Below are 246,283 nucleotides of genomic sequence, written 5' to 3' on the forward strand. Positions count from 1 at the left end.
TGTTTTTATTCGAAGCGACAAAAGCACCCAACTATATGCGGCAATACTCCCATCGTTATCCATATGTGGAAGATCAGGCATTCTAACGTCACATAGATTATTCAAGCACACATATTTTCACACATGTATGTAACTCAATAAGGACTCAGGCTCTCGCTGCTTGTAATTTGATCGAATTAAAAAGCTTTGAGGAGCAAGGCTCCTTCAACTGTCATGAGGGAAGATAATGATTTGGATTTCTGTTTATGGCTCTGCTTTTTATTTATGGCAAATCATATTTAACAGTGTCTGATTTTTTAAGAAGGGGCAAGTAATTATTTTTTTTATTTAAAAACCCCATGAAATTGCATGAGGAGGAAAGTTCTCTTTCCTGTGTTGATGTATTTCCTACAGAAACCGCAAGTTGGGACAGGACATATCAAAGGGATTGTTTAAAAATTAAACCATTGGCCCTTATGCAGAGTATAGCAGTATATATAATTTAGACGGGAATGGAAATGAGGCTTTGAGGGATAAACTTACATTCTCTTCGATGGGTTATACTGTTCCATAAATTGGTGTTGATCATTCAGCTAATGAAACACTGAAAAACAAATATGTACTCAAAATCACGAGATGCAAATTAAACATTTTATTATGAAAAGTCAAATAATATGTGATCTGCACTCTTAATACAATAGTGCATGCCATTGAAGAGACTGCAAGTCTCAACGTTCACAGCTTCATTTTCATTACCGCCAATAATTAAATATGCCTGAATAAGGTAAAGAACTTTAATTTACAAACATGATTTGGTACTTGCTATTGCTCATCACAAGGTGTGTTCGACTTGAACTGCATCTCGATTCACCAACTGGCAAGATTTGCTGGCTGCAGTAGGGTGAGGAGTTGAAAAGAGAGCCACCAAGCCAGACACTTTTGCGCTTCGTGACATGCTGAACCAACATCAGTCACGGCTGATCATATGATGTTTGATTTCTTTATTGCAGATAAAGTAGAATTTTCATTTTTAATTTGACATAAAATAAAATATCTAGAAACATTATTTATTTGAAAAAGGCATGTGCTTCTAAATACAGTGCCTAATGTGTGTACAGACGAAAGTTCAATAAAATACTTTATTATTTTAATTCCAATAAATGAGTCATTATTTTAAAAATTGTAATGTCAATTCACAATTTATGAATAAACATGGTATTACTATGACAAACATAATATAACATGATATAAACATTATGTACTGTTGTGAAAAATATTATTTGTGAGAGTTTTAGCCGGACTGATGGTGTCAGAATAAACACCTTGGTAATGGAATACTGCCATACTAATCTTACTATTTCTGCCATATATAGATATAGCAGTTACTATTGCTTACAGTAAGCAGGGCTGAACTGGTAATCTGGCATACCAGGGATTGTGCAGAATTTATGCAGAAAAGGCCCGTGAACCAAACACCACCCAAATTTCTAACTGACATGCACTGCTTCAAGTTCGGCATTGATCGGTCTGTGCAGCACTGCATGAAGTCAAACACACCTATTGAATGTAAAAGTGTGTTTTGACAATGTTTATGTCTAAACTAGCATATTAATGACCTCAACATTAACAGACATGTAATAAGTGTCACAATCTCAGTTTTTTGATTTCATGGGCTCTTTAAATTTACTTAGCAAACTCATGGACTACTTTAGCTGCAACACACTAATGAAGCCCTTCTGTGCTCCTGAAACAATCAACGAGTATGCAGGGAGACAGATGGACTGTTTCACAACATGATCACACCTATCTCAGCAGCTCAAATTAGACCCATCACACTTAGTCCTCCTCTGTGGATGTTTCTGTGGCAACAAAGCATGTCTAATTCTGAAAAGAAAAAAAAGAGCCAAACGTTTAAATGAGGTGTAAAATGTAATGCATCTGCCCAAGCCTCTTTGATGGAAGTCCATTGACTCTCATATGAATGTAGGATTTATGTTGCCATTTATGTGCGCTGTGTTGCGGATGAAGGAGCATGGCCCTGTTCTATTACATGACTTAAACTTCTGCGGAGATCACCTGAGACCTGGCTGATGTTTTCCCTTCCCACGCATGCTCTCTCTCTCTCTCCCACCTACTCCTCTACTCTGGAGTGTGTTGAGTGCTTGATTTCTCCCAGGCAAGATGATCACATTATCCGTGGCAATTTAAATCAGATAGACACCAGCAGGTTAAGGATTATCTTAGAACTTAGTGCAGAGAGGCCTTACACCAACACCATAATCTAATGTGGGTGATAAAAAGACACTTAAACCCTGGGTACTTTATCAAGTAATATCTTTGATTCAAAACACATTGTAAAGAAGTTTAACGAGGCAGTTTAGATTAGCTATTATCATTTTATATGAAAACGCTTGTGTTGCAGTTACAGAATTATATATTAAAAAGGAGAAGCACCTTGAAGGAAACATGCTTTGCTGTAAATATGATCAGCATGACAGACAGCTAGTTAAGATTCACTGTTGTTTAAAAATGAGCTGAAATATTTAACCAGTGTAAGTCAAGGTTTACTCCTAATATGCAGTGCACCAACAGTCAACACAACAGGTCTAGATATAAAATTATGAAATGCTTATCAAAACTGAAGTATGTCTATGATTCACTAACAAAAGGCAACAGCTGTTTGGTTGTGGTTGGAAACCTCAGATCTGCCATACACTGTATTAATAGCTGAGCATACACAGGTGAATAGGAGGTTGTGGGATTGTTGTTGGCTATGCAGGACCAACTCCAGTGTCAGATTTCTGAAACCTAAGCTAAAGTTTAAGATTTAAAAATGTGAAGGTTATTCGTGAACAAGATCCTTTCTTAAAAATAAAGCCATAAAATTAGAAACAAAAAGAGTTTTACTCTCTGGTGCCACAGCAGAATATTTAACTCAGAGACCAACTATAAATAGTTTAAACACATATATACAAACTCAGTGATTACTTTATTAGGTATTTGAAAAAACTTTCAGTAGTTTGCAAGTTAATGTAAACCTGCAATTACAATAGTGTAAATGTGTTTGGCTCGCTGTCCCTGGAGTAGGGCTCGAGGCTCGAGACTTGACCTGAGTTTGAATACCCCCCAAGACTTGAGTTAGTTAATTAATAATTAATGAATAGATGGGAGGAGATGGGGTGGTGGAGGAATGCTGGAGGAATTGTCACATCATGGATGTAAGCATCTGTTTATATACGCTTATATACGCTTGTTTATATACGCTTACTCTGGCAATATGAGTTGTTGGATTAAATGAACATGCTCCTCCCGAACTTTGTTTTAAAACCATTTCAGTAGTTAGCAAGTTAATGTAATCCTGCCATGAGGATAATGTAAACATATTTGGCTTGCTGTCCCTGGAGCAGAGCTTGAGGCCTGAGACCTGAACCGAGCTCAAAACCCCCCAAAAGAAGCCAGAATGATAGATAGATGATAGAACAAGCAGTTGCCGCCTGCAGAGACAACCTCATGCTAGGGTCTGCTTGGGAGAAAGTAAACTGACAGCTACAGGATAGGTAGAGTGAAAATAGGTGGAAACACTGAAGAAACAGTGGTGGTTGCTGCTGCATGGAAATGAGCTCTCCTGGGAGCTGCTGTTGCACAGGAGGAATGCTTCAACTCCTGTGGCTGGAAGGCCACCACCCCCAGCTCCTCTAAAGGAAGGGGGGTAAACCTCCCAACGCCCGGGCAGGTCTTCCTGTGGTGAGAGTGGGCCCGCACCATCCCAGACTCGACCTTACGTAACCTCCAGACACAAGTCATTCAATGGGAGGAGCTTGCACAGCGAACGGGCTAACCCCATGGGTGGGTGTGGAGGGACGAACAGTGGGTCGAACAAGAGAGCCATCAGTGAATGTGGCCGAAGGAACCTGAAATGGCTAACGTTGTGGCTAGCCAGGGCTCAAGATTGGGCGGGCATCTGCTCTGCTGAGATAACGACCTAGCCAAGCACTCTGATTGTGGTTGTACATTGTTGTAAACATTGGAAGCTGGGCTGCCATTACTTGCTGCTTCCTAGAGGGACAGGTTTATGGATAATATAAACAGTAATATGTAAAACATGCATTTGCACTGTATTATTGGTACAGGGGGACTCGTCTCGTTTTGAAGAGTATGTACGAAATCAATTGGAGTTTGTGAATTGGATTTAATAGATACTATATGGCCACTGTTTTGTAGTACTATGGTGAATAAATACTAATTATTTAGTAATAATAATAATAATAATAATCATTCATTATAAACTGTAATAAATTCTACAGAAAAACTGAAATATTGTAAAGATGAAGTAAAATGCTAAGCCGAATCCGGTAACAATATCAACCTGTTACTTTAAGCTTGAGTGGAGCGCAAGACTAGGACAGATTTTTGAAACATTTTAAAGTCATACAGCAATTAGGTTCTATGGTCAAGCTTATTATGAGTTTGTAATCCAATGATGTGGGCAAAAGTAGAGAAGACTTTTCTGTAAAATTAAAATTATTAAAATCAAGAATTGCCCGTGGCAGACTGCTAAAGTTATGCAATATTCACCCCAAAACAAAATATGCTGAAAATGTAAAGAATCAGTGGGTTCCTAAAACACTTTCATTTAGCAAAAATAACTTAATCACCAATATAAATTTTGTCTCTGATTGTGGTTAAATTCCACAAATAACTTTTACCTCTCTAGCTCTTTAGAAAATTATTTATGTGTTGGTGCTTTAAAGAACTCATAGTCAATTCAAGAACTGCCTACAAGGAACCATTGAAGAACTTTTATAAAACTTGTCATTTGAAACTGTTTGCCAGGGAGAGTCTTGTGATTCATTCATATTGGTGAACTTGCTTTGCAAACTGACCTCAATGTGAATGGACCCCTTTCACACTTCTGGTAATAGAACGCGGAAGTAAATGATTCCAGGGTAAACTTTGATAGCTGTGAATGGGAATGAATGGGAGACCATGCAAAATATTATTTTTGCTTGCCCATTTGCTCCAACATCAAAATAAAAAGGCCAATATTGCATTTCCACAACTTTCCAAATGAAGAAGAAAATTGAGAGAGATGGATTACAACAGTCAGAAGAGAGAAGATCACAAATATACTGTCACTCTCTCAAGCCCCATACACACATACAGCAACTTTATCGCTTGATGTCACTAGTCTATGTACTGTGAAGTCGCTATTGGGCATTCCTACTGCTGTTGCTCTAACATTATTGGTGGTGGACTGCACGTCTGGCCATGTCTTTTTAAAACCTGATCACAGATGAGGCATTTTGCCAGTAAAACTAAGATATCACTCTAATTTGACAAGGAGTTATCTTGCCTCTAAGAATGCACATTCTGCAGTACAGTGTTTTGAAATATACTGCAGCAGTGCTCATTGCATATAATAACTAAGATGAATGATCTATTAATGTATGAGCCAAACTCACTCAGACTTCCACGCATACATTTTTATTATATCCATGTATATGGTTACAGACAAATCATAGATAAGTGAAACTGCTCATAGAAACTTCTTCTCTGCCTTGTCTTGCCTGCACTCAACTCAGTTATCTCAAAGGAGATGGATGACATGAGCACCACTGACACAGTCTTCACTCATTTGCATAAAGTTAAACTTTTCTCAACATAGTCATATCTCTCGTCATGCCCACATCTAGTCAGCAGAGGAGCGACCTTCGTGTCGCTGGAAGTCACCAGCTTTCATTGAAAAAATTTTCTTTGTTGCTGGAAAGCTACAAGTGTGTATGGGGCTTCAGCGGCTGTATTAGAAACCTCTTTACATCTGTGGTAACTAATTTAACTAGTGGTAATATAATAAGAAGTATAATAACTAAGGTGGAAATGCATCCATCTTCTGCTGAAATCGGTCTGTGCTTACTGAAATTCAAACAACAGTATCCAGTGGCCACTGCTGAAAGTGTTGTTAAAGCTTCAGTTTCCAGGAGAAATTATGCAAATATGTATGATGAGAGACCGCGCTTGTCAGTAATTTGGCAGATTCGATGTCAGGGTACCAGAAAATTCAGTAACAACATATTGAGTTAGCGTGTGATCATGTAGACATTGGACTCTTATAATTGCCAGAAAATTATTATTTTACAGACATTCATTTGATTTATAGTCCATATGAAAAATTGTTCTGAAAAACAACAGATGACAGCGAGGATTGCGTCGTTACGATTTACTTTCTGAGAAGGATGTTGTCATGTCTAGATGTGTTTTTGGTCATGTTTTGTTCTGGTCTTTTATTCTTTTCTATTAAGTTTTGTTCCCGTTTCGTAGTCATGTGATGTCCTGTTTAACCCTCCATGTTCATGTGTCTTGTTTTCATTGGTTCTTAGTCTTGTTATTGGTTCTTTCATGTAATTCATGTAATTTCAATGCTTATTGTATTGTTATCTTGTTTAGAGTTCTGTCTGTTCATTGGCTTATGTTTCCCTATATCCATGTATTTAAGCCCTCATGTTTGCCATTGTCCTTGGTTGAGTATTTTTTGTGTAACGTCATGTCTAATCAAGTCAAGTCTAATTTAAGAATAGTCAAGTTCATGTTTATGTTTGTTAGGTTTCATGTGTGGATTTATTGTTGTTAGATTTCACTATTGTAAATAAACTGCACCTGGGTTCATATATCATCGTCTTCATCTGCTCCTGTGTCATTGCCTGTCAGCAACGTTACAGATGCAGGTGCACAGTCAATTTAAGAGAGCTTTCACATAATATCAATGGAATCTCCTTTAGAGCCACTCAGACATATAGGTAGGTGGAGTGTTGACTAGACCAAGGGTTCAGCTAATCAGACAGATGCCAGCAGTCCCCTAATTTGTCTCAAGGAAACAGAAGACCTCCTGCCTTGGTTCTGACCTCAAGCACACAGCTAGACTTAGAACAACCATCCAGTGCAGGCTGTGGGAACAGATTGCTTAAATTACTGCCAGCCTCACGTACCGGAGTCCCCGCTAACACTGGCTGCATCCATGTGTTTTAAAGGGATTTGGAAAAGCAACATGTTCCAGTAAAACACTGGGGAGCAAAACTTTTCTTCAGCAATCTACATTCTGTTTGAACCAAGAGATGCCTCCAATCTAACATCCCCCAATGCTCCCAGATTCTCATAGATCAAATATCTGTTCATAAACACCAATTCATGTGGTGGGCACATGCTCTCTAAATGTATGCCAAAATCAATTCACCTACTTCTGTGAGACATCAGTCCAAACAACATGTACTTTATTTATTTCTCATTTTCAGCTTCACAGGCATGGCATGGATGCCTGCCCATCCCTCTACATTCCTGGATATTGGCTCTGAGACAAGAGGCTATCTATTCCTTTAAAATTTGAAGCATTGCATAATGCATATCTTGTTAGGTATGGGGAATCACCACACTAATTGCAGGCCACAGTTTAAAGATTGACACATTTATTAAGGGTGGAATGCATCTAGCAACAGTGCATGGAGGATAGAGTCTTGTCATTGATGGTTTATGCATCTAATGGAGAACAAGAGCTCTCTACAGGCTCTTTTGTTTAATGGGCCCCGTAAGAGGGGGCCGGTATCATCTGCACCTTTTCCCTCCCTCTCAGATCTACCACTAAATCAGCATTAGAAAAGTTATCCCTGTGCTGATAGGTTGCCACAGATGATACAGTGCGTTTGTCAAAGAGCTTCTCCGGATGATGGCAGAGCTCCCTGTACATCACAGCTGTGCTGGAAGATGTATGACTGTGCTTTAATGAAGGCAAGAAGGGACCCATAGCCACTAAGGAAATGTCTCTATTGTGCAGATAGGTCACATTCTGACGCCTGAGGCTGAGGACAGGCTGCTGTGCTGCAACTTTGCATGGTACACAAAGTTCAGGAAAACTATTTCTCCCATTGACACTGTCAAACAGGGTGTGAAATAGGAACATGGACTTCTTCCACTACAGAATTTAATTGCTTTAGTAATGCATTATTGTATAGAAAACATTCAAAAATCCAAATTCACTACAGTGTGAAAAGGCATTTGTAATGCATCAACAACATTATTTGTGCTTTTGCATTTGTGATTGCTGGAACTGGTTTAATGTGTTATATTCAGAAAGACGCTGTCATTTGTGATGTAATTGTTTCCTCTCCTATTTAAAAAAAAAACAAAAAACATGTATAATTGCTGTAATTCTCTAGGTGCCTGTCGCCTAATTTTCATTCTTTCTTGGAGTAGGTGTAAGAGAGCTCATTTGATAAGCTTCTTTGATGTGCTGACAGAATGGTGTAATGTTTCTTTTTTTAGACGTGCTGTCACAGAATTTTAAAGACAATAGTCTTTAACATACTGAGATGACCACTGTGGATTTAAGTGGTGGTCAACTGTACAAGTCTTGCATTGTAAAGAAATACTGTTTTGTTTGTTTGTGTGTGTGTGTGTGTGTGTGTGTGTGTGTGTGTGTGTGTGTGTGTGTGTGTGTGTGTGTGTGTGTGTGAGCATGTATTTATCACTTTGTGGGGACCAAATGTCCCCATAAGGATAGTAAAACCCGAAATTGTTGACCTTGTGGGGCCATTTTGTTGGTCCCCATGAGGAAAACAGCTTATAAATCATACTAAATTATGTTTTTTGAAAATGTAAAAATGCAGAAAGTTTTCTGTGAGGGTTAGGTTTAGGGGATAGAATATAAAGTTTGTACAGTATAAAAACCATTATTTCTATGGAAAGTCCCCATAAAACATGGAAACACAACAAGTGTGTGTGTGTGTGTGTGTGTGTGTGTGTGTGTGTGTGTGTCTTTTCTAGAGAAAAATACAATGTTTGCATTTAGATTCGCTTGAGGGGTTAATGACAGTTTTCAAGTTTGTGTTCCTTGAAGTTAAACAGTATACACATTGGCCCTGTTTATGTGTCATCAGGATCAATTGATAAGATGTGACAGGTGAGTCACTAATAGAGTTTTATGGAGTGTGTACTTGTATATGGTAAATATTATTTATATATTCAGACAATTCCTAAGGAAATACATTTTCTATGTTAAATATTTATTTCCTTTCCTACCATAAACAAAATAAAAGTCGGTAAAGTCTGGTAAGAAATGGTAATTCCCCCAAAAGGGAATAAAATAATTTAAATGTGATGCTAAATCTTCACCAATGTTGGTCTCTTTGACCCATTCACACCTGGTATTAAGATGCATCTCGGGTGATCCGATCACATGTGGTCAGGCAAGATAAATCACTGTTTACTCCTGGTCGACAATTGGGTCTCCTGTGACCACTTGAGTTCAGATTTTGAGGGGAGTTTCAAGACGACTTACATCAATCACTCTGTCAGTGTGTTACTGCATGGTAATAAACCGCAAAAAAAAGTAATGTAAAAGCATAAATTTACCAGCTTACTGTTTCACCCAGATGTATCTAAAATTTTATCTAAGCACAAACGCAACATTTTGAGCAGAATAACGTTATCCGTTTTTGTTGATTACCTGTGTTCACCTGGGCTTCAGATGCTCGTGCTTCTCATAAGTGTCTGTTCATGTTAATTTCAGACACACTGAAGTAGATCCAATATGTTTTTATGTTTGACTGTGTATCTGCTTTTTCAAATTTTCCAATCAGATTTTTTTTTTTTAAGTCAATCATAACAGCAAAGTGTAAACTCTTGTTTTAGCACAGCAGTTGATTGACAGGTGAGGAGTGGTGCTTCGCTGCTGCCGGGACACATTCAGGACAGATTAGCTTTTACACTTCAAATGCGATGCATTCACATGTGTTTTCATCCATATTCGTATGTGGTTTTTGTGATCCAATCAAAAAAAAAAAAAAAACGTTTTAGACCCATTTAAACCTATATTTAGTGCTGACCACATGTGATCTGATCACCAAAAAACGTATCTTAGCATCAAGTGTAAAGGGGTCTTTGGGAACTCCAATGCAAACCAGTGAGTTATTTGACCCTCAAACAGTTTGCCAGAAAATGCAGTTCTAATACTCATGCATATTCTAAACTGGTCTAAAACCTATTTTAGGCAACAATAAGAAGAAGAACCATACTTTCCAAAACATCTAACATTTGCTCAAATTAAAAAAGCACCCCCATTGTTCTATACAGATCTTAAAGTGAGCTATTAATATAAAATAAAATACAAATCTGCCCTTCACTGGTGTCAAAGATTCAATCAGCTAAACTTATCCATAGTCTGACAGCACACAATGCCCATGGGAACTTTCCTATATAGGACTGATGGTAGATAATTAAATGACAGAGCTGTGAAGTTGGAGGTAGTATAAGGAGCTTATGTGGAAATGTTATCCTTCAGCAGGTTCATTTTTAGTTCTTCAGCTTCATCTTTGACATTCAATGGCATACAAAATACAATGGCATCTGTAAGCCTCTATAGAGTTACGACAGTTTGACAACTTGCAAAAGAGTTCAGTGTCTGGGAATTTTTTGTAGTTCAGAACAAAATATTGATACAATTAGATAATATATTCTCTAATCAGAAACATCTCGGGTTACATGTGTAACCCTTGTTCCCTGAAAAAAGCGGAACGAGATGCTGCGCTGCTAAGCACTATGGGGAACAACTCTAGCTGTGAACCGAGCTGAATAATGTGTGTAACACGTCAATGAACATTGACCGGAATTTATAGCCTCGGCTGATGTAATCATTAGATGCACCTGCGGCCAGGCTATAAATGGATACGTCACCAGGTGTCGTCAGATACTTCTTTTTGAAGAGCAGTCCTGGGACGTCCCAGTGCGGCAAAGCAGCGCAGCATCTCGTTCCGCTTTTTTCAGGGAACAAGGGTTACACATGTAACCCCAGACGTTCCCTTTACAAAAAGCTTCACTATGATGCTGCTAAGCGCTACGGGGAACGCAATACCCACGCCGCTGCACTTGGGGCTGTCCGGACCCCTACGGATGTGCAGTGTACTCACAAAAACGCGAGAGGTCTCAGACATGAGCTTGAGATGTCGACTCAAGGGCATAAGAGCCCAGAGTAGCATAAACATCTAAACCATTCAATTTTGATGAATGTGTGAGGAGAGGACCAGCCTGCCGCATCACAAACTTGTTTAGGCATGGGCTGAGATGTCGACTCAAGGACATAAGAGCCCAGAGTAGCAAAGCATCTAACCCATAAAATTCGATGAATGTGTGCAAAGAGAACCCTATCGCAACACAAACTTGTCATAAAAACTGATGAATGTGAGCGGAGAGGACCAGCCTGCCGCATCACAAACTTCTTCAGGCATGAGCTGAGATGTCGACTCAAGGGCATAAGAGCCCAGAGTAGCAAAGCATCTAACCCATAAAGTTTGATGAATGTGTGCGAAGAGAACCCTATCGCAACACAAACTTGTCATAAAAACTGATGAATGTGAGTGGAGAGGACCAGCCTGCTGCATCACAAACTTGTCCAGACATGAGCTTGAGATGTCGACTCAAGGGCATAAGAGCCCGGAGTGGCAAAACATCCAAACTATAAAAATCTAATGAATGTGTGCGGAGAGGACAACCTGCCACATCACAAACTTGCTGCAGAGTGAGACTTCTTGCCAAGGTTTAAGAGGAGGAGAGCCCTCTGGTAGAGTGCGCCCTAAAACCTACTGGCGAAGCTTGACCGCGCGCCTCGTAGGCCCGGGCAATAATGAGGATGCCTCTTTGAGGGCACCCCGCCCACCAAGCCGTGGCAAACCGCAGTGGCCACATAGAACCTGGCAGTGGCGAGGCAAGTGCCCGCTGACAGTTCTTTCTACAGAAAATCCAGAACTGAAGCAAACTGGCAGTAAGCTGGTTCTGTAATATGAACTTTAGTAGAAGGAAACGCATGCAGGCGCATTTGTGCTATGTATGCGTTACTACGATCAGCCCCTCCCGGGGGGTGGGGGGTGACTGGGCGACTCGGGGAGAAGTAGAGGAGACATTGCGCTATCAACAGAGGCGAAGAGGTCCTCTTCTGCCCTGTAAAATCTACCCAGATCAGTTCCAAGTGGAGGGAGCCCTAGCACTTGAAATGGTCTCGATAATCTCAAGAGAAAACCCTGTGAACCTCATTTGATACCCTTAGGGGCCAGACATGAAAGGTTTCACAATTCGGCCAAGGATGAGAAGGTCCTCCCTGTTCGGAATTGCCCAAGGCGAGCCATCCAGGAGAGGAATTAGCTCCGAGAAACATATCCTGTTCGGCCAGCGCAGCGCCATTAATAGGAGGCAAGACCCTTGCTGGTGAACATCACCAAGACTCCCGGGAGCAGAGAAACCGGGGAAAGAAATGCATACAGACGCATTCTGGGTCATGTATGTGTCTTAACGTCCAGACCCAAGGGGGCTGGGTGATTTCAGGGAGAAGTAGAGGAGACATTGCGCTATTCATAGAGGTGAAGAGGTCCTCTTCTGCCCTAAGATCTCACTCAAACTTGTTCCAAGTGGAAAAAGCCCGGCATTTAAAAAGGTCTCGATAACCTCAGGAGAAAGCCCTGTGTCCCTCAGTTGGTACCCTTAGGGGCCAAACATCAAAGATTCCACAATTCGGGGCAGGGATGAAATATTGCCCTGTGCCTGAGATAGAAGATCCTTCCTGTTCGGAATCGCACAAGGCGAGCCATCGAGGGAAGAGATTAGCTCCGATAACCAAGCCCTGTTTGGCAGTGCTATCAGTAAGAGGCAAAAACCCTTGCTGGCGAACTCTGGGCAACTACTACCTTAGGGTGGAGTTCTTAACTCCTCCGTTGGTATTTTCTGTCTGGACCGTAAATCTGCTCCTGTATACGGGCATCCAGGGATATAACTGACCTGAGTGACAGGACATTACCCTGGGCCCTAAGGAGAATCTGACGTGTCAGAAATACAGCTGACAAGAATGTGGGTCTCTTTGATGATTTATGTAAGAGGCTACCGCTGTATTGTCCACAGGCACCAAGACATGGCAGCCTCAGGAGGAGGTATTTCAGGGCCAGAAATACAGCCATCAACCCGAGACAGTGACTGTGACAACTGAGCTGACGACCCTCCTATCCCCATAAGCTGGACGACCACTTAAGACCGCTACCACGCCCGTCAGGGAGGCATCTGTCGTTAGCAGTCTGCGACAACAAGACGCACCTAGAGTGGGACCCAAGGCAGAAAACCGGGGTCTGAACCACATAGAAAGGGAACGAAGCCTGAGGCGCGTAACCCTTTTTAGCCTAGGGGTTTTGGCCCTTGGAAGAAATCCCCTGGCTTTTGGCCACAACAAAAATGGTCTCATGAGCAGAAGGTCCAGAGGGATCACCGTGGACGCGGTTGCCCTGGGACCTGGAAATCGTTGATACTGATAACAGTGCAACCTTGACCTAGCCTGACTTTGCTCAGGGTGATCTGAATGGACTCAATCCTAGCGGGAGACAGTTGTGCCCGCATTGTGATTGAACTCCATATGATGCCCCGATAGACAGTGTTCTGAGTGGGAGAGAGGACGCTTTTCTTGGCGTTGAGCCTCAACCCCAGAGAAACAGATGAGCTAAGACGATGTCCCTGTGCTGAACTGCCAGTTCCTGGAACTGCGCTAGGATCAGCCAGTCGTCTACATAATTCAGAATGCAGATGCCCCGGAGTCGCAAGGAGCCAGCGCTACATCATGCATTGTGAATGTGCGGGTAAAAAGGGCTAGGCTGAGTGAAAGAACCTGACCCTGGAAGACTTCGCCCCCGGAAGTGAACCTCAGGAACTTTCCATGTTGTGGCAGAACTTCTAAATGAAGTATAGAAGTGCATCATAAGATCGATGGTGACCAGCCAAACGAGTTGTAGGGCTTGAGACACGACCGTTTTGACAGGCTTCATCTTGGACTTGAACACCCACGGGTAGTTCAAGCTTTAAGATCTAAGCCAGACGCCACCCCTCACCCTCCATGGGAAACGGGAAGTATTTAGTGTAATAACCTAACTCTCTCTCTGGAAGGGGAACACATACCATGGCCCCTTTAACCAGGAGATTGAGTTTTTTTTTTTACATAAAAAGAAATCCGGTTCACGGTAGTGAGAACACGCCGTTGAAACACGGAAAAGCGGCGAGTGAATTAAATCCTGACGCCCTTATAAGACCCACAGAAAAGAATATATCCAGCAGAAGTTTCCACGCTGCCAGGATCTCTGAGATGGGTATTATATTTTAACACTTCCTGTTGAGGGGTTGTCGAGTGTTTCGCGTCCTGAATAAAATGCTGGAACAGCGAGAACACCCAATTTTGACGGAAGCCTCTGCAACCCGAAACACCAAGAGGTGGCGGGAATGGAGGGGCTTCGAGGGGGTACCGGGAGGGGTGAAGTGAAGCACGCGCCCCGTCCCGAGGGGAGCTACCCCCTAATCTAGGCGCAAGACCGTCAGGGTTTTCTCTTACTAGAATTTATAGTCCTGGGGTCTTGCTTCGGGGGCTGGCGAGGGCGGCGAGACTGTCCCCAATCCCTGGGAGGAGGAGCACGACTCGCCATGCTTTGCTTTTGAGGCTCCCTTCAGTCAGGACAGAGGCGGGTCTGAGGCTTGCTCATCAAGCGCAGAACCCACACTCAGGTCATCCAGGAGGTCAGCCTGGTACGCCTGTAAAACAGCATAGTGTGCAGAGCAGCACCAGCCTGACCTGCTGCTTGATAAGCCCTTCCCACTAAAGTGGAGGTTGTCCTACAAGGCTTTGAGGGGAGAGAGGGCTTCTTAAGTGACGATGCCGAGCCAAGCGTCTCTTCGACCGGCGGCATCACTGAATACCCCCGTGCCTCAGCACCCACGATAGTCGAATATAATGATGTCGAGGGTATGTGAACACGGAAGAATATATATATATATATATATATATATATATATATATATATATATATATATATATATATATATATATATATATGTATATATACAGTGAGGAAAATAAGTATTTGAACACCCTGCTATTTTGCAAGTTCTCCCACTTAGAAATCATGGAGGGGTCTGAAATTGTCATCGTAGGTGCATGTCCACTGTGAGAGACATAATCTAAAAAACAAATCCAGAAATCACAATGTATGATTTTTTAACTATTTATTTGTATGATACAGCTGCAAATAAGTATTTGAACACCTGAGAAAATCAATGTTAATATTTGGTACAGTAGCCTTTGTTTGCAATTACAGAGGTCAAACGTTTCCTGTAGTTTTTCACCAGGTTTGCACACACTGCAGGAGGGATTTTGGCCCACTCCTCCACACAGATCTTCTCTAGATCAGTCAGGTTTCTGGGCTGTCGCTGAGAAACACGGAGTTTGAGCTCCTTCCAAAGATTCTCTATTGGGTTTAGGTCTGGAGACTGGCTAGGCCACGCCAGAACCTTGATATGCTTCTTACAGAGCCACTCCTTGGTTATCCTGGCTGTCTGCTTCGGGTCATTGTCATGTTGGAAGACCCAGCCTCGACCCATCTTCAATGCTCTAACTGAGGGAAGGATGTTGTTCCCCAAAATCTCGCCATACATGGCCCCGGTCATCCTCTCCTTAATACAGTGCAGTCAGCCCTGTCCCATGTGCAGAAAAACACCCCCAAAGCATGATGCTACCACCCCCATGCTTCACAGTAGGGATGGTGTTCTTGGGATGGTACTCATCATTCTTCTTCCTCCAAACACGGTTAGTGGAATTATGACCAAAAAGTTCTATTTTTGTCTCATCTGACCACATGACTTTCTCCCATGGCTCCTCTGGATCATCCAAATGGTCATTGGCAAACTTAAGACGGGCCTTGACATGTGCTGGTTTAAGCAGGGGAACCTTCCGTGCCATGCATGATTTCAAACCATGACGTCTTAGTGTATTACCAACAGTAACCCTGGAAACGGTGGTCCCAGCTCTTTTCAGGTCATTGACCAGCTCCTCCCGTGTAGTTCTGGGCTGATTTCTCACCTTTCTTAGGATCATTGAGACCCCACGAGGTGAGATCTTGCATGGAGCCCCAGTCCGAGGGAGATTGACAGTCATGTTTAGCTTCTTCCATTTTCTAATGATTGCTCCAACAGTGGACCTTTTTTCACCAAGCTGCTTGGCAATTTCCCGTAGCCCTTTCCAGACTTGTGGAGGTGTACAATTTTGTCTCTAGTGTCTTTGGACAGCTCTTTGGTCTTGGCCATGTTAGTAGTTGGATTCTTACTGATTGTATGGGGTGGACAGGTGTCTTTATGCAGCTAACGACCTCAAACAGGTGCATCTAATTTAGGATAATAAATGGAGTGGAGGTGGACATTTTAAAGGCAGACTAACAGGTCTTTGAGGGTCAGAATTCTAGCTGATAGACAGGTGTTCAAATACTTATTTGCAGCTGTATCATACAAATAAATAGTTAAAAAATCATACATTGTGATTTCTGGATTTTTTTTTTAGATTATGTCTCTCACAGTGGACATGCACCTACGATGACAATTTCAGACCCTCCATGATTTCTAAGTGGGAGAACTTGCAAAATAGCAGGGTGTTCAAATACTTATTTTCCTCACTGTATATATATATATATATATATATATATATATATATATATATATATATATATATATATATATTTTTTTTTTTTTCTTTTTTTTTTTAGGGGCTCTTCATGGAGGTTATCAAAGAAGGGAAGGGACCCATGAGGCGTTTCCTTTCTTAGACTGAAAGATACAATTTATCCCCTAATTTGGAGCGTTTGGGGGTCTCTTTTTTGCGTGGCCAGTCCAATCTGGCAACCGCACAAGTAACAATATCGAGCAATTCCTCCGCAGATTTTTTATGGCGGACGGAAAGCTAGGAGGCGGGAAGAGAATCGCGATCCACCTCATGATCCGAAGAAGCGTCGGAACGTGCTTCGAGATCATGTGAAGGACCAGCTGGGTTTGGGGAGAGAGTGAGAGAAAGGGATCAACCCGTCTCTTGCTCCTCAGCCAAATCCATGCAAGAGCCCCACGAACGATCTTTTTTTTTTCCGTGAGTGCTGGAAAACTCCCGGAAGCAAGCGAGGCGAGCACGACGCATTCTGCCTGTTAAAGCAAATCACAGTGCTCGCACCCACCCTGCTGCAACGCGAGAGCAGCGTGCTCTTACCCCCAAACAAACAGAGCAAAACTGATGTGTGTCGTCTTCAGCTATAGAGCGAGAAGAGGGGAACACGCACCGTTTGCGGCTTTCAGTCATTCTCTCTTTTTTTCTTTCTTTTTTAGAAATATATATATATATATATATATATATATATATTTTCTAAACAGAAGAGAAAAGAGAACAACGTTCACTGCACACTGCCTAACTGATTCTAACTCCTAACAGAGGAAAGAAAGTTTGACAGGGTTTGTGAAACACACAGAAACAGAATCGCTCTGAAAAAAAGAGTTTCTGAAGACACCTGGTGACGTATCCATTTATAGCCTGGCCGCAGGTGCATCTAATGATTACATCAGCCGAGGCTATAAATTCCGGTCAATGTTCATTGACGTGTTACACACATTATTCAGCTCGGTTCACAGCTAGAGTTGTTCCCCGTAGCGCTTAGCAGCGCAGCATCGTAGTGAAGCTTTTTGTAAAGGGGACAGATATATTTCACAAACGTACCTCTATCTGCAACCCCTTGTAACATTACAAAATAATTTACTACATTAATTTGAAGTGAACAAAGTCAAAGGGTTCTATTTTTGACATGCAACAACAGAGCAAAACATCATATCCACTGATGTAAAATATAGAACTGGATTGTTCATGACATCATAACAATGAGGCTATTGCACCACCATATTGCTATGCCCAAACATTCCAATGTCCCTATTGACTTAATAGGAAATCATCTGATTTCATCGAGTAAACATTAGTCTTTCAATCACTGATTTTATATCTGAAATCTGTATGTACATATCTGCAACGCAAACATCCTATACATGTAATTATTTATTTATTTAAAGTGTGGAATTTTTCTCCCCAATTTGGAATGCCCAATTCCCAGTGCGCTCTATGTCCTCATGGTTGCATAGTGACTCAATTCCAATCTCTGTTGCCTCTGCGTCTGAGACCATCAACCCTTGCATCTTATCACATGGCTTGTTGAACACGTTACCATGGAGACATGCTATAGGCTGCTATGCTGCAGGCTTCACGTCATTGACCGCGGCATCCATGCACAACTCACCCCACCGAGAGCAAACCATATTATAGCGCAACATTTCACCAAACACACATGTGCCTAAACTTAGCGCATGCTAGCAAGAAAATACCAAAACTTCATGGCAGTGTCCATTGACTTTGCACTTTAAAGCATAGTGCTGTGCCTAGGGCTCTTAAGGGCCCACAAACTGTTAATAAGTAATTAACTGTCTAGCATTCGCTCACCACAAGGGTAGAAGTCATTAACTTTGATGAGAATAAAGGACATTTAGGGAGCCCAGAGGACTAATGTAATCCTATGTTTTTAATTTAAACATTCAGTATCTGAACAATGTTAAGAAAGCTAGTATAGTCAACAATCATCGGAAACACACTGGAAACAGCTTTTAAGCCTAGCTTTGTAAGATCATCTGGGTTTAAAATGTCTGTCTTCCCAGGGGATTTAGACTTTCAATTTAATGTTCTGAGTACAATAGCGGTGGTTCAAGCACTGCAAGCATCCCATCAGACTACTGTATAAGGAGTGATCCCCAAAGCTGCTTAGAATGACCACTGTACATTGTCCCAAGCAAAGGTTGGGCCCAAGGCAAGGTGGAACGCAAAAGGGAGGTTGGGGTTGTCCCTATGGACGGCCCTGTTACTGTATAACTGTATGGTCATCATTGTGATCAATTTCTTCCCTTAAATATATAAATCATATACTAAATGTTATATTAAGTTTCGGAGAGTAATAGATTACATGTAACCTGGGTTTCATAATCAGATTACAAAAAAATAAAGTACTTGTTTTAAATTAAATTTTTAAATGTGCATTTTCAGATTTCAGTTACTTGTTATGGATTACATTATTGATGACAATTCCCTTCAATCCCCTTCCTCATTTGACTACATATAGGAATATCTTACATGCAACTTTGTTCATTTGAACCATGCAAAAGTACTTTGGACCATGCTTCAGGATGGCAGAAAAAGCACATGTCATAGATAAAGGCCATACCTTCTCATGAATAATCATGAGGCACAAAACCCAGCTAACAATTTTATGTTCTAAGAATGTTTTCCTAATGTTCCCATTAAGTTATAAAAACATTATTTCTGAATGTTCTTGAAATGTTCAAAATGTTTTTAAAACATCTTATTAACATTCTTCCTTGGTTATAGGAACGTTCTTCAAAACATTATCAAACCATTCCATTCTCTCATTATACAAACGTTCTCTCAATGTTTTTGTATGGTTATGAAAATATGTTTGATTAAATGTTTATTTTATATTTTTATCTTTTAATTCTATATTAAATAGTAAATATTCAATTAGGGCTGGGCGATATTTAAAAAATATTTTAGCAATAATTCCCTGAAAAATATTGCTTTATCTGATCAACCCACCTGCCGAGGTCAGTTAATTTTTTTTTGCTTTATTGATTTTGCTTTATAATTTTATTAATTTATTGAAACACAAAAAAAAGTTTTTAACTCAAATTGCATTTTAAATGAAAAAAAAAAACATTAAAATAATGAAGTGATCAAAAAATTATATTTAAACAAATTCAAACATTTACTGTCTTCAATGGCCCCATTTTTCATCAAACAAGCATCCATCAATGATAACAAGTGGAAAATTACTAATAGCCTATAGATTAAGGACTACAGACAATTATAAATGTAAAGACAAAAATAATACAAATTTATAAGCCTAATAAATTCCCTTGTGTTCCCAAAATAATGCCAAATAATGCCTGTTTGTTCTTATTGAATTTGTGTTTGAATTTAATGCTGCCAAAAGAAAAGAAAATAGAACAAAATTTTTGGATTAAGGTGAACATGTCTTGTATTACTTTATGATTTATTAACTTTTTTCTTTGTTACTTTAATATATAGATATATGGAGTGGTGGTGGCGTAGTGGCTAAAGCACAGGGCTGTTAATCAGAAGGTTGCTGGTTCGAACCCCACGGCCACCACCATTGTGCCCTTGAGAAAGGCACTTAACTCCAGGTTGTTCCAGGGGGATTATCCCTGTAATAATTGCACTGTAAGTCGCTTTGGATAAATTTGGTCTGCCAAATGCATAAATGTAAATATATATTACTGAACCTGCAGAGCTGCGTTCACAATGCATGCTAACCACATGGAAATAAAGTGAACTAAACTCACAGCACCTCTTGAGATGATCAGAGATCATTTGTAGCATTCTCATAGACAACAGTATTCTTGTAAAGAGTTTTCAGATGAATGAAAAAGGTGTGAAAACTCGTTATATGTACTTGTTCCACGAGACACGAAACCTGTTCCAGCTCGCACTGCACGCCTCAGAACAAACAGCGAGTCAAACACAAGCAGTAGCTATGTTTCCATCCAAGATGAGAATTTAATTTATGAATATTAAAATATTATAAAATTATTCTGAATATTATAAAACAATGTGCAGATAAAGCCGTGATTACATCCCTTGTGTAATAAGTATATGAACACCCTGCTATTTTGCAAGTTCTCCCACTTAGAAATCATGGAGGGGTCTGAAAATGTCATCGTAGGTGCATGTCCACTGTGAGAGACATAATCTAAAAAAAAAAATCGAGAAATCACAATGTATGATTTTTTAACTATTTATTTGTATGATACAGCTGCAAATAAGTATTTGAACACCTGAGAAAAGCAATGTTAATATTTGGTACAGTAGCCTTTGTTTGTAATTACAGAGGTCAAACGTTTGCACACACTGCAGGAGGGATTTTGGCCCACTCCTCCACACAGATCTTCTTTAGATCAGTCAGGTTTCTGGGCTGTCGCTGAGAAACATGGAGTTTGAGCTCCCTCCAAAGATTCTCTATTGGGTTTAGGTCTGGAGGCTGGCTAGGCCACGCCAGAACCTTGATATGCTTCTTACAGAGCCACTCCTTGGTTATCCTGGCTGTGTGCTTCGGGTCATTGTCATGTTGGAAGACCCAGCCTCGACCCATCTTCAATGCTCTAACTGAGGGAAGGAGGTTGTTCCCCAAAATCTTGCAATACATGGCCCCGGTCATCCTCTCCTTAATACAGTGCAGTCAGCCCTGTCCCATGTGCAGAAAAACACCCCCAAAGCATGATGCTACCACCCCCATGCTTCACAGTAGGGATGGTGTTCTTGGGATGGTACTCATCATTCTTCTTCCTCCAAACACGGTTAGTGGAATTATGACCAAAAAGTTCTATTTTGGTCTCATCTGACCACATGACTTTCTCCCATGACTCCTCTGGATCATCCAAATGGTCATTGGCAAACTTAAGACAGGCCTTGACATGTGCTGGTTTAAGCAGGGGAACCTTCCGTGCCATGCATGATTTCAAACCATGACGTCTTAGTGTATTACCAACAGTAACCTTGGAAGCGGTGGTCCCAGCTCTTTTCAGGTCATTGACCAGCTCCTCCCGTGTAGTTCTGGGCTGATTTCTCACCTTTCTTAGGATCATTGAGACCCCACGAGGTGAGATCTTGCATGGAGCCCCAGTCCGAGGGAGATTGACAGTCATGTTTAGCTTCTTCCATTTTCTAATGATTGCTCCAACAGTGGGCCTTTTTTCACCAAGCTGCTTGGCAATTTCCCGTAGCCCTTTCCAGCCTTGTGGTGGTGTACAATTTTGTCTCTAGTGTCTTTGGACAGCTCTTTGGTCTTGGCCATGTCAGTAGTTGGATTCTTACTGATTGTATGGGGTGGACAGGTGTCTTTATGCAGCTAACGACCTCAAACAGGTGCATCTAATTTAGGATAATAAATGGAGTGGAGGTGGACATTTTAAAGGCAGACTAACAGGTCTTTGAGGGTCAGAATTCTAGCTGATAGACAGGTGTTCAAATACTTATTTGCAGCTGTATCATACAAATAAATAGTTAAAAAATCATACATTGTGATTTCTGGATTTTTTTTTTTAGATTATGTCTCTCACAGTGGACATGCACCTACGATGACAATTTCAGACCCCTCCATGATTTCTAAGTGGGAGAACTTGCAAAATAGCAGGGTGTTCAAATACTTATTTTCCTCACTGTAAGTTTTCAATGCGTATTTTGGAGATTTTTTTTCGCATCTTGGTGTTTCCATCCAGCCGATTTTATGCAATATCCTAAAATGCTCATAAAAATACCTTTGATGGAAACATAGCTATTGACGGCTTTTCTTTTGTCTCTTCTTAAAAATATAATAAAGTGTTTCTTCTTAACGCTTGTCTTTGTGACTAACAGCATTTCATTTCATGTGTCACCCCGAGACGTCTTGAAACTCGCGCGCCTGTTGAGCAAAATTACTCGCGCACGAAATACAATTGGACGAGGAGCTTGCGAACTTGATTCAACCTCGTTGCATTTGGTGGGTGGTGGGTGCAAGTTTCACACGCTGGTCATGGTTTAATATATTTGTCGACTTCCCAGATCCATGGTTTTGCCATTTCCCGATATTGTCGATCATGTCTGTTCGGGTTCGGAATTGGCTTCTGGATCTTTGTAAGACATTGTCGATATCCGATTACATCGTCCTATCGTCCAGACCTATATTCAATACAATAAATCTCCATACATATTACAATAAAGCTTCAATTTAATATTTTAATACATTGTTTCATCATGTTCTAGAATCAAACAATGCAATATTTCAAGCTTAAACAATCTGAACAAGAAAAAACATATGAAAGCACCTGTAAATGTCAAGTGACAGTGACAAATCTGTTAAGAACCAATTAAGAACTTATGAAGTTTAAGAACTTTGCGCCAAAATGTAAGATCCTACCAATATTGTAGAATAGGATCTTGAAAGACATCAAAATAAAATTACATGAATCTTGTATAAGACACATACAATCATTTCAAATGCTGGGGTTCATGATGCTTCTCTGTGGTACGTCAGACTCAGAGACTAGGCCATCAGGCTTGAGAGAAACTAGAGGGTTATGGGGAGAGACTCCAGGGAGAAAAGATGACAGTGTTGTTTTAAAGTGTGGTGAGATTTAATATAAAAGCACTGGGATGCTTTACTATTTGTATTACTCCACGTGTATTTGTTTATGGCTTTCCAAATAGTGGTGAGGATTTTGATTCATTACTTTGATTTTGTTAATCTATTTGTTCAGTGGCCATTTCTGTAGATTACATCTTTAAATTAAGTGGTGACAAATAAGTGGTCTTTCATGTTGTAAGTCACTGAATCATTGACTCAAGTTGATTAGTTAAAACACTGAATCCTTCATGACTGAAACAATGAATGCCAATGTGGCAGGGTAAGTGGTAACTCTTCCTGATGATTAGTCAGTTTGGCATCATTGTCTGATCTTCCAATGCTTATTAGCATTGGGGAAAGTGTATATATAAAAGCTATGTCTCATTTCTAAGGCTGCATGCTAGCTAGGACACATCCTTTGAAGGCTGCAGTTTACTGAGCATCCTCCTTTTAACAAGCCTCATTTAAACGAGATGGACTTCGTAGGATAAACGGAAACAGAATGTAACATGGTTGCTATGACAGCACGCCACTCTTTAACAAGCGCAAGCGCTTTGAGTGAGAAGGGAACAAAGGAATGTATAAGGTACATTTTTGGAGAGTTATAATGATGTAAAGAGAAAAGAAAATATATTTTACAGGTGTACTTTTAGTCTATAATACTTTATTTTAATTACAGTATATATTCATATAATTATACTTCCCCTTCTGTCGCTCTCTCCACGTTGTGTCGGAGAAGCGACACTAGGGGTCTCTATTGAGCGCCAATATCCACCTCTGATCTATGAAAAAAGGCCAATGAGAGTTGGCAGCCGGTATTTGCATGTCCCGCCCCCGGACATACGGGTATTTAAGCGGCGCAAATATGGGAGTTCATTCAGAAAATTTCTTCGGAGCCGATGGTCTGTCTGCAGTTTGCTGCGAGTTACACACCACTAACGTTCCTGTTTCTTCTGACGATCTGCATGCTGTTGGATTTGACGGCGCACAACAGCGGCTTTCTCCTTCACATTGCACGGCGTGCATTGTTGCCCCTGAGCGCTTCGACAGCGCAGACACACACACACATTGTGTATTTAAAAGAGCAAATTCCTATTAAAAGAGTAATTTCTCTAAAAGAGCAAAACACAGCGGCGTTGAACGTCCTTTTCAGGACACATCTTTTTCAAGATGCCCTTCCGCCCCTGTGTTGTTCCTGGATGCGGTAGAGTGCTCTCCGCTTCAGACGGCCACAGGCGCTGTCTCGTGTGTTTGGGCCACGATCACACCGAGGCGGCGTTTGTGGATGGCTCATGTTCTCAATGCGAGAACATGACCATGACCACGTTGCGATCGCGGCTTGCTTTCAACAGAGAGCAAGCCACCCCAGCTGCACCCCGCATTGCTCCTTCTTCCCACGGGATTGAGGACGATGCGGTTGGCGCTGGGTGCGATTTGGGGGCGGCAGCGGGTGCAGTTTCGCCAGGTAGCCCCCCGCGAACCTCCCGTTCCCCGACACGCTCGCTGGTCCCCGTCTACGCTCGTGCCGATAGCGGCTCGCCTCACGGCCCGGCTGTCTATCCTCCCGAGCCCGAAGCAGATGAGCTCGCCGCTGCATCGGAGAGTGTGATGTCTGATGCCGAGGACTCCATTGGACTGCCACCTTCGGGCCAGCAGGCCCAGGCTGAGGCCGACGCTCAGATGTCTGACATGCTTTCCCGGGCCGCCGTGAGCATGGGGTTGGATTGGAACCCTCCATCCTCCCCACAGCCTTCACGGTTGGATGACTGGTTCCTGGAGGCAGCGCGCCGTTCGCGGCCTCGCATCCCCTCGGTCCCGTTTTTCCCGGAGGTGCATGACGAGCTGACGTCTACGTGCAGAGCCCCGCTCTCCGCTCGTCTAGGTGCCACCCAATCCACTCTCACCACCCTCGACGGTGGAGAGCGCCACGGATATGGGGCGATATATAGCCCTACCTCCTGGCGTGGCCGCCCCGTACTCCCATCCAAGCCCTGTAGGACAACATCCTCGCTCAACGCGAAGGCCTACAGTGCGGCTGGACACGTTGCCTCCGCCCTGCATGCGATGGCCCTCCTGCAAGTCCACCAGGCCAAAGCACTCAGAAGCATGCACGGGGGTGGACCTGATCCTGATGTGCTGCAGGAACTGCGCTCAGCGACCGACCTCGCCCTGAGAGCGACGAAGGCCACAGCGCAGGCACTCGGACAGGCGATGGCCACCCTAGTGGTCCAGGAACGCCATCTCTGGCTCAATCTGGTCGAGATGCGTGAGGCTGACTAGAACCGCTTCCTGGACGCACCTGTCTCCCAGATTGCCCTTTTCGGCGACACCGTCGAGGACTCCGCCCAACAGTTCTCCGCGGTGAAGAAGCGCGCCCCGCCGTACACCTGCCAATACGGGCCCTGCCCCGTCTGCTCGCCGAGGGCGTCCCCCTGCAGTGAAGAAACCAGCTCCTGCTCCGCCCCAACCCGGGCCCAGCTCTCAGCCCCAGCATCGAGCACCCCGCAGGCGGCGTACGCCCCCTGTCTCACGAACCCCCTCTAGGACCCGGAAGGCTCCCAAGCGTTCCTGAGACAGCCGACCCAGAGCCGAAGACGTTAGCTCCGGAGGTGGTAAGACAGCTCCGTCCCCCTGTGGAGGGCCGGGAGGAGAATCCTTTGTTTTTTCATTTGCCACCTTTTCATTTGACGGGGGCTGTGGTACCCACATTCTCAATAAAAGAGCTATTTCCTTTGCCTCTGGGTCACCTGGCCCGCAAATGCCGTTCTCACGGCAATCTGCTTTCAGATTACGACAGTCCCGGTACACCGGACGCAGTGATCCTGCCTTCCGCCTGCCCACAACTGTCCCCCGGCCGGCCGGTTCAGACGAGTCCAGACCTCCACGAGTCCAGACGCCAACATCAGACCTCCTCCTCAGTCACGAACCCGCTTTCGCTTCTGAGTTGGGCTTTCGCTTCCCAACGCGTCACGCTGGCTGCACCGGACCATTCGACTCGGTTACGCAATTCAGTTTGCCCGGCTCCCCTTTTCCGCAGTACACGGCGAGCATGCCAGTTCCCTGCGCACGGAAATCGCGACCCTCTTAGCCAAGGGCGCGGTAGAGCCCGTCCCTCCAACCGAAATGAGGAAGGGTTTCTACAGCCCTTACTTCATTGTACCCAAGAAAGGCGGCGGCTTACGACCAATCCTGGACCTGCGAGTTTTCAATTGGGCCTTGTTAAAACTCCCGTTCAAAATGCTCACGCAGAGAAATATTCTGGCTGGCATTCAGCATCTAGATTGGTTCGCAGCAGTAGACCTGAAGGACGCGTACTTCCACGTCTCAATTCTGCCGCGACACCGACCCTTCTTACAGTTCGCGTTCGACAGCCAGGCATTTCAGTACAAAGTCCTCCCCTTCGGCCTGTCTCTGTCCCCTCGCATCTTCACGAAGGTCGCAGAGGCGGCCCTTGCCCCGCTACGAGTAGCTGGCATCTGCATTCTCAACTACCTCGACGACTGGCTCATCCTAGCACACTCTCGAGAGTTACTATGCACACACAGAGACCAGGTGCTCTGGCACCTCAGCCGTTTGGGGCTTCAGGTCAACTGGGAAAAGAGCAAGCTCACTCCGGTTCAGAGCATCTCTTTTCTCGGGTTGGAGTTAGACTCAGTCTCAATGACAGCACGTCTCACGAGCGAGCGTGCTCAGTCGGTGCTGGACTGCCTCGCTTCCTTCAAGCCAGGCACAGTGGTCCCTCTAAAACTTTTCCAGAGGCTCCTGGGGCATATGGCGTCCTCCGCAGCGGTCGCGCCGCTGGGGTTGATGCATATGAGACCACTCCAGCACTGGCTCCAGACTCAAGTCCCAAGACAAGCATGGCACCACGGCACGCATCGGGTAAGGATCACCCCCGCCTGCCTCAAAACACTCCGACCCTGGACAGACCTCTGCTTTTTTCGGGCAGGAGTGCCCCTGCAGCAGGTGTCCCGACGCGTTCTGGTCACAACCGGCGCTTGTTCGCAGATTGGTGTTCTTCCCGAACTGAAGACCCGCAGAGATGCGCGATCAAGTCAGTGCTCCTGTTCCTACAGGAGAGGCTGGACAGGAGGCTGTCCCCGTCCACCCTCAAGGTGTATGTTGCCGCCATTGCCGCCCACCACGATCCTGTAGACGGCAAGTCTTTGGGTAAGCACGACCTGATCCTCAGGTTCCTGAGAGGCGCCCGGAGGTTGAATCCCTCCTGGCCAGGCCTAGTTCCCTCCTGGGATCTCTCGGTAGTCCTGGCAGGACTCCAGAGACATACCTTCGAGCCACTTGAATCAATAGGACTCAGGGCCCTCTCTCTCAAGACGGCCCTGCTGATCGCGCTCGCTTCTATCAAGAGGGTCGGGGACCTGCAAGCGTTCTCTGTCAGCGACACTTGCCTGGAGTTCGGTCCGGCAGATACGTCTGTGATCCTAAGACCGCGACCGGGCTATGTGCCCAAGGTTCCTACCACACCCTTCCGAGATCAGGTAGTGAACCTGCAAGCGCTGCCCTGGGAGGAGGCAGACCCAGCCCTTTCGTTGCTATGTCCAGTGCGCGCCCTGCGCATTTACCTGGACCGTACACAGAGCACCAGACGCTCTGAGCAGCTCTTTGTCTGCTTTGGGGGATGGCAGAAAGGGAATGCCATCTCCAAACAGAGGCTCGCCCACTGGGTTGTCGACGCCATCACACTGGCTTATCACACCCAGGCCGTGCCCCTACACTTGCGGGTCCAAGCTCACTCTACAAGGGATGTTGCATCCTCGTGGGCACTGGCCAAGGGCACCTCCCTAGCAGACATCTGTAGAGCCGCGGGTTGGGCAACACCCAACACCTTCGCGAGGTTTTACAACCTCCACGTTGAGTCGGTTGCGTCTCGTGTTTTCTCAGGTCCGAGCCCGTAGAACTCAGTAACACGTAGACCGACCGGCCGGGTGGATCACTTGCACCCAGCGCCCTTTTCCTGATGTCAAGGTAAAGTAGTGCGCCTTCTTCCCAGGTCAATTCCTCCCCAGCCCTCCGGGTCCGTGGTTCAGCAGAGGAACTCGCCGACCCAAGCCACTGCGGGTACCCTGATGGCTACCCTGTACTGGTATAGGTGCTCCACAGGTAAGGCCTCCTGCTCGGACTCCCCCTGTGTGTAATTCCACGGTTCTGTCCCCTTACGAGCGGACCCCCGTGTCTCCCTTAGGCAGTTACAGCTGCCCCGGTCGCCATGCTGTAGCAACTCCCCCCTTTCGAGGCTGGATCTACCACCGCACCATACTTTCCACACGAGTCCTAAGATGGTCGTGTGACGTGTCCACCACTTTTCCTCCCCAAGAAAAAGGGAAGGTGTGGTCTCCGCAGGGTCTGGGTAAGACCCCCTTCTCTATATGCGTGTAAGAGCCCCGGCGTCCCAGGGTAACTAGAAGGATTCTGATGTTCTTATGGGGCATTGGGGAAGGGTACATGCAGCCAGGTACAGACGATGCGCGGCACTGGATGAAAGCCCTGCCCGCCTCTGTATCGGCGGTTCACGTACACGGTTCAGCGCATGGCAAGATTGGAATGGGTCCCCTCGTGTCACTTCTCCGACACAAGGTGGAGAGAGCGACAGAAGGGGAACGTTTGGTTACGTATGTAACCTCCGTTCCCCGAGGGAGGGAACGACACGTTGTGTCTTTCCTCCGCCATGTCGCTGAACCGAGCCACTGTTGTGGCCGGACCATTTCCGGCTCCTCAGAAAAATCCTGAATGAACTCCCGTATTTGCGCCGCTTAAATACCCGTATGTCCGGGGGCGGGACATGCAAAAACCAGCTGCCAACTCTCATTGGCCTTTTTTCATAGATCAGAGGTGGATATCGGCACTCAAGAGAGACCCCTAGTGTCGCTTCTCCGACACAACGTGTCGTTCCCTCCCTCGGGGAACGGAGGTTACATACGTAACCAAATGATATTATATGCTCTGCACCTGTCTACTGAGGTACTTCATCTTTGGGAATTAACATTACTTGTGTTTGAACATCATATTTATGGGCAAATTGCCATAATGTTTTTTTAGACATTTCCATTGAAGCAAAGAATTGTGGGTTGTGAGTGCCTATCATATACATCTCATGCATCCTCCGAATTCCCGTGAAAGAAGGTCGCATTCGAAGGCTGCATTCCAAGTGTCCTCTTCGCTTTTCTGAAATGAGACAGCCTTGATGACGTATGCTGCCGACAAATGCGACCTCTGGAGGATGCAGCCTTCCAAACGAGACACAGCCATAGATCGCGTTCTTCCACCAGGAATTGTGTCATTGATTAACCGCCTCTTTTCTGGTGTTACATGTCACTGTAAGAGAGGTAAGGCTATCAGCTACATGGCTAATGAATGCTTGTGTTTGGTGCACGCTGACTAATGCTAGCCTTCTTGTTTGTAGTGGAGTTTGCAGAGCCTTTGTTTTCCGGCCATTGGCGGGTTTGATCATTGCCCATCCACAGGTAGGAAGATCGTTGATTCCGCATTAATTCGCTCACATTCCCCTTCCTGGGGAAAACTTGCTGTCTGTAGGACACTACTGTTTTGCTTCACTCTGTCTTGTTTAATTTTCCGTTGTTCTGTTAACTTTATTTAATTTAGAACACTTCTCTGCAGCAAATGGAGCTGCCGCTCGTCGTTTCTCTGTACGCTTAATGACTTCTGGCCTTTCAATTATTTTGTCTCGTGTGTGAACTGGCATTTAGCTTTGTGAACAATATTGGACTTCTGGGGAAGTCACAGTGTCCTGTTTGGCTTCCCAGAGCTTAGTTGGACCATGCATCTTTTTCCTGTAATGGGGTATAAGTAGGGGGGTCCATAAAACGTCTTGTGTGTTACTTTAAGGTGATTACTGTGTGTGATATGACCTGATTCTGAATGAATTTCTATAAGAGTGATGGCCCTTTAAGACACCATTCTGAACGTAATGATGTCGGCATGTATGGAGGCCGATATTTACTGGAAAGCTCAAGCTGTAGTGGATCTGTTGTTGGAGTTCAATCACGAACATGTGCGGCCAAACAAACAGCGCGGGCTGATACAGCGGTGGTGGGATCGCGACTTGCTGGGTCTGTGTGGGAAAATAGCAGTGGTGATTTAAGTGGAACGTTGTTTCTACTAAGAGAATATACATCCACATGTGTAGAACCAACACAGTTGAGTACCCCAGTCCATGTGTGATGTATTGTGACCTGTCAGTGAAGCTTATCATTTAAATAAAAATTTTAACCACTTATATAAATAAATATTAAAAGACCCCGTTTTGTTATTGGTAGTCATGTGTGCTCTTCGTTTCCCCATGCTACATTCCTATTGTGTATTGATTAGCCTATTATTGTTTTGCTCTATTATTTCCTTTGTTTTGTGTGTGTGGGATCCATTTCTTTGGGCACCATCATTAAATTGTGTGTATGTTTGTTATGTATGCTTGTGATGCTCATTGAGCAATACTGCATTCTGCATGTTTATTTTTGTTTTATAGTAGTTTTCTTCATTTTGGGCTTATTTTCTTTGTTAATTGTGTGGGAAACTTCTTTATTCATTTTTGTGTCTGTGTTTTGAATTGTTACAGGAGCTGAGGCCCAAAGAGCAGGGGGTTGACTTCTGGTGGTGGTGTTTCATTTTCTCTTTTTGTGCTGTGCTGTGAATCACCATTGATTTGGCAAGCATGTACGTGTGTGAGGGGGATTTTGTTTTTGTCTTAATTTTTGGTTGGTGATAACACCCTTATTCAGCCTATTTCCTGCTGGTAAGCCTTGTATTTTTGTTTTTATTTTCTTGTTTTTCCTAGTCAGCACATAATACTGAAGATGTTGTGACACCTGGACATTTCAATCTTAATAATTTATTGTATCAGTGCTGCATCACTTTTTACCATTTACCTATTGTGTGTTGTGCCCCTTGAATAGGGAAATAAATTATTTAGATCCTGTGTAGTTAATAAAGAAAACATTATTTTGTACACCTGCGTCTCTTGTCCTGTTAATGGAACTGACATGTGTGGCCTTATTATTGGTCTTCACTTGAGAATTCCCTGGGTGGATATCCCCGGGTGGCATAGTCATTAGTTTAAACAAGGAGTGTGAATTCCTTGTACCCTTCTTTGCCACACTAACAAGAACGATTTGTTCACTTATCACACCATGGGTACACTGGGCAGCGGGAGCTGCACAGTTTTAGTGCAATCATAAGATATCCAACGATACTACACTACACGTTGTGCTCTGTTCACAAAACTAAGTTACACTGGAAAGAAAAACATTTAGTTGCAGTTTTAATTAAATCTTTGTTTTAGCTTATACCTTATACCTCTCAGCTTGTTATAAATGTGCAATACTTCTATTTGCATGCAACATCAAAGCAAGACGCCAAGCATCTCAGATGCACTCAAGAGACAGCACAAACATAACAAATGGATAGTATCTACTTCAAATTAAAAATAATATTGATCTTCTAAAACATTAGACTAGACCTAAGGAAAAATTAAGCATATAATGTGTGTAATAGAAATAATGTTTTTAATAAAGGCAATAAACAGATTCATTTCCAGATATTAATAAAATCTACTCTTACAACCATTTTCAACATATTACAATATAAACACTTTACAGTAAACATTGTCATAATTCATCAACAAGACATCATCAGCAATCTGCTCTGAAACCACTGTTTGATAAGGATAAGTTCATGGGCAATGGAACAGCGAACAGTTGAGTGTGTATTCTCAAACACTTTAGTTTATACACAAACACAAAAAAATGGCTCAAGTGGCCAACTCAAAATAGCTTTCTCTAAATTACAGTCTCTGTTGCGGGTCTTTCCTCCGCCACTGCTCTTGGCCACTCTCTCTCACTCCTCTGCCACTCTGGCACTCTAGCAAGCCTTATCAAGTCTCCCTCTGCCATCACTATTATGAGACACAGGTGTTAGAGTAATTACAGCCCATGTGATGAGCCTCACTGCCTCCCTCTCCCGTAAACAGAAACATGGCCTTGCTCCCCCATGCCACATACCACCAACTCAGGCTGGGGTAACATCCTCCGGTAGTAGCCAGCCAACCCCAAAAACTGCCTTACCTCCTTTTTGGTCTTGGGCAAGCTGCTATTGCTGTGGTTTTATAAACCTGTGGACGCAATTCTGTCCTCATAAACCGCAAGAAAATAATACCAGAATGTTATGGTATGGTGTTATAAATGGTCACACAAGCACAGGATGTACAGCAAAATCATATGTTAATACAGGATGATTTTCTAACAACAACATTTATAGTAATAAAGTCAATAGAGTAACTTACATTTAAGTTTTTTTGCTTACCTCCCAAAGTAACCCAGCTAACATGTAAGATACATTTGTACAAGATACAACTGGAGCTGGATTCTTCGAACAGAGTTAGATAACTTTTAAATTACCACTTCCCCGGTTTACAGCTTCACAATAACTTTACAGCTTCACAGGCACGTAGTCACTAAAACACATTAGTTTCACGTTAACATCTCAGCTTCACATTAAGGGTCTCTATCGGTCTCCCTGTGCTCACTGGAATTATAAACATGTGTTAAGCATAATTTAGCTCAGGTGCAAGCGCCCTTACTGCTTTCTCTCTCTCCGGACGGACACTTGACCACGCCCCACTGCCACATACCCCCACCACACGACTCAGGCCGGGGAGGCATCTGGGCTGTCTACCACCCCCCTCCCATTTCTGGAAAGGAATTCGGCAACAGCAATCTGCGCTCCCGGTCTGTGGACCAACGGCTGAAGCACCAGATACCAATGGGTAATCCGCACTTTTGTATCCTTCATGCGGAGGAGCCACTTGAGTGGAGTGTGATCCGAGCAGAGGGTGAAGGAGTATTAGCCCTAGCTGGTAGTACCAGAGTGTGAGGTCCACCCACTTGATGGCGTCTGAATAATTAGGCACAAATCTCCTATAATAGCCAGCCAGCCCCAGGAACTGTCTTACCCCCTTTTTGGTCTTGGGCCTCGGGCAGGACTCAACCACTGCAGTCTTGTCAATTTCAGGACGCACCTGCCCTTGGCCCAAGTGGAGCCCCAGATACTGTACCTCCACCCGCCCAATCATGCACTTCTTGGGGTTTGCTGTGAGCCCCGCCCGCCGCAGTGATCTCAGGACCGCCCTCAGATGCTGCATGTCCCGCTGCTAATCATTGCTGTAAGTAAATGATGATGTCATCTAAATAGGCAGCGGTGTAAGCTGAATGCAGTCTGAGGATTCGGTCCATGAGAGGCTGAAACGTGGCCGGGGCCCCAAACAAAACGAACGGAAGAGTCACAAATTGGTGTAATCCAAACGGTGTGGAGAACACTGTTTTTTTCACAAGAAATATGTGTTAAGGGGATCTGCCAATAACCCTTTGTTAAATCCAATGTCGTATAAAATCGAGCAGTGCCCAACCGATCGAGCAACTCATCAACGTGAGGCATTGGGTAAGCGTCAAGTTTAGACACCACGTTGACTTTTCTATAATCCACACAGAACCTTACAGACCTGTCGCTCTTAGGAACCAGAACAACTGGGCTGGACCAATCATTTTGAGATTCCTCTATTACCCCCATATTGAGCATTCCATCCAATTCTTCCAGGACAATTTTCTTTTTGTGCTCGGGCATGGCTATTTACCACTACTCCCGGCTCAGTCTCGATGTGGTGCTGGATGAGGTTCATACGACCCGTTAGAGGGGAAAACACATCTGTAAATTCCTGTTGCAACCTGGCAACCTCTGCGAGTTGAAACGGTGAGATGTGGTCTCTGCAAGCTTCACAATAACTTAACAGCTTCACAGGCACATAGTCACTAAAACACATTAGTTTCACATTAACATCTCAGCTTCACATTAAGGGTCTTGACCCAGTCTCCCTCTTGTTGCTGGTGGCGTGGCTGCTTATATATCGCTCTCCCTGTGCTCACTGGAATTAGAAACATAACCTGGCAACCTCTGCGAGTTGAAATGGTGAGAGGTGGTCTCCGCAAGTGACCGGGGGGAAATGATTGAGTTTTGTATTCACCTCCAGCCCAAGCTCCGCTATCTCCGGAACTACCGTAACCAGCGTTACAGGGACCGCCTCCCTCCACAATTTCAGGAGGTTGAGGTGATATATTTGACATGCGCCCCCTCTATCGGTTCGCATTACCTCATAATCGAGATCCCCCATTCGTCGTGTGACCTCAAAGTGTCCTTGCCACTTGGCGAGTAATTTGGAGCTCGATAAGGGGAGTAATATGAGTACCATATCTCCCATTGCAAATTCCCTTAGCTGAGTTCCTGTTATACAGTCGGCTCTGTCGTTCTAGAGCTTGAAGCAAATTCTCCTGTGTTAGTCATCCCACGGTGTGGAGTTTTGCTCTAAGAATAAGAACGTATTGAATCTCATTCTTACTGTTTGAAGGACCCTCCTCCCAAGCTTCATGGATGACGTCAAGCACCCCACATGGGCACCGCCCATACAGCAGCTCGAAAGAGGAAAAGCCGCTTTCTCTCTCTCCAGATGGATGCTTGACCACGCCTGTGCTGCCACAAAATTTTTCATGCTTTATAGCATTGCTTTGAGTCGCAGCGTTTAGGACTACAATGACCCTCCAGTGTAAGTCTGATTAATTTAATGATTTCCAAAATGTCTTCCTTCATATCGGGATGCGCTTGTTTTTTCTAATTGAAATCTTTGCTGATTTTGATGAACAATTACAATAATGATTATATTATAACTGATATTTTTAAATGATTATTGACTGTGCAAAAGTCTTAGGCACATAAGATGCTTCACAAAAAGATTTGTCTTAAGATGGTCATTTATAATTTCAGTTGTAGAGTGTCAATAGGACATATACATTTTAGACTCCCAAACATTTATTTTGCAAATGGAATAGAATAGAAGAACAGGGAGCCCTGCGACAGATGGCATGGTCCCCACAGAGCCCTCCACTGGATATTGAGTCAGTCTGGGATTTCAAGAAGAGACAGAAGCAATTGAGACAGACAAAATAGATTGAATAATTCAGGAGGAGCCAACACTCTCGGTGGCCCGGACAAGCATGGTGGTTAGCTCCGTGTCAGAATCCCAGCCAAGTCCTTCACGTCCAACCGTGCCAGCCCGCTCTCTGCTGCTGCGATCAAGAGCTCATCCTACTCTCGAGCCCCGAAAAGAGACATTAAACTTGCCCTGGGGTGAGCTGCATGTCACATCCCAGAACTCTACCTGGGCAAATGAGCGTACTGGGGAATGAGAGGTCCGTGGGTGTTCACCCAGCAAAACCACTCCCATTTAGGTCCCCAAATCGCCCTCAGCTCTAACCGTCATGGCCTGATACCTGTAGGTAGAAGGACCGGGCAGAGAGCAGCTGTGGTGGCTTTCCCTCTGAAGAAGGAAAGCCGCAACTGCAATGTTGCCATGGTCATGCTCTCGCAGTGAGAGCATGAACCTTCCACGAATGCTGTCTCCACGTGGCTATGGCCCATACACGTGAGGCAGCGATCATAACCATCAGTGGTGAAGAGATATCGACCACATCCAGAAACTACACACAGACAGTAAAGCATCTTTAAAAAGACGCTTTCCACCAGTACTCACTCTTTTAGAGGAATACTTATCCGTGCGAGTGGGGAGAACCCATAGCAATGCACCATATATCCAATCGCTTAAAATGCTTCAGGGTGAATGGAAATGCAGTGGCGTACATAGACACTGCTCAGTTCCAAAGAACAAATCTGAATGAGTGGTTCGAAGCCGGCTCTTTTTATACCCGTATGTCTGGGGGAGTGACATGCAAATTCCACTCGCCAATTTTCATTGGTGTTTGGGGCTCCCAAGGGCAACCACTAGTGTAATTACATTGATACAATGTCAAGTGAGTGACAGATACGGAACCACACCTATCTTATCAAGCAAAAGTTTAAATACATTTGAAATGTATTTACATTTTATTTAAAACAAGCTATGATTAAACTGCCCTGTTGTAATATTAAAAGAATGTCACTAACAATAAATAAATACAGTTTTCAATCTAATGTTTTTTAGAATGTTTATCAATCATTTCAGTAACGTTCTATTAACGTTATTAGAAGAACATTTGTTCGGAACTTTAATAGAGCCTTTACAAAACGTTAGCAAAAGTTCTGAGAATGTTCTCTGTTTATTACCCTATTTCAATCTCAAATACCAAAAATCATTCAGATACAAAAACAGTTAGTAATGAGGTTTATTTTTTTCATTCTACTCTATCTTAAATAATTGGCACCATCTCCTCAGTTGCCACAGGTGTGTTGTATAGTCAAATTATCTTAAATAATTGGCACCATCTCCTCAGTTGCCACAGGTGTGTTGTATAGTCATGCGTGACATGATAAATGATGACGTAAAAGTCAAAATATGGATCTCCAAAAAGTAGTTTATTATTAAACGACACTTTATTAGATTATACTGATGTTTTCTAAGAATTTTTATTTTCCTTTAGCCTTATCTACTTATTTACATATTGTACAATCAATTATACGAAACAATAAATAATTGTGAATTTATTTATTTATCATTTGTAAAACACAGCTTTGCATCTTCTGTTTTTTATCTCTGTAAAATTGAAACCATTTAGATAACTAATTGTAGCTGTTGAATAGTTCTGTTAGATATGTAAATATATATATAAATCTATTTTTAAAATCACACATATTTGTCTGATCAGAAAAAAAAATATTTGAACCAAAAATATAATTTCAGTGCATTGAAATATGTCATTAGTTGTGTCATTGTATACACAAATTATTTTGCTTAAGTTGATTTGACTGAAGAAAAAAGTTGATTTTATGACTACATATCTAGAGACATTCACATTATTCATTTTTCAAAGTCAGACTAAAAAAAGATATAGTCCAATCTCTATTCCTAATCTCAAAATTAACAACAGTTATCTTAAAATTTAAAACATGTTATAATTGCTTTCCATTTTGGGTCACATCGTGTTAACTATGGCAGACCACAAATGTTATTTGTTAATAATTGTGACTCAAATGCATCTGCACCACACAAAACCAGTTACATGCTTGAAAGAACGATTTAACCCAACACAACATGTTTGCAATCGATCAATCAACCAACCAAAAGGCATTCCATTTGCATCTTGTCCAATTGCTTTCCATGTGGCCAAAATAAGACTACATTATTTAAAATAATTTAGGGGATATTTTCTGAGAATATGACACCTAGAGTAGCGTGCTTAATGGACAGATAAGTTTGGGGGTGGTGTTTAAATCATTTTGTGGGATTAATTTCCATTGCTTCAGCATTTTACTGACACATGAGTCAAGCACAACTAATAAGATTCATCTCCGCTCCGGGTCCAAACAAGACTTGGCTTTACAGCCGGAATTGCACCTACATATGGAATAATGTTGCATGGCTGAAGAGGTTTTCAGGAACACTGAGAAGAATAAGTACAGTGTTGGGTGTAAAACTTGACTCTTCTGTCACAGGAAATGTTCCTCTTGTGGCTGTGATGTGACCAGGCAGCTGGCAGCAGCAGAAAGCAAGGCAGGTCACAGGTGCCAGAAGAATTATCAATCTCTCACTCCCACGGCAAACAAGTACAAACGCTTCCCCTCCCACGTGCCGCCTGAAGACTGGAAAGTCATCCACGCAGGGCGTTCGATTATTTTGCAAGAGAAGAGAAAAAGCTCCGTGAAGCAAGTGGAGGTATTTGCCTGACCCATTTGGAAAATGGGCATGTGTCCCAAGGTCACACGCCCACACACCCAAAAGGTTTTTGTTTGTTTACAAACTGCCACAAGCCATCTTGTGCAGTCCTTATTCCAGGTGTGTACTAGAAAGGGAGATCTCCATAAGGGAATGAAGGCAACTGCTGGCTCAGTCAGAGTTACATAATAAAGTCTTGCGGGGTGTGCATATAATGAATGTCGGCGTTATTTGTGAATTATGTTGAACTGAAGTAGAGCAACAGCATGAATGCTCCAAACTAATGTATTTTCTGCTATTGACAATAGTACTGTGTTCACCATGTTCAGTGTACAAGCAAGTTGATCAGTTGTTAGTCTGTAATTTGATATAAACTAGATAGTGTTAGGTAGATAGCTAGATAGATAATGATATTGATAAATAGATGATAAAATATATATGACCATATAGGATGCAATATGACCTAGTACGATTACCAAACTGCAAGAGCTGTCAAAAATTAAATAGTATGCAAGTACTGCATGTTGCTATGTTTTCTGTAGTAGTGTATTGCACAAACTCAAAGCACTTTTGAAACTCAAGACACAGATCGGTTCAGTCTGTCAGTATTGTATTACACATAGTTGTAGCATACACAAAGCTCATGATACAGTGTTTTCAGAACAGTTACCCACTTGGTACACACAAACAGGTACACAGTGAACAAATATAGTGTAAATGTGATATGAAACTTTCTGAACTTTCTTTAAAATCACAATTACAATATTTTTCAACTTTTTTGTCCAAATTGTTAAGCTGTACTGCTGGTTGATCAAAATCTCCTTTGTCGTGATTATTCAAACTCAAATGGTATTTATTTTATAATACAAAATTGGCTTCTCAGCAATTTTGTGTTGCTTGTCCCACTCAATAATCACGCTTTTCAGCGCACACAGCTTAACACAGTCTCGGGTCACTGGCATCCGGTTCGTTATTAAATCCATCTCCAACTCTCACTGCAAAGACAAACAGCTGTTAGAGAAAATCCTTGCCATCCTTCGAGTTCTCATCTCCTGATCTCACTCTCCATTCACAAGCCGGCACTCAACCATGCCCCCACCACCACATACCCCCACCGCCTGACTCAGGCCAGGGAGCCATCCGGCCTGCCCAGTACTCCACCTCCCATGTCTGGAGAGAAAGTCAGCAACAGCACCCTTGGCCTGTGGATCACCTTCTTTTTGGTCTTGGGTCTCGGGCAGGCCACTATCCGCAGGCCTCCTCCATCCATTCAAAGAGCTCCAGGAAGGCCTCCGGATCATCTTAGGGGCCCATCTTGATTGCAGAACAAGGGCGGGGTGGTCGCATGGTCCGGGGTTGCAGCGGCAGCACCCTTCTGGTGCAACAAGCTCCGGAGCACCTGCTGGTCCTCTGATTGGGCCTGGAGGTCCGCAATAAACTGCTGCTCTTGTTCTGTGCGCAGCTCGAGGAGGGCCTGATGTTGAGTGTGTTGAATGCTGATGAGGGTCTTGAAAACATCCTCCAGAGGTGAGGCATCAATGGCGACGTTCTTCCTCCCTTAATTCCTAGGTTTCGGCACCAGTGTAACAGACCAAGTTCTTAATGTGGAAAGGAGGAAGCGGGTACCGGGTGAACAATCCACATCAGACATATATTGCTGCACTTTTCAGTGTCACACAATAAGATACCGCTTTTCAGCAGTACACAAAATGTTTGCTTTTCAGCACACACAACACTGACCCACAGGCATTCATAGAGAACTTAATGCGTCTTTCTCTCTCTCTTGAACTGCGGCTCCGGCTCCACCATATCCCTCTCCCGGCTGATTGCGATCATTCTCCCCTAGCCATCCCTCACTGCTCGGCTACGCCCCCACCGCATGCAATAAAACCCCATCACCCAATGACAAACAGCTGTTAGAGACAATCATTGCCAGATGATGATCCTTACCTGATCTTGTTCTCCATTCACAAGCCAGTGCTCAACCACACCCCCACTACCGCATACACATTTGTATTTTTTTGTAACATGTACACTTTAAATTGTATTCTCGTATGCCAGTAAATCAAGAACATTAAAGCTATTGTTTGAATACATGTAATATTTCCAACAAAGATGTTACATACTATTCCTCGCATTTCCCCTCACAACAACTTAACAAAACTTCAACTATAATTTAGATGGGGTGATGTTGACTGTGACTAAGTTTAAATCTTACTGGAAATTAAAGTAGGTGAAAACATTCTACATCTAAACATGGTGAGTATACGTAATACATGTGTGAAAATGTTGATTCTGTGGAAGATGATCAGATTTTTCCAAAATGGGAGATTCTGCCAACCAGTATTTTAGCTTACATGGTGCTGAGCTACAGGGTCTTGTGCCAGAGCTGCCATACTACTGCCCTCTGCTGGTCATATGTGATAACATGATATCTAATAACATGATTACAGGTACTTGGGAGAGTGTTAAACCCAACTCTGTTTACAGTTTTGTCCTTAATCTACCCCTTGGAAAAATTCAGTAAAGCTCTGTTTTGTGCCTTATTATTTATATTACTTTGCATTCCACAGTAAAGAATCAGTTCATTTACCAACGTGAAGATGAAAGTGCATCATTACATTTTTAATGAACAGAAACCCAAGTGACTGATTAGAAATTAGATATATTGTAATAACTCATCATTCTTACTTCTTAAATAAATGTGTAGTTCTGGTGTTTTACGACGTATATAAAACCAAATATATTGGGTTTGCCTAGTATCTAATAATACAATAAGAATATCATGCTAAGCAATTCATTATAACCACAATATGGTAAGTTAAAGGCTTCTGTGTTTCCAATTCACCTATGAAAGCTTGATAACCAAAAATGAAGAACCTGGATCCTATCCGGGTTGTCATTCTAAAGCACCATAAAAACTCCCTTTAACTGGTCCTTCCCTCCACTGTCTTATGGGATTTCCCCTGCTGTTACTATGAGTGCAAATGAAATCCCCCTACTGCTCTGCCATTGAGACTGGCCACAGTCCAGTCAGTCATGTGGCTGTTCATTCCTTTCTCTATGCAGCGAGAACTTGCAATGGATACACACTGTCAAAATATCTCTCTCATTCTCTTTCTTATCCTGACCTGAACTGTCATACTTTCACGTGTCCATCTCTGAAGTGTTTCCATACAGACAAACCTGTATGAAAGAAAAAACACAAGTTAGATCTCTTTTATATCTCAGTTGTTTCTCAGTTGCTAGAGTACAAACCGAGACATGAAAATCCTGTCATCATGACTTTTATTGAAATGAAAGAGAATGGTGTTTAAAGCCGATGCTCTACCTATCATCCTCTTTTTGTGTTCCAAGGAAGAAAATATAAATAGGTATTGAACGACATGATGGGGCATAAATGATGACAGAATTTTCATTTTTGGATGAACTATCCCTTTAAAGCTGCTGCTTCTCAAATTTTTCTCCTGTGGCTCTATAGTAATCTCATATTATGTCAAATGTTTCACTAGAGAAATGTGTGTGCCAAAATTTGCCAAAATGTCTCTGTAATCAACAATCAGTGATGGAAAAAAACAAAAAAACATCACATTCTTCCAAGGTTTGCATTTACATTTTCATTCAGCAAACACTTTTATCCAAAGTGCTTACAAATGAGGAATATAAACAAAAAGTTACCCTAGGCAGACAGAAACATGAAAAGTGCTGAAATATAGGTGAGATACTATGTGACAAAAGAACGAGAATGGAGTGGAGCCACGTTAATATTCAGCTCTATAATCTTAATGTATATCAACACTTGTCTCATTTTGTTTCTATTATTATTTTTTCCAAGAAATTTTTTGAGAAAAATTCACAAAGTTGATACATAACTGAAACTTCTACTGAGCAATCAAGAACAACTTTAAAGCAATACAAATGTTCCACTGGAAACTCTTTACCATGCCCTGTGTACAGCTTGTTGCTCTAATGATGGACGTGAGATTCAAATGTCACTTGTACTTGATGAATCTTGATTCAAAGGAGATGGTCCAGTGGGAGCTTTGGTAGAGGAGGATTATTCCAACAGTATATCTAGAAACAGCTGTTTTACCTCTAATTAAAGGAATGTAGCAGGTGTCACCTGCACCCCAGCAGTTTGGGGGCACACCTGGTTGAATTAATTTGATCCAAAGTGGTTTAGACAGGGCTGCCTACACTCTAGTGTGGCACATAGACACAACGCACATTAGGCTACTGAAACTGAACACATGCTAAGCTGGATTTGCAGAAGTGTTCCAGGCAACTGCAAAAAGGCATTTCATTCTGACAGAGGTATTTACTGGCCCTTGGGACTATGTTTACAATGAGGTTTGGGGGAGGAAAAGTCTGTTTAAACTGGCCAAGCTCTTAAAATCACCTGTGGTTATAATAAAATAAATGCACATTAAAGGGCATGCATCTTTAAAGGGCATGCAACTAAGTTTTGGTCCATGTTGTCATGGACTTACACTGACACTTAGTGGTGTTTTTATGCAGCATCATCAACCGCAACTGTTCAATTAACCCTCTATGGGACATAGTCATTTATAAATGATGCTAAGAAATATGCATTTAAAAAATACTATAATTTTTAACAAGTATTTTTTGAATGTTTATTTAGTTACTGTTACTATTTAGACAAGTTATTTGCCATGTGCTCAATGTAATGTAACAAGGAAGAGAATGAGACAGCAGCACATGTTAGGTCACATGCTGTCAAGGTGCCATTGTAACCTCATATTACATTGGAATATTAATTACAAAATAATAATAATAATAATAATAATAATAATAATTATATATATATATATATATATATATACACACTCACCTAAAGGATTATTAGGAACACCTGTTCAATTTCTCATTAATGCAATTATCTAATCATCCAATCACGTGGCAGTTGCTTTAATGCATTTAGGGGTGTGGTCCTGGTCAAGACAATCTCCTGAACTCCAAACTGAATGTCAGAATGGGAAAGAAAGGTGATTTAAGCAATTTTGAGCGTGGCATGGTTGTTGGTGCCAGACGGGCCAGTCTGAGTATTTCACAATCTGCTCAGTTACTGGGATTTTCACGCACAACCATTTCTAGGGTTTACAAAGAATGGTGTGAAAAAGGAAAAACATCCAGTATGCGGCAGTCCTGTGGGCGAAAATGCCTTGTTGATGCTAGAGGTCAGAGGAGAATGGGCCGACTGATTCAAGCTGATAGAAGAGCAACTTTGCCTGAAATAAACACTCGTTACAACCGAGGTATGCAGCAAAGCATTTGTGAAGCCACAACACGGACAACCTTGAGGCGGATGGACTACAACAGCAGAAGACCCCACCGGGTACCACTCATCTCCACTACAAATAGGAAAAAGAGGCTACAATTTGCAAAAGCTCACCAAAATTAGACAGTTGAAGACTGGAAAAATGTTGCCTGGTCTGATGAGTCTCGATTTCTGTTGAGACATTCAGATGGTAGAGTCAGAATTTGGCGTAAACAGAATGAGAACATGGATCCATCATGCCTTGTTACCACTGTGCAGGCTGGTGGTGGTGGTGTAATGGTGTGGGGGATGTTTTCTTGGCACACTTTAGGCCCCTTAGTGCCAACTGGGCATCGTTTAAATGCCACGGCCTACCTGAGCATTGTTTCTGACCATGTCCATCCCTTTATGGCCACCATGTACCCATCCTCTGATGGCTACTTCCAGCAGGATAATGCACCATGTCACAAAGCTCGAATCATTTCAAATTGGTTTCTGTGAACATGACAATGAGTTCACTGTACTAAAATGGCCCCCACAGTCACCAGATCTCAACCCAATAGAGCATCTTTGGGATGTGGTGGAACGGGAGCTTCGTGCCCTGGATGTGCATCCCACAAATCTCCATCAACTGCAAGATGCTATCCTATCAATATGGGCCAACATTTCTAAAGAATGCTTTCAGCACCTTGTTGAATCAATGCCACGTAGAATTAAGGCAGTTCTGAAGGCGAAAGGGGTCAAACACAGTATTAGTATGGTGTTCCTAATAATCCTTTAGGTGAGTGTATATGCATCTAATATGCATCTATATATATATATATATATATATATATATATATATATATAGTTGGTGTATTCTAAAGATGTTTTATAAATATTTTTGTCCAGTCCTATTATGGGATAGATTTGTCCTTGTACAGTAGTATTGTTATGTGGAAGGCAGTAGTATAAGAGGAGTACTTTATGTCTATTTCAGGATGATATTAGTAATTTGGAATACAAATCTGTACTTATTCCAGAGGCTTAGAGAATTAAGTGGAGAGCAGCATGTTCAGCATAGACAGTAAGGCAGAAAAAGAGGGGAAATGATCAGGAGCAGCCGCCAACAACCAGCAAGTTGAAGGTCATGTTTGGAAATCGCTGTAAACTCAATATTAGCAATCCCGTACGTGCTATCTTGGTGGTGCCCTAGGCGACCAACTAGTTCACATATGCCTAGTAAGGGTCTTGAACTCTAATGCAAATTATACAGAGAAAAAAAATCAAACAAGATAACTGCCACAATGACAAGATAACTGCCATATGACAATGAAAATGGGAACATGTCAAGAGCAACGATGAAATTATTAAGATTTAAATAGAAAGCCAATAGAGTTCTTAACGTTTTGAAAAGAATGTCAATACATTTTTTAAAACACTAAGACATGTTTTCCATTTCATTCTTGATAACGGAAACGCATTAGAATGTGTACCAAGTTTCAGACAATTTTCCAAAAAACATTTACCCTAATGGGACAAAGTCATTTATAAATGACAGCACCCCAAAATAAAGGTCAAATGTCATATGCAGAAAACACATTTTGGAAAATGGTTTTAGATTTAAAAATACCTTAAATCTAAGGTAATTACAAAAATTATAATTCAGCTGTAATTTCATAATTCGTCCCATAGAGGGTTAAAGATGCCATTGTATAAATTCACTAATCACAGTCAGCTATGATTAATTTAACCCATGAGTGAAAGTGTTCAATAACAGAGCGTGAGTAGGATTCAGCTGGTCACGTGATCCTAACATGGCAACCCCCATGAGGGGACCCTCTCCATGTAGAATAAAACAGCTTTTAGTCTTCATCTCATGTGAGTCATCATGATTAATTACATGTTTCAAAATTGCAATTAACTAGGAGTAAAAAAATTGTAATGAGTAAATAAATTACTGCATGCACCTTTAAAAACACAACTAATAGCCTTTAGTTATGTCACAGCAGGAAACTATTCGCTACTTTTTCTGCCTTCGAGTGGACCTGGGAAGCTCGTATCTCAGAGTTGGGCATTCGTTACTACGACATGTCATGCATTCTAGTGGGAACAAAATACAGAATAAGACAAACTTAAACAAATACACATTAAACAATGGGAAAAGCTCTATAAAGTCAATAAACCTGCATCACTTACTGTATACACAACATTTATGATCGATTAATGTATGGTATCTAACAAATTATTAATTAATTAGCTTAAAACAAACAAAGGTCAGATTTATTAGTTGACTGTCATATATAACAAATTAATATTATTGAAATAAAGTACAGAGGTTGAAAGAAGTTTGCAAAATCTTTGCTTCTGATCATCTTTCATGTTGACATGCCCCTTCCAACATCTCAATTCAGGTATCATTTAGAATTTCGACTTTCCCACTCGTAAATAAGGCTTCGTTTGGTCACTCGTGTGCTCAGCACTCGTAATTAGGATATTTATGACTCCACTTGAAGGGCATATTAGTAATTGGTTGCAGATGGTATTGTGGGAGAGACATTCTTATTCTTGAGAGCATCTGATTGGACAAAAATCTGTGCAGTGCAAGATGAGTCATCAGTATTGTTGGACTACAGTATATCTCCAGAAACAAAAGACTGTAAATTTGAAATGTGAAAAGTACAATTGAAATGCTAAAAGGGAATTTTGTCACAAATATAAACTAGCATAAAGATGCAAAAAAAAAAAAAAAAAAGGATTTACACTTTTCAATTTCATAACAAAATTCCATGAAATTGGATTCGAATGCAGATATTTCTGCATTCGTACACCATTCGTATATTTCACATTACTAATTACTTTTGTTACTTCTAAAAACACTTTTTCACGGAACAGTTTTTGTTTTTCACTCAACTAATTTAAAATAATGTCAATTAAAAACTGTACTAAAAAGTAATTAGATTACAGTAATTTATAAATAATAAATAAAAAAATGTCAATTCTGGCATGTGATCAGGATTATCGATGCCATGGTGTTGTTTTGTCATTGAGTATGCAAACCTTTGGTATTAACATCTGCTAGGTATGTACATTATCAATTTGTCAGGAATGCTGCCTGAAGAAATGCTGTGCATTCTTGTGCACTGGTTTCTTTTGTGTAGCAATAATGCATTAATTTCATGAGTCAACAGGCTATGACTGGCGGCTTATGTAGAACTAAACAGTGTTTAATTGGATTCTGATCCACGGAAATACAACTGCAGGGCTGTTTGCCTTTATTTCCCTTTGCTTTTTTACCAAAGCACCTTGAGCATAATGGAGGTGATTACTTCCCCCCTCTGGTGGCTTGGTGACTGGGTATTGTGAACCTCTGGGAAGGTGCTGTTAACTGTCACACTTCACATCGCCCTGATGCCCTAGAAGCGCGTCTGGGAGCTGTGTTGATGCAGCTAATGCTGTTGGTTGCTGCCTTGGCACTGTAGAGGCCAACAAGTAGTCATGAAGGGATTAACCTTAAATTGATTACTACAACAAAGATACAGTTCATTTCACAACCCCTGAGTAAAATCTCAGGAATGCCTTATAATCAGGGTGAGGTTTCTTTTTTATTTTATTTTATTTATTTTTTACCAAATGCAACAACTTACACCCAACATGCATTTTTTTATATAACACTATTTTGTCGCAGAAGCTGGAGTTTTGGCTATTCAGGCAAGACAGTCATACTTTGAGTTGGGGTACAAAGCTTTTGGCTAGATATATAAAGCAGAGAGAGTCTTTTTCACCATTCCCTCAGTGAAATCTGCTGGTGGTAAAATATATACCTCGGCCATTGATATTTATATTGCTTTTAAATAATTCTATCTTGATCTCTATAGTTCCACATCTTCGACTACTCATGAAGATATTAGAAACTTTGTGCAACCATGACACAAGCCCGGATCAGTCTGACTCTTAAAAAGGACAAAGATCCAAGCGAGTGTAAGAGTTACCGTCCAATTTCCCTGATCCAGCTAGAAGTAAAAATACACAAATTTTGGCTAACTGATTAAGTAAAGTTATGACATCTCTTATACATATAGATCAGATGGGGTTTATTTGGGGCAGCAGCTCTTCTGATAACATTAGGTGTTTCATTAATATTTTCATGTGGTCAGTGGCGAATGATCAGACTCCAGTCGCTGTCATCTCACTTGATGCCAAAAAGGCGTTTAATATGGTAGAATGCGATTAACTTTTTAAGAATTTGGAAATATACGGGTTCTGGAATACTTTTATTGGATGGATTAAGTTACTTTATAGACACCAGGTAGTGGCAGTACAAACAAATGGATTAATTTCAGATTATTTGCTCAGAATAGGGGCACCCAGCAGGGTTACCCTCTTTCCCACAATTGTTCTGTCTTGCCCTGGAACCATTAGCAGCCGCGATAAAACAGGAAGATGATTTTCCAGGGGTGGTGGCAGGAGGTATAAGCTTTTGCTTTCCACAGATGATATTTTATTATTCGTCTCTGACCCCACTAGATCAAAGCCTATAATTAATTCCTTTTCTAAATTCTCAGGATACAGAGTAAATTGGTCTAAATCCAAAGCTTTGGCTCTGACAGCGTACTGCCCAGTAACAGCTTTTCAGCTGGGTGCCTTCCAGCCTAAAAGGGGCATTAAGTATTTGGCCATTTTATTACCAGCAAATATGTGTGATTTCGTTATTGTTAATTTTGACACTATAATAAAAAGGTTTTTGAGCGATGTCAGCAAGAGGGCTTCATTAAATCTATGATTGGGAAGGTTAATGTTATTAAAATGAATTGTATTCCAAAATTCAACTACCTGCTACAAACTCTCTCTGTAGATGTCCCCCTCTCTTATTTCAAACAATTTGATAGCGAAGTCCTTCATTTGGAATGGTAAGCGTCCCAGATTACAATTCAATAAATTACATAGGCTGATTGACAAGGTGGGATAGGTCTACCCAAGATTTTGTTTTATTATTATGCATTCGGCCTCAGACATTTAGCTCATTGGTCACTTCCACCTGAGAGAGCCCCTCACTGGTTTTGTATTGAAAAGGAAGTTCTTGCCAATATTTCACCATTGCAAATTTGGTTCAACATTTTGGGATTCCCAGATTCCCTTTAGGTATTTTCAGCTGCGCCATCTGCTTTGTACCATTTTTCAGACTAGCATACATTAATACATTAAATTACTTTAAATTATTATTTGGAATTTGGGAGAAATGTTGTCAGTACTTCATAGAATAAAAGAAACATTAGAATTTTACTCAAACACGTACCTGTAAATATATATACATATATATATATATGTTAAGGAATCAGTTCCCTGTCTGTCACTCAGTCGACGTTGTGTCGCTGAGTTGACACTAGGGGTCGCTCCTGCGGAGCATGGCCATCTCTGATTTTGAGAAAAGGCCAATGAGAATTGGCGTGTGGAATTTGCATGCCACTCCCCCGGACATACGGGTATAAAAGGAGTGATGCTGCAAATACACATCAGATATCTTTTTCGGAGCCAAGAGAGCAGTCATAGAGCTGAATTCCTCTGCTGTTCCAGTCATCTCTGCAAGCTGTTGGCTTTACGGTGCTTTCCAGCGGTCCTCCCCCTCGCATACTACGTTGTGCTAAGCATACACCCCTGGGCGCTTCAGCAGCTGATAAAAGAGTTACGGAGTGAATAACTTCGTTTATATATACATATATATATACATATATATATATATATATATATATATATATATATATATATATATATATATATATATATATATATTAAAAAATAAAACATTAAAAGAGTGGCACAAACGGTGAAGTGTCTTTTTCAAGATGTCTTTCCGTTTGTGTGTGTTTCCTGGTTGCGGTCGTTCTCTCTCCCCGTCGGATGGCCACGATCGCTGCCTCTTGTGCCTGGGTGCTACCCACGCAGAGTCAGCGTTCGTGGATGGTTCATGCTCTCACTGCGAGTGCATGCCCATGGCTACGCTGCGGTTGCGCCTCGCACTCGTAAGAGCGCGGGGCACCCCAGCCGCTCCCCGACTCGGTCCTTCTACCTACGGGTATGAGGCGGTGTCGGCTAGCGCTGGGGGTGATATGGGGACCTCAGTGGGAGCCTCACGGCCGGGTACAACCCCACGGACCTCCCACTCCCCGCCACGCTTGTATGCTCCAACCGAGCGCTGGGGCGCGGTTGCCGGCTCACTTCATAGCGGACCCGCGATCACGTTCGGAGTGCCTGACGACGATGAGATTTCGATCGCGGCATCGGAGAGCGGGTTTGTCATGTCTGACGCTGAAGACTCGGCTGAGCTCCCATCCTCGGGTGCAGCGGCTCAGTCGCAGGCTGACGCGGAGCTGACAGCCATGCTCTGCCCCCATTCCTTTCTTCCCGGAGGTGCATGAGGCGCTTACACGCTCATGGCGCATGCCTTTCACTGCCCGCACACGAGCGGTAAGCTCCTCCGCTCATACTACCCTCGACGGCGGGGCGGCAAGGGGATACACGGCGATTCCCCAGGTGGACCAAGCGGTCGCGGTGCACTTATGCCCGCAAAATGCCTCTGCCCGACGCTTCCGTCCAGGGCCTGTAGGCTGACGTCGTCTCTGACGGCTCAAGCCTACAGCGCTGCTGGACACGCCGCCTCCGCCTTAAATGCCATGGCACTCCTGCAGGTGGACCAAGCCAAGGCACTTAGAGAATTACACGAGGGTAGTCCTGACCCGGGTCTAATGCAGGAGCTGCGTTCGGCGACTGACTTCGCCCTCCGGGCAACGAAGGTCACGGCGCGGGCTCTCGGGCAGGCGATGTCCACCTTGGTGGTCCAGGAGCGCCACCTATGGCTCAACCTGACAAGGTACGTTGACAAGGTACGTTTCCTTGACGCCCCCATCTCCCAGGTTGGGCTGTTTGGCGACACCGTTGGAGACTTCGCCCGGCAGTTCACAACGGTAAGGAGGCAGACGGAAGCTATACAGCACATCCTGCCCAGGTGGAGCTACAGGCCCCGCACCCTGTCTGCTCGTCGCCCAGGGACTCAGGGAACTGCACTTCAGGAGCTGGTAAGCAGACCACTCCCTCCCCCGCCGGAGGGGCGGGTGGATAATCCTTATTTCCTTTTGAAATTTATTTCACCGCCCGCCCAACGGGTACCCACATTTTCAAAAAAAGAGCAGTTTTCTCAGCCCCCGGACTCCACTTCCGGTCTCCCCGGCCGTCGTTATCACCGGTATAACTGCCACCGTTCTCTTTGGCAGGTACAGCGCCCTGGAACCGGGTCTTCCGCTTCCACACATCCAGCCGCGGCACAACCCCGCCCCCGAGCCGACGGTCTCCGCGGGCCACGAGGACAAAATTCTTCCTCCCCCGTCCCAGGCTGTTCCGGGAGCGGTCACAAGGAGTAGTAAGATAAGTGCTTCGATGTCCCTAGACTCAGCACCCCGGGCTCCGCCCGTCGCGAGGCTCCACCTGCCGGTACGTCTGACGCTATAGTCCCCTTGGTCCCTCTCGCTCGGAGTTTGGGGGCGTGGCTTGCGCCCCCAACCCGTCGCGTTGGTTGATCAGGACAGTCCGACTGCGATTCAGTTCGCCAGGCGCCCGCCCAGGTTCAACGGCATCCACCCCACCACGGTGAGAGGCGAGAACGCCGCTGCCTTGCATGCGGAAATCGCCTCCCTACAGAAGGGCGCGATAGAGCCTGTCCCTCCAGCCGAGATGAAGAAGGGGTTTTACAGCCCCTACTTCATCGTACCCAAAAAAGGCGGCGGGTTGCGGCCAATCCTCGACCTGCGAGTTCTGAACCGGGCTCTGCACAGACTCCCGTTCAAGATGCTTACACAGAGACGCATTCTAGCGAGCGTCCGGCATCTGGATTGGTTCGCGGCGGTAGACCTGAAGGACACTTACTTTCATGTCTCGATCCTTCCTCGGCACAGACCCTTTCTCCGGTTTGCCTTCAAGGGTCAGGCATATCAGTACAAAGTCCTCCCCTTTGGCCTGTCCCTGTCCCCTCGCGCCTTCACGAAGGTCAGAGAGGCACCCCTTGCCCCACTGAGGGAAGCGGGCATCCGCATCCTCAACTATCTTGACGACTGGCTAATCTTAGCTCACTCGCGAGACATGTTGTGTGCTCACAGGGACTTGGTGCTCAGGCACCTCAGCCGCTTTGGGCTTCGGGTCAACTGGGAAAAGAGCAAGCTCGTCCCGGTTCAGAGCATCTCTTTTCTAGGTATGGAGTTGGACTCGTTCTCAATGTTGGCGCGCCTCACCAGCGAGCGTGCACAGTCAGTGCTGAACTGTCTGCGTACGTTCAGACGGAACACGTTGGTCCCACTGAAATCCTTTCAGAGGCTCCTGGGGCATATGGCATCATCAGCCACGGTTACACTGCTCGGGCTGATGCATATGAGACCACTCCAGCACTGGCTGCAGACCCGAGTCAAGAGACGAGCATGGCGCCACGGCACACACCGCGTCCTCATCATGCAGATGTGTTGCCGCTCTCTCAGCCCCTGGTCAGACCTAGCGTTCTTACGGGCAGGAGTTCCCCTAGGCCAGGTCTCCAGGCACATCGTGGTCACGACAGATGCCTCCCAACGAGACTGGGGTGCCGTGTGCAGCGGGCACTCAGTCGCCGGCCCTTGGAAGGGCCCGTGGCTGCATTGGCACATCAACTGCCTCGAGTTGCTGGCAGTACTACTTGCCCTGAGGAGGCTTTTGCCGTAGATCCGGGGCAAGCACGTGTTGCTCCAGACGGACAACACAGCCGCGGCGGCATATATCAACTGCCAAGGCGGTCTACGCTCACGCTGCTTGTCACAACTTGCCCGCCGTCTCCTCCTTTGGAGTCAGCACCGACTCAAGTCGCTGCGGGCCACTCACATCCTAGGTTACCTCAACAGCACAGCGGACGCGCTGTCGCGGCAGGTTACATCCAGGGGAGAGTGGAGGTTCCACCCCCAAGTGGTTCAGCTGATCTGGAGTCGATTCGGCCAAGCACAGGTAGACCTGTTCGCTTCCCCGGAATCCTCCCATTGCCCACTCTGGTACTCTCTGGCCGAGGCCCCCCTCGGCACAGATGCCTTGGCACACAGCTGGCCCCCGGGGCTTCACAAGCATGCGTTTCCCCAAGAGCAGGGAGCAGGTCCTCTTAGTGGCCCCTTATTGGCCCTCCCGAATCTGGTTCTCGGACCTCACGCTCCTCGCAACAGCCCCCCCCCCTGGGAATTCCCCTGAGGAAGGACCTTCTTTCCCCCGTGACCAGACCTCTGGAATCTCCATGTCTGGCCCTTGGACGGGACGCGGTAGACTTAGGTGGCCTACCACCCGCAGTGGTAGACATGATCACTCAGGCGAGAGCCCCCTCAACGAGGCGTCTTTACGGCCTGAAGTGGCGTCTGTTTGCTCAGTGGTGTTCTTCCCATGGTGAAGACCTCCCCAGAGAGAACCTTTACGTTGCTGTGTCCGGTGCGTGCTCTTCGCATCTACTTGGACCGCACACAGAGCTTTAGAAGCTCCAAGCAGCTCTTTGTTTGCTTTGGCGGACAGCGGAAGGGAAGTGCTGTCTCCAAACAGAGGATCGCCCACTGGGTCGTCGATGCTATCAAGATGGCATACCACGGCCAGCACGTGCCGCCCCCTGCTGGCCTACGAGCCCATTCTACCAGGGGCGTTGTGGCTTCATGGCCGTTGTCCCATGGCGCCTCTCTAGCAGACATATGTAGAGCCGCGGGTTGGGCAACACCTAACACCTTTGCGAGGTTCTATAACCTCAGGGTTGAGCCAGTTTCGTCCCGTGTGTTATCAGGTGACACAAACAGGTAAGTTCGGTTCAGCTGGCCGGGTGTATCGCTTGTGCATAGCGCCTTTCCCCTCCCTTGAGGTGAAGACGTGAGCTCTTTTCCCCAGTTGCGTTCGCAGGAAGTGTGAAACCTGGACGTTCTTCCTCCCTAGCCTAGCGGCCGTTGAGTCTTCGGAGAGGCTCACTGCCGCCAAGGTACGGGCTTCACTAGGCCCCCGTACTGAGGTAAGTGCTCCACATTGTTGTTTCGGGTGCAGAGTCAGAGCTCGCACTGACGTCATTGGACTTCCTGTTTCTGACGGCACAGCACGCACGCACGCTGCACGAGAGTTTGTTTGTGGCCTGCTTAGCACTGCTTATTCTCATACGTTCAACGTTATAGTCATCGTTCATAGTTATATCCTTTGTCATTTTACCGCGTCGTTCATAGTTATATCCTTTGTCATTTTACCGCGTTTCAGATTCTTCCGCTTTTTCTCCCGTTTCATCTGCGTGTATTTTACCGGTTGCTGCTGACACCTAGCTAGAGTCTGTGTTTGTAGCCTTTAATCCTTAAACATCTGCCATTTTTAAGCATGCATCGAGTCTTCCCGTATTATTCTCTTATCGGGATTCAACTGCACGCATATTCCACCTGTATCCGCGTTCTATTTTTATTGCGGTTAAACTGCGTGCATTTTTTTCAGCGCGCACCCGTTTTTTCTCCTCTGCGGTACACAGATTATTGCATCGATCTCAAAGCACCGCTTATCAAGAACAACAACAAACAATTTTGTGAGGGATTCAAATCAATCTCAAAACCCTCACCGCTCAGGAACAACGAACAATTTGCGGTAAGTCATGGCATCGGCTCATGTTATTTGTTCATGCATTGCATGTCACATGTTTAAAATAGCCTCCTCCGTCAGCAGTGAGGGATTCACTTGTGATAAATGTAAGGAATTAGTCAGGCTGACGGAGAAGGTTAATGAGTTAGAGACTCGCACCCGAACGCTAGTAGAGGTCAGTGAGAAAGAGAAGCCGTTAGATACTGTTTCGGATTCGGGCAGTACAGAGAGCAACACACACACTTTGGTTCGGGTTATAGAGCCCCTGCAGCAGGGCATTTGGGTGACGTCTCGGCGGCATACTCGTTCAGCAAAGAGACACCACTCTCCCGCTCCTGTTAGGGTTTCCAATAAATTCTCCCCACTCAGTGATACACCCACTGAGAATCATATTGAAAGAGCCCTTGTTATCGGTGATTCTATTGTAAGGAACATGGAAATAGAGACTCCAGCCACTATTGTTAATTGCATTTCGGGGGTCAGAGCGTCTGACATCAAATCAAATTTACAAGTGCTGGCTAATGCTAAACGTAGATTTTCTAAAATTGTTATCCATGTCGGCACTAACGATGTCCGGCTTCGCCAGTCGGAGATCACTAAAGATAATGTTAAAGAGGTGTGCAAACTTGCAAAAACGATGTCAGACACTGTAATATGCTCTGGTCCCCTCCCTGCTCGTCGTGGTGACGAGGTTTATAGTAGATTAGTGTCACTGAATGGCTGGATGTCTGAGTGGTGTCTGCAGAATAAAATAGGATTTATAGACAATTGGAAAAGTTTTTGGGGTAGACCTGACCTGCTAAAGAGAGACGGACTCCATCCCTCCAGGGAAGGTGCCGCTCTCCTCTCTAGTAATTTGACTCATAGACTTAATAATGATATTAATTGACTAAATGGGGCCCAGGTCAGGAAGCAGACAAACTGGTTAATCTGAACGTCTGCTAGCTGCCTTGAGACGTCACACAGGTCACATAAACTACAACACATAGAGACTGTATCACCTAGATATCTCATAGAGACTGTGTCTGTTCCATGAACTACGAAACACAATACCCTCACTAAATAATTTAGAAAAAATTTGATTAAGGTCAAACTTGAACAAAACAAACAAATTAAAAATGTACATCATATAAAAATATGGCTACTAAACATTAGATCTCTTTCTACCAAAGCACTAATTGTCAATGAAATGATTACAGATCATAGATTGGATGCGCTCTGTTTGACTGAAACCTGGTTTAAACCGGATGAATATATTAGTTTAAATGAATCTACTCCTCCAGGTTATTGTTATAAACATGAGCCTCGTCTGAAGGGTCGAGGAGGAGGTGTTGCTACAATTTACAGTGAAGTTTTTGGTGTTACTCAGAGGACAGGATATAAATGTAAGTCTTTTGAACTAATAATGCTTAAGGTGACACCGTCAAATACAAATATAAATAAAAATTCTCTGTCGTCCTTTACCCTTGCTACAGTGTATAGATCACCCGGGCCTTATTCAGATTTCCTTAGTGAATTTGCTAATTTTTTATCAGATCTTGTAGTTACTGTAGATAGAGCCTTAATTGTTGGTGAATTCAACATTCACATAGATAATGAAAATGATACATTGGGATTAGCATTTATCGATATTCTCAACTCTCTTGGAGTCAGACAAAATGTAACAGGACCAACTCATCGGCATAATCATACGCTAGATTTAATTCTTTCATATGGAGTTGATGTTGATAATATAGAAATTCTGCAGCAGAGCGATGACATCTCAGATCATTACCTCGTCTCTTGCATGCTGCAATCAGCTAATGTTACTCAATCTACACCACGCTATCGTTCAGGTAGAACTATTCTTTCGACCACTAAAGATAGCTTCACTAATACTCTTCCAGATCTATCTCATATACTCAATAAACCCCAAAGCCCAGAAGAACTTGATGAAATAACAAAAAATTTAAATGCAGTCTTCTCTTGATGTTGTCGCCCCACTTCGATTAAAGAAAAATAAAGAAATAAGCCCTGCACCATGGTACAATGATCACACTCATGCTCTCAAGAGAGCAGCTCGGAAAATGGAGCGCATGTGGAAAAATACTAAATTAGAAGTATTTCAGGGTGCATGGAAGGATAGTGTCTGTAGCTACAAACACGCACTCAAAGCTGCCAGGTCAGCATATTTTAGTAAACTCATAGAAAATAACCACAACAATCCTAGATGTTTATTCAGTACTGTGGCTAAATTGGTTAGGAATAAAGCCTCAACCGAACCAGATATTACGTCACAGCTCAAGAGTAATGACTTCATGAATTTCTTCACAGATAAAATTGAAATAATCAGAAATAAAATTGGAATTATGCAATCATCTGTCATAGCACCTCAGAATACAATGTCGAATAATTTCCCTCATGTGCAACTTCAATCCTTCGCTATCATAGGTCATGAAGAGCTAACAAAGCTTATCGAAACATCAAAAGCCACAACTTGTTTGTTAGAGCCTATACCAACTAAGCTCTTAAAAGAGGTATCTCCTGTAATATCAGAACCTCTTCTTAATATCATTAACTCCTGGCTATGCTTAGGACATGTCCCAAGAAACTTTAAAATGGCAATTATCAAACCGCTAATTAAGAAGCCACAACTTAATCCTGGAGAACCTGCTAATTATAGACCGATTTCAAATCTCCCGTTTATGTCAGAAATACTAGAAAAGGTAGTATCCTCCCAAATATGTTCATTTCTACAGAGAAATAGTATATATGAGGAATTTCAATCAGGATTTAGGCCTCATCACAGTACAGAGACTGCACTTATCAGAGTTACAAATGACTTGCTCTTATCATCTGATCGCGGCTGCATTTCTCTTCTAGTGCTTTTAGATCTTAGTGCTGCATTCGACATGATAGATCACGACATTCTTTTGAATAGGCTAGAGAATTATGTTGGAATTTGTGGAGTGGCATTAGCATGGTTTAGGTCATATTTAGCAGACCGCTACCACTTTGTCTATGTAAATGTCGAATTGTCAAACCAAACAAAAGTAAAATATGGAGTGCCACAGGGATCAGTTTTAGGGCCTCTGCTTTTCTCCATGTATATGCTTCCCCTGGGAGATATTATCAGGAATCGTGGAATAAGTTTCCACTGCTATGCTGACGATACACAACTTTATATTTCTTCAAAACCTGATGAGATTTCACAATTCTCAAAATTAGCAGAGTGTATTAATGAAATAAAAGATTGGATGGCCAGAAATTTCCTTCTACTCAATTCTGACAAAACAGAGGTTCTAATTATTGGACCAAAAAACTCTAAAAATAAGCCGCTAAAATATAATTTGACTCTAGATGGATGTACTGTTACTTCATCTTCAACAGCGAAGAACTTAGGTGTTATATTTGATACCAATCTATCCTTTGAAAATCAAATTACAAATGTTTGTAGAACAGCATTCTTCCACCTAAGAAATATTGCTAAATTAAGGCATATGCTCTCGGTTGCTGATGCCGAAAAACTAATTCATGCGTTCATGACCTCAAGACCAGATTATTGTAATGCATTACTGGGAGGATGTCCAGCAAGATCAATAAATAAACTTCAATTGGTTCAAAATGCAGCAGCCAGAGTGCTGACGAGAACCAAGAAATATGATCATATTAGCCCCATTTTATCATCGTTACATTGGCTACCTGTTAAATTCCGTATTGATTTTAAAATTCTATTAACTACATACAAAGCTTTGAATGGTCTAGCTCCGCAGTACTTAAGTGATCTTCTACCACGCTATATTCCAACACGTTCATTAAGATCGCAAAATTCTGGCCTATTAATAGTTCCTAGAATATCAAAATCCACTAAAGGAGGAAGATCCTTTTCATATTTGGCTCCTAAACTTTGGAATAGTCTCCCAAACACTGTTCGAGATGCAGACACACACTCTCAGTTTAAGTCTAGACTAAAGACTCATCTATTTAGCCAGGCATACACCTAATTTATCCTCCAACCCACAATTAGGCTGCTTTAGTTCGGTCTGCCTGAACCAGAAACCAGAAACATTGAGCATGATCGCTAACTCTGCAATAAATTAAATGGCATCTACGCTTACATCTTTTTATTTGTTTCCCTGTCTCAACCTCGGGACTCCTATCCTGAGGTCACCAGAACCGGCTGGATCCAGCACCATTCCTGCTTCATGTTGGACTCCACTGCTACATGTCGCAGAATGATGATGACTAAATGCAGCCGGTGCCAGCCAAACATCACTTCAATCTATTATGACGGACTTCAGAGGATGAAATGATGCCAACTCCAACCTGCATCACCTCGGTCTATAGATGGACTACGATCTTGAAATGGAATGCATAGACTAACTATTGCCAACAAAAGCCTTCATCAGCCAATTAACAAGGACAATTGCATCTATGTGAACTTCTGCAATTAATCAAGATGGACTTCTAAGACTTTGGTTATTAATCTTACAGTTCAAACACAATCGATGTTTAATCACTGACCCTTAACACTTAGTTTAATAATTTTAAACCATGATTTTACCTATACATAATTAATATTTACATTACATTCATAATGTTAGCCAGAGGGGAACTGGCCCCCACAGTGAGTCTGGTTTCTCCCAAGGTTATTTTTGTCCATTAATCTACATCTTATGGAGTTTTGTGTTCCTTGCCACAGTCGCCTACAGCTTGCTCACTGGGGTTATTAATACAATAATCATTTAATTATTTTTAAACACTATTAAAATTTGTATTTTATCTAAATTACACAATGATGATTAATCGACTTTATAGACATTACAGTTTTATCGTCTGTTAATGCTGATATTCTGTATAGCTGCTTTGAAACGATGTGTGTTGTGAAAGGCGCTATACAAATAAAATTGACTTGACTTGACATGTGCTGGTTGCCCCCTTCGGCAACCCCGTGTGATGTATATCCCACAAAATGGTTTCCCTACCGGCAAACTGCGTCTTCCTTGGACAGAGGGTCCTCTGCCCTGGGTCGCTGTGTTTGTAGTAACCCCTCCCCACCTTTGGGTAGGGTCTACCACAGGCGCCGTTCCACACGATGTGCTTCCGCTGCTAGCCGGTAAGACCGTGTGTGTATTCCACCTAACCCCCCCTCTCTCGGGGCCGGGTGTGGTCTCCGCGGTGATGTGAGTGCTGACAGCCTATGGACGTGGATCATCATCATCAGGCCCTCGGACTTCAACACATCCCCTCCTTCACTCACCTCCCCACAGCGTGAGCCACATTTGAATAATACGTTCTCTCTTCCTGCAGAGACAAAGCAACCTCATTCTAACCATGGCTAAACAAGTAGTGTCTGCACCACAGTATGGATCATGTTTACCACAGACCCCAACATCATGCACAAACATGCACTGCAAGGAGACACCCCCCAGCTTGGACCATTTATATTTGGCCCCCAGCCGAACGATTGCGTTCCTTTTACAGGGGAGAAAAATAGAGAGAAGGCCCCGGCTGGGCCAGCCAGTCCTTATACTTCTGAGCAGTTAGCTGTTCCCCCTAGGTGCAGGGGACCGCTTCATGCCTGCCAGTGTGTTGGGGGTAGTTATGCGACGGCTTGATGCGCTGGCTATGAGGCACAAAGAGGTTTGCCCGTCTCGAACCTCTTGTCTGCGTAACTCGGTTCAGCTCTGTGGCGTTTTCCATGGGACCCCTGGTGTCAACTCAGCGACACAACGTCGACTGAGTGACAGACGGGGAACGTCTCGGTTACTGACGTAACCTCCGTTCCCTGATGGAGGGAACGAGACGTGTGTTCCCGCTAGCCACAGTACTGAACCATCCGCTGAAAGCGCCAGGTCTTTGGCTCGGCTCATCAGTGCGATACCTGATGTATATTTGCAGCATCACTCCTTTTATACCTGTATGTCCGGGGGAGTGGCATGCAAATTCCACACGCCAATTCTCATTGGCCTTTTCTCAAAATCAGAGATGGCCGTGCTCCGCAGGAACGACCCCTAGTGTCAACTCAGTGACACAACGTCTCGTTCCCTCCATCAGGGAACGGAGGTTACGTCAGTAACCGAGACGATTTCTTGCCACTGAAAATCAACAGTCTGCAGGGTAGAGTGTTTTATATAAACTGCCGCAGTGCTCATTGGATTACATAATTAACAAGATGAACAATCTACTATTGCATGAATTAAATGCATTTAGAATGCCTACAGTTACTTGCACGCATCTTTGTATTATAAACATGCAGGGTTGGGGAGTAATGGAATACATGTAACAGGATTACGTATTTAATATACAAAATATAAGTCACTGTTTTCCACTACAGTTAAAAAGTAAATCATTGGCAATTAGATAGTTACATTCAAAAGGTATTTTGATTACTGAAGAGATTAATTTGCATTTTATTGTCAATTTTTCATTTAATATTTAGTCCTTTAGATGGAAAACATTTATACATATAAATGATGCGATCCAACGTGCATTTGAAGAGCAGTGAAATACTTTCTTATGATGCGTTACATTCATACGAGTAGACAGAGAAGTAAGTTTGGTGCAGAAGAAATAACGAACGAGCCACGTGGAAATTATTTTGTAGTAACGTGACTCTATGAGACCAGGTTAAAGCGATCCTAAGCAGAGCTGGAAGTTCAAACATTGTTATTCTAATACTATTAACTACATTAGAATAGGACTAACAGATCACAAGAATAAAATGCACTATTTAAGAAACTAACAATTCATTAACAGCCACTTCAAATCTATTGCAGAAGACTTTATTTTGTGAAAAAATGTCATCTTCAACAAAAAGGTGAAGCCAACCACACCACTCTAGGAGGCTGAACCCTGCCCTGCCCAGCAGGAGGCGGCAGAGGAAGGTGACGTGCTGAAGTGTGCTTGGGAAAACAGCCAGCAGGTGATGTGAGTGCTGACAGCCTATGGACGTGGATCATCATCATCATCAGGCCCTCGGACTTCAACACATCCCCTCCTTCACTCACCTCCCCACAGCGTGAGCCACATTTGAATAATACGTTCTCTCTTCCTGCAGAGACAAAGCAACCTCATTCTAACCATGGCTAAACAAGTAGTGTCTGCACCACAGTATGGGTCATGTTTACCACAGACCCCAACATCATGCATAAACATGCACTGCAAGCACAACTAAGGTCACATGTGTCATCAATTGCTTTGAATTTGTCTTCGTAATGTCGACCATGATAATGCATTTCACCACCGGCCATTGCTACAAGCAGGCCATTTCCTTCCCAGAATTTACAGGTATGTCGCAACATAGAGTTTTTCTGTAATCTGACAGAAATAACAGGTTGACAAATAAAACAAAGACCCAAAAAACGTTTATACTGCCCAAATTAGTCGCTATCAACAAAACTAAAAATGGGTTGCAGGTCTGTTCTGATAGGATTGGAAAAAACTACAGACTGATCTCACAGAGAATTCAAAAACAATAGGTTGACATTTCTTGAGCTAAATTCAGCCTGTGCTTACAGAAATTCTAAGCACTTCTCTCAGTTGCCGAAACAGGAAAAGTTTTTGAAGATATGGGCACGTGTGAGCTCCAGGTTAAGCAAGATATGCACACAGAGGGTCACCAAAAATGAATTCTAAAGCAATAAGCAGTAAAGGAGTAATCAGTAGCAGTAATACAGTAAAGAGGAATGCATATCTTATTAACTCTACCCCCAAACCTAAACCTAACAATCAGGGGAGTGAAAATGTAATCACAGAGGGAAAATGGAACCTCCGAATCGCTCCATTCGGCTCATCACTGATTATGTGAATGAGAAGCCTAGTCTCCCAGACTGCCTACATCTACAAGTCAGTTACTCGGCATTATGGGACCGATGTCAGGGTACTGGAACATTCGGAAGCAAAATGCTGACTCCCCTTGGGATCATCTTGAAAACAATGATAATTACATATAATAAAATGCAACTATTTTATTGTGCATAGTTAGGACATCAAAATAAATGTTTTTATAACATTTTAAAGAAAAGTGAAAACGCTTGCAATATATTTTGTTTTTGTGTCAAAGGTTGTTTTAAATTAAAGTCCACAGTATATTGTCCCAAATTAATCTGTAACTTGGTAGAAGCTCGCCAAATCGCACAGATGCCAACATAGACAAGGTTGTGACATGCTCTCATCCTCAAAAAACATTTCCATGTGCAAAACTACACAAGGTAAAAGAACATTCAACTCAGATTAAATATAGGTTTTCGTCGATAAATTATATAGACCACGTCATATTTTGTGAGGTGAATTATTGGTAGGCATGTGTCATGGTTAGTAAGGAAGGAACCAAATGAAAGAAGGCAGAATATGGATTTTAATTATTTAAAATACAAAATAAAAACTCACGAGGGAGAAAAATAAACAACCGAAAGCAAAACAGTAACTAGACTGACCGAAACGGACGAGAACAGGAGTTGTCACATAACAAAACAACAAAGGAGAGAATATATAAGAGCTGGGTGGAGAAACAATCAGTCATCCTGGCAACAGAACTGACATTCTCCACGTGGCACCTGCAAAACACAAGAGGGAGAGAGAGGGAAACACACACACAAGACAGACAGAAGGGACAGTCCAGCCCAGACTGTGACAGAACAAACACCAACGGACATCTCATGGCATGACAGTACAACCAATGGCGGGAGGGTGGGGGCACTAGGAAGGTGGCAAAGGCACCAGAGCATACAGTGTGGACAATTGAGGAGCCATAATAGGTTAGGAGGACTGTCCAGGAAACAGGACAGACAAGGTGAAGGAACGAATCGACAAGGGATCAGCCCCAGGGATGAGGAAGGGACCAGAAAGAAGTTTGGTGCAGGATGGAACTAGAACTGTTTAGGTCAAGAAAAGAGACAGGGCAAGTGGGAACTTGGGAGAGGATGAGGGTGGTAAAGGAAGGGTGAGCCTGGATGGTAACTGGGTAGCAGGAGATATCAGGGACAGCTGCTGGGAAGAGGGACAGAGGGTCGAGGTTATACATGGTGGCAGGACTGGGATCAGACTGGACGTGGGAATCTGCTGGGCAGGGGTCAGACTGGAAGTAAATTGGTACTGGACACTGAACAGACTGAGCAACAGATTAATAAATAGTGTCTGATGGGTCCTGGTTACTGGGATGATAAACAGACGTAATAGATGTAATAAACCACTTTAAAATCCATCTCATCATAGTCCAGCTCATCCATTGCAATCAAAAACCCACATGCAAAGTCCCTCAAGTCAGTTCCTCTCTGACAGACATTGCAAAGGTGGATGAGCTGAATCGTGCACTGCTGGATTGAAACGTCAGTGAGAGGAGATGGAAAAAGTTAGATTTCCCATTGTGCCTCTGCTGGGTCCAGAATTGGTTTGGATTTTTCTGTCATGGTTAGTTAGGGAGGACCCAAATACAAGTCAAGTGGTTATTATTGTCGTTTCAACCATATACAGTTAGTACAGTACACAGTGAAAGGAGACAACGTTCCTCCAGGACCATGGTGCAACATAAAAACAATATAGGACAAACACAGGACCACATGAGCCTACACAACTAAATAAAATACCTATATAAAATACCTATATAAAGTGCACGTGCAAACATGTGCAAAAAGTACGGGACAGTACAAGAAATTTCTGACAATGAATAAGACACAGTGCAGCGCCGACCAGTACACAGTAGTGCGAAAAGATGACAGTTTCTAAAAACGTAAACATAACATACTATGAGATAGTGTTCTATGCACATAGCAGTTATTGAGGTAGCAGACAGTTATAAAGTGACAGTAATTAAAGTGCAACTCAGGACACGCGCGCGCGCGTGTGCATGTGTGTGTGTGTGTGTGTGTCAAACCGGAGTCTGATGGCTTGGGGGAAGAAGCTGTTACACAGTCTGGCCGTGAGGGCCCGAATGCTTCGGTACCTCTTTCCAGATGGCAGGAGGGTAAAGAGTTTGTGTGAGGGGTGTGTGGGGTCGTCCACAATGCTGGTTGCTTTGCGGATACAGTGTTTTTTGTAAATGTCTTTGATGGAGGGAAGAGAGACCCCGATGATCTTCTCAGCTGTCCTCACTATCCTCTGCAGGGCTTTGCGGTCCGAAACAGTGCAAGTCCCAAACCAGGCAGTAATGCAGCTGCTCAGGATGCTCTCAATAGTCCCTCTATAGAATGTAGTGAGGATGGGAGATGTGCTTTCCTCAGCCTTCGAAGAAAGTAGAGATGCTGCTGGGCTTTCTTGGTGATAAAGCTGGTGTTGAGGGACCAGGTGAGGTTCTCCGCCAGGTGAACCTGGATGCCCTGCCACATTTGCCGCTTGTCACTGCTGTCCTGGAAGTGACTGTGGATTCTCTGGGCGTGTGCGCGCTTTGCCTCTCTGATTGCCCTGGACAGTTTTGCCCTAGCTGTTCTTAGGGCTGCCTTATCGCCTGCTCTGAAGGCAGAGTCTCGGGTCCTCAGCAGCGTGCGCACCTCCGCAGTCATCCACGACTTCTGGTTGGAGTGTGTGGTGATGGTCTTGGAGAAAGTGACATCATCAATGCACTTGCTGATGTAGCTGGTCACTGATGCAGTGTATTCCTCCAAGTTGGTAGAATCGCCATATGTTGCAGCCTCCCTGAACATGTGCCAGTCAGGATGGCAGAATATGGCTTTTATTTAAATAAACAAATAAAATACAAATCAAGACTCTCAAAAAGAAGAAGAGTAAAAATGAAACTAGACTGAACAAAACAGGGAACAGACCAGAACATGCTAAAACAATTGTTGCAACACAGCAAAACAACAAAGGAGAGAATATATAGGAGCTGGTAATTGGAGGCAGGTGCCGCTGGTGACAAGCTGGGTGGAGAAACAATCAGTCATCCTGGCAAATGAGCTGACATTCTCCACGTGGCACCAGCAAAAAAAAAACAGAGGGAGAGAGGGGAAACACAGACAAATAGCAACACATGACAAGACAGAGAGAAAGGACTGTCCAGCCCAGACTGTGACTGGGCATGAAACCATCAGAATTCCAAGAAACAAATGTCTTTCATCCAATTTCCACTCTCCAGATCAACTGAATCCGACATGCCAAGGATAAGTTCAGAATAAGTACAGAAAAGTGACCATGGCATTTGTGCAGAACTCAAAAATAGGACCATAATCTCATGCTATTGTATTCTGTATTCATATTTTATAACAGCTAGAGCCATGCCCCAAACCAAATGTTGTATTATTAACACAGCGATGGCAAAACAACAATCAATAATTCATTCTGTTCTAGATTTTAGTATATATTATAACACATGATTCGTGTCACATCCCGACCTTGTTTATGATAATAGAATCAATCTAAAGGAGACAGACATTATCAATGTTGTTTGAGTGATTCAAGAAATAGGTTCTAACTGAGAATCATTACAAATTTAGTTTAGACAAGGCATTTAATTATTCTGAATATAATGTGAGGGCCTGCAAGTGTGTGTGTGTGTGTGTGTGGGGGGGGGGGGGGGGTAATTTCTGTACCATTTGCACCACCAAACAGTATTGCACTTCCATCCCTGTCTGCCATTGATTGCCAAAACAATTAGTCCCACCCAAACACGCACCAGTGGTTGAGCCAATTTTGCGGCGCCAGGCTGCAGGATGCTCTAACAAACAGAGCCATTTTAAAGGTATCACAGGGACACAGTGTTTTTGCAAAACCATACAACAGTTTGCTTACCTGTAGTGACCTGTGCATGTTAAACTAGATTGAAGAAAGTATTTAAAAATGGAAAAGAAAATATGCACTTCATCATTAAATGCAAGGTAATCAAAATAGTTGTGGAAAAAAGAAGGTCTGGAACATTTTATGTGATGACTGTGCCATACCAGGGCTGGACTGGCAATCCGGCATACTGGGCATTTTGCCGGGGGCCGACGCACTTTGGGGCCGATCAGGGGCGGATTGGCCATCGGGAGAACCGAGTGGGCCGGTGGGTCAGCTGCGAAATGGGCCGAAGGGAGCAGCGATAAGCTAATATGAGGCGCCGTGTTATGCAAAACGGACCACAAAACGGTGCCGGGATATGCAGAAAAGTATAGCTAACACCCCCACTGCTCAACTTTTGGGACAGTTTCTATGAAAATCCCGGGCCGATTTCTCTTTCCAGTCCAGCCCTGCTCTGCTCTATACCATGGGTTCACTTTTCAATGTCAAATTTGAAGTGCCAGGAGTGAACTTTAACTGTGTAGCACTCACCCTGAAGCAGAAGGCTTTCTGTCTTACATACAAAGACACAGTGGGAACAGGAAACCACTTCTGCATTCTAACATAATACCAACCCTCAAAGTTTTTCACTGAGCAGATGCAGACTTACTCTTGTAATGTGACAGACACAATTTGTCTTTGTTTCTTGCATATGTGGATCTTAAATCACTTAAACATACAGTTTTATAAAGATGTAATTGCAGCATAAGTCTTGCATTTCTCACTGCACACAATGTGAATTTTATGGGTCAGCTGAAGTATCCATAAACAGCTCATTAAGGTAACAACTGTACAAGATAATACCATGTTTTTTGGACACTTTAGTAGTTTAGAGTATCAAGTAAATACTGTACCATGGCAAATTAATAAAGTCATCAAAAATTATCCCTTGTATGTAGTTAATAAACACTTCAGTAGTAAATACTTTAAATTAAAGGAATATTCTGCATTCTATACAAGTTAAGCTCCATTGACAGCATTTGTGCATAATGATTCCCAAAAAAATTATAATAAAATTGACTTGAGGGTTACAGTGAGGCACTTACAATGAAAGTGAATGGGGCCAATATTTTTAGAGGTTTAAAGTCAGAAATTTGAAGCTTATACATTTATAAAATAACTAACATTAATTACTGTTTATTATTATAGATATGAAGTAGTTTAAATCATAATTTTTAAGTTTGTTTTCAAGGGTTTAAGGGTTTAGGGTATTGTTACGTCATTGTGGCAACAATAGTTATAAATTTGGATATAATTTTACTCAGAAATGGTTAGTAGGCTATTTTATCACACAAACAACATGTTAAAATGCATATTGTTTACATCGTGTGGCTATACTTTTGAAACAATTAATATTTTTACATTTACTTATAGGCCCCATTTAGTGTGTGAAGACATTTACCCATTTTATACATTCTAAACATTAAAACAACAACAACAACAACAACAACAACTGGCAACAACCACAGTGTTCACTCCCATTAAAATATCATGTTTAACCTCTCTCTGCAAGCATACACCTTCACAGATCATCTAGCTGTGCTAACATCTGATTCTTCAACAGCTGGCTCCTTTCCACAGAGCAGTCTGCTCAATGGCCATGGAAGAAATCAAGGGTAAATGAAAAAACAACAAATGCTGTAATTTAACCAGCATATAAAATGGATTATCACATCAAAGAGTGTCCTTCAATACTAGCGGTCAATATTTGTTCCATACCACATCGCCAAACACTTCTGCAGCAGTGATGATCTATCTTACATGCACAATACATCTGATCAAGTGGCCAATTTAATAAACAGGCTTGTTGACTCAGCAGCTGCGGGTTATTTGAACAGAGCAGCAAAAGAGAGGCTTGAGTTAATCATTGTTTGTCCCAACATTTTGCACTGACATTTTTCCTGGGAAATTCACTATGCATCTCATGAAAAGAACATCTGTAACTTGTGTTAATAATTTAGTGGGCAAAGGTGTGAACCCAAGCATATAGACCTTAGACAATTGCTTAAAAGTTATTTCAGAAGAAAAGAAGCCTAATTTACATATGTTAAGTAAATACAAGAGATAACCTTCAGGAACTTTTGTTTGCTTGTTAGAAGATAAGAGTAGTCATCATATTTTGGCTATCAATAGTCAGCATGGTCAGTCATCCCTAATATATCTAAGACAAATGCATTGTCAATTTACTGTCTGAACAGGTCTAATTACTGTACTGGAGCAGCAGTTTAAACAAGGAATAGACTTCCTCTTTAAGGAATATTCCGGATTCAATACAAGTTCAGCTCAATCGGCAGCATGTGTGACATAATGTTGATTAAAAACAACATTTTAGACTCATCCCTCCTTTTCTTAAAAAAAAAAAAAACAAGCACAATCGCAGTTATGGTGAGGCACTTATGGTTACAAAAGTTAATGTGGCCAATCTGTAAACATTAAAATACTCACTGCTTCAAAAGTTTAGCCACAAGATGTAAACATTATAAAACATGAGTTTAGTGTGACAAAATCGCCTACTAAAGGGGGTTGGGGGGGTAATGGTCCCCCATTAGATTTTTTTTTTTGTGTGCTACAAACAACACCAAAGTGTTCATTTCTGGTAACTTTGAGATAAGCATTTGTATTTTATTTTCTTGAGGATGAGTAGCATTCATGTAACTATTGGCTAAAGCATTTCTTTCAGTAACCGTTCAGGTTACCACAACGAATAGAGCAGAATGCAGGTGTCTCGAGACGCAATTTAATCAGTTGTAGAAGGTATTTTAACTTGTTGACACAGCATCTAAAAATACAGCGGATCCATGAGAGATGCCAAAAACAGTGAAACGTGACGCAGTTTTCAAAAGACATCTATCTAGCTAATTTTTATATGGACGATTGAAAAACAGCACGAGCGGATGCAAAAACACGTTCAGTTTGAACATCCCCTTGTTCAAATGACACGGCACTAGCTCAAGTTTCTCAAAGTTACCTCTCAAAAAGATAGGTTTTTGTTTCAGTTGATTGTTGGTACATTTCCACTGTATCCAGCGCTGTTTGATGTATTTGTAAATATCCAGAAACTGCTTTACTGTGTGATAACCCGCTCCAAATGATTCAGTGAGAGAGTGGACCGAAGGAATTGTACTGAATTACTAATAGATTCAGACCGTTTTGCAAGTCTGTATGGCCAATTCACTGAAAAGAACCAACTCGGAAATAATTATACATTCGCAAATTAGACATTGTTAGTTCTTTTAAACAGCAAACATAGGACACATTTCATGATTGGTGAAATATTCTGAGAGTAAATATTTCTCAGGTCAGTCGGAACTCATTGTAGGCCTACACACAGTGCGTACAGCCGTACAGCTGCAGGGCGCCTGTGCCTCACTGTAACCTTCTTTTTTGCTTTTTTAAAGAAAAGGAGGAACGAGTCGAAATTAAACTCAAACGAGCACTTTATTAGGAACACTTTGGTCCTAATAAGGTGCCCGGCGTGGCCTGTTGTTGCCCAACCGCCTCAAGGTTCAACATGTTGTGTATTCTGAGATATTATTCTGCTCACTACAACTGTACAACAGGGGCGGAGTGACCATGGGAGAACCGGGACTTTTCCAGATGGGACGGTCGGGAAACGGGGCTGAATGGGCCTGCAGAACGGGCCACAAAATGGCGCCGCGATATGCTGTAGGGGGCAGCTACACCCCCACCCCGCTCAACAACTTTTGGACTAGATTCTATGTAAAATCCCAGCCCAATTTCTCTTCCCAGTCCGCCCTTGTTGTACAGAGTGGTTATTTGAGTTACCGTAGCCTTTTTTCAGCTTGAACTAGTCTGGTAATGATGGGCATTCCAGATCTTTTCAGTGAGCCGGCACATTTGGCTCCCACACGGCTCTTTTAAAAAAATTTATGTTTCATATTTTTTCAAGTCAAACAGTTTATGATAGTTTGACAATGAATGGTGTTAAAACAATTCTAATTAAATTATTAGGGTGCACAGTTTGCATGCCGTTGTAGGTTGAGTGTAGAACCGGCATTATATGAGATTTTGTTTTGGAAAATTCTACACTGTGCTCTGCATTATTAAAATGCATCCAAATGCTACTGTGCTTCTGACTCATTTTCCACTTTCCAGCTGTTATTTTTTACAGTTGTCCTTCCTTTCTCTCCTCCGGTGCTAAGTGTGTGAATGTGTCTGTGAGTGAGTTTGCTCCGCCTCCCTCACGCATCTTTGGTTCATTGGTTGACACTGCGTGACTGATTGACAGAAACAACAGGTGAGCAGACAGTCAGAATGAATGTGTGTGCTCTTGAGCATTTACGCCTATATTATTTTATTTCTTTTTTTGTTCTTTGAATTAGTTTATTCTATTAATTCATATCTGAATTTTTAAAATATATTTTTAAAAATAGATTTGGCTCTTCTGATATGCGAGCCGGCTCCCAACGTTCACCTAAAAGAGCCGGCTCTTAGAGCCGACTCGTTCGCGAACGACCCTTCACTACAGTCTGGCCATTCTCCGTTGACTTCCATCTGCAGAACTGATTTTTGTTTTTGGCACCATTCTGAGTAAATTCTAGAGACTGTTGTGTGTGAAAATCCCAGGAGATCCGCAGTTACAGAAATACTCAAACCAGCCCATCTGGCAACAACAATCACGTCATGGTCCAAATCACTGAGATCACATTTTTCCCCATTCTGATGGTTGATGTGAACATTAACTGAAGCTCCTGACCATATCTGCATTATTTTGTTCATAATCGCATGAATAAGTAGGTGTACAGATGTTCCTGATAAAGTGCTCGGTGAGTTTATTTTTTTGTGGTAATCAGCATTATGCTGTTGATTGATCTTAACTCTTTTCTTCTTTAAGTTTAAGGTAATAATGGGTCTTTTTGGGATCGTTTTCATTCAAAGGTAAACCTGAAGAGAAGCAGATATCCTAGATAAAGAAATAACAAGTGTTAAACCATTTTTATAGTTTAGGTTAATTATAATTCTTTATTTGATGTTTATTCTACTCGAAAGTGCAACTGAACGAATGAAATTACCTTGATAACAACGGAACGGCTGATAATGAAAACGGCATGCAAATATTAACCCGAAGTGGAACGTTATTCTTCTAATCTGTTTCTAGAGGGACATTTAAATGAGGCGCTATCAACAACGGGTCGGTTTCAGTTACATGAATTTACACGTTGCTCTCAGTCGTTTCTGGTTGTTTGTAGTTCGCTTTTAAACACTTTATTATGGATTGTAACATGTAAAGTGTAAAGTATTCACCCGATAGTTATTTCAATATCATGTGCATCTTTAAGTAGTAGCTTTACGTCTCTGCCAGTGTAATAGATGATTGCTATGGTGTGTTCTCGCCAGATCATCTATCAGAAATACGTTTCTTCCTCTCATGGCTCAGATCTGGACTGCTGTGTGTGCTGTTCTGCCCGCGACAGTGGCAGAGTTTCCTTTTGGTTTCAGTGAGAAGATTGAAGGAAGTGTGTTGAAGGTTCTTGAACTGTCCAGAGATCAGCTGTACAGTGCACCAGATTGCCCAGTTTCTGCTGAAAGAGCTCAGATCATTATAGATTACTCCTGGGAGAAGCTTAACACAGGGACATGGAGAGATGTGGACAAAGAGTGGAGAAGGGTTTACTCATATGGCTGCTTATTCAAAGTCTTAAGTTTATGTCATGGTAGTGCATCTCAAGCCAACATTCAAGAGGCCATTCAGACATGCGATATGGGTTTGTTAATGGGGGCAGCCATCATGGACAATATTCTGCAAAGACTTGTAGGTATTTTAAGGAATAACATGAAAATGAAGAATCCTAACAAAGGGGAGAAGAGTGAAGAACCCTGTTCAAAGGTGAAGTCGTCTCTTCTGAAGTGCGTTGCTTATGTTTACGGCCGTCTTTGTCTTAAGCCTTAAAGAAATACAAATATAACTTGGTGTTTTCAACCCAAAGTGCTTACAGTGTAGTTGGTAGTCACATCTTTAGTTTAAGTCTATTGTGTTTCAACACTTTTCTTGGGCAACTCCCTTTTTATAAAAAAAATAAATCCCAATTTTTTTAACCAGTTAAATAAAACAAACAAACAAACAAAAAAGTAATAACAAATACTGTTACCACAAAAAACTTATTACATGTTATTTAGCACAACATTGTCAACATTAGATCCTAAAACCATAAAATATAATTCCACATATAACATTCAAGTGCAAGTAGCATTCATGATGGTTTGTAAAGTTGTTTTTCACCAAAGTTAACTGATATGCAAAACGCTTTTCATGACCTATCCAAGCAGAATTTATTTCTGGACCTGGATCAACATTCCTATCTACCAATCAGATTTTAAGGTTACAGTCCTGGCGTATGTTTAGAGTATGTCCCGTGGATGCTGTTAAAACATTCAACATTTGTGTTCTCCATGAACCTATGATTTCCCTTTGGATTTAGGGGTAAATTATTGTTAGGATTAAGATAATGAAATGGATTTGATCGAAGCATGCTCTTCCAGGAACACATCCTACTTGCCTAAATCATGTAGCGCTTCTTGTTCTGATGTAATGCCTTTTATTGTCGATTTCACACTATGCAGGTATACATTATTTTCCTCTAAACAGAAAATGAAACCGGATTGTTTGTTCGAGCCTGTAATAAATCCGGCACAAGCTGTGCCTAGGATTCAGTGTCCATCTATGGAGCGCTTCAGATCAGATTTCCTGGATCCTCAAAAGCCTGTCATTATTGAGGGAATAATTGACCACTGGCCAGCCTTCACAGAGCATCCATGGAGGTACTGTTAGCACATACACTTTGTTTTATTTTACACAATTTTACTAAATGTCATCCCCTAAAATTAAAGTTCTCATCTACTTTTCACTCACTCTAAGCATAGACTACTTGAGAACTGTCGCTGGCTGTCGGACGGTGCCTATTGAAGTGGGATCTAAGTACACAGATGAAGAGTGGTCACAGAAGCTCATTACAGTGAATGAGTTCATAGAGCGCTACGTTCTGGTAAGCGTAAGATGCTTCAGTTCAATGTAAGATAAAATGATGTATAGCCCAATTTGCATTTGAAGTGTAACTGTTTATGTTTCTTATAGGGGGAGGAAGGAGTGGGTTATCTGGCTCAGCATCAGTTGTTTGATCAGGTCAGTTGTTTGATCATGGATTATCAATCAAGAGAAATTCTAGTTTCAGTTACTGAACTTCCTCGTCATAATTTTAGCATGAAGGAATTCAGTATTTTCATTCTATATGCAGTCCAAAACTGGTTCTCCAGTTACGCTAGAAGAGAATGGGGCATAAATTAAAAATTAACCAATTATTTTTGTATGTTTATGGCTTAGACAAGAACAATCAAAACTAGAATATGTACAATTTAAAATGAAGTTCTAAACATAAGTTCGGAAGGGGCTTGTTCGTTTAGGCCTGCCTCTAAGAGCCGGCTCTGAATGTTGGTAGAATGTTGGGAGCCGGCTATGACAATTCTTCTGCCATCCCTCCACCTAAACCAATTATTATTTCAAAATAGTTTTTCTATTTCTTGCTTTAAATAAATATTCCAGGTTCACTACATATTAAGCTTAATCGACAGCATTTGTGTCATAATGTTGATTACCACAAAAACAAAGTTTGACTCGCACCTCCTTTTTCTGAAAAATAAATAAATAAATTGATATTGAGGTTTCATTAACTACAATGGAAGTGAATGTGGACAATTTTCAGAGGGTGTAATGGCTGAAATGTGAAGCTAATAATTTTATAAAAGCACTTACATTAATTCTTCTGTTAAAACTTGTGTATTATTTGTGCTGGAAAGTTGTTAAAATGTAATTCTTACAGTCATTTTAGAGATTGTTGACATTACATCGTCATGGCAGTGAAGCTGTAAAAATTGGCTTCACACAGAAAATGTTATTAAGTTATTTTATCACACTAAAGTCATGTTGATACACATATTGTTTATGGCTTGTAGCTATACTTTTGGAAAAGTGAGTATTTTAATGTTCAAAAATTGGCCCCATTCACTTCCATTCTAAGTGCCTCACTGTAACCCAGATTTTTGCTTATTGTTTGTTTTTAAAGGAGGGGCAAGTCAAAATTAATTTTTGTGGTAATCAATATTATGCCACAAATGCTGTTGATTGAGCTTAACTTGTATTGAAATGAAATATTCCTTTAAGACATGGTCACATTAAGTTTGCACGGAGAAATTCCAGGGGCGAAGAAGGCATGGGCGGACATTGAGCGTGTGTGAAACCAGCAAAAACTAATTAACAAGCAGCCTATTTTTAATGCTGAAATTTACAACCCCAATTCCGAAAAAGTTGGTACAATATGAAAAATGCTAATAAAAACCAAAAGTAGTGATTAGTAAATTGTATTCACCCTTTGCTATATTGAAAGCACTACAACAAAACATTATATTATACACTCACCTAAAGGATTATTAGGAACACCATACTAATACAGTGTTTGACCCCCTTTCGCCTTCAGAACTACCTTAATTCTACGTGGCATTGATTCAACAAGGTGCTGAAAGCATTCTTTAGACATGTTGGCCCATATTGATAGGATAGCATCTTGCAGTTAATGGAGATTTGTGGGATGCACATCCAGGGCACGAAGCTCCCGTTCCACCACATCCCAAAGATGCTCCATTGGGTTGAGATCTGGTGACTGTGGGGGCTATTTTAGTACAGTGAACTCATTGTCATGTTCAAGAAACCAATTTGAAATGATTCGAGCTTTGTGACATGGTGCATTATCCTGCTGGAAGTAGCCATCAGAGGATGGGTACATGGTGGCCATAAAGGGATGGACATGGTCAGAAACAATGCTCAGGTAGGCCGTGGCATTTAAACGATGCCCAATTGGCACTAAGGGGCCTAAAGTGTGCCAAGAAAACATCCCCCACACCATTACACCACCACCACCACCAGCCTGCACAGTGGTAACAAGGCATGATGGATCCATGTTCTCATTCTGTTTACGCCAAATTCTGACTCTACCATCTGAATGTCTCAACAGAAATCGAGACTCATCAGACCAGGCAACATTTTTCCAGTCTTCAACTGTCCAATTTTGGTGAGCTCTTGCAAATTGTAGCCTCTTTTTCCTATTTGTAGTGGAGATGAGTGGTACCCGGTGGGGTCTTCTGCTGTTGTAGCCCATCCGCCTCAAGGTTGTGCGTGTTGTGGCTTCACAAATGCTTTGCTGCATCCCTCGGTTGTAACGGGTGGTTATTTCAGGCAAAGTTGCTCTTCTATCAGCTTGAATCAGTCGGCCCATTCTCCTCTGACCTCTAGCATCAACAAGGCATTTTCGCCCACAGGATTGCCGCATACTGGATGTTTTTCCCTTTTCACACCATTCTTTGTAAACCCTAGAAATGGTTGTGCGTGAAAATCCCAGTAACTGAGCAGATTGTGAAATACTCAGACCGGCCCGTCTGGCACCAACAACCATGCCACGCTCAAAATTGCTTAAATCACCTTTCTTTCCCATTCTGTCATTCAGTTTGGAGTTCAGGAGATTGTCTTGACCAGGACCACACCCCTAAATGCATTGAAGCAACTGCCATGTGATTGGTTGATTAGATAATTGCATTAATGAGAAATTGAACAGATGTTCCTAATAATCCTTTAGGTGAGTGTATATTGCTTTGTGAATTTCATTGTTCTGTTTAAATGTTCAGTGATTTCAAATCAGATGATTGCAACACGCTCCAAAAAAGTTGGGACAGTCAAGTGTTTACCATTGTAAAACATCATAATTTCTTCTAATAACACTTATTAAGCATTTGGTCACTGAAGACACCCGTATGTTAAGTTTAGAAAATGGAATTTCTCTCCATTCATCCTTTATGCAATTCTTCATCTGCACAATTGTACGGGGTCTTCATTGCTGTATGGTGTGCTTCATAATGCCCCACACATTCTCAATTGGAGATGGTCAGGACTACAACAGGCCAATCTAGCACCTGCACGCTCTGCATTTTCAGCCATGCACTTGTAATCCGGACAGTATGTGGTTTGAAGTTGTACTGATGGAAAATGCAGGATGTTCCTGGAAAAGACTGTGTTGGATGGCAGTATATGTTGCTTCAAAATTTGTACATATCTGTCTGCATTCATGGTGTTCTCACAGATGTGTGAGTTACCAATGCCATGGGCACTGACACACCCCTGGTCCATACAGACACTGGCTTTTGGGCCTGACGCTAATAACAGTTTGGATGGTCCTTTTCCTCTATGGCCCGGAGAACACAACAGCTTTGCTTTTCAAAAACTTTTTGGACTCATCGGACCAAAAACGCAGTTCCACTGTTCTACTTTCCATCTAAGATGAGACCGAGCCCAGAGAAGTCGGCAGTGCTTCTGGACAGTGTTGATGTATGGCTTCTGCTTTGCCTATTAAAGTTTTAACTTGCATCTTTGAATGCAGCGGCAAGTGGTGTTGACTAACAATGGTTTACTAAAGTAATCCTAAGCCCATGTTCATGATATCCATTACAGATGAAGGATGTTTTTTAAGACAGTAACATCTGAGGGATCAGAGATCACACGCATTCAGAAGAGGTTTTTGTCTGGCCATTTATGCACCGAGATTTGACCAGATTCCTTTAAACTTTTAACTATATTGTGCACTGTAGAGGGTGAAATGCCAAAAATCCTTCCAATTTGTCTTTGGGGAACATTGTTCTCAAAGTGCTGGATTATTTGCTGAAGCATCTGTTTGCAAATTGACAAGTCTTGAATGATCCTTGCTCTTGAAGGACTAGGCTGTTTTTGGAGGCTCCTTATAAAGTATACAGTACTAAGACACAATTGCATCACCGGTTTAACATCTGTTTCACATTGCCTTGTTATTTCAACTTGTCAAGTTGTTATTAATCTTAAATTGCCCCCATCTATACTTTTTTGGAGCGTGTTGCAATCATCTGATTTGAAATTACTGTACTTTTTCAAAAAAAAATGAAATTCACAAGGAAAAACATAGTGTTCGTGCTTGCTTTCAACATAGCAAAGGGTGAATATAATTAAAAAAATCATTTCTTTTTTGTATTTTATTTTTTATTTTTCATAATGTCCCAAATTTTTCAGAATTGGAGTTGTATACTCTGTGTGAGTGAAGGTAAGAAGAACTCACAGCTAAAATTATATCATTGTCCATAGCAAATATTCAGTGTTATATTATATTTATATATATATTATATAAATATTTTTTTCTATTTAAAAATTAGTAATGTCAAATCTAAATCTTCAATCTAAGAAATTGCTCTTTAGCATGCTTATTTTACATTCACCATCCCAAAGAAGAGCTATGAAGGACAGTTTATATACATGAACAGTTTTTACCTCCAGAACAAAAACATTATTCAGCCACTTCAAGCAGAATCAAGCTAAAAAAAAAGGCATTTTGACAAAGTTCTGTGTACAGTAACTTTTGGCACTATTCATTGTGTTAGGTTCCAGAGTTGAAAGAAGATATCCGTATCCCTGATTACTGTTGTCTTGGAGAGGGTGATGAAGATGAAATTACAATTAACGCCTGGTTTGGGCCTGGGGGCACAGTGTCTCCTCTCCATCAGGATCCTCAACAAAACTTTTTGGCACAGGTAAACCCAAAAGACAAAATACTCATTTAGTATTTGACCGTAGTTAAACACAGGGCTTTTATTTTATTTTTCCTTCATTGCATTCTCTGTATTTTTTTTTTTAATGGCAGGTGGTTGGAAGAAAATATATCCGCCTCTACAGTCCAGATGAAACGAATACATTTGTATCCACATCAGTCCCAGCTTCTACATAACACCAGTCAGGTAAAAGTAAAAGACAATACTGATTGTTTATTATCATTCCTTACTTTGACAGCTAAAGTTGTAAACATACATGCACATATTCATATTCACTTATAATTTCAGTCATGTGTGATGATAATTGGTTTTACCCCAAAAAGGTAGAGGTGGAGAATCCAGACCTGGAAAAGTTCCCAGACTTCCCTAAAGCATCATATCAGGAGTGTGTGCTCCAACCTGGAGATGTGCTCTTTATCCCAGTTCAGCACTGGCATTATGTGCGCTCTCTCAAGCTCAGCTTTTCTGTTAGTTTCTGGTGGTCTTGATATTTATACAGAATAAAACAGCACGCTCAAATTTGTTATAAGTACAAATCTTAAATATTCAATCTGAAGGTTTAAGGTTAATTTCAGGTATGATTGATATGATGGTAATTGCTTAAATTGACATAAATACATGTTAATCTTTAAATGTTTAACATGCAATAACTAATCTCACTAATATTAAATTATGTGAACAGCATGGAGATATACGGCAGTCTTCAATACAAATATAGAACATTTAAAACTTTGCTCTCTAACAGCTTGAAGAACTTTATCATTTCTAAGCAATCTATACTTGAATCTTTCACAATAGCCCTTTACAAAGAAGTACTGTATGAATGAGATTTCTTTGAATGAGAACCTCCACCATTTATCTTAGAGGTAGTACAAGATATGCTGAACGTTTAACACTACAAATGGTCCAGTACAAGACCGCAAGAAACCATTTTATCTATACAAACAGTTTGATATAGAATCAAAATCCCACCAAAAACAATGAATGAGAAATTAGAATCAAAATCCCACCAAAAACAATGAATGAGAAATTAGAATCAAACTTAATAAATTACAATTCTTCTATACTAGAAAATATAGTAAAAAAATCTCTAACAGAGTGCACTTGAATACTCCTCATAATGAGTAAAAAGCCCAGCTGCTGATCTATGCTTTGAGATTAGGACCTTCTGGACCGCCGTGTTGCTGATGTGGATGGTGTGGGAGTGGCGTTCCCATTGACTGATGAAGATGGGCCTTGTGAACTCTGAGACAGGATGATGTATTTCTGCAAAAATAAAGGACATGTCAGGGAACACAAAACCTTTTGAAATTATTTTTGGCAGCAATTTTGTTTTCTTACACATCTAGGATCAGTGGAGTAATCTTAGTGATAAAACAATTCACCAGGAATCTCATGAGGACAGAATTAATTGCATGAGGGGCAATGAGGGTCACTGCGTCCTTTAAAATATCTAGCAACACACGGGAGGTGCATCTTGATTCTACATGTCAGGTTGTCACATTTGGCACTGAATGTACTTTTTTTTTAACAGTCTGCAGTTTCCCATGCGAAAATATACAGTTCTTCTCATTAATGTACAACCCCTTGCAGATCTAAAAAAAAAAGTTTATAATTTAAGAAAAAAATAATCACAGGGACTGTGAAAATAGATACTTGATTAGTACTGTCCAGATGATATTATTTGATATCCTGTACCATATATTTCACAAAATAATTGACTGAAATTATACAAATTATCCTGTTCAAAAGTGTATATACCCTTGGTTTTTAATATCATGTGTTGTTTCCTCAAGTATAAAGGACTAAAGCCTTTTGTGATGATTGTGTGTGAGTCCTTGGTTTGTCCTGGGCAGTTCCACTGTCTCCAGGTACTGCAATTCTCCAGGTAAAAAAGTCTCATGCTCCCACTACCACTTTACACAGAAAAGGTTAGTAATTTTTTGTCTTGTGGCTATACTTTTGAAACTGTGATTATTTTAAAGTTTATGGACAGCCCCCATTCACTTCAATTGTGTGCCTAACTGTAAACCAGATCTTTCCTTTTTTTTTTTTTTTAAGAAAAGGAGTGGAAAGGCCCAATTCATTTGGGGGGTAATCAATAATATGCCACGAGTGATGTCGATGGAGCTTAACTTGTCTTGAATCCTTGAAACTTTATAATTGTTTACCCATTCAATTGGAAAACCTTTAAGCACTATTGAGTGAAATCAGTCAGTATGATACTCAGTCAGTGGCTTTTTCTAACAAAAAGAGAGTTTAAATTAAATAGGGAATTTGAGAATCCTACAGATGTGCAACAAAACTGCTTGTTTTGATATGCAAATACTTGACTGTTATTGAACAATAGTTAACCAATATGCAAACAGGTCACAAGACACCCATGAGGAAGGCACACAAAACTAGACCTCATAAAATAATCCACTCTGGTTGTGTTAATCCACAGCGTGATAGATTCAAGGCATAGATGTTAGCCTGCAAATAAATGCATAGATATATATGTAGGCTAATCCAAAATCCTACACCAAATGAGAGGCTAACAAAGGAAATTAAAAACCTCTGACTCCCTTCTTCATTCAATAATATGTCTGGTTAGAGAAATTGCCAAATGGGAGAAAAGAATTACACCCCCTTAATTACAATCTTCTTGGGTGACTTCTGCTTTGCTTGTCTTAATGGGATAGCTCAACCAAAAATTAACATTCTCTCATTATTCATTTACCCTGATGCCAACCCAGATGTGTATTATTGTCTTTCTTCAGCAGAACACAAAGGAAGTTTTTTAAAAGAAGATGGGAGATCTGTCAGGTCTGTATAAATAAAGTAAATGGGTGCCAGCAATTTGAAAGTCCAAAAGTCACATTTAGGCAGCATAAAAGTAATCCATGTGACTCCAGTTGATCAATGAATGTCTTCTGTAAAAACTAAGTTGATAATTAAAACATTATTAACTTTTAAAAAGCACTTCCTTCCAGCATTGGACACATCACATAGCTTTATCGTGATGTATGCGCACTGGAGAGTTCACGCGAGAATAACAGAAAAACTAACATCATGCAAGAGTTCAGCCATTTAAACAGCATCAAAACCCTGGACGAAAGCACTGATTTAAAGTTAAAACCATTTGAATTATCGACTTGTTTCTTACATAAACCTGTCGATCCACTTCAGAAGACATTTTTTGATCGACTGGAATCACATGGATTACTTTTATGCTGCCTAAATGTGACTTTTGGACCGTCAAAGTGCTGGCACCTGTTTACTTTCATTATATGGACCTGACAGAGCTCTATCTTCTAAAAACCTTAATTTGTGTTCTGCTGAAGAAAGCAGAATAACCATTTTTGGGTGAACTATACCTTTAACAGCACACAGGTAATTAGGCCTGTATCTTTATCTCATCTGTCTTAACCAGGTACACCTTCCTAAACGTCTGACATTTATAATGTGCTGGATCATCCATTGATAACTTTGATATGTATACGTTTTATTTGTTAAAAGTAGTTTTACTTATGACAAACGTGAAGTATTTCGCAAGCCTGTCAGTGGGGTGTCCATTTCATTTTCTCCTGATTATCCATACCGTTTTCAACCACATGACGTCACCAATGATACCGATGAGCATCATCCAACCAGTGAAGGGAATAAAGGGTGAAGGAAAGAAAGAGGGGGAGCTAGTGGGCAGTGGGTTGGAAACTTTGGAAATTACCTTATTGTCCTATAACGTCATTTAAAAGGACCACATGTTTTCACTCACATTTCAAGAAAAATATAAAGGCCTATATATTATATACTGTATATATAGTTTCAGTTCCTCTGTCCAACCTTAATTCAGTACAAAATTGTCTATAAGACTCTGAAAATGAATATTCATTTTCAGAGGAAGTGAAACTAATTGTACTGTTCTGATATTCTCTCAAAAGCCATGTAATTTTGACCTTCCTTTTTGTGAGCCTTGCACACTCAGTGCTTGCACAATGACTTCCCATGACTTCGACTAACTTATAAGTAATAGCCCACATTATAGCAAGCACCTTCTTTATCAGATTTCGTTTCAAACAGCTTCATTGGATAGGAGCTCTTGTACTTTTCCCAGAACTTCAATACGCTTTCCCATCCGCGTGAACAGGCCAGTGACCAGCTCCCGACTGCCTCTTATAGCGTGTGATGTAGGAAAATGACACGCTCGAGCAGACCGGGAGTCAGCGGATAACAGCCAAAGAATTGCCTGTTTTCCAGTAAAGTACGTAATCTGCCCCTGTTGACGAATTCCATATTGCGAACAGGAAGTATCCTGTCAAGGGTCTGAGCTTTTAGTTCGGAAGCTTTACGTGTTTGTGGGCGAAACCGCATGTTTTGTTTGTCTACAGAAAGAAATATAGGAAATAAGACAGTTCGACTTCATCTAGTTTACCACACGACAACGCGCTGCCAAATAAGGTAAAGTAATCTGTTTTTCTGGTAATATTCTTTGAATATTTTTTATTTATTTTTTTTTGTACGATGTGTGGTGGAGTTGATATGGATGATTTTTGTTTTTAAAGGACGGGCACGATGTATTTAACAGCTCTACGGAGTCAGATCGTTCTTATGCTGCTTTGTCACGCACTTTGTTACGGTAAACGTTACACTTAATATTACTGTGCTAATGTTTTTACACATATTAGGCTACACGTCAATATAATTAAGTAGGCTACTATGCCTAGTTATAATAATATTAGCAGTAGTAATTATACTTACAAAGTCCGTTTACAAGCGGCCTCACAATGTAATAACATTAAATGTGGTTCATATATTATATATATGCGTCATATATATATATATATATATATATATATATATATATATATATATAGGCCTATATGAATGACGCATTACAATTTTATTTAAAAAAATCATTAAAAAAATCTAATTGAGTATTTATAACTTTAATAAAATATACATTGGCTAAGTAGCCTACATATAAATACAATATTTAAATTGTATTAATTTAATTAAGTTTAACATTAAACTATTCAATTTAATTGAATATTGTTTAAATAAAATAGGCTGTAATATGTTTTTTAGTACTTGGGATACATAAATAGGAATGTAACAGCCATAATTTCGGTCTGTTTTAAAAACAGTGCAATTCTAACAAAAAGGCATTCACATTAATTGGATGTTTAAATTGTATGTTTCTTTTTTATCAATTCATTTAAAACATTCTAGAACCAGCAGAGGAGGACTTCAGCTGTTTCAATGACTATGAAAGAGAAATGAAATGCAGTCTATCTTCTAAAATTCTCATAAATTGCTCTGAATACAAGCTCAACACAACCCACACTGTATTAGATGAGTAAGTGCTATTATTTCTACTATGCTACGGGCATATAGTTCTAGAACCGTGGTGTTGGTACTGGGTTGTTAGAATAAAACAACTCTTTTTATACATCAGCATCTGAATTTGCTGTTCATTGTACATTCTTACATTACAGGTTAAATAAATATACATGTATTTTTGAGAGAAGTCATCACAATCGTAGTGTTTGTGAATGCAAGTTTGAAATACCAGAGTTTGTTCCACTGGAGATCTTCAGTACTACACTTCTGCAGGGAGTGGATGTTTTGTTCACAAAAAATTTTTCAACTCTGGAGTTCAGTGAGTATAGTCTTTGTTTATACTGTATGTTCATGCTATTTATTACAACGTTATTGTATAGCATTTATGCTTTTTTTTTATTCTGTAATAAAAATCTAAAAAGTTGACTTGGCACAAGGTTGTAGACGTGTTTTGATACATCACTTACAAATGCCTTCTTCTTTTTTTCCAGTCAAACCTAAAACTCCAGCTATCTTATTGGTGCAGAAGACTCCAATTGGAAACTTTAAAGTAACTTGGGACAACAAGTACAAGGATAAAACTAGATATTTTGCACAAAGTTTGAGGATAGAGCTGACCTATGGCATCAAAGGAGGAAAAGACACAGTAAGGAAGAATATATGAACCATATTCGCAGTATATGATCATATGGATTTGTCATAAAGAAATAAAATAAAAAATAAAAAACCTTTTCCATACAGATGTCCAAAATGGTGATGGACAGTAAGGGATTCTATGAGATTGTGGGTAGAAATCTCCAGCCAAATACTGACTACATTCTGACAGCAAGAATGAAAACAAACTATAACAATAATGAGATATTTAGTGACAGAAGCACACCGTATGAGTTCACTACTTGTAAGTCTACATATATTTATCTCAAATTTATCTCCACAGGTATGGTATACGCTTAAAAAAAACTGATAAATCTTTCTGTGTTCCACAGCTCCGGCCCTAAGTGAAATACTCAAAATAGTCATTCCTGGTGTATGTGTTGTTTTGATCATTATCATATTCATTATCTTTATCTGCTTTTTTAGGTAAGATCTCTATTTGATCTCTTTCCATTAGTCTACATTAAACCATGTAACAATGCTTCTTCTTCTTCTTATTTCAGTTCTAACATATTTGACTTCCTCATTACAGAATCAAGAGGATGTGGTGGGACAAGATCGTCAAGCCAGAAATAGATCCAAACCTTGGAAAACAGAAGGTTAGAGAGATATTTAAAATGTGTTTGGCTAACATTATTAATTCACTGTAAAACCCTAAAAAACAAGTAATTAAAAATAACTCAGGGCACCATTTGGTGTTCCTCAGATGCCACATCGGTGAAACTCTCTAAAGATCCTCCAGACACCCTTTTAGTTCTCTGAGAAACTTACTCCTAGTTTCTACAGGAACTCTCAAGAACTGTCAACAGTTCCTTAATAAGCAAAAATTATCAAGGCACTTGAAATTTTCCTTGAGGAAATAAATAGGATATTTATGTTCCTTTACAGGGTTTCTGTAGAGGGTTCTGTCGTTGTGGCAGCTGAGAAAGATGCCTTGTGTATCTTTAAATTATAAAGTGTATCCTGGAATATAAATCTCAGTTTTATTATAATCTTGATTAATATCAATATGAGTTCCATATTTTTCCATTGTTTCATAGGGACACATATTGCCTCCTTCCAACATTAAGTTCTCCCCAGTCGTTGTTGAGATTCCAAAACTGGACCTCCAGGATGAGAAGAAATGGTAAGGTTTTCTGGGTTCTGCCAAAACATTGAAAACATGCTACACTTTTTTCAGTCTAATTCTGAATAATGGAAACATGCCTCAACATGTTTTACTTTCTACAGGTTAGTAGTGTTTTCAGAAGATGCAAACAATGAACAAAGTTTCAATAGTGTTGACTCAACTCATAGTGTGGATTATGGTCAGGCGTGCTCCGGTATCCAGGAACAGAATATGAGCATACTTGCACGCACCATGCTTGCCCTTCAAGAGCTGCCATTGTTACCTACTAACACTGTAATGCCAAGAAAAAGTCTTGATATCGGTTCCCAAAGAGAAAGCCATAGTGCAAACAGAGATTCAGGAAATGGCTCAGGGTCATTGTTTTTCAGAAACAACTCCTATTTGGAATCATCAGTCCCAGATGATTCTTCATTCATTTATCTCTCCTTTGATCCTTCGTATCAGTCTTACAAGAGGGAAGTTTCTAATCCGGACCCAGTAGACTGCCTTAAGACCCAGCTTGATTCTCCTGCTATTTTGGAAGATGGATATCAGGACATAGGAAATGTAAACCCTACAAACGATAGCTCTGGTCTTAATGAGAAGTTCATCATGAAAAATCTTATCACCTCTAAAAATCCACTGTATCCTTGTTTGACTCCCCACTATGGTGGCATCTCCCCAAGTGGTGATGGATACCAGGATTTCCAAAGCTTATCGAAAAACACAGGAGGACAGTGGAGCCCTACCACGTGTTCTGAAATAGCACTTGGAGAGTGTGGTGCACTGAAAATCCCTCAAACCGTTTTGGGTACTTACCATACACCCACATCAGTACAACAAAGTTCTTGGACATCTTCTTTGCATATCTCACCCTGCATTCAAATAGACAGTTCCTATCATTCTGTTTAACTCTGAAGTCAAAACAGATACAAGGTAAACGCTTGTAAAGTTGCATTAATTTTCTGTGTAATCTCAACGGATGTTACACTTGCAATGAATTTTGATGAATCATTCATTTGAAAAGCATGACCTGTGATAACTAAATTAAGGGTTTCAAAAAGGGCTTCTCACAGCGATGCCATAGAAGAACCATTTTTGGTTTTGAACATTTTGTCACTACAAAAAAACATTTTGTATTATAGAAAGGTCCCATTGATGGTAGAGGTTCTTAATGGAACCATACGTGCTAATAAATAACCTTTATTTTGAATATATGTTTAAATCTTTGTTTTAGACTCCAAGCCCAAAACCTTAAATACTGGCTTAAATACTTCAATCATGATGCCAGTGTTTGAAATTTTAAAGTCACATTTGATAAGGCAGATTTGAAAGGCATTATGATGGTCATAATCGGTATTAGAAAACAAAGTGAACAACCTGTATTTTTCAATTTTCTGCCCTTAAACAATGAACAGATAGAGACAGTTTGTACTGATTATACAATAACTTTTTGTTTGGATGACATTGTTACTTCTTATTTGTGGTAGAGGATATTGTTACTATTTTTAACACCAAACTGTTTATTCACTAAACCTCTTAACAATACTACTATTGCAACAACAACAACAAAAAAAAAAGTATTTGCCTTTATATTTTCCTTGTGTATATAGTTTGTACTTTGACTCTTAACTATTCTCAATTGCATGCTTGCTATCTTTTGACCATTCTAACATAAGAAAAGTAAAGCACTTTGTTTTTTAAGGCACCTTTTAAAAAGAGTGATATAAATGCAAAATGTACTTCTTGTTCTAATATGATTATTTTCAAGTAAAACTCCAGAAAAGTGAAATAGTGTGAGTAGTTGAGTTTCTTTCAAAGGAGAACGAGACCTGGTTTTGTTCTACATGCTACACTGCAAGAACCAGGACACTGTACATGTATTTTTCTCATTTCTTTGGAAGGCAAACACTTCATATACACAGGCATGTCATGTTCTCCATTATAGTTCATATACTGTGATCTCAAATTACAGGATTGCTGGTATGTAAATGGTCTTAGTGGAAAAGATTACTGTACAATTCTCTTTTGCAAGAATGATACAGATTATATATATATATATATATTATTAAATACCATCTCTTCAAATTAATGCAATTCTAACAGCCATTTGAAAGCTGTTGATCTAGACCAGGGGTACTCAATTTAAATTCCAAGAGGTCCGGTCTCAACATTTTCTACCCATCAAAGGTCTGGATAATAGTTAGTAGCTTACACAGTGTCATATGGCTATTAAATAATATAATAAATATTTTTGAATATTTTTTATAAATTGCCAGTGATGAAAAAAATATTCTAAACAGTCAAAATAGTCTCTTCAAAAGATTAAAATGAATCTACAAACAAAAGCGAATAATTAAAGTAGTGTTTGCTTAATTTAAGTATAAACAGGATTTTATTCTAGGAACAAAAATAATTTTGCTTATTTTAAAAGGCTCCTTACATGTTGATCAATGAAGCTAAATTTAAACAGAAAAGCGTTACAGGCTAAAGGCGGCACGTTAACTTGAATCACACATCATACAGATGAAGATAGATTCACTTTCATTTGTATTTTCTGCAGTGTGTTTAAGCGAAATATGCCAGTATCTGTAGCGGACGTACAATCAATCAGACTTTATGAGGCGCCTTTGTAGCGGAGAGAGCAGGAATAAAGCACATAGCGCTGCATGGACACGCTTTATTCCCGTTCCGCGCGTGTATTCACGTATGCTTACACGATCACTTAGCCAGGGGGTCAGATAATTAGCACAATGATTTAAATCTCGGTCCGGATCCGAGTCCGCCTATCCCTGATCTAGACTAATGTAACTAATAATTTAGAGATACTGTAAACATAAGACATACCGGAACATTTAATTCTAGCATTTATTAAGGTCTTGAATACATTTGTTTTTCTTTGCTCACAGCAAGTAAAAGACACAAATAAGAAATGAGATAATTCAGCTTTTTCAAAACACTCTTCCATCTGTCTTAATATTCCAGTCTGTCATTGAACTGCGGGCTAGACTGCCTCCTGTGTTTACATTCTTGAATTTTCCAGTTTATCCCTTGCATGCATTTAATGATGTTAAATGGACTATTGCAGAACCATCTGCTGGGCCTAAATTCAAAACAGCAAAGTCTTTCATGAAATCATACCTGACATTGTGACATATATATATATATATATATATGTGTGTGTGTGTGTGTGTGTGTGTGTACATACAATTTCAAACAAGTTATTTACAGAATTTCTGTACAGAAGTTTATACTGTGGTTCTGGATGGGTCCAATATTTTGATGGACTGCCCTAATAAAATTGTTCATTTTGGCTGTGAAAAATGTTACTTTCTATGTTACAAAAACTAGAGCGATGAATCATCACCAACAAATTTTAACACTGTACACTCCACATTACCCAATTGTGATATGTGGCTCAATGATGTGACGCCCATTTTTTGTGTGTGTATAAGGTTAAATTAAATTTAAATACATTAAATAAAATAATTGTCAATAAATTTTTTTTAGAAGCCATATTTTAAAGAGTTTTGTTTTAATCAATTTTAAGAGAATAATGGCAAAAGTGGCAAATGGTGTAACAGTTTGGTCCTATCTTTGTAAAAAATAAATGGTGCAAATCCCATTTCAAATGAAATAAAATGTACAATAACACAAAATATACATTTTAACGAAACTCAAGGATGCCTTTAAAAAAGCTTTTTCAAAGTTTTTCAATTTTCTCATCTTGCCAACCCTTTGTCATTGACCCACATATAATTGTTTGGCTGCAATGGAAATAACCTGTTAAAAAAAAAAAAAAAAAGACACCAACGGTTAGGAAGCCATATTGTCAAACACAGTAGATCACCCAGGGAAGGAAAAACATTGTTGCACTATTCTTTATTACATAGTGATTTTGACTATGGGTGGATGCTTACAACAGTCAAGTCATTTGATCCAGTAGAACAAGTTATAGAATTTGGTCACGTACGAACATGTAAAGCTCAATAGCTTCCTCTGGAGAGGTTGGTGGATGAAGACTTTTCTGCCATGGCAAGGCAACAAATGTCAAATACAGTATTATCACAGGGATATGGTCCTCTCTGAAGGCACTCCTCCCTGCAAGCCTGTATCCTTTGTTGGGATACCTCTTTGAAAGGTACTACCTAGCACCAAAGAGTTGAGGTATTGTGTACATCATCACTGGACGAAGGCAATTCCGGCGCCGTAGTTGCACTCCATGGGGATCCAGCATTTTCAGACATTGCCTGGCTGTCTCTTGAGTCACCACGTAGCCAGCCTGGACGCATTTCAGATGCATCATCTTATAACTGTGAAGCATGCCATATCTGTTCAACTGATCCTGCAGAAACACTACAATGTCCAACAGATCAGAATGGGCTTTCCGCCGGAACAGCCGCAAAGTTCTGAGGTACCTGCGCAAAGTCGACAAACTGATAACAAACCCATCTATAGTACTTAAGACATTAGCATCTCCTAATGTCTCGAACCCAAACCAAAATAAAAACGGATTAAACTTAACAGGTGAGACATAGGCCTATTTGCTTCCATGGCATCAGCTAGACTGAAAGCTCCTTGGTTTCATCAAGTACCCTGGTGACCCCACCAGAACGCTTTCTCACTTGTTTCCTTTCATGGATCCACCCAAACTAAAATAAAAAAAAATGTAAGTCTTCAAAAGCATTTTTAGATGGATCAGCTCTTTTCTTGCAGTCTAAGATTCCAGCTCAGAATCCTCACTATGGATTGCTGTTGATGTCCTCATTCTCTTTCGCAGGTTTTCAAGAAGGGACATCTTTGAGCTGCTGTCTTCTCGTTTTTGTTCGTCCAGGCAGTATTGCCTCATAGCAATTCTGTCCCCATACACTGGTATACAAGCGTGCAAAGTAGGCGTCCTCTATTTCTCTGATAAGTGATGTGTCGATCTGTGAAGACATTAAAAGATTAGCAGAGCTAGCTTTAAATTAACTGCCAGTTAGTACAGGAGTATTTATACTTCTATATACAATGTTGTAATCATGAGTTTTCCAAAAGTATATTTTAACATTCAAATTTCACAATTTACACCAATAAACATTTAGCCACCGTAGGCCATTATATGATTATGCATTATTAAACATTTACTTCCAACAAATAAATGTGATATTTTCTTACCAGAATTCAATCCTATTTGGTAACACTTTCACCCTGTATAGTGTGCATTGTTATGTTATTCATGGATGCTCTTGACTAGTTATTAACTGCAGGGTATTATTAATATTACTACTACTATTAGAAGCCCCATCAGTCAACTTCTAGTCAACTAGTCAAGAGCATCCACAAGACACTTGACCTCATAATTCATTATCAGTCACATCTATAATAATTTATGACTGTTGATAAAGGGAGTCAGAAAGCATTGTTTGTGTTTAGTCAAAGCATGACTAAATGTAGTAGAATTCACCATGAATGTGCTCATAATACATATACATGGTCTTCATAGAAAAGTTAACCAAATAGCAAAAAGAGAAAGAAAAGGTAAAAAAGTTGCAAACTAAGCAGTCCCGCTGTAATTAGTGCATCATTGTGTCAGTAGTTGAAACAAGCCTTTGTAAACCTGCATGAGAATTTCTGTTTTCCTACAGCTCCAAATCTCTTCTCCACATTCACAAACTTTAATAACGTTATATCTGGCAGACTATAAAGGCGAATAGGATTTACAAAACCACAGACATTTTAGTCCAGATTGCACGGTGCAGGATATCTTCAAATTCAACACGAGCAGAGCCTAATTACAGCCCAACTTCCTAATGCTAACAATGAATGTGGCTGCTCATTATTTCAATTTTAGCTAACTAATAATTCCTAGGGACGTATGGTCTACGCTATTGCAATAAAGGTGGAATTACCTTGTCTTGTCGCATCTGGTTGATGTTTTGTTCAGCAACACCTCGCTTTCGGAGAAAATTCCATAGACCATCATGTTGGTGTGGCGTTTGCTCCGCCATTCCGTTTCCCGCTGCAGTTAAGAGAGGCTGACGTTACATCGATTTCCCTATTTTGTCTTAGATTTTCCATGGCTGTTCCATCAGTTTGCTGTCGCTGTTATGAAAAGCCCGCGGAAAGAAGGCACTATAATGCGCATGTGCGCTGACCTGAAATTTGTTTTATGTCATGGCCACGCCCCTTGTGCGTCGCTGTACTGAAACCCCTGTACTTTAGTGAATGCCGTGTCTTGATCCCAGCTTGTTATCAGCCTTGATTTGATTTTTAATTTCATATTTATTTATTATTTTTCTTTATTTTTCTATACGTCAATTTGGCATAGTTAATAGTTTTTTTTATTTATTTTATTTTTGGTAATGTATTAGTAATACAGCGATCACAGAGCCCAGTTACAATGACTAACGGATTCTCTTTACGTCGCCAACTGGCTCATATTACACACAAAAATTATCTTTTGCTACCACCTGCTGGCTAACATATGTAATTTCAATCCAGTAACTCCTAACAGATACACTTTATTTTAGAACAGCATGAAGGCACACAGTGAAGCCTCTTGAGTGTCACACCATCAGTGTTCATGGAACATCTCTCGTCCAATCAGATTTGAGGACCGGAACTGTGGTATATAGTGAAAAAGATCACATTTTATCATACTGTAGGCAAAGTAGTAGAAGTCTGTTGATCATACATATACACTGGCTGACAAAAGTTTGGAATAATGTACATATTTTGCTTTTATGGAAAGAAATTGGTACTTTTATTCACCAAAGTGGCATTCAACTGATCACAATGTATAGGTAGGACATTAATAACATGAAAAATGACTATTACAATTTGAAAAAAAATTCAGAACTTCCTAAACTACTTCAAAGAGTGCTCATCAAAAAAACTTCCACGTGCAGCAAAGACAGCTTTGCAGATCCTTGTCATTCTAGCTGTCAGTTTGTCCAGATACTCAGGTGACATTTCACCCCACACTTCCTGTAGCACTTGCCATAGATGTGACTGTCTTGTCGGGCACTTCTCATGCACCTCACAATCTAGCTGATCCCACAAAAGCTCAATGGGGTTAAGATCCATAACACTCTTTTCCAATTATCTGTTGCCCAATGTCTGTGTTTCTTTGCCCACTCTAACCTTTTCTTTTTGTTTTTCTGTTTCAAAAGTGGCTTTGTCTTTGCAATTCATAAAGAGTAAAGAGTCTTCACTTTACTGTTGTATATGAAACTGTTGTTGAATTAAATGAAGCTGTCAGCTGAGGACATGTGAGGCATCTATTTCTCAAACTAGCGACTCTGATGTACTTATCCTCTTGTTTAGCTGTACATCTTCCACATCTGTTTCTGTCCATGTTAGAGCCAGTTGTCCTTTGTCTTTGAAGACTGTAGTGTACACCTTTGTGTAAAATCTTCAGTTCTTTGGGAATTTCTAGCATTGTATAGCCTTCATTCCTTAAAACAATGATTGACTGATGAGTTTCTAGAGAAAGCTGTTTCTTTTTTTGCCATTTTGGACCTAATATTGACCTTAAGACATGCCAGTATATTGCATACTGTGGCAACTCAAACAAATACAAAGACAATGTTAAGATTAATTTAACTAACCAAATAGTTTTCAACTGTGTTTGATATAATGGCAAGTGATTTTTTTTTAATACCAAATTAGTTATTTATCATGATTACTCAAGGATAAGGTGTTGGAGTAATGGCTGCTGGAAATGAGGCCTGTCTAGATTTGATAAAAAATTCCTTCTGAAACAGCTAAATCTGTACATTATTCCAAACTTTTAGCCACCAGTGTATACTGATTAAGTGTCATCACTGTAGTTTGTAAATTAAGAAATATAGTACAAACAGTAAAAAGAGGCCAAAACTTCTATCCAATTGGTCAGTGAATATGTGCACATAAATGCAAAGAAAGCTGTAACAAATACATATTTATGTTTTTTAATTGAATTGCATTATTAACATAAAACAAAAAACAAAAAAACTTTATTGTTAATAAAGGTTAAAAAAAGATATGGCTCAGTGGGGGGCTGGATAGCTCAGGGAGTATTGATGCTGATTACCACTAGTGTTGTCACAAGTTTGAATCCAGGATGTGCTGAGTGACTCCAGCCAGGTCTCCTAAGCAACCAAATTTGCCCGGTTGCTAGGGAGGGTAGAGTCACATGGCATAACTTCCTCATGGTCATGATTAGTGGTTCTCACACTTAATGTCAGGATACACACTAGGACAACAAGGTTAGAAGGATTCAGAATAACTTTTAATGAAGCTTTCGTAGGACAGTAGGGAAGTTCAGATGCATCAACGGGCGCTGTGAGTATAATACTGATGAATGACCGTCTTTTCTCTTGCAGATAACGGCAGGCTTGAGTGTGGTAAGTATCACAATCCAAAGGACGCGGAGTATGAACACCAGGGAGATGGAGGAGTCTCTGGACGAGGGAAAACAGGTAAGTAACACAAGGGTGTACTGAGGAAACAGACTGGAATAGTCTCAGGAACAATCGTCTGAAAAGCACAGAGAGCAGGTTAGTGGATATTTCCTCGTTCAAGGTTTGACAGAGACTGGAGGTGAGTTGTGCTCTTAAATAGTGCTGGTGATTGCTGGATTGCTGGATTGCTGGATTGATGACAGGTGCAGGTGATTAGTATTCGGGTGAGTGTGATCTTTGTGTTGTGGATGTGAGTGAGCCTGATTGCCTCCTGACATTACCCCCTCCAGGGTCACGCCAGCTGATTCGAGGACCCGACGTCGTGGTGGTCTGCCTCGAGGTCGTGGGGCTGGTCGATGTGGATGTTGTTGGTGGAATTCAGTGAGAAGAGTCGGGTCCAGGATATCGTCTCGAGAAACCCAAGATCTTTCTTCTGGCCCGTAACCTTCCCAGTCGACAAGGTATTCTATACGACCACCCCGACGTCGGGAGTCCAGGATTTCGTGGACTGAGTAGATGGGGTCCTCTTCAATGGTAGGTAAGGGAGGGTTCTGGTCAGAATCAGGCTCTGTAGTGGGAGGTAAAACAGAAGGATAATGAGGTTTCAGGAGAGATACATGGAAAACTGGGTGAATCTTGAATCGAGGAGGTAGGTGAAGCTTATATGTGACTGGATTGACTTGATGGAGAATTTTAAAAGGTCCGATATATCGTGGGCTCAATTTACGACATGTTTGGCGTAGACTGATGTCTCGAGTCGAGAGCCAGACAAGTTGACCAGGTTCAAACACAGGGGTGTCATTTCGACGTACATCTGCAAATCTTTTGTGTCTGTGTATGGCCCGTTGGAGATGATGATGGGCATCATTCCACACTCTTTCACTTTCTCGAAACCAGAAATCAACTGAAGGGACCTCGGAAGGCTCACCGGACCATGGAAACAGTGGTGGCTGAAAACCTAGGAAACATTGGAAAGGTGTTAGCCCTGTGGTGGTCTGATGCAAGGAGTTTTGAGTATTCTGCCCAGGCAAGGAATTGACTCCACGTGTCTTGATGATCTTGACAGAGCGTCGCGGAGGAAGCGATTAATTTCTTGAACCTTCCTCTCAGTCTGCCCATTAGCCTGGGGATGATATCCCGATGTCAAGCTTATCGTCACTCCGAGAAGAGAAAGAAAGCTTTCCAAACCCGAGAGATGAATTGAGGTCCTCGATCGGACACAATGTCCTCAGGGAGGCCAAAATGACGAAAAACCTGGTTGAAGAGGCTCTCGGCTGTCTCAAGAGCTGTAGGAAGGCCTGGTAAGGGGATCAGTTTACAGGCTTTGGAGAATCTGTCAACTATAATGAGAATGCAGGTGTTGCCTCCTGATGGAGGTAAATCAGTAATGAAATCGATACCCAGATGCGACCACGGCCGTTGAGGAATAAGTAGAGGTAATAGTTTCCCAGAAGGTAAGTGGCGTGGAGTTTTAGATATAAGCGTAAATTTGACACCCCTGGACGAAGCGTTGTACTTCCTTTCTCATGCCTGGCCACCAATATCGTTGCTGTAAGACAGTGTAAGTCTGTGTCGCTCCAGGATGACCCAGTACCAACTGACGAATGAGCAGATTCGATGAGAGGTAGGCGATATTAGGTCTGGGACATACGTGAGGGTGTCTGGGCATTCTGGTGGAGTAGGTTCTAGTCTACGTGGCTTCCTGGATTTGATCATTAATGTCCCATTGAATGGGATTGATGAAAACTGTAGTGGGCAGAACTGGTTCAGGTTCATCAATGGTGTCTGGAAGGGCATGGAGTCTGGATAAAGCATCCATACGGGTATTCTTGGATCCTGGGCGATAGGTGATATAGAAGTGGAACCGAGTGAAGAATAAAGCCCAACGGGCTTGGCGTGGGTTTAGTCTCTTGGCTTCTTTGAGATACTGAAGGTTCTTATGATCGGTAAGTACCGTGAAAGGATGTTGTGCCCCTTCGAGCCAATGTCTCCACTCTTCCAAAGCCAATTTGATGGCGAGGAGTTCCCGGTTACCTACATCATAATTCTGTTCAGCTGGGGATAATTTTTTTGAAAAGAAGGCACAGGGAAGAGGTTTATGGGAATCCCCTGGTGCTGAGAAAGTATGGCACCTACTCCAGTTGTGGAGGCATCGACTTCAGCGATGAAGGCGAGGTCTGGGTTAGGGTGGCGTAGAAGAGGAGCAGAGATGAACTGGTTTTTCAGCGTCTGGAAGGCATGGTCAGCTTCAAGGTTCCAGGACAGGGATTTTGGTTTCCCTTTCAGGAGAGAGGTAAGAGCAGAGGTTATGGTACTGTAATTGTTAATGAACCTCGCGATAGAAATTCGTGAAGCCAAGGAATCGTTGGAGCTCTTTTACTGTTTCTGGAGTGGGCCATGAGGTGACTGCATGACCTTTCCTACATCCATCTTCACCCCTGCTTACCCACAATGTACCCAAGGAAAGTAAGCGAATCTTGATGGAAGATGCATTTCTCTGCTTTTAGGAAGAGGGAGTGATCTCGTGTCGTTGGAGAACACTGGAGACATGGCGTTGATGTGAAGATTCGTCTTGGGAGAAGATAAGAATGTCATCAATATATACTATCACAAATTTGTTGAGGAAATCACGGAGTATTTCGTTCATGAAATCTTGAAACACCGAAGGGGCGTTGACCAGACCATACGGCATAACAAGATATTCGTAGTGGCCAGAGGGGGTAATGAATGCGGTCTTCCACTCATCCCCCTCTCGTATCCGGATTAGATTATACGCACTTCTGAGGTCAAGCTTGGTGAAGATACTAGCGCCTCGTAGCTGTTCGAGTGATGTGGAGTGCGAGAGGGAGTGGGTACCGAAACTTGATGGTGATCTTATTCAAAGCCCGATAGTCGATGCAAGGTCTTAGACCACCATCTTTCTTTGCCATGAAGAAGAAACTAGATGCTGCTGGCGAAGTTGATGGACGAATGTACCCCTGATTTAGGGCTTCTTGTATATACTCTTCCATGGCTCGTTCTGGGATGGAGAGAGAATAAATGTGGCCGTGGGGCACCGATGTATCAGGTTCCAAGTCAATGGCGCAATCCCAAGGTCTGTGTGGGGGAAGATGAGAGGCCTTTTCAGGACTAAATACGTCTGCAAAGGAGGCATAACAGGGTGGAATTTCCATGGTCCGTTTTGCTTGAGGGCTCTCGATAGATGTCACAGCAATGGAGATAGTTTGAGACGAAGTAGAGGCAGGTCTTGGAAGCTTAGGGAAGCAGGTAGAGAAACAAGTAGAACCCCAGCGCAGAATTTCTCCGTTGTTCCATGAGACATCAGGATTGTGCTGGATGAGCCAGGGTCTGCCAAGAATGATCGCAGAAGTGGAATTTTCTAACACCAAAGGAGTGAATGGTTCTTCGTGTAGACAACCGACTCTTAAAGTGATTGGTTTTATTCTGTGTTTTACATACCCAGGATTCAAGGTCTTTCCAGTCACTGATTTGGCTGTGAGCGGGGTTGAGCAGAGGATTTTCGGGAGTTGAAGTTGCCGGCAGAGGTCGCCCGAGATGAAATTACCCGCTGATCCTGAATCAATGAGGGCTGTAACTGAGATGGTAACATCAGTAGAAATCAATGAAGCGGTGGTGGATAAAGGAGCAATATTGAGGGGACTGACTACCAGCGAACTCACCAAGAGGCGAGGTGGGCCGGACAGGACAACCACCGATGTAATGAGAGTTGTCCCCACAATACAGACAGAGATTATGGGTCATGCGTCTGGTTCTTTCTGATGGAGAAAGAGCGGGTATGGTCAATTTGCATAGGCTCAACCCAGCGGTGATCTGGGATATCGGCAGGCCTAGGCGAGGAAGCATATGATGATTGGTGAAGATCTGGGTAACAATTTTGAACTTCGTGAGAGACTCGGATAGATTGTTGAATAAACTTCTCAAGGCCCATGACATCATCATAAATTGCGAGTTGTAATCTGAGGGCTGGATTTAATCCTTGGCGGTAGGTTGTCATGAGTGCTCTCTCATTCCATCCACTCATGGCGGCAAGGGTTCTAAACTTTATAGCATAGTCAGTTATAGACATTTGTCCTTGTTGGAGGTGATATAACTGCTCACAGACTGATGAATCACCTACAGGACAACCAAATACTTCTTTAAAGTGTGTTATGAAGTTTTGAAGAGAGTCAGTAACCGGTCCTGTCTGATTCCACATGGATTCTGCCCATTGAAGTGCTTCGGCCAGATAAGAGTGAAATAATGAAGGAGATTTTTGAGCGTTCAGTTGGGAAATTGTATGGTTGTACCTCTAGAGCAGTGAGCACTGAAGGAGAAATCCGTTGCAATCCTCCTCCCGGCCAGAGAAAGGCGCTGGTTTCATCATAGGGCAGAAAGTAAACATCGGTGGTGGAGCGTCAGATCGCGGAAGTGGGAATCGCTGCAGCTCCGCTCACCGAGCTCAGGCGGGAAATTCCAGCTGGATTAATCACAGGATTAGTTTGTTCGAATCCATAGCGGTTTTGGTCGAACCTTCTGTCAGGATACACACTAGGACAACAAGGTTAGAAGGATTCAGAATAACTTTTAATGAAGCTTTAGTAGGACAGTAGGGAAGTTCAGATGCATCAACGGCGCTGTGAGTATAATACTGATGAATGACCGTCTTTTCTCTTGCAGATAACGGCAGGCTTGAGTGTGGTAAGTATCACAATCCAAAGGACGCGGAGTATGAACACCAGGGAGATGGAGGAGTCTCTGGACGAGGGAAAACAGGTAAGTAACACAAGGGTGTACTGAGGAAACAGACTGGAATAGTCTCAGGAACAATCGTCTGAAAAGCACAGAGAGCAGGTTAGTGGATATTTCCTCATTCAAGGTTTGACAGAGACTAAAGGTGAGTTGTGCTCTTAAATAGTGCTGGTGATTGCTGGATTGATGACAGGTGCAGGTGATTAGTATTCGGGTGAGTGTGATCTTTGTGTTGTGGATGTGAGTGAGCCTGATTGCCTCCTGACACTTAATGGGGCATGTGGTAAATTGTGTGTGGATTGCGAAGAGTAGCATGAGCCTCCACATGCTGCGAGTCTCCGCGGTGTCATGCACAGCAGCGGAGGCAACTGTGGCTTGTCCTCCACCACCCGGATTGAGGTGATGTAATGACACGTAACGTCATCAATTTAAACTCCAAACATCAGGAGTACATGACCGATTTGTGAAAGCTTTGTGGCAATTTAAAAACATATATGAAATACAACCTTAAATTAATTACACCTAAAGATAATCAATCTGTAAACAAGTCAACATATGCTATTTTTACTTCAAAACAATCACAGCAGCACTCAGTTGTCTCTGCTACATAGCGGCCATGCTATGATCTGGACAGATGCACAATGCTGTAACGCTGACAGTTAGGAGTATTTCTTCTTTAAAAGAAGCACAACAGCTGTATTATAATTCTGTATTACAGTATATTCTGCAACATGTAGAACATGGTATGTTCAGCACAACTGATGCAATGTAAAGAGAAATGTGTATTGGATTTCATTACAGATTGGGATTAACATGCTTCTGAATGTGTCATTACACCAGTTACAGGCTAACCACTTCATTTAAGATTTGAAAGGAGCCAGATATACTTGAGTAATGTATAAATATATGCTTATAGTCAAAAATAGGATACAACATATGTGTTGAAGATGACCTTTATTTTAACAGTGAGATTCTTGTTTAAATAATTTTTGTTTAGCTTCACTTCCGTGAGAGCCCTCAGGCCAGATTAGATGATATTCGCCATTAAAGGAATAATTTCATTATCTGAAAGCGTCTTTTCTGGTATGGAAAAGAAAATCTAAATATTTCACAATGAGAGACACACTAGTGTATAATGTATACACAGTGTAAAAATCATAAAAAAAAATAAATCTAAAATGGCTTTTATCTCAATAGCTATTTTGAGTTACAAATCCTAAAAAAATCACATAATCATACAGCAGAACCCTGAGAGAAATGCTTTCAGAGAAGACCAACTTAGTCAAAATAATACAGCTTCTCTTTGTTTTGGCACTTAAATTTATCCTAAAGATTGTTTTTGTTTTTTTGTTTTACATTACTGTTGAGTAGTTAAAGGGATAGTTCACCCAAAAATGAAAATTCTCTCATTATTTAATCACTCTCATGCCATCCCAAATTTGTTTGACTTTGAAGAATAATTAAGCTCTGTAGTTCCAAGTGAATGGGTCAACAAAATTCTGAAGCACCAAAAAGCACATAAAGGCAGCCTAAAAGTAATCCATATGACTCCAGTGGTTTAATACATGTCTTCAGAAACAGATCAATATTCAAGTAGTTTTTTCCAATAAATTGTCCTCCCTGCCCAGTAGATGGCGATATGCACGAAGAATGAAAATTGCCAAAAACAAAAGAAGAAGAATGTGAAAGTTAATGTGGAGATTTATAGTGGAAAAGGACATACATTTTGAGCTGTTTTTCAGCCACACCTATCATACAGCTTCAGAAGACATGGATTAAACGACTGGAGTCGTATGGATTAATGTTATGCTATGTGTATATGCTTTACGGAGCTTCAAATATATATATATATATATATATATATATATATATATATATATATATATAATATATACACTCACCTAAAGGATTATTAGGAACACCATACTAATACTGTGTTTGACCCCCTTTCACCTTCAGAACTGCCTTAATTCTACGTGGCATTGATTCAACAAGGTGCTGAAAGCATCCTTTAGAAATGTTGGCCCATATTGATAGGATAGCGTCTTGCAGTTGATGGAGATTTGTGGGATGCACATCCAGGGCACGAAGCTCCCGTTCCACCACATCCCAAAGATGCTCTATTGGGTTGAGATCTGGTGACTGTGGGGGCCATTTTAGTACAGTGAACTCATTGTCATGTTCAAGAAACCAATTTGAAATGATTCGAGCTTTGAGACATGGTGCATTATCCTGCTGGAAGTAGCCATCAGAGGATGGGTACATGGTGGCCATAAAGGGATGGACATGGTCAGAAACAATGCTCAGGTAGGCCGTGGCATTTAAACGATGCCCAATTGGCACTAAGGGGCCTAAAGTGTGCCAAGAAAACATCCCCCACACCATTACACCAACACCAGCAGCCTGCACAGTGGTAACAAGGCATGATGGATCCATGTTCTCATTCTGTTTATGCCAAATTCTGACTCTACCATCTGAATGTCTCAACAGAAATTGAGACTCATCAGACCAGGCAACATTTTTCCAGTCTTCAACTGTCCAATTTTGGTGAGCTCTTGCAAATTGTAGCCTCTTTTTCCTATTTGTAGTGGAGATGAGTGGTACCGGTGGGGTCTTCTGCTGTTGTAGCCCATCCGCCTCAAGGTTGTGCGTGTTGTGGCTTCACAAATGCTTTGCTGCATACCTCGGTTGTAGCAGTGGTTATTTCAGTCAAAGTTGCTCTTCTATCAGTTTGAATCAGTCGGCCCATTCTCCTCTGACCTCTAGCATCAACAAGGCATTTTCAGCCCACAGGACTGCCGCATACTGGATGTTTTTCCTTTTCACACCATTCTTTGTAAACCCAAGAAATGGTTGTGCTTGAAAATCCCAGTAACTGAGCAGATTGTGAAATACTCAGACCGGCCCATCTGGCACCAACAACCATGCCATGCTCAAAATTGCTTAAATCACCTTTCTTTCCCATTCTGACATTCAGTTTGGAGTTCAGGAGATTGTCTTGACCAGGACCACACCCCTAAATGCATTGAAGCAACTGCCATGTGATTGGTTGATTAGATAATTGCATTAATGAGAAATTGAACAGGTGTTCCTAATAATCCTTTAGGTGAGTGTATATATATAATATATATATATATATATATTAAAGTGCCGTGTACCATGACATTTGGTATGTGTGAGCTAGGAATTAAATTAAACTGTCCTTATTCTACATTATTATGTAAGGAAATTTATAATGGAATTAGTTGTGTTCGACAACTATTATAAATTAGATAAATGAAAAATAACTAGATTATTTGTCTGAATAAAATTCTCCACCATTAAATCGTAATACAATGTCTTGTTGTATCAGCTTACAATTTCTACTGTAAGGAATTAGCTTTAATAAGGGAATTATTATTAATTCACTTATTGTAGTAATATTATTGTCATGGCTTATTGAAAATAATATTACACATAATTAGGTACAGCTTCGAGGTTAAATCTTTTAAAAACAGGGATGAGATTATTTATCAAAATATACCAGTCAAATTATCTGTGAATACAGACAAACTTTATTGCTATTCTAACATAAAACTAATCTAACAAATACAACATGAAACATAGTGGTGAGTAGTGACAGAATGTGAAGTGATCAATACAGAGAAAATTTACTTTATGGAGTCTTTTGAAACATTTATCCTTCTTTGAGTCTAAATTGATTTGCAATTGGATTACCCAAAGTATTTAATTTATACACCAGCACTTTGAGCAAAAGTCTGGAGATGTACTTGCATGTCATTGCGTTTCCTTGTGTGTTGTTCTTTATGTTGCTTTGTTCTTTGGCTCTTTGTCGCAAGTTCATTCCGTCAATGTTTTGGATCTCTGTTAGATCCTTGATAGTTGTTGTCTCGATGGATGATGAGGTGGGCTTTGAAGCAAGGCCTTCCGCAAGGAAGACTTGTGACTCCCGTTGGGTGTGTGAACCGTAGACTTTGTCCCGAGTTTTCCTTGGACTCTACATGGCACGGAGGATCTGGAAGATGCAAGCAACGGTTCCGAAAAGAGAAGGAAAGAGAAAAGGGAAGAGAGAGGGCATTCTTCCTTGGGTAGGAAAGATTTTAATTGAAATTGGCCACACCCCAAAGGTGTCCTGAGCCAATCAGAAGTGACGTTCCAGAGTCACTTGGTTGACTGGGCTGTTCTTTTCAAAATTTGATTTATGGTCCTTTGTGAAGGATTCTTACGAACTCCCGCTCAAAATAGTGCATGTTTAATCATTAACTTTTATATCTTGAAAACAGTGCAAGAGACATGACATTCGTTGTTATCAACATTCTCTACATAAACAAGCATGCATTTACATACTAAATATGACATTCTTTCATGATTATTATACGTGTAAGTAACAAAACATGTTAATCCCAGGTTACAAATCATACTGGTTAATTAATTGGTTTTACAACATGGATAATTCATTATACGTTATGAGAAACCTGATTGTCGTGGTATATTATCAAGTTAAGACTTGATGTTACCATACAAGATTAAAGATTATAATCATCTATTTGTTAGTTAGAAGAGATTAAAAATCACTACACATATCTTAAAAGGTACATTGGCTATAATCATTACTTTGTCACTTATACAAGTGATCACAGGTCATATTCAGAATTAGCTAGCAAGGCTAGGTATGGTGTATATTTTATAGGGTTAAATCACAAGTACTGGGTTCATGGATTCCCTTTTAGCTGCAGTTTGCAGGTTACTAATCACGATGTCTTGTGATTTGATGAGTGTAAATGTAGCAAACTGGTTTATATTGGAGGACAAAACAGAGTGTGTTTCTTGGGAATTCCAGGGAGTGTGTTCTCTGTCTTTTATTGCCTTTGACCACTGCACCCAGAGGCCTCTTTGCAGAGATGGTCTTAATAGCAGTTTAGGCACTATGGAGGAGATTTATGACTCTCTAATGGCTCGGTGGGGGATCTCTCTGAACTGTGGAATGTGTTGTTGTGTTCATTTGATGGCTTTGTTCGTGGATAGTCCTACAATATATGCAGGGATGGGGAATAACAGAATATATGTAATGGTATTACGTATTTAAAATTGGGGTGTGCGATATATATATTGTCTACGATAATATCACAATTGTTGCTTTAACGATATGAGAAATCACATGATCGAGTATGTCACTCGTTTTCAAAAACCAATCAAAAAGCCATATTAAGTGTCCAGAAAATTCACTGCGTGCTGTAGCAAATTAGTATATACTACTGCACATGCGCATTCAGATCATGATATTACACATTAGATTGTGGTGTGTATGACAGAATTTAAAAATGAGTGAAGAAATGGCAAGAGGAGAAGATCATTAAACACCAACAACTTCGCAACCCAAGCTAGATTTAATTGCTAGACGTGGGTCGTCATCAATATGGTTTGGTCTTGAAAAGGTTAGATGTTAGTCAAAAGACGCCAATCTGCAAACTGTGCCGAAAATCAGTTACAGTCAAAAGCAGCTCGACGACCAACCTGTTTCACCATCTTCGAACTACCCACCGCACTGAATATGAGGAATATGCAAATCTTCACGAGTCAACTGAACACAACATGCCTGCAGCTGACAGGGTAAAAGTTAAAAAAAAACACACTCAACAAACTTTAGCAGAATCATTTAGCAAAAACGTTCCTTATAGGGCTGCACTTGTCCAGTGTGTGGATCATTTTCTGAAATCCTATTTTGCTAATGGTGCATCATGTCTCTTGCCATGCAGTGCATTATGGCATCATGGTCGCAAACACATCTGTAATTGTGCTTTGTTTTGTTTGGCTTACAGGTTGTTGTTTCAATGGTCTCTTTACTAATCTGGGCTTTCACCATCGTGCATTCATCATACATTTCTCTGTGCTGTTTCAGGTGCCGATATAAATTTGTTGTGTTACCACGTGATGTAGCTACTTTCATTTTGCAAATTTTGCACAGTACCTCTCTCTGCTCAGCATCAGTTATCTTAAAGCCAAAATATCACCATATAACCAGGGGTGTTCCTGGCTGAAAATGAGGCGAAAGTGGTACCGTACTGATCAAAAAAGTGACGTTAAAAACAAGTAAACGTTGGCTTTGCGTTAAGCAACTGAATACTAGTGTTAATTTTGTCAGCTGTTTTTTATTTTAGTCTTAGTCTTAACTAAAAAGGACACTTGCGGGGGTGAGAGACGAGTGTCTCCGTGTTAGAGTGCGCATCAGCCGGCGGAACTTTAAATCTCTCCCGGTCTCGACTCCCGCTCAGATTGGGTCTCTTTCGCGACTGGTTGAAGCAGCTCTGACTGCACAGAGAATGACAGTTTTGGAGTTTGTGCTTATTTATATGGCACGCTCCTGTATTATATTAACTTTAATTAAGGATGAAATAAAGATATATCTCCAAGCTGTGATCTGCGTTTCTATCAGACACTCGAGCTGCAGACAGCGGGGGTGAGAGACGAGCATCTCCGTGTTAGAGTGCGCATCAACCGGCGGAACTTTAAATCTCTCCAGGTCTCGAATCCCGCTCAGATTGGGTCTCTATCGCGAAGCTGTGATCTGTGTTTCTGTGTTATTTTTTCTTGCCACCAGTTCAGTGTCGGTCTGCTCGGCATCCATCTTCACCTGATTTCCACGCTGAACACCGGAAACTCACATGAAATGACCACACGTGCCACTCCCTAAACTGAGACTGACTGGTCATCTTTTTATTAGCGACGTAGAAAATTGGCAAACAGCTCTCAGAGAGAATGTCACTTCCACACATGCACTTATTTATTTAATAAAATTGCAGCATTTTGCCATCATATAATCGCACAGGCTGACATTGCGATTGCGATATAATTAATCATGCAGTACTAGTTTCTTATGACAAAAAGAGCAACAGATGGCAAGATATAACAAACGCTGTCACCAGTTACATCGCAAAAGACATGGTGCCAATTCAAGCAGTTGAGAGAAATGGTTTTAAACAACTTTTGAAGATCTTAGACCCAAGATACACACTGCCTGAGTGAAAATATTTCAGTCAAACAGCGCTATCTAAATTGTATGAGTCATGTCGCCAAACTCTTGTGAATGAAGTGCAGAAGATTTCACATTTTGCCACAAAAACTGATTTGTGGTCAAGCAGAACAACTGAACATACCTCTCCTTGACAGTACATTTCATCGATGAAACCTGGCAACTGAAAAGCTACTGTTTGCAAACATCTTACTTTCCAGATGACCACACAGGTGACATCATTGCCCAATGTCTAATTGATGAGCTAGCATCATGATCGCTGCCAGAAGACCGCATGGTTTGCATGACAACAGACAGTGAGGCTAACGCTGTCAGTGCACTACGGATTAACAACTGGAAGAGGCTTCCTTATTTTGGACACAGGCTTCATATTTCCATTGGTAAGCAATTTAGGTGCTTCTATGAAATGCAAATTAAGGAAAATAGATCTTGTATTGGTTGGGATGTTTAAAAATACAAAAAGGAACTATGATAATAATGACAGTAATATAATAAATATAACATGAATATAAATTAAATATAATACATTTATATTAAATTATAATATTAAATAAATAATGTATATTAGATAATATTGTAATGTCATAACTGCACACTTTGAATGTTCTATTGACTCAAAAAAAGTTTTATGTCTTATTTAAAATGTTTTCCAGAGAGGAGCATGCGGGATCATAGAATAAACAGAATAAACATTGTAGTTTGCAAAAAAGTGGTCGCTGCTTTTTCCAGCAGCTGGAAAAAGAAAAAAGCACTTTATGATGCACAAGAGCAGCTGAAGCTTCCACAGCATAAACTGGTCACGGTCACCAACAAGATGGGGCTCAAGACAGCACATGATTTAGAGATTTATTGAGCAAAAAAAATGGCAAGATGTTGAGGTGCTGGAGGCGGTAAGTAAAGCACTTGGTCCTCTGCTGGAATTTACAGACGCTCTTTCAGGTGAGCAACTTGTAACAGTTTCTTACTTAAAACCTGTGTTGGCCTTGTTCAACACTGAAGTCCTGGTGGTAAAGTCTGATGACACAGACCTAACCAAAAAAATCAAACAAACCATTCTGGAGTACCTGTACACCAAGTACACAGAAGATTAGTGGATGAGCTGTTAAGTTTGGCATCCAGGTTCAAAAACTGCTACAATGACAATGACAGGATCAAAGCCATTGGGACAGCAGTGATGACAGAACTCATAGCTATGACGGCAGGGGGAGACAGCCCTACCCCAGGCCCCTTAACTGCTTCTGCTCAGGCTGTGACAGCAGAAGTTGGAGCAGGTGATGATGACACCAGGGAGCCAGCAAAAAAGTATTTTGGCAGTTATTTCATGAAACAACAGGAAATCAGAGGTGAGTCTCTGCACATTGTTATTGAAATGGAGATCAAGAACTACTAAATGATACCTGAGGTGGACAGTGATGTAAATCCACTTGACTGGTGGAAAACACAAGAAATATATTTCCCTAGATTGGGGAAGCTAGCAAAAAAGTACCTGTGCATCCCCGCTTCAAGCAGGCCTTCTGAGAGGGCTTTCAGCACAGGAGGAAATATTGTAACATGTCACTGTGCCGCTCTCAAGCCAGATGTTGTGGACAAGCTGGTGTTTTTGTCTGTCCTAGTGACTACTTTAAATTATAAAGTCTATTTTACGTTTTTGTCTTTAAATTGTGGACTTTGTTTACAGTGCTGCACAGTTCACCTTACAGCAGAGCAGTGTTTTGTGTTGTTCTTACTTGAATGCTTCAGTTTTAAATAATAAAGACCTCTTTTCATTCAATATATTGTTTTGATTAATAATATCAACAATCAATATTATTATGTTATGCTATTAATATGTTGTAAGAGGGAACTAGTACAATATAAGACTTCTACAAAAAAAATGTTTTTGATATCGTCTGTTTATCGTTATCGACAAAATCCCAGAAAATATCGAGAAATATTTTTTTTGTCAATATCGCACACACCTATTCAAATACAAAATATAAGTAACTGTATCCGATACAGTTATAATTTCAATAATTGGTAATTATAATACAATTACATTCATAAAGTATTTTGATCCATACACACTGTCCACCGAGCACATGTCAATCACGATAATTTGGAAAACATCGAACGTTCGCAGATCCACGTAGCATCTGGAATCCTCGAATGAGATTACGTACGTTTTAAAATCGCTCTAAGTCACTACGGAAAGTCGAAGGGTTCATTCACTGACAGCACGCTCTTTCCCAGAAGCCTTTCCTCATATTGTACACAATCATCATGGCGGCGCAGGATGGTGGGTAGCATGAAAATGTACTTAAATGTTATTTCCCCTGTCTTTGCTATGTTGTGTAAAAACCTAGAATACAGATTCCAGTTATTTGGCACTTGTATTACACTGAATGGGTGTTCTTTTAAATTGTCAGTGATAAAATAAAATAGACAGATATTTTGTGATTATTCCAAACAGCCATCTCGAAAACTTAGGCTGTGTCAAAAATCCTATTGAGCTGTCTAGCTAGACTGCATTTTTGGGGCATCAAAGACGCGTCTGGAACTTTCGAACATTTTTCGAACTTTCGAAAAGAAATCCCGGGTTTCATATGTTTATTTTGAATGAACGTCCCAAACGCGCGTGAGATGCCCAATGTTGGACAGGTAGGCAGTTTTTTAGGTTTTGAGACACAATCTCAATGTGATCTTGCGAATATTAGCATAGCAGGCTGGCTAAGTTATCAGTTCGACCATCCAGCTGTTCTATCATAGCCAGCAGTTTGGAGATGGTGACTTGTCGCTGAGTAAGTCGTGTGTTCTTACGAAAAACTGCCTCGATCAAGGCTGTCATGGGTGTAGTATTTTGTCTTAATTCAACAGTTGGGTTTAAATAACGGTAGGATAATTTTGTAGATGCTTCTGCGCCTTTGGTCAGCAGCTTGTCAGTTAGCTTTAAAAGAAAATGCAAAATAAAATAAAAGAAAATTCTTGTATATTGGAATAGTCAATAAATGTAAATTGTGTTTTCATATTAGTCCACCTTGTGAAACAAGTCTGATATTATTTGCACCACATTTTCCTCTTCACATGTCAACATGATCGAAAAATCTAACTGTTTAATTTCTCTTATAATTCTGCAATTGTTCCCACAGGAAGTGAGGTTGGAGAAATGGAATATGAGGTCATGCAGAAAGCACCAGAAGTATTGTGTGAGGCTCCTGGGAAAGGAGATGCAGCCGGGACTGAACAAGCATCTCTTACCGATGGTGAAAGCACATCAACTGAGCTTCCTGTTGTCAGCAATGGAGAGGAAAGCAATGACGGGAAAGAGATGGTGGAAGTGAAAATCATTTGGAACAAAAACAAATATGATCTTAAAATTCCTTTAGATGGCACTGGGGCTAAGCTGAAAGAGAAGATTCACACACTCACTGGTAATACTGGAAAGATTATAAGTCTTTGTACATAATATTAAAGGGGTAGTTCACCCACAAATGAAAATTCTCATCATTTACTCACCCTAATGCTATCTAAGATGTGTATGACTTTCTTTTTCTGAACACAAACAAATATTTTAATAATATTTCAGCTATATTGGTCCTCACAACGCAAGTGAACGGTGACCAGAAATTTTAAACTCCAAAAAGCACATAAAGGCTTCATAAAAGCAATCCATAAGACTTCAGTGGTTAAATGATTTGTGAGTTCTTTTTTATTATAAATTCTCCTCCCTTTCCAGTAGATGGCGAAATGCAAAAATAATGCAAATTGCCAAAAACAAAAGAGCAATGTGAAAGTGGACATTGATGGGAAAAAAAGGATGTGAATATAGATCTGTTTCACACTCACACCTATCAGATCACCTCAGAACCACTCGAGTTGTATGGATTACTGTTATGCTGTCTTTTTGTGCTTTTTGGAGTTTCAAAGTTCTGGCCACCATTCGCTTGCATTGAATGGATCAACAGAGTTGAGATATTTATCTAAGAATCTGTGTGTTCAGCAGAAGCAAGTCATACACATATGGGATGGCATGACGGTGAGAAAATTATGACACAGAAAAATCTAATTTGTGGGTGAACTATCCCTTTAAAAGTTATGGGTCATGCATACATTAATCTTAATTAAACTCCTTTGTACAAAAGGGCAGAATTCTTTGCCTCCATTGATAAATATTAGATATTAGATAGACTTGAGAATATTTATCTATGTTGTCATCATAGTAAAAAGGGGCATACCAAATAAAAACATAGTGAAATTAATTTTTCAATTAAAATTTTCCTTCAAATTGTTATGCTATAATACAATTGTAATTGTTACTTATGATAAAATAAGTTGTTATAAAAAAGAAATGTATTGCATAAAAAAACAGCCAAACAGAAAATGTTGACTTAAGACTTTTGAAACATACTGTATATTATTATTTATGTACAGAAAACTCCATGTAAAATTTCACAATTAAAATGCTTCAGAGCAAGGAAATGAGTGTTTTAGTGTTAAAAAAAGTATATTCAGCCACCCTTCTGAAACTATTTGGTTCAGTTTTTTTTTTCTTTATTGTTTTGTTATTAGGTCTTCCACCCGCTATGCAGAAAGTGATGTACAAAGGACTGCTACCAGAGGACAAGACACTTAGAGAAATCAAAGTTACTAATGGTGCAAAGATAATGGTGGTCGGGTCTACAATAAATGATGTACTAGCTGTAAATACACCAAAAGAAGTTATACAGCAAGAAGTTAAAGCTGAGGAAAACAAAAAGGAGCCATTGTGCAGGCAAAAGGTGGGAAACTAAGTTCCTTAAAGTGACTTAACTGTTAAGTTTTTATTATTATTATATTTCTGGACTTCTTTCTCTTAGCAACACAGAAAAGTTTTGGATAAAGGAAAACCAGAAGATGTCATGCCGTCAATAAAAGGAGCCAAGGTAATCTAAAGCAGTAGAGGAGAAGAACAGAACACTGCACACAAATATTTATTGCAATTTATTCTATGGCCAATACCCAAAAAGTTTGTAATGGAGTAGTACATTTTAATTTGGATATTTCACAAAAAATAAATACAAATAATTAGGGGATATTCAGACCAAACTCGTTCTTGCCCTAAAAATGCTAGACGCAGTGCAACGAATGGAACAGAACACAGGTGTTTCGAGGCAGGTTTTTCCAAAGTTCTTTTAACTTGATTCGGCATCATAAAAGGGCAGCGCTCTGCTCGTGATGCGGCACAGCAGTCAAAGACGTCCATCTAGAACATTACAGATATGCTTTGTGTAAACAGTCCCATATACACTGATGAGCCAAAAACATTATGACCACCTGCCTAATATGCGGTTGGTCCTCCGTGTGCCACCAAAACAGCTCTGACCCACCAAAGCATGTGGTATCTGGCACCAAGACATTAGCAGCAGATCCTTCAAGTCCTGTAAATTGTCTTGTGGAGCTGCTCATTCGGATCGAGATCTGAGGAATTTGGAGGCCAGGGCAACACCTTGAACCCTTCATCTTGTTCCTCAAACCATTCTCGAACGATGTATGCAGTGTGGTAGGATGCATTAAAAGGCTGCGGAAAAGGCCACTGCTATTGACTAATAGCATTGCCATGGAGGAGTGTACCTGGTCTGCAACGACGTTTAGGTATGTGACCCATGTCAGATGGACCCAGAGTTTCTCGGCACAGCATTGTGTGCAGCATTGCACACCAGGCAACCTTCTTCCACTGCTCCAAGGTCCAGTTCCAATGCTCGCATACCCATTGTACCGCAGGCGCTTTCAACGGTGGACTGGTCTGCAGCTATGCAGCCTCTTACACAGCAGAGTGCAATGCACTGTGTGTTGTGATAATTACAATTTTCTGTGACTTGTGCCACAGTAGACCTTCTATCAGTTCGGACCAGACGGTATAGCCTTCGTTGCCCTCATGTATTGATGAGCCTTTGGTGCCCAACACCCTGTTGCCGGTTTGTGGTTTGGCCCTCGTTGGACCACTCTCAGTAGGTACTCGCCACTGCTAACCTGGAGCACCCCACAAGCCTTGCCGTTTCAGAGATGCTCTGACCCAGTTGTCTGGCCATATCAATTTGGCCCTTGTCAAAGTGGCTCAGGTCTTTACTCCTGACCATTTCTTCTGCATTCAACACGTTGACTACGAGAACCGATTGTTCGCTTTCATCTAATTTACCAAGACCTTGACACGTGGCCTTGTTCGGAGATGATCAACTTTATTTGATTCACCTGTGAGTGGTCATCATGTTTTGGCTCATCGTGTAGATGTTTTTGTTTTACTGGAATTGCGTCATTTGAATCTAGGTTCAGTGGTCAGGTCCTGTGAAAGCTTGCTGTAAAGCTCTTTTTAAGAGTACAGATTAAGTTCCCTGTGTGCACAAATGACATCCGAACGATGTCTTATTTGTTAAACAGGAGCGCCTTCCAACAGTGCCTTTATCAGGAATGTACAACAAATCTGGTGGAAAAGTACGACTCACTTTCAAACTGGAACAGGATCAGCTATGGATTGGAACAAAAGGTGATTTTATCCTTTAAGTAAAAATTAAGAGACAGTATGATTCATACTAATTCCTTTTATCTTGATGTTTTCTGACCTGCAGAAAGAACAGAAAAAATCCCAATGGGTTCCATCAAAAATGTTGTGACTGAGCCAATAGAGGGTCACGATGACTATAATATGATGGTATCTTGTTTATCTTAACATTGTCATATCAACAAACTCTGCGTTAAATGTTAGAAAACAAACATTAATTAATTGATATTTTGTGTTTGTCCTAGGCATTTCAGCTGGGTCCAACAGAAGCCTCACAATATTGGGTCTATTGGGTGCCTGCACAGTTTGTTGATGCAATCAAAGACACAGTCCTTGGAAAATGGCAGTATTTTTAACGTGCCTCTATATAGACACTGACAAATTGGGATTAAGAGCAGAATATTGAAAACTTTAACTGGAGCCAACACAATAATCTGAAGAACTGATTTTTCTGAAGTATAAACTGAGCAAACCGAAGGATTGCTGTTGGACAAAATATGATTTCTTTAAGTGCACTAAATGTCAGCAACCCATTTTTCAAACTGTTTCACTACTAATTTTTTTTTTTAAAGCTATCCCAAGCATAAACAGAGAATTGTACAGAACTTGCAAATACATTTCTCGTAGGTATTCTGATAGAAATAAAAAATTATTTAAAGAAAATGTTTGATGCCATATAGGAAGATTTTATCTAGTATATTCCTTGGTTTACCGTACAACTCAAGCAAACTTGCCAAAGTTTACAATTCACAACGGTTGTTGATTTAACTATTAGCTTCTCTTGTTGCACAGACTATAGTTTACATGTAAAACAGCAAATGTTGTAACACTCAAAAATGAAATTTATCCGGGTTAAAAAAATTATTTGCATTTCATTACTTTTTTTTTTTTAGCACATAAACTTCTAGTCATTTTCTGTGGGTACTGTGCAGAATTTCAGCTGTAATGCCAAGAATACAATTATTCTGTTTCTGTTCTCTCAACAAACCCTGTGATACTTTGAGAAAAGGCAATACTTTATTGATATGTTGTTATAATTTCAGGGATGTCCCTTAACCCAAACCCTCCCTATCAGTTCAGATGTAATATTAGGAAGAACTGTGTTAATGTTCCATAAATACACAGTCACATATCCAAGTTGATGAGTAAGTATTCTGATATACAGCCAGATCGTCATGCATGTTGTTTATTTCAAACATGGTGCTAACCAATGAAAAGCATTTTTATTTCAATAAAGCCCAAAAGTAAGGAGTTTCAGTGACCTTTCTGTAATATACTTACTCATTTAGTATTTGATTATTATTTTTTTTTATCTGAACTGTGTCTATCAACTCAGAATTATCCCATATTCCAGGATGTAAGCGTCCATGTTCTACCTTAAGCACGCTGATGCAATAGAATTTACACTGGTGAATTTCTTGTTCAATCTCAAATTATTTGAAAGCTCCCATTTGAATTCATTTATTGAGAGGTTCTAATTAAACAGTTGAGATTGAATATGCTTATTATTTGTAACAAAGTTGCTTTTGTGCATGTAGAGAAGTAGTATTGCTTTCCAAAAAGCTGCCATCATCATGTGTCACTCCAACAAAAGAGCTCCCTCTTCCTGGGTTAAATAGCCATGGTATTAATGCTTCAGTTGACAGTCTGCTTCAAACCAGTGTTATTATACATTTTTATTTATTTTTTATATTCAATTTGCCATAATTTCGTAGCAGTTTTCAATTTGTTTTTGTTTTGTAGTTTCAGTTTAGTTTTATTTTAGATTTAGTATTTTTTTTGGCTGCCAAAGCTGAGCATTTACTGGTGTTTTTTAAAAGGTCTAATATTTAAATTCTCAGGGCAGTCTTGTTACCTCTATCTAGTGGTATTTTCATGTTTAAAAATGCGTTGTAAATGTTGGTTGTAAAAGTGACAGATCATTTACGCTTGATCCATTTTGTATCCATATGTATTTCCTTAAATTATTATAAATCATTACTAAACTAATCTTTGGGTAGTAAACTATCAAAGCGATAGTTCACCCAAAAATGGGTCTCTCATCATTCACTCACCCTCATGCCATATCAGATGTGTAAGACTTTCTCTCTTCTGCAGAACACAAATGAAGATTTTTAGAAGAATATTTAAGCTCTGGAGGTCCATACAATGCAAGTTTTTAGGGGCCAAAACTTTAAAGCTCCAAAAAGCATATCAATGCTGCATAAAAGTATTCCATAAGACTCCAGTGGTTACATCCATTTGTTCAGAAGTGATAAAACAGGTGTGGATGAGAAACACATCAATATTTAAGTCCTTTTTTTCTACAGTAAATCTTGACATCAGCTGTCTCCTTGGCAATAATGATTTCAAGCTCAATTTTATTTCTCAGCGCCATCTAGCACTCTGCGGACTTTACATGTAAGTGTAATCGAGCTTGAAATAATGATCGGTCCTGTAAGCTGCAATTGCAAGGTGTACAGTGCAAAAGGAGTTACAGTTTGGTCTATTCTCACCCAAAACAGATTAGATCACTTCAGAAGACACTGTCAAATTAGCAAAAATTTTAATGATCATCCACACAAGGAGTGGAAGAACGGTAGAACCTTGTGAATTACAGGCATTCCAATTCCGCAGGGCTTTCTGTGAAGTTCTGTGCACAGATTACCAGCAGGCCTGCTTACTGGCAACAAATAGTCAGCAAGTTGCTGTATTTCATGCTAAAGTCAAATTAATGTAACACTAGTTGACAGCATACTTTATAATGATTTGCAGTATATTTGTATTATACTGTACAATTATTTAGTTGTTTGGAAGCTTTATATTAGCTAAATTACAATGCTTCCAGTACTGTAGAACTAACTGCAGTAAGTAAGCATATTTCTAGTGTGTACCTTACATGTTTACCCAAGTTGTTACAAATAATAGTTACAAATACTGAGGCCTCTTTTTAAACAAGTGCAATATTTATTGCAAAATAATGATCTTGAAATAGTGATATCCAATAAAAATACAGGAATACATCATAAAGTGGATAAAGAATCATAAAACTAAGTCCATTAAAATGCTTATCAATTAAGTGAATTAACAAATATTATTCATCAAAAATCAGTATTAATAAAACCCCATTGATTGAAAGAACACCATTTAACAATTCTTTGCCTGTCTTGAGAGAATAAAATGCAATAATCAATCCAAATTATGTGCATCGCACAGCTCAGGCGATAAATGCTTTCAGTCACGTCTTTATATTAAACTGGTTCATTTTAATATAAAAATAGGTAAATTACCTACGACCCCAATACTGAAAAATTTGGGACGTATGAAAAATGCTAATGCTAATAAAAACCAAAAGTAGTGATTAGTAAATTGTATTCACCCTTTGCTATATTGAAAGCACAACAACTAAACATTATATTATATTTTGCTTTGTGAATTTCATTGTTCTGTTTAAATGTTCAGTGATTTCAAATCAGATGATTGCAACACGCTCCAAAAAAGTTGGGACAGTCAAGTGTTTACCATTGTAAAACATCATAATTTCTTCTAATAACACTTATTAAGCATTTGGTCACTGAAGACACCCGTATGTTAAGTTTAGAAAGTGGAATTTCCCCCCATTCATCCTTTATGCAGTTCTTCATCTGCACAATTGTACGGGGTCTTCATTGCTGTATGGTGTGCTTCATAATGCCCCACACATTCTCAATTGGAGATGGTCAGGACTACAACAGGCCAATCTAGCACCTGCACGCTCTGCATTTTCAACCAGTATGTGGTTTGAAGTTGTCCTGCTGAAAATGCCAGGACGTCCCAGGAAAAGACAGGGCTGGATGGTATTATATGCTGCTCCAAAATTTGAACATATCTGTCTGCATTAATGGTGCCCTCACAGATATATGAGTTGCCCATGCCATGGGCACTGACACACCTCTGGCCCATACAGACACTGGCTTTTGGGCCAGGCCCTGATAACAGTTTGGATGGTCCTTTTCCTCTTTGGTCTGGAGAACACGATGGCTGTGTTTTTCAAAAACAATTTGAAATGTGGACTCAGTTCCACTGTTCTACTTTCCATCTAAGATGAGACCGAGCCCAGAGAAGTCGGCAGTGCTTCTGGACAGTGTTGATGTATGGCTTCTGCTTCGCATAGTAAAGTTTTAACTTGCATCTTTGAATGCAGCGGCAAGTGGTGTTGACGAACAATGGTTTACTAAAGTAATCCTAAGCCCTTGTTCATGATATCCATTACAGATGAAGGATATTTTTTTAAGACACTGATGTCTGAGGGATCAGAGATCACATGCATTCAGAAGAGGTTTTTGTCTGGCCCTTTATGCACCGAGATTTGACCAGATTCCTTTAATCTTTTAACTATATTATGCACTGTAGAGAGTGAAATGCCTAAAATCCCTCTAATTTGTATTTGGGGGGACATTCATGGTAAGACAAACACAAAGCAATCTGCAAACTTACCAAATATATGTTTCCATCCAAGGATTTTTTTTTCCATTTAACTCTTGCACATAAACCCTATAGCCTAGTTTCCATCCACTTTTCGTGCTAATTTGTTATCGACAAAGGGAAAATGCGTAAACCAAATTTAATTAGCCGTCTTATGCCTGGTTCCATTATAATGGGCGTTTATCGATAAAAATGGTGTGTATGTGTGGAGGGGTGTGTGTGTGTGTGTGTATGTCGACGTCATGCCAAAAAAAACTGACTTTGTCATGTAAATTTTGGTTTATCGCAAAAAAAATCTGCCCTTTAGCCGTTTCCATTCAGAAATGTGGTTTATCGCTAATTTGCCTCCCAGCTGTCCATAATTTTATTCCTCCGTAGTTTTGGTAAAATGGGGAGATTATTGAGACAATTAATTGAAATTAGCCAGTTTACTATCATTTTAATTACGCAAATAAAAGCAATAAGATGAGGAGGAATTGCATTCAAAAGGGAACAGTTGCCCTTCTGATATGACTGTAATATTGGTCCTAATGTTGCACCTATCGCAGGTTGCCACCGGTTCCGACCCAAAAGTGAATCGTCATGGACCTGTTCAATCTCTGAACCTGCACCAAGTAGTGGGGAAACTTTCTGTCTTAGAATAAGGACTATCAATCGATGTGTATATGCGGTGTGCACAGCTATTAAAGAAAAAATGATGCAGTGTTATATCAAGGTTTACATATGATACTTTCCTGAGATTCAATTGGCTATTTTTTAACAATCATCTAATCTAAAGCATTGCCATCACATCTGCATTATGTCCTGTATATTTCTCCAGCAACTTTTAATGACCAACTGAACTTGATTGTCATCTAAAATTAATTTTAGTATCATAATGCAATTTACATTTTCTGAAGAAGCTCAGCAAATGCAATCCGAGGTAAAGAGGGTTATAGTTCAAATATTTAAACGTTTTAAAAAACGTTCTGAAAGTTGGGGTACAAATAATTCTGATGTTTTCTGATAATTCTGAATAATTAATTCAGCCGACTTTTTCATCTACAGAACAGGGTAAGGTTAATTTAAGTTTGTGTAATAAAAGGCATATGTAGGTCTAAAAATATATTTTTTTAATTTGGTCATTTATTTATTTTAATACAGGGAATTTTGCCTGCATTTTTTCAAAAGCCCCTGGCGGACGGAACGCCCTGCCGCATTCTCGGGGAACAGAAGGGGTCTCCCCCGCCCCTGGCAGCGGTTCTCCCACTCCAGGCAGTCGGCAGTGAGCCCCTCCCCTTTTCAGTGGCTGGTAGGGGACTCCTCCGCCCCTGGCACCCTGACCGCTCCAGGCGGTCGGTTAGGAGCCCCTTCTCCCCTCGTGGTCGGCGGCCGTTCCTCTGCTTCCAGGCGGCCGGGCTCCTCGTCCCCCGGCAGATGTCCGTAAACGATCTCTCTCTCCCGCACCATCCTCCGCAGTCTGCCTTTATCCCTCTCGGAGGCTTGATTAGCCTGATAAGGGACTGGGTGTGTAGAATCACGACCCGGTCCCGCCCTTTGCCCTGCCACAGCAACATTTGAAGTAAAAAATAAATAAATGAAAGACATCTGGGAGGCAAAGGTTACACAATTTGCGATAAACATTTCTGTATGGAAACGGCTTAAGGGCAGATTTCTTTTGCGATAAACCAAAACTTATACGACCAAATGTTTTTTTAAGGCATGACGTCTTCACACACACCATTTTTATCGATATAAGGCCATTTGAATGGAAAATGGCAAATTTTGCTATTTTTTTATTTTTTTTATGCATTTTCACTTTGTCAATAACAAAATAGCATGAAAAGTGGATGGAAACTATTGACATTAGTGCACATGGTGATGATGATGAATCACAGCCATGTGCACTCACAAGATATGTACAAACATAATCAATGGGCGGAGGAGACTGTCATGATCCTGCCACAACAAGAATAAATTATGACTATTATAGTAGGATGGTGGCGTATTATGGGTCATTTTATAGAAACGTCCACTTTCAAGATGGCAAAATGTATGAATATATCAATAATTGTTAAATATTCAAAATTAGGTTACATTTATTGGTTAGCCTCTTGACTTAATGAATCCTTTAAGTGCCAGCTTAACAGATAAAACAATTATAATAATATTGATATAAAAAAGGTGTTGTCAGTTTTTTTATGTCATTTTAGTGTCCAAAATAAGTATTATCTTTTAAAATCTTACAAACTAAAATTACTGTCTAAATCTTTACTCTCAGATGGTAAATGACACACAAAAAAATTATTATAAAAAGTCTTATGTGATTACATATGTAAATCTAAGATATATATAAACACCTTTAATCAGAAACCGAAATAAATCAAAGAAAAGAAAAAATAAATGTTTTTCAGTATCTAGAGATAAGCAGAACAATTTGTAACACAATGAGCTACATTGCTTTCTAATGATAAGGAAAGTATAATCTGCGTGTCTAAGTTTTTTCTCCTATGTGTCACACTTGAAGAATGGGAAGACAAGAGGTTCGGATCCAAATGCGTTTTTTATTTAACATATAATAAATAAAAGGGTAAACACAAAGCAAAGTCCACGATGGGGAAAACACAATGAAACTGATCAAACACGAGGGAATAAACACTGGAGCAAATAAGAAGTCCACGAGGGGAAAGTAAACCAACACAAACTAACACAGAGCGGAACACGAGACGACAGGGCATCCACGACGGGCTGGGAAAACCTGGAGAAAGCACGAGAGGTTACACATAGGCATAAACATGAAACGGTAACGAACGACAATGGAGAGAGGAAACGACGGGGTTTAAGTAGACAGACACAGTGATAACAAATCAAGCGACAGGTGCGGACAATAACGCTGTGACAGCGGTGATGAGGAGTGAGGAAGAAGGGAAGTGTAGTTTTTAACAGAGACAGTGAAACACAGGCGGACAACAAGGAAGAAATGACAGGGAGTGTGTTAGGTGAAACAGAAAACACGGGACGGATAACAAGGAAGGTCGACACGGAACGTGACTGGTGAGGGTGAAACAGAAAACACGGGACGGATAACAAGGAAGGGCGACACGGAACGTGACTGGCGAGGGTGAAACAGGAAACACGGGACGGACCACATGGAGACGTGACAAGAGAAACAGAGAACACAGTGAGGACAACGGGGAATCGTGACAGAATCCCCCCTCAAAAGGGCCGGATTCCAGACGGACTTAATAAACAGAAGGGAAAAAACAGCAGGGATAAACAAATGTTCAAGGCGAGAGGGGCTAGACAAGGGGAAAAACAGACGGACCAAAGGGGGCACAAGGGACACGGAGACAGACCACGGGGGCAAATAGGCAGTCCACAGGGGCACAAAGGGCAGACGGGCAGACCAGGGAGGCCGTGAGGGCAGGTAAGCAGTCTCTGGGGGTGTGTGCAGGGAACCAAGTCGGGTGGCCTGGGGAACGTCCCCCGGGTAGCGACAGGTTTAGAGGGCCTGGGAGCTGGCCACTGGGCAAGGGCCGGTTCGGGGGACCCGGGAGATGGCCACAGGACCGGGACAGTTCGAGGAGGCCTGGGAGGCGGCCACAAGACAGGGACAGGTCTAGGGGCCCTGGGAGGTGGCCATCGGACAGGGACAGGTCCAGGAGGCCTGGGAGGTGGCCTCAGGACAGGGACAGGTCTAGGAGGTCTGGGAGATGGCCGCAGAACAGGGGCCGGTTCAGGGGACCTGGGAGGTGGCCACAGGACCGGGACAGTTCGAGGAGGCCTGGGAGGTGGCCACAAGACAGAGACAGGTCTAGGGGGCCTGGGAGGTGGCCATCGGACAGGGACAGGTCCAGGAGGCCTGGGAGGCGGCCTCAGGACAGGGACAGGTCTAGGAGGTCTGGGAGATGGCCGCAGAACAGGGGCCGGTTCAGGGGACCCGGGAGGTGGCCACAGGACCGGGACAGTTCGAAGAGGCCTGGGAGGAAGAGTGGCCACTCGGGGAGCTGGCGGAGCCAAGGAGGACTTCTGAGATGGCGCAGTCGAAGACTTGGGTGGTGGCGCCGAAGGAGGCGCAGGCAAGGCCGCAGGAGACCCTGGGGGCGGGGCTGCGAGGGGATCTGGAGATGAAGCTGAGGGAGGCTCTGGGGCCTCAAGAGGCAGAGCCGTGAGAGGCTCAGGAGGCAGAGCCGTGGGAGGCTCAGGAGGCAGAGCCGAGGAAGGTGGCGCCGTAGGAAGCTCTAGAGGCGAAGCTCTGGAAGGCTCTGGAGGCAGAGCCGAGGGAGGTGGCGCCGTAGGAGGCTTTGAAGGCGGAGGCCTGGAAGGCTCTGGAGGCGGAGCCTATGGAGGTGGCGCCGCAGGAGGCTCTAGAGGCGGAGGCCTGGAAGGCTCTGGAGGTGAAGCTGAGGGAGGCTCAGGAGGCAGAGCCGAGGAAGGTGGCGCCGTAGGGGCCCTCAGGGGCGGAGCCGTAGGAGGCTCGGGAGGCGGAGCCGTAGGGGGCTCAGAAGGCTCTGGGAGAAGAGCCGTAGGAGGCTCGGGAGGCGGAGCTTTAGAAGGCTCTGGAGTCTCTGGTTGCAGAGCCGTAGGAGGCTCTGGGGGCGGAGCCGAAGGAGGCTCGAGAGGCGGAGCCGTAGGAGGCTCAGGGGGCGGGGCCATAGGAGGCTCGAGGGGCGGAGCTCTAGAAGGCTCGAGAGACTCGAGAGGTGGAGCCTTGGAAGGCTCGAGTGACTTGAGGGGCGGAGCTCTGGATGGCCCGAGTGACTTGAGGGGCGGAGCCCTGGAAGGCTCGGGAAGCTCAAGAGGCGGAGCTCTTGAAAGCTCGAGAGGCGGAGTTCTGGAAAGCTCGAGAGGCGGAGCTCTGGAAAGCTCGAGAGGCGGAGCTCTGGAAAGCTCGAGAGGCGGAGTCCTGGAAGGCTCGGGAAGCAGAGCCCTAGAAGGTTCGAGGGGCGCTGGCTGTTGGACGGTCATGGCTGCTGGTGCTGGCTCTTGGACGGTCATGGCTGCTGGCGCTGGCTCTTGGACGGTCATGGCTGCTGGCTCAGGGACGGTCATGGCTGCTGGCGCTGGCTCAGGGACGGTCGAGGCTACAGGCGCTGGCTCAGGGACGGTCGAGGCTACAGGCGCTGGCTCACTGACTTCAGGCTCGCTCACAGTGACGTGCGTAGGCGTTGGCTCACTCACCGTGATATGTGTAGGTGCCGGCTCGCTGACCGTGGCTGACGTGGGCACAGGCTCGCTGACCGTGGCTGACGTTGGCCAGAAGGCGGAAGCCCGTCTTCTATTCCTCCTCCGGGCAGACGAAGTGGGCCGTGCAGGCTCACTGACCAAGGCAGGTGTGGGCTCTGGCTCGCAGATCGTGGCTGACCGGTGGGGCAGGTGGAAGAGGATGAGCTAAGGACAACTGGAGGGCCACCGCCGTGGGAGGAGAGGCAGGATCCTCAACCACCTCCACAGTAAGCAGTGAGCCGCATGCCAGAAGTGTCTCCTCCATGAATTCACAGAGCGTCCAGCCACGCATCGCCGGCGGCAACCGCTCCTGGAGCGAACCGGTCAGGCTAGCCTGGAAGAACACCACCAGGGAGGAGTCAGGATAGTCGGTGGCGCTCGCTAGGAACAGGAAGTCCCTAATGTGTTCCTCCACCGGGCGGCTTCCTTGCTTCAGGTCCAGGAGGCGGCAGCATGCCCGGATAACCGCTGGATCCATATTTTGGGTCGTTCGTTCTGTCACACTTGAAGAATGGGAAGACAAGAGGTTCGGATCCAAATGCGGTTTTTATTTAACATATAATAAATAAAAGGGTAAACACAAAGCAAAGTCCACGATGGGAAAAACAGGCAACTGAAAACACAATGAAACTGATCAAACATGAGGGAATAAACACTGGAGCAAATAAGAAGTCCACGAGGGGAAAGTAAACCAACACAAACTAACACAGAGCGGAACACAAGACGACAGGGCATCCACGACGGGCTGGGAAAACCTGGAGAAAGCACGAGAGGTTACACATAGGCATAAACATGAAACGGTAACGAACGACAACGGAGAGAGGAAACGACGGGGTTTAAGTAGACAGACACAGTGATAACAAAACAAGCGACAGGTGCGGACAATAACGCTGTGACAGCGGTGATGAGGAGTGAGGAAGAAGGGAAGTGTAGTTTTTAACAGAGACAGTGAAACACAGGCGGACAACAAGGAAGAAATGACAGGGAGCGTGTTAGGTGAAACAGAAAACACGGGACGGATAACAAGGAAGGGCGACACGGAACGTGACTGGCGAGGGTGAAACAGAAAACACGGGACGGACCACATGGAGACGTGACAAGAGAAACAGAGAACACAGTGAGGACAACGGGGAATCGTGACACTATGAATGATCTAAATGCGTCACCCCCACCCTCCAGTCCCAGCATACCTCAGACTTACACCTGTTTCTCGAGTGTCAGGACAATTGATTGTTGAAAAAGATGGTTCTCAGTTTTTTATTTTGGCATCCCCTATAAAAGTTGTTTTTGACAGCGATGTTCATGCCCATTATTACAGGAACAACTTTCTTTTAATATACATCTGGTCCATTTTTACTCATTTACTTGAGATTTCACCATTGTGGTCCTGCAACCTTTGTTCTTTGTGAACTGTATGTCATAAAGTGTGTCCTGTTTGACAAAGCTTCATCACAAGCACGGAGAGAGTTCAAGATCTAGAAGCAATTCGACTTTTCAGGATTTCGAGGCCCTAGGCAATTGCCTACTTTGCCTATAGCTAATGCCAGCCCTGGAGCATGTTTAGTGGCAATAACTGCAGTTGAACCGTTTAGGAATCTTGGCCTACTCTTCTCTGAACTGCTTTCTGATTTGTATGTCTTTAAGCATGAAGTGCCTAAATTTCCACTTCTGTTGGATTATAGTCAAGAATTTATAGGCCATTCCAAAAAGGTAACTTTGCTTGTTATTAGCCATTATCTAAATCTATCTAAGCGGAAGCTGAAGTTTAATTCAGCAGGATACCAAAACTCTTTTGTTTATTATCCTGCTGAATTACACTTCAGCTTCAGCTCATGTACAGATGATGGAACTTTCTCCTTAAGAATTGTGTGGTGCATAGACGAATTCTTACATCTTTCAATAATTGCAACTCATCCATGTCCCGAGGAAAGAAAATACAAAATAAAAATGCTACTGTAGTTATGTCCTTACAGTCAAGATCTGTGTTCATTTTACACAAAATTTAGGAAGACTTTCAAATACTTTTGCCTCACCTGTCCATAGAAAATTATACAAAAATTATTGGGGATCAATGTGGTGCTTTTTAGCAAATCTGAGCTTTGATATTTGTTTTGGTGAGCAATGGTTTCCGCCTTGCTACTGTGGTGTTAATCTTTGCACAGTTCCTTTATGTTGACTCATAAACACTGACCTTACCTGATGCTAGAAAGGCCTGCATTTCGTTGAAAGTTGCTCTGTGATCATTTAACACTTGCTGGACGAGGTACTGTGCCCTTAGAGAAATTTTGTTAGGTTTGCCAATTCTGGAATATTCAACAATACTCCAAGTGTTCTCCAATTGGAGGTAATGGCATGTATTGTGGTTTGATGCAGTCCAAGAACACTGGAAATGGTTATGTATCCCTTTCTAAACTGACATATCTCAACTCCCCCAACAAAGGAATATTTTATGATCATGGAAATGAGAAGAGACAGAGTGACAGCTTTAAGATCAAAAATTTAATTAATTACATCTGATATGATCTGAAAGTATGCTTTATTAGGTTTAATTATCAAATCCACATGATTTAAATGTTGTAATTCAGAAACAATTGATTTGTGAGTGTCTCCTTTGTGCATTTCCCTTAAGCATAGCATATATTGCATATATTGCGGTTGTGCCACTGTCAATATACCAAAATCCACTTGAAAGTCGAACCACTATCAGATCTTTATTTCAGGACATATAGAGGGGTGGCTAAAAAAACGTAACAATTTTTGGTGTACTTCTATAACTTTTTGTAAACAACAAAACAATGTTGGTCTTTCTTTTCTGTGTAGCAGAAATTCACCACCTGACTGGCTAGTAGCGAGTACCAGTTCTGAGTGCAAAACAAACAACCCTCCCCATCTCTTACAAAAACACCTAAAGACTTACTGAACGTCACTATCCAGCACTGTCATTATTATACACAAATGCTGGCAAATGAGTTTAACTGGTTTTGAACCAGGAATATTCCTTTAATAGGCTTGTTCTGCATGAGTGCACATTTATAGTGAAAAATCTGGACAGTCTGCACCTTTGGATATGCATAACTGATGATCTTTACATTCTATAACAGATGTTATGGGTGAATAAGAAGCATTTACTGATTGTTATCTTGTATTAAAAGATGATAGTGGTGCTAATATTTCCTCAAAAGTGTATTATTTCAACATTATAACACTACTACTGTTATCACTCCTCTCATGGGCTCCTTGATAATTTAAATCTCAATAAATACATGTATTTAAATAAATGCATAGAACCGTTCAAGTGTTGTATAACAAGACTGAAATCAACCTAGACGATCTAAACAGGTTCAGTCTTTTTAATGAATTGTTACTTTAAGTGGAACACCCTTTTCTTTGTCAATCTGTATGAGCAAAATATGTATACATGTCATTCTGTGTCTGAGTGTGATTGTAAAACAAGTAACCATTCAACTAATAGGCTTTTTCACAGACAAACACACTCACAATAAATCACTTAATGTCACAAAAAGACATAATACATCTATTGATGTAATTAAACATTATTCGGTTGCACAGAACAAAAGAAATTCAATAATAATTTGACAGGTAACCTAAAAAAATTTGCTTAGCAAAAAATACATTAATAATTGTTATGATAAATTAGTTTAAACCAATGAAAGTAACAATTCCAGGTTACCCATTTTTTCAGAGCAAATAACTGTCAGGCTGATCTGTTTTCATAGTTTTTGGAAGCATTACATAAAGTATAAAGAGATTATAAATGTTTTAAAGAGAATGGTCTATCAATGTTATGTCTACTATACATTGCTACATTTTTGCATACATGAAAGTAGTAGTAGAAAGTTTAGCCTACACTGTAAAAAATGTCCATAATTTTAAAGGTTAAAAACTAAAAACGCTACAGTAAAAAACTCACTAACTCACTAAGATAACTATTTAACAGTAAAAAAAAAAAAAAAATTGTAAACAAATACCTTTTTTTAATGTAAAAAGTCAGATTTTCCCTTATAATTAATGGTAAAAAATGTACATCATGTTTAACAATAGAGTACATATACTTTTTACAGTAAGTTATTGTTAAAATTACACACACAAAAAAATAATAATCGGGCATTCCCAGAATTCCCTGTGTGACCTATTACATTTATTGGAATAGTTATATTTCTACTTATTTTTAATATCAGTTACATACATTGGGGTGTTCTGTGTTATATTTGATGTAGTTTAGTTAATGTTTATTACATAATTTTAATCTCATACCATATTTTTTACATTAGCTTTATGGCAACAACAGCTGCCAGTTTTTACCGTAAATTTAACAGGATGTTTTTACAGTGTATATTTTCTTCTAGCACTAAAATATCTGCTCACGAAGAAAACTATAAAAAAGACACATCCTGTCCTATAATGAACTTAAAAGAATACAATATCATACTTTAATTGGCAATTATCAAGTCACAACTCGACAAGATTTCTCTTGAAATAAAATATATTTTTTCTCAAGGGAATGCATACAATTCCTGTTAGCAATGTAATTTGATCTAACACATTCCCAAACTATTGTTTTGCCCCTTTTATGTAGTTGTGGTTGGTCTTGTTTTGGGTTTAATGACGTGAATAAGGAGCAAGCACTTTGTTGGCCCATACCTTTGTGATATCTCACTTTATAGTGCACCTGCTGGGCTAGAAGATTGACACATAGAGATACTCCTGTCACCGGTAAGTGTGCACACTGTCCTTGAGAGCCTTACTTTCGTGTTTCAAAATATAAAATGTTTGAATCAAATATAAAAGCCTACATATTTTACAATGAATAATTATCCTTCATCATCACTGCCATTTTTTCCAAGCAAATTTAATTTGTTTGAAATTATGCTATGCAATTGTATTGTATGTTGTTAGGATCAGGGGTGTCAAAGTGTGAAAATGGGACACGTTCAGCTTTCTGTTGTCCTATTTGGATTAGGTAGGTGGAGCAATTCTTAATTACTGTTTCTATTAATTACCAAGTGTGATAGTTAGAAATGAATATTTGAAGAGTCATCGTTGATGAAGTAAATGTATTGTCTCTTTTATAGGCCTCCTCACACTAACAAATGGACAGGTATAGTATTTACAATGCATACAAATTATTCTTTAGATGTTTTTTGTAATGCATTCAGTAAATTTCACTGCATTAAAAAAAAAAAAAGGTGGTAACTTGCAATTGTTTCCTCAAGGATTTATAAAATACATAAAAATACATTTTGGTGGTGTAACCTAGTTATTCTGGTAAATTTAGTCAGATTAAATAACATTCAAAATAACAAGCATCCAAAAAATCAGGTAATTTTCTACGATTAGATTGCCTGACAAAACCAATTTACCTTGTAAATGACAATATGAAAGTCTTGGTGTAAGAGGGGGCTCTCGTTTCAACAAACTTTGAAAGATTTGTGACGATGAATCATATGATGCATTATTTTTCTTTTTTTTCTATTTGCTCAAAGTGTCTGGTGAGCCTTCAAAATGGTGAGTTTTTGTAGTTTTCTCACTAAATTGTTTTATTTTTCTAGTCTAATACATTCTAGTCTGTTATATAGTATATGGTATAGTTATATATTTTTATAAGATTTGTGTTTTTATTAATCAAATATACAGGCACAGTTTCCAACAGTGGTTCCACCTGCTCTTCAGTGAGTATTCATTTGATGTTGTGATCTTGTCTTTATATTTTTCACTTATTTGGAAAGCTTGTATGATAATTTAATTCCCTGCTCATTTTCTAATTCCTTTATCAGTTTTCAAATACCACATTTAATGATTTCCTCATCTGCACCGGGCTACAACTCTCAGACCTGTCAATGAAAAATCTCAATAAAATCAAAGGACATACAGATGCTGCCTTTGATTTGTACACATTACTGGTACAGTCAACTTTAATTCCAAAATACTACAGGCATATAAAAACGATCCATTTTTAAAAGAAATTCAATGAATACCTATTGAATGCCTTGTTTATCGTCCAAACAGAGATCGAGGCTTGATATGAGTCATGTCATCAGCTCCATCAATAGCATCAGAGCAAATGAATCAACAGTGGTTTCGCTCAGTGATGTGAATTTTGCAAGGCTCTGGTTCCAAGTGAAGCTCAGTCCGTACCTCTCAACACTGTCTAAAGAGACGCTCTCCTGTCTGAGTCAAAGCAACCTCACCTGCCAGACCTTCCAAGCACTGTATGTAATTCCAGATATGTACATATATTGTTCTACTAATATCAAATATATGCGTCATCAAAGAAAATAAACTTTATTAATGTTTTACAGGGTAAAGGATCTGAGCACGTATATTGACTCTGCCAGGCAAAGGATGGTGTACCAAAACTTCATTAAACCTTTTCTGGAAAAAAAAACTACTGATGGTAATTGTTTTACTTTTGCCTTTTTGTGCATTATTCATAGATATCAGCTAAGAGACCAATACTTTTAAATGTACTCATTGCATGTGTTGGTGCCACTTTACATTAATGCTCCCATTGTTAATGGTTTATAAAGGGGTTCATTAATGACTAACAGACCATTAACAAATGCATTATAAATCATTTATATGAGTTTATAACAACATGAGCAAAATTTTGAATTTCATGCAATATACTTGTCAAATAGTGAGCCATTTTACCTTACATGCTGTAAATATTATAAACACTTATTCAATACAAGTAACCTAAAATGTACCTTATTGTAAATGTGCCTGAAATATTCCTTAATACTTTAATGTTAATGTCATATGGTTGAATGGTCATTAAGGTTTATATACACAATATATGCTGTAAATGAGTATGAAGACCTGAAATGTGTTTGCAGAGGACTTTAAGTAACTAGGACTAGGTCATTTGAAACACAACTCATTTTGTTGACATCAACTTAACAAAGAAAGTGCCAATAAAAGTGAGTCTAGACAGAACATTAATTCATATAATCTTATAGCAGACTGTGGCTATTTTTGCTGCATTGTTTGTCACGTAAATCATGAATTAGGGCATATTATATTTTTTATTAATATAAGTATGAATGAGTGTGAGAATGAGGCATGAACTGGAAAAAACTCTTCATGCTTAAAGACATACAAATCAGAAAGCAGTTCAGAGAAGGGTAGGCCAAGATTCCTAAATGGTTCAACTGCAGTTATTGCCACTAAACATGCTCCAGGGCTGGCATTAGCTATAGGCAAAGTAGGCAATTGCCTAGGGCCTCGAAATCCTGAAAAGTTGAATTGCTTCTCGATCTTGAACTCTCTCCGTGCCCGTGATGAAGCTTCGTCAAACAGGACACACTTTATGACATACAGTTCACAAAGAACAAAGGTTGCAAGACCACAATGGTGAAACACAAGTTAAAATGCTTACTATTTGGCAAGTATTGCATGAAAGTCACCCCTGCTATTCATGTTGTTATAAGTGCATCAATTATTTATAATGTATTTGTTTTATAATCCCTTAACAAGTAGGAACATTCATTTTAAATGTTACCCATGTGTTTGAATTGGCTTCTCAAGTTGCTGATGTTCATATTTTGCCTTTAAAGCTGGTTGCGTATCCAGTGCAAACAGCCTTCAAGAATGGCTGTTGCTGAACTTCCAAACATTCTCTACTATCGCAAGTTTAGGAGATTTCACAAATCTGAACCAGAACTTTAGTGGAGTAAGTAAAGAGAAACCAGAGCAGTTTACTTGTTCAAGCATAGTTCATATGGTGCCAATCAAATAATATATTTATTGCTGAAATAAAACTAATTTGAATTGTTTGCTTCTTTGTAGCTGTCTGTTGTAGATATGCTCACCCCAGAGCAGAGAGCTCAGCTGATCTTTAATCTAGAAGCATCTGCTAATCTAAATAATGAAACAATCAATCAGTTACTCCAAAGTTTCCTGAAGCCACTCAAGAACATAAGCTCACTTAGAGTGACCAGTGGAAATTCCACTGCACTAAGTGTTTCAGATGGAATCAATAAGGTTAGATCTGGGATTTGAGTACTGAATTTGTGATGTTCTTACTGATTAGGTCAGACTGATGCACAGAAGAACCTAATTTTTTTCACATCTTTTCACATTCAGAATCTCAGAGACTTCCTGGAGTTATTGAGACCACTGGGAAGATTCATTCAATCATGTGTGGCCATAGCTCAGACAGTACGTATTTTTTTCTCTCATTAGGAAGTGTTTTGCTTAGATTGTACATTTTCTCAATACATCCAGTTTATTTTTGGATTAATACAATATTTGAAAATCTTGTGCAAAGGACATCTGCGTGTTCATAAATTTGCAAATTAATGAAATTTGTATTGAAATCAAAATGTAAATAATAGTTATGAACCCAGTTGACTTAATCTACTGCTTCAAGTTAAAAAGCACCATCACGTTTCTGTCTCTTTCAGACAAATATCAGAGCTGAAACAACACAGCTTCTGGTGAACTGGACCATGACTTTTCTCTCGCAAAACACGGCCCAGGAAAATGGCACAACTCAAAATACAGCAAGTGCTTTTAATACCAGCCAAATTAATGACTGGTTCAACTTTGTGGTTTTTCCTGTGCTGAAGACATTTTTGCCAAGTAACCTGACTGTCCCAAGCAACATCACAGTATTCAACATTGTTTTGTGAGTAGCACAATTGTGTCTGTATCATAAACCAAATTAGAGCCCAAACAAGATGCAATGATTGCAAATTAGAATATTAGAAAGACATACCAGACTGCAATCGTGAACATATACAGTATGTGCTTCACATCATATCTGCTATGTTTAAACTACTATTCTAATCTTTATGCTTTCTCAGTGCTGCAGACCCTCAACCGGCAGATCCCCTTGAAGTCTGTAGAGTCACCAGCAATAGCAGCTCTTGTATTGTGAGTCTGGCTTTCACAAATACCTACATTTAATATCACACCTTACTGAGCACACCCTGACCATGCCCAACATCCCACTTGCCATGTCACACATCTAAAGAATGTGCAAACTAAAACAACTGCATAAAGTGGTAATGAACAACTTGAACAACTTGAGCAAGATGGAAAGAGTTTACAGATAGATTTACAGTCCAGATATCAAGTGTCTGCAGTCTTATCGTGCTAATCATATTTTCTGTTCTTCCCACCCTTAAATGCAGACATCACAGGCAGAAGAGAGTCTGGCCAAAACCATCACTTGCGTTGCTCGCACAAATCTGAACTTCACTGAGGAAAACTTGAAGCTTATGATTACAGAACTCTCCAGACCACTGCGCACACTGTCGGAACAATCCGAAAGGGTAAAAAAGAAACTGAAAATCTGTTGTTTTTGTTCTTTTTTTTCAGTGCTACAATCAAGACTGCTTTTTTGACAAAACATATTTGTCTTGTTTTGTTTCAGAGCAATCTCACCAACTTGTTCGTGGGACTTACTGCAGAAAGCTTCACTTCTGGAAATCTTGAAGATGTGGAGTTCATGAGATTCTGGTTCCAAAATAAGATGAGGCCTCTACTGCCTACAATGCCAGGGGAATTCCTGTCTTGCTTGAGTGCACGTAACTTTAACTGTCAGGTCTACACGGCACTGTACGTTCCTCACATATGCTACATAAGATATCTGATAACCTTTCATTATCTGATTGTCACAAACCCACATTTGTGCCATTGTTAACCCTTAGGTTCTGTTTCAAGATTAAAGATTAAAATGGTGAAGTTGTTAGTTTAAAGCCGTTTAAAGCTATTTCCTAGCTTTAGTAGTGTAGTAGTAATACATGCGATCTCGAAGAGCTGTTGAGTATATATATATATATATATATATATATATATATATATATATATATATATATACATATAGATAAACAGAACATGAAATTTAAATACTTTTGTATCAGCTTAGGTAATTTGTGTGCAATGTCACATTAAAAAAGAAACCATATGCATTATCAACACTTTACATTTCTAACTCTTTTTCTTCTGCAGTGTTGTGGAACTAAGTAGCAATACTGAACTGATGGACAATACAACACAAAGACTTGTCTTCACTAACTTTATTGGTCCATTCCTTTTACGCCATCAAAACTCAGGTACTGTAGAGATCATTAAATTTAGCAAACTTAATAATAATTTTTTTTCTCTTTCTAAATAAAATGCTAATGTGGTTTGAACATCCTTAAAATATTCCTTATTTATCCATACACTGCAGTGCAGTGATTGGATGGAAACTTTCCCTTCTCATGAATAATGTGTAGAAAAGCTCAGAATCGAATGACGTGTTGGTTTTCTCTACTACCTGTCAAAACTCAATAGAATTTACGCATATATTTAATATTAATGACGTTGCTTCAAGTTTCGGTTTTAGACCAGAAGAGCGAAATGGCTAAAAAAACATTACCCTTAAAAATAAACATAATGTGTGTGATAATTGTTTTAAATGATGTGCAACCTGTACTGTACATAACTGTTAACATCTCAAAAAGTGTGTTTTGGGGTTTTATGACCTTTTGAAGCTTCGTTTTTGTTTCTTGTTTGTTTATCTCTTGTTTGTTTCATTAAATTATATAAAGCCCAGGATCTTATTTAAATAGCAACCAGTAATGATCAATAATGTACAAAGGATTGAATGGTTTCGTTTCAGGTGGTGACTGCACATTGCCATTCAACAACAGTGTGGACTTCATCCTGCAAAACTTTGGGAGTTTCTCTCCTTTTGCTCTGCTTCGAGATTTCTCCAATTTTAGCCGCAATTTTTCAGCTGTAAGCCAATACATTTTTACTATTACTTGTGATTTTAAGTAATCAGGTTGAATGATGAATGATTACAATTAATCATGAAACTATAGGCTGACTGTACGTATATAGGTCTATACATTTTCAAGCATCTAATCATTTTTCAAATTTGTGTAAATTAAGTATGCCACTCATTTCATTCACAGGTGGAGGCGATTCCTGTACTCTCACTGGTGCAGCTGGTTGAACTGGTTTTCTCGCCTCCCGCTAAACCAGAAGATAGAAACGACATCCTCAGAAGAGTCTTTGACTTCCTTCTTCAAGCCCCTAACAGGGACAAACTGATCAACTTCATCCCCTTTCTAGAGACACAGGCCAGCAAGGTATCTAGTTTCTAACTTGTTTATTTGCCTTAGTATTTGTTTAGTCATCAACTCTCCTCCGTGTTCCTGGACAACAGTGTAGTGATCAGTGGGGATTTCTTTAAGACTGCAAGGGAAGCTCAGCTTCCCCTATAATGTCAAAAAAATAATGGTCAAATATGTACTATTGTGTAAACAATTTATTGACTAAAAATGCGTTAGAACACGTTCATCTCGAAGACGAGTTCGTTCAGAATCAGCTACATTACATATAGCAGGTCGGCTGACTCGATTTACTTCATCAACACCTAAGATTGATTTAGTGCAAAAAATAGGGTAAATAAGTTTATAATGTAGGCCGAAAATGAGCTTCCCCTCTTTGAAAGACCAGCAGCCGCCACTGGTAGTGATGTCTCTTTTATCTTGCAGGCAAACTTCAGATGTGAAAATTACAAAATCATGTGAGTGGTCTTTTCTGAGTGAAGTCGTCAAAATAGCCAAACCAAATACCACTATGTTAGGTTTGAATAAGAACACATCGGTTTTCCTCTTTCTCTTTTAATTAGCTTTGACAGGATAGATCAGGCTTTATCGACAGTCTCTCCAAACCAGTCTGAAACACTGCTGACTATTAGAGATTCCCTGATGATGATTCCTCCCGATGGTGAGACTGAACTTACTAACAAAACCTTGGTTTTGTGGATGACATCAAAGTAATTGAATGCATAATCCTGCCAAAATTAAAGGCTGAATTCTGTCTTTTTCCACTCTAGAGTGCATAGAGAGAGCTGGCCAAGTAAGTGATGAGAAACAAAAGATTTCTCTTTTATATTACGTAAATCTGTTTTGTAATATTTCACAGTCTAAAAAAATCTATAATAATTGAATACAAACTTTGTTCTCATTCCTGCAGTGCACAACAACTCCTGTAAATGGTAGGAGACTATGATAATGACTTAGATGATTTCAGATGTCAGTGAGGTCACTAAAAACTGAAAGTCTTTGTTTTCTTTTCCTTTTCAGAGACTGTTCTCTGTGCAAGCGTCAACAGGTGATATGTTCTCTCTGCACTCGTATGTCTTTAAAACACTGTGGACTCAATGGGGCGGCTGTGGCTCAGGTGGTAGAACGGGTCGGCCGCTAATCACAGGGTTGGAGGTTCGATTCCTGGCCCACATGACTCCACATGCCAAAGTGTCCTTGGGCAAGACACTGAGCCCCAAGTTGCTCCCAATGGCAGGCTAGTGGCTTGCATGGCAGCTCTGCCGCCATTGGTGTATGAATGTGTGTGTGAATGAATCACAGTGTAAAGCACTTTGAATACCATTAAGGTTAAAAAGGTGCTATATAAGTGCAGACCATTTACAATGGTGTGCTTTAAATGTTTTTGCTTGTCTGTCTTACAGCTCTGCTTTGGATCGATTTCTGAATGGTGCAGCTCAACCTGCAACAGGCCCCCAGAATCTCTGCAACTTTACTGTCTTGCAGTATGCCTGTCTTCCGATGGTAAAATTATACACAAGACTACACTGTGATCTTTAAATCAATGTATTTGGTTCATTGCCTCATACATGATTTCTCTATGTGTGTCATTGCTTTATTTTTGAATATAAGCTCTTTTGTGTCATCAGCTGTCAGGACTAAGCTCTCAACAAGTGGCTGATCTGTTGGATTGTAAACTGTCCAGCAATGTGACAAAAGAGATCTGGAAACTTTTCTTCACCAAAATCAGCTCACGTCTTGATGATGCACTGCTTAAATATTCCAACATGGTATGATACATATGTGTGAGACAAAAATGAAATGTGTGAGAAAGCCAGACACATGACTGCTTACTTTGTATTTACAGGTAGTTTTCCTTTCTTAAACTTAACAGATGCTTATTTTTAAATATTTTTAATACCCAGACTCCCAGTCTCAGCAACTTGTCCCTATCTGATGTTTTGGATGTGATCAGTGAGGTCCGGATCAATCGCGTTAGTCCCCAGAGACTGAAAAATCCTGTCTTCATTCGCACTTGGTTTCAGGGGAGACTAAAACCCTTCGTATCATCAGTATCTCAAACATTCCTGTCCTGTCTCAGCACCAAAAACTTCAGTTGTGAAAGTTATCACATTATGTAAGTTGGTCTTAGGTGCATTGTATGAAAGTGACAATGTAATTTTGCTGCTTACCTGTTCACATCCTGCACTGATGAAATAATGACCCTGCTCCAAATAGCACACTTGATGTGGACTTGCTGTCTTTTTTCATTCACTTGAATATGTCAGTCCGTGGGTTTCTGAAGTGTTTCTCTCAGGAGCACCCCCTTTGTGACCACTAAGCACCCTTATGCAGAGCCCGCACTGGTGCAGATTTCAAAGCAACTACAACCCCCAGAATTATGTCACCAAAGTGTAAAGGAGGAAGAACCACAAACATTGAAAACAAATAAATTGCATTGGAAAATAAAACATAATATTTATTTTTAGATTCAGTACCACCTCTGGGCACTCTACTTACCACCGTTCTGACTCTGAACACTAAAGAAAATGAGCATTTTAAAATTCATTGCATTTGTTCATGATTTCTAAACGACCGCTGTGACATCTTTGTAACATATGAGGTCTTTGAAATGTTATTTCAAATGAAAATGTGAATGTTCATTTGCTTTGCAATCAGTTCATATTTATCTGTTTTTCTTCTGCAGTTTTGTGGAACTAAATAATCATTTTAGAGAGATTGTCAATACGACACAAAGACTAGTCTTCAGTAATTTCATTAGATCCATTCCTGTCACAACGTCAAAGCTCAGGTAAATGTTTCTGTTCATTGAATTTAAAGACTTGAAATAATGATGATTTTTTTTCACTCAGAAAAACATGGAACTATTCTTCCAGTTATTTTTTATTTAGTTTATTATTTAAATCTACATACTGTAGTTTTCTGTTTTTTGAGTTGGTTACATTATAAATCATACACTCAATTTACAGGTTCTCATTTTAATGCCACCCAGTTCTGAACAATTATGAACAAAGTATTTTGTGTTTTCTTTTCAGGTGGTGACTGCACATTGCCATTCAACAACAGTGTGGACTTCATCCTGCAAAACTTTGGGAGTTTCTCTCCTTTTGCTCTGCTTCAAGATTTCTCCAATTTTAGCCGCAATTTTTCAGCCGTAAGCCAATACATTTTTACTATTACTTGTGATTTTAAGTAATCAGGTTGAATGATTACAATTAATCATGAAACTATAGGCTGATTGTACGTATATAGGTCTATACATTTTCAAGCATCTAATCATTTTTTAATTTTGTGTAAATTAAGTATGCCATTCATTTCATTCACTCCAATTTTAGCTTCAATTTTTCAGCTGTGAGCCACTAGATTTTAAGATCAATGATAACTGAAGACCGGTTTATCTATATATATTTATTTCAAGCATGTAAATTCAAATTTGTGTAAATTAAGTATGCCACTCATGTCATTCACAGGTGGAGGCGATTCCTGTACTCTCACTGGTGCAGCTGGTTGAACTGGTTTTCTCGCCTCCCACTAAACCAGAAGATAGAAACGACATCCTCAGAAGAGTCTTTGACTTCCTTCTTCAAGCCCCTAACAGGGACAAACTGATCAACTTCATCCCCTTTCTAGAGACACAGGCCAGCAAGGTATCTAGTTTCTAACTTGTTTATTTGCCTTAGTATTTGTTTAGTCATCAACTCTCCTCCGTGTTCCTGGACAACAGTGTAGTGATCAGTGGGGATTTCTTTAAGACTGCAAGGGAAGCTCAGCTTCCCCTATAATGTCAAAAAAATAATGGTCAAATATGTACTATTGTGTAAACAATTTATTGACTAAAAATGCGTTAGAACACGTTCATCTCGAAGACGAGTTCGTTCAGAATCAGCTACATTACATATAGCAGGTCGGCTGACTCGATTTACTTCTCATACATTCCCGTAGCGTCAGTGCATTTCCCTGTTGAAGCCGAGCGTCCATTGACTTCAATGTGGCTGCTCTGAACAGTTTTTTTCAGTGCTCCGAAAATAGACGGTCATTGGATAAATGCTGCGATTATGTCCCGCCCACGGACGCTCAGCGTCTCTGGGGGTGAATGAGGAGTGGGCTGGCCCGGACTCGGGCTTCGCGTGATGATTGGAGGATCTGTCGAAAGACTGCGTCTCCATTTGATTGACAGCGAATCTGTACTATAAGAAGTCACTGAAGCTATTTCGCGCTCAGTCCCATCGCGGATTTCTCAAGAGTAGTCGAAAGACAAACTGCTGCAACCTATTTCTTTATATTTGTTTGGCGAAATTGCTAGTCACTTTGCATAATACATTTCACACAATTATACACCACATTCCTTGTTTCAGTTTTACCAAGTTTAATATATTTTGTTTTAGAGCGTTCGTTCGTTCGTTCGTTCATTCATTCATACAGTAGGCTAGGCTAGCGTCGTACGGGTGAAACTGCGCACGATGGCAGACGGTGCTAATATTGTCGACCTGATTTTGGCGAAGCCATCTGAAAGTCTTCCTTACGAGGAAAAAATTTGAATTAAACAGCAGGGCAGATCAACACCTAAGATTGATTTAGTGCAAAAAATAGGGTAAATAAGTTTATAATGTAGGCCGAAAATGAGCTTCCCCTCTTTGAAAGACCAGCAGCCGCCACTGGTAGTGATGTCTCTTTTATCTTGCAGGCAAACTTCAGATGTGAAAATTACAAAATCATGTGAGTGGTCTTTTCTGAGTGAAGTCGTCAAAATAGCCAAACCAAATACCACTATGTTAGGTTTGAATAAGAACACATCGGTTTTCCTCTTTCTCTTTTAATTAGCTTTGAAAGGATAGATCAGGCTTTATCGACAGTCTCTCCAAACCAGTCTGAAACACTGCTGACTATTAGAGATTCCCTGATGATGATTCCTCCCGATGGTGAGACTGAACTTACTAACAAAACCTTGGTTTTGTGGATGACATCAAAGTAATTGAATGCATAATCCTGCCAAAATTAAAGGCTGAATTCTGTCTTTTTCCACTCTAGAGTGCATAGAGAGAGCTGGCCAAGTAAGTGATGAGAAACAAAAAGATTTCTCTTTTATATTACGTAAATCTGTTTTGTAATATTTCACAGTCTAAAAAAATCTATAATAATTGAATACAAACTTTGTTCTCATTCCTGCAGTGCACAACAACTCCTGTAAATGGTAGGAGACTAAGATAATGACTTAGATGATTTCAGATGTCAGTGAGGTCACTAAAAACTGAAAGTCTTTGTTTTCTTTTCCTTTTCAGAGACTGTTCTCTGTGCAAGCGTCAACAGGTGATATGTTCTCTCTGCACTCGTATGTCTTTAAAACACTGTGGACTCAATGGGGCGGCTGTGGCTCAGGTGGTAGAGCAGGTCGGCCACTAATCACAGGGTTGGAGGTTCGATTCCTGGCCCACATGACTCCACATGCCAAAGTGTCCTTGGGCAAGACACTGAGCCCCAAGTTGCTCCCAATGACAGGCTAGTGGCTTGCATGGCAGCTCTGCCGCCATTGGTGTATGAATGTGTGTGTGAATGAGTCACAGTGTATAGCACTTTGAATACCATTAAGGTTAAAAAGGTGCTATATAAGTGCAGACCATTTACAATGGTGTGCTTTAAATGTTTTTGCTTGTCTGTCTTACAGCTCTGCTTTGGATCGATTTCTGAATGGTGCAGCTCAACCTGCAACAGGCCCCCAGAATCTCTGCAACTTTACTGTCTTGCAGTATGCCTGTCGTCCGATGGTAAAATTATACACAAGACTACACTGTGATCTTTAAATCAATGTATTTGGTTCATTGCCTCATACATGATTTCTCTATGTGTGTCATTGCTTTATTTTTGAATATAAGCTCTTTTGTGTCATCAGCTGTCAGGACTAAGCTCTCAACAAGTGGCTGATCTGTTGGATTGTAAACTGTCCAGCAATGTGACAAAAGAGATCTGGAAACTTTTCTTCACCAAAATCAGCTCACGTCTTGATGATGCACTGCTTAAATATTCCAACATGGTATGATACATATGTGTGAGACAAAAATGAAATGTGTGAGAAAGCCAGACACATGACTGCTTACTTTGTATTTACAGGTAGTTTTCTTTTCTTAAACTTAACAGATGCTTATTTTTAAATATTTTTAATACCCAGACTCCCAGTCTCAGCAACTTATCCCTATCTGATGTTTTGGATGTGATCAGTGAGGTCCGGATCAATCGCGTTAGTCCCCAGAGACTGAAAAATCCTGTCTTCATTCGCACTTGGTTTCAGGGGAGACTAAAACCCTTCGTACCATCAGTATCTCAAACATTCCTGTCCTGTCTCAGCACCAAAAACTTCAGTTGTGAAAGTTATCACATTATGTAAGTTGGTCTTAGGTGCATTGTATGAACGTGACAATGTAATTTTGCTGCTTACCTGTTCACATCCTGCACTGATGAAATAATGACCCTGCTCCAAATAGCACACTTGATGTGGACTTGCTGTCTTTTTTCATTCACTTGAATATGTCAGTCCGTGGGTTTCTGAAGTGTTTCTCTCAGGAGCACCCCCTTTGTGACCACTAAGCACCCTTATGCAGAGCCCGCACTGGTGCAGATTTCAAAGCAACTACAACCCCCAGAATTATGTCACCAAAGTGTAAAGGAGGAAGAACCACAAACATTGAAAACAAATAAATTGCATTGGAAAATAAAACATAATATTTATTTTTAGATTCGTACCACCTCTGGGCACTCTACTTACCACCGTTCTGACTCTGAACACTAAAGAAAATGAGCATTTTAAAATTCATTGCATTTGTTCATGATTTCTAAACGACCGCTGTGACATCTTTGTAACATATGAGGTCTTTGAAATGTTATTTCAAATGAAAATGTGAATGTTCATTTGCTTTGCAATCAGTTCATATTTATCTGTTTTTCTTCTGCAGTTTTGTGGAACTAAATAATCATTTTAGAGAGATTGTCAATACGACACAAAGACTAGTCTTCAGTAATTTCATTCGTCCATTCCTGTCACAACGTCAAAGCTCAGGTAAATGTTTCTGTTCATTGAATTTAAAGACTTGAAATAATGATGATTTTTTTTCACTCAGAAAAACATGGAACTATTCTTCCAGTTATTTTTTTATTTAGTTTATTATTTAAATCTACATACTGTAGTTTTCTGTTTTTTGAGTTGGTTACATTATAAATCATACACTCAATTTACAGGTTCTCATTTTAATGCCACCCAGTTCTGAACAATTATGAACAAAGTATTTTGTGTTTTCTTTTCAGGTGGTGACTGCACATTGCCATTCAACAACAGTGTGGACTTCATCCTGCAAAACTTTGGGAGTTTCTCTCCTTTTGCTCTGCTTCAAGATTTCTCCAATTTTAGCCGCAATTTTTCAGCTGTAAGCCAATACATTTTTACTATTACTTGTGATTTTAAGTAATCAGGTTGAATGATGAATGATTACAATTAATCATGAAACTATAGGCTGATTGTACATATATAGGTCTATACATTTTCAAGCATCTAATCATTTTTTAATTTTGTGTAAATTAAGTATGCCACTCATTTCATTCACTCCAATTTTAGCTTCAATTTTTCAGCTGTGAGCCACTAGATTTTAAGATCAATGATAACTGAAGACCGGTTTATTTATATATATTTATTTCAAGCATGTAAATTCAAATTTGTGTAAATTAAGTATGCCACTCATGTCATTCACAGGTGGAGGCGATTCCTGTACTCTCACTGGTGCAGCTGGTTGAACTGGTTTTCTCGCCTCCCGCTAAACCAGAAGATAGAAACGACATCCTCAGAAGAGTCTTTGACTTCCTTCTTCAAGCCCCTAACAGGGACAAACTGATCAACTTCATCCCCTTTCTAGAGACACAGGCCAGCAAGGTATCTAGTTTCTAACTTGTTTATTTGTCTTAGTATTTGTTTAGTCATCAACTCTCCTCCGTGTTCCTGGACAACAGTGTAGTGATGTGTCTTTTATCTTGCAGGCAAACTTCAGATGTGAAAATTACAAAATCATGTGAGTGGTCTTTTCTGAGTGAAGTCGTCAAAATAGCCAAACCAAATACCACTATGTTAGGTTTGAATAAGAACACATCGGTTTTCCTCTTTCTCTTTTAATTAGCTTTGACAGGATAGATCAGGCTTTATCGACAGTCTCTCCAAACCAGTCTGAAACACTGCTGACTATTAGAGATTCCCTGATGATGATTCCTCCCGATGGTGAGACTGAATTTACTAACAAAACCTTGGTTTTGTGGATGACATCAAAGTAATTGAATGCATAATCCTGCCAAAATTAAAGGCTGAATTCTGTCTTTTTTACCCTCTAGAGTGCATAGAGAGAGCTGGCCAAGTAAGATTTCTCAAAAAGATTTCTCTTTTATATTACGTAAATCTGTTTTGTAATATTTCACAGTCTAAAAAAATCTATAATAATTGAATACAAACTTTGTTCTCATTCCTGCAGTGCACAACAACTCCTGTAAATGGTAGGAGACTATGATAATGACTTAGATGATTTCAGGTGTCAGTGAGGTCACTAAAACTGAAAGTCTTTGTTTTCTTTTCCTTTTCAGAGACTGTTCTCTGTGCAAGCGTCAACAGGTGATATGTTCTCTCTGCACTCGTATGTCTTTAAAACACTGTGGACTCAATGGGGCGGCTGTGGCTCAGGTGGTAGAACGGGTCGGCCACTAATCACAGGGTTGGAGGTTCAATTCCTGGCCCACATGACTCCACATGCCAAAGTGTCCTTGGGCAAGACACTGAGCCCCAAGTTGCTCCCAATGGCAGGCTAGTGCCTTGCATGGCAGCTCTGCCGCCATTGGTGTATGAATGTGTGTGAATGGGTGAATGAGTCACAGTGTATAGCACTTTGAATACCGTTAAGGTTAAAAAGGTGCTATATAAGTGCAGACCATTTACAATGGTGTGCTTTAAATGTTTTTGCTTGTCTGTCTTACAGCTCTGCTTTGGATCGATTTCTGAATGGTGCAGCTCAACCTGCAACAGGCCCCCAGAATCTCTGCAACTTTACTGTCTTGCAGTATGCCTGTCTTCCAATGGTAATATTATACACAAGACTACACTGTGATCTTTAAACCAATGTCATTGCCTCATATATGATTCCTTTATGTGTGTCATTGCTTTAATTTGATATAAGCTCTTTTGTGTCATCAGCTGTCAGGACTAAGCTCTCAACAAGTGGCTGACCTGTTGGCTTGTAAACTGTCCAGCAATGTGACAAAAGAGATCTGGAAACTTTTCTTCACCAAAATCAGCTCACGTCTTGATGATGCACTGCTTAAATATTCCAACATGGTATGATACATATGTGTGAGACAAAAATGAAATGTGTGAGAAAGCCAGACACATGACTGCTTACTTTGTATTTACAGGTCGTTTTCCTTTCTTAAACTTAACAGATGCTTATTTTTAAATATTTTTAATACCCAGACTCCCAGTCTCAGCAACTTATCCCTATCTGATGTTTTGGATGTGATCAGTGAGGTCCGGATCAATCGCTTTAGTCCCCAGAGACTGAAAGATCCTGTCTTCATTCGCACTTGGTTTCAGGAGAGACTAAAACCCTTCGTACCATCAGTATCTCAAAGATTCCTGTCCTGTCTCAGCACCAAAAACTTCAGTTGTGAAAGTTATCGTAATATGTAAGTTCCTGTTTTAGTTACATGGTTTGAAGTGAATATATTTAATTTTGTAGCCACTTAAATAAAAAGTAAATGTTGTGTTTGTAATATTTTAGTGTGGAGCCTCTTGTAAATGAAATCCCACGAGACGGACAAGATGTTTGCAATCCAATAGCCACTGAAAGACAGGATATGATCTACACTGAGTTAATTAAAGCTTTCCTGTCTCGCAATGACACTGATGGTTGGTTTGAAGTATTTTCTGCCACTTTCTTGCTTAAAAGTAAATCCTACATTAGGGTGGTCCTCTATCATGACATCAATTTGGTGACGAACTCGTAATGCTAGTTCGTCATGGGTTCCCTCTGGAAATTCCAATGGGCTTTAATAAAATGTGTGTTTTTTGTTTTGTTTTTTTATAAGTAAAATAAGGTCTGTGGTGAACATTACTTGAAGATATTGGTCTACAACATAAATTACATACAATCATACCTCAGACAAGCTGCAGTATTCCTTATTTAGCAACATGTTAGGAATTTGTTTTCTTTAAACAGGGCAGCTAAAAAATTCACATTTGAGGTATGACTGTGTGTAGTTTATGTTGTTGAACAAAACGTCAAAGTATCTTCAAGTAATGTTTACCAAATACCTTATTCATAAATCCAAAACTGCCATTATAAAAAACATAGGAAAATCCAGAGGCTTGAAAATGGTAGTTTGGACTACAAACTAAGGGGTTAATTTGGGATTTTAGAGATGTACTCATTAAATAGAGACAAAATGTGTGTACTGGAACAAACCAAAACTGGACTGGAGCATATTTATACAAAATAAATTGAAAAACTGCCAATATATTTTTTTTCTCCAATCAATACTCCTATTTGAACCCTTTTGGTAGCCAAAAACTTTTCTTTTGATGATGCTAAATATAAAGTCCGAAACAACCGGCATAAACAGTGAGGCAAAAAAAAATACTTGGTACACTTTTGACTAATCCAGTGAATCACATTGTAAATGTTCCTTTGGCTCCTCTAGATCCCAGGTGTCTTAGGGACACAGCTAACAGTACACAGTGGGTTGTTAGAAACTTTGGGCCATTTGTTCAATCAGCTCCCCTAAAGGAACTTTTTACACTGAACAGAAACTTCACAGCGGTGAGTGTTAAATAATGCATTTCATGCAAAATCCATCAAATCACAAATAATCATCATAACATTCATTATGTCTCTGAATTTTGGCAGGTGGAAGTTCTGCCTCTTTTGAGCCTAAGACAATTAGCTGAGTTGACTGCCAACCCTGGGATATTTACAGATCTTCGAAATGTCATCAGTGTAATGCAGATTTTAAATGATTGCCAGTTGGGTGCTTTCTTTGACATCTTTTCTCCAGCAGTGCAGGTATAAAGAATACACTAATGCTTAAAGCTGAAGTATGCAACTTTTTTTACTGTTAAAATACTTTTATCAATCCCAGCTTAATACATGTTAATTTTCTTGAAAACTGTAAACAATTTGTGTCTGCGGTGCTGTAATTAATTGTTTGTTTTGAGCAACCCGTTTAGACCTGCCCCAACAATATTACTCAACCAATAGCGTGGGGGGGTTATTGGCAGATTAGGGGTGTGTTGAGAAAGCTGTTTTCTATTCCATTCGGTAGAGCTAGTGTCACAGAAGTTACATACTTCAGCTTTAAATATAAACTTTATATTAAGATAGTAATTCAAAAAATCTTCAGGATCATCCTGCAATGATATTTACTTTCTCTCATTTAGCACATTCCGCTCACACAAGATGTCAAAGACACACTGATGCAACAGATATTTGATAGAGTCAGTCTGTCTAATCTAACCATCCGTAATGAGGAAGTTCTGGTCTGGATCAATACAAGAATAAAACCTCTGTTAAACAACCTTACAGAACGCTTTGTGGCTCCATTTTTCAGCATCCTTAACACAAGGAACTGCAACATCACTCAAACTGCGTAAGAACAGAGGATTTTTGGATATATATATATATATATATCAGTCAGAGACACTGAATGTGTATTTGCATTTGTATATCACATTTATAAGCATTAAAGGAAGCTACTTTACAGTCAATATGCATCACACTGTTTATTTTTAATTGACAGATTGAAGCTATTAGATGTTGTCCGACCTTCGATGTCAATTAATACCAAAAACGCAATCTACAAAAGCATTCTGCTGTCCTTTGGAGGTATTTCTTAGTCAATGACATAAAGATTACATGAAAGTGATGTCATGTAGTGATCATTTCTATGAAAAGATTTACATAATCCTGATTCAAATCCAAATTAATGTCTCTTTCTTGTAGGTGCACAGCCTCTGAGGTGCTACACAAACAACAGCTTTATCACGTTCCTAAATGAAAGCCTGCTTGGCTTTGGGCCAATTCCAAATTTGACATCTTTCCTCTCTCTGATGCCACCACCTCGGAAATCTGAGGTATGCTTCATAATAAACTAACTCTATGATTCTGATGCTCTATGTAGATGTTAACTCGTGTTTAATTCCTTTATTTCAGCTTATAAACTCTATAGCTCCTGCTGAGCTGGGAACCTACTTCAGACAGCCAGATGTGGTGGACAATGAGGCAGAGATCTGTGTGGTGTTTAAAAGCTTTGTCAAAACCCCTGAGTTTTTGGATACTGTGAGTTCTGCTTTTATGCTTATAATGGCCATCAGAGTACAGGATAATGTTTTAACACATTTATGTAGAGAAACAATCAAGACGTAGTAACCACTGGTATATATTGTCTCATTATCATTTTGTATGTAACCTCATACAAATAATAATTCATTTCACCATTTTCATTGTTTTTTAAACAGGAGGATGTCCCGGATAATGTTAAACGCACAGTCCTGCCCTGTGTCTGGCCTCTGGCATTGGCAAGTGACAATCAGACTGAGATTGATTTGTGGTTTGACCATAGATTGAGGCTCTACGTGAAGTTCCTGAACAAGACTCTAATAGGTTCACAAGACACATTGAATGCATCATGCTTATCGTACAGAAAAATGTGAGTGTGTTTCATTTGTAAATTGACACCAATTTCGGGCTGTCAAATTAAAATTTGAATATTCGTCGAATTTAAGAAAAAAAAATGCATATTCGAATGCTAAAACGGTGCATTCTACTCTTGGATGTGTGCCCAGCACTGACGATGACTGCAGATCGATCGCATTCTTACGCTAAATAGGTTTAACAGAAAGCAGGTGTCGCAATATGCTTTTAAAGTTCTTTTTAATTAGACAAATCATCTAAAAGAACAGCGCTCCTGCACGAGATGCTGAATAAACTATAACAAAACAAGACGTTCGTCTAGCGCAGGTTTACAAAGAACAACAAATGGATGGTTGCAAAAGTGACGCGTTCGGTGTGAAATGTCTGTTACAGTAGGTGGAGGTACTTGGCTGTTGTGTCTTGCTCTCTCATAAGCATTTCTCGGATTAAGCAATTCGTTTTTTAAACGTTTGTCAGGAAAGATGTTCAACTTGTTAACAACCAGGAGTGTTCTTTGCAATAATATAATAGTGCCCTCTTGAGGACTAAGTAAACAGCATCAGTATAAGAATCAGCTGACTTTAAAAGTTTGAAAATATTTAAGGTAAACATTTGAATTTAGTTTGTCTGCTCAACTGACAGCCCTGGTGAAATTAGTGTTCAAAGATGTTTGAATGCGTAGTCATTTGCGACTTTTAAAAGTACTTTCTCTTATCTTCAAGGGTTGGCGTTTTAGGCAACAATTTCACCTTTAATGATTCTCAGCTTTCCCAATTCGATGTATTCACCACCATCCAGAAATATCTGAAAACAGGTGGAGTAGTCTTCCTTCTCTTTATAAACAAACTTAAAAATACAATAAATGACATTAAACATTTTGATTTTAAAGAAAATAAATACAATTTACAATGGAAATATATAGTGTAGCATTCTTTTACAGATCTATTCATTTTGTTTATTTTAATATAACTATGTACAATTTCAGATTCGGAACCAAAGTGCTACAACACCACTGACCCAAAACTGAACTCAACGGCATGGTTTGCTAACCACATTGGTGTATTTATGACCTTTGTGAGCCTAGATGATTTCTACTCTTTTGGTCCTGAGAACACGGTATGAACTGTTCTGCACAGCCCCTCTTTCATATAGACTGGCAAAGGGAATGTTCGCTTTACCTCATTATGATATATGTTGTTTTACAATTGCAGAAAGCTAATTATTCCATATGGCTAATTCCTCCTCATTTTGCTGCTTGCAGATAAAAATCTTCACTGTGAATCCTGAAAACATAAAGCTGTTCAAATTAAAGCCACCTCCAAAGCTAGTGATCAACCGCTACACTGAGCTCATCTTTCTACAAAACCCCAGCTTCAGTATTTTTAGGTGAGTTTCAACAATAATCCTGAACAAAATGTATTCTTTGAAATGAGCTACTAAACTATTAACCATGTTTTCTATGCTCCACTAGCTTGCCTTCAGTTTTGCTGTGTGATGCCCCATCATCAGTCTTTATTGGCCTAAATGAAATTCAAACAACTACTGTTCTTGGAAACTTTAAAACATCTTGCTCCAATGTGGATCCTGCGGTAAGTTCTCCATTAAAAACGAAAGTGTGATAATTTCCTCAGTGATGTAACTGACAAACACACTCATACTGAAATATTACTTTAACAACTTTTTCACCTGCACCACCAACATCACCCTTAGTCCTTATGTCCGTAGTCATGTTACGCATTCACCTACTCATTGTCCCACAGGTGCAAATTAATCAAATTGTACTCGCAAAGAGATTTTTCAAAGCTTGAATGTCATTTCAGAATTGTTTTGTTTTTTTAAATGTATTATTTTGATTCACGCTTTGCATCCTGCTGTCATTATTTCAAAAAAGAGACATCGAGAATGTAGAATACATCAAACACCAACTGATGGCACACATTTATGTGCAATTTTATTATTTCTCATGAGAAGTTTTATTCTGCTATTTTAGAACTCAATATCCTAACTGATAACATACTGATAATCATAAGCATTTTAACAATGTTTGCCCAAATTATGTCATAATATAATGTTTTAAACATTGTTTTTACTGGCGAAATATTGTGAAATATTTGTATTGCTGGTTCTTTCCAGTACTCAAAGCAGGCCGATACCCTTAGGTATGCCAAACAGGTGTCGTTTCAATCCCGCGAAACGAGCAGTGAGTGCATAGACAAGATGAATGCTTTATAAAATTCTGATTACATTTTAGTATGCATCAGTGGAATATGAATTATGAATTTGCTCCACTACGTTCTGAAACATTTCAAGAGAATGTTGTTATGGATATTCTCATCAACTACTCTTACATTTGTTAAATAGCAGGGATTTTATAATAATAATATCATATAATCCTATAAATAAACACATGTAGTATATCAGTGTAACTGCTGATCTCCTGGGATTTTCACACACAACAGTTTCTAGAATTTACTCCGAATGGTGCCAAAAACAAAAAAACATCCAGTGAGTGACAGTTCTGTGGACGGAAATGCCTTTTTGATGAGAGAGGTCAACAGAGAATGACCAGACTGGTTCGAACTGACAAAGTCTATGGTAACTCAGATAACCGCTGAATGCTATTCTGAGATGCGGGTTGGTGCTGTTTTGGTGGCGCGAGGGGGCCTACACAATATTAGGCAGACATGTTGTGGCTGATCGTTGTATATATTAATAAATGCCATAGTGAATGAAAATAAAATGGTATTTAGTGAGAGAGCCTACAGTATGTTGGTGAGCGTGTATTTGGTGCCACATGCAAAAGCCTCCTTTTGGAGGGTGTGTCCAACATATTTGCATGTTATTTTCTTAGTAAATCACCGCAAAACATAAGCAAACAAGCAAATTAGTACCTGTTAATTGGGATCTTAATAAATCAGGGCCTTAGTTGTTAAATGCACACTAAAGCCAAATTTATGATGGAATCTACCAAACAGAAGTGAGAACATGATGATACTGAGGTTTTCGTGATGCAGGCAAAAAGTCATTACCAAATACATTTCCCTTATAAGACTGCTCTGAACTGACTGATATTTCATACTTTGCATGTTTTCAGATATCTTCTGCACTTGCTGGAAACATCAAAACCATAAATGCCGATACTTTTACAACCTTGGGACAAGAATGTGTTGGCTTAACATCTGTACAAATAAATAATGCAACTTCGACAGTTCTGAACAGTGGTCTCTCAGTACTCAGCACTGTGGCTGGGTGGACCTTCGGACAAGTTACTGCAATCATACGAGTGCTTCTCAGTGGAACATTTCCGGTAGAATTAATTTATTGATTTGATGAATGTCAAAGTAAACACAAGGTCCTCAAAATCCTGTTTATGTGCACTAAGTTAAAGGTGCACTCAGTAACATTTTCTTTATTAAAAATGTTTTACTAATTGTTATTTTGAAACATATGTATAAAGTCATGACCACTCACATGAGATGAAGACTCTAGTCATATCAGTAACCTTGTAAAAAAAACGTTTTATTCTACATGGGGCAGGGGTGCCCTCAAGGGGGCTGCCATGTTATAATCACAAGACCAGGTAAATACTAATCATTTAATCTCAGTAACCGTCTTGTTATTGGACACTTTCCCTCTTGGATTAAATGAATCATGGCTGATAGTGAATTGCTACAATGGCATCTGCAACAGAAAACTATTGATTTTGAATGATGCTGCATCCACAACACTAGGTGTCACTGTAAATCCAAGATGACAAACAAAAAGTTACTGAGTGCACCTTTAACAGCAGAACACAATTTCAAATAAAGAAATGACTGCTAAGACAATTTTTCTGACTTTCATATGCAGCTTATCAGTGCCAACAATTTGCTGAGTCTAGGATCTCTGATTGGAGGGATCCCTGTGGCAAAACTAACTGAAATTGCTCCAGAACAAATTCTCATAACTTCTAAAAACACACAATTTATACAAAGCATACTGAGTGCCCCAGAGGTTGTTCAGAAGACCTACGTGACCCAGGTATAGGAACAAGATTCTTGTCAATTTTGAGAGCTATCTCTTTTTATCCTGATTTGAATATAATCATTACAGTTCCTCTGATAAATCTCAATGTTTTTAATATCTTGTGTTTCTCTAGCTAATCAAAGTGAATCCGTCCTCAGCAGCCTTAATGACAAATATTCCCGATGACATGGCCATCCATATTCCAAGAAACCTTCTGAATATTCCCACCACTGTAGATATAACAGTACTGCAACAGATTAACACTAAAAAGTGGAAACCTGAACAGGTACTATAGCAAAAGTATACTGCGTTAAAATATAACCCATTCTGTCCTGTATGTCTCCCCATACAAATTAAAGCCATTTTTTTTTCTTGAATTGATTTATAGGCAGCTCTGTTCTTTGATACTGTTGCTGGTCAATTTGATCAACCGGATAAGTAAGTATTTCTGCAACAAATTAGTTTTTTTATTTTTTACTAATGTATATAAAACTGCACTATGAACTGGTGCTGAAAGAAACAATGGTGAAAAAAAAAAACATTTTCTTTTTTTTTGCAGCTTGTCAGTGGAGGTCCTGCAAGGATTTACATGCTCCCGTGTGCAGACGTTCAACAAAGCCAAAATCAGAGGCCTGATTAATGCCTGTCGGCACAGAAGTAACAGACCTCAGGTGGTACTGAGTGAGACTCAGGTAAGAGCTGACAAAAAAGGTCATCCAAATATATGTTCTGTTGAGACTAAAAACATAGCACTATAAAAATGCTTCATTTATCATTTCTTTTTCCTTAGTTGACCTGCATGTACAACCAAATTAGAGATGACAAACCACTGGATTTTGTCAACTATCCACCAGATATGTTGCTGTACTACAAGTAAGAGTTCAGATGTTTTGACAATACTTTTCTAATAAAGAAGTTGACCTGCTTTAGCAAGAGATTGTTTGTAAACGGGTAAAATTGTAAAACACATTGTCTGCTGTCCTTTTCAGTTATGATACAATCCCAAGAGCCCAATGCCAGGCATATTTTACACAGTTAGCAAAAGCAGATTTCTCTAAATTTTCTACTACACTGAGAGGGAGATGGGACATTTTGTGGAAAAATGCCAGAGACTGCTTTGTAAGTAATGTCAAATGATTTAGATGTTAGAATATTATTGAGACCTATATTGAATATTTACATATTCATAATTTCCATAAAAGGGTATAAATGGGACAGGCATCAAGAAACAGGACTTAACAGAGCTGGGCAATTTGGCATGTGTTCTGGGCAAAGACGTCATTGAAAACTCTGACCCAGAAATCCTGGAGAACTTAAAGAAATGCAACGAACTCTCAGAGACACAGATAACGGCCATAGAAACACTTCTCTTTAAGGGAACATCAAAATATGGGTAAGTTAAGCTGATATTAAAAAATGAGGCGTTTTCAATTTGATATTCATTGTTGGGTAAGATACTCACAAAAACGTATTCCACTGCAAAATACAAATTATTTCTTTAAAATTGTAATCAGATTGCTTTACTGATTGTTTAGTTGAAAAAGTAATCACATTACTCATTTATTTAATTTTAAATTTTAATTACAGGAAATATATAGTTTTTCCACTTAACAAATTTTATATAATATCTATATTTCCTCTCTGTTAATTGTTGTATACAAGCCATTTACTTAGCACCACTCATTGGGGAGCGTACTCACGTCGGCAGTCACAGAAAATCAAACAGACTTACATATGTTTTACTCAATGCTGTTGATATTACAGTCTGTTCTCAAATACTCTGCTTGTTTATCATTGTCCAGTGAATCCTGTTTTCTGGCTTAATACTGTGCTTTAGAAAAAATAAATGTTTGTAATTCTAATTGCACTTTTTTAGACCACCAGTCAAATGGAATCAGATAACTCTTGGCAATCTTGGAATTCTTCCTTTGTACTTGCCCCAGACATTTTGGGGATCATTCGCAGAGGTAAACCAAATATTCAAACATACAACCTGGTTTAGCCACACAGAGAAAGTCTCCCCTTTCTGACACCATGCTATTTTATATGCCCCTCTTGTTTTAAACAGAGAGATTCTCGCAAGTTCTTGAAAACTTTCTTAAAATCTCTACGTGTCCAAAACACAGCAAAAGTGCATATGAAAAGGTTGTTTAAGGCTCTCATTTTAACTGTAACGAAAGCCAAAAGAGAAGGTATGCCATCTTTCTCTCTGTAACTACAAAATCGATGTCTTTCTTTTATTGTTTCTTCATGCTTCCCAAATTATCCCTGAAAATAATGACTTCACTTCTGATTTAACTGAAAGCTGGCTGTGCTAAGAGCACCATCACCAGTACTGTTATCATCGATGATGCCTTCCCCTTCGGATATTCTGCTAATGATTTCGAGAACTGCCTGAGTGTTGAAGTTGTGAGGGACAACCTCGCTGACCTGTGTGCAAAAGTTGATGATAATGATCTTCAGAGAGTAATTTTGAACAAACTCAGTGAGGTAATGTGGAATATTATGGTTTGTTGAAATCTTATGAAAACATCCAGGACCGTTTTAATATAGAGTTGTTGGTACATGTCCATCAGATTCTTCCAAATGGCCTTTTGGATGATCAGGTGCAGGTGCTGGGGTCAGTATCTAGGAATGCAACAGTTGTTGAAATAAATAAATGGAGCATCACTAAAACGGACACACTGGCTGCACTGATGAATGCCAGTGATGGTGAATGGGCCCCTGCACAGGTGCAGATTTTGGCATGAACATTTAATTTGCATTATCATGCATCTTACTTGAAGGAGATGCCAAATAAACATTTATTTTTGTGTCACCACTTTAATTTGTCTTTCAGAGCAATGCAATCATTACAAAATACCTAAGCTCCAACAAAAATCTGACTGCGACTGAGTTGAATCTAATCAAAGGACCCAATCTCTGTTCTCTGAATATCAGCACATTGGCAGCAATATTGCCTGATAGTATACGGTAAGGTCTTATACAATAATGTAAACTCATACAACTATACTTTATAACAATCAAAAGCAGCATTTATGTTCTGGTCTAGCACAGCAGTGCATTCTATTTAGAAAGTCAGTCATGGTAAACTGTGTACATAAACTCATCTCTTCTACCCTACTCTTAAGCGAAGTATGATTTCAGCTTTGCTGTTCGGGCTTATAATTATTATTAAATTGAATTATATGTTTTACTTTAAAGAAATAGTTTACTTTAAAATGAAAATTCTCTTTTACATTTACATCATTTACGTGTATGCTTGAAAATGCATGTGTAAATATAGAGATTCTTAATAAGTTACATCAGTTAGATTGAGGTCATTATATTTCACTCATTAAGAACACTTGTAATGGAAAAGTGAAATATCTTTTTACACATTTTACTATAATAACATAATAATTGCCATCGGACTGTGCCATCGACACCTTAAATATATCATGGGCTGTGTCAGAACAGACGACAGGCCACAGGCCACAGCTTGGACACCCCAGTCAAATTTATTCCATTATCTTTTAAACCTTGCACGACATTTGAATTCTTGATCTCTACCCTTCTCTATTATCCTCAATAACAGGGGGTCTGATGCTTTGAATGTGTCAGAGTGTTCTACTGATCAAAAGAAGGTACTCTTCAGCATTGCTGACAGAGCATTCCCCTTGTCATCAACCACTGATAAAAAAAGCCTCCTCACAGATTTCCAGCTCATTGAGTCCTATCTTGGTAAGGGAGCATTTCAAGTGTCATAAAAAATTGTCTTATTCTGAGCATTTTGGTGCTAACAATGCCAAGGTCATGGGTTTAATTCCCAGGGAATAGAATTTATAGCTCGAATGCACTGTAAGTTACATAGAAGCACCTGCCAAAATGTATAAATTACATTCAAATTGTTTAGCATTTGTATGGTTTGTTCTGTAGGGGGTGCAGATTTAAATTACATTAGGAATTTGTCATTGTCTGATGTCAGCATGAGCCTTTCAACTTTCAAAAATCTGGATCCAAATGTTGTCTTCGTGAGTACAGAAAGACACTTTGTATTGTCATTCCTTCCTCTCTATTCTCATAATTTATACATCACTTTAATTTTGTATGTAACTAAACATCACAAATTTCACTTATTTTATATTACAGAACCTCAAGGTGTCGGAAGTAAAGGGTCTTCTCGGTTTAAACCTACAGGATCTAAAAACCTTTGAAAATGAAAAAATTGTGCAGAGCTGGATCAAGCAGCAATTACAGTCTGAGCTAAATACATTGAATATTACACTAACTGGAGGGAAAGCAGACCCTGTTTCTCCTACTGCAGCAACTAATTCAACTTCTACAGCTGCCACAACCACTAATGGTGCAGTAACTTCAGGTAAGGTGTCATGCACCATATATACTGATATACTGTATATATATATATATATATATACACACACACTGGCAGCCAAACATTTGGAATAATGTACAGATTTTTGGAAATTGGTAGTTTAATTCACCAAAGTGGCATTCATCAAGTATAGTCAGGACATTACTGATGTAAAAAACAGCACCATCACTATTTGAAAAGTTTGAATTTTATATCAAATCTAGACAGGCCCTATTTCCAGCAGCCATCACTCCAACACCTTATCCTTGAGTAATCATGCTAATTTGGTACTAGAAAATCACATGTCATTATATCAAACACAGTTGAAAGCTATTTGGTTCTTTAAATGAAGCTTAACATTGTCTTTGTGTTTGTTTTTGAGTTGCTACAGTATGCAATAGACTGGAAGGTTTTAAGGTCAATGTTAGGTCAAAAATGGCAAAAAAAAGGGTTTGCACGTGTAAACAGCGAGCTCTGCACACTTTGCTAGTTTTTCATTATTTTTATGTCATAAACCGGTGAGATTTGATACACCCTGCAACATAACAGTTCTATGAAGTCAGCATGGCAAGGAATTAAAAATCCTCTGGCTCTGGAGATACTTAAAAGACACTTACATGCTCAAGCTGATACCTCTGACAGGGCCGCAGACCAGGGACTCGGTTTGGACAGAATAACACTCATTCGGGACATTTGTGGATGAATCTGCTTGTTCTTTGTGCCTATGCCTCCTATTGGCTGGAGTTTGTTTTGTGAAGTTTTTTTGCAGGACATTGGAGGGATTAGGTCATCTGCTGCATGAAACATCCGGCTCACTGAACAATCGTCTGACTGCCTAAGGGAACTGAACGTTTTTTTGTTTGTTTATTGTGCTGGTTCTGCTAGCAGCTGGAATTTGTTTTGTGGAGGAAAACACCTTTGATACAGTTTTGTGAATTAATCTACATGTTCTTTGTGTTTATGCTACTTATTGGCTGGAGTTTGTTTCATAGGGGTTTGATCGTTGAACTGATGTTGGAATGTGGTCTTTATAATCTTATTTTTGACACCCAATCTATTTTTTCTAATGTGTCAAAATGTCAAAAGTTAATATGAGTGGATTGTCTCTCTCCACGTGGAATGTGAATGGGTTGGGGCACCCCATAAAAAGAAGGTTATTTATTTTCTTAAACGTAAGAAATATTCAAGAAACACATCTTTCCCTGGAGGAAGCTGAAAATTTCAGGAAGATATGCGGTGGACATGTTTTCTTTAGTGCTGTCTCGAGTAAGAGCAGGGGAGTCATTACTTTGATAAGTAAGCATCCACAATTCAAATGTCTCAAACAGATTAAAGATATATTAGGGAGAGTCGTTATTCTTTTGGCAGAAATTCAGGGGCAAACAGGGCTGGGGAGTAACAGAATACATGTATCGGGATTACGTATTTAAAATACATTTATACATATTAATGATGCGATCCAAAGTGCATTTGAGCAGCATTGAAACACTTTCATATGAGGTGTTACATTCATACGAGCAGACAGAGAAGTAAGTTTGAAGTTTGGAGCAGAAGAAATAGAAATAAACCTTGTGCAAATTGTCAGCTTTACGCTAAGCTAAAATGCTATTTCTAGCCATTTTACATGCACAGGTCACCAGGCACTATCATATTTATTTATCAAGAAAATTCATGTTGGATCGTAATTTCTTTTTTTCTAGTAAGACCTTTGATATTAGTGCAAAAATCCTTCATTCTTGATAATAATATTTGTTATTGTTTTCCTGTAAAAATATCTAGAAATCCTTAAAACAAGATCAATTTGATTTATTTTGTTTTAGAAAAAACACTGCAGAATATATTTATGTTTTTCAGAGAATGTATTTTTAACGTGTTTTTTGCCTTGTTTTTTTTTGTCAAAACAAGTGAAAAAATCTACCATTGCTGAAGTAATCCAAAGTATTTAGAAAAAGTTACTGACCTTGAGTAATCTAACAGAATGCATTACAGATTACATTTTACACCATGTATTCTGTAATCTGTAGTGGAATACATTTCAAAAGTAACCCTCTAAACCCTGGGGGCAAAAGTTGATTTTGGCTAATATTTACGCTGATGATCAGGACTTTTTTTATAGATCTTGAAGGGATGTTGCAAACTACGGAAGCGTATTGCATTCACTTGAGAAAAAAAAATCTACTCTGTTTTTCTGAATTAACGACTTAATTATCTCAGAATTACGAGATAATTTTTCATGGAAAAAAGTTTTTGCTCTGTTTTTCTGAATTAACGACTTAATTATCTCAGAATTACGAGATAATTTTTCATGGAAAAAAAGTTTTTGCTCTGTTTTTCTGAATTAACGACTTAATTATCTCAGAATTACGAGATAATTTTTCATTAAAAAAATATTGAGATCCCTCAAAATCCTGCCAGGAGCTCTATTTTAGCTGGATTGCATGGAAGTAAACATGTCCCGCCTTTCAAGTTTAATCCGGTTTTATTTTACTTTGGGTCTGAGACAATTTATAGAGATATATTTTAAGCCTTCAATACAAAGACATTACTGTCTATGACATTTGTAATACTGTCATGGCTGAGACACGCTTTGATCTTCCAAAGGACACTAATTACACGAGAACTACCGGAATTCTAGAACTACTAGAATGGCCATAGTGGTCATTCTGACCGTTCATACTAGACTGTACCAAAATGTCATGTCATATTTACATTCGAAACTTCTATTGAGGTTTTAGAATGAAGCTTCTAATGTCTGTCGTCATATTTTATGGCGTCATCACCCTAAAAATGTATTGAATAAAATACAATAATATGGATCAAATGGAGCCAAGCTGAACGCAGATAGTCCTACATAATACGATCTTTTTTGTAATATATAATAGTGCTAGACTATATAAATACATAGGCCTATATATATTAGATATTAGCTGCTAGACTGCCCGGAAGGTGCGTGCCTCGCTTTGTGTACAGCAAGTTTTTTCCACCACAGTGAAAATGTTTTCGAAAGTCTAAACGCCAACAAACATGGATTGAGGCGGAATATTTCGTTAGATAAAAACATGTTGTGAATTTTGGAAATTATTACATCTATCCTTTTTCAAAACATGTTGACTTTTGGACTTTACAACGCTCTGGAGTTATTGGAAATTGGAAACAATCCTATGCAGCCGCCACTGGAATCAAAATCCATGAATAAATGAATCTGTTAAATTAATAATAAACACCAGGACACAAAATTTTAATTCTAATGAATGTGAAAATGTATTAGTTCATCGACAACCACAGAACTTGCTATTGTAGCTAATTACAGATACAAATTTGATTAAACCTCAATAGAAGTTTCGAATGTAAATATGACATGACATTTTGGTACAGTCTAGTATGAACGGTCAGAATGACCACTATGGCCATTCTAGTAGTTCTAGAATTCCGGTAGTTCTCGTGTAATTAGTGTCCTTTGGAAGATCAAAGCGTGTCTCAGCCATGACAGTATTACAAATGTCATAGACAGTAATGTCTTTGTATTGAAGGCTTAAAATATATCTCTATAAATTGTCTCAGACCCAAAGTAAAATAAAACCGGATTAAACTTGAAAGGCGGGACATGTTTACTTCCATGCAATCCAGCTAAAATAGAGCTCCTGGCAGGATTTTGAGGGATCTCAATATTTTTTTTAATGAAAAATTATCTCGTAATTCTGAGATAATTAAGTCGTTAATTCAGAAAAACAGAGCAAAAACTTTTTTCCATGAAAAATTATCTCGTAATTCTGAGATAATTAAGTCGTTAATTCAGAAAAACAGAGTAGATTTTTTTTTTCTCAAGTGAATGCAATACGCTTCCGTAGCAAACCACTTGTACCCCTCATAATATAATATTGGGAGGAGACTTTAATCTATTGATTGATTCAGTCCTTGATCATAGTGAAGCAAAAGTGTGCAAGCTCCCTAGAGCAACATTGATGCTTTACAGGATGTGAAAAAATCTTGTTCTTAAAGATATTTGGAGACTTTTAAACCCATCTGGGAGGAACTATAATTTTTTTTCATCAGTCCATAAGATTTTTTCTAGAATAGATTTTTTTTTCTAAGCCCTCTAATTTACTCTCGGTTTACTACTCAATTGGAAACATCTTAGTCTCAGATCACCCCCTGGTGAGTTTAGAGGTGTTGCTACATACGGAGGAAAAGAAATCATGTAGTTGGCACTTTAATGTATCCCTTTAACAAAATCCTGATTTTCAACAAATGTTAAAGGCTTAAATCAATGTTTAAATGGAGACCAACTTGTCCTCAGGATCCTCTGTGGGCATGGCTTTGTATGCACTTAAGGCGGATCTTAGGGGCCAGATCAAACAGTATGCCTAATTCATAAAATAAATTAAAAGCACGACAAATCGTGGAGTTGGAAGGGAATATTAAAAGTGCTGATGCAAAGTTGAAGCGTTGAATGCCGTTTGATGGCCTCATAGAATTGACACAAATGAAATAAAGATATAATACTATTTTGTCACAGAAGGTGGACTTTGGGTTAATCAGGGCAAGACAGTCATACATTGAGTCATGGGACAGAGCAGGGAAGCTTTTGGCTGGATACATAAAAAAAGAGATTATTTTTCTACTATTCCCTCAGTGAAATCTGCTAGTGGTGAAATTACCTCAGCCATTGATATTAATAATGCTTTTAAAGAATTCTCTCTTGATCTCTATAGTCACGTATTGATCTACTGATGAGGATATTAGAAATTTTGTGGAACCATTAGAACTCCCTAAACTAATGACTGAGCAAACAATTATCTTGATTCTGAGATAAGCTTGTAGGAGCTTGGTGAGGTAATTAAGGCCTTGCCTACAGGCAAGGCTCCGGGAAAAGATGGCTTTGTTGCAGAGTTTTATTAGATCTTACGCTACAGAACTGGCTCCACTTTTGTGGAGTTTATACAGAATCATTAAAGAATGAAAAGCTTCCGCCAACCATGACACAAGCCCGGATCAGTCTGATTCTAAAAAAAGACAAAGATCCAAGAGAGTGTAAGAGTTACCATCCAATTTCCCTGATCCAGCTAGACATTAAAATATTGTCAAAAATGTTAAGATGACGGATGGTCATAGGAGTGAGTGTCGCTCCTACTGCAATGTAATTTATTTGTTTAGTTGAGGTCTCCCACCACAGATTGTTAGATATATTTGATCAGCCCAACTTTCAGACCATATTACACTTGAACCATGACTACTAAACAGTCCAAACAACATAAGAAAGACCCGAAGCCCGAAGCTTTGGCAGGCGAATCCACAAGCTTATCATTTATTAGCTATTGCTAAGCTGCTTGACCAGCACAAGCACAAGCCCTATACTCAACAGTTTAAAATCGCAATATCACCACTGGAGACTAAAATGGATCTGATTCAGTTGACCATTTATAATCATTCTCAAAAGATCTCCTCGCTGGTAGCTAATGCTAACGTGACTGATGAAAGACTGCTGTCTTTGGAAAAGACATTTGCGGCCTTGTAAGAGTATGATGCAAAGCTGAAGAGTAAAGTCATCGATCTCCTTTCGCTGGAACAACATAAGGATAGTTGGCCTGCCGGAGTCGATTGAAGGTCGACCTTTCGACATCCATCAACCTTTTTCTCTCAAGCCCATATGCAGCATCTGAAAGCCATATACATTTTTTGGAATAAGCCATTTATTTCACTCCAAATTTTCTCAAAGAGCCCATGGCAGTCTAGAGGTCTATCGCTATTCACAAGTCAGTCCAGTATGAGCTAGAAAATAATATATTTGATATAAATGGACGTTATGTTATAGTCACAGGCAAGCTTTACGATATCCCAGTCATTTTGGTCTCCATCTACGCTCTCAACTGGGACAATGATGAATTTTTTTGTTACATGTTTCACTAGTAACCCAAACATGAATAATTATCACTTAATTATAGGAGGAGACTTTTATTTCAAGAAATTTTGTTGGATAGATCATCTAATAAACAGTGTAGCCTGTCCTAATCGGCCACCGTAGTGCTCGATTACTCTTCCCAACTCGACCTCTTGGATCATTGGAGACTTAAGAACCCTGGGGCAAAGCATTTTTATTTTTTTCTCATGTTCACCATACCTTCTCCAGAATAGATTTTTTCTACTGGATAATACATTATTCTGTGAAAATGTGACCTGCACATATCACCCTGTGGAGAGCGGGGAGGGCCAAGCTGCGACTGTACAGAGCGAGGCCGGGATGGACACCTGCAGCGGATTATCTCGGCCAGCTGTTGGTGATTACAGTGTTAACGGGCGAGAGACAAATCTGTGATGAGAACTGAAGCTGGGGAGAGACACACAGATAGAGAGAGAGCTGAAAAGCACCCTGTTGAGGTGTTTGTACTGCTAAAAAGCAGCAGTGTTGAATGTTTTGTTACACTGAAAAGTGCTGACAATAAAGAGTCTGATGTTGGATGTTTGCATGGCTCCCGCTTCCTTCAGAGAGTAAGAACTTCCTTACACTGGTGCCGAAACCCATGAAAATAGGAGGAAGATCACGCTGTCTTGGAGTCCTCGCTGCTGGCTCAAGAACGTGGTGCCAAGGACACACGATCTGGTGAGATGCAACGGGCTCGTCAGCAGGCTGCCGAAAGGGATGGCTGAGCAAGACCAGTGCCATCGCCTGGCATCGCGGATGGAGGTGGACCAGCTGGCTGAGGACCGAGTGGCCATTGTGTCTGGGAGCGAACAAGTATACCCCCCCCCCCCCCTCCTTTCCCTAGAGCTGTTCCAGGTTCATGGAGGCAGGGAATACCATCCAGTACTGGGTCGACCGAAAGGGCAGCGGCTCCTCTCTAGAAATGGGGGGAGTAAAGCTCAGGCCTGAGGGGTATGTGGAGAGCGGGCGGGCAGAGTGGCGACTGTGCTGAGCAAGGCCGGGATGGACACCTGCAGTGGATTATCTCGCCCAGCTGTGGGTGATTACAGCATTAACGGGAGAGAGATAAAGCTGTGATGAGAACTGCAGTCGGGGATGGACACAGAAAGAGAGAGAGCTACAACGAAGCTGTATGTGTCTGGGGATCTGAAAAGCACCATGAAATATTGTTTCAAGCGGCCAATTTAGAAAGTCCTTTAGACTACATAGAGCCTCCATTAGCATGTCTATCCTGAATAATCATACATATATATATATACACACACACACACATATATACACGACCGGTCAAAAGTTTTGAAACACTTATTCTTTATTATATATATTTAAATATTTTAGAATAACAGTAAAGTCATCAAAACTATGGAATAACAAATCAAAATATGGGAATTATGTTGTTGCTAAACAAAATTGTGTTATATTTCATCATCTCCAAAGTAGTCACTTTTTGCCTACAATTTGCAGATATGAACTCTTTGACATTTTCTCAACCAGCTTTTTGAGGTATCACCCTGTGATGCTTTTTAAACAGTATTGAAAGAGTTCCCATCTATGTTGGGCACTTATTGGCTGCGTTTCTTTATTATTTGGTCCAAGTCATCAATTTCAAAAACTTTTTTTTATAAAATTTTGGTTTTGTAATGAAATAAATTAATATGGTGGCACAATTATATTTTTGTCTACAAAACTAATTTCAAGCATTTAAGCATACACCTTCAGATCAAACGATTTTTAAGATCATGTAAATCATTTCAGTGAAGTGTTTCAAAACACTATATATATATATATATATATATATATATATATATATACATACACATACACATACACATACACACACACACACACACAGATCAGACACAATATTAAAACCACCTGCCAAATATTGTGTAGGTCAGGCTTGTGTTGCCAAAACAGCACCAACCCACATCTCAGAATAGCGTTCAGAGATGATATTCGTCTCACCATGTAGTGGTTGGTGGTGTAGTCAAGCATTAGTGTGTGAATGTAGAGTGAAATCGGGAGATGAGAATGGTAAGGATTGTCACCTTTTTTTAATGAGTCTAACACCAGCTGAACAGTAAACAAGTTTAATGTCAAAACTCAAACTTAAAACAACACAAAACAAACACAGACACACATGCAATGCGGCAGTGTGTGTCTCTCTCTCTCTTGAACTGTTGTCTCTGGCTCCCCTTTATCTCGCTCTCCCGCTGATCATCTGATTCAGCGCCAGCCGTGAACCATCACGGCCAGGCCACACCCTCCTTCTCGTCACACACCACAATTGTGGAGAGCAGTTATCGGAGTTACCGAAGGCTTTGTCAGTTAGAACCAGTCTGGCCATTCTCTGTTGACCTCTCTCATCAACAAGGCATTTCCATCCACAGAATTGCCGATCACTTGATATTTTTTGTTTTTGGCACCATTCGAAGTTCTACAGAAATACTCAAACCAGCCCGTCTGGCACCAACAGTCATCCATGTGATTATCTAATCAGCCAATCATGTGGCAGCGCAGAGCATAAAATCCCGCAGATACGGTTCAGGAGCTTCAGTTAATGTTCACATCAACCATTAGAATGTGGAAAAAATTTGATCTCTTTTCAACAAATAATGCTGTGTATAAGTGTACTCGGCGATTCCTGAGAAACAATATTGATATTCGAACTCAACTGCCAAAACAAACACACCCCTCCCTTCAGTGCTCCTTTGCCCCCCAAATTCATGCATGTGAGATGGTTTTACGCACACCAGCTCCAGACACTCACATCTCTCCTGCAACTAAATCTAATATCGCAACAACAGTATATATGGGTTCTGTGAAACATAGCAAAATTTATGTAACCCACCTATCGAGAAGAAAAAAACAACTTCTGCATCCATCTTCAACCCTTTTACCTCTTGGAGGTCTCTCAACCACTGTTAAGCGGCTTGACGCAGCTCCTAGCCCTCGACTTATAATAATCCTTTTTTAGTTTATAGTTGTCTGACCGTTCCTCTTGGTCTGTTTCTCAGCCATTTGTCCTCCTTGGAGTTTAGAAAAATGCATCAGCCAGATTTGCCATCGCTCTTCTCCTCTCGCTCTGCCCCCACCCCCCCCATCCTGTGCATTTGCAAGAACCACCCCTTGTTGCTGATTGGCTGGATTAGTGAAGTGTAGACCGGTCTGTTCCACTTTGTTTTTGTACCATTTACAGAGCCAGAGCTGTGTACAAATACTAGAATTTGATTAAAAAAAGTGTATTGGATTAGAATTACTGAATGCACCTATAATATGACACCGTCAGATATAAATAAAAAATCTCTGTTATATTTTGCCCTTGCTAAAGTATATAGATCACCCGGGCCTTACTCTTGTTTTCTTGGCAAATTTAGAAAATCTGAAAATCTGATCTAGTTGTTAATGTAGATAGAGCTTTAATTGTTGGTGATTTCAACATTCACATAGATAATGAAAATGACACATTGGGATTAGCATTTATCGATATTATCAACTCTCTTGGAGTCAGACAAAATGTAACATGACCAATTCATCGCCATAATCATACGCTAGATTTAATTCTGTCATATGGAGTTGATGTTGATATAAAAATTCTACCGCAGAGTGATGACATCTCAGATCATTATCTCGTCTCTTGTTTTTTGCGATCAGCTAACGTCAGTGAACCTACACCAAGCTATCGTTCAAGTAGAACTATGCTTTCGACCACTAAAGATAGCTTCATTAATAATCTTCCAGAATTGTCTCACATACTCAGTAAGCCAGAAAATCTTGAAAAACTTGATGAAATGACTGAAAATATAAATAGTCTTCCCTAGCACTCTTGATAATGTTGCCCAACTTCGATTAAAGAAAATAATAATAAAAAAAAGCCTCACACTGTGGTACAATGATCAAACTCATGCTCTCAAGAGAGCAGCTTAAAACAGAGTGCAAGTGGAAGAGTACAAAATTAGAAGTATTTCATGGCGCTTGGAAGGATAGTATCTGTAGCTACAGACAGGCACTAAAAGCTGCCAGGTCAGCATATTTTAGCAATCTCATAGAAAATAACATCAACAATCCTAGGTTTTTATTCATTACTGTGGCTTATTAAGGAGCCACAGCTTAATCTTAAATAATTGGCTAATTACAGACTGATTTCAAATCTACCATTTATGTCGAAAATACTAGAAAATATAGTATATTTTCCAAATATACTATACAGAGAAATGGAATATATGAACAATTTCAATCAGGATTAAGGCCCCATCACAGTACAGAGACTGCACTTATCAAAGTTAAAAATGACTTGAGAGATGATGACCAACTACAGCTGGTGCTAGCCAGACATCACTTCAGTCGTTTGACTTCAGAGGATGAACTGATGCCAACTACAGTTGTAAGACATTGGATACTATATATACCACTGCCTGAACCTTGGATTTAGGATGGACCCCACCGAACCTCACCGAAATGACCTGCAGGTTGAACTGTGATGCACCTCATTAATCTCAGCCTGCATCACCTTTGTCTATTGATGGACTACACTCTTGAAATGGAATACATAGACATCATTTAATTGACAACAAAAGACTTCATAAACCAACTAACAAAGGACAATGCATCAATGTGAACTTCTGCAGTTAATCCAGGATGGACTTCAAAGACATTAATCATTAATTTTAATCAAAACATTTTTTTTTTTTACAACACTGGACCTTGACGCTTAATTTACAAATTTAAAACCATGACTTGCACTGCACACAAATAACTAAAATTGGCATTATATTTATGTTGTTTATCCAGAGGGGATCTGGCGCCCAATGTGAGCCTGGTTTCTCCCAAGGTTATTTTTCTCTTGAGGAGTTTTGTGTTCATTGCCACAGTTGCCTTCAACTTGCTCATATGGGACCTAAATACAATTATTTAAATATTTAATTTCTATACACATTTTACAATCATATTTAATCAAACTGCACAATGATCACTGTAATATTACAGTTTAATTTTTTGTTAATGCATGATTTCCTGTAAAGCTGCTTTGAAAGGACATGAAATATACACTCACCTAAAGGATTATTAGGAACACCATACTAATTCTGTGTTTGACCCCCTTTCGCCTTCAGAACTGCCTTAATTCTATGTGGCATTGATTCAACAAGATGCTGAAAGCATTCTTTAGAAATGTTGGCCCATATTGATAGGATAGCATCTTGCAGTTGCTGGAGATTTGTGGGATGCACATCCAGGGCACGAAGCTCCCGTTCCACCACATCCCAAAGATGCTCTATTGGGTTGAGATATGGTGACTGTGGGGGCCATTTTAGTACAGTGAACTCATTGTCATGTTCAAGAAACCAATTTGAAATTATTCAAGCTTTGTGACATGGTGCATTATCCTGCTGGAAGTAGCCATCAGAGGATGGGTACCCGGTGGGGTCTTCTGCTGTTGTAGCCCATCCGCCTCAAGGTTGTGCGTGTTGTGGCTTCACAAATGCTTTGCTGCATACCTCGGTTGTAACGAGTGGTTATTTCAGGCAAAGTTGCTCTTCTTGAATCAGTCGGCCCATTCTCCTCTGACCTCTAGCATCAACAAGGCATTTTCGCCCACAGGACTGCCGCATACTGGATGTTTTTCCCTTTTCACACCATTCTTTGTAAACCCTAGAAATGGTTGTGCGTGAAAATCCCAGTACTGAGCAGATTGTGAAATACTCAGACCGGCCCATCTGGCACCAACAACCATGCCACGCTCAAAATTGCTTAAATTACCTTTCTTTCCCATTCTGACATTCAGTTTGTAGTTCAGGAGATTGTCTTGACCAGGACCACACCCCTAAATGCATTGAAGCAACTGCCATGTGATTGGTTGATTAGATAATTGCATTAATGAGAAATTGAACAGGTGTTCCTAATAATCCTTTAGGTGAGTGTAAATAACTTGACTTCTATTGAAAGTCTATGGTAACACTGATAACCGCTCTGTACAACTGTGGTGAGAAGAATAGCATCTCAGAATGCTATTCTGAGATGTTGGTTGGCGCTGTTTTGTTAGCATGAGGGGGACCTATACAATATTAGGCAGTGGTTTTAATGTTGTGACTGATCGGTGTATACACATTTTATAGAGTATGTCAATTATAAACAAACATGAACCCCCCCTTGAATAAAATACTAGTCCGATAGTACAGTAAAAACTTCAGATTAAGGATGAAAATGCTAAAGTCTATTATAAATTTCATTAGAAATCAATGCTGAACTTGACCTTTTTTGTCTCCTCTTTTCATAGGAATCAAAGACAACAAATGGTCTGTGTCACTCACCATTCTTATTTTTACAATCATCAAAGTGGAGATAATATAGCTGCACTGACTCCAAGTCGGCCACACAGTAATCTTACCAAGAAGTTGACGTAGCTGTGTGATTTTGCTCTGGAAGGAATATAAATATACAGAATATTAAAATCTAGTTACTCTGACTATAATACATTTTTCACTTTGTTTGATTTCTGTTCCATTCTATAAGTTATGATATCCATTTGACCCTATAATATTATTGAAAATATTAATAAGTTTTATTGATGTCATTATCTTTTTTAGATAATAAATTGCACTAATTGCTAAATAAATCAAAGAATATGAATTACAACTGTATCCTATTTTACCTATTTTATTTTGAATCACTAATTATAAATTTTTCAGTATTCCATATTCCTTAACTTCCATTGGGTCTTGGTTTATTTATGTTTCCACCCAGTTTGGACATGGCTTCTATATAAAGCTTTTCAAACATTTAGAATTGTTAAATGAATACCTTTTGTTTTTCTGACATTTGTGGTTTTCATACAGAAATTGTGAAATGTTTTATGACTAGTACCTGATTGTGACAATGATTGCACGTAATAATATAAGTATATTCTAGCAGAAACAAATAAAACATACTCTATGATGAACAAATGTAATGGCTACTCCACCTTGAATGACTCTTGTGCCTGTAGATGAATACCTTTATTAAATATTGAAATTATTAGTAAATTAATTGAAATGAGTACATTCCTGAGGGAAAGATTTTATTCTTTCCTCACAGGTGTTTTACATGTTCTAAAGAACCAATGAGTCAATTGGTATAAAGTGGGGCTGCGTTCCACTTCACTTTATACATCCACTGGCTAACTGCCCTAAGCACTTCCCCTCAGGGGAAACCCCCCACCATTTTGGAAGTCCATTCCACTTCGTTTGTTTCTACTGACAGACCCTCAACCCCTCGATTTTGTCAGAGGGAGCAAGCCTACTCTTTATGCAACTTGATTGTGATGTGACAGCAGATCGTACGTCATCAATCCCAACCCCACACAACTCTAATGTATGATGAAACTGAAGTTAGGTCAATTAAGAGGTTTAGAAAAGTTATACTGAGATTTAACAGCATAATACTTACCTTAGACTAACTGTTTATCACACAGTATTAGCATATGCGTTCATAGTTATATTACTATTTTCGTTTTTGTAAAGCTTATTTAATCCTTTCTCATATGTCTAAACCTGCTGGTCATTACTGCCTGTCACACCTCCGCTGGTGCCTTCAGATGTCGAGCTACGTCATCAGCTGGGAATTACCTATCATGGATGTTTCACCCCATTAATCTCAGAACATCTCCTGATTACCATATTTTAGCTTCTTCCCTTCATAGGCTGCCTCCAGTCCCACTTCCCATAGGACAGTAAGTTCAATCAGTATGACTTTCTTAGCTGATGCCAACCATAATACTATGTCTAGTCTTCAAGGAGCTGATGTGATCTCAGAAGGACATTTTAGTTACTGGCCAAGGTGGACCATCATTGTCCAAACACTTCCATGTACCAGGATTGTCCTTTCCTCCCTCCGTGCCGTGTGCAGAACCTCCCTTTTTTAACAAACTCAATGTACTTCCTCGGAGGAGCATTTGGCCTTTGTTGACCTTTATTCTACACACCACAAAGATTTCTGTCACCTTTTGCAGAACCTGATAAAGCTGCCACCTGTGCCGTACTTGTGCCTAGGCTGTCTTGCACCCAGCCAGCATGTGCAGCAGATTTGTTCTTGGGGCATCGCAGAGGGGACAACTCTCTTCTTTACCATAACACAAGAGACAATTTTCCAGGGTTTGGAGTGTCATAGGTGGATCTCATTAGAAAACTCAGCCTGGCTTGGGATCAGCCCATCCTAAAACTCTATTAGATGCACCTTTCCATACTGTTCAGGGCCCTTGCTGCTGCTGGCTGACTGCTCGAATCATATACCCTTCCTCTTCCATCTTAGTTACTTTTGTCACTACCACTGCTTTCTTCAGTTTTTTTAGAGGTTGCTGACCACAGTTTGGGAGTCATCCCCCATCCAAGGCCTGCTCTTCCTGATTGGGTTCTTCCAACAATCTCTTGTTTCTTCAGTCTTGAATCCGCCCTGTTTACAACCTCCTCTGCCTTCCAGGAGTGGCCTGTTTGGACCTGGGCTTGACAAGCACTCACTGACTGGTCTTTTGATTCCCTTAGTTCTAAGAACAGCCTGGTCTTCTCCTGCTTGTAACCCAGGGTGATTGATTTTATTGACACCTGTAAGGCATTTCATCCAAACAATGCTACGTCTAAAAGACAATGCGGCAAGCCCAGCCACTTCCTGATGTAACTGTTGGCCTTGGTGTCCATCCTTGCCAATGCTGCAGTGATCTCACACATCTTCAGCGGCCACATCAGGTGATGATACAATGTAAATTGGTAACACAATTGTCTATTTTATCCAAGCCCACTTTCATCTTTTTTAGAACCAACCCTGCCATGTGTTTATCAGACAGATCTGCTCTGTATTCTCTCACTAAACTTTGAATGGGCTGCTCTGCCAGCACCAGATTTTTTCACCATCCAACTCAAAGAATGTCTGGTTGCATCTAATTCCCTTACAAATAGAAAGGCTATGCAATTTGTCTGGCTTAATCTTCATCCTGGTCCATGCCAAAAGCTCTTCCAGTCTTTTTAGGAGTCTTTTTGTACACCAGCTCCACCCTTCCGCTGAGTACATTCTCCAAGGTGGAACACAGGTCTTGGCCTAGTCTGCTCTAGGCTCCATTTTCATTCAATCTTGGTCAATTAATTAGTTTCCTACTCCCTGGCTCCTTTTCATTGTCTTGCCTTCACTCTCTTGTCTGTGGGTTAACAGTTGTATCCTCCTGCTGCTCACTTCTCGGACATGACTTGTCCTGCCTTCAGTTGTTCAGCTACAGGGTCATCAGCTGGGAGCCACCTATCAAGGATGTTTCGCCCCATTAATCCCAGAACATCTCCTGGTGGTGGGGCAGCTGTTAGGGACGTCTCCCTGCCACCCCCGGAGCTGGACATCAGATCCTCTCGACTGCCTCTCATTCTTGCTCTCCCATCAAGACATCCTCCTTTCTTGTCAAGATATACCATACAACCAGGTTTATATATATATATATATATACATACATACATACATACATACACACACATACACACATATATATACATATATAAATGGGGGTGGTACTTCCTGTAACAGTGTAGTACCCCCCCCAAAAAACACTGTAAAATTTAAACGAGAGGGAAAAGGCCAACGCAGAGCGGCAGTGAGAGAGAGAGAGAGAGGATGAGTGAGATGAAAAGAAGAAAAACTACTTGCCGGTTCTCCGATACACCGTCGCATGGTCCTCGATCACTTCTCCATCCTCTCAGGCGGACAACAGCCGCTTCTACCCGAGTGAACCGGAGTCAGACTCATGACCCTCCGCGGTCAGAACGCCCCTCCTCATTCTCGGTGACTCGTGGGGACACTCCTCCGCCCCTGGCAGCAGCCCTACCGCTCCAGGCAGTCGGGGAGACACTTCCCTCCTCCCCTCGCAGACGGCGGTCTTCCTTCGACCCCTCCGCGTTTCCGGGGGATGGCAGGGCTCTCCTCTGCCCCTGGCAGCGGCTCCATCGCTCCAGGCATTAGGGGAGTCCAGTCCCCACTCACCTCGTGGACGGCGGCCGTTCACCGTGTCCGGTCTACTCCCTCCCCCGGTGGATTGCAGCGGCGCTCCCTTGGGTGGACGGCAGTGTTGAGGACTTCACGATGGGCATCCCAACCGGCTTGATAATATAAATAATAGTTTAATATAAAACTGAAGCAAAAGACACAAACACACACATGACGGACATGTCCGTAAACTATCTCTCTCTCTCATCACACCACCATCTGCCATCTGCCTTTATCCCTCTCGGAGGCTTAATTAGCCTGATAAGGGAGCGGGTGTGTATAAATCACAACCCGGCCCCGCCCTTCGGTCCTGCCACAATGTCGTTCCGTAAGTGTTCCTTGTGCGAGAGGCACATTCCACCATCAGATCAGCATAAAACTCTGTTTACTGTCTGAGCAGCTCTCAAGGAGACAAACTGTCCTCACTGTGAGGGCAAAAGACTCAAGATGCTTCGCTCGCGAATCACCCTCGTTCTAAGGGATGATTCCTCACGTGCCCTCCCACTTGCCTCTTCTTTGATACTTGAGGATTCACACAAGGAGGCACAGCGGGGCCGCGAGGTCGAGCAGGATGACTTTGAGGTGGTCCTCATGGTGGCACATGCCTTTATGAGCCCCTCGGTCTCTCCAAAGCGCATGTTTTCCAATACGCTATTTGCGAGGCGAGCTCCGACTTTCTGAAAGCCTAGTCTTGTGCAGCGGATCTGACACCGGGGATGATAAATGACGAAGTCACATCTCTTGCTACATCAGGTGAGTTGACAGTGGATGATACTACCGCCCCTCCCCCCAACGACGGAGAGGAATGCGCAAGCTCATCCTTACATGGGCGGTCGAAGAGCTTCACCTTGAGTGGTCTCCCCCAGAGGAACCTGAACAGTCTCGTCTCTATGAATGGTTCCTGCAGTCTGGACGCTGTCAAATATCAGTGTCCCGCAATTCTGCCCTATTTTGCCCCGAAGTTCATAACGAACTGCGTCCTGGCGCGCGGCCTTCTTGGCAAGCTTGCGCAGTGACGCCATGCTCTTTAATGTGGATCATGGGGAAGAAAACGGCTATGTCCAATTACCAACTGTAGAGGAGGCAGTAGCAGCACACCTCTGCCCAGTGAGTAACAGAGTGTGGAAATCATGCCGCATACATCTTTCCATACCATATCAACAAACATCCACACTGGCGGGAAATGCTTACTCAGCGGCAGGACAAGCTGTATCGGCACTCTACGCAATGGCGGTGCACCAGGTATTTCAAGCCAAGTTGCTCAGGCAAATGGACGAGAACGTCTTCAATCCAGAGACATTCAAAGAGCTCCACACCGCTACAGACTTATTGCTGCATACCATGAAAGTCACTGCGCAAGCTATCGGCAAGTCAATGGGCAACCTGGCAGTTCTGGATAAACATATATGGTTGACCCTCACAGAAATGAGTGATAAGGAAAAAGCCACTCTTTTGGATGCTCTAGGGTCTTCAGCCGGCCTCTTTGGTGGCTCTGTGAATACGTTTGCAAAGCAGTCACAGGCTATGAGACACTTTACACCCAAACGGTGTATATCACAACCAGTTCGCTCTTATTCTGTTATGAGCCAGCACCCGACTAAAAGCCCCATACCTGCTGCCTCACTGGCACCTGTGTATCAGCATGTGCAGCAAAAGTGCTCCTGATGGGCACAACCCTTTAAAGCAGAAAGAAGAGCCCGCGGTTCCCTCAGGGTCTGCTCCAAAAAAACATTCGATTGGAGACATAAAACACTGTTCCCCATCCCCCCTCTACTGGTTGTCAGGAAAGGAATATTGTTTTTCACAGTACTGTTCAAAATTTTGTTTCTGTGTCTTGCACTGAAATAAATGCACTAAGAAACGCAATAAATGCAAAAAAAAAAAAGAATACACATATGAGTGACATATGTCTCAGGCCACCTGAATCATGGCACAGACCTACTGTCATGCCAAGGGGTGATGCCAGGCAAATGTTGACTTCATCCTCCTGTATTTATGATTTGGAAATATTCTGCAAAGTAGAATTTGATTAATTTGTCTCAGAGGAGAATGCCCACTATCTCCTCTGGTACTCAAAGTCCCAAGCCCCGCTGGGAATGCAGACAATGGCACACAAATGGATGGCGAAATGCAAATATGTGTTTCCCGGTATGCCTAATTCACTCTGTCATATGCAAAGTCAGATAGGACTAGGAAACTGTTCTATTAGTTGCACCGAAATGGCCCAACCAGCCATGGTCACACACACACACACATATAAATATATATACACACACACACACACACACACACACACACACACACACACACACACACACATATATATATACACACATACACACACACACACACATATATATATATACACACATACACACACATACACACACACATATACATATATCACACACATGCACACACACACATCCGACACTGATGTTGGACGAGAGGGCCTGTCTCGCAATCTCCTTTCTAGTTCATCCCAAAGGTGTTCGATAGGGCTGAGATCAGGGCTCAGTGCAGGCCAGTCAAGTTCTTCCACACCAAACTCATCCAACCATGCCTTTATGGACCTTGATTTGTGCACTGGGGCACAGTCATTCTGGGACAGAAAAGGGCCTTCCCCAAACAGTTTCCACTAAGATGGAAGCATAGAATCTTCCCGAAATGTCTTGGTAAGCTGAGGCATTAACATTTCCCTTCAGTAGAACTAAGGGCCAGAGGAAGTTTGGAACTCAGATGAGTCTGCAGAGCATTGGCGACTTTTACGCACTAGGCACCTCAGCACTCTTAGTGGTTAAAGAGTTGCTGTGGCTCCTAAATGCTTCCACATAATACCACTTACAGTTGATTGTGGAATATCTAGGAGGGAATAAATTTCACGAACCAACTTGTTGCAACGGTGGCATCCTATTACAGTACCACGCTTAAATTCAGTGAGCGCTTTAGAACGACCCATTCTTTCAAAAATGTTTGTAAAGGCAGACTGCATGGCTAGGTGCTTGATTTTATACACCTTTGGCAATGGGACTGAATGAAACACATGAATTCAGTGATTAAGAGGTGTGGCCCAATACTTTTGTCCATATAGTGTATATACATATACACACACACACATATATATATATATATATATATATACACACACACACGTGTGCATTCCCAGCGGGGCTTCGGACTTCGAGTACCAGAGGGGACAGTGTGCATTCTCCACTAAGGCAAATAGATCGATTTCTGTGTTGCAGAAGAGTTCCAAACCTCCTTTGGCATTAACATCAGCACAAAAACTGTGTGCCTGGAGCTTCATGGCATGGGTTTCCATGCTCGAGCAGCTGTATGCAAGCCTTACATCACCAAGCACAATGCCAAGTGTCGGATGGAATGGTGTACAGTATACCGCCATTGGACTCTAGAGCAGTGGAAACGTGTTCTGTGGAGTGAAGGATCACGCTTCTCTATCTGGCAGTCTGATATATGAGTTAGGGTTTGGCGAATGCCAGGAGAACATTTCCTGCTTGATTGCATTTTGCCAACTGTAAAGTTTGTGGAGGAGGGATAATGCTATGGGGTTGTTCTTCTGGGGTTGGCCTAGGCCCCTTAGTTCCACTGAAGGGAAATGTTAATTTCTTTTCTGTTTCAGCATGACTGTGCCCCATTGCACAAACAAAGATCGATAAAGGCATGGTTGGATGAGTTTGGTGTGGAAAAGCTTGACTGGCCCACACAGAGCCCTGACCTCAGCCCTATCGAACACCTTTGGGATGAACTAGAATGGAGATTGCGAGCCAGGCCTTCTCGTCCAACATCAGTATCTGACCTCACAAATGCTCTTCTGGAAGAATGGGCAAAAATTCCAACAAACACACTCCAAAATCTTGTAGAAAGCCTTCCCAGAAGCCTTCCCTTCTCCTTTAGGTGTAATGTGTAGGTGTCCCAATACCCTTGTCCATATAGTATAGTTTTTGCAATGAGATGCTCAATCTGTTGAGTTGTGTCCGCAGGCAAGTATGTCATGGTTATGGGGGTCATCCAGTCTCATAGTCCAGAGCCAGTACTGCGTACAGTGAAGATGGCAGGTCTATATGAAAATGCATCGATTCACAGAAACTGGATATATGAAGTGTAAGACCTCCAGCAGACATTTCCATAATTTTTTGTGTTGTTTGGTTCATGAAACTGATAGTGACTTTTATTCATTTTGATGCAGTACCATGCCTTCACAATATTTGAGCAAGTCAAATTTAAATTAAATGCACTTTTGGTGTTTTAACAGAGAACATATTCATAATATTTAGTCACGAAGTTGGTAACAGTATAAAGAGGTTATAATTTCATAACAGCAATAATTATGCATAAACTAGTTGTGTTACAGATGTTCTTATTACAAATGTGAATGTGTGAAAATATTACAATGTGATTAAATAATCAAAACCCAATCTAGCCCTTCGTGAAAATCAGTTAGTATACATTCAGACCCTTATTTATGACATAAATGTGTGTATACTATATGTATGAATATATATGCATACATATGCCTATATGTATTTTTTCCTTTATCAAACAAAATTAAGAGCAGTATATTACACAACTGCTCAGCAACTACTTCATGCAACTGCTTTAGAGTCTCTTGTGGACTCCTAAAATACTGTTGCAGTTTGGACAGTGGTGTGTCACATCCTTCAAACTGTCCACACAGAAGGGAATCAGGCAACACCCATAGATACAACTAGTAAGAGAGAGAAAAAAAAGAACAGAACAGTGAAGGGGAGTGTTTTATGTGATAAGCTCTAAATTGTTTGCAGTTTTTGAAAACCCAAAGATTGTATATTAAGTTTGCTTGTCCCTACCCAAAAATGGCCAGGCCTGCACAAGAGAGCCAGGCTAACGCTCCTGATGAATGCTCAAGGCGAGTTACCACATTCTGTGTGCACACTGGGCAATGTGCCTGCACAGGAATATCTCCAAACACCAGACCAGACTGCATGTATACAGTCTGCACAGCCACTAAAATACAAAAATATGGTTAGAGATAGCGCTTCATATGTTACAGTTATTGGAAGGCAACGATGCTCTCAGCAGTTAAAAATATGATAAAGTTCAAAACAGAATGAAACCAGCATTTGTTTTTAGCTGCATGCTGGTTTAGATGGTTGATTAGTTGGTGTGGAGGAAATTGACTGCATTATAGCTGTCAAAACCTCTACCAGCAAAACGGCTGGTATGATCTTTTTTTTTTCTAGCAAAGTATCAACTAATATGATTAACATTTAATTCTAAAACATTCTTAAAATTGGAGTGATATATACTTTTCTGGGGGGAAATATTTAGCATTAGTGATAGATTGATATCGGCCAGGCCGATTATTCAGAAGATATTTGACCATATTGCGATTCTTGGCATCAGCTGATAAGTTTAATTGGCCGATACATTTTTAATTTTCCCTCATGTCCATTCCAAAATCAGTCTTGACAATAGTTTTACCAATGTGTAGTAAACAATATCTGTGTTTGACATATATACGTGTAATATATATATATATTTAAGAAATGTAATAACACTAACAATAACTTCACTAAAGTAAAAACACTTAAGTTATGCATTTCTTTTGGGATTTTATGGTATGTTTGACCTGATTTACCTGTATATTACTCCATTCAATTTAATTTTAACTAAGCACATTTTATGTTATCTTCACTTCAATGAAAACTTTAATTTCAGTATATTATAAGATTGTCAAAACATCAAAATATGTCATGCACTGGTGGTCTCTGGTGGCATATGCTGGAATAAAAATAATAATTACATGAAATGACAACTACAGCCTGTAGATGGCTTTAGTGCTTGCATTTACTGATACTTTTCCACAGCACTGTGCGTTCATATTTTTCTTTGTATTCTCTGTACTTTGCATGTCGTATTTCAAATTTGTCATTTGAAATCTGACATACCTTTTTGCCCTCTTAAAACAACTTTTTTTTATAGATTTAACACTTATAGCAAATTTTTACAGTCACTTTTTGCGCAAGTTTGTCTTTTTTTTACTGACTGATTTAAAACATTAAAACCATTATTATTATTTTTCACTAATAATAAATTTGCAAAGATTTCAAACAAACATCTTTCACGTTGTCATTATGGGGTATTGTTTGTAGATTTCAGAGGAAAATAATGAATTTAATCCATTTTGGAATAAGGCTGTAACATAACAAAATTTGGAAGCGCTGTGAATACTTTCCGGATGCACTGTATATCATCAAGCTGGTTCTCGCCTCATCCTTTCCATTAATCCCTTTACACCCATTTACTAAACACTTCACCAAACCGAACTTTAAATGTCTGATTGATTAAAGCATGAAAAACAATAAGCAGTGCTCCACTCTGACCTTGTCAAGATTTCTCATGTATCTTGTCTTGTTTTCTGGTGTTAACTCATCATTATGTCTTTGTTGGAAGCACTGCTGTGATGATACGATACTCGATTTTGTTTTCAATTTCTCTCTGATTTTCCCCAAATACATTAAAGCACGTATCCAGCATTTGGTCGACTGCAGCCGCAGTGCTCTTATTTAGGCTTCTATTTCTGTCAGCTGGCTAGCAATAAATAAAAAAAAAAATCAGTTTTGGGTTTTTGATATTGTTTGATGAGTAAAAAACTACAAAACAACTTTGTCAAATTTTTAATTGTTAAATAGCTCAATTTGTCTGATATTTCTCCCCTTTTTCCTCATCCTTAGTTTATGTGTGTGTACTGCTTTGTGTCTGATTTATTCATTTTTATTTGACATAAAAAAATTATCCATATTATAGACTCACGCATTAATTTTTGTTTGATTAAAACAACTAGACTATTCAAACCTAGTGCAATTTATATATATCTAGGGCTTAAAGAAGAGAGATGGTCATTACCAACAGGGCTGGTGGTGACAGGTTGAGCTTGAAGGGGTGGTGGATACATCTGGCCATAGGCTTGTGTCGGATACGGAGGCAGAGATGCTTTTGCATCAACTGGAGGATATGGCATCGGTCCTCCTGGTGGGTAGTGTGGGCTTGTACCTATTGTCTCCTCATAGGAAGGGGGTGGTGGTGGGTGGCCCACAAGTGTTGTTGTCTCCATTGGAGGTGCGCTTGCCATTTGCCTTCGGTGCTTTAAAGTAATATAAATGACAACAACAGCTACTTTAATTAGGACTTGTTCTTATTTTATTGTAACATTATTCACAGCATTACTTAATTCCTGATCATTCCGAACTGATTTGAAGCAGTCTCTTAAAAACGACGCTAGTTTCATTTTTAACAAAAAAATCCATATTGTAAACGATAAGTGAAACAAAGTTCCCAAAGCGGTTCGTTAGAATTTTAAACCTAAATAAAACATTACTGTGTTCGTTTTAAAGATTACAACCCTTTAAAGCTGTAAAAGTTAATAAACACTTACTGTCTGTTCGCGTCTTGTGAACACAATCCCACGAGATCAAGACGTTTCCTGTTTCTTAGATTTGTTACGCACTTGATGTATTTCCGCAGCACTGATGGTGGGTTCAAGTCTCTCCAACGATTATTAAACTTAGCAATGACAATCGCCGGGGGAAAATTTGCTGTATATTGTGTAAATATGTATAACTAAATGCGTGTAAAGTATACACGAGTAGCGATTAATTACTGATTATGATTAAAAAAAAACTGGAACTTGTCACTCTTCGGTTCCCTCAAGTTCCGTGTTTGGTCACGTGATTTATTTGCAACGAGAGTCCGTCCCTTTTTTTTTGTTTTTTTTCTTTTTTTTTTTTTTACAGAGAACATTACAAATACTGTAACCTGTTCAACAAAAATTAAATGTACAGTGTACAGACCAGAGGATAATAACAAATCAATTAATATAATTATAGAAGGGGAAAATTTAAAATTATGCAGTTCCTTCAAGAGATGAAATGTTCTTGTAGCCTTCATGTTTTGCATGTTCTCTGTTGTTTTGTAATATGATTTAAAGTCCAGATGAAAAGCCTTAAAACAAGGTTGTGAATTAGACCATTTACATTTGTGAATATGGTATTTTCTGAGGATAATAAACAGTTGAATAACAAAAGTAATTTTTTTGGACAAACCACAAAAATCAAAGTATAACATGACATCAAAAATATTGATTCTGATGTTTACATTCAATTTTGTGATTATATATTCTTCCAAGTCAGACCAAAATTTTTTTGTGTACATACAGTGATAAAATAAATGAAAAATAGTCTCCTTATTAGATTGGCAAAAAACACAAGACTCTTCTAAGTTTATTTTAAATCTTCTTAACGTATCTTTAACAGGATAAATTTGATGTAAAATTTTAAATGAAACTTCTTTTACTTTATTATTAATACAGTATTTATGAATAGTAGTATTTGCCTTTTTCCAATTTAAATCACCCATCGTTGAACACCAAAAAAACTTTGCAGCAGGTGGAACCGAGCACGGAATTTGATTTCTAATATATTTATTGGTGCATTTTTTCTTTGTAATGTCTGTATCCCCAATAAAAATTCTATTAAATTCAACACTAATATCTGTGAATGATATGTGTTTTAGAATTTGAAGTGAACCTGTAGGGATTGCATCAAATACAACTGCGTATTCTTTTGGTGTCACTGGGAAGTTAAAATTTTGAAGAAATTCTGAATATGACATGAGCAAACCATCTTTGTTCAGTAACTGTCCTACCAACAGAATTCCTCTATCAAACCATGGCCGACAAAACAGAGACTTCCTTTTATAAAGGATTTCTTTGTTATTCCAAATTAAGTATCTATGTGGACTAAAGTTGTGTTTATAAATCAATATCCAAGATAGAAGGGCTTGTTTGTGGAAGTCAGCTAATTTCAAGGGAATTTTATCAATAGAAAAATTACATTTCAGTAGAAAATGTATGCCACCAAGACTATTGAACAAATATGATGGAAAAGCGTTCCAGAAGCTGTCAGGGCTTTTCAAGAATTCTATAATCCATTTAATTTTAAAAGTATTGTTTATAGTATGAAAATCCAACACTTCCAGACCACCTTGGTCTCTACATCCTGTGATAACATCTTTTTTGAGATAATGGGTTTTTTTCCTCCAGATATAATCATACAGTATTTTATCCAATTCTTTAATTGTATTTTTTGGGATATCCAGCGATAAGGCAACATATACGGAGCGTGATATACCTTCTGCCTTTGAAATTAAGACCCTGCCAAATAGAGACAAGTCTCTCATTAACCATGAATTTAGTTTAGATTGTATTTTTTTAACAATTGGATCAAAATTTAACTTATGACGTTCCTCTATATTTTTACAAAGTACAATTCCAAGATATGTCACTTTTTCATTAATTGGTATTCCATCAAGACTGGCCAGATTGCAATTTTTGAGGGGGAACAAAACTGATTTATTAATGTTCATTACCAATCCTGATACATCACTAAATGTTTTGATACTATTTACTGCAGTCCCAATTTGGTTACGGTCACTTAAATGAGAGTCCATCCCCAGGAGAAAGTGTTGCATTATATTACATAACAAACCAGCTGTTTTATATATTTCTCAATATACAGCTCCTCTTGGTTAAACCATGAATTACTTAAGATTTAACATTTGCATTTTTTGTTAATCTTGGTATAAATTAAATTAATACCGATATATTATACTATGCAATGTATAATTATATAAATGTAATTTATGAAAATAAATATAAATAAAATCAAGGTTACAGCGAGGCACTTACAATGGAAGTGAATGAGGGGGACGTCTGGGGTTAAAGGCACTTACATGCTTCTCTGTCTATTGTTTGAGCTGTACATTTATTTAATTCATTTATTTAGGGTTAAGGGTCACAAAAGTCATGGCAACAAAGTGATATATAGCGTTACACAGATAAGTTTAGAAAGTATTTTATCACCCTTTAATCATGTTCACACATATTGTTTGTCTTGTGATTTGACTTTTGAAACAGTGAGTATTTTAATGTTTACAGGTTGGCCACAGTCACTGATTTCACAAAATACATTTTTGTGGTAATCAACTTTATGCTAGAAAGGCTGTTGATTGAGCTTGTATTGAACCAGGAATATTCCTTAAAATTTGTGTTAACCATTTTTGCCAACCATCCCCACATAGGGGTTGGCATAAGTTGTGGTGTTGGTTGGTATAGTGTTAAAATAAATTGGATGAGTGAATGGAATTAATGTGAATCATTTTACTTATATAAACTTGTATTAATATATAAATATTAGAAACGTGTAAAAATGTTAAACATTTTAATCACATGAATGATAGGAACTAATTGTATCATTAGCTTGAGTCATGCGTATGTGTAATAATAATAATAATAATAATAGTAATAATAATGAAGGTTACCAACCCAACTTGTTTTGACAAAGATTAATTAAAAGTTGTCTTCGCCTTAATGTAAATATTTAGATGAAACATTTTTGTGAAATTAATTAACTCAAACGCCACACATTCCCTATATCTGCACGTCTGTGGGTTGGAAGGTATGACATGAGGTGATAAAATATTTAATATCCACAAATGCATATACATTTGAGTTTCTGTTTCCATTCATCTGTGAATATAATACAAATTGCACCCGACATTTATTTAGATACAGTTACATTCCAAAAGTATTTTGATTACTGAAGAGATTACTTGTATTTTATTGTCATTTGTTTCATTTAATATTTAGTCCTTTCAGATGGAAAACATTTATACATATAAATGATGCGATCCAAAGTGCATTTGAACAGCGGTGAAACACTTTCTTATGATGTGTTACATTCATACGAGCAGACAGAGAAGTACGTTTGAAGTAAGTTTAAGAAGGAATAGAAATAAACCTTGTGTAAATTGTCAGATTTACGCTAAACTAAAATACTATTTCTAGCCATTGTACATTTACATTTATGCATTTGGCAGACGCTTTTATCCAAAGCAACTTACAGTGCACTTATTACAGGGACAATCCCCCGGGAGCAACCTGGAGTTAAGTGTCTTACTCAAGGACACAATGGTGGTGGCTTTGGGGATCGAACCAGCATCCTTCTGATTAACAGTTATGTGCTTAGACCACTACACCACCACCAATCCACATGCACAGGTTTTACATACACAGGTTACCAGAAAGGATTAGATCATAATTCATTTTTTCTAAGACCTTTGATATTAAGGCAAAAATCATATTCTTGATCATGTTTTCCTGTAAAAATATATAAAAATCCTTAAAACGTGATCAATTAGATTTACCTTGTTTTAGTAACAACACTGCATATATTATATTTAGGTTTTTCAGAGAATGTATTTTTAACGTGTATTTTGTCTGTACTGGCAGAGATTTTATAGTCAAAACAAGTGAAAAAATCTACCAGTGCTGAAGAAGTAATCCAAAGTATTTAGAATATGTTACTGACCTTGAGTAATCTAACAAAATATGTTACAAATTACATTTGACAGTATGTAATCTGTAATCTGTTGTGGAATACATGTCAAAAGTAGCCCTGCCCATAGGAAGGCCTTCTCTGACAGACTCGGCCCCCTCCTGCCCATGTCTGCGCAACCTCCTCTGCTGTTGACTGAAACAGCATTCCTTTTATTTGATTGGATAAATACTTTTTTTTTTTTTTTTTACAGCTGTGATCTCATTTCCTTTACTGTGGCAACATATTTATTTATTTACATTTGCATTGGCTCACTGGTTTGATATTTTGCTCTTTAAAATATAAGCACTTCTAAGCGCATGGAGGCATGAAATGTTCTAATGTGTTTACAGTTGAAAATGGAACACCTCAAGGAAGTTTATGTAGTCCTCTCCTGTTTAATATAATGATAAATTATATGTTCAGTAAAATAGAACCAGGTATGGGAAGATCGCTGTATGCAGATGAGAATCAGTAATAACAAGAATTCGAATTGGACATACAGGACTAAATGGGAATTTTTATAAAAATTAAAAAAATCCTACTGGATTATGTTTACTTTGTGGGATGACATAATCTGTGGAAATGTAATATATTGCAGGGCATATGATAAAGACAAATATTGCAGACACAAACACAAGGGAAGTAGATACAGAATATGTTTTTGGAAAATCTAGTGCGTAAGAAACAAGATTAAAATCCCTGAAAAGCTGTGATACATTTTCTAAAAGAAACAGGAATTTACACAAGAATATATATATATATATGTATGCAGCTCCACAATCCAGTTCAGTAGGTGGCGGTAATGCGCCATAAGTTGGTTTACCAACTGCCTATAAGCAACAGAAGAAATGTCGGGAAACGTCAACGATGGTTCAGGACGAGACAACGAATATAACGGTTATTCTTTAATACAAATCAGCCTGATTTAGGTAAGATTCACTTTTAACTAAGACACCTTTTACTTCATTTTATATCAGTATTTGTGCTATTATTTATTCCGATCTCGGTTCATGTATATTTCATATACATTTTTGAAAAATCAACATAACAGGTTTTTCCGTTCAAAAATCAGTTTTAATGCAGAAATAATAATGGTTGTGGCATTACTTGGCACTTTCGTTTTCGATAATAGTTTTGGCTTTATGTTGCCGCTCTATTGCATGAAATGTCGCAACAAATGAATTTTGGGAAGCGTCGCTTTAATGCCAGCGGAAAGGCCTTGTGCAATCAGAACGATCGTTTAAGTACGAACGCTTGTGTCATTCTGGCGCTTGGGCATGGTGGAAAGACGAGATGCTCACAGCAAATGTGTTGCATAACCTGTAGCTTCAGGCGGGTGTACAGGGTGCGATTTTCGGCTGTCCCGAACGATTTTTTCCAGGCGGACAGATCGCGTGGAAATCGTTGGTGCTCGTCTGGTCGCGGCTCGCATCTTGTGAGAGGAATTAAGAGTGGAGCCGAGCAGGTCACGACCTGCCGATAATTTTTTTTTAACTCAATTCGTGATGTGTGTGTGGTGGAACTAGCCGATTTGACGATCTACTTGAAGCTGACCAATCAGTAGAAGTTCACACGATCAACGTAAACCGAGTGTTCATGAAGCACATTTGAGAAAATGGTTGCGTTAAAGCTGTTTTTACGAATTTATTCACGACCACATCACTGGGAATTATTCTACGGAAATTATATGCAGAGTTTTCCGTCATAGTCTATTTTTATTCATCATACTTGCCATTTGTTTCAGTTCTAGGGCTTCATGTAGGGGATATTGCATCTGTTATAATTTGATATGCACAAGATGGAGAAAACCATGGTGACAGTAGTCATGGTTACTAAAATATTACTATATTAAAACCATGGTGACAGTAGTCATGGTTACTAAAATATTACTATATTAAAACCATGGTGACAGTAGTCATGGTTACTAAAATATTACTAAAACCATGGTGACAGTAGTCATGGTTACTACATTATTACTATATTAAAACCATGGTGACAGTAGTCATGGTTACTACAATATTAAAAACCATGGTGACAGTAGTCATGGTTACTACAATATTACTATATTAAAACCATGGTTTAACTTGATTTAAAAAAACCATGGTTTAAAAAAAAACTTTTCTCTGATTAATAAATCTACATTTTAACTTAATGCCTGCATACTATTACGCTACATACATTGACATAAAATGCATTTCAAACTCTACTGCACGTATATTCAATATTCTGAAGCTGTACATCACTATAGAAGGAACTTTGCTATTAAAATGGTACGAGGGCTCGAGTTTTTTATCATACGCAGAAATCACACATCTTCGTCAGGGGAATAGGGAAACATATCGCTGGCAATGAATTCCCGTCACTTTGGTTCATGTTTTATGCTTGTCCTAATCAGCACAGAGTGCTTGCTTAAAAATGAAATAGAGAGTCTGCAGTTTCGGCTCATCTGCAGCATAAATGATCATATGTCGATGACCAGTATACAGAACTCGTGCTGAGAGATGTCTGTAAACAGTGCCTGTTTTGTAAATGTTTTTTGAGCATCATTGTTGTAATTGACTGCAAAAAGAAAATGTTTCCAGACAGGAGGCCTGAATAATGCAGGGCATTTCTCTATCAGTGTCTCATTTTCTCCACTTGCCATTTTCAACTACACACAACCTTGCAGAACAGTGATGTCATCAAGTTGACCCACGTGAAACACAGGCAGAGCATATCCATGTACAGATCCGTTCAGGTGCATTAGCGGAGGTTGTAACTGTGCGTGTCTATTTGATGTTTCTTTTCTTCACAAAACCTTGTGCGTCAATAAACTTGTGGTGAACCGCGGTGCCAATGCTTCCCGAATCGTGGGTGGCAAACCGTATGTTTCGTTTTTTAACCGAGAACCATTACACCCCTAATATATCTATTTATTTAAAAAAAAAAATATATATATATATATATATATATATATATATGTTTTTTAATCAGCAGATAAGTTTTCAGCTAATGCAGCCCCTGACTATGCCAGTCTTCTTTTTTATTTCTAAATTGCAAGCTAGAAGGAATGAAAGCAATGACCTCCTCTGGCTTTATGTCTTATAATGTAAATTGCACAAAATGACATTGGACAGTTATGATAGCATTCCTCACTGCATAGTTACACCAAGCTTGCAAAAATAGTTTCATATTGCTATAATTACTTATAATTTGTATAATATCAAATGTGCTATATGTAATGTTTTTACTCTACTAAATCATAAAATGACCATAATATGTCATTAGAGAATTAGGAAACATGCTGAGTTGAAATACTGGCTTCTCCGATAACAATGCTGTAGCCAGTATTTTTACTTTGAAGTTTCCATTCCGGGCCAGAATTTCTGTTTATGTTTTGGCCTGTGTGATCCCGCCCACTGCCCACTCAACAATAGTATTTTGACACCGCCGGGTTACCAGATTTGGACAAGTTTCAGGCAAACAACACTGCGTGCTGCATCCATGGAAGCCAGCAAACGAACTGGATCAGAGAAGACTGATTCCACCCGAACTAAAAACCCTCACCATTTGTCTAAAAACCACCATGACCAAAGGCATAGTAAAACAAGGATAAGGCTACTAGTAGAGATGGACATTTTGAGTAAATTCAACATTTGAGTACTCGCAATCATACTCTGTGTTTCATGTGCGGCCTGTTTTCAAGCCAGTGAGAGACAGTCGATGAAGTGATCCCGACTAATGTGGTGGAGCGGATGGGCCACAGCTGTTTACTACCTCTGCAACAACCAGCGTGACAGAAAAATACGATAGAAACCACAAGCCTGACATTACTCATGCCCATCCCTAGCTACTTGCTACCGTTTTTCTAATCTAATGTAAACCTTACATCCATTTTAAAAGTTTATTGTGTTTTGTGACTGAATCAGTGAATGTGGTGAAATGTGACTAGCATTAGATTGCTTGGTAGATTTTTTAGTTCAACGATGTACAATTAGTTCGATGTAGTTCAATACAGTGTACATAGGTTGATTATGGCATATTCTTTTTAGCTACGATGGTCCAAGCACCTCCACCCCTAGCAAGAGTTGTCTTCATTCTGGTAACCTGCATGAGCTTTGAGTCTGGGGCGTGGCAGACAACTCTACAATATTTTGTTTTTAGCGTGGCCAGGAAATTACATTTTTGGGTGGGCCTAATTAGGGCCAGTTCACTAATTGCATTATGTGTAACCTGAAAAGTGCTATACAAATAAAACTGACTTGATTTCCATTAAAAGAATATTCCGGGTTCAATACAAGTGCAACATCGACAGCATTTGTGACATAATATTGATTACCACACAAGTTATGTTAAATTGCCCCTCCTTTTCTTAAAGAAAGCAAACATCTGGTTTACAGTGAGACACTTACAATGGAAGTGAATGTGGCAAAAATGGTTAACATAAATTTTAAGGAATATTCCTGGTTCAATACAAGCTCAATCAACAGCCTTTCTAGCATAAAGTTGATTACCACAAAAATGTATTTTGTGAAATTAGTGAGTGCGACCAACCCGTAAACATTAAAATACTCACTGTTTCAAAAGTCTAATCACAAGACAAACAATATGTGTGAACATGATTAAAGGGTGATAAATCACATAACCTTTTCTGTGTGAAATTATTGCCAATTTAACAACTTCCTTGCCATGACCCTAAAACCCTAAAATGACAATTTAAACATGAAAAATTTAACCACTAAAGTTTTAACTGAAGATTTCATGTAAGTGCTTTTATACAATTTTAAGCTTCAAATTTCTGCCTTTTTAAACCCTAAAAAAAAAAAAATGCCTCACTTTAACCTCATTCTTGGCTTCGGAAATTGATGGAACGAGTCAAAATAATTTTTTGTGGTAATCAATATTATGCCATAAATGCTATCGATTGAACGAAACTTGTATTGAACCCAAAATATACCTTGAGGGTACCTTTGTTCCATTTCAGTTTCTCTAAGCCTTTGATGGGAAATTTCATGTGCACATCATGGCAATGTCCTGTACTAATTTGACTAACACAATAATTGTCTTTTCTCTAAATAAAAAAATAATTATAAATTTGCTTCACCATGCTTGCACAGGTCATTTGCTGGCAGATTCTGATGATGTTTCTAGATAAATTGACTGACAGCCAATTGCTGTCAATTGGGTTTCCATCCAAAATGTTAAACATTTTATTAGCATATTTCTAAAAATTTGACTTAAGAAAATGTGAATTGTCGCGCGTTTCCATCCACTATGTAACGCGCATTATCATGAGGGAGCAGCCTCGTCATGATGGAGCAGCTGAATGATCTCTCCATGCTTTGGGGACAGTTTTATTTGCAAGATATGAGACACCGCAGAATAAGTGTTATAAATCTGTTAAATAATCTGTTATAAAATGTGGGCTGAAATAACTGCGATGTTCGCATACCTAGGAGCGCCCGCTCTCAAAACTGTTCTGGCGGATTGTGAGGACCCACTTTATCAACCAGCTGTGGGTTAAACACTTCTGAATGACAAGCGCTATGTTCAAAGAAGTGTGTGCCAAGATCGGACCTTTCAGTGGGCTAGTCGCATCAAGCTCTCACACACTTATAACACATGCACGAGTGGTCAAAACACATCATCGTTTTACAAATAAACTGTTTCCATCACATTAATGTGCATTTTAACTAATGCAAAACTCTAGAAAATCCACCTCCTAACACGTTACATTTTAAGCGAATTTAGAAAGTTTTATTTGCATATCAAGCGTTTCCATTAAGGATTTCTTATGCATCATTTCAAAATGCACAATAAAATATTTGGATGGAAACCCACTTAATTAGATCATATTGCCACATATTTAGTTACTCATTTGTTATTTTCTCAGTTTCACAAATTTGTTACAATGTAACAAATTTATGCTTTTTTCTTTGTCAACAAATAACGTTTAACAATCTTGGTGGGCTTGGGTCCAGTTTATACCCCCAAATATTTATATACATTCAACTTGTAAACAATTACTCAACACCTTTTGGCTCCCAGAACATTCTGGGAAGGTTAGTTTATGGTTCTAAAAATAAAACCTAAAAATAACCATTAGAGAATGTTTTGTATGTTCTTTTTTTGGTTGTCCCACAAAAACTTCCCTGCAACATTCTCAAAAGTTTAGTTTATGGTTATAAAAATAGAATCTAAAGAGAATGTTCCTAGAATGTTAGGATTTGGTTCCAAAAAAACAGCTGGTTTTGTGTTTGCTGGGTAGTTTTGCATTCTGTGGTGCTCATCCCTCTTAATGTTTCAGTCATATGTCTTATTTCCAATGTCTTTCAGTTGCAGGAGCAGGAAGCCACAACAGCTTTGCAGAACTGCCTCTTGTGGACTTGTGGAGAACAGTAGCTGATTTGTTTCTCTCCAGACAGTATGTCTATCATGGACCATAGCCCCACCACTGGGGTTGTGACAATCATTGTAATACTCATTGCTGTTGCTGCACTAGGGGCGCTAATTTTTGGTTGTTGGTGCTACTTGCGACTGCAGCGTATCGGCCAGTCTGAAGATGAAGAAAGCATAGTCGGTGAAGGGGAAACCAAGGAGCCCTTCTTAATGGTACAGTATTCAGCCAAGGGCCCGCGGGTGGAGCACAAGACCAAGCTGACCCCTAACGGCACCGAGAGCCACACCTAAACTCTCTTCTCGATGCAAACTGTGTTGGACCATGTTCAGGCTCTTTGAAGTCTTACAATTTCAACACCTCGCATTAATGTTAAAATCAATTTGAAACGGTGCAAGGACTTCACTGCTTAAACAAGTGAAAAAATTACAACAAAACTAGTGCATGCAGTTGTCTAGTTACTTTGTTGCTTTGAGTGGGGGTCCAGTGTAGCACCCTATTATAATGTGAAATTGACAATTGTCTGCGTTTGGCGTTATATGCAATGCTATTTATTTGTAAAGCTATTGCTGAGTTCTAAAGCTTAACCAAGAAAGATGGTTTTATTTTGTTTAACCACAACTGCTTGCCTCCAGAGCAGGCTCTGGTATTAAGAAGATCAATTCACATGATGTTCAAAGCTTTAGATCATTTTGAAGCTTTTAAACAACTTAACGTTGTTTTTTGTTTTTTTTGTAGAAGCTCTTAAAGAAACCATAAATGAGTGATTCTCATGAAACCTGTCAAGAAATGTCCTGGTCATATGTAAACCCAAAATCAATGCATTTTTAGGACTGTTTACATTTTTTGCATTGTGACATTTTGTTTAGGACACTACAGAACATTTTACCCCTAAATTCTCATTACCGTAATGCATCCAAACATATTTATAATATAGCCATTGTTTTCAATGTTGATTCTTATTACTGTAACACTAATGTGTTTTTTTGTACAGTAAATACAGAAGAACAGTTATAGTGAAAATGAGTCACAATTTCGCATTGCTGAATTGGGTTAAAATGTGCTTAACTGTCATAAAAATAGTCACAATGTAAAACAATTTGATGTTCCTAAAAACACACTTAATTTTGTTAATGCCAAGTATAATTTATTTTTTGTTTCTTTTGAATTTTAAGTAAAATATGACCAGTAACGTTTTTGACGGGGTTTGTGAGAATCAACCAAATTGTGTGAAGGTTAATCGGCTTATCAGTATTGTTGGATTACATTCATTCAAAGTTCATGCTATCTTTTGCACTTTTTTACTTTCAATTGATGTGTTACCGATTTCTTAACAGCACTTGGTGTTTTCAGTGTAAACCTGCTAGGAAGCCACAATAAGAATGAAAGCCAATGACCGGGCCCTACTTATACTAGATCCATGATGTTGTGGACCCAGAGGCATTCATTTTTGTGGCCTAGCACATTTCTACATTGTAAGGTTGGGGTCATTTGAAGGTGTAGATCTTATTTTTTTAGATGGCTTGTTGTGCAGCGGGATACTGAAAAAGTAATTGTCTTATTGTCCATATTATTTTCTTTCCTTTGAGTCCAGATGATTTTGAGATGTAGCGGTGTTTGCTGTTTACACATGTGAGAAGAAATTGAGAGAAATTATTTATTTTTATACAATATCCATGCAAATGTTGTCCATACAATTCATTGCGTGAAATCAACAGCCCTTTTTGGGGAGGCTGCCAAATCAAAGCCTGAAAATGCAGCTAAAATGATTTAATTAATGTTACTAATACTGTATCAGATATGTACTGTACTGTCATTCCATGGAGACTGAATTTTGTGAATTTGACAATTGTGCTTTCTGATTTCTATTAAAACCATCCACATAAAGGACAGTACACGCATGTTATTTTAACCTGCATATTTGAGAATAACTAAGTGCTCGGTGTATTGCTTATGTCACTCAGCTCTGTGTTTCCAGAGTTTTGACTACTGAACAATATAACCTCCTTTGGAACCAGAGGAAGTCAGAGTAGTGTGTACTCGTGTGTTTTGTTTGTATTTGCAAGAGTTTTAAAATTATAGCTTAAACTCTAATGAACTATTGGTAGATATTGGGGTATATTTTAGTATGCTAAAATAGGATTTCAAATTATAGTATGAGTTTTAATAGACATAGCAAATTCATTTCATGTTTACTTCTGTTTTAAATTAGAGTATATTGGTACTTAATGAACTTGAAAAAAAAAAATAATACAAAAGGTAATTTAATTTTAGTGCCTAAACAAAAAAATTACATTACTGATTGCAATTATAATTTTAACAGATTGTAACCAGATTAAATTTCAGAAGCAATATACCAAACTCTGAATACAGCATGTCTATACAGTTGAAGTCAGAAGTTTACATACACTAAGGTTGAAGTCATTAAAACATATTTTACCCACGCTACAGATTTAATATTAGCACACTATTGTTTTGGCAAATCATTAAGCCTTGGAAGCCATCCCACCGTTAAACATGGGGGTGGCAGGATCATGTTGTGGGGGTGCTTTGCTGCTGGAGGGACTGGTGCACTTCACAAAATAGGTGACATCATGAGGAAGGAAAACTATGTGGCTATACTTAAGCAAGATCTCAAGACATCAGCCAGGAAGTTAAAGCTCAGTCCCAAATGGACAATGACCCCAAGCATACCTCCAAAGTTCTGGCAAAATGGCTTAAGGACGACAACATCAAGGTATAGGAGTGGCCATCACAAAGCCCTGACCTCAATCTGAAAAAGTGTGTGCAAGCAAAGAGGCCTACATACCTGACTCAGTTACACCAGTTCTGTTTGGAGGAATGGGCCAAAATTCCAGCACCTTATTGTGAGAAGCTTGTGGAAGGCTGTCCAAAATGTTTGAACCAAAGTTAAACAATTTAAAGGCAATGCTACCAAATATTAACAAAGTGTATGTAAACTTCTGACACACTGAGAATGTGATGAAAGTAATAAAAGCTGAAATAAATGATTCTCTCTACTATTATTCTGACATTTCACATTCTTAATAAGTAGTGATCCTAACTGACCTAAAACAGGGAATGTTTTCTATGGTTAAATGTCAGGAATAGTGTAAAACTGAGTTTGATGTATTTGGCATGGTAAACTTCTGACTTCAACTGTAATAAAAAAATATATAATTATCTGCATTGGGCGACATTAAAAGTAATATGTTTTTATAGTACAATGCCTTCTTGTAATGTGTAATTGTATTTCTCATGTTATGATCCTGATGATTGATTAAAAAAAGTATTTTTTTGAGAAATTGCACTCATGAAAGGCCATTGCTAGCTGACTAAATATTTTAGAGCGGAGCATAACTAGAAAAAGTCTTGTCCAATATCTCCCTCTCATGGACAAAACATGTCTTGACATCAACCTAATTCACCAGCGTCCCTTTTTATGTCTTTATTAATACACTTAAATGGTATAAATTCCTTGATACAGTTTTGCTTTCTGAAACATTGGAAGCTGAAGAGATGAAGACTTTATTGTGTTTATGTTGGTCCATATAATACCAAGAGGCATAAACACAGTGATCATGCAACATACTAATTTGGTGAAAATGTAGAACAACAGCATCATGACACAAGAATGAAAAACCGAAAGAGAAAAAAATAAATAAATCTCAATATATTCATTATCTCCTTCCATACCTATACTGCACTTCTGCCTTGGGTTTCATGATCAAAATCCAAATTCCACTTCCTGAAAGGTGATCCGCCATGCTATTTAACAACAAAAACATTAAAGGCGATGGTGCATTCATTTGAACTGGTCATAAAAGCAACAGAGCCAGTTATAACTCAGAACACAAGGCCAGCTCTGTGCTTTCCATGACAATCAAGGAGGAGGAACATGCCTCCTCCTCAGAGATCAACACCGCGCTTGCCTGATTCAATACTGAGCCCAAGACATATTATAGTTCCAGAACACCCTGCATCAATCTTTGAATTAAAATATTACTTAATATCTTTAAGCAGAAAACTATATTTGCCAAAGTCATTGTCATTTGGCGCTATCAAGTGATCTTTTCTGGCTTTGGCATGTTTCATCAACAGGAATTCTCTTCTGTCCTTCCATTCTTTCAACTCCTCCTCTCCATGTGCCATCTTACAAAGTTCCTCCTCAGTGCAGGTGCCCTTGAGGAACCTGGAGGGATCAAAACAAATCAGTTACAAGGGGACCGTCTCAACCTATCGTAACCCTTCGTGACCGATGTTACACATTAAAATCCAACTCACCGCTCGCAGACTTTGAAGGTGCCAGTAGGGAAACGATACTGCCAGCAGTTCTGATCGTCCTCAGAGTTGAACACTCGCTCTTTGTGCTTCTCAGAGGTGATGTGCTGCTGCCACTGCTTGTCGCTGTTGCAGTTTTTCCCACACAACCAGCAATGGTTGCCAGCCTGATGAAACAGCAATATTTAGAAGAACGTTTTAAGAAAGTATTTTTGAAGTTATTTGTGATACGTGGATGAGCTACTAAGAAAGCTTTTATGAAAAGCACGTCATTTTAATGATGACAATGGAAAATGTGCACGTGATGAAGTTTGAGTAACAAACTTGCACCAATATTTTCTGAAAGACAAAAGATTCCATACCACTTCCTCAGCATAATCTGTGGGCATCTGAATCTGTTTGCTGTTCTCTCTGGCAGCACTGCTGGAGGTTTCCTCACTCCAGCCCGGCTTTTGGGACTGCAGCCACAGCTCATACAGCTGCTCCATGTCTGAAACTACACACACACACACACACACACACACACACACACACACACACACACACACACACACACACACACACACACACACACACACACACACACACACACACATGTTGTGTTTCCATGTTTTATGGGGACTTTCCATAGACATAATGGTTTTTATACTGTACAAACTTTATATTCTATCCCCTAAACCTAACCCTACCCCTAAACCTAACCCTCACAGAAAACATTCTGCATTTTTACATTTTCAAAAAACATAATTTAGTATGATTTATAAGCTGTTTTCCTCATGGGGACCGACAAAATGTCCCCACAAGGTCAAACATTTCGGGTTTTACTATCCTTATGGGGACATTTGGTCCCCACAAAGTGATAAATACACGCTCACACACACACACACACACACACACACACACACACACACACACACACACACACACACACACACGACATTGGTGACAATATTTTAACCCCATAACGCTGTGTGTATCAAATATGATACACAATGTTTGAGGGCTCCTGTTTCACTGTCTGGTCAAGCAAATGAGCCAAACAACCTATAACATGTAAGTTTTACATGTTTATGGCACATCTAGTGTTATTAATGAAGAAAAAAAAGTTTTAATGTTTTAAATCGGTCAGGTAAAAAAACTGCAACCAAACAACTGCAACCAAATGCTTCCGATAACTGGAGATCACTTTTTCACAACACTGTGGTGGAATTTAGGCCCCACTTTTCTTTGCAGAACTGATTTAGTTCAGCCACATTGGAGGGTTTCTGAGCATGAACTGCCCGTTTAAGGTCCTGCCACAGCATCCAAATCCGGTTCAAGTCAGGACTTTGACTAGGCCACCCCAAAACTTCAATTTTTCTTCTTTTGAGCCATTCAGAGGTGGATTACTCCTATGCTTTGGATCATTGTCTTGCTGCATAATCCAGTTGCGCTTGAGCTTCAACTCACAGAATGATGACCGGATGTTCTCCTTTAGGATTTTCTGGTAGAGAGCAGAATTCATATTTCCCTCAATTATTGAAAGTTACCCTGGACCTGAAGCAGCAAAGCATCCCTACACCATCACACCACCACCACCATGCTTGACCGTAGATATGATGTTCTTTTAGTGGAATTCTGTGTTTGATTTACACCAGATGTTACGGGACCTCTGTCTTCCAAACAGTTCCACTTTCGACTCATCAGTCCACAGAGCATCCTCACAAAAGGTTTGAGGATCATCAAGGTGTGTTTTGGCAAATATCAGATGAGCCTAAATGTTCTTCTGGTTTTTTTTTAGACTTCCTGGTGAGTTGTCGCTGTGCTCTTGGAGGAATTTTGGAAGGTCGGCCACTTCTAGGAAGGTTCACTACTGTGCCAAGTTTTCTCCATTTGGAGATAATGGTTCTCACTGTGGTTCTTTGGTGTCCCAGAGTCTTTGAAATAGCTCAGTAACCCTTCCCAGACTGATGTATTTCAATCACCTTTTTCCTCCTCATCATCATCATCATCATCATCATCATCATCATCATCATTTCTGGAATTTCTTTTGACCTTGTCATAGTGTTCTACTGGGTGAGACCTTTTAGCCAACTTCATGCTGCTGAAATTGTTCTATGTTGGTGTTGATTTGATTAAACAGGGCTGGCAGAAATCAGGTCTGGGTGTGTCTAGTCCAGCTGAACCCCATTATTAATGCAGTTTCATAGAAGGGCCAATACTTTTTCACACAGACCCAAAAAAGTTGTCCAATACCAACGTATTGGACAACTTTTTTGCTTCAATAAATAACATTATCATTTAATAACTGTATTTTGAGTTTACTCTGATTGCTTTGTTTTATGTTAGATTTTGTTTGAATTTTTTATTTAGCTTTTGAAACCATTTTTATGAGATATACACAAAAACAGAAGAAATCATGATGGGGGCAAATACTTTTCCACAGCACTGTATATCCTTTAATCTATGTAGAAAAAGAAACAGGGCAGTCAAAATATTATAAGGAAGATTACTGAAATACAACTTGTTGCAGTGATTATATATGATACATGTTTACAAATTTAGTCAAAAGGACAGGAAAAAGAGATTTAATTAACAGATGTGACAAAAAATAAACATTTAAATGCTGTGTAAGACGAAAACAAAAATAGAAAAAACACAAACGTGAAACACCCATCTGGAAAACTAAATGGAGGAAAAATTACCTCTAAAGCCGAAGTATCAAATCCATAAAAAAACAATGCAGAGTTGTGTATTGATGGACTACATGTAATCTGGATTACATAATCATATTACAAAAATAAACTACTTGCAATTAGATTACAGTTACTCGTTTATGGATTACATATCAATTTAAGGGACGGACAAATAGCAAATTAATTTCATGTTTATTTAAAGGAGTGTAAATTGTTACGTAATAAACTTGATTTATCTATTTAAATAATAATCCAAGTGTAAGGAAATTAGATTGCCTACAGAGTGTAATCTAAAAGATTACATAACTGATTGCAAAATAAAACATTTTGGAAAAAAAAAGTTTTTATACCAGTTTTGAAACTAATAAACAGTATATTAACGTACTGGGGAAAAATTATAATTATTTTAAAATAGTACGATTTAGTAGTATGATTTAGTGAATTTTTATTGTTTGTTTCTTAAAAAGAAAAATGGCACAAATAATATCGCCCATTAAAATGAAAACTGTGGGGAAAAAGTTAACTTTAAATGACCATGTAACCTACTGAAGGGTTTGGCAATCAAATGCATAATGAACTTACTATTGTTATCCTTCATGAAGGTCCATAGATCTCGTTCCTCTGTACTGTGCGCAAAGGTGCAGTTTCCAATGTACTGACACTTTTTGCCAGAAGCCACATGCATGCAAATCTACAATCATGCAGAAAACACAATTAATCAAGAGACAGAGGTAATATTCATAAACCTTGAACTTGGTGATGTTAGTAATGGAAAAGCAGGAATCTTTCTGAAACATTATATTACACTTACTTCAAACTGAGCAGGAATCGGCTTTTTTGTTGGGAGAGGGCGAACTGTTGTCCACTTTTTCCGTTCAACAGAGCTAACCAGAACCACTCGTCTTTCTTTAGACCAACTGGTCAAAGGGAAATGTAAAAATAAAAGATAAGATGCAGTTAGTTGAGATGAAGTTAGTCTTCACATGCTCTAAAGAGAAGGGGAGGTCACACTAGACTGTGCATGTGAGACTTTTTCATACAACACAATGAACGAGGATGTCACACGAGGGCTTCTGGTTTTAATAAACAATACATCACAAATAAAAAAAATTCATTCAAAATGTTCAAATATACAGTCTACTTACTATCCAACAACAATAAAACACATCTAGCTTTGAAATATTAAAGGTCAGTAAAGTGTGACATTTCAATCTTCTATTGGTCACATGTCCTCTCAGAGTTCAGCATTCCCTCGTCATCATGAAACCATTACAGTGTAAGTTAGAGACATGTGAACAATGTCCCAGTTTCAGAAATCAATCCGATCAGGCGTTTATATAGCAAATATTTTCTTCTCGAACGGATTATATAAGGTTTACAACAACCCTTACAATCCAAATGAAGTTTACATCTGATTTGGCAAATTCATTCCAATTGACATTGTTACATGAGACTATTTATTCAGACTGTGCTACTAGTCCGATCACAAACAGATTACTAGGGCCCATGTAAACACATCTACTGTGGCGCTTTTGTAACATTGGCCGGACACAGCAACAAGGGCTCAACCAATGTGTGAGTTTGGGGTGGGACAATCTGCTTGAACAACCAATGGAAAACAGAGGGAGTTTTCTTGAATATGTTTGTTTATTTTTGCAGTTGTGTATGGTGATGCTTATGTCGTAAATTACATACTTCAGTTTTAAAAACTGTAGTTCAGCGAGTTAGTAAACTCAGGTAAGATCTCAGAAACGTCCTCTCACTTTCAACTGCTTTTATTTTCAGCAAACTTAATGTGTAAATATTTGTATGAACATACAAACATATTTGTATGAACACAAGTTTCACAGACATGTGACTAACAGAAATGGAATAATGTGTCCCTGAACAAGGGGGGGTCAAAATCAATAGTAACAGTCAGTATCTGGTGTGGCCACCAGCTTCATTAAGTACTGCAGAGCATCTCCTCCTCATGGACTGCACCAGATTTGCCAGTTCTTCTCTAGCACTTGCAAGTTCCCGGACATGGGAACTAGCCCTTAGATGGATGTCTTCGCTGTAAAGCACAGCAATGAGATTGCCTGCAATGACAACAAGCTCAGTCCGATGATGCTTGACACACCGCTCCAGACCATGACGGACCGTCCATCTCCAAAATCGATCCCGCTCCAGAGTGTGTAACGCTCATTCCTTCGACGATAAACACAAGTCAGACCATCACCCCCCGGTGAGACAAAACTGCGACTCCTGTCTGGTCCAGCGAATGTGGGTTTGTGCCCATAGGCGACGTTGTTGCCAGTGATGTCTAGTAAGGACCTTCTTTACAACAGGCCTACAAGCCCTCAGTCCAGCCTCTCTCAGCCTATTGTGTAGAGTCTGAGCACTGATGAAGGGATTGTGTATTCCTTGTGTAACTTGGACAGTTGTTGTTGTTGCCATCCTGTACCTGTCCCGCAGGTGTGATATTCGGATCTACTGATCCTGTGCAGGTGTTGTTACATGTGGTCTGCCACTGCGAGGATGATCAGCTGTCCATCCTGTCTCCCTGTAGCGCTGTCTTAGGCATCTCACAGTACGGACGTTGCAATTTATTGCCCTGGCCACATCTGCAGTCCTCATGCCTCCATGCAGCATGCCTAAGGTACGTTTACGCATATGAGCAGGGACCCTGGGCACTTTCTTTTGGTGTTTTTCACAGTCAGTAGAAAGGTCTCTTTAGTGTCCTATGTTTTTATAACTGTAACCTTAATTGCCTACCATCTGTAAACTGTTATTGTCTTAACGACCGTTCCACAGGTGCATTTTCATCATTGATGATTCATTGAACAAGCATGGAAAACATTGTTTAAACCATTTACAATAAAGACCTGTAAAGTTATTTGGATTTGTACAAAATTATCTTTAAAATACAGTGTCCTGAAAAGGGGACGTTTCTTATATTCAGTACTCACGGATGCTTAGCCTTGGCACTGCAATACTTTTTGTTTTTGTCTGGCTCACTGACTTGACCGTTTCTCCAACACTGTGCACATACAAACTGCAACTTCAGGTTAGGTGGGCCAAATCTGCACAGGGCTTGATGGAGCTCCTATGGGGTTTCCACAAGAAAGACATTACAACAGATGTCTAAGAGAAATGTGGGCATAGATTTCCATGATATACAAGGTTCCCAGACTTTGTGACCAATGAATTTCCATGAAAATTCCAGTTATTTGCAATTACTGGATAAAGATTTTTTTACAAATGACTTCGATTCAGACCAGAGTTTTCATGTATGAGCAATTCATTAAGAACTGACTCAACAGAAAAATTTGCTCAAAAATCAGACAAAAAAATGGCTTGCCAGTTAGTTTAATTCTATACATGAGCATTACTAACATGGCCTGGTCTAAAAGGGGGCATGGGGGGCATTGCCCTCCCTCAATATCAAACCCGGCAAAAGATCATGACTAACTATAGAAATTCCCATGCACTTTTTTCATGCCTTTTAACATGCTATGCATTTCCAGAACTGAAAAACACAATTTAATATTCCCTGAAATTTCCAAGTTTTCCATGGCCTTGGGAACCCTGGATATATAGCCCGTGTTCTGCTATAAACAACTCTACCTGGGTATGAGGAGCAGCGTCCATATTCCAATATTTCTGGGACTCTTGAACGATACTTTCATGTGTAATACCTACAACCAAATCAATAGTATTAAGATAGTGTTTCATGTCAGCTCTGATGTCTTATAATTCAAACTCATCCTGAGCGGCAGGTCACCTTTTTCACTCTGCATCATCCACACTTTGAGCTCAACGAGGCTGTGGGAGTAAAAGCAGGAATCCTCTCTCTGACACCCATATCGCACCTCATGCCTACACAGATCCATCTGGCAATGAGTGTGGTAGGGACGGACTTTGGCGTACCTAACGGTTTTGTCCTTCAAAATGTGTACAAGGCACCTGAGGAATAAAGCAATAACAGCCTTATGTTATTTATTAAACTTCTCATGACATCATGAGTGTTGCACTACGGCTGTAATCTGTTATTCAGAACAACGTCATTCACTGCAAGGCATGTCCAGACTGCAAATGTGCATATTCATGTCCACACTAGAAAAGACCCTTACTTCTTTTCCTCAAATGCATGCTTTGTCACAGGGTGAGAGCATAGACTGGGGTTGTCCTTATTGGTTTTGCTGATTATTCTGGGTTTGTGATCAAAGCACACCTAGAGACCAATTCACACATGTTAGATGTTTGCACAACCGATGCAACTTTCAACCGAGACTTGACAAACTGAAACTGAAAATCCATTCTTTTGAAAACCAGTCATTCCAGCTGACGAATGATGAAACGAGATGGCATGTTAAAAGTCAGATGATAAGTAGCAGAAAATCAAATATTTCCTAGTAGGTAAAACTTGTAAACATAGAAACATGATTCTATATACAGTGGGGTTCAAAAGTATGAGTTCACACTGAAAATGTGGGATTCAAAATATAATGTAAACCTGGAATAAGGCATTAAAAAATACTAACAAGTTTATGCACCATTTTTTGGTCACTAAATAAATGAAAGCAAATTGGTGACATTGCCCATGTTAAGTCCTTTCTAAAAAATACCCCCACTTCCATTAAAGCACACAAGAAGCTCTTTGAAACATTGTCAAATAATCCTGGATAACAAGGATCATAAAATTTTGCACAAACTTCTGAAGTTCATGCCAGTTTGAGTGCATGCTATCATTTACGAGTGAAAAATTCATGTTAACTTTTCCCTCAAATTGCTATGCTAATAATCTTATTGTATTAAATTAGAAAAATGCGAAAGAAAAGCCTCTTCACAAGCAGTTTAAGACTTTTGGATCACATTGTACAGAAGAAAATTAACATGCAGGTATATCAGGGATTTGTCAGTAACGCCATCTATACTGAACAAGCCATTTGAACAAAAACAGCACACTTTACCTCACAGAGGAACATAAATATCCCGTGGTGCTCCAAAAGGATTTTAGGAACAGTCAAATTTATCTTAGGCCTCGATCCATAAGGATCACAAAGGTTTTCCCTGCAGATGAAGCCTTTGCGTTCCAGGGTCCACACATCAATTTCCTCTTGGCAGTAAGCAAAGGTACAGTGTCCTAGGTACCTGCATTCTTGTCCCATTGCTACATCTATAAAGCACAATATATGGTCTTTTATAAAAGGAGTAATATAAAGTCAGCTGATAATTATTGCAAACAGGTTGATTAGGACCCTGTCACAAAAACAGGTCATTTAGCAGTCAGTATTAGGACTGTCAAGCAATTAAAATTTTATGGAATTAATTACATGATATCCTGATTAAATAAAATGTATTGCATAATAATTGAAATAGTTTTAAAATATATAAAAATAATTTAAAATGTATTTAATAAATATAATAATTTCAAATAATACATTATTGTGGCAGACGAGTAAAGCACTAATTATTAGACAATACAAAAAGTGGCATTAGAAGTCAGTATATCTTTTATTTCCATCAGTGAAGTAGTCACTGAAGCACCAACAGACTTTTTTTCGGGATTTTCGGAGGACTGAGGAGATTGGAGCTTTAAATTGAATATCTAATTTTCCATAATTAATTATTTCACATCGTCATAAGTCAAAAGTGCAGGGGCGTGTCCTTGCGATTGATTCAGCGAGAGTGAGGGCGGGGCCTTGATTTCGCGGCTTTACTTCCTGCTCACTACTGCGCAGGTCTGGTCCCGAAATCGCAACTGCGCAGACTCAAGGCCCAAGATGTCAGCGCCATATCGGGACACTGGCGGCTTCAGTTCTCACCAATGGAAAAGCGCGAAGGGGCGTCATCCATCTTTTTTTACAGTCTATGGTCCGGACATATAGAGCTGAAATATTCTTCTAAAAATCTTCACTTGTGTTCAGCAGGAAAAAAAAAGAAGTCATATACAACTGGGATGTCATGAGGATGAGTTAATGATGAGAGAATTTTCATTTTTGGGTGAATTATTCCTTTAAGGGCTGTTTTTGTGTTCCAGCTACTTTGTCATTGTGATTTAGCAAAAACATGTAGGTGCTACTTCAAATTTGAATTGCTATGATGGTAGGAAAATTCTTCTAGCAGAATTAACACACGGTAATTATTAGGATGCACCAATAACACTTTCTCTTCTGATCAGATGTCGATATCGGAAATCTCAGTATCAGCCTATACCGGTACCGGTCCAATACCAGTGTTGTTGTTTTTTTTGCATAATCAGTTTATAATATCTTTACATTATTGTATGGAACTAATTGGGAGTACTCTTTAATATGTAAAGAAACACAAACCTCTAACTACACATTATTTCAATATAAATGAATAGCTTATGAAGAAACACTTTATTATTAACTAGTGTACTGGATAATGTAGCAGCAAAATTAACAGTAATTCCAGTATAACTCAGAGTAAACACAAAATACAGTTATCCAATACCAACTGGGCCTGTGTGAAAAAGTGTTGCCCCTTCTATGAAACTGCATTCATAATGGGGTTCAGCTGGACTAGACACACCCAGACCTGATTTCTGCCAGCCCTGTTTAATCAAATCAACACCAACATAGAACAATTTCAGCAGCATGAAGTTTGCTAAACTTCATGTAGCTTAGCCACGCTATGACAAGGTTGAAAAAAAATCCAGAAATGATGATGATGATGATGATGATGAGGAAAAAGGTGATTGAAATACATCAGTCTGGGAAGGGTTACAAAGCTATTTCAAAGGCTCTGGGATGCCAAAGAACCACAGAGAGAACCATTATCTCCAAATTGATAAAAGTTGGCACAGCAGTGAACCTTCCAAAATTACTCCAAGAAAAATATCAAACTCAGAATTCCACTAAAAGAACATCATATCTACGGTCAAGCATGGTGGTGGTAGTGTGATGGTGTGGGGATGCTTTACTGCTTCAGGGCCAGGGCGACTTGCAATAATTGAGGGGAACTAAGTCAATGATACAAAGCATAGGAGTAAGTTCACCTCTGAATGGCTCAAAAGAAGAAAAAGTTTAGTTTTGGGGTGGCCTAGTCAAAGGCCTGATTGAGATGCTGTGGCAAGGCCTTAAACAGGCAGTTCATGCTTGAAAACCGTCCAATGTAGCTGAACTAAATCAGTACTGCAAAGAAAAGTGGGGCCTAAATTCCACCACAGTGTTGTGAAAAAGTGATCTCCAGTTATCGGAAGCGTTTGGTTGCAGTTGTTGCTGCTAAAGGTGCACAACCAGCTGTGAAGTTTAAGGGGGCAGTTAGTTATTCACGTGGGTGATATAGGTGTTGGATATTTTTTGCTTTAATAAAAAATAGATATATTTGAAAACTGTATTTTGTGTTTACTCAGGTTGCTTTTGTTTTATGTTATATCTCTTGAAGATCTAAAGAATTTAGTATGAAAAATACACACAAATAGAAGAAATCAGGAGGGGGGCAAATAGTTTTTTACAGCACTGTGTGTGTATGTATATATAGAATTAATCACATTAAATGAGCATGTTAAATTAATAGCCCTATTAATTATACAAAAATATTGAATGTTATGATAGAACAATCAGAATCAAGTTTTCCAGAGAGATGAGTAATAATCTTGGGAAAAGCGAGATGGGAAAAGCCACAAACAGAACATTTCAATCTGCTTTACCTTTGCAAATATAATAAGGCCCCATATATTGGTTTTTGGTGGGTCTGGGACGAATAAGCTTCCATGTTGGGAGATCTGTGTGTTTAAGTCTTCCCAAAAGCAAATCCTTTTTGCATTTGTGGTCCTCTGGATGGTAGGTGTAATCCAGTACTCCAAGTCCTGTGTATTTAAGCAGGTGATAAAGCACTTCATATGCAAAACCTCCAAAAGTTTTCCGAATAGTAATGTGCTGCAAAAAGTTGCCTAGCAGCACTTCTGCATGACTGACGCTTACCGGTTTTAATATAGCACGAGGAACAGGCCTGTTTGAAATCATGGGTATCAGCAAGAGGATTCTTGGCAAGATCTAGCTGCGGATAATCCTGCATGTACGTCCCATCGGATGTGCTGAAACCCATCCCAATGGGCGGAATGCTTGGCACTGACATGTCACTGTTGCCCATCTGAAACAGCAAATAACTGAGTGAGAATCAATGAGCACAGCTGAATGTAATGTAAAACGCATGGAAAAGAAATAAAAAAAACTTCTTACCGACATGAAATGATGCTGGCTGAAATGATTATCTGGTTCATTTTTTAGATTAAAAAGGAACAGAAAAGGGACATCAGAATGTTTCAGTAAAAACAGATTGAATTCTTCATTAAGTGTTACTTTCTTAAAAAAATAAACAGTGCAAGAACAGTTTCCCCCAAGTATTTGGACACTCAATTCACAAATAAAACATTTGTTATGTGTGCATTGGATAACAAAATATCAAACAAAGTGGCATCTGCAAACAAATGATGCTGGACCTTTTCTCAGATCTAACTTCTGAGAGAGACTGTTCTTAGCTATTTTTGCAATTCATTTTAACCAACTGGGTCTGTTTGCATAAACATAGCCATTAACTTAAGACTGCGTCTAACAATTAGTTTGACTAGCTAAAGACACCATAGAAAGCCTGTTGCATAAAACAAGCTCACAGTGGTCTTTAGTAAGACAGTCTAATTTGCATTGCATTGTGGGGAAATTAAGACACTGAATAGCTTTAAAAAATGGCCAAAAGTGGATGCTCAATACAGTTTTCATTTGCTGAAAATATTTGCTTAGAGGACTACAGTGCTTCAAAATTTATTCTAAATGAACAAATTTACTGATTTTAACACAAATACTAAAAACACATGACATTTTATTACCATCGTTAATAAAAATTAAAGCCCCTTTCAGCACTCAACTAAAGCCCGCACTGGCTCAGCTGACAGTTATTTTCCATGGCAACATGGAATATAAACAAAAGTTAGCCTATGGGTCTGGGTAGGGTTGAACCAGCTGTGAATAAGGTCTCATGTAATTTGGGGTATAAAGTTCACATTAAGGGCTTAATAACTACTAGTTAGTTTGTAACTCAGTGCTTAATTTGGTTGCACCGCCTGTTCTTAAGGCAAGACTTCACTAGTAGGTCATAAGCTCTACGTAAAGTGATGCATTATCGCACATGATGTTTACCTGTATTTATCCAATAAACAGCCTTCATGTTTGTACACAGAAGTGTTAAAAAGCCATCAATTTCAGTTTGATCTTGTTACTGTTGATGTTTAAACCTTGTTTGCTGACGTAACTGTCAGCTGTAATAAATTATATCCCCATTAAAATATGATACGTAATAAAAGTAGATTTGATAAATAATAGAATATATTTGCCCTGTGTAAATAACAATAAATAGGGTCTGTATCTAAAATAAATAAGGGGTGATTCAGCAGGCTGGAAAAATAGACATTTATTAATTTTAATATATATTTTGAACGGTTTCATGCTGAAAAGCTGCTTAAAAGTAAGTTTTCTCTCTCGTAAATGTAAATGTCAACATCATCATATATGTCGAAATGATTGATGCCAGTCATGCAAAACATGACCTCATTGAGGTCATTAAATGAGTCTACTTTTTATTCCATTAGTTACTCCTGTTTGGAGGCTTCCGTAAATATTTAGTTTATACGTGGGGTTATGTTATACCTAGGTTTAATGGTGCAACTCTCAAATATTTACTTAGTGACTTATTGCCACACTAGGCTAAGTTGTAACTTACATAGAGCCGGTGCAACCGGCCCCAGCTTTTTTACATTTTGGTCTAAAATTAGACTGATCTAGGAAGACTAGTCTAAAACTGTTTTATGCAACTGACATTTAAACCTTTCTAAGCGTTAAGAAGGGATACACCAACATAGAATTTCAGGGCCGATCCTGATCATTTTGCAGCTCATTGTGGCAGATACTGATCCTTAAAAAAAAAGAATAAATTGGGCGATCCCATCCTGAAATCGAATGGTGGCCCTCACAGCATTCGAAAGGAGGAGTCCTCATAGTGGTACAAACGGGACAGCCCACGATACAAATCAACGTGCGTTAGCTCAAACGGCTTTAGCACGGGAGAACCCTCACTGCTATTCGAACGGGAAAGCATTTAAATGCATGTAAGTGGGAGGGCTTTCACAGCGGTATGAACGGGAAGGTTTCAGTCTAGGTTTTGCAGCATCCGTACAGGAGGGCCATCCATGTGTGTGGACGAGACTGTATGGAATGAGAGGAGAGCTGTACTGCGTTTGAATGGGAGAACGGTTACTGCTATACTCTACTCTGCTCTAAACGTCATGTTAGCGTATAATTAAGAGAAACTATTATTTTACTTTTTTGTGCTTTATTATCATTCAGTAATTCACCAACGTAATGACTGATGTATGTCCTCATGAAATCAGAGACTCTCCCTCTAAATCCGAACACAAGTGGTCAAAAGAGACGACAAGGTGTAACGGTGATATATCTCGCTTTAACACTTGTGATCGGACCACCCAAAACGCATAATACCAGGTGTACACTTAGTCAGGGACAAATGGTCATGTAGTCATCTGCGATCAGTCCTAGAGCGTGCAGACAAGCACAATAAAAAAACAAGACTGGGAGTCGCAGAACGCCGACTGCAAGCCGTATAGTGTGCGCTTGGCTTTAATTGTATGGTGCCGTAAATATGAGAATTTATAGTAATCTGATAATTCGCTCACAGAGAGAGAATAACAAACTTTTAACAGATGTAACAGTCCATTAAACCAAACCATGTCGATAAACAGCAAAACACACAATTTAAACCCTAATCTTGCACATGCGCATCTCATTCACAGATGCTTATCTGTGGCAGTTGCTTTGTGTAATTGTGTGACCTTTTTAATCGCAATGATTTGCTGCAAGTAACAATATGTTTTTGTCGCATTTTAATGTATTGCTTCATGAAACAAACACAATATGGGGAATGGCATGTCGTTACTTACAGCAGATGATCCCATTTAAAAACAGCCCCAAAACAACGTAACAAGGTGCATGAGATGATTAAATAATCCTCACTGAGCGATATAAGCTAGGCTGACAATACTAGCCTGGCTCTCAATGTCAGACACGCTGGGTGTGTGCACGCACACTATCACTATAGACTGCCTGAAGAGAGAAGCCGCAGGCAGTCAGAGACAAATTGTCTGCAAAAATATTGGTGGTTATTCCACTATCTCTTCGATATTTAGATTTGTCCTGTTGATTTTTCCACCGACATATCGTGCATCCCTAAGCTTAAGTGTCCAAATACTTCTTGAGGCCACTGTATGTTGAGATATCTATGATGTTGAGGCAGCGTACCTGTCTGAGACTCTGAAATTGCCAAATTATCCAATGAGTCCAATGGAGAGGAAAATGTGTCCAGACCAAGAGAATATGATGAAATTGGTTTGTGGTAGGGAGCAGGTAAATTTATCGTGCACTGTGGAGTTATGTTCAGAAATGGATTGCTCAGGTGGGAAGGCATGAGCAGAGGACTCGACATCATACTACTGGTAGCAATACTGGTTGGTAAACGGATAGGTCCATCTACTGTAGGAATATCCTTGATGGGGAAAAGACAAACAATGAGTTATTGTTTTAATTGAATTCTGCTAGTTTGAGCTCATATAAAACATTTTCCCGACTTAGTTGCATTTCATACAGTAACACACTGAAATAGTGATTGTTGTATGCCATAATGAAATCAGAGACCCTCCCCTTGAAATCCAAACACAAGTGCTCTTAGGAGAAACATTTAAGTGACCGGGTATAAACATTGATAGGTCTCTCCAGACCACATGTGATTGGATCACCCAAACCGTATCTTAAGGTGTAAACGGGGTTGATAGTTTACCCAAAACTATTTCCTTTTTAATTTTTTTTTCATGACTCCCATAAGGAGAAGTTAGAAGAATATTAATAGCAATATTCACTTTCAGTGCATGTTTTTCCATACATTGAAAGAGAATAGTGACTAAGCCTGTCATTCAGCCAAACATCTCCGTTTGTGTTCCACAGCAGAAAGTATGAAGAAGAAGAACATGTAGATGAGTAAATGACAGAATGTTTTGGTGAACTATCCCTTTATTGGAACACAAATATGGTTCTGAATCTTACCAATGAAGTCTCCGATGGACTTGCTCTGTCCAACAGCTCATCCAGATCATCGCCAATAATATCTGTATCATAGTCCAAGCGAGACTCTGGTGTTGTTGTGTAAGAGTCACTGGGCCTGGTTCCGTTAGCCAGGGGCATATGCAGAGGCATGGGTGCAGGCTCTGGCTTATGGGTTTCAACAGGGATGACTGGTGGTGAGATTAAACAGGTGAGAGGCTTAGCCTCAACATCATCCATCTCACTTCCAGTGGCACACACTGGCATGCTGACTGGCAATGGACTGCCCATACTCTGCATAGACTGGCCAATTTCTATTAAGATAATGGGGACAGTGAGGCATTAATGAGATGAGTGAAACTGTCATTCAGTCATTAATATATGGGAGAAAAAAAAAACTGACTTACCCATTTCAATGTCTTCCACAGAGGCAGAGCTTTGAGAATGCTGTTAGGAAACAAAGTGATTCAGCTAGAATTTCTAATTTTAACATGCATAATATTTTAGACACATTCTAATTTTTTGCAGGTTTTACCTTATCATTACCAGCTCCTGATAGACTGGAGCCAGGCAAAACATTTAAGGCAGGCTGTTTAAAATAAAAACGGGGAAATACTGATCAAGGACAACTAGTCAGTATAGTCAATGGGATCCAAAACTGACATCTAAGATTTAAATAAGATTAAGATAAGATTTACTCACCCTCATGTTGTTGCAAACCTGTATGACTCTCTTCCATGTAACAACCCAAAAGTATATGTTAGGCAGAATATCAGAAGCAGTCACCATTCACTTTCATTGTATGAAAAAATAAAAGATTGCGTGAGATTGAATGGTGACTGAGGAAAACATTCTGCCTAACATCTCTTTTTGGGATCCATGGAAGAAAGAAAATCATAAGGGTTTGGAAAAACAGAGCGAATCGCGACAATTTTTATTTTCCGGTGAACTATTCCCAAAAGTTTACTTTCCCTGGCACAATCAACAAGGGTGGTTTCACACTTGGGTTCGATTGCTTGGACTGAACCAGAGTTAGTTTTCTCCCCCCTCCCACTGCCCCTGCTGGTCACATAATGTTGGGTCCAAACTGCATTCCGATTGCATCATGAACTTGACTATAAGCGGCAGCTGTTTACCACTGTAACTCAAGAAGACGTAAGCTTAACAGTGTGAAGTGAAGTACTGACGTTTGTATCTTTGGATTTACCACCAAACTTTACATGAACAGAACGACACTTGTGTTTGTCTGCCACAGATGCATTGAATGTGCAATGATGCCTGTGGATGCATTGCAAGAGTTGTAAAGAATGTGAGCTTCACTCTGAAGGCAATATATTTGGAGACAAGCAGGTATGAAAAATCATTAGTTGTTCACTTCCGCAGTTAGGGTCGACTGCGCTCATTTCAGCAGCACACAGTACTACAGTTCACAAGAGCCATACTTTAGATTAGGGGTGGACAATATGACCAAAATCTTATAAAAAATATGTTTATATGTAAATAAACATATATTAATGTCTATTTTTGAATAATACAGAAAGTTAATTTAATACCGTATAAATGAAAACTACTTCCTGTTTTAGAATTGAATCTTTATTTGGAATTTGACAAGCATAGTCAAAGTAAAAAAATCTAATAAAAATACAAAACACTCAACTTGATTATAAATCAACCTTATGCTGAATTTCACATTATGCCACTTTTCAGTCCGATATGTTGTTGACCAATATTATTATTATTATTATTATAACCTTTCCTCAGGGAACTCAACATCATCTCAAAGCAATGAAAATAAAATAATATACAAGTAAAAACAAATATCCACCGAAATGTGTGGATCAGGCTCTTAATTTAAAGGAATGTTCTGAATTCAATTCAAGTTAAGCTTAATCGACAGTATTTGTGGCACAATGTTGATTACCACAAAAATTGATTTTAAGTTGCCCCTCTATTTCTTTAAGCAAAAATTTAGGTTACAGTGAGGCACTTACAATGGAAGTGAATAGGGGCCAATTTTCTTTTGATAAAATACTCACGTTTTCAGAAGTATAGCCACAAGACAATCAATATGCATGTAAACATGATTTAGTGTGATAAAATCACTCACTAACCTTTTCTGTGTAAAGTTATAGCCAACTTTAAAACTTTGTTGTCATGACGTTGTAATCTCAAAAACCCTAAAACCCTAAAATGACTGTAAAAATTAGAATTTAAACAACTTTTAGCTCAAATAATACAAAAGTTTAAACAGACGAATTCATGCAAGTGCTTTTAAAAATGATACGCTTCACATTTCTGTGTAATTCTCAATATCTAACGATATACACTTTATATCGTAGCCACAATATATATCGTCATATTGCCTAGCCTTACCCCAGACCACCTTTTTAAGCGGACTTGGGTGCGGTTCACAGGTTTGCACTAGAGTTCGGAAAACAGCGTTCACATAATCCAAACGTACCAAACTTCAACATCAAACAAACCCAGGTGCGCATCAAAAGTGCTAGTGTGAAAGCACCCCATGTTAATTAGCATTCCTCATTTTGAGAGAAAATGTCTAAGGCTATGTTCAGACTGCAGGCAAATCGGGAAAAATGGATGTGCGTCATCTCGCTCTCCAAATAAGCACCCTGTCCAGTCGCGGTGCAGAACTCCTCCGTCGCACAAGAAAAACTCAGCGATGGAGGAGACTGGTAAATATTGTGATGTTCCATGCTGCAGTCACAGATTTTTGAAATCATCATCATCAAAAATCCATTTTAAATCCGAATTGAGCAGCCAGAGCATCCGGACTGAGACGCATCTGATTTAAATCGCATTTGAAACCACCTCCCGATGTGGTTTGAATCAGATTTGGAAAAATCTGATTTCATGTGCCTTTTGCTGTCCAGACTATTAAAAACTCATCTGGATACAATCTGTATATACAAAAAATTGGATTTTAAGTGGCAGTCTGAACAAGGCCAAATTTCTAAGCCTTAAAATTCTAATTTCCACTTTGCTAAGAAACTGCTTGGTAAACCAAAATGTTACCTTGTTTCTCACATAAGCCTTTCGGATTTTCAACCCCAACATCTTGGCAAGCTCCTGAGTCATTTCAATCACATGAGTATCCTGCAACGTAAATGAAACGTGAAGAACAAAAGTAATACAATAACGTTTTGATTAAACTGCCCAAAGTAATGCGGCCTGACCTGAGGCACTGCCATGGAGCATTTAGCAACAGCCTCGTAAGCCACTTGATGTCTTCCCATCTCTTTTAGACATCGTGCTTTCCTGTAAAGTGCCCTGTAGTTGCTTTCATTAATTTGGAGTGCTTTTTCACAGTCTTCCAGGGCTTGATCGTGCAGTCCCTGCATCAATAACCACAAACAAACAAGTTAAGACGAATACATTTTTTTTTTTTTTTAAACGGGACAATTCACTTGTGTTTTCTGTAACACAAGGACTTATCACAAACTACAAGAAATATAGTGTACACATCTGTATTAGGGATGCCATGATTATACTGTTTCACCATTAAACACGATAAAATATGTCACGGTTAAATTAACTGGAAGAATTAAAATAATCTGGTTAAAAAACTTGTTTACGAATAGCAAAAATATAACGTTTATAATATAAAAGATTTTTCGCCGTGTGAGCCCATCTTTTTCGCTTGTGCCTGGGTGGTTTGTGGGCATTTGAATGACTCAATGAAGGCGGCGGATGGAAAAGATGCTGACAGAGTCATATAAAGTTACACATCCTACAATTGGGACAGTATGTTCAACTAGTCAACCAACAACAACTAGGTAGTTCATATATTTTAGTTGTGGTTCTTTTAATAGGATGAATTGAGAGACACAGCATTTTGTAATGTTTAAGCATGCTGACAGTGCACGGTGCATTTTTATGTAGTTATTATTGCGTCTTAAATCATCCATATTATTAAGGCTATGCTTGTGAACAAATTCACATCATTCAACAATAAATGTCAATTTTAGTCATTATAGGACTTTAAATAGACTACTCACAGTATTATGCATAGTCCACATGTTTATTTGTCGACAGATTAAAGGACAGTATTTTTATAGAGTCTTTCGAGGATTTATTATGGTGGGATGTGTGACAACAAATTATTGCTTTAATAAAGTGCTGGAAGCCGTGAACTACACTTGCGGCCAAAGGTTTGGAATAATGTACAGATTTTGCTCTTATGGAAAGAAATTGGTACTTTTATTCACCCAAGTGGCATTCAACTGATCACAATGTATAGTCAGGACATTAATAACTTGAAAAATACTATTACAATTTGAAATAAAAATGCAGAACTTCTTAAACTTCTTCAAACAGTTTTCATAAAAGAAAATCCTCCACGTGCAGCAATGACAGCTTTCAGAACCTTGACATTCTAACTGTCAGTTTGTTTGTCCAGATACTCAGGTGATATTTCACCCCACACTTCCTGTAGCACTTGCCATAGATGTGGCTGTCTTGTCGGGCACATCTCACGCACCTTACAGTCTAGCTGATCCCACAAATCTCAGTGGGATATTCTTACCATGTTTAAGTAGGATGCTGCACGATTAGCATGAAGCTTCTCCCAAATGTCTTGAAAGATGCAAATGTCTTCTGATTCCGCATACTCTGCAATGTTTAAGGCCTCTGTGTATAATTCAACAGATCTCGCCCATTCGCCTTCAAGGAACACATCATTTCCCTCGCCAAACAGATTCCTCACCAAACTCTGAATGAACGACTACAGACAGGAGTCAATTCACATTATTAAATATCTACTCTAAAAACCAAATCAATGCTTGATTGATTGTGAATGTGATCAACAAACCTCATACTGCTCCTGGGTACCAGGAAAAGGCAGGGTAGACCTACAATTGACCAGCAGAAGAAGGCATTTAGAGACATAACAAATATGTTGAGAAAATACAACAGATAAGTAAATTTGCTGCAATTGAAACAGACCATCAGTGAATGAGGTCTGGAGGATCCAACAATTTCCCTTTATAACACACACACTGAAGCCATGTTACAACCTGTACATCATGGTCAAAGCTCACCAGTCTTCTCAGTGTACTGATGCTTCAAAACTTACTGAATGAACTGCAATCCTTTCTGAATGTCTTGCCATCGGCTGCTTCGGTCCAGGCATGTGGCTGACATCATCCAGTTCGTGTTTAAGACCTGCCTATGGTCAAAAACCTACGAATCTCTGATAAACAGATTGATGAGGCAGGTTTAAATTAGCATCAGATCTGGCGGAACGAGAAACCTGTTATGAAAAAGTCTTCCTGTTCCGTTCAATTTTAAAAGCCCCACCAATGACCTCACCTGAATATATTTTTCTGACTATAGACAGTCAAATTAGCAGCAGGGATGTTGCATAAATCATAACAACCCCTTTCCTTAACTTCAAGAGATATTTGACTGCCAGTTTAAGCCAAAGTAGGGGAATTCACATAGAGGTTGCATCATATACTGATTGTTTAAGCCTGATGGAAACTTGTGACACGGCTAACAAAGAAAAAAAAAAAGAGAGTGAGAGAGAGAGAGAGAACAATGACATCGTCAATGGAAGACTAAGGGGAGACTCTTTTGGACGGTACACCTACAGCTCAGCAATACACCTACACTATGCAATAACAGATTTGGACCTTTCTTCTTTGAGAGCATTCACAGTCAAACCATTAATCGACTCCAGGAAGAGTAGCTGCTCGTGTGCAGCTAATGGAGATCGAAATAAATAAATAAATAAATTAACAGCTTTCTCAGATCATAGCCAAATTACCCTGTATGTCAAACAGTCTGAATCAACAACCAAAACAACAATCACAACACCACACACAATGAGCAGAATACTATCATATAAATGGACGGATAACAGTATCAATGACTACACAAATGCAATTACACTTACAGAAATACAATCTCTCATACTTTCTTTCCAAATACAGAAATACACTAAAAATGAAGATGGTGTTAATCAGGCAGTAAAAGATCTAAATACCATTTTCTACAAAATTGCACAAAGGAATAATTTGGAACAAATCAAACCTAAGAAAAAGAAATAAGACACAGACAAATGGTTTGATTCAGACTGTACTACTCTGAGGACAAACCTCCAAAAATTATCCAACCAAAAACACAGACAACCAGACAATCAAGGCCTACGCCTCCGTTACTGTGAGGCACTAAAACAATATAAATACACACTCAGAAGAAAAAAAAGAACAGTTTTTACAGAGCCAGCTTCAAGAAATTGAAGAATTATTAAACTCAAATAAATTCTGGGATAAATGGAAATCACTATATAAATCAAATGAAGAATTGGCAATACAAGATGGAGTGCTGTGGAAAAATCATTTTCAAGACCTATATAGCACAACCCAAAATCATGATCAAAGTGACATTATTAAAAAATTAGAAGAGTTTGAAAAATCCATTAAAGAATACCAAAACCAATTAGATTTTCCAATCACAATGAAAGAACTGGAAGACAAAATCAGTGTCCTACAGTCCAAAAAAGCATGTGGTGTAGACGGCATACTCAATGAGATGCTGAAACACATGGATCACAACTTTAAACTGGCTACTCTAAAAGTGTTCAATGATGTTCTGTGTGTGGGTTATTTCCCTGAGCTCTGGAATCAGACCATAACAACTCAGTAGGCATCTGTGTGAACAGTAATCTGGGAAAGGTTTTCTGCAGTATTTTAAACACCAGACTTTAAGACTTCCTTATGAAGTGTCACCCAACAGACACTAATTAATAAATACGTACATAAAAATAAAAGACAAATCTTTGCTTGTTTTGTAGATTTTAAGAAAGCCTTTGATTCAATATGGCATGAAGGATTATACTTTAAACTTATTGACAGCGGTGTAGGGGGAAAAGCTTATGATGTGATCAAATCAATGTACACAGTCAATGTGCTGTTAAAATTGGCAACAAGAGAACCACATTTTTCCTTCAACGGCGAGGAGTGAGACAGGGTTACAGTTTAAGCCCCACCCTCTTCAACATATATATATTAATCAGTTGGCACAAACTATTGAACAATCTCCCGTTCGAGGTCTCAATTTACATAATATCGAAATAAAGTGTCTCCTCTACGCAGATGACCTGGTTCTCCTGTCGCCCACTAAAGAGGGGCTACAGCAGAGCCTGGTCTTACTGGAGAGTTACTGTCAGACCTGGGCCCTGACAGTCAACCACCAAAAACAAAATCATGATCTTCCAAAAGCGATCCAGATCTTAGGGACTAACAAACATATTTTCGTTATCAAACAGAAGCATTGAAATCACAAAGACATACACTTACCTCGGCCTAAAAAATCAGTTCTACAGGTAATTTTGCTTTGGCTGTGAATAACTCAAAGAGAAAGCACAAAGGGCATTTTATGCCATTAAAAAATCTATTAAAATTGATATTCCAATTAGGATCTGGCTCAAAATATTCAAATCAGTCATCAAACTAATTGCATTATATGGCAGTGGTGTGGGGTCCACCTGTAAAATTTGACTATTTAAATTGGGAAAAACATCCCATTGAAACTCTGCATCTGGAATTTGTAAAGGAATAATTTACGTCCAAAGAAAAGCCCCAAATAATGGATGCAGGGCAGAATTAGGCCAATACCCTCTCTTTTTGAACATTATGTTCTGGAAGCACCTAAGTGACCCCAACACATACCATTATAAAGCCCTAAAATACCAAGAGCTGAGCTCAGTGAATAGTCCCCTATGCCAGCTTGTCCTGAGACTGTAGTCACACCTGAGGAGATCGGCCAGTCTCAGGATAACTGCACACTCACAAACATTTGTCCTAACCAAATTATACACAAAGAAAAGGAAAAATACCTAGCGCATTGGACAAACACCTTTAAAAATCAACACAAACTGGAATGTTATTCGGCACTAAATCGAGACTATGCGGTGTCAAACTATCTGACCACAGTGACTGACAGAAAATTAAGAAAAGCACTGACAAGGTACAGACTCAGTGAGTAAAGTCTGGCTATAGAGACGGACTGCCAGACTGTGCTCCCAATGCAACCTGGGAGTGATTGAGACAGAACTGCCCTTCCTCACAGAATGCCCAAAATACCAACCAATTAGATACAAATATTACCACAAAATTAACAACATATGCCCAGATTTCAATGAATGTACCCCGACACACACAAAAAAAAATTATTCTAGGTGAAAAAGAAGAATGTGCAAACTGCCAGATTTGTAGTATCCTGTAGAATCCTGCAGGACAACCAGAACTAAAATAAATAACAATACATGATGTATTGATGACCCCAATCCCCTACCCCTGTTTCCAACGCTATATAATGTTGCATTAATGCTGAATGTTATTTCTTTATAGTTATTATTGTTCTTATGTCCTAGTCCTCGTTCAGTTCCTGTTCTGTTTTTATATGTAATTGCTTTGGCAATACAAAATGTCTTTGTCATGCCAATAAACCTCATTGAATTGAAATAGAGAGAGAGAGAGAGAGAGAGAGAGAGAGAGAGAGAGAGAGAGAGAGAGAGAGAGAGGTGAACGCCCCTGACTAATTACTGATACACCGCAACTATACGGATAAATCTATAAAAAAAGATGAAATCTTTGATTGACAATTTGAGCTTCTGTATTTCTATCTACAAAGTTAGAAACACGTAGATGTTTGTCCATGTAAACTCTTGCGCTACATCAGCAGTCACTAGGTAAACTAGCATAGCATTTATACAGCGCAGCTGTGCCCACTTGACCAGCTGTATATATCGATCATCGATCTATCTATCTATCGGATATAGATAGATAGATAGATAGTTATGCGAACAAACCTATACATGACTGTCATAAAACACTCACCTTATAAAGAACAGTGGTCAATAGAAAACAGGCTGCTCCATTCAAACACTAATGTTTTCATATGTTCGTCAATCGAGTCTCTTCTTTGGTCGTGTCTAGAAGGGATCCCTCGTTCGTCAACTTCTCGCACATGCGCAGTCTGTTATGTATCTGCTGCGTTATGTGGGATATTTCTACTTGATGTCTCCGATATCCGACTAAAGGCATTCAAAGTCAAACAAACCTGCAATGCTCCCGTTAGCTTAGCAGGTGTTTGACTGTCACCAGAGATGTCTCTTAACTACCCAATTCATAAACAATCTGCAACGCTAGCATTTGTGCTACATGTGTATGATCAAGAGAGTATAATTTACGATGTTTTGAACACCTGCTACTCTGCTAACGTTTGTTGTTAAACACTCTTTCATATCATGTAATATAGGAACTTTGACTAATTTATTAATACTATTTAATAAAAGTGAATCTGTATCACTTATTTTGTACATCGTCCTGGGTGCTGACATGATCGTGTGACATCTCGGCGAAATCGGAGTTAATAATTTCGACATATCAAGTTAAAGATGGCTAGCTACATAACAACGGCATGTTCATAAACAACATAATCGTTAATTATACAGTATTAAGAACATTTGCTACGAGTTCCGCAGTTTACGCTCTTTTCCAGTTGAATCCCATAATGCAAACACACCGGTGATACGATCTCAAATCCCTTTATTGTCACTCAACCACGTACACAAAGCAACAATGGGTGAAAGTCTTGGGTGCAGTTCCGAGCAAAATATCAGTCATGACAGTGATTAGACGTCAATTTACAATAAACAACAGATTCACACAACATAATTTACAAAACGAATATACACATATTTACACAACCCAATATACAAATAATAATATACAATGTACCATGTACAATACGCACAATATAGAATACACAATATAAAATAAAAATAGTATATACAATATGTTGTATTGTGCTGTTTTGACATTCAGATTGTCGGTTGATAGTCAGTTGCCAGTGTGTTGTTAAGAGAGAATATAATTTATGTGAAATATTTATTTTAGAGCTTGAGTTGATCATCAAGAATGACTATTTATCAAAACAGGCAGTTTAAAATAATCTTTTACTATCGCTCATTTTTGCTGTACGACTTCAAACGCGTGTATAAGCTGTAGGATTGTAGAATCTCGCGAGATTGACGAAAGAGAGATCTCTTCTAGACACGACCTTCATCTTTGGGCAACGTGATCTTCTTCATGACGTCTTGTTCGCTTTTTTAGTTAGTAGTTGAAGATGGTTAGAGCGCCTGCTGATGGACAGTCCTGACAACAGCCTGGTGGGTTTCTGTTTCCTGCGTGGTTTATTTATTTATTTATTTATTTACTTATTTATTTATGTTTTTGTTGGTTAGTTTCGTCAGATGAACGATCAAAGTAAACAACAGTAGCTACAGCCCATTGTCTGTAAGTATATCCCTCACAGTTCCTGCCAACAATTAAAAATGGTGCCACCATTGATAGTGGGGATAGTTCACCCCAAAATTAAAATTCTCTCATCAGTTACCATCCCAGATGTGTGTGACTGTCTTGCTTCTGCGGAACACAACATTTAAAAAAAAAAAATATTTCAGCCATACAATGCATGAATAAATGGTGACCAAAACTTTGAGCTCCAAAAAGCACATGAAGGCAGCACAAAAGTAATCCAATAAGACTCGGTTAAATCAATTTCTTCTGAAGTTATATGATAGGTGTGGGTGAGAAACAGATAAATATTTAAGCCATTTTTTTACTATAAATTATCCTCCCTGCCCAGTAGCTGGTGATATGCACGAAGAATGTAAATTGGCAAAAAACAAAAGAAGAATAATTCTTAAGAGATAAGAGGGTGGCCAGAGACTACTAATGCTACCTCCAGAGGCTGTATGCGGAGGTAGGAAAGACCAAGGCACGTCCACATCCAATTTTCAAGTCACATCCCGTCTACTGAGATACATTCATCTGATTGAAGCAGCATAGATATTTCCGTTGCTGCCTATGAAATCCCACAATCCTGTGAGTGCGGATCCACAGTGGTTGAGCTGAATAAAGAAAATGGTGGCAGAAAAGGCAATTGAGCCAAATTTGTGTATAAATATAAGGTTTTTTTCTCACCTATTCCATGTTTTGATTCCATTTCTAGCGAGAAAGTAATATTGTAGTTATTAAATATATGCTTAGTAATTGCCAAAACTCTCTTGAATTTATTCTAGATTAATAGTCCGTTGCGGTTCGGTTGGACTGAATGAATGAATGCTGGTATCCTAGCAACAATGTGACAGCGCTGCCTCGGAAACCTGTCCGAAACCAGTTTCCAGAGGTACCTTCATAAGCAAACGCTGTCTACTAAGTCACTGACTGATAGGTCAGCGAAGCAACAAGGTAGGTACATTTGGATTTAGCAGAGACGGGCCAATTGTATTAAAATGAATACGAGAAATTGGAACGTCCAACGGATGTAGAAAAGGAAGTTCCGAAAGAGCCAAACACCTTTAGATACAGACATCTCCTGTCAGGCTAATTAAGCCTCCGTGAGGGATAAAGGTCGACTGCAGAGGATCGTGCGGGAGAGAGAGATTGTTAACAGACATGTCCGTCATGTGTGTTTTTATGTTGTCTTTTAAGTTTTATATTAAACTATTTATATTGAAAAGCCCTGCGATGGACTGGCGACCTGTCCAGGGTGTCCCCCGCCTTTCGCCCAATGTTAGCTGGGATAGGCTCCAGCCCCCCACGACCCTGTACACAGGATAAGCGGTTGACGATGGATGGATGGATGGATATTGAAAAGCCGGTTCTCGCCTCCTCCTTTCCACTGATCACGTTATACTGGTGCCGAAGCCCGGGAAGGAGGAGGGATACGCCGTAGTAGAGTTCTCGCCACTACCGTCCACCCAAACAGAGCAGCCGCGGCCATCTGCCGGGGGACGATGGCCGCCAACCGCGAGGGGAGAAGGGGCTCCTAACCGACCGCCTGGAGCGGTCAGGGCCGCTGCCAGGGGCGGAGGAGTTCCCTACCAGCTGCTGAAACGCGGCGGGGTTTAAGACCGCCGACCGCGAGAGGGGAGGGGCTCACTGCTGACCGCCTGGAGCGGGAGAACCGCTGCCAGGGGCGAGGGAGAGCCCTTCTGTTCCCCGAGAACGAGGCGGCGTGTTCCGTCCGCCAGGGGCTGGAGGTCTGCCTCTGATCCGGCCGGAGAGGCGCGGCTGTCGTCCAATAGAGGGTGGAGGAGTGGCCGAGGAACAAGCTGCGGCGTATCGGAGATGATCCTACACACCCGGTCATTAAAGGACATGTCCGTCATGTGTGTGTTTATGTTGTCTTTTAAGTTTATCATTAAACTAATATTTATGTTAGTTCTCGCCTCCTCCTTTCCATGGATTCCTTTACACTTATATAGAAAAATAGCTGCACGAGAGTGTTCCAAAAATGGCTGCTGATTGAACTGACTTGCTAAAAATACTTTGGTGGCTGAATTCAGAATTGCATACTACCGATGTTTTTATGTTGGAATGCTATTACAAACTCGGCTGGTGCTTAGGTGGGCTGTTTGAAAGTGGAGATTTATAAAAAAAAAAAAAAGGACTGAAATATTGATCTTTTTATCTCAACTGCACCTATCATATCACTTCAGAAGACATGGATTTAACCACTGGAGTTGTATGGATTACGTAAATGTAATCAAATTTAATTTGTGGGTGAACTATCCCTTTAATGTATGGAAATGTGCAATAAACAAACAAATTATAAACAAAGTATACAATATGCAAAGCACTACATACAGTATGATACAGTGCAGATTTTAACAAATTGTTCCAGTTATAACCACTGAAACACCCTAAGAAACATCTTTGAATTAATTAATTAATTGGCTACTTCTTCTACAAACAGACCGAGTGAACAGCTCAGTTCGTGGTGGCATGTTTAAGACTTCCCAGCTGGCAGAGTTGCACAGCTCAAGCTGATTGTGCGGAGAATTCAACCACCTTCTCTTAGGGCGGTCCTGACCTGAACACCCAACTAGTCATCACTGGGGATACAGTATCCAACATTCCCTCCCTTTAAACTTCCCTTCATTCTTACCCAGAGGAAAAAGCAACCCTTAGGAGTTAGATAGCATGAGGATTACAGTAGGCTCGAATAAGGAGTGATGCCTTGAGATTACTCATGAGTCAAGCTGTCTAAAAAAAGCCCAGCACTAAGAAAGTGTCTATCCGAGAGTAAGTAGAGACTCGACTATAACCGCTTTGAGCACAATGACTACGCTGTATCCGACATTCCTGCTTTTCACAGGTGAGTCAGCCCACTTCTCATTTTAACAATTCACTTTCATTCTTGTTTCTTACATTTATTTATTTAGCAGATTCCTAATAAAGATTAGGCATTTGTGGTGGGCTCTGGGCACATTTAGCCTAATTTAAACAATAAAAAAATACTTGAAGATTTATTCAAAATGAATCAAGTAATCTTTAACATAATAAAATAAACCTAAATACTTTAAGTTTTATTAATTTTATTTGATTAAAAATTACACAATTCAACTGATGGAATTTTGTTATGAAATTGAAATTTATGAATCTTAAAAGAGGCTACAATATTTTTTTGATTGTAATTGTTTTGATTTATTGGTTTTAATATTTCACACTGTAGTGTGTGGTAAAATTGCATTTAACCAGTAGGGAACTCCTCTGAAATTTCCAGAATTGGAATAAACTGTATGTATACTGTACATGTATGTATGTAACATATTTGTTTATCCAAGGAGTCTTTAAATAGTTCATTAAATTTTTTTTTATAAATTCTTGAAACTTCTTAAAGGTACAGTGAGACCTAGTTAAAGCTTCCCTCTTTTTCTTGTTTCCCTTATTTTGTAAAATCAATGTAGTGCTTTATGGCTACACAGCCTAATCAAAAAATCTTTGTGTCATTTAAACCATCAGAATTTTGGGTTGACCATGTAACAAATAAACTTACGAAGAGCCATTCACTGTCGGTTTAGACCCATAACGAAAGTCACTCCACCAATCTGGAATCTTACACTTCATCAGTGGAATCTGACACTGCATTGGTGGAAAATTGCCAAATTCTTTCCTTGGGAACATGTTGGACAAGTTCATATATTTCACTTTGCCAAGACCTAAGTCTACAGACAGTTCATTTACATAAAATTTACCATAAATAAAAAGCATTTTATGTTAGAATGTGGCATTGTGTGTTAAGAATGCAGTACGATATGTTAAAAGTGGTGTAACATTCCTCATTTGTAAATTGTTTGGGATAAAAGCATCTGCTAAATGAATAAATGTAAATGGGATTTGGGGCTGTTATAATCTTGTTACATTATTGTAAATACCTGCATTGGGCTAAATTCAGTGTTTTACTCTTTCAAGTTAGTATGGCTTCACTGCAGTCACAGAGGTCTTTACGGAGTAAAAGGGGTTTGCTTGAACTTGCTGGAGTTATTAAGTGCAGCACTGGAAGATCAGCTTTAGCATATTTGATGTACGGATGTTACTGTGGCCTTGGGGGTCAAGGGTGGCCCAGGGACAGAGCAGACTGGTAAGGCACCACCATGGTCTCTTTGTGATTATGTATAATTGTAGCAACAAAGAGAAGTTGTTGATGTGATTGCATTTACCCACTGAAATCTACTCCATCTTGGTCAGACTGTGTTATTTTCTGTGGCGTTCCCTTGACATCTGGAAAAGGCATACACCCAATCATCCCACATGCAAAATAACAATTTCCCTTAAACCATTTCTTAACCTCAATTAAGGATGCAGAGACACATCTTGCTAGTCTCAGTGAGAGAGATCTATAGATCATATATGGACATAGGTGGAGTGAGATAAAGAACAATAAACAAATCTGCTGAAATTACAACAAAATATACAACTGAGGAATTGCTCAAATTAATCTTACCGTAATCATACACTACTGTGGAAGATTGTGATGTTTCATTAAAAATGATCTCCAGGTCATCTATTCCCGATTTCCCCAACATGTTCTGTCTTTGGGTATACTTCATCGACACTAAACTAGAAATGTGTTAGAAAGTTACTCAAAAATGGAATTCACTACAAATAGCTAATTACTAATATAAATTCTAATCAGATCACTTTACTGATTACTTCATTAAACAATAAATCACATTACGAATTACTTTACATTTAAGTTACTTTCTAAAATACTTTGTTTGTTTGTTTTGCTCAACAAATTCAAAATAATATCTATATTTCCACCATGTCCTTTGTGCCACACAAGTCAGCCAATCAGTATCAGACGTTTTTTTTTACAATGACTCATTAGGGGTGTATGCCCTTCAGCTGTATTGGAAACAAAATCAAATGTATATATGAAAATTATTTTTATAAACATTATATTAGTTTCAAATCTAATAAGTACATAATACTATTTTAGAAATGTGTAACCCAAGTAATGTACAAATAAACTTCAAAGTAATTAACTAGATTGAAAGTCATTTCTGTAATCTGACTACTAGAATTTAAAATGTAATGTGTTACACTACTTTTTTGCCTAAAAATTAGATTACAGTAACCAATTACTTTTTAATCAAAGTACACCCAACACTGGTCCCTTTCTAACTCATATTATATCAATCACGATTATTATTAAAATGGCCATTATTAGAATGATTTACTTTTAAACTAAAACTATCAATACTGTGGTTGAAAAACAGACACACCAAGTGTAGCTTCCTGTCAAACTGAAGCAACATAAGAAATATAGAATTTGTTATTTTATAATTCTGTTTGATTTTAGTTTATTGACGCAATGAAAATAGGAAAGAGCATTGTTTTGTTGTGTAGAAGTGAGTGAGATGAGTTAAGAGCAAGGCTCTAATAAATCAAGCTTTGGCCGGTGTCTTTGTATATACATTATATTAACTTATGTTCTGCCATCATCTACACAAATGGACAAAACATTCATATTATTTAGTTTTCTTAAATGTGCACTGAGTAATTTTTTCCCAATTAAAACTGTTGTACACCTAAAGAAATTAATAATAATTTTGAAATGTATAAAATTATGAACACACGTGAGATGAGGACTCTAGTCATATAAGTAACCTTAAAAAGCTGTTTTATTCTACATGGGGCAGGGGCACCCTCATGGGGGCAGCCATTTTAGAATCACATGACCAGCTGAATATTACTTGCTTAATCACAATCCGTCTTGTTATTGGACACTTTCACTCTTGGATTAAATTAATCATGGCTGATTGAGAAAAGTGAATTTCTACAATGGCATCTGCAACTGAAAATTATTTATTTTGAACTGTATGTCCAAGATGACATGCGTGGTGAGATGTGTGTGGATGCTGGGGAGTGAAGCCTCCACATTCACTGTCTCCACGGTAATGCGCTCAACAAGCCATGTGATAAGATGCATGGATTGACAGTCTCAGACACAGAGGCAACTGAGATTTGTCCTCTGCCACCCGGATTGAGGCGAGTCACTACACCACCATGAGGACATAGAGTGCATTGAGAATTGGGAGAAAAAAATAACATAATTCAATATAAATACAAATAAAAATCTTTTGAGTATATGTACCCCACGATTGGGAGTCAGTATTTCTCCTACTTTAATCCAGGTGCTGTCACAAGCATGACTGCTGTTATGGGGATGCAGAATTTGCAGGCTGTCAAACAAAGACACTGCAGTATCAGTGGACATGTGACGATGAGGTGGCTGACTGTGGTATGCTGTTATTAAAATATTTAACCAGCAGTTTTATACTCTTTTAGACTAAATTATTTGCATTATAACAAACTGGGCTATAAGTATGATATAAAAATTCAAACAAATTTAGGAGAGGAAACTCTCCTAAAAATCTGTGACTATGAATGTTTTGATTGGTGTTTTCCCTCAGTTTCAGGAAGTAGCAGGTATACAAGGTGTGTATTATAACCAGGGTTGTGAGGGCTACTTTTGACATGTATTCCACAACAGATTACAGAATACATGCAGTAAAATGTAATTTGTAATATATTTTGTTAGATTACTGAAAGTCAGTTACGTATTCTAAATACTTTGGATTACTTCTTCAGCACTGGTAGATTTTTTTTTTCACTTGTTTTGACTATAAAAACTCTTCAGTACAGACAAAATACACATGTTAAAAATTAATTCTCTGAAAAACCTAAATATCTTATGCAGTGTTGATTCTAAAACAAGATTAATCTAATTGATCACGTTTTAAGGATTTTTATATATTTTTACAGGAAAACAATAAAAAAATTATTATCAAGAATAATATTTTTGCCCTAATATCAAACATCTTACTAAAAAAAAAGAAATTATGATCCAACATTAATTTTCTTGATAAATAAATAAATATGATTGTGCCTGATTGTGCATGTAAAATGGCTAGAAATAGTATTTTAGTTTAGCGTATAGCTGACAATTTACACAAGGATTATTTCTATTTCTTTTGCTCCAAACTTCAAACGTACTTCTGTGTCTGCTCGTATGAATGTATCACATCATAAGAAAGTGTTTCACCGCTGTTCAAATGCACTTTAGATCGCATCATTTATATGTATAAATTTTTTCCATCTGAAAGGACTAAATATTAAATGAAACAAATTACAATAAAATGCAAAGTAATCAAAATACTTTTTGAATGTAACTATTATAAATACCAATTATTTAAATTGTAACTGTAGTGGAATACAGTTACTTATATTTTGTATTTTAAATATGTAATCCTGTTACATGTATTCTGTTACTTCCCATCACTGATTATAACACATAGCAAAGTTAAGGCTAGCAACAGTGTTCTTAACCAAACCACAAGATATTTTAAGCCCTCTTTTCCACGATAAACAGAATAACATGCTAGGCAACACTCATGAGATTTACAGTATATCGTTTAAGAGGAGACCGTAAAAGTATTGTTTTAATGCATGGTAAATATGGTTTCCTTCACTATGCAAACTGCTAATTTTACACTGCCAACCATCTTCATTTTTACCATGTCTTCCACACAGACTCCCTTAATGACAGATGTGCGAAAATCCTCTGCCGATGTGACAGGGAAGCAGCCAGATGCCTAAGAAAAGCCCCATTCAACAGAAAATATGCTCTGTGGCCAGATTTCCTCTGTGGATGTGTACATCCAACCTGCAATATTTACTAATTTCAGTACGGTATATTTGAAAGATCTTTTAGAAAATCTCAAAAGTTGAATATCTGATGTAAATTACAGTATATGTTGATTATTGACCTTTATATTGTTACAAAGATTTCCATTTCCTTTTGTATTTTACATTTGCATAGTTGACCTGTTGCTAAAATATGTATAAATGAATCACTATTTGTTCATATTAGAGGCCTCATCCTTTTGATTTGGCTTAATTTCAGATGTGGTATTAATCACAAGCTTCCAAAGTGTGAATTCTATCCAACTAAGTATTGTATGAGTACAATCATATTTTTATTAGAGCTCTTGAGAAAACAAGCAAACATAAACAAACCACACTTCCATTAAGGCAAGTAATTCCACTATTATTATGCAGGCATTTTCAAATGTGCTCTTATGACAGAGATATTGTTCATGAAAGTAACTGTATGGGATATGTTACAGTATACTGCATGTATACTTTATTATGAAATGTATCTGTAACTGTCACACTGTTGAAGTTGTCACATGTATGTTTTATATCTAATACATTTTTACAGTATATCAATTATAATTTTTGTTGGCTAAAACAATGGTTGATATTTTTGCACCTTACCTTTTCCATGTTTTATGTTCCATGAATCGTTATGTGCTTCATAGTTTTACGATAAAATTGTAATGCAGGCATAGATTTAAAGTGCCCCCCTTTAAAGTATGTGCCTATACAGAATTTCAGAAATGAACCTACCAGGAGAAATATTCACTTGAGTAAAAAGTGACAACTAGCCCCAGTTTCAAATACTGTATTTCACGAAAAGACACACACACAAGACATTTATATTCCACCTGTCTTAAAGGATTATTCGCATTCACTTTTCAGCTCAAATAATATATACTGTATATATATATATATATATATATATATATATATATATATATATATATATAAAATAAAATAATTCATTTAAGTGCTTTTATAAAATTATAAGCTAATCTAATATAAAGCATGCTTATTTTGTTATAACACACTCCGCTTTCGTCTACAATAAGTTATTTACAGAAATGTTGGTTAGTGCCATTCACACACAGATTAGTTTACACACATCCCACTGGAGTTTTATGGATTACTTTGTCATTTTTGGAGCTACAAATGTCTAACCACCATTCACTTGCATTGTATGGATCTAGAGAGCTGAGATATGTTTCTAAAAAATATTCCTTTGTGTTCTGCAGAAGAAAGAAAGTCAAACACATCTGGGATATCATGAGGGTGAGTAAAAGATGAGAGAATTTTCATTTTGGGGTGAACTAACCTTTAAGGTTTAGGGAAGGGAGGTAGGTTTTGGCAATTAAAAACTCAAAATACCATTATCCTTAAAAACGCTTTTAGTGCCACACAGTAGAAATTTTACCTCGGACATGCCGCAGTATGTTTAATGAACCACGTAATGTCATTATGAAAAAATGTCACCACAGTCACATATTTTTCTGGCTGTATGCAACCATCAATAAACAAATAATACCCAGTGCTTCTTTATGACACAGATATTGCTCAGTCGACACACAGCCATAAAAGTAGGTTCATGTGTAGATGTGGTAATTTAATAACCCTGGCATGGTAAATCATGCTAATCAGTCTTTTGCTTTGTGCTGTGCTTGTTTGGGGATTTAAATAGACATGAATGGCCTTTGTATTCCATAGTTCACTCCTTACATGTGACTCTCATGTGAAGTTCCTCACAGCCTGTTGTCGGGCAGGCTGATGAAGCTGTATGAAACACGACAAGATCGGCCAGCCCAACAGCCAGAGCTAGTGATTGGGACCTAAATATCTGGGGCAAGTTCCACAAACACTCACTCAATTGTGTCCTGCCATGAGTGGTTAATGAGCGATGAAGTTATGGAAGTCATATGCCTCTGCAGTCACATGGAAGGGGGGTCTTAATTTCATGTCTGATTGTTTACTTCCTCAGAGAGCATCCTGAAATTGTATGTGACCATCGGTAGACAATGCCCTTACTTGTATGAGTTTTTAAGTTCCTTGCATATAGGGTTTTTCTTTATCTATTGCCATGAAGTCCATCTGGTAACTGGAAATGGACAAAGAGCTGTAGGTTCCATCCTTGTGTAATCTAAAAATATGTAGAGGAATTTGGTATAGACCAGTGGTTCTCAACTGAACCAAACATTTGTTTGTGACAGGGTGGAGGGCGGGGCCGGGTCTTGATTATACACACCCGGTCCCTTTATCCCTCTCTGAGGCTTAATTAGCCTGATATGGGTGTGTATAATCACGACCCGTCCATGCCCTCCACCCTGTCACAGTGTTGCATGTCTGTTCTGCAGGCTGTGAATAGCAGGGAAAATGCAAATATAAATGCAAATAATAAAATGCAATTAACCATATTAGTATGCATAGTTAGCATAACTAAATAAATAGACTTATTAAGTTTTTAAAAAGTAGGTGAAAACACTTCCCAAATCTTTTGTCGTTGGCAGTGTGTCCAATCAAATTTTCTTTGCAGCAAATTCATTCAGGTTGCATGAAATGGCCTCATCCTCAAAAACCATGTTATAAATACATTTAAATGTTTGACAAAAGACATTTCTGTTTCTATTTTTATGATATAGGATTTTGGTAGGTCTGGTGTTTTGGGTCACCAATGTAAAATCTGGGTCCTGAAGCAAAACCAGTTAAGAATCACTAGACTATTCAAATTTTAAAACATACGAAAGGGGTATCTGTCACATGTTAATCACAATATAAAGTCTCAATACCTTGACTTGTTTTCACTTGTAAAGCTATGGTGCCAAAAACAAAAAACATCCAGTGAGGGGCAGTTCTGTGGACGGAAACGCCTTGTTGATGAGAGAGGTCAACAGAGAATGGCCAGACTGGTTTGAACAGACAATGTCTACTCTAACTCAGATAACTGCTCTGTATAATTGTGGTGAGAAGTATATTATCTCAGAATGCTATTCTGAAATGCGGGTTGGTGCTGTTTTGGTGGCACGAGAGGGACTTACACAATATTAGACTGGGGGTTTTAGCATTGTGGCAGATCAGTGTATGTTATTATAACTAGTAATAAGTTACAATATTAAGATATCTTTAACAACTCTTCACTGCAGTAATTTCTGAAATCCATTTCCACATATCTGAAATTCTGAGCTTAACATGTTAAAAATTAATTTACAGTATTTAAAAATAGTATCTTTACTAGTTGTAATTCCATTGTTGATATCAAAAATGAATATCACTAGTTACAATGTAATTATTGATTTCAAAAATAACAATTTTTACTAGAAAACGCACATGGCTGATACGTATATTTGGAATTTGAAATTACTTATAGATATCTGTAAAGGCACTCTTGAAGGCGTGACTGACAGATCATAGTGAAATTCTGCCATTGAAAATGCAGTTACAGTCAATATCAATATTTGTGTTTTTTACTAGCTTTAGTTTTTATTACATAGCATTTTTGATATCAAGAATGGGTATTTCAACAAGTAATGACATAATTTTTATATCAAGAATTACTGTTTTTATTAGAGTAAAAAATTACAAATTTCACTTGTAGTAATTCCATTGCTGATATCAAGAATTAGCATTTAAACTGGTGAAAATTAAACTATAAATTGTTATATTCTATTCATAATGAAAAGTAAATTAGGCTTGCATACATGTAAACATGAATTCTGGGTAAAATTGTGCATTAAACCCTGATAACACCTGGAGTCAATTGACAAATAAGTGGAAAACAAAGTAAAAAAAAATTGGCTCCTTTAGCTGCCTCTAATCTTCTCCAACAAGCAGCTGTTGGGAAAAGCGAACAGGAAGGTCTCCGTTGCTTCTTCCCAATATGCTGGAATCTAGTGGACACAATAAATAAAGATTTAATCAGTTATAATGTCTTCAAACACATGAAAGAATATAAATTCTATATTCAGAAACATATACAGTATACTTAACATGAATGGTGACAAACTTACTGGCTGTCTTAAAAAAAAAAAGAACAGTTAATAAAACCTTATAACATTAGCACTGTTTCACCAGGGGTGAGGATATGAGATATAATTGCTTCTCTTCAGTAAGCACTATATTATTTCGTTCCCATGTGTAACCTGCCTAGATTATCACCTTCATAACAGCAAGCCATATAATTACTCTCAAGGTTTAATGACCTGGGGCCGGTTGCCCCAGCTATACATACATTACAACTTAATCTAGTTGTGGCTTTAATGGACACTAAGTCACAATTTACACACTACTAAATATTTGACCGTTGCACCATTAAACCTAGGTAGAACGTAACCCTATGTATAAACAAAATATTTATGGAAGCCTCCGACCAGAAGTAACTGATGGAATAAAAAAACAATTTGAAGGCTGTTTATTGGATCAATACAGGTAAATGTCATATTATGCGACTATGCATTAATTTATGGAGAGAGCTTACGACCTTCTAGCTAAGTCTTGCCTTAAAGGGTGTTTGAACATAAATGTGTGTTGGCAGTGTGTTTACACAACCACCCTATAATGATAAAATTCACCAAGTGCTTTTTTTTAAATCCCCATTAATCATGAGCACTGTCTCAGAACAAGCCGTTCGCAGATTCTGTACAAAGTGACATCACTTTGTAAAGGCCCTGCCCGGGACTGTTGACGGACACTGCCGGCGAACATGTTTGTCCGGCTCAAACATATAGGGCTGAACACCACTATTTTTGCTGTCAGTCATATTGCTTATGATGTCTAGTTATCCGAAGCAGAGATGTCCGCCCTATTCTGGATACAGGCTGGGGAGCACCAGCTCATTTGCATTTAAAGACAATTAAAGATTCCCACCCAAAAATTGGCATTTTCAACATGGTATAATAAATGATCTGAAGGGGATTTTGAGCTGAAACTTCACAGACACATTCTGGGGACACCAAAGTTTTAAATTACATCTTGTGAAAAGGGGCATAATAGGTGCCCTTTAAGAACAGGTGGTGCAACCAAAGTAAGCACTGACTAGTAACCCAGACATTTCTGTGATTTGGTGTAACAATACCCAAATCTCTTTAAAGTTAGCTAAACCAGCATTTAAACCCCTATAATTACAAATGCAAACACTATATTTGGCAGGTATCAAAAAGGTAATCCCAAATAAATGACAGCTTCACCCTTGTATTTGGTCTTTCTGTAAAAAATAACTACAGACAGGCAGACAGACAGACAGACAGATAGATAGATGGATGGATGGATGGCATGGATCTATGATTGATAAATGCATTTGATTTGACTGATGAGAGCGATGTCTGGACTTGTACCACACAGTGAATCTTTTCTGAAACAACTGGATGTTTCTCTAAGAGCATTGGCTCAAGTCTTAACCTGTCTCATTATTTTCAGTCCAAAAAGTGTGTGAAATTCAAGTCTTCCCTGCCCTAGACATACAATATAAGCATTTAAATGATCGATAGGGAAACTGTACAACTGATCCATAACTGCCAGCTGTCTTTACAGATGTTGCACAAACTGTCTTATAATTGATGCATATCTTGTCCATCACTATGAACGGTGGGCTGAAACACTGAGGATGTGACTCAGAAATAAAAGCTATGTGCACTGGCTTCCTTTCTCACTTCCCTTTGGCCCAAGACACAGCAGCCTCAAGAGCACACAGGAAGTATATCATCATGAAGCTCTACACTTGGGACTGCGAGATTCCCTTAAAAGCCGAAGACTTCCAAGAGCTCCTCATTGCGAACACAGACAAGAAAAATGGCAACGATGAGACAAACACGTTAGCAAATGAATATCAGATGACTGCCAGCCACCTTAATGCATGTAGCTGGACTCAGCTCTTATTTAGAATATACATTCATTCATTCATTCATTCGGTTTGGCTGTGAGGGGGCAGCATGTGGTTTGAGTTAAGAGATGAACTGCTCGAGAATGACATGTAGGCTTGTTACAGCTCAGTCTAATGTCTCTCTCTTGCTTCTCTCTGACCCCATGACTCATGACAGCATGGCTACACTCCTCTCCCACACAACAGGAGCATTACAGATCAAAGAATGCAGACTAATGGTTCGCCACGCAGTAATACCCCCACAGCAATAGGATGCATGGATCATAAAATCTGAGTCTGGCAAGGCATTCTTCATCAATAGAGCCAGTCAGCATTTTCCTCAGTGTTCCTTACACTCTTTAATCTCTCAATGGAACAAAAAACACCTCTCTGTTGATAAGTTTACGCTTGATAAGTTTACTTGTAAGGTTTTTGACATTTGCTTCTTTATGAAATATTTAGTGATAAAGAGCGCAGTCTGGCTGCCATTTTTACCACTTTATTCAGAAATATTTTTGTAGGGTCATATCATTTAAACCTGCCTGAATGTCTTTTTTTCAGTAATTGAAAATGTTTACTTAAAATGTGCTCAACGTGGTCTCAGAGAATCATTTTATCATAACTACATTTTGCACAATGAGTTTTGCGTTTTGTGCCTATTCTACATAGTGCTGCGAATAGCTGTGGCCCAATTGATGCACTATATATGCTTTGCACTCAGCCATGTAATGTATACATTTTCAAAGTGTAGTATCCTCCCAAATGCAACACTTAACATTTTTTTACTACACAGAAGCATTTACCATTTAACAGCTGACGAAAGTGACGTTTATCACATGCAATGTGTTGCCGCTAGCTTTAGCGCATTAGCCAAACTCTGTTCAGTACTTGTTTCTCAAACAATGTAAATATTCACACAGCTTGGGGTGATGTTGAAGCATTCAACTCACATTTGTAAGATGCCGTCTCCAATATTTACAAATGTTTTGTGAGATTAGCATCATAGCCATGTAACTATAACTTAGTTTGTTTTAGGTAGGGCGCGTGGAGGCAGCTTTCTTCAGCATCTCTGCATTGGGCAGGCGGAAAGCAAGCGTCATGAAGAATGCATGGGGAAGAGAATGGTCTCACTCTCTAGAGCCTCACTCTGCATTTAAAGACAGGAGAGATTAGTCACCATTACGGGACAACATGTCCCGCTGCCAGCGTTGTATTTAAGTTCCGTCACAATACTTATACTACATAACTGTTATGTTATACTATTTGCTATCTGCTGTACACATCATACCTGCAGGCCCTGTTCTGCATTTTGCATTCAACAAAAGTTATACAGGTTTGGAACAACAAGTGGGTGCGTAAACCATGACAGAATTTTCATTCTTGTGTGAAGTATCCCTTTAAAGTCAATATTTCTTTGCTAATAAATAAAAAAAAATCACCTTACCCACTCAAAAAAGTAATTCACTATAAATTATATTTACATCATATATATACTGTAGCAATATCAGATTGCTTTACTAATTACTTGAACGTAAAAGTAAATTAGTTAGAAATTTGATTAATTTTTTGATGGTTTCTAAAACAGTTTTCACAGAAAAGTTTTAGTTTTTGCTCATAGAATTCAAAATAATGTCTATATTTACTCACACTGTCACACACAACACAAGTCAAACCACACGTCTCCCTTAAAATGACTTAATGAGGGGTGTACCCCCATCAGCTATCACAGAAACGCAAAGAGACGAACATAATTGAACATAACTTATTTTTTTAATCCTACATAAATAATACTATTTTGGAAATATATAAACTAAATAATGTACTTAAAAGTAACAAGTCAGTAGCTCTAATTATAAGAATTCAAAATATAATGTGTTGCACTACTTTTTGAGTAAAACGTCATTAGATTACAGTAACTAATTACTTTACAATCAGATTTCACCCAACACTGTACATGTTCTATTGTGGATAAAAACGTCTTTTTACTTTTATTACTTTATTTATTGTGGTTAAATATGAAGTTGTAGCAAGTTTGCAGTATCACGGGTCCATTTAATCAGTGTTTGATGGACTCTCGATAACCAAAAAGATAGTGTAGCTAAAGAGTGTGATCAATTACCGCTTGCAAAGGCATACTAAGCCCACAGGCAAATCAAAACAACAAAACTTGTATTGTCAAGTCTATAATTTTTTTAAATGTGGAACAGATGGCAAGGGAACTTTAATAGCATGTCTGGTGAAAAATTTTAATTTTTTATCAAGCTATTGTATATTTTATTAAGCAGAACAGTGGCCAAAAAACAAGCTAACAAAACCGCAGAAGTGAAAATGGATTTATCAATATGATAACGTTATTCTGTGTCTCTCATTAACTACCAAACAGTCTGATATATACACTGATTTTATGCCACTTCTTAGTGCCAAAATCCATTCTGAACCTTTACTCTAAAGTCCAATTGCTCCACATGTTGGAGCAGGCGATTGCTCACTATGAATCTTTGTGTTAAAACTTTCAGAGGTGACTCTCTGACATCTAACTGTCATCTGTGTGATTGACAAAGCTGATTTGCAGAGTAGTCTTAATACAATCTTGAAAAGATGATGGCAAATAATCTGCTTTATAAAGGCAAATCATCTACAGCAAACTATTCAGTGTAATGCATATTTAAAATAAGGCCCTACTTAACAATTTATGTAACAGGTAATTTGCTGCTTAATAATGCTTTACCAAACAATACTATATTATTTATATTATTATAACTATAAGTCACTAAAATATTTGTATTATGAATGTTTATTAACTTTGTCAATATTATTATACTGTTATACTGGAAAGCAGTGAAAGACAACATTCTGTTTTCAGAATATCTAAAGAGAAGATAAAAAACCCTGAGATATTATCCCTGCGAGCAATATTGTAGCAAAGTTTCATCAAAGTGAAATTGAAAGGCTCAACCGGCACAATGATCCATCTCAGATTCAGATAAGCCATCTAAACATGCATGACTGTGACGCTCACTCGTGGCACACACCCTGTTTTCTGTTCAAACTTTGAGATGGTTTCTAAATATAACCATAGGAAAAGAAACGGTGAACATATTCCTCTTGCGTTGCGCAAGGACAGCTTGTCACGTGAGAATGTTCTATATATTTTACCATGCTGAGACCTGTGAGACCCATTTACAGTGCACGGATGGTGCCTCTTCAAACCAGTTGGTCCACAAGTGACAGCAGAAGAATTACTGCATGGGTAGTCTATGTCTTGACATTTCAGATATACCTATCAGCATTTACCAGCACTGTAAAACACATTAACGGTCACAATAGTGCGAAGCACTGTTTCTTCTTGTTTATTAAATGCATTTTATAAAGAAAGCCATATACATAAATTACGTCTATTGCTTTCTGAAATACTGCCTCATACTGAGCTATAGAGAACAGATGTGTTACAGGCCTATTGTGAGCCATACTGCTGATTTGGCTGTGTTTACAGTCATTTTTGAACAGTAACAGTAATTACATTCTCAACTCAAAAGTTTATTTCCCATTGGACTCTTTAATTTGTCCAAGTATATGCAAGATATTCAGTTATTCTGCTAAAAGTTCTATTTTCAATTTGGTTGACATAAACTATATTGCTTTGAGAAAATTACATGTTTTAAAAATGCCACAATGTGCTAAATCTATTACGCCTATCACACATCATATATCCATTTATCTTTTGGTTTATAAGCCTGGAACTTTACCCAAGGGAGAAGGGAGAGAGAGACAGTGATTACACAAGCACAAGAAATGCCTTTTGCTGTCGCTTTTTCTTTAACAAGTAACTTTTTCTCAGATTGTTTATCTTTTTGTCTTTGTGTGTGGGGACTGTTGATACAAGTTTATTAAAAAATGTGAAATGATGCTCATGTGGTAAAATCTGTAAGTTCACCCTAGTGTGTACTATAGCCCACCCCTTCTCAAGAGGTTCAATCAGTTCTTTACTAATAGAACTAATACTAATATAACTTTTTAGCTGATATAAGCCTACGTTAACAAATTTCGGTAGCACTTTGTAATAAGGTAAGATTTTACAGCATTAGTAAATGCATCAGGTATCATGAACTAATAATGAACAGTACATTTTACTGCATTTATTACTCTTTGTTAATGTTAATTCATTAAAAAAAAAAATTGTTCATTGCTAGTTCATGTTAGTTCATAGTGCATTAACTAATGTTAACAAATACAACTTATGATTTAAATTAGTATATGTTTAAATTAACATTAACCAAGATTACTTAAAGTATTATTCATTGTTAGTTCAATTGTAATAAATGGAACGTTATTGTTAAGTGTTACACAAATTTGTCGGACAAAATGTAAAGCAGGGGCACACATGGAGGGAAAGGGGGAGAACACATGAGAACTGATACAGGCTCTCCATTTTAAGAACTGTTAAGATTCTTTTTGTCAGGGCAAGATTCTACATGGGTTTCTTAACAACCTAAACCATTTCAAGACTGCTATTGTGAACTGCCGACTCAGCAGAAATGGCTCTCCAGTGCATTCTTTGAGACTGATTCAGAGGCTTTAATGATGTCTAAAGGAACAATGAGCAAGTGACTTTGCATGGTTTTTAATGGTTCGAAATATTTCAAATAAGGACTGGTTTGGATTTTCTTATCCATATCCAACATAGTCTCTCATGACAACTCAAAGTTTGAACAACAAAATGGCGAAATCGTAAAATATCATACGATTTGGCTCGAATCAAAAAGTACGACTTCTAGATTAACCAATCAAATAACAGAATTTCAAAGACCAGGTCTTTGATGGATTGGTTTAATAGCTCTATTTAAGGACGTTTCTCAGAAGGTGGTCAGAATTCTTATTTGTTTGCTTTGTTAGTCATCCTAGTTAACATTAATAAACATTCTATGGACAAATCTAAATGTGTTCCAATGAAGTTCGCTGTCTTCATTAGGAATTATTAATGTATTACAGTTATGGACTTGACAACTGTCAATTGAGTTCAGTTAAGAAGGATTAACTGTTGGCTGTCTGGGGTGTCAATAATTACTTTCCTAGCTGAAACTCTACCTTTCTCCTGTTACCATGAGCTGAGCTGTATGGAGCCACAGAACAGAGAAAGCACCACGGCTCATTCCTGCTCAAGTAACAAGACCAGTGCTCAGAGATTTCAAAGAGGTCACGAGGCCAGTGCAATATTCAATTCCACATGCTATATATTGATTACGGCCCATCAAAAGAAATTGCAATCTACTAATGATTACTAAAAACAGAGTATCAGAAAGTTTATGGTTTAATTTAATTTATATTTATTCCCAGCTATTGCAATTTGGCAAGTTGGACAGTTTTGTTTGGCAAGTGACCAAACTATCCCCTAATCACATGTGGCATAAGGCTCCTCACATTCTTGGAATCACATCCTGTTCCCTCAACTAGCAACCCTTGTTCTTATAATAACATGGCATGATGTGTTTTGGAGTGCACTAAAAGATCACCGAGATGCACTAATAGGAGAAACTGTTGCTTTTTTCTGCTTTGTTTTCTAAGATCACTTCTTTGATTCGACTTTGACTGAGTGAGACAAATGATCTGAGTTTAAAGCAATGTTGCCCTTTGTCGGATAAATTCCCCTATTGTTTATCGAGCTGCATAAAATGTATACTATTGCAGCGACTGTTACTCTCGTTTATTCATTCTTATCAGCTGTAGCTTCCGGCAGTGTCGCGTAATTAAAGCATGATTGATGTCAATGACCGGGATAGAGTGTCACAATTCTACCCATTCATGAACCGACATTCTTCAAAATGACAGATATATATGATTAGCATAGAAATGTGAATTTGGTCTTGGGCTGACTAAATTCCTTTGATGCTTGTCTGTTCTCTCTGTTTGACTGGCCTTCAGGGAATGGTATTATTGCCACCATCAGCTGGATAACAGCAGATGCTTAAGGTATTTAGTAAGCTCCCTTTAGTGCAGCATGGAGATGCACTACAGCTGTAAGCTGAACACAACTGAACAAACATAATGCCTGATATTCCTAAATTAATGTAACTAGTGTGGAGTTTACACTAAAGGTGTCATCAGTGAGATGCCATTAGCCATGTCCACATCACATGTCCTAATATCACATATATCTTGAATAAGTGTGGCCTGCACTGTACAAAGTGGAAACCACAGATCTCATGAGAATGTGTCACAATAGTACGAGGTGGTGAATTCATACCAATTCGAACAAGTTCTTCCGTACAAAATCTTACAAGTTATACACCCATCAATGATTGATGCTTCCCTAGTGTCCTTGTAGTTACTGATGAGCTGTTATTTTCCACGTGTTAATCGAAAACTGTGTTTTCGTAACTTTAACCCAAACCAAGAGCATAAATATAACCATAATAACAATGTTAAAACGTAAGATAGCGACACTTCTGGGTTCCCAACGCAAGTCTTACGAATTAGTACAAATACACCAACTTGTAGTATTGTGACAAATTCTCATAAGGCTATGTTGGGGAACCTGCAATTATTACCTTAAGGTTTGACAATTTCTACCTGATATAAACCCTTAAAATTATTTTTGTTTGTGTAACCTAACATATTCAGGTTGATTCAGCAATGTTAAATAACCTTTATGACTCATATAATCAAATCAGTCATTTAGATGTAGATGTTACTGAGTGCATCGCTATCAATATATTAGGAAAACAGTGCATTATGGTCAGAACACAACTCCTCATGACAAAAACAAAGCTGAATTTCATCTGTAATAAGCAGTCTACACAATTATCACAATGCTATGAGGCTGCAAAGGTAACTAAATATAAGATCAAAGAAAGCATGTGGCCTATTTACTCTCTATGACAACCCCATCAGTCAATGTTGATCAGTGCAAGAGCAATAAGGATTTTTAGGGGCATTATGATGGTAAAACTGAAACACAAGTGCCCCCAAAAGCCCCTCATTCTCCCTGCAGCATTACATTTAGACTCAGTGGCAATTTCAGATTGCATGTACATTTATGAGACACATTTTCTGAGAGTACCAAATGTGTGACTTTTAAGATGGGTGAACAGGTTTATGCACAACTTTTATGCAGTAAAATCTGTTACCTCTCTGTCATCAGGCACAAACATGTCAACATGTTGTAAGTAGTCTAATTGCATTGAGTACTTGTGGCTGATAAATAGTTTTAGTGCATGTAGTGTATTTACTTGCTGCGAGAGTGAATCCCAGAAGCGGGACTTTGCGGGCCAGTTGGATAAAGATCAATGCTCATCTTGCCCCCAAAGTCCCGCCACTGAAATCACAAAGTATTTTTGAAACCTTCAGAGACTGAATGCTACTAATATCATACTCATTTCCTGTATACCATCCGCTTCTGAGCATTTCTATTTCAAGAAAACATGATCTTAAACAGTTTGACATGACAAATCTTATATGCCTCCATTTATATTTTTCTGGCTTGTTGCTCAGACATGTGATAAATACTCCAAAAACGAATTTCTCTGTTAAATCACAAAGTATAGCAGGTGACCTTCTTCAGCCATGGTTAACATGCCACATGAATCATGTTATACATAAGTAACAAATACAGTGGCTAGTATTCATCACATGAAGTTAAAAGTCACAGTCCAAGCACATGATTAGAAGAAGACATTAAGCAGCTTTGAAAAACAAAGCTTTTTGTTTGCAGACAACAGGGCGTCAATTGAGTCCCAGACAGTGTGTTCGACTCCCAAGAGAGAGTTCAGGTACTCTCTCAGACACAATCTGTCTGTCTCGGTCGGGAAGCAATATCCGCGAGATATAAAACGTGCAGAAATAGCTACCTAAAAATATCCTGCAGTTGCTTTCAAAGACAAAACAACCTGGTGATCACTGTCTCTCCCATTTCAATTTCAATTCAAATTTAAATGACCATTCTATCGGTTAGCATACTGTCTGTTATGACATCATCAATGGAATTAATAAGTATTCTGCTAGCTGCTCGAATTCTGATCACACCTGCCATTTAACGGCGACGGAGCCGCTAAACAAAACGCGCGCGCACGTATGTATTTGTCGCTTTAAACTTACCTCGTATGAATAAAACAAACATCTGTCTGGTTTGAATCAGATATGGGTTCTTTAAGTGCACGCCAGACGTGCTCCCGGTGGTGAGTTCAGCAAGCGTCTAGAGAGGCAGACTGACTCTGTGTATGTTAAGATCTCACTGCTCATGCATTGCTTCATGGTCACGCTATTAGGTAAGCAGGAACCATGCGGGGGGACTTCGCTCCCATTTTCAGTAGCCTAACACACTCCAATTGTGTGCTAAATTATTTGCTGACATTCTTGAGTCTATTAATGATCATCAATAAATCACTTACATCGGAAAATGTGAGGGCAACGCTGTCTTGACACGAAGTTTAACACGCGGAACTGGATATGGAGCTGGTGGTTTCTATTTTCCTACAAATCATCTCCAAATATAGAAACTAGGAAGGAACGTTCTTAGAAAATCATGAGTCGCTATGACCGAGTTTACTGGTGTTGTTGGCTAAATATTCGGCATAGCACCCATTCATTTATTTAGAATTTAGCTTATTTACCAAAGTGATTTATCTGTGATGTCATGTTAATTAAACGGAAGACCTAAATAAGCACATGCACATCTATGATGTAATTAAGCGCGTGTAAATCCTTACGTCACTCACACACATGCTAGACTGACAGACATTGAGTCAATTAAGCGTCTATAAATGCATACATTCCCAAAAGATGATTTAAAGGGACAGTTCAACCAAAAATTCAAATTCTCTCATCATTTACTCACCCTCATGCTATCCCAGATGTCAACTCAAATGAAGATTTTAAGAAAAATATTTCAGCTTTGTAGGTCCATACAATGCAAGTGAATTAGTTCCAAAATCTTGAAGCTCCTAAAAGCACATATACAGTATAGCCATTATGAAAGTATTCCATATGACTTCATTGGATTAAATAATGTCTTCTGAAGCAAAACACCAGGTAGGCCTATTTGTAAGAAAAAGATCAATACACTTTTTTAAATATAAAATGTTGCTTCCGGCCAGCTCGGTCACAATGGTCGAAGAAAAGCTGCAGCTTGTGTGACTTAAGCACATTTGAAAGTTCATGCGAGAACTGACACGTAAAATACGGAAGCGCGGTGCTGTTTATAACAAGATGAAAGTTTTTCAGAAGCTGAATTGGTTTTGCTACAGATTATATTTATATCTGGTTCTTTTTCAAGATGGTGCTTGCGTGTGCTTATCCTGGATGCCTCAACCTGTTGAAAAACATTAGATTACATCCGTGGGCATCATCAAGACTAACTTTTTCCAGAGTACCTATCAATGATCCTGAGTAACTATAACTATGGCTGATCAACGCTCACTGGGATATCAAAACAACCTATGAGTCACTCAAATTATTGAGGGTGTGCAGTGAACTGCTGATTTCAGACCAGCCGAGGGATCAGACAATATCCACATGCCAACACTCATACATCAGGCAAGATGCCGTTTGAACTCCACCCTCTCGTGAAATTGCATACCACAGCTGGTGGGAAGGGATTTAAGTATTGATGTAATTCTTTACACACACACACATAGCGTTTAGATTAAGAATACATTATTTAATCCACTGGAGTTCTATGGATTACTTTTATGATGGCTTTATGTGCTTCTTGGAGCTTCAAAATGTTGGTACCCATTCACTTGCATTGTATGGACCTACAGAGCTGGAATTTTCTTCTAAAACTCATAATTTGTGTTCTGTAGAAGAAAAAAGTCATACACATCTGGGATGGCATGAGGGTGAGTCAATTATGAGATAATTTTCATTTTTGTGTCAACTGTCCCTTTAAATCCAAACCTTCTGAAGTGATATAATAGGTGTGGGTGAGAAACAGATCAATATTTAAGTCCTTTTTTACTTTAAATCTCCAACTTTTACCAGCCCCGACCAGCCCTAAGTGCAGTAACTACAAATTTGGTCAAAAATGAGTTAAGACTTCTAATGGGCTTTATGACGTGTTCTGTAATAAATAAATAAATGCATTACCACTAATCTACCCATAACATGTTTGACTGGCTGGTATAAAAACTTTAAAGGCCTTTTTCTCTGTTTCTTTGTTTGCGTAGTTACTGCACTTAGCCTTTCAGTAAAAAAAAAATATTGATCTGTTTCTCACCCACACCAATCATATTACTTATAAAGATACTAATTAAACCACCATAGTCTTATGTATTACTTTTATGCTAGATTTATGTATCTTTTGGAACTTCAGTGTTCTATGATCACCATTCACTTACATTGTATGGGCCTACAGTGCTGAAATATTCTTTTAAAATCTTAATTTGTGTTCTGCAGTAGGAAGAAAGTCATACACATCTGGGATGGCATGAGGGTGTGTAAATGATGAAATAATTTTTGGATGAAGCTAGTGAACTATCAATTTATAAATCTGCATTCAAACCTGCAGGATTACAGTACTGATTTGTTGCCGTTTTCCACAGAGACTATGACAGTGCATATTCAGGACTATTGCAAGATGCAATAGAGATGCGACCTACAGTACACTGCATTTTGAGATGGAAATACAAAGATGCATGTACTTTAAGGCAAACTACATCATCATAAGTCCATTATTATAGTTATAGATACAATCAACCACCACTTAAAATGGCATAATTATATATAGACTACCGATATAAATGAAGGAAATCCAATCACCCATACAAGTACTACCGTACAACTACAAAGATCAATTGAGATTCAATTAGATGTTTAGACAATTTCCTAATGCCCATTTTGAGTGTGCTCATTTGGACAGACTTTGAGCTTGAATGTTTACCGACATTGAATAATGTCTTTCATGTCATGATACGTTATCTAGTGCTGTTCGCCAACGTATATTTTGATTATGAGACAACGCTTGAATTTATGGATCTTAAAAGGCACGGACGGGGTTTGAACCCGCGATCTTCGGTTTACGAGACCGACGCCTTACCACTTGGCCACCGCGCCTGCGCGCTTTCTGCCCAACAGTCTGTTTTAGATTTCTTTATTATATCGTTTTATTTAATGAATTAAAACACGTCTTGATACTTATGGCCAATTCTAAAAATTCCCTACAACTACCGATGACAGCTCAGATTGTGTGAGAACAATGGATGTTTAATTCAGCTGAGCAGCAGACCGGGTTTCACTTCTATTCGTATCTCGTTTTTCTGTCTTCAGGTGGACATGAGGCTCCAGTGCAAAATGTTTGCCGTGTCTTGTTTGCCGGACGATGTTTTTAATCAAATTTACGGGTGACCATCGTGTTAAACGTGCCGTAATTTAACGATAATGTCTGATAACTTTAGTCCACCTTACAATTTCACACCCTCCTGTTCTGTGCAAGTGCAAAACTAGATGATTCGTGGCATGACATCCACAAGGGGAGGCTGTTGAATCGCTCCTATCTTTTTCTCTCTCTCCCAAGACGTCCTGGTTGAGGACTGTAGCAGGATGATGTAGTGAATTTAATCTATACGTCACGGACATCCATTACGAAGTGGATTAAATCCATGTTTTAGTGATGCCCCCATTACATTAAAAGAAATTGATGAAGCTATTAATTATTTTCCAAACAAAAATTTCACAACAGACTCACTTTGGTGTTTTGCAAACAATTTAGCAAATACATAACACCATTTTTGTTAGGTGGTCTATAATGAAGCAGTGAAGTAATTTCTCCCGGCTACCTTAACCCAAGGGATAAACTTTGATTCCAAAACCAAAAAAAGGATCCCCTTCTCATAGACAACTGGTGTCCAATTACAGTTGAAGTCAGAAGTTTACATACACATTAGCCAAATACGTTAAACTCAGTTTTTCACTATTCCTGACATTTAATCATAGAAAACATTCCCTGTCTTAGGTCAGTTAGGATCACTACTTTATTTTAAGAATGTGAAATAATAGTAGAGAGAATTATTTCTTTCGTCACATTCCCATTGGGGAATGTAATTACATTCCTGCTGTAATTACAGTGTAATTACATTCACTTTGTTAATATTTGGTAGCATTGCCATTAAATGGTTTAACTTGGGTCAAACGTTTTGGGCAGCCTTCCACAAGCTTCTCACAATAAGTTGCTGGACTTTTGGCCCATTCCTCCAACAGAACTCGTGAAACTGAGTCAGGTATGTAGGCATCATTGCTCGCACACGCTTTTTCAGTTCTTACCACAAATTGTCTATCATATTGAGGTCAGGGCTTTGTGATGGCCACTCCAATACCTTGACTTTGTTGTCCTTAAGCCATTTTGCCACAACTTTGGAGGTATGCTTGGGGTCATTGTCCATTTGGGTCATTGGAAGACCATTTGCTACCGAACTTTAACTTCCTGGCTGATGTCTTGAGGTATTGTTTTAATATATCCACATAATTTTCCTTCCTCATGATGCCATCTATTCTGTGAAGTGCATCAGTCCCTCCTGTTTATACTTCCATACTATTGTTTGTACAGATGAATGTGGTACCTTCAGGTGTTTGGAAATTGTTCCCAAGTATGAACCAGACATGTGGACCACAATTTTTTTCTGAGGTCTTGGCTGATTTCTTTTGATTTTCCCATGATGTTAGGCACAGAGTTTGAAGGAAGGCCTTAAAATACATCCACAGGTAAACCTCCAATTGACTCCAATTAGCCTATCAGAAGCTTATTGGCTAATTGCCTAAAGACTTCACATAAGTTTCTGGAATTTTCCAAGCTACTTAAAGGCAGTTATCTTAGTGTATGTCAATTTCTGCCTCAGTGGAATTGTGATGCAGTCAATTGTTGAAAAAATGACTCGTGTCATGCACAAAGTAGATGTCCTAAATGACTTGCCAAAACTATAGTTTGTTAATGAAAAATCTGCGGAGAGGTTAAAAAATAAATTTTAATGACTTCAACCTAAGTGTAAGTAAACTTCTGACTTAATCTGTAGATTGTTAAACAGCAACTATAAAATAGTAGCTATAGTATTTTCCAAAAGACATGTTTTGAACTTGATGAAACACAGTCAGGCTTTCTGCAAAAAAGACTTATATCCAAAAATATTCAATTAATATTAGACATTTTAGACTATTCAGATATAATTCATAAAGATAGTTTTATTTAATTTTTAGATATTATAAAGCGTTTGATATGCTTGAACATGAATTCCTGTTTCAAGCTCTTCAAAGAATTGGCTTTGGTGAGTCTTTTTTCAAAATGACTAAAATTCTATATATGAATGGCAATAGCTCCATTAAAGTAATTAACTGAATGTTACCTAGATGTTCTTTGAACCATGGAGTTAGACAAGGATGTCCAGACTCTCCTTATCTTTTTTTATTCACAACACAATTTCTTTGCTTACACATTAAAAGGAGTCAGTTAAAGGGCATCTCTATTGACAATACAGAAATTATCATTAGTCAACTGGCCGATGATTCATTAGCGTTCTCTTCAATCCTTCTCTAAAGCCTCAGTATCTCAGTATCAATAAATGTGAATTACTTCCAATTAAAAGTTGTTTGGTTTTTCGATTAGCAGCATTGATGTCAAAAATAGTGTATCATACCTTGGTACACAGATAACACAAGACAATTCTAGGTGTTCTGCAAACTTTAACCAAATTATTGTGAAAAAAAAAAAAGGCTTAATTGCTGGTTACAGAGAAATCTATCTTTAAAAGGCAGAGTTTTGGTCAATAAAACAGAAGGTCTATCTCGATTTTCTAATACCGCCCAGTCACTCCATATTGATAAGCCCACTTGTAGATTAGTTGATGAAACTCTAACCAAATTTTTATGGAAAAACAAATCCCATTATATCAAGAAATCAGTTATATTAAACTCTTACCATGGTGGCTTAAATTTAATTGACTTCAGTTCTTTAAATAATACATTTAAAATAAATTGGCTTAATCAATATCTGAAAAAAAAAACTTCTATATGAAATCTATTTCCTCAGCATGTTTTTTTCTCAGCTTGGAGGTATACAGTTTCTTTTAATGTACAACTATGATATTTCAAAACTCCCTATCAAACTGTCTAACTTTCACCAACAGGTACTTCTAGCTTGGAATCTCATTAATAAGCAATTTAGTACAATAGAAATAGTTTTTTTTAAGAACAAGTCTCTGTTTTACGATCACTAGTTCAGCAATGGAGTGTTTCTTGTTAGTCAGCTGTTTAATAATGAAGGACTTTTATTGAGGAATACGGAAAAGTTTGGCACCCTTGGTAAATATGAGCAAAGAAGGCTGTGAAAAAACACTGCTTTGCTTAACCTTTTGATCTTTCATAAATATAAAAAAATATATAACCTTTAATTGAAGTAAAACAATTGGAAGAGGGGAAATATCTCACTATTAAATAAATATTTCTCTCAAAAACTAATTGGCTATAATTATTGGTACCTGTTTATTCAATACTTTTTGCAACCTCCCCTCTGCCAAGATAACAGCTCTGAGTCTTCTCCTATAATGCCTAATGAGGTTGGAGAACACCTGGCAAGGGATCTGAGACCATTCCTCCATACAGAATCTCTCCAGATCCTGCAAATTCAGAGGTCCATGTTGGTGGACTCTCCTCTTCGTTTCACTCCACAGGTTTTCTATGGGGTTCAGGTCAGGGGGCTGCATGGGATGGCTATGGCAGAACCTTGATTTTGTGGTCTGTGAACCATTTTTGTGTTGATTTTGATCTGTGTTTTGGATCATTGTCCTGCTGGAAGATCCAACCAGGGCTCATTGTAAGCTTTCTGGCACAGGCAGCCAGGTTTTGATTTTCTGTCTGTTGGTATTTGATAGAGTCCATGGTACCATGTATCCGAACAAAATGTGCAGGACCTCTGGCAGAAAAACAGCCCCACAACATTAAAGATCCAGCACCACATTTAACTGTGGGCATTGGGTACATCATCATCTCTGTGTGCGCCAAACTCATCTCTGGTGTTTGCTGCCAAAAAGCTCTTTTTTTTTGTTTCATCTGATCATAGAACCCCGTCTCATTTGAAGTACTTGTCTGGCAAACTGAAGACAATTGGATGAGAGCAGAGTTTTTTTTTTTTTTTCTTGAAACCCTCCGAAACAACTTGCAGTGATGTAGGTGATGTATGATATATTTTTAGACGTTCTGACCCCAAGACCCAACTAATTTCTGCAATTCCCCAGCTGTGATTCTTGGAGATTCTTTGGCCACTTGAACCATCCTCCTCACTGTGCCTGGAGACAATATAGACACACATCCTTTTCCAGGCAGATTCTTAAGATCTCCAGTTGATTGGCACTTCTTAATTACTGCCCTGATGGTGGAAATGGGCATTTTCAATGCTTTGGCTATTTTCTTATAGCTACTTCCTATTTTGTGCACATCATAACTTGATTCTTTAGTCTCACCCACTGTGGGAATTTGGCCTGTGTGTTACCTCATATTTATACACCTGTGAATTAAGAAGTCATGGCTGAACAATTTCCTGTTCGTTTTCACCCAGGTGCACAATGTTTTTTTAAAATATGAATGGGAATATACTTCAGATATATTTTACTCATAAGAATTTCTAAGGGTGCCAATAATTGTGGCTAATGTGTTTTTTTTTTATTTAATAATGAGATATTTCCCCGCTTTCAATTATTTTACTTAAACAAAGTAAAACCGTTAAGGTTAGATTTGTGTGAATTGTATTTTCCAAATGTGTCAATATTTTTGGCCGCCACTGTACCTGTTACTCCTAAAGAATTTGCTACAGTTATGGGAGCAATTCAATCTGGTATTTGTATGCTTTTCAAAAATGATAACCTCTCACTTGTGTCAACAGCCTCCTTTCCAGAACCAGCTGATACCCCTATCGATAAGATCAACAACTGTACTGTACAACTGTGGAAACACATTTGTATGTTGATTTCAAATAAAATCTTGCAAGAATTTTAAATGCATTTTCAAATATTATCTTTGGGTATTTTTTGACAGATCCTACAAAAGAAAGTGCTTACTTTTTATAAATGTAATAATTTTTTTATGCAAATGTTACATTCATATATGTACCTTTTCGAACACTAAACCTGTTTTCTCTGTTTTCCTAAAAGAGATGAAACTTTATCTGAACACTATATCACTTTCTATTAACAAAAAGCTAGTAGAACAATTAAAATATGCACTGACTTTCAACTGTTTGCCTTAATTGATGTAAATTTTGTCCTTTTATGCCCTCTAAAGTTCATATGTTTTTATTTCTTTTTGTCTTTTTTATTTTAATTAATTTATTATTTTATATGTATTTTTTCAGTGTTCTATAATGTTCCTTGTTCCATTTTTAACAGTCCACTTTCACTTTTACATCTGAAAGTCACATGCGGTGCCTGTTTAATATATTTTTACATTGAAAGTGAAAGTTAAAGCGGAGATTAAGAGTAAAAAAGGACTTAAAAATTGTTCTGTTTTTCAACCACACCTATCATATCGCTTCTGAAGATTTGGATTTAAACACTGAAGTCGTATGGAATGGATTACTTTTATGTTTCATTTATGTGATTTTTGGAGCTACAAAGGTCTGATCACCATTCGCTTGCATTGTATGGACCTACAGAGCTGAAAAATATTTCTACAAATCTTTGTTTTTGTTCTGCAGAAGAAAGAAAGTCATACGCTTCTGGGATGGCATGAGGGTGAGTAAATGATGAGAGAATTTTCATTTTGGGGTGAACTATCTCTTTTAAAGGAAAGCTCAAACTCGTAAGACTTTCTTTCTTCTGCAGAACATAAATCTTTTCATGAAGATATGATGTCTGTTTGTGAATGGGGATCAAACCTTCAAGCTCCAAAAAGGACATAAAAGCAGTATAAAGATAAATCATATGACTCCAGTGGTTTAATCCATGTCTTTGTGACGCAATTACATTTTTGAAGAGATGCAAT

At 39.3% G+C, this 246,283-nt stretch overlaps 8 protein-coding genes and 1 non-coding gene across 14 annotated transcripts; 6 read left to right on the plus strand and 3 right to left on the minus strand.

Moving 5' to 3' along the window:
- The first annotated feature begins 70,571 nt into the window (after positions 1–70,571).
- On the plus strand, positions 70,572–78,850 carry LOC127647980 (lysine-specific demethylase 8-like). Its single transcript, XM_052132525.1, is given in 8 exon segments — positions 70,572–71,270; positions 72,030–72,202; positions 72,300–72,426; positions 72,516–72,563; positions 76,886–77,035; positions 77,146–77,196; positions 77,198–77,239; positions 77,377–78,850. Coding segments are annotated over 8 exon segments (1,215 nt in total). The 5' UTR covers positions 70,572–70,811; the 3' UTR covers positions 77,542–78,850.
- Positions 78,851–81,033: 2,183 nt separating this feature from the next.
- LOC127647978 (uncharacterized) lies at positions 81,034–85,929 on the plus strand. The gene is made up of 10 exons (XM_052132523.1): positions 81,034–81,493; positions 81,598–81,671; positions 82,265–82,391; positions 82,531–82,694; positions 82,867–83,021; positions 83,117–83,273; positions 83,362–83,455; positions 83,562–83,628; positions 84,070–84,155; positions 84,260–85,929. Exons 1-10 carry the CDS (start codon positions 81,405–81,407, stop codon positions 85,047–85,049), a joined length of 1,803 nt encoding a protein of 600 aa, XP_051988483.1. The 5' UTR covers positions 81,034–81,404; the 3' UTR covers positions 85,050–85,929.
- Positions 85,930–105,598: 19,669 nt separating this feature from the next.
- Positions 105,599–112,253, plus strand: LOC127647982 (ubiquitin domain-containing protein UBFD1-like). 3 transcript variants are annotated; one of them, XM_052132528.1, is made up of 7 exons: positions 105,599–105,685; positions 107,468–107,749; positions 108,888–109,096; positions 109,175–109,240; positions 110,733–110,838; positions 110,921–111,003; positions 111,099–112,253. In XM_052132528.1, the coding sequence occupies exons 1-7, from the start codon at positions 105,664–105,666 to the stop codon at positions 111,207–111,209; spliced, it is 879 nt and encodes a 292-aa protein (XP_051988488.1). In that variant the 5' UTR covers positions 105,599–105,663; the 3' UTR covers positions 111,210–112,253. The 3 variants fall into 3 exon arrangements, with proteins under 3 accessions (XP_051988488.1, XP_051988489.1, XP_051988490.1); XM_052132529.1 differs by lacking the exon at positions 105,599–105,685 and adding an exon at positions 106,546–106,617 and having other exon boundaries at positions 111,099–112,251; XM_052132530.1 differs by lacking the exon at positions 105,599–105,685 and adding an exon at positions 106,590–106,634 and having other exon boundaries at positions 111,099–112,251.
- A 13,170-nt stretch (positions 112,254–125,423) lies between these two features.
- mslna (mesothelin a) lies at positions 125,424–165,504 on the plus strand. The gene is made up of 65 exons (XM_052132707.1): positions 125,424–125,482; positions 125,595–125,620; positions 126,006–126,027; positions 126,157–126,191; positions 126,297–126,422; positions 126,529–126,731; positions 126,822–126,916; positions 128,079–128,194; positions 128,311–128,505; positions 128,608–128,682; positions 128,928–129,151; positions 129,330–129,399; positions 129,660–129,800; positions 129,902–130,086; positions 130,480–130,583; positions 131,135–131,253; positions 131,433–131,609; positions 132,018–132,049; positions 132,155–132,252; positions 132,362–132,384; positions 132,502–132,523; positions 132,612–132,639; positions 132,995–133,094; positions 133,220–133,360; positions 133,496–133,707; positions 138,536–138,639; positions 138,885–139,003; positions 139,327–139,503; positions 139,608–139,639; positions 139,745–139,842; positions 139,953–139,975; positions 140,090–140,111; positions 140,199–140,226; positions 140,588–140,687; positions 140,803–140,943; positions 141,079–141,290; positions 141,386–141,513; positions 142,305–142,423; positions 142,511–142,666; positions 143,041–143,249; positions 143,400–143,485; positions 143,603–143,733; positions 143,813–143,938; positions 144,118–144,308; positions 145,015–145,106; positions 145,278–145,408; positions 145,554–145,678; positions 145,764–145,881; positions 147,387–147,599; positions 148,142–148,312; positions 148,431–148,583; positions 148,686–148,735; positions 148,857–148,989; positions 149,088–149,170; positions 149,287–149,416; positions 149,500–149,690; positions 150,174–150,264; positions 150,366–150,489; positions 150,603–150,787; positions 150,874–151,029; positions 151,137–151,270; positions 151,875–152,020; positions 152,216–152,310; positions 152,429–152,657; positions 164,846–165,504. Exons 1-65 carry the CDS (start codon positions 125,443–125,445, stop codon positions 164,917–164,919), a joined length of 7,635 nt encoding a protein of 2,544 aa, XP_051988667.1. The 5' UTR covers positions 125,424–125,442; the 3' UTR covers positions 164,920–165,504.
- Positions 165,505–172,722: 7,218 nt separating this feature from the next.
- LOC127647984 (lipopolysaccharide-induced tumor necrosis factor-alpha factor homolog) lies at positions 172,723–176,278 on the minus strand. Of its 2 annotated transcripts, none has more exons than XM_052132534.1 (4): positions 175,997–176,278; positions 175,468–175,705; positions 173,409–173,565; positions 172,723–173,287 (listed from the first exon to the last, which is right to left on the minus strand). In XM_052132534.1, exons 2-4 carry the CDS (start codon positions 175,691–175,693, stop codon positions 173,179–173,181), a joined length of 492 nt encoding a protein of 163 aa, XP_051988494.1. In that variant the 5' UTR covers positions 175,694–175,705; positions 175,997–176,278; the 3' UTR covers positions 172,723–173,178. The 2 variants fall into 2 exon arrangements, with proteins under 2 accessions (XP_051988494.1, XP_051988495.1); XM_052132535.1 differs by having other exon boundaries at positions 175,468–175,734.
- Positions 176,279–180,819: 4,541 nt separating this feature from the next.
- On the plus strand, positions 180,820–188,561 carry LOC127647987 (stannin-like). Its single transcript, XM_052132537.1, has 2 exons — positions 180,820–180,925; positions 186,312–188,561. The coding sequence occupies exon 2, from the start codon at positions 186,402–186,404 to the stop codon at positions 186,663–186,665; it is 264 nt and encodes an 87-aa protein (XP_051988497.1). The 5' UTR covers positions 180,820–180,925; positions 186,312–186,401; the 3' UTR covers positions 186,666–188,561.
- Positions 188,562–188,696: 135 nt separating this feature from the next.
- On the minus strand, positions 188,697–214,631 carry LOC127647975 (zinc finger CCCH domain-containing protein 7A-like). 3 transcript variants are annotated; one of them, XM_052132515.1, is made up of 23 exons: positions 214,303–214,631; positions 210,534–210,650; positions 210,270–210,309; positions 209,985–210,182; positions 208,636–208,794; positions 208,475–208,555; positions 205,977–206,030; positions 205,849–205,888; positions 205,445–205,755; positions 204,647–204,890; positions 201,521–201,552; positions 201,263–201,431; positions 200,989–201,147; positions 198,284–198,489; positions 197,444–197,544; positions 197,095–197,276; positions 196,938–197,008; positions 196,280–196,416; positions 194,140–194,245; positions 193,911–194,019; positions 191,016–191,149; positions 190,657–190,820; positions 188,697–190,564 (listed from the first exon to the last, which is right to left on the minus strand). In XM_052132515.1, the coding sequence occupies exons 2-23, from the start codon at positions 210,602–210,604 to the stop codon at positions 190,375–190,377; spliced, it is 2,958 nt and encodes a 985-aa protein (XP_051988475.1). In that variant the 5' UTR covers positions 210,605–210,650; positions 214,303–214,631; the 3' UTR covers positions 188,697–190,374. The 3 variants fall into 3 exon arrangements, with proteins under 3 accessions (XP_051988475.1, XP_051988476.1, XP_051988477.1); XM_052132516.1 differs by lacking the exon at positions 214,303–214,631 and having other exon boundaries at positions 210,534–210,661; XM_052132517.1 differs by lacking the exons at positions 208,475–208,555; positions 208,636–208,794; positions 209,985–210,182; ... (1 more) ...; positions 210,534–210,650; positions 214,303–214,631 and adding an exon at positions 206,144–208,441.
- A 3,760-nt stretch (positions 214,632–218,391) lies between these two features.
- On the plus strand, positions 218,392–224,206 carry LOC127647985 (phospholipase A2-like). Its single transcript, XM_052132536.1, has 4 exons — positions 218,392–218,632; positions 219,730–219,898; positions 221,958–222,064; positions 223,357–224,206. The coding sequence occupies exons 1-4, from the start codon at positions 218,596–218,598 to the stop codon at positions 223,503–223,505; spliced, it is 462 nt and encodes a 153-aa protein (XP_051988496.1). The 5' UTR covers positions 218,392–218,595; the 3' UTR covers positions 223,506–224,206.
- A 16,098-nt stretch (positions 224,207–240,304) lies between these two features.
- On the minus strand, positions 240,305–240,376 carry trnat-cgu (transfer RNA threonine (anticodon CGU)). Its single transcript has one exon. It is a non-coding gene; the product is annotated as a tRNA-Thr (tRNA).
- Positions 240,377–246,283: the final 5,907 nt, after the last annotated feature.

This window comes from Xyrauchen texanus, chromosome 8, assembly GCF_025860055.1.
Source record: "Xyrauchen texanus isolate HMW12.3.18 chromosome 8, RBS_HiC_50CHRs, whole genome shotgun sequence".
NCBI lineage: Eukaryota > Metazoa > Chordata > Actinopteri > Cypriniformes > Catostomidae > Xyrauchen > Xyrauchen texanus.

Excerpts from the sequence above, each read along its gene's own strand:
- LOC127647978 (XM_052132523.1), top strand. The coding sequence starts at position 81,405 with ATGTTTTGTTTGTCTACAGAAAGAAATATAGGAAATAAGACAGTTCGA. Across the intron at positions 81,672-82,264 it reads TTGTCACGCACTTTGTTACG|AACCAGCAGAGGAGGACTTC; the intron begins GTAAACGTTACA and ends AAAACATTCTAG. Across the intron at positions 84,156-84,259 it reads CTCCAGGATGAGAAGAAATG|GTTAGTAGTGTTTTCAGAAG; the intron begins GTAAGGTTTTCT and ends TACTTTCTACAG.
- LOC127647982 (XM_052132528.1), top strand. The coding sequence starts at position 105,664 with ATGAAACAACAGGAAATCAGAG. Across the intron at positions 109,241-110,732 it reads CGTCAATAAAAGGAGCCAAG|GAGCGCCTTCCAACAGTGCC; the intron begins GTAATCTAAAGC and ends TTTGTTAAACAG. Across the intron at positions 110,839-110,920 it reads GCTATGGATTGGAACAAAAG|AAAGAACAGAAAAAATCCCA; the intron begins GTGATTTTATCC and ends TCTGACCTGCAG.
- mslna (XM_052132707.1), top strand. The coding sequence starts at position 125,443 with ATGGGACACGTTCAGCTTTCTGTTGTCCTATTTGGATTAG. Across the intron at positions 143,939-144,117 it reads CCCCTGAGTTTTTGGATACT|GAGGATGTCCCGGATAATGT; the intron begins GTGAGTTCTGCT and ends TTTTTTAAACAG. Across the intron at positions 145,409-145,553 it reads CTTTTGGTCCTGAGAACACG|ATAAAAATCTTCACTGTGAA; the intron begins GTATGAACTGTT and ends TGCTGCTTGCAG.
- LOC127647984 (XM_052132534.1), bottom strand. The coding sequence starts at position 175,693 with ATGGCAAGCGCACCTCCAATGGAGACAACAACACTTGTGGGCCACCCA. Across the intron at positions 173,566-175,467 it reads TGTCACCACCAGCCCTGTTG|TGGCTGTGCAGACTGTATAC; the intron begins GTAATGACCATC and ends TTTGTATTTTAG. Across the intron at positions 173,288-173,408 it reads GCAGGCCTGGCCATTTTTGG|TTGTATCTATGGGTGTTGCC; the intron begins GTAGGGACAAGC and ends CTCTCTTACTAG.
- LOC127647987 (XM_052132537.1), top strand. The coding sequence starts at position 186,402 with ATGTCTATCATGGACCATAGCCCCACCACTGGGGTTGTGACAATCATT.
- LOC127647975 (XM_052132515.1), bottom strand. The coding sequence starts at position 210,604 with ATGATGTCAGCCACATGCCTGGACCGAAGCAGCCGATGGCAAGACATT. Across the intron at positions 198,490-200,988 it reads GCCTTATTATATTTGCAAAG|ATGTAGCAATGGGACAAGAA; the intron begins GTAAAGCAGATT and ends TGTGCTTTATAG. Across the intron at positions 197,277-197,443 it reads CATGCATTTGAGGAAAAGAA|GTGCCTTGTACACATTTTGA; the intron begins GTAAGGGTCTTT and ends TTTATTCCTCAG.
- LOC127647985 (XM_052132536.1), top strand. The coding sequence starts at position 218,596 with ATGACTACGCTGTATCCGACATTCCTGCTTTTCACAG. Across the intron at positions 218,633-219,729 it reads GACATTCCTGCTTTTCACAG|TTAGTATGGCTTCACTGCAG; the intron begins GTGAGTCAGCCC and ends TACTCTTTCAAG. Across the intron at positions 222,065-223,356 it reads CGATGAGGTGGCTGACTGTG|ACTCCCTTAATGACAGATGT; the intron begins GTATGCTGTTAT and ends TCTTCCACACAG.